Source organism: Haliotis rubra, unplaced genomic scaffold, assembly GCF_003918875.1.
Source record: "Haliotis rubra isolate DU_JTF1 unplaced genomic scaffold, ASM391887v1 Scf249, whole genome shotgun sequence".
Lineage (NCBI taxonomy): Eukaryota > Metazoa > Mollusca > Gastropoda > Lepetellida > Haliotidae > Haliotis > Haliotis rubra.
This window is the reverse complement of record NW_025766547.1, coordinates 1185812-1391680: the sequence shown is the minus strand read 5'-3', so window position 1 is coordinate 1391680 and position 205869 is coordinate 1185812. Positions and strand designations below refer to the sequence as shown.

Sequence of the window (205869 nt, the reverse complement as noted above, 5' to 3'; positions counted from 1 at the left end):
ACAGTATCACAAGCTTTCGGTCCGGCTTGGCCCAAGCTCTCAAACGCACCTTAAACCTCACAGATGTATCTTGAAATGTGTTTAAATCCATAGATTGGTATTATATCTACCTAAATACCTCTTTATTGAGGCTCAAAGCTTTGTACATGTATTTGAATCTAACACGTTGCTTTAAGTGAAGCCCAGTGTTCAATCTGGCTCTGTGCGGGCTAATGAAAATTAATACACCTGTTAATTACACCTGTATCCAGCTTGCTTAATTGCCTCTTGTCTAATTGTAATCAGCTAGGTGTTGTGATTCAATTAACATACTCCATTGTTGCCCTTAATTACCGTTCAGGGGCCTTCAGTGTTATTGATTACTCCACCGTTTCTTCATTACGTTTATCACAGATGTATATATAATATATATAATAGATATATATAAAATTATTTATGCTTCCACTCGTGTTATATGATGCGTATGGGATGTTCTCCGTACATGTTTCAGAGTATAAACATTAATGAATACTAGTACCGATACAGATGGCAGGCTTTACACATATAATTAACTTAATAAATATCAGAAGATATTACACCCAATTATATGACATGAAATGCTTGAAAGAGGTGGGTTTTAGTGGTTCAGAATACAGGATGTTCTCCGTACAGTTTCCACAGTATAAACATCAATTCATACTAGTACAGATATAGATAGCCGGCTGAAGCTATTCATGACATGATTTGAACATATCAGTAATTTAATAAATATCAGAGGGTATCAGCTAAAATGACTTGCCGTATGAGATGTTATGGTTATATAATTTGAACATACGAAAGTATGAAAACACATCCACGGCAATGACACTGTGTTGCCCAGCTCAGGCTCGGGAGAACATTGTTTTCACTGTGAGAGCTTTGCCAAAGGTTACTCGGAGATGCCGTTTCCGGATGTTGTAAACTTCAAGCGTTTCTGATAATCCTGTTTTCCTGATAATCCGGTTTTGACGAGGCTCACTTACAGCGAGTTCGGGATGAAATGGACAACGGTCCCTGGGCGAGTGATCGGACGTTTGATACCAGTGACCTAGATAAACCTATAACATTGGCGGAGGTTGAGTACGCGGTTGCCCGTGCTACTCGTGGTAAGGCTGTCGGTCCAGACTGTATACCTGCTGAAGCTCTAAAAAGTAAAACATGTATTGATCTTTTATTTAGACTGTTTACATTTTGTTTTGAAAACAATAAGTGCCCGGATATTTGGCGTACTAGTTTTATAAATCCTATCAAGAAGCCCGAGGGTGACCCACGTGATCCATTGGGTTATCGCGGTATTTCACTGCTTTCAGTCCCATGTAAAATATACTCAGATATCCTTAATACTAGACTTACAAAGTGGTTAGAATTACATGATATATTGGTTGAGGAACAAAATGGCTTCCGATCAAGCGTAGTACTCAAGAACATATTTACAGTCTATATTCAGTAATCAATAACAGAAAGCTAACTGGGAAACCTACTTTTGTGTGCTTCATGGATGCAATGAAAGCGTTTGATAAGGTAGATAGAAATTGTCTATGGTTTAAACTGTTAAAACTTGGAATCAAAGGGAAATTCCTTTATGCTGTTCAATCTATGTACAATAACTCTAACGCCCGTGTACGTATAAACAACTGTTTCACTGATTTATTTAATGTAAATTCCGGTGTTAGGCAGGGTTGTGTAATGTCACCGACTTTGTTTTCTATTTACATTAATGACCTAGCAGAAGAAATCAACGCTCTCAATTGTGGTGTAAACATTGACGGAGTTATGTTGAGTACACTACTGTACGCTGATGATATTGCTTTGATAGCAGGAGACGAGTTGTCCCTACAGCGGATGTTAGATTGCGTTGATAATTGGTGTAAACGTTGGCGTTTAACTATTAATAAGAAGAAAACTAATGTCGTTCATTACCGACCCTGTTGTTTCAATAGATCACAAGTTTTGTATTCAAAATTGGTGATGTTACTATTGACTATACCAGTGCGTATAAATATCTGGGCGTTTGGTTGCAGGAAAACATTGATATGAACTTTACAGCTAAAGAAATCGCTAAATCTGCTAGTCGAGCACTTGGTGTTATCATGTGTAAATTCAGATCTTGTGGTGGTTTGGCTTATAATGTCTTTAATACTTTATACAATAACCTTGTCCAGCCGATCTTATCCTATGGGTCAGCCATATGGGGCACAAAACAATTCAATTGAATAAATGCAGTACAAAACAAGGCCTGTAGATTCTTCCTGGGCGTTGGCAGTAAGACTCCAAATCTAGCGGTCCGGGGAGAGATGGGTTGGACAACTCCATTTTCTAAACAAAAAATTGAAATTGTGCGGTTCTGGAGTAAGCTGTGTTCTACTGAGCAGCCGAGAATACCTAGTGCTGTATGCAGATGGTCTAATACTTTTCAAAATCCTTGGAATAAAATTGTTGTAAATATTCTTAACAAATTGGATCTCCCCGTGGTTGACCTATATAATATGTCTAAAATGGAATTTTATTACGCCTCACTGTGGATACGATCATTAGATTGTCAGGACTGGAATAAAGAACTTTGGAACGACCGAGGAAACCTAACGGGAATAAACTCCGTACTTACAGAAAGTTTAAGAAACTATTAACAGCTGAACCATATGTCACTGAACTTCTGCCTAGATCTCATCGCAGTACACTTAGCAAGTTACGATGTGGCACCTACCCTTGAAATAGAGGTCGGTAGATTTACACGCCCTAAAACACCTTTAGACGATAGAATTTGTAAATGCTGTGATGGCAATACGATTGAGGACGAAGTTCACTTTTTGGTCAGCTGCCCACTATATTCGGATTTACGATATGATTTGTGGGAAAATGTACTAAATATTAACCCTTTTTCTCTCTTGCCACCTTCCGACCAGGCCAAATATATGCTAGGTAATGTTAAATTAATAAAACCCTTAGCTGCATTAGTTACTAAAATGTTTAATAGACGTAAACGCACTTTGTAGTCATGTAATTAAATATACCACACTCCACTGTTGCTTAGAGAATTGTGAGATTCTATTCTGTTTTAGGTAGAATGTAGTGGCTTGTGTCTCACAGGCCAGATGTTATATTAAGAGTCTTATGTTTAAAATATGTTAAACACAAAATTATAACACTCTTTCTTAATGGTAACCATTTGTAAACGCAGTTTGTAGTCATGTAATTAAATATATATACCACAACTCCAATGTTGCTTACAAAGCTGTGATATTTTATTTACTACTATACTGTTTTTAGATATAATATAGTGCCTTGTGTCTCATAGGCCATATGGCCGGATGATGTTATATTTTATTGAATGTTTTAAAGTTTATGTATGTTTTATATATAACATGTGACACAAAATAAAAATATTTTCTTCTTCTTCTTCTTCTGATAATCCTGTTTTCCTGAACACGCATACAGACAATAGAAGTATTAGAGAGAAAAGTGGGAGAAGTATTTTCATTAAATCACAGTGTCTCGCCTAACTGGCCGAGCTGGGCAGTAGCAGCCTATTTTCAAATCATCCTGATCTTTATGTTGCAATTGTGATAACATTACAAGGTGATATTTAGGTAGATATAATACCAATCTATGGATTTTAACACATTTCAAGATACATCTGTAAGGTTTAAGGTGCGTTTGAGCGCCCGGGCCAAGCCGGACCGAAAGCTTGTGCTATTGTGTCTTTGTTGAGAATGTATAGAAAATAGGGCTCACTTTGAGCCAGGTGTTTGCTTCAAATACTCCGCTTTGAGACTCTGTGAAGTGAAAATGTAGGTAGATATAATACTAATCTATAGATTTAAACACATTTCAAGATACATGTGTGAGGGCTTTAAGTGTTTTTGACACCACGGGCCAAGTCGGGCAGAACAGAGACTAAACACTTTTGATTGAGACTATATTGTGAATGGAGATAGAAAAGGGCTTCACTTTAACGGAGCAGTTATCTTTACATGTGGCATTTTGTAACATCACACATTGATATTTAGGTAGATATAACACTAATCTATGGAATTCAACACAAATCAGAATACATGTGTGGGGTTTAAGTTGTTTTTGAGAGCCCGGGCCAAGGCGTACCGAACCCTTGTGATACTGTTTGTTGAGAATATGTAGAAAAGAGAGCTTCACTTCCAGCAACGTTTTTATTTCAAATACTACGCTTTGAGACTCTGTGAAGTGATATGTAGGAAGATATAATACTAATCTATGGATATAAACACATTTCAAGATACATGTGTGAGGTTTAAGGTGTTTTTGACACCACGGGCCAAGTCGGACTGAACAGAGACTAAACACTTTTGATTGAGGCTTTGTTGAGAATGGAGAGAGAAAGAGGGCTAACTTTAACGAACCAGTTATCTTTATGTAGCATTTGATAACGTTACAAAGTGATATTTAGGTAGATATGATACCAATCTATGGATTTAAACACATTTCAAGATACATCTGTGAGGGTATAAGGTGCGTTTGAGCGCCCTGGCCAAGCCGGACCAAAGCTTGTGATACTGTGTCTCTTTGTTGAGAATGTATAGAAAATAGGGCTTCACTTTGAGCAAGGTGCTTGCTTTAAATACTACGCTTCTAGACTCTGTGAAGTGATATGTAGGTAGATATGATACTAATCTATGGATATAAACACAAAATCAGGATACATGTGAGGTTTAAGTTGTTTTGACAGCACGGGCCAAGTCTGGCAGAACAGAGACCAAATACTTTTGATTGAGGCTATGTTGAAAAATGTGAGACAAGGGGCTTCACTTTAACGGAGCAGTTTTCTTTACATGTTGCATTTTATAACATTACAAAGCGATATTTAGGTAGATATCATACCAGTCTATGGAATTAAACACATTTCAAGATACGTGTGTTACGTTTAAGCTGCTTTGGACGGCTCGAGTCAAGCCTGGCGGAAAATTGTTGCCGAGATAATGTTGAGAGTGTGGGGAAGAGATAGTATCATTTAAATGTGGGCATGCTTTAAAATACGATGAATAGTGAATTTATGGGGTGGCGTAATGATTGGATATAGATGTAAAATCATTTTCGGGCCGACGGAAATGTATCGGAATTGGCTGAAGTATTTATACGTATTAAATCCCGTTTCGTTTAACGATTCCACTTTTATACGTAACCTCGGTCAGCCAGTTCACAGGCTTCTCGTCTTCCTGGGTTTTAGCCGATTTACTCGTAATAAAGTTATTATGGTACGCGTTTGTGGCTTCCGATTGATCATTATTATCATGAGTGGATGTGGCATTGATTAATTGTAGGCATGGTTTTTGTTAATGGGTTTATTAGCCAATAATAGATTTGGCCCGCCTTGGCCCGGCCCGGCCCGACTTTTAGGCCATCCCCTGCAAAGCTGTATATTTAGTTAGTGTTGAGGCCTTGCCCAACTTTCATTTTCAAAATCATGTCTAAGCCCGGGGCTTTTTTCATGGTGATAATTTCAAAAACCCAAATCACTTTATTAGGCATTGGGCTAAAAATGGAATTTTAACAATTAAGGACCTTTGTAATGAAGATATTGTAAGTCTTTTGAAGATCTGAAACTCAAGTTTGATATTGGAGGAACATATATGGTTTTTGTAATGTTGATAGTGAAACTTTATGTCATGTACAGTGAGACCTCGGAAACCCGGAACCCAGATATCCGGAAACCTCACCTTCCGGTCAATTTTTAGAAAAAAACAATCTCTTACGTTATAAAAGTGACTGTCTATAACGGATATTCGGTTTCCGTCGCCGGACGGTACATTTCAAAACAAACCGGCTAAATCAACACAAAATTGACTCACCTATCCGCACGAAGCTTTGATCCACCGCTAACCGTGTGAAGGGAAGCGCGAGAGTTCCACGTGTTTTCACACGACACATGGTCTGCTAATCCGGATCAAGGTATTGGTGGTGATTAGAAGGCCTAGCTGACACTGAGTTAACCATTGAGTTCTAACTGTTAAGTTGTTTATTCAGTCAAAGCAATAAAAGTGCAGTGATTCGATATTCAAGTAAGTAAGGAACTATCCCCAACAGCTGGAAAACAGCCAGAGTGGTACCAATCCTCAAACCAGGGAAACCCAAGAACGAGCCTGATTCATACCGACCCATCTCACTTACCTCCCACCTCTGTAAAACCCTTGAAACAATTATAAACAACAGGCTCAAACACCTTATTCTAACCAACAACTTACTTAAGGAGGACCAGAGCGGCTTTACTCCAAATCGACAAACTTTAGACCACATTTTACATTTAGAACAAGATGTTAAAGTAGCACAAGCTCAGAAACAATACACTATGGCCATTTTCATTGACTTCAGCAAGGCATTCGACATGGTTTGGCATAACGGCCTTCTACAAAACTTCAAAAACATGCCCTACACGGTCGAATACTAAATTTCATTCCACTTTTTTAAACGATAGACAAATAACAATCAAATCTCACAACACCATCTCGGACCCATATCCTCTAGAAAATGGAACCCACAGGGGAGCATATTATCCCCAACTTTATTCAACTTTATGATTAACGACATTTTCCTCAGATAAATGGCCTGAAATCACTACAGCCAAATTCGCAGACGATATTTCATTTTGGACTTCCTCAACCTCAGTTAAACAGGCATCACTCAAAAATTCAAAAATGCTAAATTCCATTCAAAATTGGGCCCAAAATGGGGTTCCACATCAATGTTAAAAACCGTGGGCATATTATTCAAACGACAGCATATGCAAAATTATACCCCCAAACTACACTTAAACAACCAAGAAATCGAATTCAAAAAAGCCAGAAATTTCTAGGAGTAACTTTCGACCACCACATGACATGGACACCCCATATTAATAACTTGGTCAATTCATGTCAAAAGATCTCAACTTAATGCGAGCCATCAGCGGCACAAATTGGGGTGCCGACAAACATACCCTCATTAATATATACAAAACTCTCATATTATCGAGATTGGACTACGCCGCACCGGTTCTCCACTACCTCCCCTCCATAATCTTCAAAAACTTAATTCCATCCAATTCAAAGCCCTTAAACTAGCCCTCGGCGCGGAGTGGTACCTCTCTTAACACACTACTTCTTCTCACAGGCACCTCTTCAATCACACAAAGAATAAACCAAACCACACTCACTTACTGGGCTGGGGCCCAACACAACCCACATTTAAATTAATCACAAACAAATATAATAACATTAAAAATCTACACTTAAAAAATTCAAATCAAACCCACTCAAAGCATCATGCCTTACCCACCTATACAGTCTGCTACATGCACAACAGCTAAACACCTTACAACACACACCTCCCATTACAAGCTACATTCACGACAAACCCCTCCCATCACAGACATGTCCCTTGACACAATCCTCAAACAACTACCTAAAACACCCGTCAATCCACCATAACTAATATCACAAACAACTACTTAAATACAACCTACCCCAATCACACACACATATATATACCGATGCATCAGTCAGCTCTAACAAACCCACAGGCCTAGGCATTCACGTTCAACAAACCCCTCCCATCACAACAAATTTTCACTATACCAACTATACCACAATAAACACTGCCGAACTCACTGCCATTCTCACTGCATTACACCTAATACCCTCCCTTCCCCTAAACAAACTTCCTTATACTATCCGATTCACTCAATTCTATCAAACAACTTCACAACATGCATTCTAAATCGCGCCCAGACCTAATTCACAATATAATTATTCAAACAGACTCACTCACACGCTCAAACAAAAACATCACATTCACATGGATACCCAGTCACTCAAACATCACAGGAAATGTCACCGCCGACACAGCAGCCAAACTCGCCACATCCCACACATCACCAAACCTCAACTTCCACACATCCAAATCAGAAATTAAAAAACTCATTAAAACAAACATCTCAAATACCAACTTTCAACACAACATCAACACAAACAAATCAACCTGGGTCACATCCATTATCAAATCCCCAATAAGAAAAATTCCCACATATTCTAACATCAAAATCATCGACAGGGCAATTACCAGATTAATTACAGGCATCACTAACTTAAACTACACACTGTACAAACAAAACAGACACCCGGACGGATTATGCACTCACTGCAACACCCATGAAGACATAAACCACATATTCACACACTGCCAGCTGCAACAAACAAACATTAAGCAATTACACAACAACATTCCACCAAATACCACAACAACATTCATCTCCTTCTCAACCCCCACAACCCGCCCAATATATTCCAAGCCATAGCCACCTTCCTTGAAAACTCCAACTTACTTCAAAATTTAGAACCTCCCAAACAAACCCTCTCATTACCACTCACTTCTAGCCTATATATTCAGATCAGGCGTCAAAATTCAATTACCCATATTATCACCAGCACATGCCTACACATTTAGACCCGGAGTAAATTTCATTCATCAATAGTGCCCTAAATCCGCTGCGAGGTCCGCGCCCATCCCTAGCCAATCACAGTCCACTAAAATGTAAACAAACCAGCCCAACCTCTCTTACGTAAGGTCAATGCCATTCACCCAAGCCAGCTCACCTCCAACCTTCACTTATAGCCACGGCCCTTACCCACAGCCTTCTTCGCTCCTCACCCCATTCCCCACCCCTACCAACTTAATCCATTTTCTTTCTTTATTAAATCCCTTATATTAATTATGCAGCTCACCTGCATTCATATTCATGCCCCACTATGCTATACTCCTTATCATCTCCCTCCCCCTCCACTACCCTACCAAACACCATAGGTCCAACATTTTCACTACTACTATTCAGCTATTACTCTACCTCTTATCCCTATAAATTCAATTGTACTGTTTTTTCTTTCTCTCCCCCTTTCCATTCCTAATACCGGCTTTTTATTTATTTATTTTTCCCATGTTTTTAACGTTTTTCATTTCAAAATCACTCCTAGGTTAATGCCCCATTATTTATATTTTTTTGGGTACGGTGGTTTACTCCTTATTCAAACCTATTTATTATTATCTTACCCACCACCTACCCCGTCGGCGACATTGGCTACAGCTAAAAGCCGACGTTAAACTCCAAATCATCATCATCATTCAAGTAAGTTGGTCTTTCAATTGACCACCAAATGGCTAGTCAACCTACTAAACGCAAGCGCTACGCAGTGACAGCCAAGGAAAAGAAAGAGATATGTCTTTACAAAGAACAAAATCCCAAAGAAAGCTTTGATAACATAAGCAAATATTACGAAGGCCTACTCGGCTACTATGAGAACAATGGCGACCGTGAAAACCTGGACAAAATGTTGTCCGTCGTGTTGCAAAGGAGGGGCACCCAGTGTAAGCAGTCCTCAATGAAAGACGTTTTCAAAACTGAATAATTGTAAAGGTATGATTGTCATGTATATTGGGAATGTGTTGTAACCCAAACCTTTTGGAAAGAACTTGAAAACTGGATAATCCAAAACAAACAGAAATTTGAAATAAGAAAGACTTTAGTTTAGTTTGGTTTTTGGTAATGAGCCATTGCTAAATCATATAATCTTTTATGCTAAAATTCATATATATATACTTGCACTTTAAAGAATAGAATTCCAAAGTTAATAATGTCTTAATTTTTTTTAAAGACACCTACACGGTTGAAATATTCATATCCAGAAGGAACAATAATTTTGATAATTTTCAGAGAAATGGTTTCCTTTACCCTCAGTTTTCAATCTCTGACTTAATCTGTAATCAAACTTGAATAACTTTATTGCATTATAATTTCTTCATGCCACCAGTTGATGAACTTTGATCATGAATATGTACACTTTTGCTTTACTTTATATGCTTGTATTCAATTATCGGAACAAATGAAAAATCACAAAGAGTTTAAGGTAGCTGGTCACGTGATCATTATCGTATTATAGTTTCAGACCATCACACCGATTACAAATGAGATATTCTTCAAGATCATTAAGGTTAACAGCTGTGTTTGTTCAAACATGCCATAGAAAGTCAAGTGAGTGTATGAGTGTTTTATTTCCAACACGTGGGCGGACGGTTTATGGACACGAAGTCGACCTTTTGAAATTTCGCTATGGACACGAAGTCGACCTGCGGCTAACTTTGATGTCGAAGGTGTTGTTAGAGTCACGCTAATCCGCCAGTGGGTGTTGTTTTAAGATTGCCGATAACTTGGGCGCGCAAAGGCGTGAACATAGTTCACCCACGTAGATGACACAAAATGTCATCAATGTCATAAATGTTATCATATGAGAGTGATTTTTACAATGATGAACGCATTTCATTCAATTTGGATATATATAAGGAAAGAACTTGAGGTAGTTTACATTCAGTTTCGAAATGGCAAATGCACAGTTGAATCAGCGATATCTTCCTACATCTCGTGGCGGCAGATACCTGTGTGTTGGTGGCTTTATGTACCGTGAGAATAAAGGTTGAGGAGCTGTGGCTGGACACATTAGCAACCATGCCCGACAACCCACGATGCCGAGACATCAGTGACTACATCACCAGCTACTGGATCGAGGGTGACCTCCATAGACCACAGTGGAACCACCATGATCCTGATGACCCCCGCACCAACAACCATTTAGAAGGGTGGCACTCTCGTCTCAAAGAGATTGGCGTGGAAGGCGCACGCCAATATCTTTGAAATGATCAAGTTTCTTGCAAAGGAGCAGAGTCACACTGAAGTCCGCCTGTTGCAGTTCGGCGGTGGACAAAAACGTCCCTTGAAGAAAAAGAAGTACAGGGATTTGGAACGTCACCTGGACGTCCTAAGACATGATCTTAGGAATGGCGTCATCAACACCAGAGATTTTGCAGATGCTGCATCTCACCTGCTTCATGTGGGATGATTTCGAATCAGAAATAAAATGAACGAAAAATAATACTTTTCTCCTGTTGTCTGTGCTTTCAACCGCATAATCCGGATTATCACCTTGTGTAAACACTGGATTATCTCTGTCTTTAATCCCCTGTTGATGGTATAATGTCAAATGGACAGGACGTCGACCTTATTTCTTACCTGAACCGTGACATTTCACCCAAAGGTCGACGTCCTGTGCAGACACCGGGCGGACATACATACATACCATTGCAACCGCTTCACAATATATTATATGCACAAAAATTCTACATACACACTGAATTTTAGTAGAGTGGGTCGTTTATGTTTCCGTAGTTCCACCAGAAGACATTTTGGATAATAAATATCACACTTTTGATATAATCATACACAATTAAGTGTTTTGCCATATATTCTTACAAACGTAGCTGCAAATACTTGCAATACTGCTGACTCACCTTTAAGCAATATTTACGTATTCACTCACTAAGTCTCGTGTCACTCCAGATGTTTTGTATGCATGCGCTGGCTATGTACAGCAACGTATACCATGTATACAGCTCAGTATTTCTAAGTAACCCACCTTCGTCACACTTTGGTGTGAAAGGGAGTCAGTTGAGTTTACACAGGACCCTTTGTGTGCCCTGTTGATACTATTTACACTCATATGGTCCTGCTTGCGGGTGCAATATGGCCATTATGTCACTGCATTCACCATACATTACGGATTTCCATATTGCAGAAATACCTACACTGAGCACTTATCATCTTAACTTGACAACGACTGGTAAACATCTTCAATGTCTTCAATGAATAACCTGTAAACACCATTCGACAGCTTAACTACTGCACCTGTGACAAACAAATGTACTATGTGAACAAAGTTCACATTCGTCATCAATGGAGGCACCTTTAGGACAATTGTGCATGTAGCTATGAGGAGAAGAATTACCGCAACCTTGAATATGACTTAGTTCTTAGTTCTTGTCCAGAAAATGTATACCAGTTCAGGTATAAAAAGAGGGGTATGGTCTTACAACAGCACGTAGCTCTCTTGATTCCAGCAGCGAGATTCTGACTTGGTTTCTTTTAAACCCGGCAAAGCCACAACATGCCATTACACAGAGGTGTCATAGCTCAGCACAGTTATCATTGAGGTACACAGACCAAAATAATGTTCAACGACCCTACGAAACTACGTCAGTGTTAAGTAAAGCTTTATATTTAGTTAGTGTTGAGAGCTTGCGCAACTTTTCAAAATCATGTGTGAGCCCGGGTTTTTTTTCATAATGGTAGCTACGCCCCTGTTTACCTTCGTCCTTTATTTTGCGCAAGGTACTGACAGATATACCAGCAGCATCGCTGGCTTTTTTGAGTGCACTGTGTGTGCTGTCGGAAATAGTACACATTTACTGAATGACATTGTAGGCAACCTCACGTATTTGTGAAGGAATGACTTGACCCCGTTTACCCAATTTAGAGTGCGACATGATAAGTTTCAAATACCTGCAGAGTTTGATACTAGTATACACATGCTTGTGCAGAAACACGACATTTCCGAATCATTGCGCAGAAAGTGATTACTGCAAGGATCACAAAAATCACGTGCCCTAAGTTTTCACACCTGTTCCCCCTTCGAGTAGGTAGTGGATCAGTTCACGACTCGCTCCCAGCTCTCCTTTAACAAACGCGTCTTTCGCGCACCTCATTCTAATGTTGGTTGGACAGTGGGAATATTTGTTTGTATCTGTTACATGAACAAAGTAGTTGGTGTAGAAGTGATAGAGTTTGAACATTTTTCAAACTCTGTGAACTGTACAATACTTGTCGTCTTCAAGCAATTGAAATATGTTTTAGTTGTTTGACAAACAACACCATTCATTCACAACTATGAATGATGTCTTAGCTTTTTTAAGAAAGAGAACAAAGATAAGATACAATTTAGACAGCAGACTTAAAGAGTTTTTTTTAGTGATTTTGAATTCTGATATAAATTACATTGAATTGTTTGTGAAAGAATCGGTGTGGAAACACAACTTCCCAAAGGAAACTTCAGTTTCAAATGTATTTTTAAGGTTATTGCTGAACATGTTTGACTGTACCTTCTTCAACATGAAATACTGAAATTTTATGAGATCAACAGCTCTTTATGTGTGTGTGTGATGATAGTAACACAGGTTTTAATGAATTTATTACTATTTGTAGTCACGATATGGCTGAAATACTGCGACTGTAAACTTTAACTCACTCACTCACTCATGATATATCGTCTCGCCTCATTAAACTGGTATCAGGATGTATCGTCTCTCCACTTAGACTACGAAGCACAGCTCTTCACATCAGTGATACATTGTAATCATCTTTTTCGAAAGTATAGATAATGAAATTTGTGCAGCTATGTGAACACACCTGTCTGTGTTTTATTGCAATAAGCTGTCTCTCCTTGTATGTCATATATAAGAAGTGTACCTAAGGTAAATTATTTAAACTATAATGTAATTTCCATTACAAAAAAGTATAAACGGTATTACCTACTCATCAGAAAGGCTTATCAGTACCTCACCGCCACCACCCCACCCTAGGCCTACACCCTCTCACACACATGCACACACACACTGCCTAACATGCATATCGCTCCGGCCCATTGACCCAATATTGTAACCTTTTAAACAGACATCATGTGTATGTCAAGAAAGGCAGGCACGTTAATAGTGGTGCTCAGTCATGGGTATCACTTCGCCATGTGTTTCTGATGATCTGCGTGCATTATGACGTGGTCCGACGCGCTAACGAACCCGATGTGACAGTTACATTACAGAACCATTGAAATACATGTTAAAGTAGTGTTAATCTTGTAACACTATATTTACCAATTACCAACCATTTACGCGTGTACTAAATATATGACAAACCTAACCCTGGTCATACGAGATTTCAAAGGTATTGAAATGCATGTCCTACAATCACAGCATTTACATACGTTACACATGCTAGAAAACACATGAAAATAATGGCCAGATTTACACACCCGTGAAATACAAGTAAATACAGACTTTAGTGTTCATTTATTTTAACACCCCTTTAAACGTGTGTAAATCTGACATCCAGATGATAAGCCAGATTTCAAACGTTGTTCATATGGCCGCCGGATGAAACGTATATTCCCTAATGTTAGTAAATTTAGGTAATACAGTCATTTTGGGTGGTGCTAGATCCTCTCTCTGAGTATGTTTCGTGGTCCTTTAGCATACTACTTGGCTAATGAAAAAAAACGGCCAACGCCTTGCACAAAGCGTATACACTCTAGTATGACCTAAATACTATTCAAAGCGTTACGTTCACACACTCTCAAAAATTGTCCTTACCTAGCATCCATACAATGACGAGAAGCACCGGCTTCACATCCATGTCCGGGAACTCAACCACGCAAGGCTATCTGTGAAGCTCTGTACACCACTGAACGAACATGAAACTATTCCAGCTATCAGTTTTGATCAGCAGATTACTTGCCAGGTTCCAGCACAGATAGTTGCGGCCGCTGTTGGATTCGTTCTGCGGCAGGACGTTGACACGGTGGTATTTAGACAGCGTTTCGCAATTATTCATTTACGGTCCAGTGATAAACATTACTTTCTATTGCATATCGTCACGTGGTTGTAAATAGCAAAAGTCAAAACGTTAGGGGAGTTGACTGTACAATATCTGACTAATGACTGTGATGTTATCAACATGTTAATAAGTGCATAATGTATCACATGGCTTTACAAAGTAATCCATCAACTGACTGTGTGACGGTGATAAGCGTAGCCTGAAACAGTGGACGATAATAGGGATGAATAGTCCTTCCACGCTTACCTCCGTTTCATACTACTGTACATCTGTAATAATTCATAGGAGTAATAAGCTATTTCAACAGAACTCGGTAAATGTGGACAATTGTCGCTGGGTAAAATTTGAATTTGATAACATCTTTCTCTCGGTCCTTCAGAAATCTGATGCTCCGATCTCGCTACAAATGGAACGTCATTTAGCCGCTGGTTGAGCGTTGCAGCTGCGTGAATGTCAGTGAGTGGAGTCGCCTAGTGTGTAGACCATGGCGGCAGCAGCAGGGGTGTTTTATTCATCTTGTGTAACAAAAATAGACCTTCGAATCTAGACTCACAAATGAACATATTTTACAGATAAAACAGTTTACAGATATAATGAAAAGAAGCCCGGAGACTTTCTTCATTTTCAGACTTGCCACACATTCTAGACTTGCATGAGCTTTCTTTGATGTATTTGTTTCATGATCTGTAAGACTAGGGTGGGGGGTGTGGAGGGGAACCAACAGGTGCTTGCTAGAGAAAAACAATAAGGCGTTGCTATGAATCTCTTCATGCCCAAATCTCTTTCGAATCCGTTCTGGTGACCCAAGTTCTTTGTTCACTCGGATCCTTCTTTCACAAAGCGATATAAGCTCGTTGACTGTAAGTAACTTTCACTGAATACAACACAGTTACGACGCACATCGTAATAGTTTTCAGAAATAGTTTTCAATGGCACCATTGCATGGGTACTGGGATTCGCTCGACCCATTGCCGTATGCCGTAACTCTTCCCAGAGCTCGATGTAAGCACGGATATATCACATGACGATAAAAAATCCTCAAAATATTGTCAATAATAATAATGAAAAGTCTTATAATGCGCTAATCTCCACGCAACAAAGCATGCTCACCCTGATTATTATAACCCAAGCTGCCTGTTTGCGGCTCTAGGTTATAGTCACATGACTTTATCAAATCGGGTACCCATTTTCTGCTGGGTGAACGGAGGCAATTTTGAACAAACTCACTTGCCTAAGGTGAGACCACATATATCACCTGTGCTTCGTTATGGACAGGACTGAAGTCCTAGAAACTCTCTGGAGTCAAACTGCCAAACACGGTCACCCATCCGGAGACTGTCCGAGCTCGACGTTGCTTAACTGCAACTGATTCGTGACCTGAGCTCTGGGCTGTGCAACTGATTCGTGACCTGAGCTCTGGGCTGTGCAACTGATTCGTGACCTGAGCTCTGTGCTGTGCAACTGATTCGTGACCTGCGCTCTGTGCACAGGACCACCCGCCACCACAAAATAGGCACATCAGTTGAGAATAGATACAAACAAGATGGCTAATAAGGGAAAGGCAGTGGTGACTGTTAGCAAATGCACGACAAAAACAGTAATATGCGGCTAAAGCGCGAAGAGGCTAAACAGGAAATAGAGAATATAGCTTACAGCTGGTTGAAAGACTAATATCTCACCTTGCCTTTGAATTACTTGAAATATATTGACCATGACAATACCAGACGTCTAGGTGGCGGTAGTTAAAAGGTCCAGCAGGGAATATATTCACTGAACATGCACTGATGTCTGTTATCTCTACGAGTGCGTGAGTGAGGTGAGTTAGGTGAGTGAGGTGAGTGAGGTGAGTGAGTGAGTGAGTGAGCAAGTGAGCCAGTGAGAGAGTGAGCGAGTGAGTGAGTTAGTTAGTTTAATTTTACGCCGCAATATTCCAGCTATATGGCGGCGGTCTGTAAATAATCGTGTCTGGACCAGACAATCCAGTGATGTCTGTTATCTGTAGCCAAGCTCCTTGCAGCGAAACGGCATATGGTAATATATGGTAATTAATCTGACGCTTCCAATATAGGTTCTAGAGTGTTAATAATCATTGATATCTTCTATAAATCGTTTGACTTACGATTACATAAGATGATTCGGGACCACGTCATGTGATGTTTAGATTCATAAATAAATCTGTACCGACAAATATCGATTGAACGTATTAACCAGAGTACAAAAGGGCCACCGAAATTTGTTCCATTGTCTGTTTTAGATCAAAAAAAGGAAAAGAAAATAAATATTAAGTTTTTTATTGCTACTTAGAAGTTGGGAGAATTTGATGACATTAAACTTTTTATGTTTCATGTTGGTCAGGATATTTTCATTTAGAATATATACAACGGTGATAAACACCACTACCCCTTGTCCGATGTACACATTAGGAGACACGTGTGAGTTTAATCACGTCCAATACATTAATGTTTCAGTTTCACCTTGGTGTTGTGGGCAATGTTTCACTTTCATCGCGAATTTTTGAGAGAATGTTTCAGTATCACCAAGGTGTTTGAGACAATCTTTCAGTTTCACCTAGGTGTTCGAGACGATGTTTCGGTTTCACCATGGTGTTTGAGATAATGTTTCGGTTTCACCATGGTGTTTGAGACAATGTTTCAGTTTCACCAATGTGTTTGAGACAATGTTTCAGTTTCACCTAGGTTTTGGAGTCCATATTTCAGTTTCACCGTGGACACAAGGCTGCTTGTTTACCTATGCGTCTATACATAATTATAACACAACTTACAGGCCATCAACATTTTGCTCTTTCAGGAAATGTAGTAAAGGGGTATATTTTGAAACTATTCCCAGAGCTTTATTACATATTTCAAACACATAGGTATGCCATGGATTTTCAACACCTCTTTAAAGTCTTTTCCGGTAAGACGGTTTCTTTATGTCTAAATAACAATGACAAACACCACACTGTATGAATATAGTTGATCTGTATTTCACTGAACACGAGGCATATGTTGCATTAAAAAAGCACTCGGTTCGGGTAACATGAATGACAAGGGCCACATTACAAATAATTCTGTATTCCATAGTTTGTTGAGTCACCAGTCACTGTGCAGTCAGTCGAATCAAGAGCACATCTGGCAGTGGTTGTGTAACCTTAAGGGCAAGGGCCACAGTTTGTTTTTCCTGGTGAGCTTTGATACGGTCCTCATGGACATGGAGTACATGGTTGAAGACTGTCAGATGAAGACGTTCCGGGCGGACACGGAGATGTATTAGCAGTGGCATGGAATCAATTTTGACTTAAACCAGACAGATTTTGAACAAAAGGGATATTGGCCACACAGTGTCAAAGGTGTGAAACACTGCATCCACATACAATGAACCTAAGTCTCGTTTACTGGTAAGAGCTTCTACATGAAGACAAACAATATGATATGTATGATGGAACATCCAAGGTAGATTGTAAAATTCACTGTATGATGTAAAACTCTTTCTATGGTGCTCTGCGGAGACCCAATAAGTATGTATGATTTAAATATCTTTCAAAGAGCACACTTACACATTATATTTTGGGATTTACCTCCTCAAGGTCTTTACAATGATATAAAAGATGCCTTTGTTGCTTGTTGCCCTCTCTGTCTCTAGTGGTCAAACCCGGCCTCATTTGCAACAGCTGTAAATCAATTTGGTAAACATGGCAGAATATAGAAGTATACTTTGAATGTTGAATAAGCGCAAGTACATTTCGCTATTGGATGTAATATAGTTGACTTAAGACACATGTATAGTTGATTCAAAATCAAAATCAAGGTATGGATTCTTTAGCCACAGTAGGAAGTTAATAAATCCTACAATTAACTCGGCATCCATTATCTGTAGATGATTGGACCTTTACATATCTATGTATCTATGCAAATACTGATTGTCTTTTGTATCCTGTAAGTCCTATCTGCGCAATGTGTTCTCGTACTCCATATTGACACGGTGAAGGGGCAGGGATGTGCTTTGTTTCCTCACTTACCCATAGTCTCGTAATGAACTGTGTAGTTTCCTGTTGTATAAGCTCTTCCGGGTTGCAGGTTCGATGTCAAGGTCACGTTCAGGAAGTCACGGTTCGGAGAGTCTATGGCCATGACCTCTGGCCACGTCATGTTGATGCTTGTTTGGTTTTGTCCAGGATGAGACTGGCTAGAGGGACAGTTAATGAAGAACGGAGGCGATGTTTCTGGAACTACAAGCCATAATCTTCTTGACTCCATTCAGCGATCTTCCAGTCCCGACAGTTCTGATATAGTCCATCCTTTGTCAGGTAAGTCAGGGGTGGCAGCAAGGCAGGAGTGGACACTGGAAAAAAATCCACACTTACAAGCTTGGAAATGTCTTGGAATGATGATGTTTCCAAGACATTTCCAATTTTTGAAAGATGATGTTTCCAAATATTTCCAATTTTGGAAATATCCGCAAGGGGAGATGACTGGGTGATGATGGAAAATGATTGTTCTGCATGGGCTAATTGCTATAGTGGCATGGGGGCGGCATGAATGTTTCATGGGGGCGTTAAGGCGACTGGCGGTAGTCTTTGATGTTTGATGTTGTTTTAGTAATGATTGTTTAAGGGCTTAACGAAAGGATTATCGACTTGACTAATCGAACTTGCAGTGGTTAACACATTTTAAATGTTCAATGTTTTGGGTGAAAAGTGAATTTTGTCACGTTTAGTTTAAGTATGTGTCATCGTAAGCTTATATCTAGTGAGTGAGAGTTAATTTCGTACAAGGGCCACCGACCCGTATTACAATTATAAAGATGACAATACAATCCAGCGCCACATATAATATTAAGCTGTATGCTAACATGTAAAATGTCTCATTTAATCTTATACTCTTTATTTATAAACTTCGCTCTTTTTGTCAATGCAAGAAATATAAACTTAGCAAGATTGTTAACAGTTGTAGAATTGCAAGACAATAATAATTTGATAAATTAAGTTTCACATCGATTATTTATGTAGTATTGTGGGGAGCTGGCTGTTTCTCAGATCACAGTAAAATGAACATTCAATAAAGAATTGGTACTCTGATTCAATGGTAAGTGCAATACACAGAGGGCAGAATCGCTCATGTTGTTTTATATTTACTTTTCGCCCATATTCCAACATTAAATATTCCAACGTTGCCGTCAATCGTTGCGTTGCCCTCCTAGGGGGTCGTGTGATGGTGTCACCATGCACTAATTTCCACCGGACCCGTTGTTCGTGCTAAATGGGTTATGTTTGTGAGTGCGAAGCGAGCGTTGTGGAAGCTTGGAACGATATCTTAAATGTGTTCAGATCGCTTCGCGGAAGTTAAAGAATCAAAACTACTTACTAGTTGTAGTACAATATATATATGATTGATGACCAAAAAAGATTTTCCATGACACAACTTGAAGCATAACGATTTCTTTCTCGGAAGCGAGGTTGTGGTGGAAGTGCCAATAGTATTGCAAGTAGTGTAATATTGGCACCCACCTCAATTCCACGAGAGAAGTTGTTATGTTATAAGATATGTCACGCAAAATCATATTGGACATCAATCAAATACATATTTTACTACCAGTAGAAAGTAGTTTTGATTTTGTAACTCGATGGAAACAAACCTAAATAGCATTTATTCTCAGACTGGTGGATGTTCGCGACAGGGTGCTGCCATTTTTTAATAATCGTAACATCAAGGGCTAAAGTCTGTATAAGAATTAATGAGATTATGGTTTGTTTTCATCAAGTTAGCAAATCAAAACTACTTTCTACTCGTAGTTAAATATGTGTTTGAATCATGGCCAACAGGATTTGGTATGACACAACTTGTAACATAACGATTTCTTCCTTGGAAGCGAGGTGGGGGTCGAAGTGACAATACTGCGCAATAAATTTCTTGCTACATTCACGTGGTTAACGTCCACTCACCAGTATGTAGATACTAGTCAACGTGCGTCTTTATATTTGGTCTTATAATCCTAATTAGTTTATTATCATACTTGTATGCATTTTGAAACTAAATAAAAATCAGGCGATCTGCCTATACTTATAACTTGAATATCTAGACATTTTATAGTTTGCCAATGCAAATCATAATTCGCACACACGCCCTAGTGTATGTTGTCTGTCTCATTACTTCATGACGAAAACAATGATTCTGTTGAATGCTACGACAAATGAATAAAACAAAATGCAATTATAAAAATTAAAACAGATTAGAGTTATAAGAACAATGTCAGGCTATTACTTTGTTCGAGGAATGTATCCATCAATATCCACAAAACGAGTGATATGCCATTCACCTGCAGCTGTTCCAAATGATGTGTCTTTTAACAGTCTAATACATGTTTACGAATAGTGCTTTATCGTTTCAGGTATTTCACATTGGTATATAGTCTCATTGGTCACCCAAGATGGCATACCTGGGAACTAACTGCATAATGTCCGCCATTATTTACAAAAAAGTAATTTAGTTAGCCAAGAATGAGCAAACAATCAATGTCTTGGCGGTCAATCCTTTGAAAGAAGGAAGTTGTTTTACGCAGACACCGACACGACAGAGTGTATTCAGTATAGATTAGTAAATCTACATACATAAACAGTACCTTTAGACAAATCCGCTGTGTAAGATAAAAGTAATTAATCAATCAGCGTGTTATCGGTTAATCCTTTGATCCTTGTTTATAATGTTGAGTATTTACTCCAGACACAAGAAATGCAAAATGGGAACCTTTGTCGGGTTATCCAAGTGGTGTTACCACTATTTATACCTGTTTTAAATTCATTAACTGACCATCAAGTGAATGATGATTAATAACATGTGTAGGTTTATACCACCTAACACGGGTTACAACAAGGAAGTATTAATTGCTGTATTGCATGGGCCGACACTATTTTGGGAATACTGACAGAACTTCATTGTATGTACCTATTTACCTAAGTAATTTTTCAGAGTCTTCTAGCAATGGCAAAGTGAGGTTGTTTAGTTTACGGATTCAAATAGATCAAATGTCATTTTTTAGTATTATACGTCATATTTTTACATGACGTGAATAAATATCGAGGTAAAAACCCCACAGAAATGGGATCAATTATGATCAGTCATTATACCATCTAGGCATTGGAAAACCTGCAAAAGCCAACACTGCTTTGATACTTTAATACAATCAGACAAGAACTACCGGGGAAAATAACGGCATCTGATGGGCATCCACCCTTCCCAATGTCTCACTGTTTAGGTTGAAGAAATTAACCGTAACCGAGATGAGCGAGGCTGATCATAGTTTCCACTAGCGGCTGGCTCGAACAAATAAGGCCCAGCGACACCAGGCAATTACGACAGAATCGTCAATGAAAACAAGTTGTAACTCGGAAGGGGAGCAGGACAAAAGCCACGCAGTTATTTTACCATTACAGAGGACAATTACCGCCCATATTGATTTTAATGTTGATTTTGTTGTAAAATTATGTAGACTTTTGATGAATAATTTGATTTCTTAAACAAATATATTCACTTTGATAAAAAAGTTGATTTTCATGTAAAATTTTGATTTCATAGTAATGTTGACTTTTTAAAAATGTTATTGTGTTGGTGGTTTTTATTTTTATTTGGGTGGCATTTGTCCTAAGTGGCATTTGTCCGGGTGGCTTTTGTCCGGGTGGCATTTGTCCTAGGCCCACTCGGAGGCTAGGCAAAGCAGGTGACAAACTTAAATGACAGCAGATAGTGAGAGCATATAGCTTTCATTATTCACAACAACTGTCACGATTTCTGTCCCTGCTGAGCTGTAGGCTCGTTCGATATCTCGCGATGTCATTAGGAGATCATCAAAGGAGTCGATTGCTTGAAGGTCACATGCAACCAAAAAATCAAACATAATTAAAACACAGTTATCACTTATTTATTACATATAATATACATTCTGATTATGAAAAAGACATATAAAAAAAATTAAAAGCGTACAATCGCAAATCAAAAGTGCAATATTTTGTACTTGGGTTTACTTCCCAAGAAACGAAGCAGCCGGGATACCGAACCCAGTCAGAGCGGGTGGGTGTGCACTCAAGTGTAACGGCTGGTACATTTGCAGATGCCACCACGGCTCATTGTGTGTGTATATATAGAGATGTTGGGTTTTGTAAATATATGCTCATTTTTTTGTGTGTAACATTTTGCAATCAACAGACATCATAGCATGGCATGTGTTCAAGTATCACACCTGCCTGTCTGTGTAATTACATAATGCGACAGAGACCGAACTCGGGCCATGAATCAATGCATTTTGTTTATGGTGTATAGCCTGATTGGTGTTAAGTTCAAATTGCATGTGGTCAGTGATAGCAGTTGTGTATTGAATATTGTCATTAGCAGACAGGCAGGCAGACACACAGGTGTCAATAAAACAAGACATTGAGTTTTGTCTGTGACAACGACATATCTATATAACAGTTAGAAATTCTGTCAACGCTAAACAATGACATTGCTATTATGTATCGAACTGAGAAAGTGACTCGGTAAGAAGAACGTGTGGTGAAATAGACAAATGAAATTATATAAACAGTTAATTTACTGTCATAACATATAAAAATCCCGCTTCCAAGCTGCGCGAACCTATTTCACTGCGCTCGTGTTATGAACGCAGCCGAGCTGTTGAAACCAGTTTTCCCCGGAAAAGTCGGGGGAAAATTCTTGAAACGTTTGAACTCCGATTTCGCGCGGTTTCTTTATAAGATGAATTTGCATTTTTGATGATTTGTTTCGGTAAGTCCATACCGAAAGGTATCAGAATCTGCAAAGTTGTGTTTCACGTTGCATGTGACCATTAACGTCTTTTGGTATGACGCGGTCGGGGATCGAACCCGCGTCCTTCCGCTCTCCGGGCGGACGCTCTAACCACTATACCACCGAGGGGGTGTGATGTTTAGGAACCTCATCAGATCATTCGCAAAAACAAATATGATCTTACTTCACTTCTTATGCTCATTCGACATCTGTCTCCTTGAACCCGTGAAGGTCCGGTTTAGAATTGGTCTTCTCTCGATCTCTCTGGGGATCGAACCCGCGTCCTTCCGCTCTCCGGGCGGACGCTCTAACCACTATACCACCGAGGGGGTGTGATGTTTAGGAACCTCATCAGATCATTCGCAAAAACAAATATGATCTTACTTCACTTCTTATGCTCATTCGACATCTGTCTCCTTGAACCCATGAAGGTCCGGTTTAGAATTGGTCTTCTCTCGATCTCTCTGGGGATCGAACCCGCGTCCTTCCGCTCTCCGGGCGGACGCTCTAACCATTATACCACCGAGGGGGTGTGATGTTTAGGAACCTCATCAGATCATTCGCAAAAACAAATATGATCTTACTTCACTTCTTATGCTCATTCGACATCTGTCTCCTTGAACCCGTGAAGGTCCGGTTTAGAATTGGTCTTCTCTCGGTCTCTCTGTGCAGCCATCGTTATATCTCCCGTGATTCACGTTCTGCACGTGCAGTGGCTGGCTGGTCACGTACCACGTATGTCAGTTTCTTTGAACAAACCGCTATACGCGAGACCTGTTCGCACTGTCATTGCTCATATACCAGAACGGACATTGTTAAAATGTAAGTAGAATTTTTTGTTGTTGATAATGTGTTCATAAGATCACAGACACGTGGATTTAAAAACGTTAGCAAACGCAATATTGTCCATAATTGTAGTTTTAAAAATATCCGTAGTTTATGAAGCTTCTTAGACAACGCATAAAAAGTAGAAAGCTTGAATATATCTACAAAGTATAGTCAACCATGCTGGCAATGCATGATCGTAATGTGAACTTCTGCTCGATTTAACATAAACTGGTCTCCTATAACAAACGTCATTACAAAGCGACCAGCGAAGCGAAACTCTGAAGCTATACAATATGTCCTGAATGCCATTCAGAATGTTGGACTTGACAAGTTGCCAAAAGCTAGTCTGTCGAGCCATCAATGGTTTCTTTTTACCCTTTAAGGATTCGGATTGGTGTCAGGGTTGTTATGAGATAGTCATAGATGTAGGATAGACGCATCTAGCGTCTGATGTATTACTTCGTTTATCTAGGCGCATAGACCGTGACAAGCTGTGATATTTCATATCGCCGGCAAGTAAGCATCAGTTACCCCTATCTGTCATTGGCAATATTAAGTTGCAACCATCTGTGAATCAAGACTCAGAAATTGTGTAATGTGAGCAAGTGGTAGAGCTAAAAGCTTATAGATACTTCCGTTGGTAATGAAATAAACGATATATGTTACATTGGTACTGATAACCTTATTGACAAGGTTTGATGGTGGTTTGGGCATCTAGTCACTGCTGGGAGAGCTGTTGGCTTGTTTTTGCGATATGTTTGTCATAACGCGACAGGGGGTTTAAAATAGGCTTCACATAAGGTATCACTGATGCCAGTTTAATCCAGGAGCGGGGAATGGAGGGCACAGGGGTCAATTGTTGCTGTGCAGAGGGGTGAATGTTGCTGAGCAGAGGGGTGAATGTTGCTGTGCACAGGGGTGAATGTGGCTGTGCAGAGGGGTGAATGTGGCTGTGCAGAGGGGTGAATGTTGCTGTGCAGGGGCCAACGTTGCAGATCGTTGGGTGAATGCTGCAAAACGCATCGATAAGGGCTGCAGAACCTAGCGGTGAAGACCTGCAGAACGCTTTGATAAGGGCTGCAGAACCTAGCGGTGAATTCACGACCTGCAGAACGCATTGATAAGGACAGCAGAACGCAGGTTCGAAGGATGCAGAATGCAAGTGAAGGATGTAGAACGTTGAGCAACAGTTGCAAAACGGAGAAAAATAGTTTGCAGAATACTAAGGGGTGCAAGTTTTCGAACGAATGGGTGATGGATGTACAATGCATCCTGTAGGGTGGCCAAAGTAAGAGGGTACATGTCGAGGTGTATCGTGGATGAAGGGTGCACGGCATGAAGGGTGCATGTCGAGGTGAATCGTGGAGGTACGGCATGAAGGGTGCATGTCGAGGTGTATCATGGAGGTACGGCATGAAGGGTGCATGTCGAGATGTATCGTGGAGGTACGGCATGAAGAGTCCTTGTCGAGGTGTATCGTGGAGGTACGGCATGATGGGTGCATAGCGAGGTGTATCGTGGAGGTACGGCATAAAGGGTGCATGTCGAGGTGTATCGTGGAGGTACGGTATGAAGAGTGCATAGCGAGGTGTATCGAGGAGGTACGAGGAATCGAGGTGTATCGTGGAGGTACGGCATGAAGGGTGCATGTCGAGGTGTATCGTGGAGGTACGGCATGAAGAGTGCATCTAGAGGTGTACAGTGGAGGTACGGCATGAAGGGTGCATAGCGAGGTGTATCGTGGAGGTACACCATGAAGGGTGCATGTAGAGGTGTATCGTGGAGGTACGGCATGAAGACCGCATGTCGAGGTGTATCGTGGAGGTACGGCATGAAGGGTGCATAGCAAGGTGTATCGTGGAGGTACGAGGTATCGAGGTGTATCGTGGAGGTACGGCATGAAGGGTGCATGTCGAGGTGTATTGTAGAGGTGCGGCACGAAGGGTGCATGTCGAGGTGTATCGTGGAGGTACACCATGAAGGGTGCATGTAGAGGTGTATCGTAGAGGTACGGCATGAAGGGTGCATGTTGAGGTGTATCGTGGAGGTACGGCATGAAGGGTGCATAGCAAGGTGTATCGTGGAGGTACGATGTATCGACGATGTATCGAGGTGTATCGTGGAGGTACGGCATGAAGGGTGCATGTCGAGGTGCATCGTCGAGGTGTATCGAGGAAGTACGGCATGAAGAGTCCTTGTCGAGGTGTATCGTGGAGGTACGGCATGATGGGTGCATAGCGAGGTGTATCGTGGAGGTACGGCATAAAGGGTGCATGTCGAGGTGTATCGTGGAGGTACGGTATGAAGAGTGCATAGCGAGGTGTATCGAGGAGGTACGAGGAATCGAGGTGTATCGTGGAGGTACGGCATGAAGGGTGCATGTCGAGGTGTATTGTGGAGGTACGGCATGAAGAGTGCATCTAGAGGTGTACCGTGGAGGTACGGCATGAAGGGTGCATAGCGAGGTGTATCGTGGAGGTACACCATGAAGGGTGCATGTAGAGGTGTATCGTGGAGGTACGGCATGAAGAGCGCATGTCGAGGTGTATCGTGGAGGTACGGCATGAAGGGTGCATAGCAAGGTGTATCGTGGAGGTACGAGGTATCGAGGTGTATCGTGGAGGTACGGCATGAAGGGTGCATGTCGAGGTGTATTGTAGAGGTGCGGCACGAAGGGTGCATGTCGAGGTGTATCGTGGAGGTACACCATGAAGGGTGCATGTAGAGGTGTATCGTAGAGGTACGGCATGAAGGGTGCATGTTGAGGTGTATCGTGGAGGTACGGCATGAAGGGTGCATAGCAAGGTGTATCGTGGAGGTACGATGTATCGAGGTGTATCGTGGAGGTACGGCATGAAGGGTGCATGTCGAGGTGTATCGTGGAGTTACGGCATGAAGAGTGCATGTCGAGGTGTATTCTAGAGGTACACCACGAAGGGTGCATGTTGAGGTGTATCGTGGAGGTACACCATGAAGGGTGCATAGCGAGGTGTATCGTTGAGGTACGGCATGAAAGGTGCATGTAGAGGTGTATTGTAGAGGTACGGCACGAAGGGTGCATGTCGAGGTGTATCGTGGAGGTACACCATGAAGGGTGCATGTAGAGGTGTATCGTGGAGGTACGGCATGAAGAGTGCATGTCGAGGTGTATCGTGGAGGTACGGCATGAAGGGTGCATAGCAAGGTGTATCGTGGAGGTCCGATGTATCTAGGTGTATCGTGGAGGTATGGCATGAAGAGTGCATGTCGAGGTGTATCGTGGAGGTACGGCATGAAGGGTGCATAGCAAGGTGTATCGTGGAGGTACACCATGAAGGGTGCTCAGCGAGGTGTATCGTGGAGGTATGGCATGAAGAGTGCATGTCGAGGTGTATCGTGAAGGTACGGCATGAAGAGTGCATCTAGAGGTGTATTGTAGAGGTACGGCATGAAGGGTGCATTTCGAGGTGTATCGTGGAGGTACACCATGAAGGGTGCGTGTAGAGGTGTATCGTAGAGGTACGGCATGAAGGGTGCATGTTGAGGTGTATCGTGGAGGTACGACATGAAGGGTGCATAGCAAGGTGTATCGTGGAGGTACGAGGTATCGAGGTGTATCGTGGAGGTACGACATGAAGGGTGCATGTCGAGGTGTATCGTGGAGGTACGTCATGAAGAGTGCATGTAGAGGTGTATTCTAGAGGTACGGCACGAGGTGTGCATGTCGAGGTGTATCGTGGAGGTACACCATGAAGGGAGCATAGCGAGGTGTATCGTTGAGGTACGGCATGAAGGGTGCATGTCGAGGTGTATTGTAAAGGTACGGCACGAAGGGTGCATGTCGAGGTGTATCGTGGAGGTACGGCATGAAGGATGCATAGCCAGGTGTATCGTGGAGGTACGGCATGAAGGGTGCTTGTATAGGTGTATCCTGGAGGTACGGCATGAAGGGTGCATGTCGAGGTGTATCGTGGAGGTACGGCATGAAGGGTGCATGTCGAGGTGTATCGTGGAGGTACGAGGTATCGAGGTGTATCGTGGAGGTTCGGCATGAAAGTAGCCTGTCGAGGTGTATCGTGGAGGTACGGCATGAAGAGTGAATGTAGAGGTGTATTGTAGAGGTACGGCACGAAGGGTCCATTTCGAGGTGTATCGTGGAGGTACACAATGAAGCGTGCATTGCGAGGTGTATCGTGGAGGTACGGCATGAAGGGTGCATGTACAGGTGTATCGTGGAGGTACGGCCTGAAGGGTACATGCAATGGTAACCTGATATCATTATATACTCATAATACATGAGGAAAGTCCAGCAAATATACATTTACTATAGACAAATGACAGAATACCTAGTCGTGACTATCGTCGGAAACAAATTCCGTTTTTTGGTAAAGGGAAAAATAGCTGTGTACATGGATTTCAGGAAATGTATATTTATTTTTATGTATGTATATTTCTGAATGGAGATTGAATTGTTTTACTTTGAATCAATGAAAACTGATGGGACGATTAAATGGGACCACATGCAATCAAAGTCTGTGGAACTAACGGTCAAGCTGCCACCTTCCCAGCTATTCAATTGTTCATGATTTTCTTCAAAGTCATTTCCTTTTATATTGAATGGGCCAGCAAGTAAACTGATTCAATATTTGGATAATGAGACTGAGGTGTTTCTGAAGGATAGTTTTGGATGTCATTCTACAAGGTTATTTATAACTGAAATTATCTTGGGCAGGACGTGTTCATCGGATTGTGAGTTTATAGTAGCAAAAAGACATTGTAAATAGTAATAGAAAGCTCAGTGAAATTGAAGACATGTTGAGTATATAGCGTTTTAGACACTTAAGTGATGATGTACGCATTTTTCATGAATGGCTGAGTGTCGACAGTGAGTAATGTTTCATGGGGGATTAGAATTAGACCAATATGACCTTTACGGATTTTAGCCGTGTTGGCCGGTTCCTATGGTAAGTCCAGTCGCTGTGAAAACGTATCGGAACACCCAACGTTAACGGAATATCAATGCATATGCAATTTGTCTTTCAGGCATGTGTTGAGCCGGACGTTATTTACCCAACGGCCTTGAACCCTGTCCATCGACGGACGCCAGGACGTAAACCATGTGAAACTTGTCCTGCTCCTGAAAAGCGCTTAACGTAAGATAGCAATCACTCGTGTATCTGAGCTATCGCATCGTGTCGGTTTATGTTTCCTTGAAGCGCTGCCAAGCTGCAGTGTTCGCACGTAACTAGGGACAGATAACTCTAAGTAGTTGCTGTGGGCAACAGTAGACATTTTACTAGCCAACAACAAGTCAATCATTTACCGTCATTGACAATCAGTACCAATGTTTACAACAATTAAATGTCTTTTAACACAACATTTAGGGTTATACTGATATTGCCTGACGTATTATTCACTACCAATATGTTAAAACAATTAACTATCACATAACACAACATGCAGAGATATACCGATATTGTCTGACGTAGTATTCACTACCAATATGTTAAAACAATTAACTATCACATAACACAACATGCAGAGATATACCGATATTGTCTGACGTAGTATTCACTACCAATATGTTAAAACAATTAACTATCACATAACACAACATGCAGAGATATACCGATATTGTCTGACGTAGTATTCACTACCAATATGTTAAAACAATTAACTATCACATAACACAACATGCAGAGATATACCGATATTGTCTGACGTATTATTCACTACCAATATGTTAAAACAATTAACTATCACATAACACAACATGCAGATTTATACCGATATTGTCTGACGTATTAATCACTACCAATATGTTAAAACAATTAACTATCACATAACACAACATACAGAGATATACCGATATTATCTGACGTTTTATTCACTACCAATATGTTTTCAAGAATTTACTGCCACACAACACAATATACAGGGCTATACTGATATTGTCTGACCTATCTTCATTAAAAATCCAATACAAATGAGATAATAAATAAATAAACAGAAATCCTGTTTGAACGATGTTAACCAGTTGTTCGTTTCCCGACGAACTGCACAACTACATCTTTTTCAAAATGTCGTAGCTTTCTAAAGCAATTAAAAGCAGAAGGCTCCTGCAAGCTGTGTCAACCATGTCAAATGTCCTTCAGCATGTCGTCATAGTTACGTTTCTTGAGGACAACTGGAAGTGGAAAATGTCGAGACTGAATTTGGCTACTGGCAGCATTGCCACAGGACGTCTTGAAACTGGAAAGTCCCAGTTTGCAGTTGAAGGTCATTTCAACCTGAGTCATGGAATCGGTGCCGCGGCTACCGCCTCAATTCTAACCCAAGATTGTTCAAGAAGTGCTAGACCAAGAGTTACCACCTATTCACAAGACGGCTGCATCCGGGTCTCTCCTTTTGTTATGTGGTTGTGTTATTCATTGTGCAACAATGTTCCATGTGTAACAATTCTACGTAGTAGTTAGAATCTATGTAGAGAAATCTTAGTGATTAAGAAGGGGCGAAGCCACTAAGATTTCTCTACATAGATTCTAACTGACTTAGAACTCCACCTACTTTTGATCGACAGTTATGAAGTGCGGTCACTAGGAAGGTCATATGCTACGTAATTTCTTTACCTCACAAATTCAAATGTGCGCTCTGAAGTGGAGAGCCATGGACGAGCAGTCCGATTTCGCGAATTCTGATTTGCTGTTTGACGAACTTTTCAACAATACTGACTTTGAATGTACACAAACTGCAAGTCTAGCCCAGTTGCTGTCTATTCCATCTCAAGATTTTGTATAACATGAGGAAAGTGACGGTCGTTTTGCCCCACCTGTATCATCCTATAATATCTAACAAGAACAAAAGGATGCGAAGAAAATGCGACAAAACAACCAGTGGGCACTAAATGTTTAGAAAGACTGGGTGTAGTACCGAAGTCAGCATGCTTCAACTCTCTTAGAATTTGGTGTAATTCCAGGGGATATTTCTGCGTTGAATAACCGCGACCTTGATTTCTGCATGCAACGTTTCATTCTTGAAATACGGAGAAAGGACAAATCGCCGTATCCCCCTAACACATTGACACAGATCGTATCGGCGTTACAAAGACACCTTCGGCAAGACTGTGGCAGTCACGTGGACCTCACGTCAATAAAACATGAAAACATTGTTTATGTGTATCTTTTGACCAATCGGCAGCTTGCTAAATGGCCGCTGAATGCCGAGTTCTTAATCATTCAGAGCCTATTGACACAGGGAAATGGGAACCTTTGATTGGTTTAAAAAGTAGGTTGAGTTCTAAGTGTGGATAGTCAGTGAGAGGCAGTGGCGTGCTTTATTTAGACTTGTGCTATATATAGACAAACTTGAGGAAGGTACTACACGGTACTCCAACTATATAAGCCTTTCACTATATTCTGACCAGGTAGAAGGAGAATCTTCTGGTGTTCTTTTCTTTGGGACATATGGGCAGCTAAGACTAGCACTTGTGCGGAGAAATTCTTACCCTAAATACTCAGCATGGGCCTAAGTTTGGAAACTCCATCATTGCTGCTATGAGGTGAATATTACACTCTGTCTGTATTGCTGTAATCACTGCTTTTGAATTTGCCAGTCATTCTGTACTGCCACTGTAATCCCTTTGTGGTGATTTGTAAGCTGAGTTTATTTTAGAATATAATTGCTAATTACATCCCATCATTTAGTGGTTCGTTGGTGTCACACAGAGTACAGGCTGATTCCCGGTTATGTACTGTGTTAGTCTCAACGTTGGTGTCACACCGAGTACAGGCTGATTCCCGGTTATGTACTGTGTTAGTCTCAACCTTGGTGTCACACAGAGTACAGACAGGCTTATTCCTTTTTAAGTACTGTGTTAGTCTCAACGTTGGAATAAACACGTAACAGTTCTCACGCCACCGAGACTGTCAAACATGTGATACATGTGGGAACTTGGAATGTGACCTGATGAACGAACGCTTTAATCTCCAGGCTCTGGAGAGTACAAGATCATAGTAGATACAATATCCATATGTGGAATAGAAGCAAGGCGTGCGGCCTTATGAGCGAACACTTAAACCACAAGGCTACCCGTTGGTTCTACAGAGAAAAAAAAATCTGATTATACCCTTATACAAATAGAAGCTAGGCCTACTGTCTGTCTAGCAAACACTTTAACCACTGGGCTACCACTGAGTCTATGAGAACATTACACAAGTCGTACAAAGTGTGACAATGAGAAATATGATCGTCAGAGCGCGTTCGAGAACGATGGTCAGCTGTTTCCATTCATATGTAGCCTCGGCAAGACTGTCTTGTGATGTGATCCTCCTCTTGTGTAGATCCGTGGCCTTCTCTACCGTGTGGAGCAGTCGGTTGAGAACACCCACCACGTTATTCCCTCCACCGGGCTGACCCTCCGTCATGGTGGGTCCTGGTTTGTCTGCATCCATGGCCTCGTCATCAGCACGAATTAGGACCTGTGTGTTAAAATCAAGCAATAAATTCCGGGAAAACACAAATAAATACTGGTCACGCTTTCAGTATCAGTGCAGGTTTCCACCAACCAAAATGAACTATTTCTGACATTATCACAGAAGGAACATTAAACATACCATGTTCTCGTCGGTGGACTCTGGCGGGTCTATTTTGATGAAGAGGATCCTCGCAAGAATATTAAAGCACACAGTTTTCACAAGCCTCGGGAGTCTGTGTCCTCTCGCCCCTCGGTGATGGATATTCAGAGTGAACACGGCCAGACCAATACTCAGAGACACGATGACGATGTTGATCGCGAAGTACCGACCTACAGGTGAAAAGCCGATATTAAAGACATTTGATGGGGAGAATGCCAGTGTGATTCCCAGAAACAAATTCCATTGCTGTACATGGATACATTATGACAAGCAATGACAAGCAATGCACTCACTCACTCACTCACTCACTCACAAATGCTATGTATGCATTTAATGGGGAGAATGCCAGTGTGATTCCTAGAAACAGACTCCATAGCTGTACCTGGATAAATGATTATTTTATGTTGTAAAGCCGCACCACCGACTAGTATGGCGTATAGTATAGAGTGTACATTTTGCATCAATGTAGCACAAATATACTATCAATATAGTATAATGTAGAATAATGTTATATATATATATATAGTTTCAATGTTGTTTTGATGCAGTAAAAATATAGTAATAATATGGTATATATATAGTTTCAATGTTGTTTTAATGTAGTATAAATGTAGTAATAATTTAGTATATATATAGTTTGAATGTTGTTTTGATGCAGTATAAATGTAGTAATAATATAGTATATATATATAGTTGAATGTTGTTTTAATGTAGTATAAATGTAGTAATGATATAGTATATATATAGTTTGAATGTTGTTTTGATGCAGTATAAATATAGTAATAATATAGTATATATATATATATAGTTGAATGTTGTTTTAATGTAGTATACATGTAGTAATAATATATTATAATAAAGTTTGAATGTTGTTTTAATGTCAGCTTAAAAGTAGTATAAATGTAGGGTACGTGTGGCGTACTGTAACACATGTTAGAAATGTCACTCACTCACTCACTCACTCACTCACAAATTCAATTTAATTTTTCTAGTATTCTTTTAAACCGGGGACACATAATTGTGGTCGTCTTTTGAAGAGCCATCACTGCACAGGGCAACAACAAGATGAGCGAGTTAAACCTACTTCATTCACTCACTGAAACTATTTAAAACAAGAAACAACACAACGTACCAATTAGAGGAATCGCAAGCGACGTCGGTGGTAGCAATGTTGAAAGAACAAGCAACAACGCTATCATTGACAGAAGAGAAGTGATTCCAATAGATATTTTCTCTCCAGATTCGTTCGGCACCAGGAGTCCCAGCAGAGCCACCAACGTGATGATGAGGCAGGGCACCATGAGGTACATCAGGAAGAACAGGGGCCGTCGTCTCAGGGTCATTGTGTACGTTAATGAAAGGTATGGCTCCGGGCAACATGTGTAATACAGGACCTGCCGGGACTTTGTATATGAGATCAGATCCCATTCTGCATTGGAAATGTATTCAGATAAGGATGCTTCCCCTCGTTCACCATTTGAGATATTCAGTTGATCGCCATTGTATGTCAACGACTCGAACATCATCCGGCATTCTTGTCGGTCCATGGGAAAGGATGCAACGTCGATTTGACACGACGTCTTCAAGATGACCTGGTAGGACACCAATACGTTTCCACTTGACCTCAGAATGGCGTTGTTTATTCCGCTTGGCGATATTTGATTACCTTCGGCTCTGCACCGGAAGTGAATATAAATTACCAAACACTTTCAGTCTATATATGTAAATAGTTTAAGTGGCTTCAAACAAGCCGTTAACATTGAGCACTGAGGAAAGTATGTGTTCAGACATATCTAATATATACTTCAGTCACTTTAGCTCGACTGATAGCATTACTCTCTCTCTCTCTCTCTCTCTCTCTCTCTCTCTCTCTCTCTCTCTCTCTCTCTCTCTCTCTCTCTCTCTCTCTCTCTCTCTCTCTCTCTCTCTCTCTCTCTCTCTCTCTCTCTCTCTCTCTCTCTCTCTCTCTCTCTCTCTCTCTCTCTCTCTCTCTCTCTCTCTCTGGCCGCCCCCTTGGTGTAGTGGTTAGAGCGTCCGCCCGGAGAGCGGAAGGTCGCGGGTTCGATCCCCGACCGCGTCATATCAAAAGACGTTAAAATATGGTACTTGTTGGTCCCTGCCTGTCGCTCGGCATTAATGGGTACAACAAGGACTGGTCGGCTCGGCGTCAGTATAATGTGTCTGAGTGGGGTATTCATGCTTCACTGCGGCATGGTATCTCAGTGGGCTAGCACTATAAAACCAGCTTCAGTCTGGGCTAGTACATGCAGCTGCACATACACATACACACGCATGCACGTCGTCATATGAGCGAAATATTCTCAAGCACGACGTTAAACCCAATTTCACCTCACCTCTCTCTCTCTCTCTCTTTCTCTCTCTTTCTGTTCATCTCCCTCGCTCTCTTCATCTCCCTCGCTCTCTGTCTCTCTCTCTCTCACACACACACTCAATAATGTTCACATGACCGACAAAATCATGTTACAGTTCAGTACAGAATGCATAGTTCTTAAATTCTTGCATTCTGCAACTTAATTAAGATCCATATTGATATTGCCCGAAGTCACCCGATCAACAGGTACACGTGTTTGTAGAGCTGTGTTACCCGTAGCTTATTGCGGCGGGAAGATGAACCAGTCCCGGTACCAGTCAATTATTATAATTTTTGCGAATGGATCCAATTTTAACGATTTGAAACTTCTGAATGGTCAACCACACACTACTTCCCAACCTCATAGTATCTTGACAGCGTTTGACAGTATCATAGCAACGGTCATGTGACTAATGTGTCCACTGATTCCTCGCCATCTTTGCATCCTACTACATAATCCAGTAATGACCACCTCTTGATACAAACAATATTCCAGCAATATCACGACGGGGGACACCAGAAATGGGCTTCACACATTGTACCTATGTGGGCAATCAAACGCGGGTCTTCGTCGTGACGAGCGAACGCTTTAACCACTAGGCTACCCCACCGCCCAAGCCACCTCTTGAAGAAACAAACAATAGTCCAGCTTTCAACAGGTGTCGATGGTGTCGTATGGAGGAGGCAAACTTAATTCTTCACGGTAGGTTAAGACTGGTATAACATATTTTGAAGGCTTAACATCATTTCAAACAAGAGTGTTGCCTTTATCAATATCTAGTATAGTTTGCTAATGAAGGCTATTACCTTAAATAACATCGTATTCAAGCCAAGAAGCTAACATTAGTATATGATATCATTATGTTAGTTTTATAAAAAATAATAATATTAATAATAATAATAATAAATTTGATTAGATGATAATACATAAAACCCGCCATGATTACCAGGGTGGTACGGATATAAAAATATTTGACAAACATCCCATTCACAGTAGGATAACTAACATTATTTTAAACTAGCTATATTTTATTACATTGCACAGTCTGAATCCGTTAAAACATTTTGTTTTCATGGATATAAATGTACGTCCAGGATGAACTATTTTAAAAATACTCTCATCATAATACATATTTTAATTGACATCAGGAGGTACTTACGAGTTTTTAAGTCTCATGTCAGGCGTCCATATGGCGTCAGCTGGGACACGGATCTCTGTTACGTTCTTATGTTTTTCTGGTTGCCATGCTAACGATGCATCCTTCCATCTCTAGGAAAGGATGACAAAAATATACCTCAGTTTATGTTTTGAGTATTATTGCTTTAAGTCTGGTTTGTACAGTAATCCTTACATCTGCAGAAGTGGAATTAGCTTTCATAGCAAAATACCAATAAAGGTCTTTAAGAAACATATTATCACAGATCTACTTGCTGTAACCAGGATCATCACTCCACATGTTCTCACCTCAATGCTTTTGGCCCGGATGTGGGGTAGGAGTGATGTGTGTGTACTTGCTTATGATATGGGGTTGTATATAACATTCACATGCACAAAGCAATATATTTGTGCAAATCAACCGCTGCCTTTAACTGTTGAGAAGATAAATGCTGAGCACACGTTTCACACAATACATTGCCCTGTGTGAGATGTGTTATTGGTCTGTGGCCAGCCTATTGTCGTTGGTTTCGGGTACATAGTGACAGATAGTTCACATGAACCACTACCTGCATTTCTTTGTCGGGCTTACTCCCACACGAAGCTGGTACGTTGTCATGTAACCGGAATACTGTTCAAAACGGCGTAAAACCCATCTCTCCCACTCACTCACGCATACGTACCAAAGATATCCAGCAGTTTGTAGTTAGCACTTGCTTTTTCTCGTCCTACAATAATTAAAAAGGGATTATGACGTCATCAGTTCGTAACACTCCATATTTAAAATCAACCAAAGTAAACAAATGACTTTATTTGTTTTATTTCTGAAAGCTGAATCATTTTAAAACTACAAATATGTTAAGTAGATCAGCAATGATGTCCTTTACTACCTTTTTTCAGTATATAACCTTAACATATCATTTATCATGTTCTTATATATTGTTTTTCCGGTAAAAATGAAGACGAATTTTTCTGCCTGCCAAAAGAAGTATTTAAATGTGCAAATGATTCCACACAACGATGTATAATCTACTTAATTGTTATAAATGTTGATATTATCAAATCTGTAGCAATTTTCATAAAACATTTGATGTCCATTCTTAAATCCATCCTTGATAGTCTCTAGGGTAAACGTTCCGACGAATCTCCACTTGTACCCTGGATGCATCTGTGGCACGGCCCGATAATTGTATTACCTCCTTTTCTGGCTCCGCCTTCTCACAGCAGCCAATCAGATAAGCCGTTACAACCGAGCTTGTCAGTGTTAACAACGATGGCGGACGCAGCCGCGAAGGTTTGCTCGCTGTGCGACTCAATTTTAAGGAAAAAATCATACAGACAAATTGACAGGTTTGAAACTTTCAAAACATATATGCAAGAGCTCTTTCTACCTCTTTCAGGGTACCTCTGTAAAAATTGTGTTGCCAAGTTTAATCAGTTAGATAAAGGAAGCAGAAGCGAGTTATCATGGAAGCCTTGTGATTGGTACGCTCAGGTTCCCAGCATAGACACTTGATTGGAGAACACACCAGCAATGGGAAGAATAAATACATTTATCAGGCCGAGCCGTAGATGCATCCAGGGAGTTAGTGGAGATTTATCGGAACGCATAGCCTGGAGATTATCCAGGATGTATTAAATCACGTGTAAAACCTCATGTCACGTGACCAAAAATTGTCATTAAACATCTTCAGTTGTACTTTGGGCCACTGGGTCTCACCTACTGAATAATACCTGTCTGTCTGTCTGTAAACACATCACATTTTATCTTGACAATTTCAATATTAAATGTAAACATATCACTCTTTCTCTTCCACTGTTCAATATAAAACGTAAGCATGCCGCTTGTTCTCTTGAACTATTCACTATGTAACGTAAATATATCACTATTTCTCTTGAGGTATTCAATATATAATGTAAACATGTCACTATTTTTAATATATAATGCATTTAATGCCTAATCCATTATCCATCGTAAATGTTCTAACTGTGGTCAGGTATACTTACGATACCAGATATCTCTGCAAGCATGAGGTCCATCCTCACATCCAGGGTGGTGTTAGGACCAAAGGGTTCAACACGTTTGTCGTAAGTTCGAAACAAATCAGCAACCAGGCGTTGTTTGGGATTGCAAGCTGCAGAGGCTGACAACAGAACAATCTCGGGGATAAACAGGCAAAACCACCCAACGGGACAATATAAAAACTAGACAAAAGACGTGAAACAACAGGACATGAGCAGGGATAGACAGGAGACGTGAAACAACAGCACAACATCAGGAGTAAGGAGATCGGAAACACAGGGATATACAAGCGACATGAAACAACAGCATAACAGCAGTAGAAATGCGATCGGAAACAAAGGGATATACAAGAGACATGCAACAACAGCATAACATCGGGTGTGAGGAGATCTGAAACAGGGATATACTAGAGACATGAAACAACATCATAACATCAGGAGTAAGGAGATCGTAAACACAAGGATATACAAGAGACATGAAACAACAGCCTAACATCAGGTGTAAGGAGATCGGAAACACAGGGTACACAAGAGACATGAAACAACAGCACAACATCAGGTGTAAGGAGATCGGAAACACAGGGATATACAAGAGACATGAAATAACAGCTCAACATCAGGAGTAAGGAGATCGGAAACACAGGGTACACAAGAGACATGAAACAACAGCACAACATCAGGTGTAAGGAGATCGGAAAAACAAAGATATACAAGAGACATGAAACAACAGTATAATGTCAGGTGTCAGGAGACCGGAAACAGAGGGATATACAAGAGACATGAAATAACAGCACAACATCAGGTGTAAGGAGATCAGAAACAGGGTTATACAAGAGACATGAAACAACAGCACAACATCAGGTGTAAGGAGATCGGAAACAGAGGAATATAAAGAGACATGAAATAACAGAATAACAGCAGTAGTAATGAGATCAGAAACAGAGGAATATACAAAAGACATGAAACAACAGCACAACATCAGGTGTAAGGAGATCGGAAACAGGGATATACAAGAGACATGAAACAACAGCATAACATCAGGTGTAAGGAGATCGGAAACACAGGGATATACAAGATGCATGAAATGACAGCATAACAGCAGGAATAAGAAGGTCGGAAACAGGAATAAGAAGAGACATGAAACAACAGCATAACATTAGGTTCAAAACAACTGAACAACAACACGTAAAAAATAGTAACCGCCTTATATCTTAAACATTCAGCTACTTCTGACACCAAATATTCGCTTAAACCGGTGTCTAGTCTTCATACAGACACTGAAAAGATTTTATCCTAGAAACCTCATGCAAGTGTATAATATATGGCAAGTCTAGATTTCCACTGTTTCAGAAGAAAGTCTCTGGGCCCCTTTATGGTATTGTATGATTGTAATTTAGGAACTGGTTTTCTTTCTGTAAAATATGTTCATTTTAGAGACTAGATGTTAGTCTAACCAGTGACCAATCAGCTGTTTCCCTTAACAGTGCCATGGTCCAAGTATGGATGTTCAGAAGCCTAGATCCTCTCTCTGAGTATGTTTCGTGGTCCTGTAGCATACTACTTGGCTAATGAAAAAAAACGGCCAACGCCTTGCACAAAGCGTATACACTCTAGTATGACCTAAATACTATTCAAAGCGTTACGTTCACACACTTTTAAAAAATGTCCTTACCTAGCATCCATGCAATGACGAGAAGCACCGGTTTCACATCCATCTCCGGGAACTCAATCACGCAAGGCTATCGGTGAAGCTGTGTACACCACTGAACGAACATGAAACTATTCCAGCTATCAGTTTTGATCAGCAGATTACTTGCCAGATTCCAGCACAGATAGTTGCGGCCGCTGTTGGATTCGTTCTGCGGCAGGACGGTGACACGGTGGTATTTAGACAGCGTTTCGCAATTATTCATTTACGGTCCAGTGATAAACATTACTTTCTATTGCATATCGTCACGTGGTTGTAAATAGCAAAAGTCAAAACGATAGGGAGTTGACTGTACAATATCTGACTAATGACTGTGATGTTATCAACATGTTAATAACTGCATAATGTATCACATGGCTTTACAAAGTAATCCATCAACTGACTGTGTGACGGTGATAAGCGTAGCCTGAAACAGTGGACGATAATAGGGATGAATAGTCACTCCACGCTTACCTCCCTTTCATACTACTGTACATCTGTAATAATTCATAGGAGTAATAAGCTATTTCAACAGAACTCGGTAAATCTGGACACATGTCGGTGGGTAAACTTTGAATTTGATGGCATCTTTCTCTCGGTCCCGATTTAGCTACGAATGGAATGTGATTTAACCGCTGGTTGAGCGTTGTAGTTGCGTCAGTTTGTCGGTGAGTGGAGTCGCCTAGTGTGTAGAAACGTTTGTGCTGTGTACCAAAAATAGACCTTCGAAACTAGACTCCGAAATGAACATATTTTACAGATAAAACAGATATACAGGTTTACAGATATAATGAAAAGAAGCCCGGAGACTTTCTTCATTTTCAGACCTGCCACACATTCTAGACTTGCATTTGCTTTCTTTGATGTATTTGCTTCATGATCTGTATGATAGACTAGGGTAGAGGGGATGTTGAGGGGGAACCAACAGATGCTTGCTGGAGAACGACAATAAGGCGTGGGTATGAAACTCTTCATGCCCAAATGTCTTTAGAATCCGTTCGGATGACCCAAGTTCATTATTCACCTGGATCCATCTTTTACAAAGCGATATTAGCTCGTTGACTGTAACTTTCACTGAATACAACACAGTTACGACGCACATCGTAAGAGTTTTCAGTAATAGTTTTCAATGGCACCATTGGGTACTGGGCCGTATGCCGTAACTCTTCCCAGAGGGAATTCTGTGAGCTCGATGTTAGCACGGATATATCACATGACGATAAAAAGCCTCAAACTATTGTCAATATAGGCACATCAGTTGAGAATAGATGCAAACGAGATGGCTACCAAGGGAAAAGGTATCGGTGACTGTTAGTAAATGTACGAGTGAGTGAGTGAGTGTGTGGGTGTTTAGTTTTACGCCGCAATATTCCAGCTATATGGCGGCGGTTTGTAAATAATCGAGTCTGGTCCAGACAATCCAGTGATGTGTGTTATCTCTAGCCAAGCTCCTTGCAGCGAAACGGCATATGGTAATATATGGTCATTACTGTGGCACTTCCAATATAGGTTCTAGAGTGTTAATGATCATTGATATCATTCATAAAGTGTTTGACGTACGATTACATATGATGATTCGGAACCATGTCATGTGATGTTTAGATTCATAAATCTGTACCGACAAATATTGATTGAACTCAGTAACTAAGAGGACAAAAGGGCCACCGAAATTTGGTCCATTGTCTCTGTTAAATAAAGAAAGAAAATAAATATTAAGTCTTTTGATTGCTACTTAGAAGTTGTGAGAATTTGGTGACATTAAACCTTTTATGTTTCATGTCGGTCAGGATATTTTCATTTAGGATATATAAAACGGTGATAAGCACCATTCTACCATGACTTCAGTAAACACTGGATTGTGATTGGTTAATTAAAGTCATTCAGAGGTATATAATACAGGTCTCTGATTTTCCGTGCGCAATCATACATGGTTTACCATGATGCACTATTTTTGTCTGCCCACCATCATGGCGGACACCAAACAACCTACTGATGCATCGATAAATTACGGCGATTTTGCTGTCGGAAATTACACATATGTCTTTAAAGATGGATTTAGCGATGACGGGCTCGACTCACTACTTACGTAAACCACAGCAATAGGTGTTTATACATACAAAAGTACTTCGACAGCATGGAAACAAACATTCAGTCGAACAAGATCAAAATATCGTCAGCTTTCCGAATAAAAATTCAGCAAAAACAAATATGTTTACGTTGATTCTATGTTATGTCAGAATAGATCCAGCAATAGACTGCTACTTAATTTCCGTGTTAAATTTATTATCAGCTTTCGTCAACGATATCGCCACTGATCTTGATCCGGTTACGGAGGATGCATTATCATCGAACGCCGAAGAAATTTTAATGCCTTCCGTCCACATAAATAAACAGTTGGATTATCAATTCAAAGAAAATGATATTTTGAAATTTGTACTGTTTCAAATTTAGCGGCAGTAAAACACAATTACAGAATCTGCAAACCGTTCTGTTTAGCCCAACATATTTATTCTCTAAATATAATATCGTTGAAAAAGTAATTTAGCTTAGTCATGATCCCTCTTCTCCATTACACTGCTTGATCTAAAGTAGTCTATTAAAGTATAATTAATTACCTTACCGTGTTTATGCCAGAGGTACACCCTCATGTCCTGATCCATCCTTTCGGAAATATCACCACAAATCTGGCTCTTTGTCAGCAGACTCGCGAACATGCCAGCGAATCCGATTCAATTTGAATTCACTACACTTTGAAGCCACTAGGTCACAAAACACTTTTCAAAATGTAGAAAATAATATCCGTAGAATCGAATTTGAGCACAAAGTACACACATGAGTGTGTAAGAGTCACCACAGCTGTCGCACGCAGACGTAGAGGTGCGTGAAGTTGACAGGGCGCAAAATTCAACAGTATCTAAATTCGGTACAACACGGACTTCTCGTTACAGCAAAAGCGCCTCTACTCTTAAATTTTGTACCAGTACCAGTAATTAGATATCAAAGACTATCTCAGTCATACAATCAGGTTAACCTTGCACACACTGTCAGAGGCTCTCCTGTCGCATCTTTCCAAATTTGCACGTAAATGTAAACAATGACTTCCGAGAAAAGGTCAAGGCCATGAGGTTGCTGCCATTATTCTGGTGGGGAAAGGGTCTACTGTGGAAATTTCAAATGTGAACCAAGCTTTTTAAACTTATTTGATATATGTTTTCCAACTTATCAGTTAATGAATGGTGATTGATGCATTGGAAAAACAAAACGTGATTTGTTAATACTGAATCTGGAGTTTGTTAGTCATTGACCGTTTGCCACCAATCACCCCGTTTCGGGCGATGCAACTTGAGATTGGAATGCAAGGCCGCTTCACGTATTGACTGGTAACCAAAGAAAGAGCTCCACCTGAAATTGTTCATAAAATTGTCATGGTGGAATGGAGATAAACCTACTCTGTTGGAAAATCAGAGGTATATAACGAAATTATAATAGCTCTAAATTGTTCATTTAAAACCTCACGCTACGCGTTCGGTTTTAAATGAAAAGTAGAGGTATTATAATTTCGTTATATACCTCTGATTTTCCCACACAGTAGGTTTATCTCCTAACTACCCCACTACCCCTGTACAGATTATGAGTTTATCCGATACATTAATGCTTCAGTTCCCCCAAGGTGTTTGAGACAATGTTTCAGTTTCACCTCAGTGTTGGAGAAAATGTTTCAGTTTCACCTAGATGTTGGAGTCCATATTTCAATTTCACCGTCGACACAAGACAGCTTGTTTACCTGTGTCTATATATAATTATAACAAAACTTACAGGCCATCAACTTACACAAACATTTGTGAACATGTAGGCACCCGTGAAGAGCCACCTCCTCGTGGTGGGTGCTGGGGAACTTTAGCCCTTGCTTCACTTAGACTGGTGGTACAATCGGCCCGATTCTATCAATCGGAAACATTTAACATTAAAATCATTGCTTATTCAGTTGTTTCTTATCATGACCTGTTCTAATATAAACTATCATGTTAGAACTCATTCTGCCTAGAGTCCTATGTCAGAAGGCGGTGGCTCATGGGCCAATCTGGCATAATTGATCTCCGGGTTCTACTATTGTAGCTACCTGTGTCTCTTTTGCTGGAGTACAGTATCCCTGTTACCCTAGTGTTTGTAGTCAGCTTCCACTTCAGCACTGTCCTTGTTGACACACCATGGTGGGCGGAAGGCGGGGATGTTGAACAATTTTACTTATTATGGCAACCTCAATGCTTGACATGGAAGTCAATCCATCTCCGCCAACTCAACGGAGAGGATCTTCCTCAGGATCACGATCTCCAGTTCAGCCTCCACGAGGTGTTCTTTCAATATTCTTCAGTGGAACTGTAGAGGCCTTTGCAGCTTTTAATTCAAGACTTCAAGCCATCAGCATTATGTTTGCAAGAAACCTATCTAAAATCTAAAATCCACGGATAAATTTGATATCAGACAATATGATTCCTACAACTGTTACTCACCTTCAGGTGATAAAGCTACTGGAGGATCTTCTATTTTAGTGAATCATGGAACTATCCACAGTCTGGTTCCTCTCAATACCCCTCTTCAGGCAGTTGCGGTCCGTGTTACTCTGCATATTGTTGTTACCTTGTGTTCATTGTATATTCCGCCATCATCGTCTCTGCAGCAATCTGATCTTCATGCTTTATGACCAACTCCCAAAACCATGTCTTCTTATCGGAGATTTAAATGGTCATAACCCGCTTTGGGGTAGTAATAACACCAACGCAAAAGGAATGTTTCTTGAGGATTTCTTCACAAATACTGATTTATGTATTTTCAATGATAATTCTAACACATATCTTCATCATGCAACTGGCTCATACTCCTCTGGGGTGGTGGGGTAGCCTAGTGATTAAAGCGTTCGCTCGTCACGCCGAAGGCCCGGGTTCTATTCCCCACATGGGTACAACTTGTGAAGCCCATTTCTGGTGTCCCAAATCGTGATATTGCTGGAATATTGCTAAAAACGGCGTAAAACCATACTCAGCCAGCCAGCTCATACTCCTCTCTGGATTTATCCGTTGCGGATTCCAGTTTATACAATGAATTTGAATGGTCAGTCCACGATGATCTTTGTTTAGATGTTTTCTGATTAATTCAATATGATTGCTGATGACTGCATTCCCAAGTCCTCTATGGTTCCACACATTCGTAAGCCATGGTTAACTTTTGACTGCAAACAAGCTAGAAAGGCTGGGAAAAAGGCAGAAAAATATTTCCGTCGGCACCCAAGAGTCCATAACTTGAACCAGTTTGAAAGTTCAAACGCCAGTGCTCGTTGTACATTTAAACAAAATAAACGGCACTCATGGCGAAATTATGTTTCTCAAATTAACTCACGAACACCTATTTCTAAGGTATGGTATATGGTGAAGAAGATAAAAGGTAAAGGTTCCGAATGTGGTGTGCACCATCTTAAGCAGGGTGACACTCTTTTAACAGGAAAATCTGATATCGCTAACAAATGAGGTGAAACGTTAGCTAAACATTCCTCCTCATCCAATTATTCACCAACTTTTCAGAAATTTAAAAACCAGCAAGAATAAAAGAAAATTAATTTTAATTCAGATAATGGGGAGGATTATAATGAAATCTTTTCCATTCATGAGCTCCATACTGCCCTTGGGCAAGCTCATGACACTGCTTCAGGACCTGATAATTAGGGGATAACTGTACTGTGTTTGACGAATTGGGGACGTATACTGGTGGTTATATAGCCGCAAATTTAGTTATATCGGCGACGCGCAAGCGGAGCCGATATAACGTTAAATTTGCGGCTATATAACCACCGGTATACGTCCCCAATTCGTCAAACACAGTACAGTTATCCCCATTCTAATTCAACTCGTTTTACGCTGTTTTTTCGTGAAAGAAATTCATTATTTAAACCGGCACCCATGAAGGGCCACCTCCTCGTGGTGGGTGCTGGGTCACGCTAAGGGCCCTTCAACCCCCGGTTGTGAACCCGGGGGGATATTAGGTCCACCAACCTGTTGGCCGTGGGTTGCGCCCCTGTGTCGGTGGAGGACGGGAGGCTGGTGGTTGAGGGCACTGGGGCCAGGAACAGTGTTCCTTTGCCCAACACACCACTTCGCCCCTTACTTCACCTAGACGGGTGGTTGAACTGGCCCGGTTCAACCAATCGGCTGGTCACGTCATGCCCTGCGCATGGAAACATTTATTTTAAATTGTGTATTTTTCAACACTATTGTGATTGATTAAAATAAATGTCATCAATAAAATGTTCTATTGAAATTTTGATTTGTACTTATAAATTATTGATCCATTTAATTGCCTAGAGTCCTATGCCAGAAGGCGGTGGCTCATGGGCCAATCTGGCAATAGAGACCTCTGAATTCTGTGTTTCTCCAGAAAGGTGTCAAGGGCGAACCAGTCTGTCATTTATTCTGTTAGATTCGACAGCTATTCAAGTGTTTATTTGCTGGAGTATAACATCCCTGTAACCCTGGTGGAGCATGCTGGTTTCCGCTGTACCACCGTCCTTGTTGACACTCCATGGTGGGTGGGGAGCAGGGATGTTGAACACTTTTCCTACATTATGGCTCTTTCTCTTCCATCTGGTTCATCTAAACATAAACGTCGATATGTAGAATCTACATCGTCGGATGAAGGATCTTCTGACACTGTTGAATCGTGGCCCAGGTTTATTGTTATCTCCTCTGAAGACGATACGCCGTTACAACTTAACCCTTTCGCAATCTCCAAGGGCATTCATGGTGTCTGTGGGGAAGTGAAGGACGTTACACAGCTTCGAAATGGCTCACTCTTAGTGGAATGTACCCGTAAACAACAATCGGTAAATCTGTTGAAACTACAACAATTTGTGAATAAACCCGTTGTTGTGTCAGTGCACAGAACGTTGAATTCCTGCAGAGGTATAGTCAGAGACAGGGCCCAGTGCCTTTCTGATATGAATGAGGATGACATCGTCAATGAACTAAAAAAACAGGGCGTAACCGCAGTAAAGCGTTTTTCGAAAAAGAATGATGATGGCACAATTGTCAAGTTGAATACATACTTGTTTACTTTCTCACTCTCCACACTACCAAAAAGTATAAAAGCTGGGTACTTTAACATCGGAGTTGAGGTGTATGTTCCAACTCCGCTCCGATGTTTCAAATGCCAAAAGTTTGGTCATAGGGCCAGGTACTGCCGTAACACCACTGTATGTTCCCGTTGTGGTGGTGCACATGAACTCTCTGAGTGCACTAATAGCATCAAGTGTGCTAACTGCAGCGGAGACCACTTGGCCTCATCAAAATCATGCCCCTTCTATGAACGTGAGTCTACCATTCAAAGGATAAAACATACCAACAATATTTCTTCTGCTGAAGCTAAAAAGCAGGTAACTGTTTCAATAAATTCAACAATTTCATATTCCACTGCAGTTTCTTCTCGTGTCAATACTTTCAGACCTCCCATGACATCAACGTCGTGTCAAACGTCAATATCCTGGGTTCATGAACAATTAACATTAGATGAGGCAAGTCAGACCTCTCAAATGGGCACCTCTAGTGTTTCGACATCGGCATCCCAGACGGAGACTGTCATATCGCTGCCTTCAGCAGATCCTGCGTCTGAACCAGAATGTGCCACAAATTCATCGCAGCACAATAAATCATCAAAAAATGAGAAAAAGGAAAAGAAAAAATCGAGAGGAAGGACCAGGGCCCTTCAACATTTGGAGATGCCTTCCTCTCAGTCGTCCCCTGTACAGGTTCAAAATAAATTTGAACCTTTGGAGATGGAGGTCAATCCCTCTTTCCCAGTCCCTGGGAGTAGACCTCACTCCAATCCACGTTCTCCAATTGGTCCTCCATGAGTGGCTCAAATAACATTGTTCAGTGGAATTGTAGAGGACTAAGAAATAATTTTAATGATTTACAACTACTAATACAAGATTTCACACCATCGGCATTTTGTTTACAGGAAACTTATCTTAAAACCACAGATCAATTTGATATACGGCAGTATAATTCATATAACTTCTTTTCTCCTCCGGGACTCCGAGCTACTGGAGGTTCTTCAATTTTGGTTCGACAGGGTATTATACACAGCCCTATTCCCCTAAATACAACACTTCAGGCTGTTGCAGTCAGGTTGACTTTACACATTGCCTTTACATTATGCTCCCTTTCTGTGCCGCCATCTTCCACTCTTCACCAAACTGATCTTCAGGCTCTTTATGACCAGCTCCCCAAACCGTGTATCATTATGGGTGACTTGAATGGTCATAATCCTCTTTGGGGTAGTTCTCATACAAACAGAAATGGGACAGTCCTAGAAGATTTTATTTCAAACAACGATCTGTGTATATTTAATGATAATTCGAAAACATACCTGCATCCTGGCACAGGCACATATTCTTCTCTTGATTTATCACTTTCTCACACCGATCTGTTAAATGAATTTGAATGGTCAGTCCATAACGATCCGTGTGGCAGCGACCATTTTCCAACCATTCTTAAAACAATAACTCCTGCTGATGTTACTCCATCATCAAGATGGAACTTCAACAAAGCAAACTGGCCTTTGTTTGAATTACTCTGTATTGATAAACTAAATCCTGCTCGTTTTATTGATACTCTTGATTCAGTGCAAGTATTCTCTGATGAACTACACAAAATAGCTGTTGAGTGTATTCCTAGGTCCTCTACAAATCCACATATACGTAAACCATGGTTTAATAATGACTGCAAACAAGCTAGAAAGGCACGGAAAAAAGCTGAACACTATTTCCGTCGCCACCCAATGGTGCATAATTTAGATAAATTTAAAATTTTAAACGCTAGAGCACGTCGAACCTTTAAGCTAAATAAGCGACAGTCGTGGCAAAATTACGTTTCGAAAATAAATTCACGGACGCCTATGTCCAAGGTATGGAACATGATCCAGAGAATTAAAGGTAAGGGTACCAAATCAAGCATTAATCATCTCAAAACTGGGGACCAATTGTTAACAGATAAATCTGACATCGCAAATAAACTGGGTGAAACACTTGCAAAACATTCTTCCTCGTCAAACTATGTTCCCGAATTTCAAAAATTCCAAAAATTGCAAGAAAAGAAACAAGTCAATTTTCATTCGGATAATGGGGAAGACTATAATGAAATCTTCTCTATCCACGAGCTTCATACTGCTCTTGAACAAGCTCACAATACTGCAACGGGAGCTGATAACATTCATTATCAACTCCTGCAACACTTACCGGAATCTTGTTTAGAAACACTATTAAATATTTTTGATGACATTTGGACATCTCGTAACTTTCCTTCATCTTGGTGTGATGCCATTGTTGTACCCATACCTAAACCTGGACGTGATCATACCGACCCCTCAAGTTTTAGGCCCATTTCCTTGACTAGTTGCGTTTGCAAAACCATGGAACGCATGGTCAATAACAGATTACCTTGGTACTTAGAATCGAATAATTTAATCACAAATATTCAATGCGGTTTTCGTAAAAATCGCAGTACCATTGATCATTTAGTTCGATTGGAGTCATTCGTTAAAAATGCCATTCTTAACAAGCAGCATGCAGTGTCAATATTTTTCGATTTAGAGAAAGCCTATGACACGACATGGAAGCACGGCATTTTACAAGATTTACATGATTTTGGTTTGAGAGGCCGTTTGCCTCAGTTTATATCCGAGTTTTTAACTGATAGGCAATTTCAAGTCCGCGTGGGTTCTACCCTGTCTGACCATTATAAGCAGGATCAGGGTGTCCCACAAGGTAGTATTTTGTCTGTCACATTGTTTAGTGTTAAGATAAATAGTTTATCAAAGGTCTTAAGTGATTCAATCGATGGGACACTATTTGTGGATGATTTTAATATTTCTTGTCGTGGTAAAAATATGCATACTATTGAACGGCAACTGCAGTTGTGTTTAAACAAAATAGATAAATGGTGTCTTGAGAATGGATTTAAATTTTCTAAATCCAAAACTAATTGTATCCATTTTTGTAGAAAATATAAACCGCATAAAGACCCTGAACTGTTTCTAAATGGCTCTCCCATCAAAGTTGTTAAAGAAGCAAAGTTCTTGGGTATAATTTTTGACTCGCATCTAACTTTTCTTCCACACATCAAGGCCCTTAAAACTAAATGCATGAAAGCACTTGACTTGTTGAAAGTCGTTTCCAATTCTAAGTGGGGAGGGGATCAAGCTACCCTACTACAATTATATCGATCATTGGTTCGTTCCAAACTTGATTATGGCTCCATCGTATATGGTGGAGCCTGCAAAAGCAACCTAAAACTTTTAGATTCTGTCCACCACCAAGGTCTAAGACTATGTCTTGGTTCCTTTAGAACTTCACCTGTTGACAGACTCTACGTCGAGGCTGATGAGCCATCTCTTACACAACGCCGTATAAAATTAACTTTACAGTATATTACAAAACTTTATTCCAATGAGTCAAACCCTGCATATAACTGTGTCTTTAATCCCCTATATGAAGATCTGTATAACAAAAAGCCTTCTCTTGTTCCGCCTCTTGGTATAAGAGTGAAACCTTTCCTTTCTGCAGCTGGCATTGAGCTAGAACATATAGCTCCTTCCCGTCTTCTTTCTTCTCCTCCTTGGCAGTTGGTTAAACCACAGGTTGACCTAACTCTGACAAAGTTTAAAAAATCAGAAACTAATGAATTACAATATAAACAAGAATATAATCAATTAAAAAGTACATATAATACATATAAATCCTTATTTACAGATGGGTCCAAGGACGGTGGCGCAGTGGCATGTGCCACTGTCATTGGATCCAGAACAATATCTTCTAGAATACCAGATAACAGCTCTATATTTACAGCAGAAGCAAAAGCCATCTTAACAGCTCTCGACTATATTCAAAGGCATCCTAAACATAAACAATATATAATCTTTTCTGACTCTCTATCCTGCCTTCAGGCGATTAAAAATCTATCTTGCAAACATCCACTTTTAATTGAAATAATTGAATTATATAATGATCTTGCTACTGGCCAATGCGACATCGTCTTTTGTTGGTTACCCAGCCACCTTGGCATTTCTGGGAACACAATGGCCGATCTTGCTGCCAAGGCAGCACTCAACAAATCTGTGACACCACTTCTTATTCCATACTCTGATTACAAAGCTGCTATTAGATCTTATATCCGTGATCTGATGCAAAAGAAGTGGGACACCCAAGTCGGTATAAATAAATTACATGAAATAAAACCAACTATCGGTTACACCTACTTGGGTTGTCAGTCCAGATTTGATGAGGTCATCATACGACGATGTCGTATTGGCCACACAAGATATACGCATGAGTACCTATTAAAAGGTGAGGATCCTCCGTTTTGTATCCCTTGTGATGAAAGAATCACGGTCAAGCATGTCTTGCTTGACTGTGTTGAGTATTCCATCACAAGGGATAAATATTTTCAATCACGAACTATGAAGGATCTTTTAAATAGTATCAGTTATCATTTAATTATTGAATTTTTAAAAGAATTAGATTTGTTAACAGATTTGTAAATAGCTAAATATTTTATGATTGGAAGTTCGAATTAGTAACACAGATTGTTAGTGGATGTATCCTCGAGGGGGGTTAAAGTACTGTAAAATTATTGTCCTCCCGAGAGGGTACGTAAGTCCCAAAACATTCAAAGTAAATTTCAACTTTCCGCTTTTTAATCGTAGAATATGTGTAATTTTAACGTATGGCTAGATTTATCTCAATTGCTAACAGCTGAAGGGATGATGTAAATCCAGCTATGGCCCATGCAGGAAGCAAATGTACTGTAAGTCCCCATGGTCTCTAGTATGGTGATCTAACTTCAGTTGTTAGCGATCTATAGCCCATTTTTATATTGTGTTGTCCCCTCTAGTTAAAATGTTTTAGATTCAATTACTAGTTTTACATGTATATCTGTGATAATCTAGTTATTTTACTGTCCTTCGTCGGCAGAATTTTATCATTTCACTTAAATTGTTGATAGATTTATAACTTGCTTTAGTCACGATATGGCTGAAATATTGCCGATGTGACTTAAAATCTTAACTCACTCACTCACTCATTATTTAAACCAGGTCAAAGTTCCTCTAGGTCAAAGGTTAATCATATCACTCCTTGAACTTACACCATCGCCAGAAAAAGTAGTTCCCTTTTCAAACTACACACGTTTATTATGTGCACACAGACTAAATCTGACAATGATGAATAGATCATAGTATTATAGATAAAATGGAAGGAATCATGATGAAACCGCCCTCTAGTTACAGAAACGAGCCGCCCGCTGATTCCTTAACTACGGGCCATTATCAGTTCTGTTGTCAAATGACGTCACAGCAGGTGGCGTCACGCTCCATAATGACGTCATAATCTTGTTTCATGATCTAACAGTGCTGGGTCAACAGCCCGTTGCGAGTAAGTTGTTTGAACTTAAAATTAAATTTATGATACTATTTTGTCGTTTTTAACACAAATTCCACTCATTTTAGCTGGATAGGGCAGTTAATTGACCTATGGTTTCTGCAAATGACAATGTCCTGCAAAGCAGCGTTATCCCAAAAGTGTAGGGATACATTTAAAGGTTTTGGTGAATCGGTTTTCAAATTGCGACCGTATATGCTGATTATACGGTCGGAAATTTATAGCATTGACCAATCAGAACTCGTGTTACATACTAAGTTGAATTAGAATGTTCATTATCAGCTCCTTAAACATCTACCTGAATCATGTTTAGAAATATTATTGAATATCTTTGACAGTATATGGACTTCTGGTAATTTCCCACCATCATGGCGCAATGCCATAATCATTCATATTCCTAAACCTGGCCGGGATCATACGGATCCATCTAATTACAGACCAATTTCCTTAACTAGCTTTGATTGCAAGGCAATGGAACGTATGGTTAATAATCGTCTAGTTTGGTACCTTGAAGACAACAACCTCATCACTGACATTGAATGTGGTTTCCGGAAAAATCGTAGTACCATTGATCATTTGGTACGATTAGAGTCTTTCATAAAAAAATTCTATGCTAAATAAACAACATACTGTATAGATTTTTTTCGATCTTGAAAAGTCATATGATACGACATGGAAGTATGCCATTTTGACAGATCTCGATGATTTTGGTTTGAGGGGTCGTTTACCTCTTTTTATATCGCAGTTTTAAGAAGACAGACAATTTCAAGTCCGAGAGGGGACTACCCTCTCTGATCATTACAGTCAGAATCAGGATGTCCCACAAGGCAGTATTTTGTCTGTCACGTTGTTTAGTGTTAAAATCAACAGTTTATCTAAGGCTTTAAACGATTGAATCGATGGATCTCTTTTTGTGGATGATTCTAATCTTTCTTGTCGTGGGAAAAATATGCATACTATTGAACGGCAACTGCAGTTGTGTTTAAATAAAATAAATAAATGGTGTCTTGAAAACGGTTTTAAATTTTCTAAATATAAAACTAATTGTATACATTTTTGTAGAAAATATAAACCGCATAAAGACCCTTAACTGTTTCTCCCATCAAAGTTTTAAAGGAGGCCAAGTTCTTGGGTTTGAATTTGTACTCACATTTAAGGTTTCTGCCACATCTTAAATCCCTTAAAACTAAATGCCTGAAGGCACTTGACTTGTTGAAAGTCGTTTCCAATTGTAAGTGGGGAGGGGATCAAGCTACCATCCTACAACTTATCGAATATTGGTCCGTTCAAGACTTGATTACGGCTCCATCGTATATGGTGGAGCCTACAAAAGCAACCTAAAACGTTTAGACTCGGTTCACCACCAATGTCTCAGACTTTGTCTATGCTCCTTTCGAATTTCACCTGTCGACAGCCTCTACGTCGAGGCTGATGATGAGTCATCTCTTAACCAACGCCGTATAAAATTAACTTTACAGTATGTAACAAAACTATATTCCAACGAGTCAAACCCTGCCTATAACTGTGTCAATAATCCCCTGTTTGAGGATCTGTATAACAAGACGTCTTCTCTCGTTCCATCTCTTGGTAGAAATGTGAAACCTTTCCTTTCTGCTGCTGGCATTGAGCTAGAAAATATAGCTCTTATAGCTGCTTTCTTCTCCTTGGCAATTGGTGAGGCCACAAGTTGACCTTACACTGACAACATTTAAAAAATCAGAAACTAATGAATTACAATATAAACAAGAACTTAATCAATTAAAAAGTAAATAAATACATAATTGGGTCCAAAACAATATCTTCCAGATTTCCTAATGACAGTTAAAGTTTCACAGCAGAAGCAAACGCAATACTAACAGCTCTTAAATATATAACTAGACATTCGAAATATAAACAATATATAATATTCTCTGACTCTCTTTCTTGCCTTCAGGCTATTAAAAATCTTTCTTGTAAACATCCACTTTTAATAGAAATTATAGAATTATATAATGATCTTGCAACTGGCCAATGCGACATCATCCTCTGTTGGCTACCCAGCCACCTTGGCATTTCTGGGAATACAATGGCCGATCTTGCTGCCAAGGCAGCACTCAACAAATCTGTGGCACCACTTCTTATACCATACTCTGATTACAAAGCTAGCATTAGAACCTACATCCGTGATCTAATGCAGAAGATGTGGGACACCCAAGTAGGTATAAATAAACTACATGAAATAAAACCCTATATTGGTTACATCTACTTGGGTTGTAAGTCCAGATTTGATGAGGTCATCATACGACGATGTCGTATTGGCCACACAAGATATACACATGAATATTTGTTTAAAGGTGAAGATCCTCCGTTTTGCACCCCTTGTGATGAAAGAATCATGGTCAAGCATGTCCTGCTTGACTGTATTGAATATTCCATCACAAGGGATAACTATTTCAAATCACGAACCATGAAGGATCTTTTTAACAATATCAGTTCTCATTTAGTTATTGCATTTTAAAAGAATTATATTTGTTGAATGATTTTTAAATGGATAAATATTTTAAAATTGGTAGTTTAATTGAGCAGCTGAGATTGTGAGTGGCTGTATCCTCACAGGGGGTTGAAGCATTGTAAAATTATTGTCCTTCTGTGGAGGTACGTAAGTCCCAAAACATTCAAAGTACATTTAAACATACCATTATTTCTAACCGTAGAATATGTGTTATTTTAATTTATGGCTAAATTGTGTAAACTTGCTGACAGCTGAAGGGATGGTCTTAATCCAGCTAGGGTCCATGCAGGAAGCAAATGTACTGTAAGTCCCCATGGTCCCTAGTATGGTGATCTACCTTCGGTTGTTGGCGAGCTATAGCCTGTTTGTATAGTGCATGGTCATACCTTGTTAAAATATTTTAGATTTAATTACTAGTTTTATATTTATATATGTGATAATCTAGTTGTTTTACTCTCCTTCGCTGAGAGAATTTTATAATTTACATTTAATTGTTAATATATTTTAACTTGAGTTCGTCACGATATGGCTGAAATGTTGCCGATGTGACTTAAAATCTTAACGCACTCACTCACTCAGAAAATGTAATAAGGGACATACACTAAACGCCAAAAGAAACGTTACCCTCCTACCTTTATGAATTACTTAAAAACTATCAAGATATGTTAGAAGGTATTACTTTACAAGAAAGTTTAAGAGCTTTATGCAAATCACGAAAAAGAAATTCTCAAATGCGTTCATATTTGGGTGAAATGCATCTTTTCAGAAGACTTAAATTGTCCTATTTTCGTCCAGGCCGAAATAAACCAATAATAGTGATTTAGATGTCCAAAAGAAAGGTTGAAATAAAATTCTGCTTTGGGGACAAAGATAAACCATTTCAAGTCACTATTTCCAACTATTAAAACAAGAAACAACTGTTGTAGTGAGTGTAAAATTGTAACATTATCATGCATATGATCATGCCACGATTAACAACCGAAGAGAGAGAAAGAGCCACTGGGATGGTGCAGATGGGGTCGACATACAATGCTGTTGCCAACGCCCTCGGATGCCACCGTATCACGGTTATAGGATTTATTCAGGGCTTCATACAGACGTGGGGATCACCGTAGACAGACTAAGAAGTGGACGTCCACGCACCACAACGCCAGCTGAAGATAGGTTCCTCCGTCATTAAGGAAGGAGGGTAACGTTTCTTTTGGCGTTTAGTGTATATTGAAACTGCTCCCAGAGCTTTAATACATATTTCGAACACATAGGTATGCCATGGATTTTCAACACCTCTTTAAAGTCTGTTTCGGTAAGACGACTTCTTTATGTCTAAATAACAATGACCAACACCACACTGTATGATATAGTTGATCTGTATTTCACTGAACACGAGGCATATGTTGCATTAAAAAAGCAGTCGGCTCGGGTAACGTGAATGACCAATTCCACATTGTATACAAATAATTCTGTATTCCATGTTGTGTTCAGACACCAGCCACTGTGCAGTCAGTTGAATCAAGAGCACCTGTGGAAGTGGGGTTTGTTTTTCCTGGTGAGCTTTGATACGACCCTCTTGGACATGGAGTACACCTTTGAAGACTGTCAGATGAAGACGTTCCGGGCGGACACGGAGATGTATTAGCAGTGACATGGAATGCATTTTGACATAAAACAGACAGATTCTGAACAAAAGGGATATTGGCCACACAATGTCAAGGATGTAAAACACTGCAACCAGATACAATGAACCTTCATCTCCCGGAAGTCTCGTTTACTGATGAGAGCTTCTACATGAAGACAAACAATATGTTACAACACATCTAGAATTTTTTTATTTAGAAATGTTTTGGACAGAATGCTTTCATAGGAAGCTTTAACTGGGCGCCAGATATACAATATGTCTATAAACTGCTGCTAATTTTGCACTGTATGATGGAACATACAGATTGTAAAATGTAGATGTAAAATTCACTGTATGATGTAATACTCTTTCTATGGTGCAAAAGTTGCTCAGTGGAGATCCAATTAGTGTGTATAATATAAACATCATTCGAATAGATCCATATTAAGACAGAATCTATTTTTTGCAGAATAAAAGCAATTCTGGTAGATATAAAAATGCTGCCAGAAATTATTCCTGATAAAATAATTCTTCCAGGAATATCTGCAGAAAACAAATTCTGCCAGAAATTTCCTTATGAACACATAAACACATGAACACACTTATATTTTTGGATTCACCTCCTCAAGGTCTTTCCATTCATATAAAAGATGTCTTTGTTGCTTGTTGCCCTCTCTCTCTCCAGTGGTCACGCCCGGCCTCATTTGCAACAGCTATAAATCAATTTGTTAAACATGGCAGAATATAGAAGTATACTTTGAGCGTTGAAAAAGCGCCAGTACAATTTGCTTTTGGATGTAATATAGTTGACTTAAGATACATGTATTGTAAATTCAAAATCAAAATCAAGGTATAGCTTCTTTAGCCACAGTAGGAAGTTAATAATTGCTAGAATTAACTCGGCATCTCGGCTCATCATCTGTAGATGATTGAACCTTTACATATCTATGTATCTATGCAAATACAGATTGTCTTTTGTATCCTGTAGGTCCTATCTGCGCAATGTGTTCTCGGAACTCCATAGTGACACGGTGCAGGAGCAGGGATGTGCCTTGTTTCCTGACTTATCCGTGGTCTCGTAATGAACTGTGTAGTTCCCTGCTGGATAAGCACTTCCGGGTTGCAAGTTCGATGTCAAGGTCACGTTCAGGAAGTCACCGTTTAGAGAGTCTATGGCCATGCCCTCTGGCCACGTCATGTTGATGCTTGTTTGGTTTGGTCCAGGATGTGAGACTGGCTAGAGGGACAGTTAATGAAGACCGGAGGCGAGGTGTCTGGAACGGCAAGCCATACTCTTCTTGACTCCATTCAGCGATCTTCCAGTCCGGACAGTTCTGATATAGTCCATCCTTTGTCAGGTAAGTCAGGGGTGGCAGCAAGACAGGGGTGGAAGGGAGCCACATGTTGGAATGGTAACCTGATATCATTATATACTCATACAACATGAGGAAAGTCTAGCAAATATACATTTAATATTGAACAATGACAGAATACCTAGTCGTGACTATCGTCGGAAACAAATTCCGTTTTTTTGTGAAGGGAAGAATAGCTGTGTACATGGATATCAGGAAATGTATATTTATTCTTATGTGTGTATATTTCTGAATGGAGATTGAATTGTTTTACTTTGAATCAATGAAAACTGATGGAACGATTAAATGGGACCACATGCAATCAAAGTCTGTGGAACTAACGGTCAAGCTGCTACCTTCACAACTATTCAATTGTTCATGATTTTCTTCAAAGTCATTTCCTTTTATATTGAATGGGCCAGCAAGTAAACTGATTCAATATTTGTGATAATGAGACTGAGGTGTTTCTGACGGATAATTTTGGATGTCATTCTACAAGGTTATTTATAACTGAAATTATCTTGGGCAGGACGTGTTCATCGGATTGTGAGTTTATAGCAAAAAAAAGACACTTTAAATAGTAATAGAAAGCTCAGTGAAATTGATGACATGTTGAGTATATAGCGTTGTTTGACACTTAAGTGATGATGTACGCATTTTTCATGAATGGCTGAGCGTTGCAGAGTGTCGACAGTGAGTAATATTTCATGGGGGATTAGAATTAGACCAATATGACCTTTACAGGTTTTAGCTGTGTTGGCCGGTTCCTATGGTAAGTCCAGTCGTTGTGAAAACGTATCGGAACACCCAACGTTTACAGAATATCAATGTATCTGCCTTTTGTCTTTCAGGCATGTGTTGAGCCGGACGTTATTTACCCAACGGCCTTGAACCCTGTCCATCGACGGACGCCAGGACGTAAACCATGTGGAACTTGTCCTGCTCCTGAAAAGCGCTTAACGTAAGATAGTAATCACTCATGTATCTGAACTATCTCATCGTGCTGGTATATGTTTCCTTGAAGCTCTGCCAAGCTGCAATGTTCCCCGTAACTAGGGACAGATAACTCTAAGCAGTTGCTGTGGGCAACAGTAGATATTTTACTAGCACATCAACACGTCAATCATTTACCGTCATTGACAATCAGTACCAATGTTAACAACAATTAAATGGCTTTTAACACAACATTCAGGGTTATACTGATATTGTCTGACGTATTATTCACTACCAATATGTTAAAACAATCGACTATCACATAACGCAACATGCAGAGATATACCGATATTGTCTGACGTATTATTCACTACCAATATGTTAAAACAATCGACTATCACATAACACAACATGCAGAGATATACTGATAGTGTCTGACGTATTATTCACTACCAATATGTTAAAACAATTAACTATCACATAACACAACATGCTGAGATATACCGATATTGTCTGACGTATTATTCACTACCAATATGTTAAAACAATTAACTCTCACATAACACAACATGCAGAGATATACCGATATTGTCTGACGTATTATTCACTACCAATATGTTAAAACAATTAACTATCACATAACACAACATGCAGAGATATACCGATATTGTCTGACGTATTATTCACTACCAATATGTTTACAAGAATGTACTGTCACTCAACACAATATACAGGGCTAAACTGATATTGTCTGACCTATCTTCATTAAAAATCCAATACAAATGAGATAATAAATAAATAAACAGAAATCCTGTTTGAACGATGTTAACCAGTTGTTCGTTTTCTGGCGCACTGCACAAATGCATCTGTTTCAAAATGTCGTAGCTTTCTAAAGCAATTAAAAGCAGAATGCTCCTGCAAGCTGTGTCAACCATGTCAAATGTCCTTCAGCATGTCGTCATAGTTACGTTTCTTGAGGACAACTGGAAGTGGAAAATGTCGAGACTGAATTTGGCTACTGGCAGCATTGTCACAGGACGTCTTGAAAGTGGATAGTCCCGTTTGCAGTTGAAGGTCATTTCAACCTAAATCATGGAATCTGTGCCGCGACTACCGCTTCAATTATAACCCAAGATTGTTCAAGAAGTGTTACCACCTATTCACAAGACGGCTGCCTCCGGGTCTCTCCTCTTGTTATGTGGTTGTGTTATTCATTGTGCAACAATGTTCCATGTGTAACAATTCTACGTAATAGTTAGAATCTATGTAGATAAATCTTAGTGATTAAGAAGGGGCGAAGCCACTAAGATTTCTCTACATAGATTCTACCTGACTTAGAACTCCACCTACTTTTGATTGACAGTTATGAAGTGACGTCACGTAATTTCTTTACCTCACAAATTCAAATGTGCGTTCTGAAGTGGGCAGCCATGGACGAGCAGTCCGATTTCGTGAATTCTGATTTGCTGTTTGACACTTTTCAACAATACTTACTTTGAATGTACACAAACTCCAAATCTAGCCCAGTTGCTGTCTATTCCATCTCAAGATTTTGTAAAACATGAGGGAAGTGACGGTCGTTTCGCCCCACCTGTATCATCCTATGATATCAAAAAAGAACAAAAGTAAGCGAAGAAAACGCGACAAAACAACCAGTGGGAACTAAATGTTTAGAAAGACTGGGAGTAGTACCGAAAATGAAAACATTGTTGTTGTGTATCTTTTGACCAATCGGCAGCTTGCTAAATGCCCGCTGAATGCCGAGTTCTTAATCATTAAGAGCCTATTGACACAGGGAAATGGAAACATTTGATTGGTTTAAAAAGTAGGTTGAGTTCTAAGTGTGGTTAGTCAGTGAGAGGCAGTGGTGTGCTTTATTTAGACGTGCTTGTGCTATATATAGACAAACTTCAGGAAGGTACTACACGGTACTCCAACTATATAAGCCTTTCACTATATTCTGACCAGGGAGATGGAGAATCTTCTGGTGTATTTTTCTTTGGGACATATGGGCAGCTAAGACCAGCACTTGTGCGGAAAAATTCTTACCTTAAATACTCAGCTTGGGCCTTAGTTTGGAAACTCCATCATTGCTGCTATGAGGTTAATATTACACTCTGTCCGTATTGCTGTAATCACTGCTTTTAAATTTGCCAGTCATTTTGTACTGCCACTGTAATCCCTTTGTGGTGATTTGTAAGCTTAGTTATCTTATTATACCCTTATACAAATAGTAGCTAGGCCTACTGTCTGACTAGCAAACACTTTAACCAATGGGCTACCATTGAGTCTATGAGAACATTACACAAGTCGTACAAAGTGTGACAATGAGAAATATGATCGTCAGAGCTCGTTCGAGAACGATGGTCAGCTGTTTCCATTCGTATGTAGCCTCGGCAAGACTGTCTTGTGTTGTGAGCCTCCTCTTGTGTAGGTCCACGGCCTTCTCTATCGTGTGGAGCAGTCGGTTGAGAACATCCACCACGTTATTCCCTCCACCGGGCTGACCCTCCGTCATGGTGGGTGCTGGTTTGTCTGCATTCATGGCTTCCTCATCCGCAGGGATTAGGACCTGTGTGTTAAAATCAAGCAATAAATTCCGGGAAACACAAATAAATACTGGTCACGCTTTCAGTGCAGGTTTCCATCAACCAAAATGAACTATTTCTGACATTATCACAGAAGGAACATTAAACATACCATGTTCTCGTCGGTAGACTCTGGTGGGTCTATTTTGATGAAAAGGATCCTCGCAAGACTATTAAAGCACACAGTTTTCACAAGCCGTGGGAGTCTGTGTCCTCTCGTCCCTCGGTGATGAATATTCATAGTGAACACGGCCAGACCAATACTCAGAGACACGATGACGATGTTGATCGCAAAGTACCGACCTACAGGTGAAAAGCCTATATTAAAGACATTTGATGGGGAGAATGCCAGTGTGATTCCCAGAAACAAATTCCATTGCTGTACATGAATACATTATGACTAGCAATGACAAGCAATGCACTCACTCACTCACTCACGCACTCACGCACGCACGCACGCACGCACGCACGCACGCACGCACGCACGCACGCACGCACGCACGCACGCACGCACGCACTCACTCACTCACTCACTCACTCACTCACTCACTCACTCACTCACTCACTCACTCACTCACTCACTCACTCACTCACTCACTCACTCACTCACTCACTCACTCACTCACTCACTCACTCACTCACGCACGCACGCACGCACGCACGCACGCACGCACTCACTCACTCACTCGCTCACAAATGCTATGTATGCATTTGATGGGGAGAATGCCAGTGTGATTCCCAGAAACAGATTTCATAGCTGTACCTTGATAAATGATTATTTTATGTTGTAAAGCCGCACCACCAAATGGTATGGCGTATAGTATAGAGTGTACATTTTGCATCAATATAGCACAAATATACTATCAATATAGTATAATGTAGAATAATGTAATATATATATATATATATATAGTTTCAATGTTGTTTTAATGTAGTATAAATGTAGAAATAACATAGTATATATATATATAGTTGAATGTTGTTTTAATGTAGTATAAATGTAGTAATAATATAGTATATATATAGTTTGAATGTTGTTTTGATGCAGCATAAATGTACTTTATAATACAGTTTGAATGTTGTTTTAATGTCAGCATAAAAATAGTATAAATGTAGGGTACGTATGGCTTACTGTAACATATGTTAGAAATGTCACTCACTCACTCACTCAAAAATCAATTTATTTTTTCTAGTATTCTTTTAAACCGGGGGCACATAATTGTGGTCGTCTGTTGAGGAGCCATCACTGCACAGGGCAACAACAAGATGAGTGAGTTAAACCTACTTCATTCACTCACTGAAACTATTTAAAACAAGAAACAATACAACGTACCAATTAGAGGAATCGCTCGCGACGTCGGTGGTAGCAATGTTGAAATAACAAGCAACAACGCTATCATTGACAGAAGAGAAGTGATTCCAATAGATATTTTCTCTCCAGATTCGTTCGGCACCAGGAGTCCCAGCAGAGCCACCAACGTGATGATGAGGCAGGGCATCATAAGATACATCAGGAAGAACAGGGGCCGCCGTCTCAGGGTCACTGTGTACAATAATGTAATGTAGGGCTCCGGGCAACATGTGTAATGCAGGACCTGCCGGGAATTTGTATATGAGATCAGCACCCATTCCGCATTGGAAATGTATTCAGATAAGGATGGTGCCCCTTGTTCACCATTTGAGATATTGAGTTGATCGCCAGTGTATGTCCACGACTCGAACATCATCCGGCATTCTTGTTGGTCCATGGGAAAGGATGCAACGTCGATTATACACGACGTCTTCAAGATGACCTGGTAGTGCACCACTACGTTTCCACTTGACCTCAGAATGGCGTTGTTTATTCCGCTTGGCGATATTTGATTACCTTCAGCTCTGCACCGGAAGTGAATATAAATTACCAAACACTTTCAGTCTATATATGTAAATAGTTTAAGAGGCTTCAAACAAGCCGTTAACTTTGAGCACTGAGGAATGTATGTGTTCAGACATATCTAATATATACTTGAGTCACTTTACCTCGACTGATAGCATTACCCTCCCTCTCTCTCTCTCTCTCTCTCTCTCTCTCTCTCTCTCTCTCTCTCTCTCTCTCTCTCTCTCTCTCTCTCTCTCTCTCTCTCTCTCTCTCTCTCTCTCTCTCTCTCTCTCTCTCTCTCTCTCTCTCTCTCTCTCTCTCTCTCACTCTCACGCTCACTCAAGTGTTGTCTTTATCGATATCTAGTATTGTTTTCTGTTTGAGGCTATTACCTTAAATAACATCTTATTCAAGCCAAGAAGCTAACATTAGTATAGGCTATCATAATGGTAATGTAATAACAATAGTTTAAAATAAATTGTTTAGAGAGGAATACCACTTTGTTCAAGTAATATTATGTACAGAGAATCAAGAACACGGCAAAAATGAACTATTTCTAAAATACTTTCATCATAATACAAGCAATGATTACCAGGGTGGTACGGATATAAATATATTTGACAAACATCCCATTCACAGTAGGATAACTAACATTATTTTAAACTAGCTATATTTTATTACACTGCACAGTCTGATTCCGTTAAAACATTTTGTTTTCATGGATATAAATGTACGTCCAGGATGAACTACTTTAAAAAATACTCTCATCATAATACATAGTTTAATTGACATCAGGAGGTACTTACGAGTTTTGAATTCTCATGTCAGGCATCCATATGGCGTCAGCTGGGACACGGATCTCTGTTACGTTCTTATGTTTTTCTGGTTGCCATGCTAACGATGCATCCTTCCATCTCTAGGAAAAGATGACAAAAATATATCTCTTTTTATGTTTTATTGAGTATTATTGCTTTAAGTCTGGTTTGTACAGTAATCCTTACATCTGCAGAAGTGGAATTAGCTTTTGTAGCAAAATACCAATAAAGGTCTTTAAGGAACACATTATCACAGATCTACTTGCTGTAACCAGGATCATCACTCCACATGTTCTCACCTCAATGCTTTTGGCCCGGATGTGGGGTAGGAGTGATGTGTGTGTACTTGCTTAAGATATGGGGTTGTATCTAACTTTCACATGCACAGAGCAATATACTTGTGCAAATCAACCGCTGCCTTAAACTGAAGCAGTGTGTTGAGAAGATAAAAGCTGAGCACACGTTTCACACAATACATTGCCCTGTGTGAGATGTGTTATTGGTCTGTGGCCAGCCTATTGTCGTTGGTTTCAGGTACATAGTGACAGATAGTTCACATGAACCACTACCTGCATTTCTTTATTGGGCTTAGTCCCACACGAAGCTAGTACGTTGTCATGTAACCGGAATACTGTTCAAAACGGCATAAAACCCATCTCTCTCACTCACTCACGCATACGTACCAAAGATATCCAGCAGTTTGTAGTTAGCACTTGCTTTTTCTCGTCCTACAATAATTGAAAAGGGATTATGACGTCATCAATTCATAACACTCCATATTTAAAAATCAACCAAAGTAAACAAAGGACTTTATTTGTTTTATTTCTGAGAGCTGAATCATTTTAAAACTACAAATATATTAAGTAGATCAGCAATGATGCCCTGTACTACCTTCTTTCAGTATATAACCTTCACATATCATTTATCATGTTCTTAGTGTTTTTCCGGTAAAAATGAAGACGAATTTCACATATTAGCTTGTGAAGCTTTCTCTGCCTGCCAAAAGAAGTATTTAAATGTGCAAATGATTCCACACAACGATGTATAATCTACTTAATTGTTATAATGTTGATATTATCAAATCTGTTGCAATTTTCATAAAGCATTTGATGTCCATTCTTAAATCCATCCTTGATAGTCTCCAGGGTAAACGTTCCGACGAATCTCTACTTGTACCCTGGATGCATCTGTGGCACGGCCCGATAATTGTATTACCTCCCTTTCTTGATCCGCCTTCTCACAGCAGCCAATCAGATAAGCCGTTACAACCGAGCTTGCCAGTGTTAACAAAGATGGCGGACGCAGCCGCGAAGGTTTGCTCGCTGTGCGACTCAATTTTAGCGAAAAAATCATACAGACAAATTGACAGGTTTGAAACTTTCAAAACATATATGCAAGATCTCCTTCTACCGCTTTCAGGGTACCTCTGTAAAAATTGTGTTGCCAAGTTTAATCAGTTAGATAAAGAGAGCGGAAGCGAGTTATTATGGAAGCCTTGTGATTGGTACTCTCAAGTTCCCAGGGTAGACACTTGATTGGAGAAAACACCAGCAAAGGGAAGAATAAATACATTTATCAGGCCGAGACGTAGATGCATCCAGGGTGCTAGTGGAGATTTATTGGAACGTATAGCCTGGAGATTATCCAGGATGTATAAAATCACGTGTAAAACCTCATGTCACGTGACCAATAAACATCTTCAGTTGTACTTTGGGCCACTGGGTCTCACCTACTGAATAATACCTGTCTGTCTGTCTGTAAACACATCGCTTTTTATCTTGACAATTTCAATATTAAATGAAAATATATCACTCTTTCTCTTAAACTGTTCAATATAAAACGTAAGCATGCCGCTTGTTCTCTTGAACTATTCAATATGTAACGTAAATATATCACTATTTCTCTTGAGGTATTCAATATATAATGTAAACATGTCACTATTTCTCTTCCACTTTTTAATATATAATGAATTAATGCCTAATCCATTATCCAACGTAAATGTTCTAACTGTGGTCAGGTACACTTACGATATCAGATATCTCGACAAGGGTGAGGTCCATCCTCACATCCAGGGTGGTGTTAGGACCAAAGGGTTCAACACGTTTGTCGTAATATCGAAACAAATCAGCAACCAGGCGTTGTTTAGGATTGCAAGCTGTAGAGGCTGACAACAGAACAATCTCGGGGATAAACAGGCAAAACCACCCAATGGGACAATATAAAAACTAAACAAAAGACGTGAAACAACAGGACACGAGCAGGGATAGACAGGAGACGTGAAACAACAGCACAACATCAGGAGTAAAGAGATCGGAAACGCAGGGATATACGAGACATGAAACAACAGCATAACATCATTTGTAAGGAGATCGGAAACGCAGGGATATACAAGAGACATGAAACAACAGCATAGCATCATTTGTAAGGAGATCGGAAACACAGGGATATACAAGAGACATGAAACAACAGCATAACATCAGGTGTAAGGAGATCGGAAACACTGTGATATGCAAGAGACATTAAACAACAGCATAACATCAGATGTAAGGAGATGGGAAACAGGGATATACAAGAGATATTAAACAACAGCATAACATCAGGTGTAAGGAGATCGGAAACAGTGATATACAGGAGATATGAAATAGCAGCATAACATCAGGAGTAAGGAGATCGGAAACACAAGAATATAAATAAGACATGAAACAACAGCATAACATCAGCTGTAAGGAAATCGGAAACAGTGATATACAGGAGATATGAAATAGCAGCATAACATCAGGAGTAAGGAGATCGGAAACACAAGAATATAAATAAGACATGAAACAACAGCATAACATCAGATGTAAGGAGATCGGAAACACAAAAATATAAAATAGACATGAAACAACAGCATAACATCAGCTGTAAGGAAATCGGAAACAGGGATATACAAGAGACATGAAACAACAGCACAACATCAGGAGTAAGAAGATCGGAAACAGGAATAACAAGAGACATGAAACAACAGCATAACATTAAGTTCAAATTAACTGAACAACAACACGTGAAAATAGTAACATCCTTATATCTTAAACATTCAGATTACTTTTGACACCAAATATTCGCTTAAACCAGTGACTAGTCTTTATACAGACCCTGAAACAAATTTATCCAAGAAACCACATGCAAGTGTATAATATGTGGCAAGTCTAGATTTCTACTGTTTCAGAAGAAAGTCTCTGGGCTCCTTTTCATGATATTGTATGATTGTAATATAGGAACTGGTTTTCTTTCTGTAAAATATGTTTATTTCAGAGACTAGATGTTAGTCTAACCAGTGACCAATCAGCTGTTTCCCTTAACAGTACCAGGGTCCAATTAGGGATGTTCAGAAGCCTAGATCCTCTCTCTGAGTATGTTTCGTGGTCCTGTAGCATACTACTTGGCTAATTAAAAAAATCGGTCAACGCCTTGCACAAAGCTAATAAACTCTGGTATGACCTAAATGCTATTCAAAGCGTTACGTTCAAACTCTCTGAAAAATTGTCCTTACCTAGCATCCATCCAATGACGAGAAGCACCGCCTTCACTTCCATCTCCGGGAACTCAACCACGCAAGGCTATCGGTGAAGCTGTGTACACCACTAAACGAACATGAAACTATTCCAGCTATCAGTTTTGATCAGCAGATTACTTGCCAGGTTCTAGCACAGGTAGTTGCGGCTGCTGTCGGATTCATTCTGCGGCAGGACGGTGACACGGTGGTATTTAAACAGCATTTCGCAATTATCCATTAACGGCCCAATGATAAACATTACTTTCTATTGCCTATCTTAATGTGGTTGTAAATAGCAAAGGCCGAAACGACAGGGTGTTGACGGTACATTATTTGACTAATGATTGTGCTATTATTGACTTTACAACTGTTCGTGTGTAATAGTTCATAGGAGTAATAATCAATTTCAACAGAGCTCGGTAAATGTGGACGCATGTCGCTGGGTAAACTTTGAATTTGCTGGCATCTTTCTCTCGGTCCTTCAGAGATCTGATGCCCCCATTTAGCTACGAATGGAATGTGATTTAGCCGCTGGTGAGGCTGTCGGTGAGTGGAGTCGCTACGTGTGTAGAAGCGTTTGTTCTGTGTAACAAAAATAGAAAAAAAACTCTCATTTATCTCTACAATTTATGGAGTTGATATGTGCAAGTGTGACATATCTCTTACACTAAGTTCGGCCTAAGTACAGTCTCAATGGTAGGGACACAAGAAACGTGGAAAAGGGACTTTACTGAGGAGAGATTAGTGCAGAAATGAGCAATGATGCAATGCAATGCCAAGTCCAAAACGAATTATTTGGAACAGACCATGGCTGTATGGACATTAGTGTGCGACGATATTGTATTATAAAGGACACTTTTTAAGTGACCAATTTGAAATTAGACGGAGCTTCATTATAAACGATAGCTTGCGTAAAAAATAATAACTTTCATGCTGAAACTATTAAGGATGTAGCTACCATGGAGTCTCACTGTCACTATAAAAAGAAACAGATAGGTGGGTTCATCTCAACAGCAAAACCTGGTCGGGTGTCGCAGACGATCGTTGGGGTCGGGCTTGGGGATAGAGATATCAGCTAAGATACGATAGGCCAATTATACTGGGGAAGTACACGGAATGTCATAACAATTTACAAATAATATCCAGTCCTGTCGATCTTCGCGATCGGGTGGTCATGCCACCTTATATTTTGAGACATTTAATACGATGCGTTTCTATGGTTATCAGGTATCAAACTCTTTTACATATCTCAACATAAACTTTATGAAAAAGATACACTTAAGCTGTTAATCAATAGATGAGGCATAGTCAACACACATGAAAAAGCACAAAATATCTTTGAGATGACCCCTTGGGCGGCTGTAGGCAGCACATGCATTTCATGCCAGGTAAGTCGACGGTCCGTCGTCATACCTGGCTGAGCGACCTAATTGCCATCTATAGTCTGATCTATTGTTTTCAGCAGCTATTCGTATTTTTTCCAAGTTTTGCCCGATTTTACGAGTAAAAATGCTTTTCTGGATATCCTATTACGCATCCCACTGAATGCCAAGTTAGGCCGAAGTGGGTTATTTCGACATATGCTATTTGCAGTTGTGTAAATTTTAGGGATACAGAGCAAGAGCCTTAAAACAGTTTTTTTTCTATTTCCGACAGTACTATTTTTTTTATAGAACATATTTTACAGATAAAACAGTTTACAGGTATAATGAAAAGGAGCCCGGAGAGACTTTCTTTATTTTCAGACTTGCCACATATTCTAGACTTGCATGGGCTTTCTTTGATGTATTTGCTTCATGATCTGTATGATAGACTAGGGTGGAGGGGATGTGGAGGGGGAACCAACAGATGCTTGCTGGAGAAAGACAATAAAGGGGAGGGGGGACAAACAGAAAGCATTGTTATGAAACTCTTCATGCCCAAATCTCCTTAGAATCCGTTCGGATGACCCAGGTTCATTGTTCACTCGGATCCTTCTTTCACAAAGCGATATTCGCTCGTTGACTGTAAGTCACTTTCACTGAATACAACACAGTTACGACGCACATCGTAAGAGTTTTCAGTAATAGTTTTCAATGGCACAATTGGGTACTGGGATTTGCTTGACCTCCTGCCATATGCCGTAACTCTTCCCAGAGGGAATTCTGTGAGCTCGATGTTAGCACGGATATATCACATGACGATAAAAAGCCTCAAACTATTGCCAATATAGGCACATCAGTTGAGAATAGATGCAAACAAGATGGCTACCAAGGGAAAAGGTATCGGTGACTGTTAGTAAATGTACGAGTGAGTGAGTGAGTGAGTGAGTGAGTGAGTGAGTGAGTGAGTGAGTGAGTGAGTGAGTGAGTGAGTGAGTGAGTGAGTGAGTGAGTGAGTGAGTGAGTGAGTGAGTGAGTGAGTGAGTGAGTGAGTGAGTGAGTGAGTGAGTGAGTGAGTGAGTGAGTGAGTGAGTGAGTGAGTGAGTGAATGAGTTTAGTTTTACGCGACAATATTCCAGCTATATGGCGGCGGTCTGGACGATAAATAATCGTGTCTGGTCCAGACAGTCCTGTGATTTCTGTTATCTCTAGCCAAGCTCCTTGCAGCGAAACGGCATATGGTCATATATGGTCATTAATGTGACGCTTCCAATATAGGTTCTAGAGTGTTAATAAGCATTGATATCATCCATAAAGTGTTTGACTTACAATTACATATGATGATTCGGAGCCATGTCGTGTGATGTTTACATTCATAAATCTGTACCAGACAAATATCGATTGAACTCAGTAACCAGAGTACAAAAGGGCCATCGAAATTTGGTCCATTGTCTGTGTAAAATAAAGAAAGAAAAATAAAATAAATATAAAGTTATTTGATTGCTACTTAGAAGTTGGGAGAATTTGGTGACATTAAACCTTTTATGTTTCATGTCGGTCAGGATATTTTCATTTGGGATATATACAACGGTCATAAGCACCACTACCCCTTGTCCGATGTACACGTGTGAGTTTAATCACAATTTCACCCTGGTGTTGTGGGCAATGTCTCAGTTTCACCTCGGTGTTGGAGAAAATGTTTCAGTTTCACCTAGGTGTTGGAGTCCAAATTTCAGTTTCACCGTGGACACAAGACAGCTTGTTTACCTGTGTCTATATATCATTATAACACAACTTACAGGCCATCAACTTACGCAAACAGTTTGCTCTTTTAGAAAATGTAGGCACCCATGAAGAGCCACGGTAGTCTGGTGGTTGAAGGCTGTAAGAGCCTGGAACCGTGTTCCTTTTGCCAAACACACCACTTTAGCCCTTACTTCACTTAGACGGGTGGTACAATCGGCACTATTCTATCAATCGGAAACATTTACCTTAAAATCATTGCTTATTCAGTTGTTTCTTATCATGACCTGTTCTTATATAAACTATCATGTTAGAACTCATTCTGCCTAGAGTCCTATGCCAGAAGGCCGTGGCTTATGGGCCAATCTAGCATTATTGACCCCTGGGTTCTCTTTGTCTTCAGGTAAATGTCTAGGGCAGAACCAGCCTTACTTTTACTCTGTTTGACTATGGTAGCTACCTGTGTCTCTTTTGCTGGAGTATAGCATGCCTGTAACCCTAGTTATTGTAGTCGGCTTCCACTTCAGCACTGTCCTTGTTGACACTCCATGGTAGGTGGGGAGCGGGGATGTTGAACAATTTTACTTATTATGGCAACCTTACTCAGCACTGGTTCTCGATCAAAAATAAAAGAAGACATTTAGATACAGATACCATTTCTTCTTCTGAGGATGAAAGTGTCTCTCAAAGTAATATCGACTCATGGCCACGGTTTCTGGTGGTTAATGTCATTGATGGAGCACCTCTCAAGATTAACCCTTTTGTTGTGTCCAAGGTTGTTGAAGAGATTTGTGGAGATGTCAAGAATGTAACGCGTCTCAGAAATGGATCCCTGCTTGTCGAATGTTCACGGCGTCAACAGTCAATTAATCTTCTCAAAGCAGATCAATTTGGAACTACTGAAATCGCTGTCTCTGTTCACAAATATCTAAATTCGTGCAGGGGTGTCATCCGTGATCGTGCCAGGTGTCTTTCTGACATGTCCGAGGATGAGATAACATCAGAACTCAAATCTCAAGGAGTCACGTCTGTGAAAAGATTCACCAGAAAAGATCAGGACAGAGTTGTACCAACGACCACATATCTTCTTACGTTTGCACTTCCCAAAGTACCATCATCAGTCAAGGCTGGTTATTACAACATCGGAGTGGATGTACATATACCAAATCCACTCCGATGTTATAATTGTCAGAAGGTTGGGCATGGGGTCAGGTCGTGTAATAAGTCCCCAACTCCCGTCGCAGTAAAGATCATGAAGGTACTACCAGTACAGATGATATTAGGTGTGCTAACTGCAACGGTGAGCACTTCTCTTCATCAAAATCCTGTCCATTCTACCAGAAACAATCACAAATACTCAAACTCAAGTATACCAATATTGTTTCCTTATCTGAAGCAATTAAATTACTGACTCCGCAAACTGTTACTACTCCATCCACAATCTCGTACTCTGCTGCCTTTTCATCTTCAACGCGCACTGTTGACACAGCATGTCAGACTGACATCTAGCTGGGTTACAGACAAATAATCAATGTCTTCAATTGCTAAACACGGCAACAAATTTTTAACGTCTGCGTCACAGACTGAGATTCATAGTAAACGTCAGACTGCACCCGAACCAGTCTATTAATCTGAAACTGAGACAGCAAAGTTATCACAAAAAACTGTAAAACTGACAAGCAAAGAAAGGAAACAATTAAAGAAGAAAGTGTCAAGGGCCCTCAAACATGTAGAGGTGCCTTCCCCATTAACATCCCCTGTAGTGGTTCATAACAACTTTGAACCTTTAGACATGGAAGTCAATCCATCTCCGCCAACTCAACGGAGAGGATCTTCCTCAGGATCACGATCTCCAGTTCAGCCTCCATGAGCTGCTCTTTCAATATTCTTCAGTGGAACTGTAGAGGCCTTTGCAACTTTTAATTCAAGACTTCAAGCCATCAGCATTATGTTTGCAAGAAACCTATCTAAAATCCACGGATAAATTTGATATCAGACAATATGATTCCTACAACTGTTACTCACCTCCAGGTGATAAAGCTATTGGAGGATCTTCTATTTTAGTGAATCGTGGAACTATCCACAGTCTTGTTCCTCTCAATACCCCTCTTCAGGCAGTTGCGGTCCGTGTTACGTACTCTGCATATTGTTGTTACCTTGTGTTCATTGTATATTCCGCCATCACCGTCTCTGCAGCAATCTGATCTTCATGCTTTATGACCAACTCCCCAAACCATGTCTTATCATGGGAGATTTAAATGGTCATAACCCGCTTTGGGGTAGTAATAACACCAACGCAAAAGGAAAGATTCTTCAGGATTTCTTCACAAATACTGATTTATGTATGTTCAATGATAATTCTAACACATATCTTCATCATGCAACTGGCTCATACTCCTCTCTGGATTTATCCGTTGCGGATTCCAGTTTATACAATGAATTTGAATGGTCAGTCCATGATGATCTTTGTGGAAGTGACCATTTTCCCACTATACTTTCAGCCATAAGCCCTAGTGATGCTGCACCATCGTCTAGGTGGAACTTTAACAAGGTAGATTGGTCTTTATTCGAGACCTATGCACAAAAAGATTAAAACCCAAATTCTTTCTAAATGTGTCTGATCATATTTAGATGTTTTCTGATGAATTAAATATGATTGCTGATGATTGTATTCCCAAGTCCTCTTTGGTTCCACACATTTGTAAGCCATGGTTTACTTTTGACTGCAAACAAGCTAGAAAGGCTAGGAAAAAGGCAGAAAAATATTTCCGTCGGCACCCAACAGTCAAAGTCAAAGATCTTTATTATGCATGAAGGCCACCGGCCCATATACATATAACATATGTACAATCAAAATATATTGGCAAAATAGTCCATAACTTGAACCAATTTAAAAGTTCAACAAAATAAACGACACTCATGGCGACATTATGTTTCTAAAATTTACTCACGAACACCTATTTCTAAGGTATGGAATATGGTGAAGAAGGTAAAGGTTCCGAATGTGGTGTGCACCATCTTAAGCAGGGTGACACTCTTTTAACAGAAAAATCTGATATTGCTAACAAATTAGGTGAAACGTTAGCCAAACATTCCTCCTCATCCAATTATTCACCAACTTTTCAGAAATTTAAAAACCAGCAAGAAACAAAGAAAATTAATTTTAATTCAGATAATGGGTAGGATTATAATGAAATCTTTTCCATTCATGAGCTCCATACTGCCCTTTGGCAAGCTCATGACAATGCTTCAAGACCTGATAATTTTCATTATCAACTCCTTAAACATCTACCTGAATCATGTTTAGAAATATTATTGAATATCTTTGACAGTATATGGACTGCTGGTAATTTCCCACCATCATGGCGCAATGCCATAATCATTCATATTCTTAAACCTGGCCGGGATCATACGGATCCATCTAATTACAGACCAATTTCCTTAACTAGCTTTGATTGCAAGACAATGGAACGTATGGTTAATCATCGTCTAGTTTGGAACCTTGAAACCAACAACCTCATCACTGACATTAAATGTGGTTTCCGGAAAAATCGTATACCGTCGATCATTTGGTAAGATTAGAGTAAAAAATTCTATGCTAAATAAACAACATTCTGTATAAATTATTTTCGATCTTGCAAAGGCATATGATACGACATGGAAGTATGCCATTTTGACAGATCTCCATGATTTTGGTTTGAGGGGTCGTTTACCTCTTTTTATATCAAAATTTTAAGAAGAAAGACAATTTCAAGTCCGAGTGGGGTCTACCCTGTCTGATCATTACAGTCAGGATCAGGGTCTCCCACAAGGCAGTATTTTGTCTGTCACATTGTTTAGTGTTAAGATCAACAGTTTATCAAAGGTTTTAAATGATTCAATCGATGGATCTCTTTTTGTGGATGATTTTAATATTTATTGTCGTGGAAAATATATGCATACTATTGAACGGCAACTGCAGTTGTGTTTAAATAAAATAAATAAATGGTGTCTTGAAAACGGTTTTAAATTTTCTAAATCCAAAACGAAATGTTTACATTTTTGTAGAAATATAAACCGCATAAAGACCCTGAACTGTTTCTAAATGGCACTCCCATCAAAGTTGTAAAGGAGGCCAAGTTCTTGGGTTTGAATTTTTACTCACATTTAACGTTTCTGCCACATATTAAATCCCTTAAAACTAAATGCCTGAAGGCACTTGACTTGTTGAAAGTCGTTTCCAATTGTAAGTGGGGAGGGGATCAAGCTACCCTCCTACAACTTATTGATCATTGGTCTGTTCAAAACTTGATTACGGCTCCCTCGTATATGGTGGAGCCTACAAAAGCAACCTAAAACTTTTAGATTCTGTTCACCACCAAGGTCTAAGACTTTGTCTTGGCTCCTTTCGAATTTCACCTGTCGACAGCCTCTACGTCGAGGCTGATGAGTCTTCTCTTAACCAACGCCGTATAAAATTAACTTTACAGTATATAACAAAACTATATTCCAACGAGTCAAACTCTGCCTATAACTGTGCCATTAATCCCCTGTATGATGATCTCTAGAACAAGACGTCTTCTTTCGTTCCATCTCTTGGTATAAATGTAAAACCTTTCATTTCTGCTGCTGGCATTGAGCTAGAAAATATAACTCTTTTCCGTCTGCTTTCTTCTCCTCCTTGGCAATTGGTAAAGCCTCAAGTTGACCTTACACTGACAACATTTAAAAAATCAGAAACTAATGAATTACAATATAAACAAGAATTTAATCAATTAAAAAGTAAATATATACATATAAATCCTTATTTACAGATGGGTCCAAGGATGGTGGCGAAGTGGCTTGTGCAGCTGTCATTGGGTCCAAAACAATATCTTCCAGATTTCCAAGTGACAGTTAAAGTTTCACAGCAGAAGCAAACGCAATACTGACAGCTCTTAAATATATAACTAGACACCCGAAATATAAACAATATATAATATTCTCTGACTCTCTTTCTTGCCTTCAGGCTATTAAAAATCTTTCTTGTGAACATCCACTTTTAATAGAAATTATAGAATTATATAATGATCTTGCAACTGGCCAATGCGACATCGTCCTCTGTTGGCTACCCAGCCACGTTGGCATTTCTGGGAATACAATAGCCGATCTTGCTGCCAAGGCAGCACTCAACAAATCTGTGACACCACTTCTTATCCCGTACTCTGATTACAAAGCTAGCATTAGAACCTACATCTGTGATCTGATGCAGAAGATGTGGGACACCCAAGTAGGTATAAAAAACTACATGAAATAAAACCCTATATTGGTTACACCTACTTGAGTTGTCAGTCCAGATTTGATGAGGTCATCATACGACGATGTCGTATTGGCCACACAAGATATACACATGAATATTTGCATAAAGGTGAAGATCTTCCTTTTTGCATCCCTTGTGATGAAAGATCACGGTCAAGCATGTCCTGCTTGACTGTATTGAATATTCCATCACAAGGGATAACTATTTCAAATCACGAACGATAAAGGATTTTCTTAACAATATCAGTTCTCATTTAGTTATTGCATTTTTAAAAGAATTATATTTGTTGAATGATTTGTAAAAGGATAAATATTTTAATATTGGTAGTTTAATTGAGCAGCTGAGATTGTGAGTGGCTGTATCCTCACAGGGGGTTGAAGCTTTGTAAAATTATTGTCTTTCTGTGGAGGTACGTAAGTCCCAAAACATTCAAAGGACATTTAAACATACCATTATTTCTAACCGTAGAATATGTGTCATTTTAATTGATGGCTAAATTGTGTAAACTTGCTGAAAGCTGAAGGGATGGTGTAAATCCAGCTAGGGTCCATGCAGGAAGCAAATGTATTGTAAGTCCCCATGGTCCCTAGTATGGTAATCTACCTTCAGTTGTTGGCGAGCTATAGCCTGTTGTTATATTGTATGGTCATATATAGTTAAAATATTTAAGATTTAATTACAAGTTTTATATTTATATATGTGATAATCTAGTTGTTTTACTCTCCTTCGCTGACAGAATTTTATAATTTACATTTAATTGTTAATATATTTTAACTTGAGTTAGTCACGATATGGCTGAAATATTGCCGATGTGACTTAAAATCTTAACTCACTCAATCACTCAGAAAATGTAGTAAGGGACATACACTAAACGCCAAAAGAAACGTTACCCTCCTACCTTTATGAATAACTTAAAAACTATCAAAGATATGTTAGAAGGTATTACTTTACAAGAAAGCTTAACAACACAGCTTTATGCAAATTACGAAAAAAAATTAATTCTCAAATGCTTTCAAATGCATCTTTTTCAGAAGAGTTAAATTGTCCTATTTTCGTCCATGCCGAAATAATCCAATAATAGTGATTTAGATGTCCAAAAGAAAGTTTGAAATAAAATTCTGCTTTGGGGACAAAGATAAACCATTTAAAGTCACCATTTTCCAACTATTAAAACAAGAAACAACTGCTGTAGTGAGTGTAAAATTGTAAAATTATCATACATATGATTTCAGTCTTTTAAAATATTTACTGCTGATTTGCATTAGTGAAAACAAGTAAAGCGTGTCTTTGATATTGTGAAAAAATGTTTAGGAACGTGTAAAATTATCTTTGTTAACATTTTGGCTTGCAAAGTAACATTTTTCCATTTTCTGTTTACACATAGCAATATCAATCGCCAAAACGCAGCAATATTCAAGCAGTATTTGCATCCATTTCACATGTAGAATGATTCTATAGGGTATGAAGAGAGCCTAAAATACATGATATGATACACAAGTACAAGAAATATGCCACGATTAACAGCCGAAGATAGAGAAAGAGCCACTGGGATGGTGCAGATGGGGTCGACATACAATGCTGTTCCCAACGCCCTCGGATGCCACCGTATCACGGTTATAGGATTTATTCGGGGTTTCAGACAGACTGGGATCACCGTAGACAGACCAAGAAGTGGACGTCCACGCATCACGACGCAAGCTGAAGATAGGTTCCTCCGTCATTAAGGAAGGAGGGTAACGTTTCTTTTGGCGTTTAGTGTATATTGAAACTGCTCCCAGAGCTTTATTACATATTTCGAACACATAGGTATGCCATGGATTTTCAACACCTCTTTAAAGTCTGTTTCGGTAAGACGGATTCTTTATGTCTAAATAACATTGACCAACACCACACTGTATGAATATAGTTAATCTGTATTTCACTGAACACGAGGCATATGTTGCATTAAAAAAGCAGTCGGCTCGGGTAACGTGAATGACCAACGCCACATTGTATACAAATAATTCTGTATTCCATGTTGTGTTCAGCCACCAGCCACTGTGCAGTCAGTTGAATCAAGAGCACCCCTGGAAGTGGGGTTTGTTTTTCCTGGTGAGCTTTGATACGACCCTCTTGGACATGGAGTACATCTTTGAAGACACGGACACGGACACGGAGATGTATTAGCAGTGTCAGGGAATGAATTTTGACATAAAACAGACAGATTCTGAACAAAAGGGATATTGGCCACACAGTGTCAAGGATGTAAAACACTGCAACCAGATACAATGAACCTTCATCGCCCGGAAGTCTCGTTTACTGATAAGATCTTCTACATGAAGACAAACAATATGTTACAACACATCTAGAATTTTTTTATTTAGAAATGTTTCGGATAGGATGCTTTCATAGGAAGCTTCAACTGGGCGCCAGATATACAATATGTCTATAAACTGCTGCTAATTTTGCACTGTATGATGGAACATCCAATGAAGATTGTAAAAGTCACTGTATGATGTAATACTCTTTCTATGGTGCAAAAGTTGCTCAGTGGAGACCCAATTAGTGTGTATGATTTAAACATCATTCAAAGAGATCCATATTAAGACAGAACCTATTTTCTGCTGGATTAAAGCAATTCTGGTAGATATAAAATGCTGTCAGAAATTATTCCTGATAAAATAATTCTTCCAGGAATATCTGCAGAAAACAAATACTGCCAGAAATTTCCTTATGAACACATGAACACACTTATATTTTTGGATTCACCTCCTCAAGGTCTTTCCAATGATATAAAAGATGCCTTTGTTGCTTGTTGCCCTCTCTCTCTCCAGTTGTCACGCCCGGCCTCATTTGCAACAGCTATAAATCAATTTGTTAAACATGGCAGAATATAGAAGTATACTTTGAGCGTTGAATAAGCGCCAGTACAATTCACATTTGGATGTAATATAGTTGACCTAAGATACATGTATAGTCAATTCAAAATCAAACTCAAGGTATAGCTTCTTTAGCCACAGTAGGAAGTTAATAATTGTTGCAAGTAACTCGGCATCTCGGCTCATTATCTGTAGATGATTGGACCTTTACATATCTAAGTATCTATGAAAATACAGATTGTCTTTTGTATCCTGTAGGTCCTATCTGCGCAATGTGTTCTCGGAACTCCATAGTGATACGGTGCAGGAGCAGGGATGTGCCTTGTTTCCTGACTTATCTGTGGTCTCGTAATGAACTGTGTAGTTCCCTGCTGGATAAGCTCTTCCGAGTTGCAGGTTCGATGTCAAGGTCACGTTCAGGAAGTCACGGTTTGGAGAGTCTATTGCCATGTCCTCTGGCCACGTCATGTTGGTGCTTGTTCGGTTTGGTCCAGGATGTGAGATTTTCTTCAAAGTCATTTCCTTTTATATTGAACGGGCCAGCAAGTAAACTGATTCAATATTTGTGATAATGAGACTGAGGTGTTTCTGAGGGATAATCTTGGATGTCATCCTACAAGGTTATTTATAACTGAAATTATCTTGGGCAGGACGTGTTCATCGGATTGTGAGTTTATAGCAGAAAAAAGACACTTTAAATAGTAATAGAAAGCTCAGTGAAATTGATGACATGTTGAGTATATAGCGTTGTTTGACACTTAAGTGATGATGTACGCATTTTTCATGAATGGCTGAGCGTTGCAGAGTGTCGACAGTGAGTAATGTTTCATGGGGGATTAGAATTAGACCAATATGACCTTTACAAATTTTAGCTGTGTTGGCCGGTTCCTACGGTAAGTCCAGTCGCTGTGAAAACGTATTGGAACACCCAACGTTTACAGAATATCAATGTATCTGCCATTTGTCTTTCAGGCATGTGTTGAGCCGGACGTTATTTATCCAACGGCCTTGAACCCTGTTCATCGACGGACGCCAGGACGTAAACCATGTGAAACTTGTCCTGCTCCTGAAAAGCGCTTAACGTAAGATAGTAATCACTCATGTATCTGAGCTATCTCATCGTGCTGGTATATGTTTCCTTGAAGCTCAGCCAAGCTGCAATGTTCGCACGTAACTAGGGACAGATAACTCTAAGCAGTTGCTGTTGGCAACAGTAGATATTTTACTAGCACATCAACACGTCAATCATTTACCGTCATTGACAATCAGTACCAATGTTTACAACAACTAAATATCTGTTAACACAACATTCAGGGTTAAACTGATATTGTCTGACGTATTATTCACTACCAATATGTTTACAAGAATTTACTGTCACACAACACAATATACAGGGCTACACTGATATTATCAGACGTATTATTCACTACCAATATGATAAAACAATTAACTATCACATAACACAACATGCAGAAATATACCGTTATTGTCTGACGTATTATTCACTACCCTTATGTTTACAAGAATGTACTGTCACACAACACAATATACAGGGCTATACTGATATTGTCTGACCTATCTTCATTAAAATTCCAATACAAAAGAGATAATAAATAAATAAACAGAAATCCTGTTTGAACGATGTTAACCAGTTGTTCATTTTCTGGCGCACTAAACAAATGCATCTGTTTCAAAATGTCGTAGCTTTCTAAAGCAATTAAAAGCAGAAGGCTCCTGCAAGCTGTGTCAACCATGACAAATGTCCTTCAGCATGTCGTCATAGTTACGTTTCTTGAGGACAACTGGAAGTGGAAAATGTCGAGACTGAATTTGACTACTGGCAGCATAGTCACAGGACGTCTTGAAACTGAAAATCCCAGTTTGCAGTTGAAAGTCATTTCAACCTAAATCATGGAATCGGTGCCGCGACTACCGCCTCAATTCTAACCCAAGATTGTTCAAGAAGTGCTAGACCAAGAGTTACCACCTATTCACAAGACGGCTGCATCCGGGTCTCTCCTCTTGTTATGTGGTTGTGTTATTCATTGTGCAACAATGTACCATGTGTAACAATTCTACGTAATAGTTAGAATCTATGTAGAGAAATCTTAGTGGTTAAGAAGGGGCGAAGCCACTAAGATTTCTCTACATAGATTCTAACTGACTTAGAACTGCACTAACTTTTGATTGACAGTTATGAAGTGACGTCACTAGCAAGGCCATATGCTACGTAATTTCTTTACCTCACAAATTCAAATGTGCGCTCTGAAGTGGAGAGCCATGGACGAGCAGTCCGATTTCGTGAATTCTGATTTGCTGTGGGACGAACTTTTCAACAATACTGACTTTGAATGTACACAAACTCCAAATCTAGCCCAGTTGCTGTCTATTCCATCTCAAGATTTTGTAAAACATGAGGAAAGTGACGGTCGTTTCGCCCCACCTGTATCATCCTATGATATCTAACAAGAACAAAAGGAAGCGAAGAAAACGCGACAAAACAACCAGTGGGCACTAAATGTTTGGAAAGACTGGGCGTAGTACCGAAATCAGCATGCTTCAACTCTCTTAGAATTTGGTGTAATTCCAGAGGATATTTCTGTGTTGAATAACCGCGACCTAGATTTCTGCATGCAACGTTTCATTCCTGAAATACGGAGAAAGGACAAATCGCCGTATCCCCCTAACACATTGACACAGATCGTATTGGTGTTACAAAGATACCTTCAGCAAGACTGTGGCAGTCACGTGGACCTCACGTCAATAAAAAATGAAAACATTGTTGTTGTGTATCTTTTGACCAATCGGCAGCTTGCTACATGCCCACATAGTTCTTAATAATTAAGAGCCTATTGACAGAGGGAAATGAAAACATTTGATTGGTTTAAAAGGTAGGTTCAGTTCTAAGTGTGGATAGTCAGTGAGTGGCAGTATATACGTGCTATATTTAGACTTGTGCTATATTTATACTTGTGCTATATTTAGAGAAACTTCAGAAATTTACTACACGGTACTCCAACTATATAAGCCTTTCCACTATATTCTGACCAGGGAGAAGGAGAATCTTCTGGTGTACTTTTCTTAGGGACATATGAGCAGCTAAGACCAGCACTTGTGCGGAGAAATGCTTACCCTAAATACTCAGCATGGGCCTAAGTTTGGAAACTCCATCATTGCTGCTATGATGTGAATATTACACTCTGTCTGTATTGCTGTAATCACTGCTTTTGAATTTGCCAGTCATTTTGTACTGCCACCGAATCCCTTTGTGGTGATTAGTAAGCATATATTACTAGTATTTTAGAATATAATTGCTAATTACATCCCATTATTTAGTTGTTTGTTGGTGTCACACAGAGTACAGGCTGATTCCCGGTTATGTACTGTGTTAGTCTCAACGTTGGTGTCACACAGAGTACAGGCTGATTCCCGGTTATGTACTGTGTTAGTCTACTGTGTTAGTCTCAACGTTGGTGTCACACAGAGTACAGACTGATTCCCAGTTATGTACTGTGTTAGTCTCAACGTTGGTGTCGCACAGAGTACAGGCTAATTCCCAGTTATGTACTGTGTTAGTCTCAACGTTGGTTTCACATCGAGTACAGACTGATTCCCGGTTATGTACTGTGTTAGTCTCAACGTTGGTTACACACCGAGTACAGGCTGATTCCCAGTTATGTACTGTGTTAGTCTCAACGTTGGTGTCGCACAGAGTACAATCTGATTCCCGGTTAGGTACTGTGTTAGTCTCAACGTTGGTTTCACACAGAGTACAGACTGATTCCCGGTTATGTACTGTGTTAGTCTCAGCGTTGGTGTCACACAGAGAACAGGCTGATTCCCGGTTATGTACTGTGTTAGTCTCAACGTTGGTGTCACACAGAGTACAGGCTGATTCCCGGGTATGTACTGTGTTTGTCTCAACGTTGGTGTCACACAGAGTACAGACTGATTCCCAGTTATGTACTGTGTTTGTCTCAACGGTGATGTCACACAGAGTACAGACAGGCTTATTCCTTGTCAAGTACTGTGTTAGTCTCAACGTTGAAATAAACACGTAACAGTTCTCACGCTACCGAGACTGTCACACATATGATAAATGCGGGAGCCTGGAATGTGACCCGGTGAACGAGCGCTTTAAACTCCAGGTTCTGGAAAGTACAAGATCATAGTAGATACAATATCCATATGTGGAATAGAAGCAAAGTCTGCCTTCTGATGAGCGAACACTTCAACTGCTAACCTATCCTCGGGTCCTACAGAGTAGAGGATCATAGTAGATGCAATACCCATATGTGTAATAGAAGCAAGGCGTGCAGCCTAATGAGCGAACACTTAAACCACAAGGCTATCCCTTGGTTCTACAGAGAAAAAGAAATCTTATTATACCCTTATACAAATAGTAGCTAGGCCTACTGTCTGACTAGCAAACACTTTAACCAATGGGCTACCATTGAGTCTATGAGAACATTACACAAGTCGTACAAAGTGTGACAATGAGAAATATGATCGTCAGAGCTCGTTCGAGAACGATGGTCAGCTGTTTCCATTCGTATATAGCCTTGGCAAGGCTGTCTTGTGTTGTGATCCTCCTCTTGTGTAGATCCATGGCCTTCTCTACTGTGTGGAGCAGTCGGTTGAGAACATCCACCACGTTATTCCCTCCACCGGGCTGACCCTCCGTCATGGTGGGTGCTGGTTTGTCTGCATTCATGGCTTCGTCATCAGCAGGAATTAGGATCTGTGTTTGAAAATCAAGCAATAAATTCCGGGAAACACAAATAAATACTGGTCACGCTTTCAGTATCAGTCCAGGTTTCCACCAACCAAAATAGACTATTTCTGACATTATCGCAGAAGGAACATTAAACATACCATGTTCTCGTCGGTAGACTCTGGTGGGTCTATTTTGATGAAGAGGATCCTCGCAAGAATATTAAAGCACACAGTTTTCACAAGCCGTGGGAGTCTCTGTCCTGTCGTCCCTCGGTGATGGATATTCAGAGTGAACACGGCAAGACCAATACTCAGAGACACGATGACGATGTTGATTGCAAAGTACCGACCTACAGGTGAAAAGCCGATATTAAAGACATTTGATGGGGAGAATGCCAGTGTGATTCCCAGAACCAAATTCCATTGCTCTACATGGATACATTATGACAAGCAATGACAAGCAATGCACTCACTCACTCACTCACTCGCTCACAAATGCTGTGTATGCATTTGATGGGGAGAATGCAAGTGTGATTCCTAGAAACAGATTCCATAGCTGTACTTGGATAAATGATTATTTTATGTTGTAAAGCCGCACCACCAAATGGTATAGCGTATAGTATAGAGTGTACAGTTTGCATCAATATAGCACAAATATACTATCAATATAGTATAATGTAAAATAATGTAATATATATATATAGTTTCAATGTTGTTTTAATGTGGTATAAATGTAGAAATAACATAGTTTATCATCCAAAACTGTGTTCCACAGGGGATATCGCTTGTGTGAGATCAAACGATATATCCTAGGAGATATCGTTTTGACAGTAGATTTTGTACAATGCCGTGACAATACTATGACGTCATGTACTTGATGACGTCACAATACTATGACATCGATGCACTGCAAGTCTAGTGGCAGTACCATGTTCAGAGATGTACATTTTTCATTGAAAATTAATGAAGAGTGATTTTGGATGATAAATAGAATCTCACCCTCGTGTCTTCTGATATCAAATATATCAACACTCGTGTTGATATAATTGATATCAGAAGACACTTGGGTGATATTCTCTCTCTCTCTGTATATATATAAAGTTGAATGTTGTTTTAATGTAGTATAAATGTAGTAATAACATAGTATATATAGTTTGAATGTTGTTTTGATGCAGCATAAAAGTAGTAATAATATAGTATATATACTGAGTCAAAAAAGAAACTTCACATTCTTTCTTCAGGGCACTATAAAAGAACAAGAGATGGTAAGATGGTAAAATTGTTATTATTTCATTGCTGAGATCTGTGTGATGTACTCGATACACTGACAGTGCCAGAATCAGTTCCATTAGGCTACACCACCGTTCCAAAACATGGGTATACAGAATGACAAGTCACAAGAATAAAAATGCGAAATTTCACAGTTCAATATCGTGTATGGCCACCCCGCGCATTCACCACTGCCAAACACCGTCTCCTCATCGACTGCCTGATGCTTACGAACACGTGGTTGGGGATTCTGCGCCATTGCTCTTGCAAGGCAGCGCACAGTTCCTGCAAACTCTGAGGTTGGTTCCTAAAGCCACGAAGCCTTCTCCCAAGTGCATCCGAAACGTGCTCTATTGGATTAAGGTCAGGGGACCTCGATGGCCAGTCCATGACGTTGATTCCAGCGTTTTGAAGGAAATTTCGTATCAACATCGCGGTATGCGGCCGAGCATTATCATGCTGGAACTGTAGACCTGGGCCATGAGCCGCCATGAAAGGAACGAGTTCGGGGTAAGCAGCAGCTGTGAGGTTTCCACGGATGACCAGAAGTTGGGAACGGTTGTTCCCACAGAAAGCACCCGACAACATGCAACTTCCGCCCCCCAATCTGTCGACTTCCTGTACACAACATTGGGCATACCGTTCACAACGTCGACTCCAACTCTATGCCTGCCGTCCGAGAATCTGAGGGTAAACCTGGATTCATCGCTAAAGACGACTCGATTCCAGTCTCTCTGGGTCCATCGGAGGTGACGTTGGGCCCACAGCAGACGTTGACGTTGATGAAACGGCGTCAATATTGGCCCACGATATGGACGTCGAGAATGGAGACTGGCTGTGAGGACAGTCGACCTCTAAATATCTCAGCCCTGGTTCGTGTAGCCGGCAGAAATCTGTCACGTAGGTGACGTAGGACGATTTGACTGTCTTCTGCTCGTGACGTCACACGTGGACGACCCGACTTTGGGCGATCAGAAGTGGTGCCAGTTTGTTGTAGACGACCCCGCAAGTCATACATAGTACGACGGCTGCATCCCATTGCTCTTGCGACGTCAATAACTGATCTTCCCGCTTGCAACATGCCAAAGGCACGTTCACGTTGCACATTTGACAATCGTGGCATTGTACCGTTAGAACTGTGGTTTAAAAGTGTTTTTTTCACTTCTTGAGGCCAATGCAAACACGTGCATATGAAGGAAACTTCGACGCGAAGATCACGTGATCGACTGCACGTGCAAAACCTGATTTGGCACTAACGTCATTTGCACGACGAATGGACGGGTTCGAGTCGATAGATAGGGATCCCATTTCGGATACATAGATGTATCATCAGAGAAAAATTATTCATTATTTTTCAAATTGCATTTTGTGAAGTTTCTTTTTTGAGTGAGTATATATATATTTGAATGTTGTTTTACTGTAGTATAAATGTAGTAATAATATAGTATATATATAGAGAGAGAGAGTTGAATTTTGTTTTAATGTAGTATAAATGTACTTTATAATATAGTTTGAATGTTGTTTTAATGTCAGCATAAAAATAATATAAATGTGGGGTACGTATGGCTTACTGTAACATATGTTAGAAATGTCCCTCACTCACTCACTCACAAAATCAATTTATATTTTCTAGTATTCTTTTAAACCGGAGGCACATAATTGTGGTCGTCTGTTGAGGAGCCATCACTGCACAGTGCAACAACAAGATGAGTGAGTTAAACCTACTTCATTCACTCACTGAAACTATTTAAAACAAGAAACAACACAACGTACCAATTAGAGGAATCGCAAGCGACGTCGGTGGTAGGAATGTTGAAATAACAAGCAACAACGCTATCATTGCCAGAAGAGAAGTGATTCCAATAGATATTTTCTCTCCAGATTCGTTCGGCACCAGGAGTCCCAGCAGAGCCACCAACGTGATGATGAGGCAGGGCACCATGAGGTACATCAGGAAGAACAGGGGCCGTCGTCTCAGGGTCATTGTGTACGTTAATGTAAGGTATGGCTCCGTGCAACATGAGTAATACAGGACCTGCCGGGCGTTTGTATATGAGATCAGCTCCCATTCCGCATTGGAAAGGTATTCAGATAAGGATGGTGCCCCTTGTTCACCACTTGAGATATTGAGTTGATCGCCATGGTATGTCCACGACTCGAACATCATCCGGCATTGTTGTTGATCCATGGGAAAGGATGCAACGTCGATTTGACACGACGTCTTCAAGATGACCTGATAGAACACCAATACGTTTCCACTTGACCTCAGAATGGCGTTGTTTATTCCGCTTGGCGATATTTGATTACTTTCGACTCTGCACCGGAAGTGAATATAAATTACCAAACACTTTCAGTCTATATATGTAAATAGTTTAAGAGTCTTCAAACAAGCCGTTAACATTGAGCACTGAGGAAAGTATGTGTTCAGACATATCTAATATATAATTCAGTCACTTTAGCTCGACTGATAGCATTACTCTCTCTCTCTCTCTCTCTCTCTCTCTCTCTCTCTCTCTCTCTCTCTCTCTCTCTCTCTCTCTCTCTCTCTCTCTCTCTCTCTCTCTCTCTCTCTCTCTCTCTCTCTCTCTCTCTCTCTCTCTCTCTCTCTCTCTCTCTCTCTCTCTCTCTCTCTCTCCTCTCTCTCTCTCTCTCTCTCTCTCTCTCTCTCTCTCTCTCTCTCTCTCTGCATCCTACTATCATTATCCAGTAATGGCCACATCTTGATACAAACAATATTCCAGCAATATCACGACGGGGGACACCAGAAATGGGCTTCACTCATTGTACCTATGTGGGCAATCAAACCCGGGTATTCGTCGTGACGAGCGAACACCTTGTCAGTGGATGCCCTTCCTTGGCACAAACATCATATCTTAAACGACATGATGGCATGGCTCGTTGCTTTTACTACCGTCTCCGACATGCCTGTGGCTTTGACTCCGAGATCCATCCATGGTACGACCCTGAACATGTCTAGGGCGTCATGGAAAATGATGCTTTCAAACTTCTGTGGAATAGGCCCATATACAGGCAGAGAAGAATTCCAGCCAACAAACCTGATCTTGTCCTTTTTGATAAAGCCAATGAATTTATTTATATCATTGAATTTTCAGTCCCTTTTGACACCAATGTGTGCATGATAAATATGCAGACCTCGCCTTTGAAATGTCTCGCTTGGATCCCTTCTGACACTCTCGGTAATGCAGAAGGCTGCAGTATTGTGGAGCTTTCATATTCTCCGGAAAGTTCTTGGTGGGTTCGACTAGGCAGCGTTTCCTGGGAGAAGTCCCATTCGCTGTCTGGGCTGCGTGTAGAGGGGGCAAGGGCCCTGAGCTGATGATGAGCCTTACCAGCCTGACTGTGCCAGGATCACCCGAACCCTCTCTGCTGCATACTATCTTTAATTTGTAAAACATAATAATAATAAATTTGATTAGATCAAAATGCATAATACCCGCCATGATTGCCAGGGTGGTATGGATATAAATATATTTGACAAACATTCCATCCACAGAAGGATAACTAACATACTTTTAAACTAGCTATATTTTATTACATTGCACTGTCTGAATCTTTTGAAACATTTTGTTTTCATTGATATAAATGTAAGTCCAGGATGAACTATTTTAAAAATACTCTCATCAAAATATATATTTTAATTGACATCAGGAGGTACTTACGAGTTTTTAATTCTCATGTCAGGCGTCCATATGGCGTCAGCTGGGACACGGATCTCTGTTACATTCTTGTGTTTTTCTGGTTGCCATGCTAACGATGCATCCTCCCATCTCTAGGAAAAGATGTCAAAAATATACCTCATTTTATGTTTTATTGAGTATTATTGCTTTAAGTGTAGTTGTACAGTTATCCGTAAATCTGCAGAAGTTGATTTAGCTTTTGTAGCAAAATACCAATAAAGGTCTTTAAGAAACACATTATCACAGATCTACTTGCTGTAACCAGGATCATCGACAATACATCAAATATTCTCACCTCGTTGCTTTTGGCCCGTATGTGGGGTAGGAGCGATGTGTGTGTACTTGCTTATGACATGGGGTTGTATATAACATTCACAAGCACAAAGCAATATACTTGTGCAAATCAACCGCTGCCTTTAACTGAAGCAGTGTGTTGAGAAGATAAAAGCTGAGCACACGTTTCACACAATACATTGCCCTGTGTGAGATGTGTTATTGGTCTGTGGCCAGCCTATTGTCGTTGGTTTCAGGTACATAGTGACAGATAGTTCACATGAACCACTACCTGCATTTCTTTATAGGGCTTAGTTCCACACGAAGCTAGTACGTTGTCATGTAACCGGAATACTGTTCAAAACGGCGTAAAACCCATCTCTCTCACTCACTCACGCATACGTACCAAATATATCCAGCAGTTTGTAGTAAGCACTTGCTTTTTCTCGTCCTACAATAAATGAAAAGGGATTATGACGTCATCAGTTCGTAACACTCCATATTTAAAAACAAGTAAACAAAGGACTTGATTTGTTTTATTTCTGAAAGCTGAATCATTTTAAAATATATTAAGTAGATCAGCAATGATGTCCTGTACTACCTTCTTTCAGTATATAACCTTAACATATCATTTATCATGTTCTTATTGTTTTTCCGGTAAAAATAAAGACGAATTTCACATATTAGCTTGTGAAGCTTTCTCTGCCTGCCAAAAGTAGTATCTAAATGTGCAAATGATTCCCCACAAACGATGTATAATCTGCTTAATTCTTATAATGTTGATATTATCAAATATGTTGCAATTTTCATAAAACATTTGATGTCCATTCTTAAATCCATCCTTGATAGTCTCCAGGGTAAATGTTCCGACGAATCTCCACTTGTACCCTGGATGGATCTGTGGCACGGCCCGATAATTGTATTACCTCCCTTTCTTGCTCCGCCTTCTCAAAGTAGCCTATCAGATAAGCCGGTACAGCTGAGCTTGCCAGTGTTAACAAAGATGGCGGACGGAGCCGCGAAGGTTTGCTCGCTGTGCGACTCGATTTTAGGGAAAAAATAAAACAGACAAATTGACAGGTTTGAAACTTTCAAAACATATATGCAAGATCTCCTTCTACCTCTTTCAGGGTACCTTTGTAAAAATTGTGTTGCCAAGTGTAATCAGTTAGATAAAGGAAGCGGAAGCGAGTTATTATAGAAGCCTAGTGATTGGTACGCTCAGGTTCCCAGCGTAGACATTTGATTGGATAAAACACCAGCAAAATGAAGAATAAATACATTTATCAGGCCGAGCCGTAGATGCATCCAGGGTGCTAGTGGAGATTTATCGGAACGTATAGCCTGGAGATTATCCAGGATGTATTAAATCACGTGTAAAACCTCATGTCACGTGACAAATAAACATCTTCAGTTGTACTTTGGGCCATTGGGTCTCACCTACCTGTCTGTCTGTAAGCACATCACTTTTTATCTTGACAATTTCAATATTAAATGTAAACATATAACTCTTTCCCTTTAACTGTTCAATATAAAACGTAAGCATGCCGCTTGTTCTCTTGAACTATTCAATATGTAACGTAAATATATCACTATTTCTCTTGAGGTATTCAATATATAAAGTAAACATGTCACTATTTCTCTTGAACTTTTTAATATATAATGCATTTAATGCCTAATCCATTATCCAACGTAAATGTTCTAACTGTGGTCAAGTACACTTACGATATCAGATATCTCGACAAGGGTGAGGTCCATCCTCACATCCAGGGTGGTGTTAGGACCAAAGGGTTCAACACGTTTGTCGTAATATCGAAACAAGTCAGCAACCAGGCGTTGTTTGGGATTGCAAGCTGCAGAGGCTGACAACAGAACAATCTCGGGGATAAACAGGCAAAACCACCCGACGGGACAATATAAAAACTAGACAAAAGACGTGAAACAACAGGACATGAGCAGGGATAGACAGGAGACGTGAAACAACATGACAACATCAGGAGTAAGGAGATCGGAAAGAGGAATAAGAAGAAACGTAAAACAACAGAATAACATCAGGTATAGGGAGATCGGAATCAGGGATATACAAGGGATATTAAACAACAGCATAACATCAGTAGTAAGGAGATCGTAAACACAGGAATATACAAGAGACATGTAATGAGATCATAAACACAGGGATATACAAGACAAATTAAACAACATCATAACATCAGGTGTAAGGAGATCGGAAACACAGAAATATACAAGAGACATGAAACAACAGCATAACATCAGGAGTAAGGAGAGCGGGAAAAAGAGGAATATATAAGAGACAATAAACAACATCATAACATCAGGTGTAAAGAGATCGGAAACAGGGATATACCAGAGACATGAAACAAAATGGCAGCAGGTGTAAGGAGATCGGAAACAGGGATATACAAGAAACATTAAACAGCAGGATAAGATCAGGTGTAAGGAGATCGGAAACACAGTGATGTATAAGAGACATGAAAAAACAGTATAACATCAGGTGTAAGGAGACCGTAAACACAGGAATATAAAAGAGGCATGAAACAACAGCATAACATCAGGTGTAAGGAGATCGTAAACACAGGAATATACAAGAGACATGAAACAACAGGATAACATCAGGTGTAGGGGATCGGAAACAGAGGGATATACAAGAGACATGAAACAACAGCACAACATCAGGTGTAAGGAGATCATAAACACAGGGATATACAAGAGACATTACACAACAAGATAAGATCAGGTGTAAGGAGATCGGAAACACATGGATATACAAGAGACATGAAACAGCATGGCAGCAGGTGTAAGGAGATCGGAAAGAAGGATATAGAAGAAACATTAAAGGTCACATGCAACGTAAAACACAACTTTGCAGATTCTGATACCTTTCGGTATGGACTTCCCGAAACAAATCGTCAAAAATGCAAATTCAACTTATAAAGTTGAAAAATAACGCGATGAAAAAACCGCGCGAAATAAGAGTTCAAACTTTTCACTAATTTTCCCCAGACTTTTCTGGGGAAAACGGGTTTCAACAGCTGGGCTTCGCTCATAGCACGTGCGCATGTAAATAGGTTCGCGCAGCTTTGAAGCGGGTTGTCGGGTGAATACTCGGTGAAGGCTTTGCTGTGAGCTATTTTTCTAATGTTTTGTTGATATCTCACAGGCGCGAGCTTTTTATAAGTTATGACAGTAAATTAACTGTTTATATAATTTCATTTGTCTATTTCACCACACGTTCTTCTTACCGAGTCACTTTCTCAGTTCGATACTTAAAAGCAATGTCATTATTTAGCGTTGACAGAATTTCTAACTGTGATATAGATATGTCGTTGTCACAGACAAAACTCAATGTCTTGTTTTATTGACACCTGTGTGTCTGCCTGCCTGTCTGCTAATGACAATATTCAATACACAGCTGCTATCACTGACCACATGCAATTTGAACTTAACACCAATCAGGCTATACACCATAAACAAAATGCAGTGATTTATGGCCCGAGTTCGGTCTCTGTCACATTATGTAATTACACAGACAGGCATGTGTGATACTTGAACACCTTACATGTTATGATGTCTGTTGATTGCAAAATGTTACACACAAAACATGAGCATGTATTTACAAAACCCAACATCTCTCTCTATATATATACACACACAATTAGCCGTGAAGGCATCTGCAAATGAACCAGCCGTTAAACTTGAGTGCACACCCACCCGCTCTGACTGGGTTCGGTATCCCGGCTGCTTCGTTTCTTGGGAAGTAAACCAAAGTACACAATTTTGCACTTTCGATTTGCGATTGTACGCTTATAATTTTCTTTATATATTTTTTCGTAACTAGCAATGTGTATTATATTTCATGAATAAGTGATAATTGTATTTTAATTATGTTTGCATTTTTGGTTGCATGTGACCTTTAAACAACAGGATAACATCAGGTGTCAGAGATCGGAAACAGAGGGACATACAAGAGACATGAAACAGCATGGCAGCAGGTGTAAGGAGATCGTAAACAGGGATATACAAGTGACGTGAAACAACAGCACAACATCAGGTGTAAGAAATCGGAAACAGGGATATACAAGAGACACAAAACAACATCGTAGCAGGTGTAAGGAGATCGGAAACAGGGATATACAAGAGACAAGAAACAACAGCACAACCTCAGGAGTAAGGAGATCAGAAACACAGGGATATACAAGAGACATGAAACAACAGTACAACATCATGAGTAAGCAGATCAGAAACAGGGATATACAAGAGACATGAAACAACAGCATAACATCAAATGTAATGAGATCGGAAACACTTGGATATACAAGTTGCTTGAAACAACAGCACAACATCAGGAGTAAGGAGATCGGAAACAGGGATATACAAGAGACATGAAACAACAGCATAACAGCAGGAGTAAGAAGATCGGAAACACAGGGATATACAAGAGACATGAAACAACAGCACAACATCAGGTGTAAGGAGATCGGAAACACAGGGATATACAAGAGACATGAAACAACAGCACAACATCAGGAGTAAGAAGATCGGAAACATAGGGATATACAAGAGACAGGAAACAACAGCAGAACATCAGGTTTAAGGAGATCGGAAACACAGGGATATACAAGAGACATGAAACAACAGCATAACATCAGGTGTAAGGAGATCGGAAACACAGGGATATACAAGAGACATGAAACAACAGCATAACAGCAGGAGTAAGAAGATCGGAAACATAGGGATATACAAGAGACATGAAATAACAGCATAACATCAGGAGTAAGAAGATCGGAAACACAGGGATATACAAGAGACATGAAATAACAGCATAACATCAGGAGTAAGAAGATCGGAAACACAGGGATATACAAGAGACATGAAATAACAGCATAACATCAGGAGTAAGATGATCGGAAACACAGGGATATACCACAGACAGGAAACAACAGCAGAACATCAGGTTTAAGGAGATCGGAAACACAGGGATATACAAGAGACATGAAACAACAGCATAACAGCAGGAGTAAGAAGATCGGAAACATAGGGATATACAAGAGACATGAAATAACAGCATAACATCAGGAGTAAGAAGATCGGAAACACAGGGATATACAAGAGGCATTAACTTACAGCATAACAGAAGGAGTAATGAGATCGGAAACACAGGGATATACAACAGACATGAAATAACAGCACAGCATCAGGTGTAAGGAGATCGAAAACACAGGGATATACAGGAGACATGAAACAACAGCACAACATCAGGTGTAATGAGATCGGAAACAATAATATACACGAGACATGAAACAACAGCAGAACATCAGGAGTAGGGAGATCGGAAACAGGGATATACAAGGGACATGTAATATCAGCAGAACATCAGGAGTAATGAGATCGGAAACACAAGGGTATACAAGAGACATGAAACAGCATGGCAGCAGGTGTAAGGAGATCGGAAACACTAGGATATACAAGAGACATGAAACAACAGCACAACATCAGGTGTAAGGAGATCGGAAACACAGGGATATACAAGAGACATGAAACAGCATGGCAGCAGGTGTAAGGAGATCGGAAACAAGGATATAGAAGAAACATTAAAAGTCACATGCAACGTAAAACACAACTTTGCAGATTCTGATACCTTTCGATATGGACATACCGAAACAAATCGTCAAAAATGCAAATTCAACTTATAAAGTTGAAAAATAACGCGATGAAAAACACCGCGCGAAATCGGAGTTCAAACGTTTCACTAATTTTCCCCAGACTTTTCTGGGGAGAACGGGTTTCAACAGCTGGGCTTCGCTCATAGCACGTGCGCAAGTAAATAGGTTCGCGCAGCTTTGAAGCGGGTTGTCGGGTGAATACTCGGTGAAGGCTTTGCTGTGAGCTATTTTTCTAATGTTTTGTTGATATCTCACAGGCGCGAGCTTTTTATATGTTATGACAGTAAATTAACTGTTTATATAATTTCATTTGTCTATTTCACCACACGTCCTTCTTACCGAGACACTTTCTCAGTTTGATTCTTAAAAGCAATGTCATTATTTAGCGTTGACAGAATTTCTAACTGTGATATAGATATGTCGTTGTCACAGACAAAACTCAATGTCTTGTTTTATTGACACCTGTGTGTCTGCCTGCCTGTCTGCTAATGACAATATTCAATACACAGCTGCTATCACTGACCACATGCAATTTGAACTTAACACCAATCAGGCTATACACCATAAACAAAATGCAGTGATTTATGGCCCGAGTTCGGTCTCTGTCACATTATGTAATTACACAGACAGGCATGTGTGATACTTGAACACCTTCATGTTATGATGTCTGTTGATTGCAAAATGTTACACACAAAAAATGAGCATGTATTTACAAAACCCAACATCTCTCTATATATATACACACAATTAGCCGTGAAGGCATCTGCAAATGAACCAGCCGTTACACTTGAGTGCACACCCACCCGCTCTGACTTGGTTCGGTATCCCGGCTGCTTCGTTTCTTGGGAAGTAAACCAAAGTACACAATTTTGCACTTTCGATTTGCGATTGTACGCTTATAATTTTCTTTATATATTTTTTTCGTAACCAGCAATGTATATCATATGTCATGAATAAGTGATAATTGTGTTTTAATTATGTTTGAATTTTTGGTTGCATGTGACCTTTAAACAACAAGATAACATCAGGTGTACGGAGATCGGAAACAGAGGGACATACAAGAGACATGAAACAGCATGGCAGCAGGTGTAAGGAGATCGTAAACACAGGGATACACAAGTGGCATGAAACAACAGCACAACATCAGGTGTAAGAAATCGGAAACGGGGATATACAAGAGACACAAAACAACATGGCAGCAGGTGTAAGGTGATCGGAAACAATAATATACACGAGACATGAAACAACAGCAGAACATCAGGAGTAGGGAGATCGGAAACAGGGATATACAAGAGACATGTAATATCAGCAGAACATCAGGAGTAATGAGATCGGAAACACAAGGGTATACAAGAGACATGAAACAGCATGGCAGCAGGTGTAAGGAGATCGGAAACACTAGGATATACAAGAGACATGAAACAACAGCACAACATCAGGTGTAAGGAGATCGGAAACACAGGGATATACAAGAGACATGAAACAGCATGGCAGCAGGTGTAAGGAGATCGGAAACAAGGATATAGAAGAAACATTAAAAGTCACATGCAACGTAAAACACAACTTTGCAGATTCTGATACCTTTCGATATGGACATACCGAAACAAATCGTCAAAAATGCAAATTCAACTTATAAAGTTGAAAAATAACGCGATGAAAAAACCGCGCGAAATCGGAGTTCAAACGTTTCACTAATTTTCCCCAGACTTTTCTGGGGAGAACGGGTTTTCAACAGCTGGGCTTCGCTCATAGCACGTGCGCAAGTAAATAGGTTCGCGCAGCTTTGAAGCGGGTTGTCGGGTGAATACTCGGTGAAGGCTTTGCTGTGAGCTATTTTTCTAATGTTTTGTTGATATCTCACAGGCGCGAGCTTTTATATGTTATGACAGTAAATTAACTGTTTATATAATTTCATTTGTCTATTTCACCACACGTCCTTCTTACCGAGACACTTTCTCAGTTTGATTCTTAAAAGCAATGTCATTATTTAGCGTTGACAGAATTTCTAACTGTGATATAGATATGTCGTTGTCACAGACAAAACTCAATGTCTTGTTTTATTGACACCTGTGTGTCTGCCTGCCTGTCTGCTAATGACAATATTCAATACACAGCTGCTATCACTGACCACATGCAATTTGAACTTAACACCAATCAGGCTATACACCATAAACAAAATGCAGTGATTTATGGCCCGAGTTCGGTCTCTGTCACATTATGTAATTACACAGACAGGCATGTGTGATACTTGAACACCTTCATGTTATGATGTCTGTTGATTGCAAAATGTTACACACAAAAAATGAGCATGTATTTACAAAACCCAACATCTCTCTATATATATACACACAATTAGCCGTGAAGGCATCTGCAAATGAACCAGCCGTTACACTTGAGTGCACACCCACCCGCTCTGACTTGGTTCGGTATCCCGGCTGCTTCGTTTCTTGGGAAGTAAACCAAAGTACACAATTTTGCACTTTCGATTTGCGATTGTACGCTTATAATTTTCTTTATATATTTTTTTCGTAACCAGCAATGTATATCATATGTCATGAATAAGTGATAATTGTGTTTTAATTATGTTTGAATTTTTGGTTGCATGTGACCTTTAAACAACAAGATAACATCAGGTGTACGGAGATCGGAAACAGAGGGACATACAAGAGACATGAAACAGCATGGCAGCAGGTGTAAGGAGATCGTAAACACAGGGATACACAAGTGGCATGAAACAACAGCACAACATCAGGTGTAAGAAATCGGAAACGGGGATATACAAGAGACACAAAACAACATGGCAGCAGGTGTAAGGTGATCGGAAACAATAATATACACGAGACATGAAACAACAGCAGAACATCAGGAGTAGGGAGATCGGAAACAGGGATATACAAGAGACATGTAATATCAGCAGAACATCAGGAGTAATGAGATCGGAAACACAAGGGTATACAAGAGACATGAAACAGCATGGCAGCAGGTGTAAGGAGATCGGAAACACTAGGATATACAAGAGACATGAAACAACAGCACAACATCAGGTGTAAGGAGATCGGAAACACAGGGATATACAAGAGACATGAAACAGCATGGCAGCAGGTGTAAGGAGATCGGAAACAAGGATATAGAAGAAACATTAAAAGTCACATGCAACGTAAAACACAACTTTGCAGATTCTGATACCTTTCGATATGGACATACCGAAACAAATCGTCAAAAATGCAAATTCAACTTATAAAGTTGAAAAATAACGCGATGAAAAAACCGCGCGAAATCGGAGTTCAAACGTTTCACTAATTTTCCCCAGACTTTTCTGGGGAGAACGGGTTTCAACAGCTGGGCTTCGCTCATAGCACGTGCGCAAGTAAATAGGTTCGCGCAGCTTTGAAGCGGGTTGTCGGGTGAATACTCGGTGAAGGCTTTGCTGTGAGCTATTTTTCTAATGTTTTGTTGATATCTCACAGGCGCGAGCTTTTTATATGTTATGACAGTAAATTAACTGTTTATATAATTTCATTTGTCTATTTCACCACACGTCCTTCTTACCGAGACACTTTCTCAGTTTGATTCTTAAAAGCAATGTCATTATTTAGCGTTGACAGAATTTCTAACTGTGATATAGATATGTCGTTGTCACAGACAAAACTCAATGTCTTGTTTTATTGACACCTGTGTGTCTGCCTGCCTGTCTGCTAATGACAATATTCAATACACAGCTGCTATCACTGACCACATGCAATTTGAACTTAACACCAATCAGGCTATACACCATAAACAAAATGCAGTGATTTATGGCCCGAGTTCGGTCTCTGTCACATTATGTAATTACACAGACAGGCATGTGTGATACTTGAACACCTTCATGTTATGATGTCTGTTGATTGCAAAATGTTACACACAAAAAATGAGCATGTATTTACAAAACCCAACATCTCTCTCTATATATATACACACAATTAGCCGTGAAGGCATCTGCAAATGAACCAGCCGTTACACTTGAGTGCACACCCACCCGCTCTGACTTGGTTCGGTATCCCGGCTGCTTCGTTTCTTGGGAAGTAAACCAAAGTACACAATTTTGCACTTTCGATTTGCGATTGTACGCTTATAATTTTCTTTATATATTTTTTCGTAACCAGCAATGTATATCATATGTCATGAATAAGTGATAATTGTGTTTTAATTATGTTTGAATTTTTGGTTGCATGTGACCTTTAAACAACAAGATAACATCAGGTGTACGGAGATCGGAAACAGAGGGACATACAAGAGACATGAAACAGCATGGCAGCAGGTGTAAGGAGATCGTAAACACAGGGATACACAAGTGGCATGAAACAACAGCACAACATCAGGTGTAAGAAATCGGAAACGGGGATATACAAGAGACACAAAACAACATGGCAGCAGGTGTAAGGTGATCGGAAACAATAATATACACGAGACATGAAACAACAGCAGAACATCAGGAGTAGGGAGATCGGAAACAGGGATATACAAGAGACATGTAATATCAGCAGAACATCAGGAGTAATGAGATCGGAAACACAAGGGTATACAAGAGACATGAAACAGCATGGCAGCAGGTGTAAGGAGATCGGAAACACTAGGATATACAAGAGACATGAAACAACAGCACAACATCAGGTGTAAGGAGATCGGAAACACAGGGATATACAAGAGACATGAAACAGCATGGCAGCAGGTGTAAGGAGATCGGAAACAAGGATATAGAAGAAACATTAAAAAGTCACATGCAACGTAAAACACAACTTTGCAGATTCTGATACCTTTCGATATGGACATACCGAAACAAATCGTCAAAAATGCAAATTCAACTTATAAAGTTGAAAAATAACGCGATGAAAAACACCGCGCGAAATCGGAGTTCAAACGTTTCACTAATTTTCCCCAGACTTTTCTGGGGAGAACGGGTTTCAACAGCTGGGCTTCGCTCATAGCACGTGCGCAAGTAAATAGGTTCGCGCAGCTTTGAAGCGGGTTGTCGGGTGAATACTCGGTGAAGGCTTTGCTGTGAGCTATTTTTCTAATGTTTTGTTGATATCTCACAGGCGCGAGCTTTTTATATGTTATGACAGTAAATTAACTGTTTATATAATTTCATTTGTCTATTTCACCACACGTCCTTCTTACCGAGACACTTTCTCAGTTTGATTCTTAAAAGCAATGTCATTATTTAGCGTTGACAGAATTTCTAACTGTGATATAGATATGTCGTTGTCACAGACAAAACTCAATGTCTTGTTTTATTGACACCTGTGTGTCTGCCTGCCTGTCTGCTAATGACAATATTCAATACACAGCTGCTATCACTGACCACATGCAATTTGAACTTAACACCAATCAGGCTATACACCATAAACAAAATGCATTGATTTATGGCCCGAGTTCGGTCTCTGTCACATTATGTAATTACACAGACAGGCATGTGTGATACTTGAACACCTTCATGTTATGATGTCTGTTGATTGCAAAATGTTACACACAAAAAATGAGCATGTATTTACAAAACCCAACATCTCTCTCTATATATACACACAATTAGCCGTGAAGGCATCTGCAAATGAACCAGCCGTTACACTTGAGTGCACACCCACCCGCTCTGACTTGGTTCGGTATCCCGGCTGCTTCGTTTCTTGGGAAGTAAACCAAAGTACACAATTTTGCACTTTCGATTTGCGATTGTACGCTTATAATTTTCTTTATATATTTTTTCGTAACCAGCAATGTATATCATATGTCATGAATAAGTGATAATTGTGTTTTAATTATGTTTGAATTTTTGGTTGCATGTGACCTTTAAACAACAAGATAACATCAGGTGTACGGAGATCGGAAACAGAGGGACATACAAGAGACATGAAACAGCATGGCAGCAGGTGTAAGGAGATCGTAAACACAGGGATACACAAGTGGCATGAAACAACAGCACAACATCAGGTGTAAGAAATCGGAAACGGGGATATACAAGAGACACAAAACAACATGGCAGCAGGTGTAAGGTGATCGGAAACAGTTATATACAACAGACATGAAATAACAGCACAACATCAGGTGTAAGGAAATCAGAAACAATAATATACACGAGACATGAAACAACAGCAGAACATCAGGAGTAATGAGATCGGAAACAGGGATATACAAGAGACATGTAATATCAGCAGAACATCAGGAGTAATGAGATCGGAAACACAGGGATATACAAGAGACATGAAACAACAGCATAACAGCAGGAGTAAGAAGATCGGAAACACAGGGATATACAAGAGACATGAAACAACAGCATAACATCAGGAGTAAGAAGATCGGAAACACAGGGATATACAAGAGACATGAAACAACAGCATAACAGCAGGAGTAAGAAGATCGGAAACACAGGGATATACAAGAGACATGAAACAACAGCATAACATCAGGTGTAAGAAGATCGGAAACACAGGGATATACAAGAGACATTAACTAACAGCATAACAGAAGGAGTAATGAGATCGGAAACAAAGGGATATACCAGAGACATGAAACAACAGCATAACATCAGGTGTAAGGTGATCGGAAACACAGGGATATACAAGAGACATGAAACAACAGCATAACAGCAGGAGTAAGAAGATCGGAAACACAGGGATATACAAGAGACATTAACTAACAGCATAACAGAAGGAGTAATGAGATCGGAAACAAAGGGATATACCAGAGACATGAAACAACAGCATAACATCAGGTGTAAGGTGATCGGAAACACAGGGATATACAAGAAACATGTAATATGAGGAGAACATCAGGAGTAATGAGATCGGAAACACAGGGATATACAAGAGAAATGAAACAACAGCACAACATCAGGTGTAAGGAGATCGGAAACACAGGGATATACAAGAGACATGTAATATCAGCAGAACATCAGGAGTAATGAGATCGGAAACACAGGGATATACCAGAGACATGAAACAACAGCACAACACCAGGAGTAATGAGATCGGAAACACAGGGATGTACAAGAGACATGAAACAACAGCAGAACATCAGGTTTAAGGAGATCGGAAACACAGGGATATACAAGAGACATGAAACAACAGCATAACAGCAGGAGTAAGGAGATCGGAAACACAGGGATATACAAGAGACATGAAATAACAAGATAACAGCAGGAGTAAGAAGATCGGAAACACAGGGATATACAAGAGACATGAAATAACAGCATAACATTAGGTTCAAAACAACTGAACAACAACACGTGAAAATAGTAACCGCCTTATATCTTAAACATTCAAATTACTTCTGACACCAAATATTCGCTTAAACCAGTGACTAGTCTTCATACAGACCCTGAAACAAATTTATCCAAGAAACCACATGCAAGTGTATAATTTGTGGCAAGTCTAGATTTCCCCTGTTTCAGAAGAAAGTCTCTGGGCTCCTTTCCATGATATTGTATGATTGTAATTTAGAAACCCTTCTTCTTTCTTTAAAATATGTTCATTTCAGAGACTAGATGTTAGTCTAACCAGTGATCAATCAGCTGTTTCCCTTAACAGTACCAGGGTCCAAGTATGGATGTTCATAAGCCTAGCTCCTCTCTCTGAGTGGCCCTGCAGCAAACTACTTGGCTAATGAAATAAATCGGTCAACGCCTTGCACAAAGCGTATACACTCTAGTATGACCTAAATACTATTCAAAGCGTTACGTTCTCACACTCTCAAAAAGTTGTCCTTACCTAGCATCCATCCAATGACGAGAAGCACCGGCTTCACATCCATCTCCGGGAACTCAACCACGCAAGGCTATCGGTGAAGCTGTGTACACCACTGAACGAACATGAAACTATTCCAGCTATCAGTTTTGATTAGCAGATTACTTGCCAGGTTCCAGCACAGATAGTTGCGGTCGCTGTCGGATTCATTCTGCAGCGGGACGGTGACACGGTGGTATTTAAACAGCGTTTCGCAATTATTCGTTAACGGACCAGTGATAAACATTAATTTCTATTGCATATCGTCACGTGGTTGTAAATAGCAAAAGTCAAAACGATAGGGTGTTGACTGTACATTATCTGACTAATGACTGTGATATTATCAACTGTAATAGTTCATAAGGGTAATAATCTGTTTTAACAGAACTCGGTCAATCTGGACACATGTCGCTGGGTAAACTTTGAATTGATGACATCTTTCTCTCGGTCCTTCAGAACTTTGATGCCCCGATCTCGCTACAAATGGAACGTCATTTAGCCGCTGGTTGAGCGTTGCAGCTGCGTGAATGTCAGTGAGTGGAGTCGCCTAGTGTGTAGACCATGGAGGCAGCAGCAGAGGTGTTCTATTAATCTTGTGTAACAAAAATAGACCTTCGAAACTAGACTCCCAAAGGAAAATATTTTACAGATAAAACACTTTACAGATATAATGAAAAGGAGCCCGGAGACTTTCTTCATTTTCAGACTTACCACATATTCTAGACGTGCATGGGTTTTCTTTGATATATACTCTCCCAAAAAAGAAACGCATCATGAAAATAGCAAGTTTATGTAGCAATGAATTAAAACGTGATTCATTTTACCAAAGGTTTTGCTCTGTTTATGAGTCCTATGGTGTTTATGTTGTGAAACATCACACCAAAATGCACCATCCGTAAAATACCCGTATTTAACAGCATGATTTTCAATTACGGCGTGTAGTGTCACATGATACATAATTCACATGCAATGCACGTGAAAGTTGGGGATCAGATAGTCTCAATGATAGGTATAAAAGGTTGATCGTTGTCTGTCGATTATGCACTGTATTTGGAATATTGTTGACGAACGCAAAATGTCACGTCTAAGTGAAGTCAACCGTCATATCGCCATTGGTTTGCTTGACACTGGCCAGTCTTAACGTGCAGTTGCCCGACGCAGGAATGTTCACTAAAGCACCATTTCACGGCTCTGGGAGAGATATCGCCGGCAGAATTCGGTAGCAGATGCCCATCGTAGTGGGCGACCTCGAGCGACCACTGCGGCGCAGGATCGCTACATCCGGGTACCTCACCTGCGCCATCGAACAGCTACGGCGACCAGTACCGCTCGACAAATACCCGGATTGAGGAGGCTTTCTGCACAGACCGACAGGAACAGGTTGAGAGAGGCTGGTTTACATGCCAGAAGACCTTATTTTGGCCCTGTGCTTCGACAACAATATCGTCGACATCGAGTTCAAACGTGCACCAACGTTCAGGCCTTAAACCTACCGAATTGGCGTAGAATCTGGTTCAGTGATGAATCACGATTTCTTTTGGAACAACGCGATGGAAGAATGCGGGTGTACAGACGTCGACGTGAACGTTTCGCCGACGCTTGCGTTCCCCAGGTGGACAGATTCTGCCGTAACAGTGTTATGATGTGGGGAGCGATCACCTGCCGTAGGAAAAGTGATTTGGTGATGATCGAGGGCAAGGTAACAGCTCAACGGTACTGTGACGAAATCCTACGCCCACACCTCCTTCTAATCATTGATCGCAAGAGGGAGTTGTTTCAACAGGACAATGTCAGGCCCCACACAGCACGTCACACTAGAGACTTCCTCCAGAACCACAACATCAATGTGCTCCCCTGGCCCTCAAGATCACCGGACTTAAACCCGATCGAACATCTGTGGGATGCCCTGGACAGACGGGTGCGACGTCGTAACCCTCAGCCCCAGACACTTCAGCAACTCGCACAGGCATTAGAAGGCAGAGTGGGCTGCGATTGGGCAACACCCGATTTTGAGACTTATTCGTTCGATGCCGAGGCGATGCCGTGCAGTTCTGGATGCCCACGGTGGTCACACGAGGTATTGACCCCAGCACCACTACAGGTCTCTAAATGACAGTCAAACTGACTTTCCTCGAGTTTGTGCCAAAGACGAATAAGTCTGCCAGTGTGCAATTTCGCTATATTTCATTGACCCATAAAGCCTACACGATGTTTCAAAATAAAGATAAATATACAGTTGAAATTCCTATATGCGTTTCTTTTTGGGGAGAGTATATTTGTTTCATGATCTGTATGACAGACTAGGGTGGGGGATGTGGAGGGTGCTTGCTAGAGAAAGACAATAAGGCGTGGTTATGAAACTCTTCATGCCCAAATCTCTTTAGAATCCGTTCGGATGACCCAAGTTCATTGTTCACCCGGATCCTTCTTTCACAAAGCGATATTAGCTCGTTGACTGTAACTTTCACTGAATACAACACAGTTATGACGCACATCGTAAGAGTTTCCATTAATAGTTTTCAATGGCACCATTGGGTACTAGGATTTGCTCGACCTCTTGCCGTATGCTGTAACTCTTCCCAGCTCGATGTTAGCACGGACATATCACATGACGATAAAAATCCTCAAAACATTGTCAATAATAAGAAGAAGTCTTATAATGCGCTAATCTCCACTCAACAAAGCGCTAGCACCTGTTTATTATTACCCCGGATAACCCAAGCTGCCTGTTTGCGGCGCTAGAAGGTTATAGTCACATGGCTTTATCCAACCGGGTACCCATTTTCTGCTGGGTGAACAGAGGCAATTTTGAACAAACTCACTTGCCTAAGATGAGACCACATATATCACCTGAGCTTCGTTATGTGCAGGACTGAAGTCCTAGAAACTCTCTGTAGTCAAGCTGCCAAACACAGTCACCCATCCGAGGACTGTCCGAGCTCGACCTTGCTTAACTGCAACTGATTCGTGACTTGAGCTCTGTGCTGTGCAACTGATTCGTGACCTGGGCTCTGGGCTGTGCAACTGATTCGTGACTTGAGCTCTGGGCTGTGCAACTGATTCGTGACCTGAGCTCTCTGCTGTGCAACTGTTTCGTGACCTGGGCTCTGTGCGCAGGACCACCCGCCACCACAAAATAGGCACATCAGTTGAGAATAGATACAAACAAGATGGTTAATAAGGGAAAGGCAGCGGTGACTGTTAGCAAATGCACGACTAAAACAGTAATATGCGGCTAAAGCGTGAAGAGGCTAAACAGGAAATAGAGAATATGGCTTATAGCTGGTTGAAAGACTAATATCTTAACTTGCCTTTGAATTACTTGAAATATATTGACCATGACAATACCAGACGTCTAGGTGGCGGTAGTTAAAAGGTCCAGCAGGGAATATATTCACTGAACATGCACTGATGTCTGTTATCTCTACGAGTGAGTGAGTGAGTGAGTGAGTTTAGTTTTACGCCGCAATATTCCAGCTATATCCCGGCTGTCTGTAAATAATCGTGTCTGGACCAGACAATACAATGATGTCTGTTATCTCTAGCCAAGCTCCTTACAGCGAAACGGCATATGGTAATATATGGTCATTAATGTGACGCTTCCAATATAGGTTCTAGATTGTAAATAATCATTGATATCATACATAAAGTGTTTGACTTACGATTACATATGATGATTCGGAACCATGTCATGTGATGTTTACATTCATCAATCTGTACCGACAAATATCGATTGAACTCAGTAATCAGAGTACAAAAGGGCCGCCGGAGTTTGGTCCACTGTCTGTTTTAGATCACAAAAAAAGGAAAAGAATATAAATATTAAGTTTTTTTATTGCTACTTAGAAGTTGGGAGAAATTGATGACATTAAACCTTTTATGTTTCATGTCGGTCAGGATATTTTCATTTAGAATATATACAACGGTGATAAGCATCGCTACCCCTTGTCCAATGTACACATTAGGAGTCACGTGTGAGTTTAATCACGTCCAATACATTAATGTTTCAGTTTCACCTTGGTGTTGTGGGCAATGTTTCAGTTTCACCATGGTGTTTGAGACAATGCTTCAGTTTCACCGCGAATTTTGTAGAGAATGGTTCAGTTTCACCAAAGTGTTTGAGACAATGTTTCAGTTTCACCAAGGTGTTTGAGACAAAGTTTCAGTTTCACCTAGGTTTTGGAGTCCATATTTCAGTTTCACCGTGGACACAAGACAGCTTGTTTACCTATGCGTCTATGGGTGAAATAATAACCGCCAAGCGAGTGGTTCGCTGTGATAACCACCTCGAGGGAACCGAGAGGTGATTATCGAAGCGAATCATTCGCAGTCTCCTACATAGACATCAGTGATATATCGAAAAAAGAGTTTTTGTTAATTTTCTTTCGGGAGTGTTAGAAATACACACAAGCTTAACAAATTGACAATGGTTTTCAAAGATCTTGCAATGTGTGCCAGGTAAGTGTGCGAGATACGTTGCTGCACCAGAATCTCGTGCAAGTCGAGCAATTAACAATCACGTGCAATGGAAAACCACGTGATTTAAGCTGACAGTGTTATACAAGCCATTACAGCAAATGAATTCCGACATGGAGGTGCTTTTGGCTTCTCAGGGAGCTGCTACGACTCTGTTCCAGGCCGGCGTGGATTTTGAAGCAAACTGGTCATGTGGTAATCATCGTACCCTACATAACATTGCCAATATCTGTACTTGTACTCAGTTGAAGCGTGGTGTTCTTCAATTTTGTTCTAGGAAGGTGAAACCCGTGAACGTCTGGGAAAGAGTTCAGCCCGTACCCCCCTCTTTTTACCTAGTATATTTGCTCCAGGAGGTATCCTTACCCGGTGTATTATTTCAACACTGAAATAAGTTCATTGATTTTTTTTTTTATACCTGTTCTAGTTTATTGAATGTATATTTAGGGTTAGGTATGCATGTTGGTTTGTAATTATGGTTTTTCATGGGGGTGGGAGATACAGGCGGCACTCTTTCCGCTCGCTGACTTGGTTGACACATGTCATCGGTTCCCAATTGCGCAGATTGATGCTCATGCTGTTGATCACTGGATTGTCGGGTCCAGACTCGAATATTTACAGACCGCCGCCATATAGCTGGAATATTGCTGAATTCGGCTTATAACTAAACTCACTAACTCACTTGGAAGGTGAGGTGGGTGGGTAGTGGGTGTCATCAATTTTCTTCACATGTACTTGGGGTCAGCAAGTTTCTACATGTGAAAATATTTTAAAAATGCTGAGAAATTATAGGAAGGGGGCGGGCATTGATTTCGTACATAATATGCAGGGGGTTACTTACTTTGTCCATAATTTTTAGGGTGGTTGGGTAGGGGGTGATTCACATTGTACTTGCTTCTCCATAAACCTCATCATCACCCCCACTAGCCATAAATTTTGAATGGTCCCTAGGGTACCCTTGAATTGGGCTTAAATTGGGTTGGGAAATTGAGTTGCCAGCACGACAGCATGAACTTGGGAAGTTATCTGATTGTTGAGAGTACCATTGGTTATTTTCCAACTGTTGCAAGTGTGCGGGCGTAAAGGAAAGTAAATGAAGACCACATGAAGATGGCAGCAGCATTCTCACAAGTAACAAGCCAAAAACGGAGGAAGTACGATGCAAAGCGGAACACAATGCTTCAACTCCAGAAGTATGTTTTCTTTCTCTCAGTGGAAACATAATTTTAGGGAATAAACGTTCTCAATACTAACTCTTCTAATGAAATTAAACATTATTGGTCAGGGGAAATTGCACTGTTTATAGGCCAGAGTTGCCCACCGCCCTCCCATTCCATTTAGAACAAGTTTTATGGATAACAACTTCTTTCTTCCGTGAGTGCGACGTTTCGATACAGATTCTTGTACCGTTGTCAAGTCTTGTACCGTTGTCACTCTTGCTTGACAACGGTACAAGAATCTGTATCGAAACGTCGCACTCACGAAATAAAGAAGTTGTTATCCATAAAACTTGTTCTATATTGTACGTCTCAACTTCTAAAATGCCACTCAAACAAGTTCTCCCATTCCATTGGTTATGAGTTTGTACTAAACCCAAGTCTATTGGTATTCGAGAAACTTGCTTGATACTGATGCATGTAATTTGTTGGTAGACGTCATTTTCACGATAACAGAATGTATCATAAAATTAATCATTGCCGTAAATCAAATTATTCATTACAAAAATACCATGAGCATCCTGTTTAAATAACTATTTCATTTTTCAGATTATTCAAGTGACCCTTATGGAGAATCGAAAGGTGGAAGGAGGTCCCGCCACTTCCAATTTATTAATTGCAGTGTGCAGATATTGTAAAAAATAAATAAAAATATTTTAATGGTTCTGTATTTTTGTATTCAATATGTTTCCAACAGAAACATTGAGGTAGAGGCATAGGGTTGTCAAACCCGATATGCTAAGGGAAAAGTTCTTCTCGAGGTGCGATACCGGGAAGAAGGTGAGGCTTGTTCCCGGTATCGCACCGAGAGTTGGTCGGATAACCGCCCTAGGGGGTTATATGATAACCAGCCTAGGGGGTTATATGATAACCAACCCCTTGCGAGGTGGTTCACAAAAAAGAATAACCCAAGATATTGACCCAATAATCAACCCACGTGGTATATACATAATTATAACACAACTTACATGCCATCAACATTTTGCTCTTTCAGGAAATGTAGGAAAGGGGTATATTTTGAAACTATTCCCAGAGGATTATTACATATTTTGAACACATAGGTATGCCATGGATTTTCAACACCTCTTTAAAGTCTGTTTCGGTAAGACGGATTCTTTGTCTAAATAACAATGACTAACACCACACTGTATGAAAAGAGTTGATCTGTATTTCACTGAACACGAGGCATATGTTGCATTAAAAAAGCAGTCGGCTCGGGTAACGTGAATGACAAGCGCCACGTTGTATACAAATAATTCTGCATTCCATGGGTTGTTGAGTCACCAGCCACTGTGCAGTCAGTCGAATCAAGAGTGTTCTAAGGGGGTTGAAATAGACGAAAAATTACGTCATCATCGAACACCTGCCTGACTTCATTTAACAGGGGGTGTCAATGACCTTGTACTGAGCTGACTTTGGGATAAACCACTTTCCCAGGGTTAGTTTTAGACTCAAGTGGGCAATATAAAGCCCCCGAGGAGTCCCCATGTCATTCAGACTTCAGTCGCCGGAGAGAGAACGCACGCATGCTCTTGACTCTATTGGTTCTGGTAGCCGTTTACCTCGAAGATAGAAAATGGAAGCCGCTCACCGTGATATCCTGAGGAAGAATCACTCAGGTCTAATGCAAGCTATACAGTGTGTAGAAGAGGTGGTGGACAAACTGGTACAGATTGAAGTCCTTACCATCTTCATGAAGGCAGAGATTATCGAAAAATCACTGACGTCCTTCGATCGGGTCAGAGAACTGCTGTCCATGTTACCTAGACGGGGACCCCAAGCTTACTCTCTCTACTGCAAAGCGTTGATGGAATGTTGGGAGACACAAGCCATGGCATTGTTGGGGCTAGAGACTGACAAGCAGATGACAGAACTACAGGATCCCCGTTGTCATTTACATCTGGGGGACAACGTCTTTGTGACGGCCAAGACATGGGATGGTGTACTGAACATTCATGTGAGGAAGTACGAAGTGTACCCGAGTGGCAAGTCCTACCCTACCAAGCGAGGCATCGTGCTTACCTTGAAACACTGGTTAGAAATACCAAGTGTATGTATACAGTTGATGGAAGCTATCGGGGAAGGAAGAAATCAAGCCTAAGTTCACATAGGGGCTAACGTGTATGCCACTTTAGATCCAAATGGTAGCCTGGATCTACGACAGTGGGAGAAAAATGAACAACTTGGAGTGGTACCTACGGCTAAGGGTCTCATGTTGTCCAAACAACAATGGCAGAAACTGAGAGACTGTTATGATGTCATGCCAGACTTTGTGCAAGAACTAAAGGGCATGGTTCCCTGTATGGCACAAGAAGATCACCAAAACCAGATGGGAACTTTAATGTGTTCCTTCTGCAACCCTAATGACTATGAATGTTCGAGAAACTAAATATTCTTCTATGGAATCAAATCACCGTTCAGCAACTTTCATCCAGCTGCGTCTACTTTAGATGGTGTTACATTTAATTGTGTTGTACAATATTACATGTACTCTAAATCAATCTATTCTGGAGATTTGGACAGTGCAACGTATATTCTCCAAGAGACTTCTCCCAGCAATCAAAAACGTCTGGGGCGATATGTGAAAAGCTTTACTCAGAAAGTGTGGGACACCGTCAGTCTTGATGTGATGACTAAGGTATTAATGGCTAAGTTTTCCCAGAACAATGATTTGAAACACGTACTGATTCAATCCTACCCTAAGCCTTTAGCTGAAGCTAGCCCATTTGATAAAAGATGGGGAATAGAAATTGATGTATCCCATCCTGATATTGACAAACCCTGGAAATGGCCGGGGCAAAACCTGTTGGGAAAAACGTTAATGTATGTTTGCGAAAAGTTGTTGCTATTGTAAATGTTGTTCTTGATGTAAATAAAATTCTTGTATTGTATTTTTTGTCTTGGGTTTGGTTTAAATAGCTTGATGCATGTGAGTCATGTTCAGTCGTGTTTGAGATGTCACCTTGGGAACAATACTTGAATAGGATCTATTACGATCCAGAACACCCTGGTAGTTATGCTGGACCCAAGAAGTTGTACGAGCAATGCAACCACCAACACCACCACAACAACCACCACCACCACCACGAGCACCACCACCACAACCACCACGAGCTCCACCACCACCACCACCACTGTCGACAGAAACCTCCCTCCCTCTGCCACAGCAGTGCCCACCGCCCTCCCCTACCCCTCCCTGCCACAGCATAGTCCCACACACGCAAATGTGGGTCACCAGATAGCGTCTCTGATAGCGTCTCTGCTAGCACTGTGAGAGGGCATACTTTAAAACATGGAGTGGAGTCTTGGAGTGGAGTCTCGGAAAGGAGTCTTAATGTAAATATTTAGGTGACCGAGTTTGTTTTGTTTTGATCATAAGGGTAGCTATACAAGCACATTCATTTCACATCTGTAGCTGGTTGGTGTTATCAGTTTTATCAGAAGACAGGAGGCATTTTGTATACACGTATCAATTAGCCCTGTCAACTCCAGAAATGTCATTCTGTAACAGTACCATGCTGCCATCAAGAAGAAAAATGTATATGAATAGATGGAAGGATGGGTGAACTGATGGATGGAGAAGCATGTAAGTTATTTACAACCTGTAAACAAAATATTAATAATAATTATGTATTAGCCCAAAAAACGACATATATAACATGTTCACATGTAAATTCAAATTTGTGTAGAGGAAGCGGTAATAAGGGAAAAGGTACATAAATTAGGACCATTATAAGACATACTGGTCATCAGGGAATATAATAGTTATTATTGCATGAATTATTTATTTCTTACTTAACAAAGAAATTGATTACATAAGATACATAGCACTATATTGTTCAAGAACTGGATTTATTGTCAGTGATGGCAAAAGTAACTGTTCATAAGTCATAATTGTTTTGCTTTTTGTTCAGAAATAGCCATCTCTCTACATCCTTGAACTTACAAACAAAAGCAAAATAAATGTTGCAGAATATTTTGCAAGCTGATTGTTAGTGAGTTTCATCAGCTCTCTATGGCTTGGAAAATCCACTTGGGCAGTCCACTGGAATGTGACAAATTAGAGGAAACACATCACTGATACGATCTGCCCTCAGAATGTCAGAGAGCTAAAGGAATGCTGCTGAGGATTGCCATGTAAACATTTTTACAATCTCGATTACGTTGCTGTCTACAAATGAAAGTATAATTGCGCAGAGTTCGAAGTTGTGACGATTTATTAATAAGTTTGGAGTAAACTGACAAGCATTAACAAACATTTCTACGAGAGCTGTAAAAAAGAAAGACTAATCTCTAAGATGAGTAAGATAGGATATTTACTATTGAAACCGGTGATTCCGGAGGTATAAACGACAACTTGGAAAAAACATTAATGGCATATTCTAGACAGTAATCAGTGTTTACAGAAGTGACAAGTGCACTTATACTCCATACTCCAGACTCCAGACTTCACTCCAAGGCTCCGTTCCATATTTTACAGTATGCCAAGTGAGAGGGAGAGTGTTTTGCACGACACAATCCCAGATATAACATATGTGATATTTACATGGAAGGTGCAATATTAGTCTCATGTGTTTTGGTGCTTGATTCATTCAATACAATCACAAATATATGGGGTTTGGGTATAACATGTCAATATCATCCCCTATTCCTTCTGCAACCCTAATGACTATGAATGTTCGAGAAACTAAATATTCTTCTATGGAATCAAATCACCGTTCAGCAACTTTCATCCAGCTGCGTCTACTTTAGATGGTGTTACATTTAATTGTGTTGTACAATATTACATGTACTCTAAATCAATCTATTCTGGAGATTTGGACAGTGCAACGTATATTCTCCAAGAGACTTCTCCCAGCAATCAAAAACGTCTGGGGCGACCCCCGACCCCCTAGCGTCTCTGCTAGCCCATTTGATAAAAGATGGGGAATAGAAATTGATGTATCCCATCCTGATATTGACAAACCCTGGAAATGGCCGGGGCAAAACCTGTTGGGAAAAACGTTAATGTATGTTCGCGAAAAGTTGTTGCTATTGTAAATGTTGTTCTTGATGTAAATAAAATTCTTGTATTGTATTTTTTGTCTTGGGTTTGGTTTAAATAGCTTGATGCATGTGAGTCATGTTCAGTCGTGTTTGAGATGTCACCTTGGGAACAATACTTGAATCGGATCTATTACGATCCAGAACACCCTGGTAGTTATGCTGGACCCAAGAAGTTGTACGAGCAATGCAACCACCAACACCACCACAACAACCACCACCACCACCACGAGCACCACCACCACAACCACCACGAGCTCCACCACCACCACCACTGTTGACAGAAACCTCCCTCCCTCTGCCACAGCAGTGCCCACCGCCCCTCCCCTACCCCTCCCGCCACAGCATAGTCCCACACACGCAAATGTGGGTCACCAGATAGCGTCTCTGATAGCGTCTCTGCTAGCACTGTGAGAGGGCATACTTTAAAACATGGAGTGGAGTCTTGGAGTGGAGTCTCGGAAAGGAGTCTTAATGTAAATATTTAGGTGACCGAGTTTGTTTTGTTTTGATCATAAGGGTAGCTATACAAGCACATTCATTTCACATCTGTAGCTGGTTGGTGTTATCAGTTTTATCAGAAGACAGGAGGCATTTTGTATACACGTATCAATTAGCCCTGTCAACTCCAGAAATGTCATTCTGTAACAGTACCATGCTGCCATCAAGAAGAAAAATGTATATGAATAGATGGAAGGATGGGTGAACTGATGGATGGAGAAGCATGTAAGTTATTTACAACCTGTAAACAAAATATTAATAATAATTATTTATTAGCCCAAAAAACGACCTATATAACATGTTCACATGTAAATTCAAATTTGTGTAGAGGAAGCGGTAATAAGGGAAAAGGTACATAAATTAGGACCATTATAAGACATACTGGTCATCAGGGAATATAATAGTTATTATTGCATGAATTATTTATTTCTTACTTAACAAAGAAATTGATTACATAAGATACATAGCACTATATTGTTCAAGAACTGGATTTATTGTCAGTGATGGCAAAAGTAACTGTTCATAAGTCATAATTGTTTTGCTTTTTGTTCAGAAATAGCCATCTCTCTACATCCTTGAACTTACAAACAAAAAGCAAAAATAAATGTTGCAGAATATTTTGCAAGCTGATTGTTAGTGAGTTTCATCAGCTCTCTATGGCTTGGAAAATCCACTTGGGCAGTCCACTGGAATGTGACAAATTAGAGGAAACACATCACTGATACGATCTGCCCTCAGAATGTCAGAGAGCTAAAGGAATGCTGCTGAGGATTGCCATGTAAACATTTTTACAATCTCGATTACGTTGCTGTCTACAAATGAAAGTATAATTGCGCAGAGTTCGAAGTTGTGACGATTTATTAATAAGTTTGGAGTAAACTGACAAGCATTAACAAACATTTCTACGAGAGCTGTAAAAAAGAAAGACTAATCTCTAAGATGAGTAAGATAGGATATTTACTATTGAAACCGGTGATTCCGGAGGTATAAACGACAACTTGGAAAAAACATTAATGGCATATTCTAGACAGTAATCAGTGTTTACAGAAGTGACAAGTGCACTTATACTCCATACTCCAGACTCCAGACTTCACTCCAAGGCTCCGTTCCATATTTTACAGTATGCCAAGTGAGAGGGAGAGTGTTTTGCACGACACAATCCCAGATATAACATATGTGATATTTACATGGAAGGTGCAATATTAGTCTCATGTGTTTTGGTGCTTGATTCATTCAATACAATCACAAATATATGGGGTTTGGGTATAACATGTCAATATCATCCCTGATTCCTAAATTTATCGCATTACAAGGCAGGATACAATGGCAATAAGGATTGGATATTCAAATATGGAATGTGAATACCGGTAAGTTTGAAATACATTTGAAATTCTATTGAGTTGGGTTGTTTTGGTGATGGTCAAGACAAACTCAAACCATTTTCATGTGGCAATGAACGCTGATTGCATTGTACAAATGTGTTATAAAACCCTTGAACTGAACCCGTATAATTTCTTTTACACATATGTGTGCACATGTTAGACTAGACTAATGTTTAGTCTCTTAATGTATCATCTTGATAGTAACACACAAACCTATTTAAATTGAAAAGGAGCCCAAGGCAGACCTGGGGGAAATCTAGACTTCATTTAGAGCCTTAGCACTACAGGGAGGGCTAGGCTGTAGGCAAAATAATATAGTTCAGGGACCGTGAGACAGGCTAATGTTAGACCCACGATTTTGAGTACAACTTGAGGAGGCATCATATTACACCTCGGCTGAGTGAGACGAGAGAGGTGTGTGGAGGCTGCGACTGTAATTCATCATGCCTCAACGGCGCGCGCTCTGAGATAACACATATTCTCCACAGGCCACAGAAAAGGTTATTGAGTATGGCAAATATAAACATTTTGTAAGACTGACTGACTGAGTTTAGTTTTACGCCGCTTTTAGCAATATTCCAGCAATATCACAGCGGGGGACACCAGAAATGGGCTTAACATATTGTGCCCATGTGGGGAATCGAACCCGGGCCTTTTTGCGTGACGAGCCAACACTTTAACCACTAGGCTACCCCACCGCCCCCATTTTGTAAGAGGACAAAATGATAACTTCAACTGACTGTCACAGGGGATTTTTTATAGGTAAGATTGAAACCGGATGAAACTAGTTTGTGGTCAGTGGTCAAGTGAGTTCCGTAGGTGCTATGCGCTGATTGGTGCAAATTAATCGCGTGATGTCATGGTGTGATGCTATAATGTGTTTCCCACGGGTCGCGCGGTCATTGTCCTCTCAGTCAGCGTGAGTCACACCGGAGTGAGTTTAATAGTTGCTGATTGGTCCAAACTAATGGTGTGATGTCATGGTGTGATGCTGTGATGTGACGCCGGATCCCACGGTCATTGACACCCCTGTGAAATGAGGTCAGCCAGGTGTTCGATGATGACGACACAAGAGCACCTCTGGCTAGGGCCACATTTTGTTTTTCCTGGTGAGCTTTGATACGGTCCTCATGGACATGGAGTACATGGTTGAAGACTGTCAGATGAAGACGTTCCGGGCGGACACGGAGATGTATTAGCAGTGGCATGGAATCAATTGTGACTTAAACCAGACAGATTCTGAACAAAAGGGATATTGGCCACACAATGTCAAGGGTGTGAAACACTGCATCCACATACAATGAACCTAAGTCTCGTTTACTGATAAGAGCTTCTACATGAAGACAAACAATATGTTACAACACATCTAGAAGTTTTTTATTTAGAAATGTTTTGGACAGGATGCTTTCATAGGAAGCGGTTACTTGGCGCCAGATATACAATATGTCTATAAACTGCTGCCAACTTTGCACTGTATGATGGAACATCCAATGTAGATTGTAAAATTCACTGTCTGATGTAAAACACTTTCTATGGTGCAAGATTTGCTCTGTGGAGACCCAAAAAGTGTGTATGATTTAAATATCTTTCAAAGAGATCCATATCAAGACAGAACCTAATTTTTGCTGCATTAAAGGAATTCTGGTAGATGCTGCCACAAATTTTTCATGAAAAAATAATTCTTCCAGAAATATCTGCAGAAAAGAAATTATGCCAGAAATTTCCTTATGAACACATGAACACACTTATACATTATATTTTTGGTTCACCTCCTCAAGGTCTTTCCAATGATATAAAAGATGCCTTTGTTGCTTGTTGCCCTCTCTGTCTCTAGTGGTCAAACCCGGTCTCATTTGCAACAGCTATAAATCAATTTGTTAAACATGGCAGAAAATAGAAGTATACTTTGAGCGTTGAATAAGCGCCAGTACATTTCGCTATTGGATGTAATATAGTTGACTTAAAATACATGTATAGTCAATTCAAAATCAAAATCAAGGTATAGCTTCTTTAGCCACGGTAGGAAGTTAATAATTCCTACAATTCACTCGGCATCTCATCACCTGTAGATGATTGGACCTTGACATATCTATGTATCTATGCAAATACAGATTGTCTTTTGTATCCAGTAGGTCCTATCTGAGCAATGTGTTCTCGGAACTCCATAGTGACACGGTGCATGAGCAGGGATGTGCCTTGTTTCCTGACTTATCTGTGGTCGCGTAATGAACTGTGTAGTTCCCTGCTGGATAAGCACTTCCGGGTTGCAGTATCGATGTCACGGTCACGTTCAGGAAGTCACGGTTTGGAGAGTCTATGACCATGACCTCTGGCCACGTCATGTTGATGCTTGTTTGGTTCGGTCCAGGATGTGAGACTGGCTAGAGGGACAGTTAATGAAGACCGGAGGCGATGTGTCTGGAACTACAAGCCATACTCTTCTTGACTCCATTCAGCGATCTTCCAGTCCCGATAGTTCTGATATAGTCCATCCTTTGTCAGGTAAGTCAGGGGTGGCAGCAAGACAGGAATGGTAGGGAGCCACATGTTGGACGGGAAACATGGTATCATTATATGTTCATACAACATGAGCACGGACCAGCATACAACATTCACTATTGAACAATGAAAGAATACCCAGTCGTGACTATCCTCGGATAGTACATGGATAGCAGGAAATGAATATTTATTCTTATGTATGTATATTTGTGAATGGTGATTGAATTGTTTTACTTTGAAACAATGTAAACTGATTGGACGATTAAAAATTGCACCACAAGCAATCAAAGTCTGTGGAACTAACGATCAATCTGCTGCCTTCACAGTGCAACTGTTAAATTGTTCATTTCCTTTTATATTGAATGGGCCAGCAAGTAAGCTGATTCAAGATTTGTGATAGTGAGACTGAGGTGTTTCTGAAGTATAATTTTGGATGTCATTCTACAAAGTTATTTATAACTGAAATTATCTTGGGCGTGTTCTTCAGATTGTGAGTTAATAGTAAAACAAATGATACAGTAAATATTAATAGAAAGCTCAGTGAAAGTGATGACATGTTTATTACATAGGGTTTGAAACTTTATATATGTACGCATGCATTTTTAATGAACGACTTAGAGTTGCAAAATGTCGACAGTGAGAAATTAGACCAACATGACGTTGACAGATTTTAACTGTGTTGGCCGGTTCTTATGGTAAGTTCAGTCGCTATGACAACATATCGGAACATCCAACGTTTACAGAATATCAATGTATCTGCCATGTATCTTTCAGGCATGTGTTGAGTCTGAAGTTTTTAATCCAACGGCCATGAACCCTGTTCCCCAATGGAGGACGGGACGTAAACCATGTGAACTTGTCCTGCTCCTGAAAAACGCTTAACATAAGATAGCAATCACTCATTTATCTGAGCTATCGCATCGTGCCGGTATGTGTTTCCTTGAAGCTCCGCCATGCTTCAATGCTCGCAAGTAGGTAGGAAGAGATAACTCTAAGCAGGCGCAGTTATCAACTATACTCAACATTTCACTAGCACGTCAACACGTCACACATTTACTGCTACTGACAATTAGTACCAATGATTACAACAATTAACTCTCACATATCACTACATGCAGGGATAAAAGTGATAAAAGGGTCCACTGTCTGACTAGCGAACATTTCAGCAACAAGACTACCTCCTGGTTCTATCCTTATAAGAAATAGTAGCTGGGTCTACTGTCTTACTAGCGAACATTTCAGCAACAAGACTTCCTCCTGGTTCTATCCTGACAAGAAATAGTAGCTGGGTCTACGGTCTGACTAGCAAACACTTCAACAACAAGACTTCCTCCTGGTTCTATCCTTATAAGAAATAGTAGCTAGGTCTACTGTCTGACTAGCGAACACTTCAACCACAAGACTTCTTATTGGTTCTATCCTTATCAGAAATAGTAGCTGGGTCTACTGTCTGACTAGCAAACACTTCAACTACAAGACTTCTTATTGGTTTTATCCTTATCAGAAATAGTAGCTGGGTCTACTGCCTGACTAGCAAACACTTCAACCACAAGACTACCTCCTGGTTCTATCCTTATAAGAAATAGTAGCTAGGTCTACTATCTGACTAGCGAACACTTCAACCACAAGACTACCTCCTGGTTCTATCCTTACAAGAAATAGTAGCTAGGTCCACTATCTGACTGGCAAACACTTTAACAACTGGGCTACCAGTGAGTCTATGAGAACATTACATATACGGTACAAACAGTGACAATGAGAAATATGATCGTCAGTGCGCGTTCGAGAACGATGGCCAGCTGTTTCCATTCATATGTAGCCTCGTCAAGGCTGTCTTGTGTTGTGAGCCTCCTCTTGTGTAGATCCATGGCCTTCTCTACCGTGTGGAGCAGTCGGTTGAGAACATCCACCACGGCATTCCCTCCACCGGGCTGTCCATCCGTCATGGTGGGCGCTGGTTTATCTGCATCCATAGCCTCGTCATGAGCAGAAATTAGGATCTGCATGTTAAAATCAAGCAATAAATTCCCAGAAACAAATAAATACTGGTCATGCTTAACAGTCCATATTTTCATCAATCGAAAGTGAACAATAGCTTAAATTATCAAAGAATAAACATCAAACATACCATGCTCTGGTCGGTAGACTCTGGCAGGTCTATTTTGATGAAGAGGATCCTCGCAAGAAAACTAAAGCACAAAGTTTTGACAAGCCGTGGGAGTTTGTGTCCTCTCGCCCCTCGGTGATGAATATTCAGAGTGAACACGGCCAGGCCAACACTCAGAGACACAATGAAGATATTGATCGCATAGTACCGACCTACGGGAGAAAACCCCAGATTAAATACATTTAATGAGGACGTAACATTATGCCAATATGAGTCTTACAAACACATGGTATAAGGTAAAAGATTATTTTAGGGTGTAAGCGCGTCTCGATTCTGTGACTAATATCATAATCATTGAAACAGTCACACTGGTAACGTGCAGTATAAATGTAGCATAAATAAAGTGTAAATGTAGCATAATGTAGCACAAATGGAGCATCAAAGTAGTATATGTGTAGTGTATATGTGGCGTAAGTGTGATGTAGTGTACGTAGAGGGCCAAAAGGCTATAGCTTCCACTCGTCACATGGGTACAATGTGCGAACCCATTTTTGTGTCCCCAACCGTGATATTGCTGGAATATTGCTTAAAAGCGGCGTAAATCCATACTCACTCACTCACTCACTAGTGTACGTTAGAAACATAGTAACACCGCATGAATAATTGCTGGTCTGAACGTTTGGGTCAAGAAGTCATGAAATTGGAAAATGTCCAAAACTTTTCTGTTGGTGAATCTGATTGGGTCTGTCTCCCATAGGTGTGATTCAGTTGACATGTGCATGATATATAGCGAAACAACATCATTAACAAATGATGGACATCGCTACACTTCGTGGAAAGTCATTTATACTTAGAGGCAAAACATGGAATGGAATTGTTTCGTTAGTAGCCTTGTGAGTGAATTTGTGAGCTTGAACGAGTTGGGCCAAATAAGCCAAAAGGAGTTGCCTGCAATGTTCAGCAATGCTGAGTGAGTGAGTGAAATAGTTTTGAAAAACAAAACGTACCAATTAGAGGAATCGCAAGCGACGTCGGTGGTAGCAGTGTCGAAACAACAAGCAACAGCGCTACCATTGCCAGAAGAGAAGTGATTCCAATAGATATTTTCTCTCCAGATTCGTTGGGCACCAGGAGTCCCAGCAGAGCCACCAAGGTGATGATGAGGCAGGGCATCATGAGATACATCAGGAAGAACAGGGGCCGTCGTCTCAGGGTCACTATATACTTTAGTGTATAGTAGGGTTCTGGGCAACATGGGTAACGGGAGGTCTGTCGGTACTTTGTAAATGAGATCAGCTCCCATTCCGCATTGATAACATAATCAGATAAGGATTCTTCACCTTGTTCACCATTTGAGATATTGAGTTGATCGCCATGGTATGTCCACGACTCGAACATCATCTGACACAGTTGTTTATCCATGGGAAAAGATGCGACGTTGATGGTACATGACGTCTTCAAGATGACCTTGTAGGCCACCAATACGTTTCCACTTGACCTCAGAATGGCGTTGGTTAGCCCACTTGACGTTAATTGATTGTTTACTTCCGCTCTGCACCGGAAGTGAATACAAATTACCAATCACTTTCAGTCTATAAATGTAAATACTTAAAGAGGCTTTAAACAATATTCAACATGCTAAATGGATAATAATTTCTCTTATTTCGTGAGTGCGACGTTTCGATACAGATTTTTGTACCTTGTACAAGAAGGATACACGAAGAGGAATGACACACGAAGAGGATTTATATATATATATATATAATATACATAATTTGTGTAGCAAAGAAAACAAACAATGTAATTGGCTAGCCAGTGAACTGATGAAGGAAAGGTGTGGAAGAGAGCTGTTACAAAAGAGAAGATGTTTATACAACAGATTCTGCTTATACAATAGATTGGACATGGTGGATGATGGTCACGGTTGAAAGTTGGCTTTCGTGGTTTTATGTGAATGGCTTCGGTGAGTTTGCGTTTAGTGTAGTTTGAAAGTTGGCAAAAATGGTGATCTCAGACGGTGTCCTCCCAAAAGTTAGACGTCCCAAAACAACAAGGGTAATGGTTGTTTGCACGGTGTCAGCCCGAGCTGTCGACAAATGAAAAATAGGATGTCCCTAACTGTCGACAAAACAAAAAACTCGGAATGTCGACATCGCGTGGTCAACATACCGTGACGGTGTTAATTAATGAAAGAGAATGTTTGCTTAGTGATTGCAAGTGGCCATGGCGGCTACAGCTATGCTCGTATCATGAGTAAATGAATTAAGTAGATTAAAGAGAATGTCGTTTTAACAATTTGCAGGAGAATTAAGGTTGCAAAAACAGATTATTATTTTACGTTATGCGAGTGGAAGGATTACCATTTTTGAGTTTAACATGCAACAACATGAGAAACGGAGAGCTTACAAATTATTTTGTGATATTGGGAGTAGAAGGATTATCGAAATGCTTGTGTAAACGTTTCGCATGTGGGTATATATAATAGATCATGAATATTTTGTTACCACTGTCAAAATGGCAAATGCTATGGTGCGGCCGACCTTCTTGCCGACAGACTTACCGACTTGAATTACACAGACCATGTGTCAGAGTTGCTTCATCTTGGCTGAACATTCAGATTACTTTAGTGCACATATAAACGACTTTTGGCAAGAAGAAATAACTGGACTCATCTTTTATATATTTATTACTTATACACCTGCAGAAATTACTTATTTATATAAAACACACACACACACACACACATATATTGTGTGAGCTTTATGAAATATATAAACAAATAAGCTATATTATGTGACATATGATACATGCATGTTGACGGAATAAATATATTGTCTACTATATATATCACGCTCTGTTTTAATTAGTTTGTTAATTCGAGAACACTGGGAGGGAGTGGGGAATCGAACCCTGGTCTTCGGCGTGACGAGCCAACGCTTTAACCACTAGGCTACCCCGCCCGCACTATAAAAGAACAAGAGATGGTAAGATGGTTATATTGTTATTATTTCATTGCTGAGATCTGTGTGATGTACTCGATGCACTGACAGTGCCATAATCAGTTCCATTAGGCTACACCGCAGTTCCAAAACATGGGTATACAGAATGTCAAATCACAAGAATAAAAATACGAAATGTCTCAGTTCAATATCGTGTATGGCCGCCCCGCGCATTCACCACTGCCAAACACCGTCTCCTCATCGACTGCCTGATGCTTGTGAACACGTGGTTGGGGATTCTGCGCCATTGCTCTTGCAAGGCAGCGCCAAGTTCCTGCAAATTCTGAGGTTGGTTCCTAAGACCACGAAGCCTTCTCCTAAGTGCATCCCAAACGTGCTCTATTGGATTAAGGTCAGGAGACCTCGATGGCCAGTCCATGACGTCGTTTACAGCGTTTTGAAGGAAATTTTGTGTCAACATCGCGGTATCCGGCCGAGCATTATCAGGCTGGAACTGTAGACATGGGCCATGAGCCGCCATGAAAGGAACGAATTCATGGGTGAGCACCTGGTCGCGGTAAGCAGCAGCTGTGAGGTTTCCATGGATGACCAGAAGTCGGGAACGGTTGTTCCCACAGAAAGCACCCAACACCATGCAACTTTAGCCCCCCAATCTGTCGACTTCCTGTACACAACATTGGGCATACCGTTCACGACGTCGTCTCCAGACTCTATGCCTGCCGTCCGCGAATCTGAGGGTAAATCTTGATTCATCGCTAAAGACGACTCGATTCCAGTCTCTCTGGGTCCATCGGAGGTGACGTTGGGCCCACAGCAGACGTTGACGTTGATGAAACGGCGTCAGTATTGGCCCACGTTATGGACGTCGAGAATGGAAATTGGCAGCCCGCAACCTATTTCGAATGGTCGGTGAGGACAGTCGACCTCTAAACATCTCAGCCCTGGTTCGTGTAGCCGGCAGAAATCTGTCACGTAGGTGACGTAGGACGATTTGATGATCTTCTGCTCGTGACGTCACACGTGGACGACCCGACCTTGGGCGATCAGAAGTGGTGCCAGATGGTTGTAGACGACCTCGTAAGTCATACACAGTACGACGGCTGCATACCATTGCTCTTGCGACGTCAATAACTGATCTTCCCGCTTGCAACATGCCAACGGCACATTCACGTTGCACATTTGACAATCGTGGCATTTCAAGTACCGTTAGAACTGTGGTTTAAAAGTGTTTTTTTCAATTCTTGAGGCCAATGCAAACACGTGCATTTGAAGAAAAATTTCGATGCGAAGATCACGTGATCGACTGCACGTGCAAAACCTGATTTGGCACTAACGTCATTTGTACGACGCATGGATGGGTTTGAGTGGGTTTTGCTAACGTTTTTCTAGAGTCGAAAGATAGGGATCCCATTTCGGATACATAAATGTATCATCAGAGAAAAATTATTCATTATTTTTCAAATTATATTTTGTGAAGTTTCTTTTTTGACTCAGTATACATTGGGTAACGTCCACATTCACCATAAACAATTACATTTGGTGTTTGAGGACCAACATTTAAAAACTTCTTACATGCAGTTAAATGTAAATTTATTAATACCCCATACTTCGGCACCATACAAAAGGCTTGGTTGAATTGGGGTATCAAATATATTGAAAAATACAGAATAGTCAACATTATCTATTTTTTTTAAAAGTAGTGTAGTACATTTAGAAATGCCCGTTTACCCCTAGGTGATAAATCTAATATACATTTATTAAATTTACAAGAAGATGAAAAAGGAATACCTAGGTATCCATGTGAATCAACTGTCAAGACACCTTCACCTTTATAAAACCATTTCTCATTTCTCGCTAAGGGTCCACCTCTTCCAGAAAAAAACAATTTCAGTTTTCTCTAGATTAAATGTCAGCATTAGTATTCTGATCAAAGTATTTCTGTACAAATGTGAAAACCATCTCGTTAGTGTATGGGACAGGTTCATTATATCAGTGGGTAAGACCAGGTTGTAAACGCAGTCACGCCTGATTGATTTGTCTGACAATTGGGATGTATGACTTTCGGGACGTCTAACTTTGGGAGTAAACCTCTCAGACCACTCCATTTGGTGATTGGGATTAGCTTTGATGTGGACTGAGATGGCTGATTTGCTGTCGGAATTTGTAAGTGCGATGTTCTTTGACTCGGGTATTGATGGGTCGCGATGTTTCACCTAAGTACCTCTGTCTACAATCACAGTTTATTTTATAGACCACACATTTCGGGTTGTAGTTTACGGTGGGTGGTTTTCTTCCAGTGGCATGGAGAGGGTTGATGAGGCTAGAGGACGCGGGGAAGGTAGTATCCATGCTTGCTTGTTTGCTTTGTCGGCTGATACGATGCGATGGTTTACTAATGTAGGGAATGGATATCTTGATTGGGGCTGTCTCTGGTTCAGGTTTTTTGGTAGGAGGTGACAGGGTAGTATTGATGGTTAGGTTGACTATTTCGGGCGGGTAGTGATTACGTTCTGCAAAGACTTTCTTCAGATGTTGAATTTCATTTTGTATATATACATGGAACTTAATTAAGTACATCCTAGCATATTTTAAGTTACTGACTTTCCTAGTGATAAATCTTGAATCGTAACGATGACTATTACTTGAACTCTTTTCCCTTTCAATATTTTTTACGGGTTTTGCGTCGTCAATCAGTCGTCAAAACACATCTCAACATGCAGTTGAAGCACACAGCCCCCGATTGTCTCAACAACTCTATCGACTCAGTGTGGCTAACTGTATAAACCGCCAAACCTTTTAATAGTTTTACCAGTATCTGTTACAATGGCATGAAGGAGGCTACCAGAAGCAAGAAGATGGCAAATTATTGAAACGCACGACACCGGGATGTCATTCAGGCTATTGGGCGACAGCTTGACATTCATCACGCCGTCATAAGTCGACTTGTTCAAAATCACCGTCAAACCATCAAGGTTAAGGACAAACCAAGGCCATGTCAACCCTGAAAAACGTCTCAGGTTGAGGATCGTGATTTAGCAAGCCTTGTGAGACGTCAGCCTTTCACTACAAATGGCGTCGTGAAGCATCTATGGCTCCTAACAGACGTTTCCTCAATAAGACTGTAAGAAACGGCATTAAGGCACATGGGATGAGGGCAAGAAGGGTGACCAAGCGTCCAGCCTTGACCAATCTTTACAAGAGAGAATCCGAAGACATGCATGAGGAGGAGGGTCAAACCTCTCATCCGTGCACAAGGTTGATATGCACGCTATTAACATTAGCTGTTTGTTGTCTGAAGATCACACAGAACATTTTCAGACTGAGAGACACTCACCTCTCCCATTTTGGAACTCTGCAACCCCATAGTTGTACAGGGATACATTTTATTGACAAACCCTCGTTGACGTTTTCAGGTTATTTTGTAAATTAAAATATTCCAATATTTCAAGATTTTGTTGTCAATGTTTAGTCCAAAATATCAACTTTCTGGAAACAATGACGTTTAAGCTTTCCAGTATACATACTAAAGGTAATGGTTGCTCAGTTTCATGGTTCAGTTTCTGGTGTCCCCCGCCGTGATGTTGCTGGAATATTGCTAAAAGCGGCGTAAAACCAAACTCAGTCAGTCAGTCAGTCATGGCAATATGAAAAGATCGGGGGCTCAATTAAGTTCCATGTGTATATGTTGAAAAGATGTTTTTAGCTCTTCTGATCAATGTAGAGATGACACCGGTCTTAATTTTGGGAGGATGGTTGGAAAGGAATCTAGAAACTGCACACTTTAAACCTACCCGCTGGTACGGTAAAGTTAATGGTACCTTATTCATCCTCCACCCTCATGAAGATCCAATACAGCTCCTCACCCATCTCAACTACCCTACCCACACCCCACATGCCCCCACACACCCCCACTCCCCGCATCAAATTCACCATTGATACAGAGTAGAACAACCAACCTGACGTCCTCGTATCCCGTACCACCTCCAACCAAATCCAGACCACTGTGTACAGAAAACCTACCCATACGGATCAGTGTATCTACTACAACACCAACCATCCTCCCAAAGTTAAGACCGGCGTCATCTCTACATTGACAACGGTGCCAGAATCTGTATCGAAACGTCGCACTCACGAATTAAAGAAGTTGTTAGCTATAACGTTTGTTCAATACAGTACGCACCAACATGTAAAATGACATTCAAAGAAGGCTTTAAAAAATTATTAACTTTGAGCACTGAGGAAAGTATGTATTTAGACATACCCAATATACACCTCAATAGTTACATGCACGCCCACAATTACACACATACACATCCACACACACACACACACACACACACACACACACACACACACACACACACACACACTCAACACACTCCCACTCCCACAAATGCCTACAATGGGTAGTACGAATTATAATTGACAAACATCCCATTCACAGTAGAATAACTAACATTATCTCAAATTATTTTGTTATTCCGCACAGTCTGATAGCGTTAAAACATGTTGTTTTCTTGGATTCAAATGCACGTCCAAGATGAACTATTTCTAAAATACTCTGACCATAACACATGCCATAATTGATATGAGGGGGTACTTACGAGTTTTTTACTGTCAGGTCAGGCGTCCATATGGCGTCAGCTGGGACCCGGATGTCTGTCACATTCTCGAATTTTTCTGGTTGCCATGCTAACGATGCATCCGTCCAGGACTAGGAAAGATGACAAAAGATACCTAAGTTTATGTTTTGCTGAGTTTTGTGGCCTTAAGTCTGGTTTGTTCCCATTTATTTGGATTACTCCTAATTACGAAGCTGGTACGTTGTCATGCACCTGCAATACTGTTCAAAATGGCGTGAAACCCAACTCACTCACTAACGCATACGTACCAAATATAACCAGCAGTTTGTAGTCAGCACTTGCTTTTGTTCGTCCTACAATAATGGAAAAGGGGTTATGACGTCATCAGTTCATAACACTCAAGATTAAAAAAACTACCAACGTAAAGAAAAGACTTATTTTTGATTTATGAAGGCCGAATAATTTCTTAGACCTCAAATAAATTCAGTAACCTCAGTAAGATGTCCCGTCCTGAATTAGATCCGAGGAAATAATAACTACCGTCATGTCATCCGGACACAGCCTTACTGAACAACGTTAACGCAATTATCAGCGTGACGCAATTTTGTTTCAGCTATTCAATATTTAACGTAATCATATCACTATTTCTCTTGAACTGTTCAGTATAGAACCCAAACATATCATCATTTCTCTTGAACTATTCTAAATACAAGGTAAGCAGATCACTTATAAGGTTAGTAGATGAACTAGTCCATTTTTAACGCAAACATGCCACTATTTCTCTTGAACTGATCAACTTCACTATTGTTTACCTTCTATATTACTATTCACTATTTAACGTAAAAAATATCACTACTTTGCTTGATATTTTCAATATATACATATAAACATATCATTATTTCTCTTGAAGTGTTCAGTGTATAATGTAAACACAACGCTATTTCCCTTGAACCTTTAATATACAACGTAAGTGTATAGCTGTGGCGTTTAAGTATGGAAGTGTGCAAATTTATTGAACAAGTAAATATTGCGTTTTTAACTATTGCAGAATACAAGTTTAGTGTGTCAGTGTTGCGTTTAACCCATTCCACTATACAACGTGAACGTTCCCAATGTGGTCAGGTACACTTACGATATCAGATATCTCGACAAGGGTGAGGTACATCATCACATCCAGGGTGGTGTTAGGACCAAAGGGTTCAACACGTTTGTCGTAAGTTCGAAACAAATCCGCAACCAGGCTTTCTTTGGGATTGCAAGCTGCAGAGGCTGACAACAGAAGAAATTGGGGATAAACAGGCGAAGCCATCCAACAGGGCAATATAAAACAGAGACAAAAGACACGAAGCAGTAGGACATCATCAGGGACAGACAGGAGACGTGAAACAACAGGACATCATCAGGGAGAGACAGGAGACGTGAAACAACAGGACATCATCAGGGTTAGACAGGAGACGTGAAACAGCAGGACATCATCAGGGAGAGACAGGAGACGTGAAACAACAGGCGATCATCAGGGGTAGACAGGAGACGTCAAACAACAGGACACCATCAGTGGTAGACAGGGGACGTGAAACAACATAACATCATCACGGTTAGACAGGCGACGTGAAACAACAGGACACCATCAGTGGTAGACAGGAGACGTGAAGCAACAGGACATCATCAGGGAGAGACAGGAGACGTTAAACAACATGACATCATCAGGGACAGACAGGAGACGTGAAACAACAGGACATCATCAGGTGTAGACAGGGGGCGTAAAATAACAGGATATCATCACAGATAGACAGGATACGTGAATCCACAGAAATAGAGCAGAGATGGACAATAGACGGAAAGTTCCAGGACAAAATACTGTCTCAGATTGACACGAGAAGGGAAATATCAAAACCTTAACACAGGGACACAGACGAGACGTGTAGCAACAGCATAACATCAGGTGTAAGGAGATCGGAAACACAGGGATACACAAGACACTTGAAACAACATCATAACATCAGGTGTAAGGAGATCGGAAACACAGGGATACACAAGACACTTGAAACAACATCATAACATCAGGTGTAAGGAGATCGGAAACACAGGAACATACAAGACACTTGAAACAACATCATAACATCCGGTGTAAGGAGACCGGAAGCACAGGAGTATACAAGAGACATGAAACAGCATGGCAGCAGGTGTAAGGAAATCGGAAACACAGGGATTTAGAAGGGACTTGAAGCAACATCATGACATCAGGTGTAAGGAGATCGGAAACAAAACAATATACATGAGAATGAAACAACAGCATAACATCAGGTGTAAGGCGATCGGAAACAAAACAATATACAAGAGAATGAAACAACAGATTAATATCAGGAGTAAGGAGATCGGAAACACAGGAATATACAAGAGAATAAAACAACATCATAATATCACGTGTAAGGAGATCGGAAACACAGGGATATACAAGAGTCATCATGAAACAACAGGGAAAAGGAACTGTGCTGAAAGTGAGAAACAACAGAGCAGTATCAGGCACACAGGGAGATAGAACATAACATTTTGAGATATGGACAGTGAAACAATAGAATAGTATCAGATATTAACAGCAGACGGAAGAGAACATAATTATACAGTTCAAGATATACAGGGGAAACACCAAGACCAGGAGGCGTGACATAACAAAAGTGTTTTATGAATAGACATGGAAACAACAAAACAACAATATGTGAAAGAAGTAGCCGCCTTATATCTCAAACAGTCAAACTACTTCGAACACCAAATGCTCGCTTTCACCAGTGACCAATCAGTGATTCCCTTTACACTGCCAGGATCCAATTAAGGTTTTTCAGAAGCCACGATTCCTGTAGCAAACATACCTGCATAAGTCTCTATGGTAAAAAATAAAAGTTTTAAATGACAATTTCCAAAAACATAATACGTAACAGACTGGGGTTGTACCGTCCGCTTATCTGCAATTACCTCTTCGAAGTATAGAATTACTATACATCCATGGGCTAAGCATTCAGTACAGCCTTGGAGCAAGGCTATGTATCATACTATATTTGGCGAACATTCAGAAATCGTTCAGTGTCTTTGACCAAGCTAATTAATCCTGGTATGACTTACTATTCAAAGCGATACCTCCACACACTCTGAAAGGTTGTCCTTACCTAGCATCCATCCAATGAAGAGAAGCACCGTCTTCACATCCATCTCCGGGAACTCAGCAACACAAGCCTATGGTCGAAGCTGTGTACAGCACTGAACGAACATGAAACTATTCCAGCTATCAGTTTTGATCAGCAGATTACTTGCCAGGTTCCAGCACAGATAGATGCGGCCGCTGTCGGATTCATTCTGCGGCAGGGCACTGACACGGTGGTATTTAGGCAGTATTGCTGAATTATTCATTATCGGCCCAATGATAAACATTAATTTCTATAGCCTATCGTAATGTGGTTGTAAATAGCAAAGACCGAAACGACAGGGCGTTGACAGTACATTATCTGACTAATGACTGTGATATTATCAACTTGTGAATAACTGCATAATGTATCACATGGCTTTATAAAGTAATTCACCAACTGACTGTGTGGCGGTGATAAGCGTAGCCTGAAAAAGTGGATGTTATTAGGGATGTAGTCTGTGACCCACATTGTTTTCCCTACTGCCTAACCCTCCCTGCAAAGCTAAAGCCTGGAATGAAGCAGGTCTAGATTTGTCTCCCAACTCACTTGGGTTGCTTTTGAATTTAAATACGTCTATTTGTTACTCTCAAACTTACATATATTCAGGGGCTAAGCGTTATTCTAAAAAGGATGAAACGAGCCACTCCACGAATAGCTCCTTTTCAGACTACTGAACATCTGCCTAGCCCTCCCTGCAAAGCTAAAGCCTGGAATGAAGCAGGTCTAGATTTATCTCCCAACTCACTTGGGTTCCTTTTGAATTTAAATGCGTCTATTTGTTACTCTCAAACTTACATATATTCAGGGGCTAAGCGTTATTCTAAAAAGGATGAAACGAGCCACTCCACGAATAGCTCCTTTTCAGACTACTGAACATCTGCCTAGCCCTCCCTGCAAAGCTAAAGCCTGGAATGAAGCAGGTCTAGATTTGTCTCCCAATTCAGTTGGGTTCCTTTGAATTTAAATAGATATATTTGTTACTCTCAAACTTACATATATTCAGGGGCTAAGCGTTATTCTAAAAAGGATGAAACGAGCCACTCCACGAATAGCTCCTTTTCGCAAAAGCTCCTTTTCAGACTACTGAACATCTGCCTAGCCCTCCTGCAAAGCTAGCCTGGAATGAAGCAGGTCTAGATTTGTCTCCCAATTCAGTTGGGTTCCTTTGAATTTAAATAGATATATTTGTTACTCTCAAACTTACATATATTCAGGGGCTAAGCGTTATTCTAAAAAGGATGAAACGAGCCACTCCACGAATAGCTCCTTTTCAGACTACTGAACATCTGCCTAGCCCTCCCTGCAAAGCTAAAGTCTGGAATGAAGCAGGTCTAGATTTATCTCCCAACTCACTTGGGTTCCTTTTGAATTTAAATACGTCTATTTGTTACTCTCAAACTTACATATATTCAGGGGCTAAGCGTTATTCTAAAAAGGATGAAACGAGCCACTCCACGAATAGCTCCTTTTCAGACTACTGAACATCTGCCTAGCCCTCCCTGCAAAGCTAAAGCCTGGAATGAAGCAGGTCTAGATTTATCTCCCAACTCACTTGGGTTCCTTTGAATTTAAATACGTCTATTTGTTACTATCAAACTTTATATATTCCGGGGCTAAGCGTTATTCTAAAAAAGGATGAAACGAGCCACTCCACGAATAGCTCCCTTTCAGACTTCTGCACATCTGTAGTTCATAGGAATGATAATAATCTATTACAACAGAACTCGGTAAATCTGGACACATGCCTTCTGTCACAAAGTGATATTAGCTCGTCGACTGTCTGTAAACTTGACTGAATAGAACAAAGTTACGACCCACAACGAGCTAAGAACGCTTTGTGAAACGGACCCGTCAGTAATAGCTTTCAATGGCACCACCGGGTACTGGAATTTGCTTGACCTTTTGCCGTATGCAACTTTGTCACGAGGACTCCTCCCAGAGGGATTTCGGGGAGTTCAATGTTAGCACATACATATTACATGACGAAAAAAGAGCCTAAACCTATTGTCAAAATAAGCACATCAGTTCAGAATAGATGGAAACAAGATGTCTATCAAGGGAATGTTATCATGGACTACTAGTAAATGTGCGCATAAACGTAATATGCAGCTGAAGAGTGATAAGAGGCTAAACAGGCAATAGAGAATATGGCCTAGAGCTGGTTGAACAACTATATTATGTTGGTTGCATTTGAATTACTTGAAATATATTGACAATCACTATACCAGCTGTGTAGGTGGCGGTAATTATAAGGTCCAGCAGGGAATACATTCACTGAACATGTACTGATGACTGCTATCTCTACAAGCCATGTAGACTAACTAGACTATATTGCAGGGAGGGCTAGGCATTACGGAAAATAATTTGGTTCAGGGACTGTGAGACACACTACATTGTTGAGAGTGCAAGCCAGTAGGGAAATCCAAGCTCCTTACAGCGAAACGGCAGATGGTAAACACGGTCATTTATGTGGTGTTTCTAATATAAGTTCTAGAGTGTTATAATATAATCATTGATATCATACAAACATGTTTTATTTACAATAGCATATGATGACTCGAAGTCATATCATATGGTGTTTAAGTCTAAACTGGCAAGGTTTTTTTATTGCTATTTAGAAATCGGGAGAATTTGATGTCAGGATATTTTCATTTTGGGTGCATTCAACGATGATTAGCACCACTTCCCCGTGCTCAATAAACACATAATGAGTTTAATCACGTCAAATACATCAATGTTTCAGTTTCACCACGGTGTTGGAGGCAATGTTTCAGTTTCACCACGGTGTTGGAAGCAATGATTCAGTTTCACCATGGTGTTGTGGGCAATGCTTCAGTTTCACCAAGCTGTTTGGGACAATGTTTTAGTTTCACCAAGGTGTTAGAGACAATGTTTCAGTTTCACCACTGTGGTAGAGATATTGTTTCAGTTTCACCATGGCATAAGAGACAATGTTTTAGTTTCACAACGGTGTTGGAGACAATGCTTCAGTTTCACCATGGTGTTGGAGGCAATGTTTCAGTTTCACCACGGTGTTGGAGGCAATGCTTCAGTTTCACCATGGTGTTGTGGGCAATGCTTCAGTTCCACCAAGCTGTTTGGGACAATGTTTTAGTTTCACCAAGGTGTTAGAGACAATGTTTCAGTTTCACCACTGTGGTAGAGGTATTGTTTCAGTTTCACCATGGCATAAGAGACAATGTTTTAGTTTCACAACGGTGTTGGAGACAATGCTTCAGTTTCACCATGGTGTTGGAGGCAATGTTTCAGTTTCACCACGGTGTTGGAGGCAATGCTTCAGTTTCACCATGGTGTTGTGGGCAATGCTTCAGTTCCACCAAGCTGTTTGGGATAATGTTTTAGTTTCACCAAGGTGTTAGAGACAATGTTTCAGTTTCACCACTGTGGTAGAGATATTGTTTCAGTTTCACCATGGTCTAAGAGACAATGTTTTAGTTTTTCACCACGGTGTTATAGACAATGTTTCAGTTTCACCATGGTGTTGGAGACAATGCTTCAGTTTCACCACGGTGTTGGAGACAATGTTTCAGTTTCACAATAGTGTTTGAGACAATGTATCAGTTTCACCACGGTGTTGGAAACAATGATTCAGTTTCACTAAGGTGTTAGATATATCGTTTCGGGTTCACCATGGTGTTGGAGGGAATGTTTCAGTTTCACCATGGTGTTAGAGACAATGTTTCAGGTTCACCATGGTGTTGGAGGCAATGTTTTAGTTTCACCACGGTGTTGGAGACAATGTTTCAGTTTCACCACTGTGTTAGAGACATTGTTTTATTTTCACCATGGTGTTAGAGACAATGTTTCAGTTTCACCACTGTGTTAGAGACATTGTTTTATTTTCATCATAGTGTTAGAGACAATGTTTCAGTTTCACCACGGTGTTAGAGACAATGTTTCAGTTTCACCATGGCGTTTGGAGACAATGTTTCAGTTTCACCACTGTGTTAGAAACATTGTTTTATTTTCATCATAGTGTTAAAGACAATGAGTCATTTTCACCAAGGTGTTGGAGACAATGTTTCGGTTTCACCATGGGAGACAATGTTTCGGTTTCACCACGGTGTTGGAGACAAAGTTTCAGTTTCACCATGGTGTTGTGGGCAATGTTTCAGCTTCACCACTGTGTTAGAGACAATCGTTTCATTTTCACCATTGTATTACAGACAATGTTTCAGTTTCTCCACAATGTTAGAGACAATGCCTCATTTCACCACGGTGTTGCTGACAATGTTTCATCTTCACCATAGTGTTAGATATATCGTTTCAGTTTCACCATGGTGTTGTGGTCAATGTTTCAGCTTCACCATTGTGTTAGAGACAATCGTTTCATTTTCACCATTGTGTTACAGACAATGTTTCAGTTTCTCCACAGTGTTAGAGACAATGCCTCATTTTCACCACGGTGTTGGAGACAATGTTTCATTTTCACCATGGTGTTAGATACATCGTTTCAGTTTCACCATGGTGTTGAAGGCAATGTTTCAGTTTCACCACTGTGTTAGAGACAATGTTTTAGTTTCACCACGGCGTTGCAGACAATGTTTCGGCATTCTTAGAGGGAATGTTTCAGTTCCAATATGGCATTTCAGCAATGCCATGCGATTTCACCACTGTGTTGGAGACAATGTTACATATTCACCATGCTGTTGGAGACATATCGTTTCAGTTTCACCATGATGTTGGAGACATTGATTAGATTCACCATAGTGTTGGAGACAATGTTTCAGTTTCACCATGGTAGGAGGGAATGAGACAATGTTTCGTTTCACCATGGTATTGGAGACAATGTTTCAGTTTCACCATGGTGTTAGAGACAATGTTTCAGTTTCATCACGGTGTTGGAGACAATGTTTCAGTTTCACTACGGTGGTGGAGACAAAGTTTCAGTTTCACCATAGTGTTGTGGGCAATGTTTCAGTTTCACCTCGGCGTTAGAGACATTGTTTCAGTTTCACCATGGTGTTAGAGACAATCTTTCAGTTTCACTATGGTGTTGGAGACAATGTTTCAGTTTCACCAGGTGTTAAAGACAATATTTTAGTTTCACCATGGTCTTAGAGGGAATGTTTCAGTTTCAATATGGTATTAGAGGCAATGCCTCATTTTCACCACTGTATTGGAGACAATGTTTCGGTTTCACCAAGGTGTTCGAAACAATGTTTCAGTTTCACCACGGTATTGGAGACAATGTATCAGTTTCACCCTGGTGTTAGAGACAATGTTTCAGTTTCATCACGGTGTTGGAGACAATGTTTCAGTTTCACCATGGTGTTGTGGGCAATGTTTCAGTTTCATCACGGTGTTGGAGACATTGTTTCAGTTTCACCATGGTGTTAGAGACAATATATGTACACCCAAAAAGCAGAAAACTCTAAACTCCGCATTGTATACTAATGATTCGGTATTCCATTTTGTTATGATAAATAATTTGCCGTGACTAAAGGTCCCCTTTGAACCCGCAAAATATAACACAGACAAATCTAAAATATTCAATAATATATTGAACAACAATGAGCCAGTTACAATGAATGACAATACAGATATCTGGTACAATCTAAAATATTGGGTCAAAAATATAAAATATTAACTCACCAGAGTCTTGACATTCACAGTGAGAACAGGTTTACTGATTGAAGGATGCTCACAATGACAGCAGTTGAATAGACAAGCACGGACGGTCTAGAAATGTCTATCAGCTTAATGATGGCACACAGATGTGTATAAATCCTGTCATGTGTTAGTCCCCCACAACTCAACAAGTGGCCTTGAACTGCTCTATGGAGACCCAATTAGTGTGTGACTTAAACAATCAGCTTATGAAAACATCATACAAAGAGATCAATGTTAAGACAGAACCTATTTTTTTAGCTGAATTAAAACGTACACTTGTGCATTATATTGTTGGATTCATCTCCTCGAGCTCTTTCCATTGATATAAAAGATGTCTTATTTGTTTGTTTTTTTCTAAGTTTCAAGTTTGACTCGCTGCCCATTCCTAAGTTGTCCCGCTCGGCCTTATTTGCAACAGTTTGTTAAAGGTGAGGTGAGGTGAAAGTGGGTTTAACGTCGTGCTTGAGAATATTTCGCTCATATGACGACGTGCATGCGTGTGTATGTGTATGTGCGGCTGCTTGTACTAGCCCAGATTTAAGCTGGTTTTATAGTGCTAGCCCACTGAGATACCACGCCGCAGTGAAGCATTAATATCCCCCTCAGACAAGTTATACTGACTCCGAGCCGACCAGTCCTTGTTGTACCCATTAATGCCGGGCGGACGCTCTAACCACTACACCACGGAGGCGGCCAGCAGTTTGTTAAAACTGGCAGTATATAGAAGTGTTCTTTGCGCGTTGAATAAGCGCCAGCTCCTGACCTATCCATGTTCTTCCGCATAAATTGTAGCTCTGTAGTGTGAATAATAAATTGCCTGCTTTTGAATTTGGTGCTACCAAAGTTTCTCTTTTTAAATAATAGTGCAATGATTATATGTGTTTTCAAAATAAAACTCATTTACACTTTGTACTTAAAATGTGTATGAATTCAGATTTGATCTCGTCACTATATGGCTGGAATAACGCGCGATGTGAGGTAAAACCAAACTCAACTCAGCTCAACTAGCCATGTTCTCGTAATGAATTGTGTAGTTCCCTGCTGGATAAGCACTTCCGGATTGCAGGTTCGAGGTCAAGGTCACATTCAGGAAGTCACGGTTTGGAGAGTATATGTCCTTGACCTCCGGCCACTTCATGTTGATGCTTGTTTGGTTTGGCTCCATGATGTGAGGCTGGCTAGAGAGGCAGTTGATGAAGACCGGACGCGAGGTGTCTGGAACGGAAAACCGGTGAAGTTAAAACAAGCTCTTCTACGCTCCGTTCAGCAATATTCCAGTCCCGACAGTCTCGATATGGTCCACCCTTTAAGGTAAGGCAGGGGTGACAGCAAGACAGAAGTGGTAGGGAGCCTCAGTTTGATGTTAAGGGTAACGGGATATCATTATATCCTGACACACCATGAAGAAGGTCCAGCAATTATACATATACTCAATATAGAACAATAGAAGAAAACCAAGTCAGACTATTGTCTGACGTATTATTCACTACCAAAATGGATTACAACAATTAATTGTTACAGAACACAACATGCAGGGATATACTGATATTTTCTGACGTATTATTCACTAGCAATATGTTGTACGACAATTAATTGTTACAGAACACAAAATGCAATGATATTCTGATATAGTCTGACCTATTCCTGTTCAGTCTTCATTAAAACGAAAAGCATAGGAGAAAACCTTAAAGCGAATGCTGATTTTGTTTATTCAAAAAATATTCAATACATATGCAGAAATCATGTGTTTGAATTATGTTAATCACTTGTTCTTTAACAGGCGTATAGTTTACAAATTTAACCTTTAAACTATCTCTAAGTTCTACAAAGCAGAAGCCGATAGAGATGTAGTTAACCACAAGGCTACCTCCTGGTAAAGAAGAAGATCTTATAATACCCTTATTAAAATAGTAAATAGGTCAACTTTCTGACTGACAAACACTTTAACAACTGGGCTACCAGCGAGTCTATGAGAACATTACAAATGCGGTACAAACAGTGGGAAATATGATGGTCAGACAGCGATGGCCAGCTGTTTCCATTCATATGTAGCCTCGTCAAGGCTGTCTTGTGATGTGAGCCTTCTCTTGTGTAGATCCATGGCCTTCTCTACTGTGTGGAGCAGTCGGTTGGGAACATCCACCACGGTATTCCCTCCACCGGGCTGACCCTCCGTCATGGTAGGCGCTGGTTTGTCTGCATCCATAGCCTCGTCATCAGCAGGAATTAGGATCTGTGTTTGAACATCAAGCAATAAATTCCCAGAAACAAATAAATACTGGTCATGCTTAACAGTCCATATTTTCATCAATCGAAAGTGAACAATAGCTTAAATTATCAAAGAATAAACATCAAACATACCATGTTCTGGTTAGTAGACTCTGGCAGGTCTATTTTGATGAAGAGGATCCTCGCAAGAAAACTAAAGGTTTGACAAGCCGTGGGAGTCTGTGTCCTCTCGCCCCTCGGTAATGGATATTCAGAGTGAACACGGCCAGACCAACACTCAGAGAGACAATGAAGATATTGCTCGCATAGTACCGACCTACGGGAGAAAATCCCAGAATAGATATATTTGATGGGGACATAACATTATGCGAGTATGAGTGCTAGAAACAGATGGTACAGCCTTGCCTTGATAAATGATGGCTTTATAGAGTGTACCGGTCTCGATTTTGTGACTGATATCATAATCAGTGAAACAGTTACACTGGTATAGTGAGTGAGTGAGTTTAGATTTACGCTGCACTCAGCAATATTCCAGCTATATGGCAGCGGTCTGTAAATAATCGAGTCTGGACCAGACAATCCAGTGATCAACAGCATGAGCATCGATCTGCACAATTGGGAACCGATGACATGTGTCAACTTAGTCAGCGAGCCTGACCACCCGATCCCGTTGGTCGCCTCTTACGACAAGCATGGGTTACTGAAGATCAATTCTAACCCGGATCTTCACGGGTCACACTGGTATAAATGTAGCATAACTAAAGTATAAATATAGTGTAAATGTAACATAATGTAGCACAAATGTAGTATAAATATAGTATATATGTAGTGTATACAGAACGTCAGTGTAATGTAGTGTACGTTGGGGGCCAAAAGGTTATAGCTTCCAATCTTCACGCCGATTCCCCACATGGGTACAATGTGCGAGGCCCATTTCTTGTGTCCCCCACAGTGATATTGCAGGAATATGGCTAAAAACGGCATAAAAGCATACTCACTCACTAGTGTGCGTTAGAAATGTAGGAAAACCGCATGAATAATTGCTGGTCTCAACATTTGGGTCAGGAAGTCATGAAAGTGGAAAATGTCAAAATGCTTTTCTGTTAATGAATCTGACTGGGTCTGTCTCCCATAGGTATGATTTAGTTGACATGTGCATGATATATAGCGAAACAACATCATTAACAAATGATGGACAACGCAACACTTCGTTAAGAGTCATTTATACTCAGAGGCAAAACTTGTTGTGAAATAGAATTGTTTCATTAGTATTCTTTATAGTAATAAATTTGTAGGCTTGAACCAGAGGGCCAGTGGTTGTTCGAATATTACAAATTTGAAAGGAGCATGACTTATTTTAAGAAAAGTGGCCAGCAATGTTCATTTTATTGGCAAGACAATCAATACAATTCCTCTCACTGCCGTCTTAATATACGAAGTACAGCAGTCAGAAAAGAACCAACGCATCGTTCTCGAACACATGGCTCTCCTTGAGAAGGAAACGTGACACATCGGTCAAGAGACCCCTTCTCCCAATCGCAAATGTTGTCAGAATTGACCGTCGGGTTGGTCGTCTTGTACGGATGGCGTAGACGCCAAGACGTAGATGCCAAGATGTAGACGCAGCGGCCACTGCTTGGACCACAGACTGACTGACTGACTGACCGATTGACTCACTGACTGACAGACTCACTGAGTGAGTTGAACCTACTTTAAAATATTTTTAAATAACAAAACGTACCAATTAGAGGAATCGCAAGCGACGTTGGTGGTAGCAATGTCGAAATAACCAGCAACAACGCTATCATTGCCAGAAGAGAAGTGATTCCAATAGATATTTTCTCTCCAGATTCGTTGGGCACCAGGAGTTCCAGCAGAGCCACCAACGTGATGATGAGGCAGGGCATCATGAGATACATCAGGAAGAACAGGGCCCGCCGTCTCAGGGTCACTGTGTACATTAATGTAATGTAGGGCTCCATGCAACATGAGTAATGCGTGAGTAATGCGGGGCTTTTTTAAATGAGATCAGCTCCCATTCCGCATTGGAAATGTATTCAGATAAGGATGCTTCCCCTCGTTCACCATTTGAAATATTGAGTTGATTGCCATGGTATGTCCACAGCTCGAACGTCATCCGACATTGTTGTTTATCCATGGAAAGGATGCGACACTGATGATACACGACATCTTCAAGATGACCTCGTACGGCACGACAACGTTTCCACTTAACTCCAGGTTAGCGTTGTTTAGTTGACTTGACGATATTTGATTGTTTACTTCCGCTCTGCACCGGAAGTGAATAAAATTACCAAATACTATATATGTAAATAGCTTACGAGTCTTTAGCATCACCAATTCAACCCCATCCCCAACCACACAAATCTGAACAGTCTGATTCCGTTTAATCATTTTGTTTTCATGGCTTCAAATGCACGCCCAGGATGAACTATTTCTAAAGTACTCTCACCATAATACATGCTATAATTGATATCAGGAGGTTTTTTTTATTCTCAGGTCAGGCCTCCATATGGTGTCAGCTGGGACCCGGATGTCTGTCACGCTGTCGTATTTTTCTGGTTGCCATGTTAACGATGCATCCGTCCATTTCTAGGAAAAGATGACAATATATACCTTAGTTAATGTTTTACCGAGTATTATTGCTTTAAATATGGGTTGTACAATAATACTAAAATCTGCAGAAAATTAATTAGCTTCGGTAGCAAAACACCAATAAAGGTCATAAATCGTCTCAATGTTGGAGAGCAGCATAGTGACATCCCCAAATAAAACTTGCAATGCTTATTTACCAAAAAAGATTTACACGTCATTTGAATTTTGAATGGAATGCATTGTGGAATTGAATTCTTAGCTTCCTAATTATATCATCTTTAATTAGTTTATATACCTTAAAACGAAAAGTTTGCGAATTAAAAATACATTCGCCAAATTTATCGGCGCACAGCCGCAAACAACGGCCATTCCTGACTTCAGGAACATCACATCGAGTGGTACCCAGTCTAATATTTTCTTCATAATAATTTTTTTTTATAATTTGATCAATATTTTTGTACTTTGGTGAAAAGAAAACGCCGACGTTCCCCATTTTCTAAAACTTAGCAGCTTTCGACTAAATTAATAATAAACAAAACAATTTCAATGTTACATCACCGGTTCAGTGAATAAGAACGATCATGGCAACGGCGGTAAACAAACAACTCCACATGATTCGTGGTACCGAAACAATTATGCCATCCTTTCGATAGATGCAACTATTTTCGCTGGAATTACTTACATGGTCCGAGTTACGTATCTGTTAATGTCTTGGTAAAACCATTATCATACTTGAAACAGCTTCAGACACTGACAGCCGTAGGTGACACGTAAGAGCGTGGTCTGTCTCGCGGTCTTTTTCGGTGACGAGACACGAAGGATGTTTGAAAATACATAATCTGAACTTATATACATTCTAACAAAACGATTTAATACCTCATTGATGCAGATCATGAAGAATAATCCCAATATCTGTAATCGTACCCACCCTTAATGAAACCGGAAGCACGTATCACATCGCACACATGGCGGTAAAGGAGCACGAGTTGGAAAACTACCATTGTTACATTTTCTAAATTGATTCAAATTCCCGTAAAATCGAAAATATATAGTCTAATTAACTCTGTAATGACTTTCAATTGGTTACTATTAGCTTTTATCAACTGTGGTTGTTTGCTTGTGTGTTGTATGTTTTTTCCTCAGTATTGCCGTAGGTGTGCATGATCTATATTTTTACAAATCCGAAGTCACGTTGGATCCCGGGATCGATGATATCCGAATAATGTTCTGACACGGGGAGATATTATGAAATGTCAGTATGTCATAACAACAACCCAATATTGTTATGTTTCTATCGGAACAAGAAAGACAACTCTGATGACTGAAGGTGTCGATGCATGAATACCTTTTTTCCTTTCACAGACACGGATGAAACCGTATCTAGTGTTAGAAACTAGGTTTATGGTACATGTAACTTGATTTTTTAATAATTGGAATGGCGGGATAAAAATAGTCTTCGTCTGTGTGAATTTATTGTACTCTGTTTGCCTCAAAAAGCAGAGCTTTCAAAGTTTTAATTCTACCTCCTAATTTTTCACATTATTTGACGTGTGTCCATTTCTGGCCAAGTGACCCCATGCATGGCTCGATTTAGCATGCATAATTTGCACTGGTACAACCTAAAACTGCAAAATGTAACCTCATATTTATACCTACTGGCACACTGTGCATGTTCATATTTTGTTGTTACAAAAACGCAGATCCAAAATGTTGTTGTAACGATGTTGTAAATCATCAATACCAAAACCACAAGTAATAGATAATTATATATCGAGCAGGAGGTGCAACCTGTTTTGGTCTGGGGCATCAAGGTAATCACGGAAGGTGGCACCAGGGGCAAGTAGGTTTCTTTTCCCTATATCAGGCCCTTCAATAAAATATATTTTGCTGTCATGTTGGAGGCTAATTCATTGAGATTACAATTTGGATTTTATATTGCCATATATATGTGGAAACGACAACGCCAAACACTTACAGACCAAGACTGCTCAGGTTTTGGTATTTTTTAATTCAAAGAAGATTGTTCATGACATTTCTTGTTTTTATGGTGGCAGAGGCAATTTACATACTATGGGCACAAGGAGCATATCACTATCAGACATGTCAGCATATAGCAACAATCTTTGAAAGTTCAGTAGACTCATTTCATATAACGTCATTGCTCCGAAACCCAGGAAATCATACTAAGGTGAGATGATTTCCATTTACTCATTAACAGAATAAAATGGCATATGAGGCCTGTTGAGATTCATCAGAGACCATATAATTTATTACAAATATATGGTCTCTGTTATCATCAAGTGATTAATTTTCTGATAAATGTATATTTACCTCAACAGCATAACTTACCCAAGTTATATGTGATTGAAAATAATCCACAAAACAAAGAGTTTAGTGTTGAAAACAAAAAATAGTTCATTACATTTGTATTTGAGGTATATTTTAGCAAGATATTGTATGGAAACAAAATACACAAAATAATATGAACGTCGATCCATATATTTTTTTGTATAGTTTTATTGAATAATTATGTAAAATTTCCACACACTGGAAGACGACCGAATTCGTGGTATAGTGATTGAGGTTGTGGTTACAAAAGTAAATGAAACATAATTAGGACTCGTTAATATTCATCATATAATATATTCTGCAAATTCCGTGACATGACATGTTGAAATAACGCAATAGTGTCGTTTGAATAAAGTATGTGATTACATCGAAAATACGATTTGATTACGACGAACATTTCCGATATATGTTTTTAAAGAATGTTCTCTCATTTGTCGTCGCTCTGATATTTGCCGATACAAATATACGAATTTAAAGTCAGTTAAATTTGAGACATCGGAAATAAGAATACTGAAATCGGTTTGCGTTAATTTATCGATTTATGAAACGCATTACACTGTCAACCAGCTGATTCAGGTAAATTGAGGAAAATTTACATTAGTAATGTTTGCTTTGGCCTTACCGTTTGTAAATATCATGTTTTTTTTGTTGTAACATTGTTCACATTACTATCTAGCCAAATACTCTTTTCAGTTGTTTCCTTTTTAATGACGCACCGACTGTTTGAAATCACACATCCTCTTTAAAAAAGCTAAAATGGTGAACGTAATTCAGCATGCTAAAGGTTAAGGAATGCATTATCACAGATCTACTTGTTGTAACTATGACCATCGGCAATACATCACATGTACTCACCTCAATGCATCTGACCCTTCTGTGGGGTAGAAGTGACGGGGGGTGTTTGCTGATGAGATGGGGTTGTATCTAACAACATGCACGGAGCATTATAGTTGTGCAAATCAACCGCCGCCTTTAATTGAAGCAGTATGTTGAGAAACTGAATGAGAAGCACACGTTTCACATAATATATGGCAATCTGTAAGATGTGTTATTGGTCTGACCGGGCACTTGCTGTCTTCCCTGTCGATGGAACAAAGCCTATTGTCGTTGGTTTTAGGTACATATTGACAGATAGTTCACATGAACCACTACCTGCATGTCTTTAATGGGCTTACTCCCACACGAAGCTGGTATGTTGTCATGTAACTGGAATACTGTTCAAAACGGCGTAAAACCCAACTCACTCACTCACTCACTCACGCATACGTACCAAATATATCCAGCAGTCTGCAGTGAGTACTTGTTTTTTCTCGTCCTACAATAATAGAAAAGGGATCATGACGCCATCATTTCCTAACACTCCAGACTTACACATCAACCAACATATAGAAAGGACAATATTTTTGATCGATGAAAGCCGAACCATTTTTATGTCAACAAATATATTCAGTAACTTAGTAACGATGTCCCGTACTAATAGCCAAGGGAATGTCATGTCCTCCAAACACAAACTGTGCTGAACAACGTTAACGCAATTATCAATTACGTTTTAACTATTAAATTTATGCTGTAAACATAACGCTATTTGACTTGAACTGTTCAATATCTAACATAAACATCTCACTTTTTCTCTTGAACTGATCAAATAGTTAACGTATACATGTTGCTATTTCTCTTGAACTTTTCTATTACTTTTAAAGTAAACATGTCACTATTTCTCTTGATGCATTCAATATATAATTATGATATCAACATATCACTATTTTCCTTTAACTGTTCAATATTTAATGTAAACACAACGCTATTTCTCGTTAACTATTGTAAAAAAACAACGTAAGTGTATCGCAGTAGTGTTTTAACTATGGAAGTGTGCACATTTATTAAACCAGTAAACATTACGTTTTAACGATTGCAGAATGCAAGTTTAGTGTGTCAGTCTTGCGTTTAACTTCTTCCATTATATAACGTGAACGAACAAACTCTGTCTAGATACACTTACGACTTCAGATATCTGTACAAGGGTGAGGAACTGTTCAACTTCATTTACCTTCTATATTACTATTCACTATTTAACGTAAAAATATCACTACTTTCCTTGATATATTCAACATATACATATAAACATATCATTATTTCTCTTGAAGTATTCAGTGTATAATGTAAACACAACGCTATTTCCCTTGAACTTTTTAATATACAACGAAAGTGTATCGCTGTGGCGTTTATATATGGAAGTGTGCAAATTCATTGAACCAGTAAATATTGCGTTTTAACTATTGCAGAATACAAGTTTAGTGTGTCAGTCTTGCGTATAACCCATTCCATTATACAACGTGACGTTCCAAATGTGGTCAGGTACACTTACGACGTCAGATATCTCGACAAGGGTGAGGTACATTATCACATCCAGGGTGGTGTCGGGACCAAAGGGTTCAACACGTTTGTCGTAAGTTTGAAACAAATCAGCAACCAGGCGTTGTTTGGGATTGCAAACTGCAGAGGCTGACTACAGAACAATATCGGGGATCATATCAGAGTTTCTTGGACTTCAATCCTGCCCGCAACGACGTTCATGTGATACTTCTGGTCTCACTTTAGGCAAGTGAGTTTGTTCAAAATTGCCTCTGTTCATCCAGTAGAAAACTGGTAAAGGTGAGATAAGTCAAGTGACTATTAACCCTTTAGCCATTCACAGGCAGCTATGGTTATCCGGGATAATAATAATCAGATTCTGATTACAGCGTCCAATGAGCAACTTGTGTCAGATGGATACCAGGCGCTATATTAATTAATTATTAGTCTTTATAAAGAGGCGAAATGACGTCATTCCGCAATAGGACAATAACAAGAAAAGTCGTGTAACAGAAGAAAAATCGAAGGAATAAACAGGGGATGTGAAACAACAGGACATCATCAGGGATAGACAGGAGACGTCAAACAACAGGACACCATCAGGGATAGACAGGAGACGTCACACAACAGGACATGACTAAGGGTAGACAGGAGGCATGAAACAACAGGACACTATCAGGGATAGACAGGAGACGTGAAGCAACAGGACATCATCAGGGATAGACAGGGGACGTCAAACAACAGGACATCATCAGGGGTAGACAAAAGACGTGAAACAAAAAGACACCATCAGGAATAGACGTGAGACGTGAAACAACAGGACGTCATCTGGGACAGACATGAGACGTCAATCAACAGGACATCACCAGCGGTAGACAGGAGGCATGAAACAACAGGACACCATCAGGGGTAGACAGGAGACATGAAACAACAGGACATCATCACAGGTAGACAAAAGACGTTAAACAACAGGACGCCATCAGTGGTAGACGGGGGACGTGAAACAACAGGACTTCATCAGGGGTAAACAGGAGACGTCAATCAACAGGACGTCATCAGGGGTAGACAGGAGACGTGAAACAACAGGACATCACCAGGGGTAGACAGGAGGCATGAAACAACAGGACGCCATCAGGGGTAGACAAGAGACATGAAACAACAGGACGCCATCAGTGGTAGACAGGAGACGTGAAACAACAGGATGTCATCAGGGGTAGACAGGAGACGTCAAACAACAGGACACCATCAGGGATAGACAGGAGACGTCACACAACAGGACATGACTAAGGGTAGACAGGAGGCATGAAACAACAGGACACCATCAGGGATAGACAGGAGACGTGAAACAACAGGACATCATCAGGGATAGACAGGAGACGTGAAACAACAGGACATCATCAAGGGTAGACAGGGGACGTCACACAACAGGACACCGTCAGGGATAGACAGGAGACGTGAAACAACAGGACATAATCAAGGATAGACAGGAGACGTGAAACAACAGGACATCATCAGGGGTAGACAGGGGACGTCACACAACAGGACATCATCAGGGGTAGACAGGAGACGTGAAACAAAAAGACACCATCAGGAATAGACAAGAGACGTGAAACAACAGGACGTCATCAGGGACAGACAGGAGACGTCAAACAACAGGACATCATCAGGGATAGACGGGAGACGTAAAACAACAGGACACCATCAGGGATAGACAGGAGACGTCACACAACAGGACATGACTAAGGGTAGACAGGAGGCATGGAACAACAGGACACTATCAGGGATAGACAGGAGACGTGAAACACAGGACATCATCAGGGATAGACAGGAGACGTGAAACAACAGGACATCATCAGGGGTAGACACGAGACGTGAAACAAAAAGACACCATCAGGAATAGACATGAGACGTGAAACAACAGGACGTCATCAGGGACAGACAGGAGACGTCAAACAACAGGACACCATCACAGGTAGACAGGGGGCGTGAAACAACAGGACATCATCAGGGACAAAAGACGTTATAGGACATGGGTAGACGGAGACGTGAAACAACAGGACGTCACTCACACAATAGGACATCACAGGAGACGTGGAAACAACAGGACATCATCAGTGTCAGACATGAGACGTGAAACAACAGGACATCATCAGGGGTAGACAGGAGACGTGAAACAACAGGACGTCACTACTGACAGACAGGAGACGTGAAACAACAGGACATCATCAGTGTCAGACATGAGACGTCAAACAACAGGACACCATCACAGGTAGACAGGGGGCGTGAAACAACAGGACATCATCAGGGTATACATGGGACGTGAAACAACAGGACGTCACTACTGACAGACAGGAGACGTGAAACAAAAAGGACATCATCAGTGGTAGACAGGAGACATGAAACAACAGGACATCACCAGGGGTAGACAGGAGGCATGAAACAACAGGACACCACCAGGGATAGACAGGGGACGTGAAACAATAGGACATCATCAGGGATAGACAGGAGACGTGAAACAACAGGACATGATCAGGGATAGACAGGAGACGTGACACAACAGGGCGTCACTACTGACAGACATGAGACGTGAAACAACGTGACATCATCAATGGTAGACAGGATACATGAATCCTGCCACCGTCAGGGGTAGACAGGGGACGTCAAACAACAGGACATCATCAGGGTATACAGGAGTCATGAAACAACAGGACATCATCAGGGAAAGCCAGGAGACGTCACACAACAGGACATCATCAGGGGTAGACAGGAGGCATGAAACAACAGGACACCACCAGGGATAGACAGGAGACGTGAAACAACAGGACACCACCAGGGATAGACAGGAGACGTGAAACAACAGGACATCATCAGGGGTAGACAGGAGGCATGAAACAACAGGACACCATCAGGGATAGACAGGAGACGTGAAACAATAGGACATCATCAGGGACAGACAGGAGACGTGAAACAACAGGACATCATCAGGGACAGACAGGAGACGTGACACAACAGGACATCATCAGGGATAGACAGGAGACGCGACACAGAGGAATATCGGGCATACAGGGAGATGGGAAACAAAATAACATTGTGAGATATGAACGGTGAAGCAAGAGAATTGTATCAGAGATTAACAGGAGATGGCAGAAAATGTATTACAATTCAAGATATAGACAAGAGCAGGAGACGTGACATAACAGACTGTTTTTTTATGAATAGATATGGCAAAAAAAAGAAATTATACAACAGAAGTTGTCAACTTATATCTTAATTGTTCAAATTACTTCTGACACGACATGTTCGCTGAAACCAGTGATCTGTCAGTTGTTTCCCTTAACAATGGCAGGATCCAGTTATGTTTTTTTCAGAAGCCTAGATTGTTCTGATTATCCTTCGTGGTCCTGTAGCTTACTACTTGGCGAATTCAAGTAATCTGTCAACGTCTTGGATCAAGCTAATGAACCCTGATATGATTTAAATAACATTCAAATCGATACCTTTATGGAAGTGTGTTGTCCTGTGCACAGAGCTCAGGTCACAAACAGTTGAAGTCAAGCAACGCTGGAAGCGGAGAGTCTTGGATGGGTGACCGTGTTTGGCAGCTTGACGCCTGAGACTTCAAGCCTGACCCACAGCGAAGCACATGCGATACACGGTCTCATCTTAATTAAGTGAGTTTCTCAAAACTGCCTCTGTTCACCCTACAGAAAATGGGTACCCTGTTTGATAATTTCGACGAATAACCTTGCGCCTCACTGAGAGGTTTGGTTATCTGGGGTAGTCAGATTGTTAGCGCTATGAGCATCTGCCTAGTGAATGGAGTTAAGCGCATTATAAGTACCCTTTTATTATTATACATTCCAACACTGAAGATTGCCCTCACCTAGCATCCATCCAATGAAGAGAAGTGCCGGCTTCACATCCATCTCCGGGAACTCAACAACACAAGCCTATCGGTGAAGCTGTGCACACCACTGAACGAACCTGAAACTATTCCAGCTATGAGTTTTGATCAGCAGAATAATTGCCAGGTTCCAGCACAGGTAGTTGCGGCCGCTGTCGGATTCATTCTGCGGCTTGACGGTGACACGGTGGTATTTAGATAGCATTGCGTAATTATTCATTAACGGCCAAATGATAAACATTAAGTTTCTTTAGCCTATCGTAATGTGGTTGTAAATAGCAAAGGCCGAAACGACAGGGTGTTGACGGTACATTATCTGGCTAATGACTGTGATATTATCAACTTGTGAATAACTGCATAATGTATCACATGGCTTTACAAAGTACTCCCTCAGCTGACTGTGTGACGGTGATAAGCGTAGCCTGAAACAGGGGATGGCAATTGGGATGAATAGTCACTCCACGCTTACCTCCCTTTCACACTACTGTACATCTGTAATAGTTCATAGGAGTAATAATCTATTTCAACAGAACTCTATAAATCTGGATGAATTTGCTGACATCCTGCTTTCAGTCTTGAACAGGTCTGATGTTTCGTTTCAGACATGATTAAACTCACCCAAGAAAGTCTCGTTGAGCGTTGAAGCTATGGGCGTGAGTCTGTCAGTGAGTGGAATCGCTTCGCGTGTAAAACCATGGTGGCAACGCGCAGGCGTTGGAGTAATCCTGTGTAACAAAAATAGACTTTCCCCCAGAGATATCTGCCACTGATCTTCAGCAGGGGAGGGGTGTGGAGGGGGACCAACAGATACTTGTTGGAAAGATACGACAGCACGTGAATCAGAATCTCTTTAGAATCCGTGCGGATGACCCAAGTTTATTGTACATCCGGACCTTCTTTCACAAAGCGATCTTAGCTCGTCGACTGTCAGTAACTTTGACTGAATACAACAAAGTTACGACCCACCTCACGCTAAGATAGCTTTGTGAAATGGACCCGTCAGTAATAGATTTGAACAGCACCATTGGGTATTAGATTTGCCTGACTGCGTGAAACGGGCCCGTCTGTAATAGATTTGTTTATAGCACCATTTGGTACTGGAATCTTTTTGCTTGCTTTTTTGCCGTATGCGACTTTATCATGAGAACCTTTCCCAGAGGAAATTCTGGGAGGTCGATGATGAGGTCTTACATGACGAGAAAAAGCCTAAAACTGCTATCAATATATCTCATCAACTGAGAATAGATACAAACAAGATGGCTACCAAGGGAAAGGACATCGGTGACTATAAGCAAATGCAAAGAAACGTAATATGCGTCTAAAGAGTGATAAGAGGCAAAACAGGAAATAGAGAATATAGCTTAGAGCTGGTTGAAAGACTGTCTTAACTTGCCTTTGAATTACTTGAAATATATTGACAATGACAGTACCAGCCGTGTAGGTGGCGGTAAAAAGTCCATAATAGAAATAAAAAGGAAAACTAAGATAAATATTAAGTTTCTGATTGCTATTTAGAAAGTCGTGAGAATTTGATGACATTAAACTTTTTACGTTTCAGGCCGGTCAGGATATTTCCAATCACGTCCAATAAATACATCAAAGTTTCAGTTTCACCATGGTGTTGGAGACAATGTTTCAGTTTCACCTCGGTGTTAGAGACAATGTTTCAACTTCACCACAGTGTTGGAGACAATGTTTCAGTTTCACTAAGGTGTTGGAGACATTGTTTTATTTTCACCATGGTGTGAAAGACAATGTTTCAGTTTCACCACGGTGTTGGAGACAATGTTTCAGCTTCACCATGGTTTTGGATACAATATTTCAGCTTCACCATGGTGTTAGAGGCAATGTTTCCGTTTCACCATGGTGTTGGAGACAATGTTTCAGTTTCACCTCGGTGTTAGAGACAATGTTTCAACTTCACCAAGGTGTTGGAGATAATGCTTCAGTTTCACCTCGGTGTTGACGACAATGTTTCACTTTCACCATGGTGTTGGAGACAATGTTTCAGTCTCACCATGGTGTTGAAGACAATGTTTCAGTTTCACCATGGTGTTAGAGACAATGCTTCAGTTTCACCACTGTGTGAGAGACAATGTTTCTGTTTCACCATGGTGTTGGAGACAATGTTTCAGTTTCACCTCGGTGTTGAAGAAAATGTTTCAGTTTACCACGGCGTTGGATACAATCTTTCGGCTTCACCGTGGTGTGAGAGACTATGTTTCAGTTTCACCATGGTGTTGGAGACAATGTTTCAGTTTCACCTCGGTGTTAGAGACAATGTTTCAACTTCACCACAGTGTTGGAGACAATGTTTCAGTTTCACTAAGGTGTTGGAGACATTGTTTTATTTTCACCATGGTGTGAAAGACAATGTTTCAGTTTCACCACGGTGTTGGAGACAATGTTTCAGCTTCACCATGGTTTTGGATACAATATTTCAGCTTCACCATGGTGTTAGAGGCAATGTTTCCGTTTCACCATGGTGTTGGAGACAATGTTTCAGTTTCACCTCGGTGTTAGAGACAATGTTTCAACTTCACCACAGTGTTGGAGACAATGTTTCAGTTTCACTAAGGTGTTGGAGACATTGTTTTATTTTCACCATGGTGTGAAAGACAATGTTTCAGTTTCACCACGGTGTTGGAGACAATGTTTCAGCTTCACCATGGTTTTGGATACAATATTTCAGCTTCACCATGGTGTGAGAGACAATGTTTCAGTTTCACCATGGTGTTGGAGACAAGGTTTCAGTTTCACCATGGTGTTAGAGACAATGTTTCAGTTTCACCAAGGTGTTGGAGATAATGCTTCAGTTTCACCTCGGTGTTGACGACAATGTTTCACTTTCACCATGGTGTTGGAGACATTGTTTCAGTCTCACCATGGTGTTGAAGACAATGTTTCAGTTTCACCATGGTGTTAGAGACAATGCTTCAGTTTCACCACTGTGTGAGAGACAATGTTTCTGTTTCACCATGGTGTTGGAGACAATGTTTCAGTTTCACCTCGGTGTTGAAGAAAATGTTTCAGTTTACCACGGCGTTGGATACAATCTTTCGGCTTCACCGTGGTGTGAGAGACTATGTTTCAGTTTTACCATGGTGTCAGAGACAATGTTTCAGCATCACCATGGTGTTTGAGACAATGTTTCAGTTTCACCATTGTGATGGAGACAATGTTTCAGCTTCACCATGGTGTTGGGGACAATTTTTCAGTTTCATCACCTCCACTCAAACCATTTGAAAACACTACAATCTGAATGACACAAAGCACTGTGGGCACAAGGCAGCCTTTTCAGCTGTGTGTATATATAATTATAACACAACATACATGACATCAACTTACACAATCATTTTGTTCTTTCAGCAAATGAAATAAAGGGATATATTTTGAAACTATTCCCAGAGTTTTATTACATATTTCTAACACATAGCTATGCCATGGATTTTCAACACCTCTTTAAAGTCTTTTCCGGTAAGACGGCTTCTTTATGTCTAAATAACAATGACAAACACCACACTGTGTGAATATAGTTGATCTGTATTTCACTGAACACGAGGATATATGTACATCAGATAGCAGAAATGACGCCGCAATGTACATCAATGATCCTGTATTCCATATTGTGCTCAGACACCAGCAGTCAGTAGACCCTGAAGCGCCTGTGGCATTGGTTGTGTAACCTTTAGGTCAAAGGTCACAGTCTATTGTTTCCTGGTGATCTTTGATACGACCCTCTTGGACATGGAGTACACGGTTGAATGCCGTCAGATGAAGAAGTTCCTGGCTGACAAGGAGCTGTAGTAACAGTGGCATGGATGAATTTTGACTTAAAACAGATTTTGAACAAAAGGGATAGTGACCACGCAATGTCAAGGTGGTAAAACAGAGCTACCAGATACAGTGAACCTTCATCGCCCGGAAGACGCGTTTACTGACAGTGACGTCTACATGAAGACAAAATAATATTTACTGTTCAAAAAAAGAAATCTGTTGCGATAATGTTGTATTTTCAAACATGAATAACTCGTCCACAAATAGAATTTAGTACATGAATTCTTACATCAGTTTAAAAGAAAGAAATGTCTATACATCCAAGTGGATAACGGAGACGTTTAGCGCCATGGTGACGACGTAGCACGGGCCCGACGTCGGGTCTCCTGGCTCTCAATCCAATCTCTCTCAACCTGTCACCTACAGTTAATAATAATAATAATAATAATAATAATAATAATAATAAGTCATCTTCTATAGTGCACAGTCTCCAAACACCAAGTGTTTGCTCGCGGCGCTTAATCAGAATTAGATTCTTATTACCCCGGATAACTCATGCTGCCTGTTAGGCGCTAGAAGGTTATAGTCACATGACTTTATCCAACCGGGTACCCATTTTCTGCTGGGTGAACTGAGGCAATTTTTGAACAAACTCACTTGCCTAAGGTGAGATCACATGTATCACATGTGCTTCGTTATGGGGCAGGACTGAAGCCCTAGGAACTCTCAGGAGTCAAGCTGCCAAACACGGTCACCCATCCAAGGACTCTCCGAGCTCGACGTTGCTTAACTTCACTGATTCGTGACCTGAGCTCTGTGCACAGGACCACACGCCATCACTGCATGAGACTGCGTATCCTCCTAAGTCCAGGCACCGTGGCTGCTGTGCTCTCACCCATGGCAGTACGATCACGCAAATGTAGTACCCGAATGTATCGATCTTGGGGCTGCAGTGGTAACTCGAGGACTACCTGAACGGGGACGGTCATTTGTTATACCTGTTTGCTTGTAACGAGCTGATAGCGTGATATCATGCTCAGATTAACATTCAGACGCCCGGTAACAGAAGATTGGTAATCTCCAGCGTGAATTCTTTCAATGGCAATGTTCCGTGTTGCAGCGTCAAGACGTGGCATAGTGATTTGACCTTGAAACTCCTTCAAAACGAATGACGATTTCCGAAAGTAATCTGGATTTTTATAGCCAGACAGTGCATGCTATTTGCTGCACAATTTCAACTGCTTTGTGGCGATGCCTTTTTAATCTCATCAAAATCATTTTTCAAGTAAAGTCTTCTTTCTTTTTTAAAGTACATTACAACACATCTACAAGTATTTTATCCAGAAATGCTTTGGACAGGACGATTTCATAGGAAGCGGTAACATGGTGTTAGATATACAAAATGTATATAAACTGTTGCCAGTTTTGCCTAAATGTGATGGAACACCAAATGTAGGCTTGTAACATTCACTGTATGGTGTACCACCCTCTCCATGGTGCACGAATTGCACAGTTACTGTGTGGTTTAAACAATCAGTTTATGAAAACATCATTCAAAGAGATCCAAGTTAAGGGGCGGTGGGGTCTACTGGTTTGCTGAATTCCCCAAACAATTGTTAAGCCCATTTCTGGTGTCCCCGCCGTGAAAATATTACTAAAAGCGGCGTAAAACCAAACTCACTCACTCAGAAATTTAAGACTGAATCTAATTTTTGCTGAATTAAAAAATTGTGGAAGATATGACTGCATGAAAAAGAATTCTTCCATAAATTTCTGCAGGAAATAATAAGTCTGCCAGAATGTTCTGCACAAAACAATTTCTGCCGAAATGCATTTTCAGGGCCAATTTGTGAGCTTATGAACACATGAACACACTTGTACATTATATTTTTGGATTTATCTCCTCGAGTACTTTCAAATGATATAAATGATGTCCTTGTTGCTTGTTTCCTTCTCTGTGTCAAGTGAGGACTCGCTGCCCATTCCTAAGTTGTCCTGCCCGGCCTTATTTCCAACAAATTTAAATCAATTTGTTAAACCTGGCAGAATATAGAAGCATTATTTGAACCTTGAATAAGCTTTTAAGTTCGTTTTGCTTTTGGATGTAATATAGTTAACTTACAATATAATCCTCCAATTTACTTTGGATCTCATTATATGTCAAAGTTGGGACCTTTAACTATCTATGAATCCGTTCCAATACAGATTGTCGTTTATATCCTATTGGTCCTATTTGCGCAATGTGTTATCGTACTCCATAATGACACGCCGAAGTAGCAGGGATGCGTCTTCTTTCCTGACTTATCCGTTGTCTCGTAGTGTACCGTGTAGTTCCCTGCTGGATAAGCTCTTCCGGCTTGCCGGTTCGATGTCAAGGTCACGTTCAGGAAGTCACCGTTTGGAGAATCTGCGGCCATGACCTCTGGCCACGTGATGTTGATGCTTGTTTGGTTTCAGGATATGAGTCTGGCTAGAGCGGCAGTTGATGAAGACCGGAGGCGATGTGTCTGGAACGGAAAACCGGTGAAGTTAATGCATGTTCTTCTTGGCTTCATTCAGCGATCTTCCAGTCCCTTCAGTCTCGATATGGTCCATCTTTTGTCAGGTAAGTCAGGGGTGACAGCAAGGCAGGAGTGGTAGGGAGCCACATGTTGGTGTTAACAGTAACGGGATATCATTATATCATGACACAACATGAGGAATGTCAAGCAATTATACATTCACTATTGAATAATAAAAGAATACCCAGTCGTGACTACACTTAGAAACAAGTCTGTAGAACTAACGGTCAAGCTGCTACCTTCACAACTGTTCATTTAGGGGTTCTTGAGAGGCATATAGAAGTTGGTATTCAAGTACAAGACAAAATATTATGGATGTCAACTTCTTCTTTATTGTATACACAACGTTTCTGTGCTATTACTTGCCCCTTCGCCCTTTCTGAACACATTGTGAACAATCAATCACACTCCATTGACTGGCAAGCAACAACCATCATAGCATCGAACATCCATGATTGGTGAAGACGCAAGATTTCGGAGTCTATCAGCATCGAAAGATTAGCGCCACAAATGAATAGGGATCAAGCAGTTTACCTACCCAATGCCTGGGAAATCAATTAGGTTGTGGCTTCACCAATCACCTCTTAATCAACTGTAACAGCCTCAACCCTGCCTTTTGTATCTTATCCCAGGTTATGTATATCATTACACTATCAGCCAACCTTTTGTATCTTATCCCAGCTTATGTATATCATTACACTATCAGCCACCCTTTTATATCTTATCCCAGCTTTTGTATATCATTACACTATCACTTTTTGTACACCAATTGAACTCATTGGCTTCCTATCACTTACCCACTTAATCCACTGTAACAACACCATATCTGCTTTTGTATATTTTATTCTCTTTCATCTTATAATCCCCTATTTATTGTATATACATGCTTAAAATCACTCTGGTTTCATGTACATTACTAGTATATACATCCTGTATATCTGTTAGTTAGCATTCACCTGACGAAGGGGCAAGAAATAGCCCAGAAACGTTGTGAATATACAATAAAGAAGAAGTTGACATCCATAATATTTTGTCTTATAACTGTTCATTTGTTCATCATTTTCTGAAAAGTCATTTCCTTTTATATTGAATGGGCCAGCAGGTAAGCTGATTCAAGATTTGTGATAATGAGTCTAAGGTGTTTCTGAAGGATTATTATAGATGTCTTTCTACAAGGTTTTTTATAACTGAAATTATCTTATGCAGGACGCGTTCTTCAGATTGTGAGTTTATAGTAGAAAGAAGAGACAGAGGACATAACAATAGAAAGCTCAGTGAAAGTGTTGACAAGTTTTTAATAAACAGAGTTAATTTCTGTTTGACACTTAAATGATGATGTACGCATGTTTCATGAACCGTCGAGCGTTGCAAAGTGTGGACATTGGGTATTATCTTACCTCACACATAAATGTCGCTTTCTGATTGGCTGAGCGCTCTTCTATTATTTTCAATGTATCCCGCTTTCAAGCGAGTAACATTTCAAAGTACTTCACTGTCAATGTCAACTCATTTGGTACTTCGTAGTAGTAATTCTTTATCTCGAATAACATTGAATCACGTATGATGTACGGAAATTACCGATGTTTTGCGAATGCAAATCGATCGAAGGGAGATAACTCTAAATCTGTTTTTCTTGTCAGCAAAATCTAGCAATGGCTACAAAAACATGTGTACCCGTGCTTCAAACAATTCAAAATTAACATTAAGGTGTTCAGTAAAATAAATACGTTGTTCACTGGTCCCTCGGGGCCATGGGTTGATGTACCCTCGGGCCCAGGGAACATAAACAAACATCAAGGGTACACTTGTAAAGTGGTACAGAAGCTTCGCATGCTTCACATGGTTTACTACCTCCGTGGGGGACAGGGTTCAAGGTCGTTTGATTAATAATGCTCAACACACTGTTCCGATACGTTTTCGGGCTCAGGGATCATAAGCAAACATCGAGGGTACATCAGCCCATGTCCCCCTCGAGACCAGTGAACAATGTTTCATGGGGTGAATAGAATTAGACCAATATGACTTTACAGATTTTGGCCGTTCCTATGGTAAGTCCAGTGGCTGTGAAAACGTATTGGAACATCCAACGTTTACTGCAGAACATCAATGTTTCTGTCATTTGTCTTTCAGGCATGTGTTGAGCATTATTAATCAAACGGCCTTGAACCCTGTCCCCCACAGACGCCGGGAGGTAACCATGTGAAGCTTGTCCTTGTGCACAAACAGCTTCTGACAAGCACTTCAAATAAGACAGTATTCACTCATTTATCTGAGCTATCGCATTGTGCCGATATATCTTTACTTGAAGCTCCGCCAAGCTGCAATGTTCGCACGTAACTAGGGACAGATAACTCTACTGGCAAACAAGGGTAAGTTGGATCGGCGCAGAGAACGCGTTTACGAGAAGTAGGCGGTGCACGGCAATGAGCAAACCCATTTGGTTTGTGAGAAGGTAGAGCAGATGTAGGCTAGTGCACGTGTATTGCATGACGATGAAATTGATTCCTGCCACTGTCGAACTCAGCGTTTTCTGAGACAGGCCACGTGCTTCACCCATCGCACTACACTTGATCGCGGACAACCTGGGTCCCTTTGCTCACAATGGCAAGCGTCAGTGGGCGGCACTCATACATGCTAATATGGGTCAATTGTCAGGTCGGCGCTCAACTTATCCTTGTTTGCCAGTAAGCAGTCTCAGTGGGCAATTTTACTAGCACGCTAACATGTCAATCATTTACTGCCATTGAAAATCAGTAGAATTATGTTTACAACAATTAACTCCCACAGAACACAAAATGCAGAGATATACCGATATTGTCTGACGTATTATTCACTACCAATATGTTAAAACAATTAACACTCACAGAACACTACATGCAGAGATATACCGATATTGTCTGACGTATTGTTCACTACCAATATGTTTACAACAATTAACTGTCACACAACACAATATACAGGGCTATACTGATATTGTCTGACATATTATTCACAAACTAATACAACAATTAACAATTGTTTACAACAATTAACTGTCAGATAACACAATATGCATAAATATACTGATATTGTCATACGTATTGTTCACTACAATTAACTGTCACATAATACAACAAGCAGGGATATACTGATATTGTCTGAACTATTCTTGTTCACTCTTCATTAAAACGAAAAGCATAGGAGAAAATGCGAATGCTGATTTTGTTCATTCATGAAATATTCAAAACATATTCAGAAATCCTGATCCTTGAGCGATGTTAATCACTCATTCGTTAACTGGTGTAGTTCACAAACTCAACCGTTTCAAAATTTGGTAGCTTTATAAACGAGCGAACACTTTAACTATTAAACTATCTCAAGGTTCTGGAAAGCAGAAGATTATAGGAAGATCGTTAACCACAAGGCTACCTCCTGGTTCTATAGAGAAGAAGATCTTACTATGCCCTTATAAAAATAGTAGCTAGGTCTAATGTCTGACTAGCAGACACTTTAACCGCAAGGCTACCTGTTGTTTCTGTAAAGAAAAAGATATCATTATACCCTTATGAAAATAGTAGCTAGGTCCACTGTCTGACTGACAAACACTTTAGCCACTGGTCTACCAGTGAGTCTGTGTGAACATTACACAAGCCGTACAAAGAGTGACGATGAGAAATATGATAGTCAGAGCGCGTTCGAGAACGATGGCCAGCTGTTTCCACTCATATGTAGCCTCGTCAAGGCTGTCTTGTGTTGTGATCCTCCTCTTGTGTAGATCCATGGCCTTCTCTACTGTGTTGAGCAGTCGGTTGAGAACATCCACCACGTTATTCCCTCCACCGGGCTGACCCTCTGTCATGGTGGATGCTGGTTTGTCTGCATCCATAGCCTCGTCATGAGCAGAAATTAGGATCTGTGTGTGAAACTTATGAATTATATACCGAGAAAAAATACATAGAGATTAATACACGAGCGAGTGTGGCATATTGTTTTTACGAAACGAGTGTCAGAAAAAATCATTTTTCCCGAGCGAGAGTGAGTGTGTTAATTTCTTTATTATCAATTTGTATCGAACTTTTCATTTCTGAACAACAAAGTCCACGTAAAACGAAATCAGCTGCTGTCGCTTGACATAAAGGTGAAGGTCGCGTTTGAATACAGTGATACGGCACTGTGGACGTAAACTCCCTGTGTACTGCTCCTAAGTAAAGAGCGCCATATTTTGAATAGCTTTTCTTGCACAAAGACCAAAAATACAAACAGATTTTGACTTGAAATTCAATCTTTATCAACTTAAGTAACTGTAAGAATTGTAGAACTGGAAACATTGTTAATGGGAAAGTTATTCATCGTCAGAAGAGTCACTGAGAGGACAGCGGGCAACATGGCGACGTTTTGTGACGGGCTTGGTCTCACTCACTGCCATAGAGGAATTGCCAATATTGATATGGAATGTCCCTCTGTATATTGGACCTCCTAAGATAGTGTGAACAACAGCACTAGACAAGGCTTTGTTTGTGTTTGTGTACGACATGCTTTGGGATGTAGATTTGGTTTAGACAACTTCAGACGACGGAACGAGTGAAGACGCGCGAAGCGAGCATGAAAGCATGGCAGGCTGATTTCCGGTCAGATTGCCCACTTCCTGTGTTGTGCATCAGAACGGCGTAAATCATTGTTCAAACTCTGTACATTTTTATGTCCAGACACTTGCATGATATGCGTGGGAGCTACATTATTGTCCTGCAACTTTTGAATCAAATGTTTGCGGGCACTGTGATTAGTTAGCCGTTTGTCGCCATTTCTTGGATCGGACCCTTCCGTGTCTTCGTTTGCCTCTCGCACATCTCAAGATATTCCCTTCCATCAGTGTCGGTCTTAAGTGAAATGTCACCTCAGCATAAATTGCGGTGGGGTGTACAAGACCGCATCCTGAAGTAGATTTGTGTTTTGCCACCACAGCATGTTTATTATGGATTCAGGATTGTCTCCACCCAATTGCCAAGAATTCCACAATTTGTTTACTTCTTCATCTGTCAGGGCCTCAGATTTATTTCGTAAGTTACCCTTTCCATCTCTCTTTAATTGTCTTTGTTTTGACATGAGTACAGTTTTCATTTGTCCAAAAACGGGATCAGTCACTAGGGATCTGCCATAATTGGCTTGCTTCAAATGTCTATCAAAACCCGCAAGCATGCCACATAATATATCTGGTCAATACTCCTCACCGTTAACTTCTCTGGCACTCATGAAGAACTTTGTTCAAATTTCGTTGAGCTCAATGGGAGGAATGTCATGAATTTGTCTGTGTTCATTGCGCATGGAAGACTTGTAAGAATTCAAGATAGTAATGTCATATTTCGTCTTTTTGGCAGTGTTTTCGTTTTCGCTTTGCTTAAGAAAATCCTGTATTTCAATGTCAGAAACATCCCGAAATCTTTGGACTTTAGGCTGATCAAAGAAATCGTCATTAAGGAGATTATTGAGTACTTGCGTGGGTAGATGCATGTCACTGTTTGTTTCACAATGCGCTGATGTTACAGTCTCAGGTAACTTCCTAATTCTGTATCTTGGAACTTCTTTAACACCATTGGCGGTTTGCACAACGAACACGTTACAGGAATTTAGAGGTTGTGTAACACTGATAACACGACCCTTTAGCTGCCCATCTATCTGAACGAGATTGTTGACTGGGATGGTAGAAGCCATCTTGTTGTCGTCTGCGATTGTGTTAATCAAAATCTAAATTAATGTTTACTCATGAAGTTTGTATTTTTCTTGAAATCACATATTAATAAACATGTTGTGTGAAAATTTGTTCTTTTGTAACGTTTTGTGGTTTACAGCATTTAATTGGTTCCTTCTCGTAGTAGCGGGTCTGAACATTCGTTGTAAATTTGTAGTAAAACGTTATGAATGAAAAAAGTAGTTCCACTTTCCAATGGGGTCATGAAGGTCATGGTCGGATAACTGACTAATGAAATTCGTTTTAGGGTTTATTACACGTGTGCAACATATGCTTTTTATGTACTCGGTTATGTTTCACTGTATGGATAATACAAATTGATAACTCTCTCAGTAACAGCCCATATTTTCGTCAACCGTAAGCGAACAATAGCTTACATTACCAAAGAATGAACATCAAACATACCATGTTCTGGTCGGTAGACTCTGGCAGGTCTATTTTGATGAAGAGGATCCGAGCAAGAAATCTAAAGAAGAAAGTTTTCACACTTCGTGGCAGTTTGTGTCCTCTCGCCCCTCGTTGATGGATATTCAGAGTGAACACGGCCAGAACAATACTCAGAGACACGATGACGATATTGATCGCATAGTACCAACCTGCGGGAGAAAACCCAGATTAAACATTTTTGATGGGGGGCATAATATTATGCCAGTAGGAGTCATAGAAACAGATGGCATTGTGTTGACTTGGTAAATCATTGTGTTTTAGGGTGTAAACCCGTCTCGATTTTGTGACACGCATATTAATCAGTGAAACAGTTTCTCACATTAGTTACGAATTTGACAGGGACTCTCTCCCATTGGTATGATTCGGTTGAGATGTGCATGAGATACAACAAAACAGCATTATTAACAAATTACATACAACGATACACTCCGTGAAAATTCATCTATACTCAGAGGCAAAACTTGTTGTGAAATAAATTGTTCCATTAGAGATCTTCTGAATGAATTTTGGGGTTTGACCAAGATGGGCAGTTGTTGTTCAAATTTCACGAAATTTGAAAGACGTGTGACATATTTGAAAAACAAAGTGGCCAGCAATGTTCACATTTAAAGACCAGGCAATCAATACGTTTCCTCTCAAAGCAGTCTTAAGAAGTGCACAAGTCAGAAAACACCTGCCGTCATCGTTCTGGAACACATGCCACGCCTTGAAGAAGAAACGTGATTGATCGGTAAAGAGGCCCCTTCTCCCAATCACAAGTGTTGTCAGAATTGAACGTTGGGTTGGACGTCTTACACGGATGGCATAGACGCCAAGACGCCGTCGAACTGTTCTCACCGATGCACCTCTACTACCAGGTTTGGTACAGACTGTAAGGGTTGCTGGCTAGAACCTGTGTTGTAGGTGCGTGGTTCGAATCCATCGGCCCTGACGTGTGGTCGTTACTGGTGGGCGGCCACTACTGGGATGGATTAAACCTTGACTGTTTTTCTGAAAACGTCACCATAAGTGCCACATAACGTTTCTATTGATGTTGAATGAATGAGCAACGTCATGCTACGAGGTACCAGAAAGAAGCACAGCTGTCAAGCTGACAGGTCTACAGGTAGAGAGCTGTCCATTTTCACCAAGGCGTGGCAAACGTGTTCCAAAACGATGACGATGTTGAGGTAGGATCACTCACTCACCCACCCACCTTCTCACCCACCCACCGTCTCACCCACTCACTCATGCACACAATTTCAATGTGTCCTTTATAATATTCTTTTAAACCGGGAGCATGTAAGCGTGGTCGTCTTTGGTGGAGCAATCACTGCACAGGGCAACAACAAGCTGGGCGAGTTAACCCTACTTCATTCACTCACTGAAACTATTTTAAAAACAAAACAAAACACAACTTACCAATTAGAGGAATCGCAAGAGACGTCGGTGGTAGCAATGTCGAAATAACCAGCAACAACGCTATCATTGACAGAAGAGAAGTGATTCCAATAGATACTTTCTCCCCAGATTCAGTGGGCACCAGGAGTCCCAGCAGAGCCACCAACGTGATGATGAGGCAGGGCATCATGAGATACATCAGGAAGAACAGGGGCCGTCGTCTCATGGTAACTGTGTACGTTAATGTAATGTAGGGCTCCAAGCAGCATGAGTAATGCGTGACCTGCCGGTTCTTTGTAAATGATATCAGTTCCCATTCCGCATTGGAAATGTATTCAGATAAGGATGCTTCCCCTCGTTCACCATTTGAGATATTGAGTTGATTGCCATGATATGTCCACGACTCGAACGTCATCCGACATTGTTGTTGATCCATGGGAAAGGATGCGACGTTGATATAACACGACGTCTTCAGGATGACCTGGTACGGCACGCCAACGTTTCCACTTGACTCCAGAATGGCGTTGTTTAGTCTGCTTGACGATATGTCGTTAACTTCCACTCTTCACCGGAAATTAATACAAATTACCAAATACTTTCAGTCTATAGATGTAAATAGTTTAAGAGCCCCTCCCCCTCCCCCCCCCTTCTCTCTCTCTCTCTCTCTCACACACACACACACACACTAAACTATGCACCTCAAACTATGTCTCTAGATTGATCTAGCATCACCCATTCAACCTCACACACATCTACACAAATACACACACAGATACACACACACACACCCACACCCGACCAGCAGCTTTAGACAGTTAACGACTGCGTTGTATATAGCCTGGAGGAGACAAAATTACTTCTTTACGGTAGGTCGAAACATATGAAGAAAGGACAAGTTAAGACATTTTGCTTTCAGGGATACAAATGTACGTCAAGGATGAACTATTTCTATCAAATACTCTCATCATAATGCCTGAAGAAGTGTTATTGGTCTGACTGGGCACCTGATGTCTTCCCTGTCGATGGAACAAGGCCCGTGGCCCGCCTAAGGGTCATCGGTTTCAGGTACATATTGGAAGAAGTAGTATAGGGAATGGTGGTACGAGACCAGGCCCTTCCCAAGGGCTCAATATAAAAATTGAGCCCTTGGTACGTCCCCGATCCCGTACCACCATTCCCTATACTACTGCTGTGGTGTATGCAAAATGTCACGAAAATCGGTCGGATAGTTTAGTAGATACTAACTTTTGAGCGAGCATGGGTTTTTGGTCGCAGTAACATATCATAGCACACAAACCATGAGAAATATTCAGCAGTGGGTGATCTGTAAGGGAGTGTGTCACGGGGTACGATCATCAACTCTTCTCTGACGAATACTCTCAGTGTCCCGCCTTTCAAGAAGTACAAGTTTGGTTCGCCGTCTTTGATGTCGACCAGGTCTACGTTGTACGTTTTCATGGACCATATCGGATCGGTGGCGCGTTTTCTGCTGTCTCCCTCGTATTCACGCGGCTGGTATAATTATCTAACGCTGACACAGTCCGGTAACGTTTTCTCTGTTTTATCGCGACACGCTGCTGGTGACGATTCGACGGATTTCATTTTGATAGCTTCGACGGGTCTTTTGCCCACGAGTCTGGTGACTTCATTGTTGATGGCATCCACCACTCGCGGCAAGCGCACGCGCCATTCCGTGTTTCTGTCTTCGGGATCCATCAAATCCTGCGAGTACTGATGCGGGAACAAGCGTTCGGCTAGTGTGGGAATGAATCTCTCGACGATGGCTTGGCTGTGGTGAGCTCCCACTATACTAAGTCTCACCCATACTTTGTGTTTGGCTAGCAGCTGCGCCACGGCTCCCATGAACTCGCGTCCGGGATCGACTTGCAATACGGTAGGCCAGGTCAAGTGACTGCGTTTGTAGATGCGTTCCAAGGCTTTGGCGACTTCGTTCGAGATCTGCAAAATGTAATGACCGAACTCGGTGGTGGTGGTTTGTGCAGAAGTGCCCCAGCGCGCTAAAGAGGCGTCGGACATAATCGAGAAAATATTGGTCACGTACTGGAACGAACCCTTACCCGGTTTTGAATTTCCTGTAAGGGAACTTCGGGGTCTAGACGAAGCCTTAAAAAACGTGCGAGGAGAACTCGTGAACAACATGGGTAAAATGAACGAAATTGATGAGCACATCGCTCATGAGAAAACCAAACTCGAACAAGTGGAAGACGAGACCAGCAGATGTTGCATCGAGAAAAGGTTGAGCAACCTGGAAGACGAGAGATGGACCCAATTGGAAGCCACTTCCTCCAACCGGGAAGCCCTCCGATCGCAAATCACCCGCGTGCGCGAAACCATCAACCGAGTCTTGAACGAGGACACCACGTTGGCCGACAGGATCCGAATTCTGTTCTGGGAACAAGGGATCACCATCGCCAGCGTTCTCACGGCTTTGGGCTTCATCGTAGCAGCCCTGGTCGTATCGCTGACGGGTGGCGGCGGAGGCACACCACCAGCACCCAGGGAGGTGGCGATGTCAGAAACTGGATAAAAAAACAATTGAAATCGCTCGGCGAATCCCTCGCGAAACTGGCCGGCAAAGCCGCCAAAGCGCTGCCTGGTATCTTGAGCAGCATCGTGTCCTGGTTGCTGGGCTTCTTGTCGAAAACCGTCACGTGGCTCGGTCAAAACCTGTGGGCGTTAGTCGTCGCCGTGGCGGGTCTGGTGTACATCGCGGCTAAGGAATTTTTAACCAAATGAGACACAGTCTGACCGCGATCTCGCCGACCACCAGAGCAGTTTCGCGGTCGACGTGTCGCTGATTGTTTGCCTGCACGTGCGGAGGCAGCTGCTGCTGCTGCTGCTGTCGTGGTGGTGGTTCTACTTCCGGTGCCGGTGCCACGATTCCCGTTTCGTAGTGCGGCACGACTCGACTCGCATTACTGACTTCCGGGTTCAAGCCCAGCTTTTGATCAGCGGTCGCGATGACGATTTCATTATTGTAACCCACCACTTGGTTCATCCTCAGTAGCATGTCGCTCAGAGCCATGTACAGTTCAGCGCCGAACACATAGTCGACTTTCGACCGGGTGTATTCCAGCGCGTTTTGGCACTCGTACGATGGCACTCGGCAGATCGACCGGTCTGGCGATGGCATCCTCGATGTTGACCACGAACTGTTTCTGCATATCGTAAGCCGTTCCTTCACGACCCAAGATGCCGGAACGTGTTTGCGACTGCGCACCCAGCACGGCCCACATGTAGGTTCGAATCAAATCGTTCAATCTGATGACACCGGCACGAGTAAATCCTTTCGAAGTGTCCAGCATGAATATTTTCCAATTGTCCATGGGTCCCTGCTCAAACCTCCAAGCGTGGTAATCCTTGCTGTTGTCGAAAGTCATGTAGTCATCGTTCCACTCGTTCGTCGTGACGTAATGATACGACTTATAACCCCAATCTTTCGCCAGCAGTTTGCTAGCTTTCACGAGAGACATGTTGTGAACGATGGGAATGCCCAAACCGTGGTTCAGACCCGGCAAACGCCAATCGACCGTCTTTGGATCTAGTTCGAATTCACCGCAAACGCGTTCGTACGCACGTCGATCGTATGGATTGTTTACCGCATTCCATCCAGCATCCTGCGGAATCGGGGCGCTGATTTCTTTCAGGATACGCTGATCCAGTAGTACTCGTGAAAATAGAACATGGACCGACTTAACACATTGCGACGAGTGTCGTTAAAGGCCGCGCTACACCCGGTGGTGGCGCACCACATGGCGAAATTGAATTGATTCTGCCAAAACTGCATCTGGTTGTGAAACCAAGCGTGTTCCGTTTTCACGTTTGTGACCGAAAATCCGTCATTTTCAAACACATCGATGAATCGAGTTGGAAACCATCTTTTGCATCCACCATGATCTTCGGTTGCGTGAGATCGGTAGCACTTATATCATCGCTTTTAGGATAAAATATTCCCGGTGTAGCCATATTGAACTGGGCTTGAAGTGCACATCCGAGAAATTATCCGAAAACCAATTGAAAATTATTTCCTAACATACGGATACAGTCATGAGTGCAAACGTGACTCCGCAAGCCACCATCGCGTTCTCCGATCTAGGGGACACGCGAGGATTCGACCAACCCGTTACGGAAAACGCCTTGTACGTGTTGCACTTACAAAACAATGTGTACAAACGACGAGAAGTCATCTTCGAATCTCAGTTGAACTGGATTATTAACATCGTCCTCACCTACCCCTATCTTATCACAGATGAGAATCGTAATGTCCTCGAACTAAAAAACAAAGGGGTTCTACTGGACAGGTTTATTCGATTCGAGGAAAATGCATTTTACGATACACCACTGCCATATCAAAAGGGTTACATGCTGGTCGCCCGTCTGGGATTAGGAAAACAATGGATGTATCTGAAAAACTTTCTCACAGCACCAGGCTCGTGAGTACCTACGATACAAGGTTCTACCCTTATTATCGAAGTTTTTCTCAGAGATGCCTCCGCACAAAAAGTGCAACTTGTGGATGCGTTATACATACGCTGGTATAACCATGAATATTAATGCTGTCGTATTTACGTACAACTAGGAACAACAGTCCCCACCACAAACCTCGATAGAGTCAAGGTTATTCAGGATGGACACACCATTACATTTTTTTTAGCCGAACATTTCCATTTTATTAGCATAAAGTATATTCACCAACGATTGACTGAGGACCAATTAAACACTATTTTCGGTCGACAACAACGTAAAGTGTTGAAACACGACGAAATTAGAGTTGTAGCCAAAGCGAAGCTCAACACGATAGAAGGTCACATTTCCAGCGCGCTCACCGACAGTAAAATATCCGAGGAAGAGTTTAGGTTGGTGCTCACGGACCTGATACCAAATACCACAGAATGAAACAAGAGATTTGAACCAAGTCTCGTAAAATCTCCGAATTCAGCAAAGACGAGAAAAAAAAGTTAGTGGAACAAGGGAGGCAACAGGCCCGAGAAAACTTCCTCACGAAAACCAAACAAACATCCTTGATGATGTTAATGATGTGAAAATTATTACCATAATACTTGCTGATCACTCACCTAACGATAAGACACTCAAAAAACAATATCTCCTAAACTATCCGACCGATTTTCGTGACATTTTGCATGCACCACAGCAGTAGTATAGGGAATGGTGGTACGGCATCAGGGCCGTACCAAGGGCTCAATTTTTAAATTGAGCACTTGGGAAGGGCCTGGTCCCGTACCACCATTCCCTATACTACTGAAGACAGTTGACACGAACCACTACCAGTATTTCGTTATTGGGCTTATTCCCACACGAAGCTGGTACGTTGTCATGTACTGTTCAAAATGGCGTAAAACCCAACTCACTCACTCATGCATACGTACCAAATATATCCAGCAATTTGTAGTCAGCACTTGTTTTTTCTCGTCCTACAATAATAGAAAAGTTGTTATGACGTCATCAGTTCGTAACTCTCCAGATATAAAAATAAACCAACATAAAGAAAAGACTTTATTTTTGATTGATGAAGCCGAATCATTTTAAGACAACAAACAAATTCAGTTACTCAGTAACAATGTCCCGTGCTAACAAGTCAAGGAAGTGGTCACTAAAATGTCTTGTCATTCCGACACAACTGTGCTAAACAATGGTTTAACTATTTAATTTATAACGTAAACATATCTCTATTTCTCTTGAACTGCTCAATATGTAACGTTAACATATCTCTATTTCTCTTGAACTGCTCAATATTTATATGACTATTTCTCTTGAAATGTTCAATGTCTAACGTAAACATAACACTTATCTATTGAACTGTTCAATATTTAACGTAAAAAATATCAAGTTTTCTCCAGAACTATTGTAATATACAACGTATCGCTGTGGCGTTTTAACTATGGACGTGTGCAAATTTACTGAACATTTAAATATTGCGTTTTAACTATTGCAGAATACAAGTTTAGTGTGTGTGTTTCACCTATTCGATTACACAACATGCACGAACTATCTGTGGCCAGATACACTTACGACGTCAGATATCTCGACAAGGGTGAGGTACATTATCACATCCAGGGTGGTGTTAGGACCAAAAGGTTCAACACGTTTGTCGTAAGTTTGAAACAAGTCCGCAACCAGGCGTTGTTTGGGATTGCAAGCTGCGGAGGCTGACAACAGAACAATATCGGGGATAATATCAGATTCTCGAGGACTTCAGTCCTGCACCACAACGAAGCACACTTGATGCATGTAATCTTACCTTGGACAAGTGAGTTTCTTCACAATTGCCTCGATCTGTTCAACGAGCAGGAAATGGGTACTGGGTGGGATGAGTCATGTGAACATTAACCTTCTAGCGCCTCACAGGCAGCTTGGGTTATCCGGGGCCATAATATTCAGAATCTGACAACAGTGTGTAGTGAGCAACTAGTCAGATGGATACTAGGCGCTATATAAATGAATTATTAGTATAATTATTGATGACGTCATTTCGCAAAAGGACAATAACAAGAATAGTCAAAACACGTGAACCAACAGGACATCATCAGGGGCAGACAGGAGACGTGAACCAACAGGACATCACCAGGAACAGACAGGAGACGTGAAACAACAGGATATCACCAGGGACAGACAGGAGACGGAACTCCCAGGAAATAGAGCAGAGATCCACAAAAGACGGGGATATCCAGGACAAAAGGGTATCTGAGATTCACAAGAGAAGAGAAATATCAAAACATTAACGGCAATACACATGAGTCATGAAACAACAGCATAACATCGGGTGTAAGGAGATCGGACACTATTAGTTACACGGTGTTTTGAAAGGGAGTACGGGGCTGCAAGACCCTTGTAAATTCCGTATTTCCTGAGGCGCAAAATATTTTCTGAGGCAAATACGGAATTTACAAGGGTCTTACAGTCCCATTAGAACCTTTCAAAACACCCTGTGACGAATTTATTACCCTTAAGATCTTTTTCTTTAGGTTTTCTTTAAACAACAACATTCAATCAGCAGAAGAATGAGACGCAAAACGTTTCGCCATGACTTTTCCTGAACGGTCATAAAGGGAGATCACTCGGGATGGCTTAGTTAATGATAAAAAATCGAATTTGAGGTTTTGTTAAACGACAAGTGAAATACAGAAACCTTTTATTTTTGGATATATTTATTCACACAAACAAATAAGAAATTATGATAACAATTTTATTGCTCTGTTTATACTCATTATTGTATACGCCAAGTCTAAAATTTCGAAGCGATCAGCCATTTGAAAGCCACATTCCATCTAAGGTCAAGGTCATTCGTACAACCCATGTAGTGTGTCACATGACATATTTCACGGGGTGCACGGTTCGTACACCCTTGCAAATCCGCCTACATGGTTTGGTATGCTTTGGCTATTAACTAATCAGAATTCGACAAATTTATCTTAAGGGTAATAATGTTTGCTATGCTTTGGCTCTTGACCAATGAGAATTCGACAAATTTATCTTAAGGGTAATAAACAGGAGTATACAAAAGACAAGAAAAAACAGCATAACATCAGGTGTAAGGAGATCGGACACCCAGGAATATACGAGAGACATCAAACAACAGGGGAAAGGAAATGTGCAGAAAGTGAGAAATAACAGGGCAATATCAGGCAAACAAGGAGATGGGGAAAAACATGACATTGTGAGATATGGACGGTGAAGTAACAGAATAGTAACAGAGATAAACAGGGGACCGAAGAATACATAATACAAGGTAAACTCGGGAAACTGCAAGACCAGGAGACGTGACATAACAGAACGTATTTTATGAATAGATATGGAAAACAACAACATGTGAAAGTAGGAGCCGCCTTATATCTTAAACATTTAAAATTACTTCTGACACCACATGGTCGCTGAAACCAGTGACCTGTCAGTTGTTTCCCTTAACAGTGGCAGGATCCAGTTATGGTTTTACAGAAGCCTAGATTGTTTCTGATTATCCTTCGCGGTCCTGTAGCATACTACTTGGCGAATTCAAGAAATCGGTCAACGCCTTGCACAAAGCTAATAAACCCTGGTATGACTTAAATACCATTCAAAGCGATACCGCTGTGGCGGCGTGTGGTCCTGTGCACAGAGCTCAGGTCACAACCAGCTGAAGTTAAGCAACGTTGGGCGCGGAGAGTCTTGGATGGGTGACCGTGTTTGGCAGCCTGACTCCTCAGACTTCAGTCCTGCCCCACAACGAAGCACCTGCGACACATGTGGTCTCACCTTAAGCAAGTGAGTTTGTTCAAAATTGCCACTGTTCACCCAGCAGACATTCGGTACCCGGTGGGATATATCATGCGAGTAATAGCATAGCGACTCACTAGCTGACAGGTTGGGTTATCCAGGGTAATAATAGGCGGATTTTTAGCGCTATGAACATCCAACGAGTGAATGTAGTTAAGCGAACTATAACCGCACTTATCGTTATTATTATTATTATTATTATTATTATTATTATTATTATTATTATTATACCTTCACACACTATGAAAGATTGTCCTTACCGAGCGTCCATCCAATGAAGAGAAGCACCGTCTTTACATCCATCTCCGGGAACTCAACACCACAAGCCTATGGGTGAAGATGTGAACGTATTTGAAACTATTCCAGCTATCAGTTTTGATCTGCAAAATACTTGCCAGGTTCCAGCACAGATAGATGCGGCTGCTGTCGGATTCTTTCTGCGGCTTGACGGTGACACGGTGGTATTTAGATAGCATTGCGTAATTATTCATTAACGGCCCAAAGATAAACATTACGTTCTATTGCCTATCGTAATGTGGTTGTAAATAGCAAAGGCCGAAACGACAGGGTGTTGACGGTACATTACCTGACTAATGACTGTGATAGTATCAACTTGTGAATAACTGCATAATGTATCACATGGCTTTACAAAGTAATCCATCAACTGACTGTGTGACGGTGATAAGCGTAGCCTGAAACAGTGGATGGCAATAGGGATGAATAGTCACTCCACGCTTACCTCCCTTTCATACTACTGTACATCTGTAATAGTTCATAGGAGTAATAATCTATTTTAACAGAACTCGATAAATCTGGATGAATTTGCTGACATCTTGCTTTCAGTCTTTAAAATATCTGATGTCTCGTTTCAAAAACACAATTAAACTCACCCAAGAAAGTCTGGTTCAGCGGTTGAAGCTATCGGCGTGAGTCTGTCAGTGAGTGGAGTCGCTTCGTGTGTAGACCATGGAGGCAACACAGAGGCGTTTCCTCAATCCTATGTACCAAAATAGACTTTCCCCAGAGATATATCGCACTGATCTTCAGCAGGGGAGGGGGATGTGAAGGGGAACCAACAGATGCTTGTTGTAGAGAGACGATACCACATGGTTTTGAAAGTCTTCTTGTCGGAATCTCTTTAGAATCCGTTCGGATGACCCAAGTTGATTGTTCATCCGGACCTTCTTTCACACAGCGATCTTATCTCGTCGACTGTCAGTAATTTTGACTGAATACGACAAAGTTACACAACGATTCGTGAAACGGGCCCGTCAGCAACATATTTGAATAGTATCATTGGATACTGGCATTAGAGTTTTAGCGAATTTGTCATTCAGGGAGTTCGATGTTAGCACGTACATGTCACATCACGAGAAAAAGACTAAAACTTTTGTCAATATAAGCACATCAGCTGAGAATAGACGCAAACAATATAGTATCGGTGACTATTAGCAAATGCACGAAAAGGTAACCATGAGGTCCAGCAGGGAATATATTCACTGAGCATGTACTGGTGTCTGTTATCTCTACAGGCCAAGTAACCTGATAACATATAATTATTATAGCAACAATTAAATCCATTTGATTTGAAAATAAGCCCAGTGTGAAGAGAGATTCACAACTCAGGAAATCTACACTGGCGTCGTTTAGGGCTTCAGCATTGCAGGGAGGGCTAGGCTGTAGGGGAAATAATGTGGTTCAGGGACTGTGAGGCAGACTACATTGCAGGGAGGGCTAGGCTGTAGGGAAAATACTGTGGTTCAAGGACTGTGAGATAGACTACATTGCAGGGACGGCTAGGCTGTAGGGAAAATAATGTTGTACGGGAACTGTAAGTCACACTACATTGCAGGGAAGGCTAGGCTGTAGGGAAAATAATTTGGTTCAGGGTATGTGAGACCGACTACATTGCAGGGAGGCCTAGGCAGCAGGGAAAATAATGTGGTTCAGGATATGTGAGACCGACTACATTGCAGGGAGTGCTAGACTGTAGGGAAAATAATGTGGTTCGGGAACTGTAAGTCAGACTACATTGCAGGGAGGGATAGGCTGTAGGGAAAAAATTGTGGTTCAGGGTATGTGAGACAGATTACATTGCAGGGAGGGCTAGGCTGTAGGGAAAATATGTGGTTCAGGGGCTGTGAGACAGATTACATCGCAGGGAGGGCTAGGCTGTAGGAAAAATAAAGTGGTTCAGGGACTGTGAGATAGACTACATTGCGGGGAGGGCTAGGCTGTGGGGAAGATTATTTGGTTCGGGAACTGTAACACAGACTACATTGCAGGGAGTGTTGGGCAGTAGGGAAAATAATGTTGTTCAGGAACTGTGAGAAAGACTACTTTACAGGGAGGGATAAGCTGTAGGGAATATAAAATAAAATTCAGGGAGACTACATTTCAGGGAGGGCTCAGTAGTGGTTAAAAAAATGTTGTTCAGGGACTGTGAGACAGACTACATTTCAGGGAGTGATAAACTGTAGGAATATTAATGTGGTTCAGGGACTTTGAGACAGACTACATTGCAGGGAGGGCTATGGATAGTAGGGGGAATAATGTGGTTTACGGACTGTAAGACAGACTACATTGCATGGAGTGTTGGGCAGTAAGGAAAATAATGTGGTTCAGGGAGTGTGAGACAGACTTCCTTGCAGGGAGGGCTAGGCTGTAGTGAAAATATTGTGGTTCAGGGACTGTGAGAGAGCCTTCTTTTCGGGGAGGGCGACATATGATGTATATGACAATGCTTATGTTTCACCATAAGGGTAATAAAGTCCCATATTTGTAAAACGTTCCCAGAGCTTTATTACATATTTATAACACATCGCTATGCCATTTCATTTTCAACACCTTTGTAAAGTCTGTTTCGGTAAGATGGCTTCTTTATGTCTAAATAACAATGACCAACACCACGCTATATGAATATAGTTGATCTGTATTTCACTGAACACGAGGCACATGTTGCATTAAAAAAGCAGTCGGCTCGGGCAACGTGAATGACCAACGCCACATTGTATACAAATAATTCTGTATTCCATTTTGTGTTCAGACACCAGCCACTGTGCAGTCAGTTGAATCAAGAGCACCTGTGGCGTTGGTCGTGGAACCTTTAGAGCAAAGGTCACAGTCTAATTGTTCCGGTGAGCTTTGATACGACCCTCTTGGACATGGAGTACACGGTTGAAGACCATCAGATGAAGACGTTCCGGGCTGACACGGAGCTGTAGATACAGTGACATGGAATCATATTTTTACTTAAAACAGATTTTGAACAAAAGGAATAGTGACCACGCAATGTCAAGGTCGTAAAACAGAGCTGCCAGATACAGTGAACCTTCATCGCCCGGACGCCTCGTTTACTGGAAGGGACTTCTACATGAAGACAAAAAAATATATAACACATCTAGAAGTATTTTTATCCAGAAATGTTTTGGACAGGGCGCTTTCAATGGAAGCGGTAACGTTGTGTCAGATATACAATCTGTCTAAACTCCTGCCAATTATGCCTGTGCATGATGGAACACCCACTGTAGGTTGTAGCATTCAATGTATGGTACAAAAGTCACTGTATGATGTAGCAATCACTATAATCATGTAACATTCACCACATCATGTAGCGTCATGTAGCATCGGAAGAAACGGTCTTTGCTTATAATTCATACACTATCTATATAGGAACAAACCAAAACAGCAGTAAGACATGTCCCGTAAAACAGAAATCATGCAATGCCTAAAAACTCATAGTTGCTGAGAAGAAATCTTTGATGAGAATTTTAGCAACAGTTAGAAGTACGTTTCCACACACCGCTTCCATCAAACCCGTGATCACTCCCGTCGGCGTCGCATTGTTGTATCACATTTCAAACAAACTTTGAATCTTTGATAGATTGTGTACCTTTGCCTGAGACGTTTTAAAGTTTTAAAACGGGAAATATTGTTGTATACCTTAGAAGGAAGCGTGGTCCCCACACGTACAGATACATACAACATAGATAAACGACTGGTGTGTATGTGTAAAATGTGGATAGACTTCTGAAAAGTTATCGATTTGCATAAAAAGAAACTATATGTCCCACCTCTGCAGTCCGTCTTGGAGACAGCACCATTGGTCGAAGTGGAGAAACCCCACGGACAATACATGCACTTGTTACTGTCTTCATGATCTTGGTAGGTTCCTTTAGGACAAGCCACGCATTTCGTCAAGAGCAAGAAGTCCATCAGGTAATACCCTCTGGGACATGTGCCTGGAAATATACCCATCACTCTAAATGACAGGGCAAGGAAAAGCTATGAACAATTTGTAGACCGCCACACTCAGCTTGTGTATAACCAAATCTTGCGACAAAGCAGTGATTGATGTAATAGACAACGGTCCTCTGCCGTTGGGGCACGATGACACACTTTCATCTCAACCTGGGGCGGTGGGGTAGCCTAGTGGTTAAAGCGTTGGCTCGTCACGCCGAAGACCCGGGTTCGATTCCCTACATGCGCACAATGTGTTAAGCCCATTTCTGGTGTCCCTCGCCGTGATATTGCTGGAATATTGCTAAAAGCGGCGTAAAACTAAACTCAGTCAATCAGTCAGTCATCTCAACCTTGTCTTACCACTCAATCCCTTTCGTCACCATGTACGACAAGGTTATTTGGGATCTCCAATAAGTACGTAATATGGAATGAATTGCAAATTGGCTCTGTCAGATAAAATCCTACATTTTACGTACATCCTAAAATAATTAGAGTACGTCATTGGAACAGTATTACTTTATATGTGTACCGATTCAACCGTAGTAAGATGCATAAGTACAGAACGTCAAACAATTGAATCTGAAAACTGATTGAAAGTGCAAGCTGAATCTGTGAACAAATCGACGCCGAGTGGTACTACAATTCATGTGGTGTAGCTTGTTTGTGAAGTTCATCTCACCAAGACCCGTGAAGGTCCAGGTTAGAACTGGTCTTCAGCAACCCATGCTTGTCGTAAGAGGCGACTAACGGGATCGGGTGACACATGTCATCGTATCACAATTACGTAGACCGATGCTCATGCTGTTGATCTCTGGATTATCTGGTCCAGACTTTACACACCGTCGAAATATAGCTGGACTACTGAGGACCGTCGCGTCAAACAACAAACAAACCAGGGAGTTGTATACTCCCCAGGGAGTTGAGATTGATAATACGATGTGCCGTTGAGATTGACATCCAGTAAACGAGGGAAAACATACCAGCGCCTTGAGCATGCACTAGTTGCCTGGATATGTGCGTTATATAAATATCCTATAATAAATAAAATAAATAAATAAAAAACCAAATCATCTCACCAAAACGATTAAAGGGAGTAAACCATATTAACCAGACAAGTTGCAATGAGAATAATGGCACAATTGAAAGACTAAAGCGTACAGTCTCCAAGTCTGTTGCCCCCAGGCATCTTCGTCCTCCTCCCCGCAGGACAAGCGTCACACTGTTTAGATCCTGACTGAGTCTGGTATGTTCCTATGGGGCACAAGGCGCAGGGTTCAAGGCCATCGGAAGAGAAGCTGCCAGGACCACAGGGACCTGTTGGAGAGCAACATTTGGCCTTTTACCTGTAGTGTTGTAGAGCAATATCTGGTTGTTGTATGTGTTGGAAGGTCTCCAGATTACCTGTAGTGTTATAGAACAATATCTGGTTGATGTATATGTTGGACGGTCTCCAGATTACCTGTAGTGTTATAGAGCAATATCTGGTTGATGTATAAGTTGGAAGGTCTCCAGATTACCTGTAGTGTTATAGAGCAATATCTGGTTGATGTATATGTTGGACGGTCTCCAGATTACCTGCAGTGTTGTAGAGTAATATATGGTTGATGTATGTGTTAGAAGGTTTCCAGATTACCTGTAGTATTGTAGAGCAACATCTGGTTGTTGTATATGTTGGAAGTTCTCCAGATTACCTGTAGTGTTGTAGAGCAATATATGGTTGATGTATGTGTTAGAAGGTTTCCAGATTACCTGTAGTATTGTAGAGCAATATCTGGTTGTTGTATATGTTGGAAGGCCTCCAGATTATCTGTAGTGTTGTAGAGCAACATCTGGTTGTTGTATATGTTGGAAGTTCTCCAGATTACCTGCAGTGTTGTAGAGCAATATATGATTGATGTATGTGTTAGAAGGTCTCCATATTACCTGTAGTGTTGTAGAGCAATATCTGGTTGATGTATATGTCGGAAGGTCTCCAGATTATCTGTAGTGTTATAGAGCAATATATGTCTGTTGTATATGTTGGAAGGTCTCCAGATTACCTGCAGTGTTGTAGAGCAATATCTGGTTGTTGTATGAGTTGAAAGGTCTCAAGATTGCGTGTAGTGTTGTAGAGCAATATATGGTTGTTGTATATGTTGGAAGGTCTCCAGATTACCTGTAGTGTTGTCGAGCAATATCTGGTTGTATAAGTTGGAAGGTCTCCAGATTACCTGTAGTGTTGTCGAGCAATATCTGGTTGTATAAGTTGGAAGGTCTCCAGATTACCTGTAGTGTTGTAGAACAATATCTGGTTGTTTTATGTGTTGGAAGGTCTCCAGATTACCTGAAGTGTTGTAGAACAATATGTGTCTGTTGTATGTGTTGGACGATCTCTAGTTTACCTGTAGTCTTATAGAGCAGTATATGGTTGTTGTATGTGTCGGAAGGTCTCCAGATTACGTGTGGTGTTGTAGAGCAATAACTGGTTGTTGTATGTGTCGGAAGGTCTCCAGTTTACCTGTAGTGTTATAGAGCAATATCTAGTTGTTGTATGTGTCGGGAGGTCTCCAGATTACCTGTAGTGTTGTAGAGCAATATATGGTTGTTGTATGTGTCGGAAGGTCTCCAGTTTACCTGTAGTGTTATAGAGCAATATCTGGTTGTTGTATGTGTCGGGAGGTCTCCAGATTATCTGTAGTGTTGTAGAGCAATATATGGTTGTTGTATATGTCCGAAGGTCTCGAGTTTACCTGTAGTGTTGTAGAGCAATAACTGGTTGTTGTATGTGTTGGAAGGTATCCAGATTATCTGTAGTGTTATAGAGCAATATCTGGTTGTTGTATGTGTCGGAAGGTCTCCAGTTTACCTGTAGTGTTGTAGAGCAATATCTGGTTGTTGTATGTGTCGGAAGGTCTCCAGATTATCTGTAGTGTTGTAGAACAATATCTGGTTGTTGTTATGTGTCGGAAGGTCTCCAGACTATCTGTAGTGTTGTAGAACAATATCTGGTTGTTGTATGTGTCGGAAGGTCTCCAGATTATCTGTAGTGTTGTAGAGCAATATCTGGTTGTTGTATGTGTTAGAAGGTCTCCAGATTACCTGTAGTGTTATAGAGCAATATCTGGTTGTTGTATGTGTCGGAAGGTCTCCAGATTACCTGTAGTGTTGTAGAGCAATATCTGGTTGTTGTATGTGTCGGAAGGTCTCCAGATTACCTGTAGTGTTGTAGAGCAATATATGGTTGCTGTATGTGTCGGAAGGTCTCCAGATTACCTGTAGTGTTGTAGAGCAATATCTGGTTGTTGTATGTGTCGGAGGGTCTCCAGATTATCTATAGTTTTGTAGAGCAATATGTGGTTGTTGTATGTGTCGGAAGGTCTCCAGATTATCTGTAGTGTTGTAGAACAATATCTGGTTGTTGTATGTGTCGGAAGGTCTCCAGATTATCTGTAGTGTTGTAGAGCAACATATGGTTGTTGTATGTGTCGGAAGGTCTCCAGATTATCTATAGTTTTGTAGAGCAACATATGGTTGTTGTATGTGTCGGAAGGTCTCCAGATTACCTGTAGTGTTGTAGAACAATATATGGTTGTTGTATGTGTTGGAAGGTCTCCAGATTATCTGTAGTGTTGTAGAGCAACATATGGTTGTTGTATGTGTCGGAAGGTCTCCAGATTATCTATAGTTTTGTAGAGCAACATATGGTTGTTGTATGTGTCGGAAGGTCTCCAGATTACCTGTAGTGTTGTAGAGCAACATATGGTTGTTGTATGTGTCGGAAGGTCTCCAGATTACCTGTAGTTTTGTAGAGCAATATCTGGTTGTTGTATGTGTCGGAAGGTCTCCAGATTATCTGTAGTGTTGTAGAACAATATCTGGTTGTTGTATGTGTCGGAAGGTCTCCAGATTATCTATAGTTTTGTAGAGCAACATATGGTTGTTGTATGTGTCGGAAGGTCTCCAGATTATCTATAGTTTTGTAGAGAAACATATGGTTGTTGTATGTGTCGGAAGGTCTCCAGATTACCTGTAGTGTTGTAGAACAATATATGGTTGTTGTATGTGTTGGAAGGTCTCCAGATTATCTGTAGTGTTGTAGGGCAACATATGGTTGTTGTATGTGTCGGAAGGTCTCCAGATTATCTATAGTTTTGTAGAGCAACATATGGTTGTTGTATGTGTCGGAAGGTCTCCAGATTATCTATAGTGTTGTAGAGCAACATATGGTTGTTGTATGTGTCGGAAGGTCTCCAGATTACCTGTAGTTTTGTAGAGCAATATCTGGTTGTGGTATGTGTTAGAAGGTCTCCAGGTTACCTGTAGTGTTGTAGAACAATATCTGGTTGTTGTATGTGTTGGAAGGTCTCCAGATTATCTGTAGTGTTGTAGAGCAACATATGGTTGTTGTATGTGTCGGAAGGTCTCCAGATTATCTATAGTTTTGTAGAGCAACATATGGTTGTTGTATGTGTCGGAAGGTCTCCAGATTATCTATAGTGTTGTAGAGCAACATATGGTTGTTGTATGTGTCGGAAGGTCTCCAGATTACCTGTAGTTTTATAGAGCAATATCTGGTTGTTGTATGTGTTAGAAGGTCTCCAGGTTACCTGTAGTATTGTAGAGCAATATCTGGTTGTGGTATGTATTGGATGTTCTCCAGTTTACCAGTAGTGCTCCAGAACCATTTTGTTTTCACCTGTACCAACTTATATGAACTGCCAAATCAATTGTCATGTACACACTGTACTCGGCACCATGTCCACCATGTGCTGCGACAGTTGCTGCCATTGTTCATCCTTTGTGAACCAAAACATGTTACATATCATCAGGCAGGACTGACAGAGGAACAGGTGGTTTCCTATTGCCTATCATACACAGCATGGTCTATAATCTCATAAAACTTATTCATCCAAAGCACACCCATTGAAAACACCAGAATAAAATCTATTACTATAACGAACGGCATCCTTATTGAATACGGACAAATACATACAGGAGAGTTTAACGATAAACATATCATTCATTACGTCCGGAAACCGCCTCCTAGGTGTAGTGGTTAGAGCGTCCGCCCGGAGAGCGGAAGGTCGCGGGTTCGATCCCCGACCGCGTCATACCAAAACACGTTAAAATATGGTACTTGTTGGTCCCTGCCTTGCGCTCGGCAGTAATGGGGACAACAAGGACTGGTCGGCTCGGAGTCAGTATAATGTGTCTGAGTGGGGTATTCATGCTTAACTGTGGCATGATATCTCAGTGGGCTAGCACTATAAAACCAGCTTCAGTCTGGGCTTGTACAAGCAGCCGCACATACACATACACACGCATGCACGTCGTCATATGAGCGAAATATTCTCAAGCACGACGTTAAACCAAATTTCACCTCACCTCATTACGTCCAGTGAGGCTTTCGGACTGTCAGTCTGCACGTGCTGTCACAACTCTGTTTGGAGGATAGTGCCATGGGAATGATTTTGCTTTAAGATAAATGGAATATCTACCACTGCAGCTGGATGAGGAGTTGGATCCGTCCGAGACTGTCGTGAAGCCATGCAGACACGGGACACATTGCAGACTTCCTTCTTGGTCCTGGTATGTTCCAGTAGGACACAGAACACATTTCATCTTTGACACATCACGATAGGACCCTTTTGGGCAACCTGTGGAAAACAATAATTCCTACAAACATCAAGATACTGAATACGTGCATTGTTCTTCGTCACAGAAATGCACATCAGTGACTGATGAAGAGGTTCCGATGTGCAGTATCGAGGCATTAATAATATGGATACAACAGATATTGGTTCCGCAAAAGGGAAATCAAATCAGGTTTTTGGCATGCCACGCCAACGCTTTCACGTCACAGTTAACCTGCATGCTTCTTTAACTAGGTTTTATAATGTTTATATGTAAATATTTCTGCAAGAACCCCACTATAGGCGTCCAAACCCTTCTAGTATTCATGAGAAATCTCCACTAAACTCAGATCGATTGTACGATTCCAAGTATAAAATGAGTAGTTGTTCGCCGAAAAGGTGAGATACATTGCAGAGGGACGTTAACCATTCAATGAATAAACATGCACGGGACATATGGTACACATCATACAACGTTTCATAAGATTTTCTGAGGCCATGAATTTTGTAACATCGTTGTAACCACTTTTGATGCCCGGTCAAACAACGTTCTGTGAAATCTTGATAGAATGAGCATACTCGACTGTACCTAAAATGTTGTGTAATGTAAACAATACAGTCGGGAGCTGGTTGAATGTTGCTCTACATCATTTTGTTTGACTATTGGAAAACCGATGCGGTTTACCCTGGTCACACAGTCGTGAGAACATTTATTCCCTCTGAATAATTTTTCGCTGCTCATTATAGTGCAGTCTTTCTGATCTAATTTATTCTAGTCTATGTGAGTAAATAGGTGGATGGGATCGGCAAGATGATGGTTATTGAATGATATAAGAAGCTTCAGTTAAACGTTTTGGCCACTTTATGTTGATTTCTCTTTGTCAATCCAAGCAGGAATTGCGATTCACATGCATCAAGACACAGTCGTAAGAAGGAGAGCACAGTTGGGGATGACTGTCTTTCCCTCCAAGAATTGACATATTGTTTTGTCGGTGTCTTTTGCTTTTACTTTTGATAAACCGCCAATACTATATGAAGATATCTATATAACTTGAGAAACGGCCAGGACGATTTGCAACGAAAAATCTGATGAATCAGGGAATGATATTTCTAGTATGTTACAAAGTGTACGAAGTTAAAGGATCAAATGGATTGACATAATTGAACTTGGTTCTTCTCTGAAACCCAAAAATTCCATGTAAATCGTTTGAGCCTTTGAGATTGCGCACGTTACTTGTTTTAAATACATTCTGGGAATATGTAGAAAGTCATCTATTCATTAGATTAAAGGAGTATGGTACTTTCTTTGAGACAGGTGCATTGGCTGGACCAAGTATTTTTTAAAACCAGTACAAGATAAGAACTTCAGGGTTTTAGAGTCAAACTGAGAGTAGATGACACCTTATGTATTCTGGCAGATATCGCCCTCAGTTAACATGCTTGCCTTGCATGTAGAATTATTGCATATTTCGTTTATGGACATGTTTTTGTATTAAGCAGTTAATGTAGTGACAGGTGCACCCGGTGCCAGGATACGCTGTTGCTTAACACTTGGTGTTATCACTATTTGGTGATTCATACACATATACACGTATAGTTGGAATTGTGCAATCGACTCTGTTTTCAGCAGAGGTGTCTTATGCTTGTGGAAAGAGTTTTGTCCTTTAATTTACATATAATGGATACGTTTTCTAAGGCCTTGGGAATAACTGCCGACTTGTCATGTTTGATGGCCTGACTGTAGACGACAGCTGGATGGTACAGCATAGTTTAATTCCGTGTTTGTTTTTCCTTCTCGTCACATTCTACATTTACTCGACCCAGCAATGTATCTCTGTTCAGGTTTTTAAGGAGTTTCGAAATTTGTGATCACTTAAATTCGAAATGTTGGCGAACATTTTGGGACACTAATATGGTATCTAAGAAAGCTACCTGAATTTTAGGGATTATTTCCACTTCCACAAGTTTCCAGACAAAACATCTTGCAAGGTGAGGAGAGGGATCCTACTAATTAAATATCACCAGGTGAAGGACTCTAACTCACTTTTTGCCTATGTCCTGTGTTAACCCTTTATTCGTTATCGTCAAATTGTTAATTTCGCCTCAACCTTGTTATTAGTCTTCTGTTGTATATGCATATATCACCTGTGCTCTCCCTGTGTCATTCATACTTGAAAACGATACAAGAACCTGTATCGAAACGACGTGCTCTAGAATTAAAGAAGTTGTCATATACATATATAATTGTTTTATCTACTTCCAGCTTCTAAAATGCCTCTTAAAGAATACTCTAAGACTGTTCATCAATATAAATACATGACAAGGTTTACCTGTACAGTTTGACGAGGAATCTGACCCCTCAGAAGCCGTCGTGAAGCTGGTTGGACACGGAACACATGCCACGCGTCCTTTCTGTTCCTGGTATGTTCCAATAGGACACAGAGCACATTTGTTCTTTGACACATCAAGGTAGGAACCTTGCGGACAAGCTGTGGAATAACACATACATTATTTGATTCCTAAATCTGTTTCCGAAGATATTCGGTACCAACTGGAATTTGTATAATACTATTCTATTACTGCATGTTATAATGTTGGTTTATTCAAAGCTACTGTAATATTCGGTGACAACCAAGGTAAATGTGATGCTACAATGCAATTTTACCTATTGAATATGTTCTACTGAAAGAGATTACTATCTACACTATCAGTTATCAATACATCCTGATCAGCAGTTTGTCCCAGTTTGTTATTGAACTGAACATTGCCAGAACATTTCTTAAAATTGTGTATGTCTTTGCAAGCATTATATATCCCCACAACACTTTGTACAAGATAATCAGCGGCTTGGTAATCTTACGTAAAAGTAAATTCAGTTAATAGAGGTGTAGGAAATGGACAACCATGTCAGTATGTAAATGTTTGCTACAAAAAGTCTATCAATTTTCAAAGAAGCATATGTCTAAGAGCAATAGCTCTGCATTACGCAAGTTTTATCATTTGCGACAGAATGAAATCAATTTGCTAAAGCTGGCAGATTATAGACGTATTCTTTGAGCGCTGAATGAGCGCAAGGACATTTCCCTTTCGGATGTAATATCGTTAAATTAAAATATAGTCAATTCAAAATCAAACTTAAGGGTTTAGCTACTTTAGGAAGTTAATAATTCCTTCAACCAACTCGGCACCTCGGCTCATTATCTGTGGATGCTTGGACATTTAATATCTAAGAAATCTATGTAAATACAGATTGTCATTTATATATTATATGTCCTCATGCGCAATGTGTTATCGTACTCCATATTGACACGGTGAAGTAGCAGGGATGTGCCTTGTTTCCTGACTTATCCATGGTCTCGTAATGTACAGTGTAGTTCCCTGCGGGATAAGCTCTTCCGGGTTGCAGGTTCGATGTCAAGGTCACGTTCAGGAAGTCACCATTTGGAGAGTCTATGGCCTTGACCTCTGTCCACGTGATGTTGATGGTTGTTTGGTTTGGCCTTAGGATGTGAGACTGGCTAGAGGGGCAGTTAATGAAGTTCGGAGGCGATGTGTCTGGAACGGAAACCGGTGAAGTTAATACATACTCTTCTTGGCTCCAGTAAGCGTTATTCCAGTCCCGACAGTCCCGATACGGTCCGCCTTTGTCAGGGGTGGGAGCAAGACAACCCAGTCGTGAATCTCCACAGAAACAAGTTCCGTTTTCGGTAAACAGCTATGTACATGGATATCAGGAAATGGATATTTATTCCTATGTATATATATATTATGTTACAGTAAATGTGACATTTCTGAATGGAAATTGAATTGTTTTCTACTGAAAAAATGAGAAATGATTGAACGATTACAAATTTGACAACAAGCAATCAAAAGCAAGCTTAAACAGGTTACGCTGACCTATACAGGTTACCCTGACCTATACGGGTTACACTGACCTGTACAAGCTACACTGATCTATACAAGTTACACTGACCCACAAGGGTTACATTGACCTACATGGGTTACGCTGACCTACAACGGATTACCTACACAGGTTACCTGTACACGGGTTACACTGACCTACACAGGTTACATTGACCTACAAGGGTTGCATTGACCTACACGGGTGACGTTGACCTACACAGCTTACACTGACCAACAAGGGTTACACTGACATACACGGGTTACACTGGCCTATACAAGTTACACTGACCTACACAGATTACATTGACCTACACGGGTTACACTGACCTACACGGGTTACATTGACCTACACGGGTTACACTGACCTACACGGATTACATTGACCCAGACAGCTTACACTGACCTACAAGGGTTACACTGACCTTCACGGGTTACATTGACCTACACAGGGTTACACTGACCTACACGGGTTACACTGACCTACACAGCTTACACTGACCCAGAAGGTATACACTGACCTACACGGGTTACACTGACCTATACGGGTTACACTGACCTACACGGGTTACATTGACCTACACGGGTTACACTGACCTACACGGGTTACATTGACCTACACAGCTTACACTGACCTACAAGGGTTACAGTTTATACTGACCAACACATGTGACCGATTCCGACCACGTCTCATCCGATTGACACAGCCGTTCTCTGACACCAAAGCTTGGCCCGAACCCGGACTCACAAGACAAGTTACAGGAAGTGCCCGTCCTGACTGAGGGTGCGCTACAGTTGAGGTATCCGTTGTCCACATGTTGGGGGGCGTGGCACTTCTTCTCTGTGGAATAAATTAAAACTACACCCACACACGACACTGAAGAAGATATAATAGCATACAAGTACTTCAATATCCTTCCATTCTCCTCCTGAACTGAACCCCTTTTGAAATTTATCACCTTAAAACCAAATGATGTCTAAAACAACAGGAAGCGTATAGATGTTAAAATCCACCCACCTATGCACGACGACGGCGTTGTCCACGTTTCATCATCCAAGCACGTCACCGCCGTCACCCCAGTCCCCGGTTTGTATCCACTGTCACACAGGAGACCACAGACGGTGCCAATAACTTTGGTGGCATCAGTGCAGTTGTAGCGACCATGAGACACAGAGGGAGGAGGGGGACACACGTGTTCTATACCAAAACAGAAAATCATTTCATTACGAAATCATAATTTGACACTTGATATGATTCAGTTTTACCACATGATTACGAGGGACAAGTTTCGTATCACTTTGTCCAGTACAGTCGTACCAGGAGCCGAGATGGAATACTACTAATATTACTACAACTGTCTCTATTACCACCGCCACTCGCTCGCTCACTCACTCACTCACTTACTCACTCACTCACTCACTCACCCACCTTCACTCACTCACTCGACCATCCACACAAAAGCCACCCACCCAAGCACTCACTCACGCACTCACTCACTCACTCACTCACCCACACAAAACCCACCCAACCACCCACCCATCCACTCACTCACTCACTCACTCACCCACCTTCACTCACTCACTCACTCACTCAATCTACATACCAACACAAGCTGCAGCAGACCAGGTATCGTTGTCCAAACACTTGATCTCAGAAGCAGAATTCAATCTGTAGCCAGGGTTACAGGTAACTTCACACACATCGTCCAGCTTATAATTAGAAGGTGTGCTGCTCCTGCACTTGAAGGACGCCATTGTTCACGGTAGGTGGTGCTGGACATTTGACTTCTGGAAGATGACATTGCTCATTCTCAAAAGTATTGTAACTTTAGAACCTTATGCAAGCGAACAATCTTTGTGAATGAATTTGTCACTTCTAAATTCACAATTGTTTCTAAAACAAACGGAAAACATCTCCTAAATAGATGCGATGTGAACCAGTGCCTAGACCTACCTACACAGTGAGCGTCGTAGCTCCATCTACCTCCCCGATCACAGTAGAGTTGGTTTGAGTATGCAGGTTTGAATCCGTGGTTGCAGGTCAGGTTGCAGGAGGCACCAATGGGAATGTATGAAGGACAGTCAAATCTTCCATTGGGTGTAGTGGGCGCAGATGTACAATTTGCAACTATATCAACACAAATACAGACACACTTTATGGATAAGCAACTTTTTTATATTCTGGTGATGCGACGTATAGCTGCAATGCAGGTCACCAATACCAGCATCTGTATCGAAACGTCGCATCACCTGAATAAAGAAGTTGTTCATCCATAAAGTCTGTCATTATTTGATTCTCAACAAGTTATAACAACACAAGAAAAATATTTCTACACACACAGATCAGGCTTTGTGTCCTCATGGCAGTGTCTGATAGTGTCATGGCAGTGTCTGACAGTAGCAGTGTCTGACAGTGGCAGTGTCATAGCCGTGTCTGATAGTGTCATGGCAGTGTCTGATAGTGTCGTGGCAGTGTCTGACAGTGTCTGACAATGGCAGTGTCATGGCAGTGTCTGATAGTGCCATGGCAGTGTCTGACAGTGTCTGACAATGGCAGTGTCATGGCAGTGTCTGATAGTGTCATGACAGTGTCTGATAGTGGCAGTGTCATGGCAGTGTCTGAGATTGTCGTGGCAGTGTCTGACAGTGGCAGTGTCATGGCAGTGTCTGACAACTAAAGAATGCATGAATAATTCACCCGCCGTATTTGTGAATGCATAAGGAAAAACATCCATCGAACTGTAAACGTTCATGTGACCACAATTGAAACAATTGAACCAAGAGCAAATACATATCTACCTTCATAAAGTAACATACTGGTACTTTAAGAACGTAATTGATTGCCAAGCAGAGTTTATCAAGGGTAGTTATCACGTGTCCTCTGATAAAGTGTCATTAGTCATTGACTGCAAACGTTAGCAACACGTATTCATCTTCATCCGGGGTATTGACTATACGTGTGCTTGAAGCTAAGGTCACATTGTCAAGCATCATTTCCACATTATTTCAACCTATCTTCTTCAGTCGTCCTGTGGACTAGATGTGTCTCATGAATGTCACTGTATGATTTTGAATTTAGATTTTGAATTTAATCTGGTTTACTTTTAGAAAAATCTCCTTCGATTCAATTAATTTCATAAGCGGTATGGGTTCTCTGTTATAGCTCTCCAAGAGAGATAATACTGTTTGGTTCGATCCGATATGCTTCGGACCTTGACTTCGACACTCGAGCATATATTCCATGTCCTAGACATTTCATTGTCTAACTGTTTAAATGTATTTTTCATGTTAGAAGTGTAGAACTCGAATGTAACATTGACTGCTGTTAATTAAATTTAACTTTTGTATTGTTTTGCAGTGAATCTACTAGAATCTACCTGAATCTACTAAAATCTAAGACTATGAACTCGACTGTAATCTACAAGGATTAATAGAAGTATATGAAGAATTTGAGTTGTCGTTTATAAAGTGAAGTCTGAAACCAAGGAACCATCAGTCACAGTGCCAATATTAGTTCAACAAAAGATGAATCCATCGCCTACACAGTCTGCCATGGTCTCTATCTATTGGTGTCCAACACAAACTTCGAAACCGTTATATGAAAGACGTCGGTTCTGTTTACTGACGCACACACGCACCCAGACAGCGGTAAGACTACAGAATAGCGGATACCTTCCGCCATCTTTGAAAGCGCGCGAGTTTACTTATGGTTTGGGTAAGGTTAATTAGGGTTAGGGTTAGGATTAGGATTAGGGTAAGGTTTAGGCTTAGGGTTAGGATTAGGGATGGGGTTAGGGTTAGGGCAAGGGCAAGGGGAAAGGTAAGGGTAAGGGTAAGAGTTAGGGTTAGGGTTAGGGTGAGGGTGAGGGTGAGGGTGAGGGTGAGGGTGAGGGTGAGGGTAAGGCTTAGGGTTAGGGTTAGGATTAGGGTAAAGATTAGGTTTAGGTTTAGGTATAGGGATAGGGATAGGGATAGGGTTAGGGCAAGGTAAAGGTAAAGGTAAAGGTAAGGGTAAGGGTAAGAGTTAGGGTTAGGGTTAGGGTTATGGTAAGGTTTAGGTTTAGGGTAACGTGACACTAAACAACATGGCTGGTAGGTATCCGGTATTCTGTAGGTGTACCCAGACAGCAACTCAAGGACACTATGTATGTTATATGAACCTTCGCAACCAAATCTGCCTGACCATGACGATTCGGTGACGCCGTATCTGCCTTCCTGGCATTTAATGAGGTATTGTAATGATTGGTATCCTGGGTCACAGTTCACCCAGCACATGGTCCCAGGTGTGTAGGTCGTTGCACTGCAACTCATCCAACCATTTGTCACGTGACTAGGCGTATGGCAGGGTCCAGCTGTGTGATAAACAATAATGTACAACTTCATTATTTCAGAAAGTCCAACCCCATCCGTTACATTTTTATGGATGAAAATCTATTATTTGTTTCTTTTGGACACAATTACTTATTATGATAAATATATCTATTTTTCTATCTTTTAAGAAGAATTATCCCAACGACTAAAGGTATGTGTCTGAAAAAATGATAATGAGCTCACCCAAATATACTGAAAAGATTAATACAATGTCTATCGATTCTGAACATCAGTCTACTGCGAGATCAGTGAACATGTCCTGTGAGAATACTCTTGAAGGTTATACGAACCCCGGATAAACTGGTACTATCACAAGCACAATGTATCGAATACCGTACTTCCCTGATTAACGCATTATGGGCTTAACGTCCTGCCACAGAATCAATTATGCACATTCCCAGCAAGATCGTCCATTGGAAGGGGTTTTCTGACTATCAGGGTCCAATTGTCATAGGTTGCACGGTATATGAATGTATGTAAACAGTATAGTATGGTGGAAGTAAACTGCGGAATTCCAGAACACTGACAAAGGGACTCTTCACTACATGCATACAGTTCAGCGCTTCGAAAAGTTCTTTCATGGCAATATGTGGTACCAATATACAGTGCACAGAACTAATGTGAGAGGGTGTCTTATTCTGAAATGTTAATGATATGCAATCCCAAGCCTTCTGGGATATACCAATACTTCCCGTCATATCAATATCAGATAGTGCTGATATGTTTCTTTGGAAACTTCTGGGCAGAACAGGGCCTAGATTTTCGAAGCTCGCTTAGCGCTAAGATAGTCGTAAGTGCCATACATTAACATTAACTTACGACTCTCTTAGCGCTAAGAGATCTTCGAAAATCAAGGCCCAGATGACTACAGACATACTCACTTCGACGTTTCTGTAAACCTGTGAAAAAGGAAAGTAACTCGTACTTTGTGACCTCATTATAGAGTGTCAGATAAGCCACTCAGTCAGTAATGTACTCAGTCAGTAATGTATCTGAAAACAGGATTTGGTCTCCTGACTTTTCTGAGTTTAATAAGAGCAAAACATTTTCACAAGGGGACTTAGTCAACTATTTGTCAAGTAACAAGATCGATTTCGCTGTGTTACGACAGAGATCAAGGATATCTCATCCCATCTGCATACAATGAACTGATAAAAAACAACAGAACAGAGCACTTCCACACATCGCTGCTAATTAACCTTATCAGCCATGTAGCTTTCGTTCTACTTTGTGGACAACTGGCTTCCTACTTTTGTCACTGCATTGTTACCACTATTATTTTCAAAGGGCAGATAATGCAAAGGCCAGGGCGCTTGAAAAGGGCAGGGCGTTGCGCCCTGCCAAATATGCCTCGGGGAAACACTAGACTATCCATTGTTGTTGGTAATTTCTTTGATGCACACCTACAAGTTGTTATTATTTAATACCTGTTAATATATACAAGTCTGTTCTGTGCTGAAGTGCTTCCCTCGTGCTTGATAACGGTATAAGAATCTATATGTGTCATCCATAAAGTATGTTACTTTCTTATTGCTGACCAATGTCTAAAATGCCAATAAATGAGATAATACTAGACAGAGTCCTACTTACTGACATGGCGTTGCGTTCCTTCGGTGTCCACAATTAATCCAAATGAAAGGAATAGACAGGCAAGTCTGAACAACATGTTCGATGACAGTCGTGTTGGCAGCTGAAACCAAACATCGCAACGACATAAAACACGTAGGTCATGTCATACTATCAGACAATACAGGTGACACACAGACACTACCTGCAATACAACACTGAACTGCAAACACACATTACTTCGCTGACCTGCAAACACACAATACTTCACTTACCTGAAAACACACAATACGGCACTGACCTGCAAACACACAATACTGCACTGACCTGCAAACACACAATACTTCGCTGACCTGCAAACACACAATACTTCGCTGACCTGCAAACACACAATACAACACTGAACTGCAAACACACAATACAACACTGAACTGCAAACACACAATACTTCACTGACCTGCAAACACGCAATACTTCACTGACCTGCAAACACACAATACTGCACTGACCTGCAAACACACAATACGGCACTGACCTGCAAACACACAATACCTCACTGACCTGCAAACACACAATACTTCACTGACACACAAACACACAATACGGCACTGATCACTACATTACCTACACACCCGGCAGCACTGTAAGGATTGTAAACCGTTCTTCTGTCTCGTCAGGCGATAACGTGTCACATGTTGGTTCTCATCATAATAGGTACAGCTTGTCTTCAATCGATATACTTCAACTGAATGTACGTGGTATTTCATCTGTGTTTGTTGACAACAACAATAGTGTATTCTGTCTGTATGCAGCTTTAAGGCAACGTGCAACAGCATTCCACTTTATGCTGCGTCAAGTCATTATTAAATTATGTAAATTTTACACTTGCAGATGAGAAAATATGAATTTATGAAGACGATGACACTGGCACTGGCAGACTGCTCAGGTTCTTCATCAACTTAGGGGCCCTGTCTCGTGTACATGCCGCCCAGACAGCGAATGGGAGTCGCTGCTGAGATGAACTCTCAAAGAACGTTTCGGAGGTGATGTCAGCAGGCTCGGGAAAGTCTGAGACTGTATTCAAACGTATTACGCAAAACTTAATTTTCGTTCACGCCCTCACCACATTGTGTGTCGTGCCGTGGATGAACCTGTCAGTCAAAACCACAAGCATGCCGAATACTGGAATATATGGGACGAGGTATCAAGTAATGTGACTGGCGTTGGCAGATAATGTGTTAAGCTGGACATGCACACCCTCTGGACACTGCCATTATATTTTTGGCACAGTCTATACAGTTGATGTGGCCTTAACATTGTCGCGAGCGTTCCGCTCTAAGCGTTCAGGATTTTCTCATGCCTACATTTTCGTCCTATCCTTAGTTTGTCGTTAATATGTACATTCTGCAGCTTAGTAAACTGTGATGGTATTGTACGACGTGACAGATTCAAGTTACAACATGATGTTACTGTACGATGTGAGTATCTTATGTGACAGTATGATGTTGTGTGATGTTAGAATGTGATGTTACTGTGTGATCTTACGATGAAAGTCAGCTTGAGTCTTTGGATATTAAATCTAGTTTCCAGATGCGGTGTTTAAGGATGAAGGCCAGGGTGCCGTTGTACAAAACAACCTTAGCGCTAAGACTATCGTAAATCTATATTACAGTATGAGCGTTACGGTCACCTTAGCACTAAGATCGCTTTGTACAACGGCACCCAGGATGACAACGATGCTCCGCAAGGTATAGCTTCGGTGTTGTACAGGGAGACAGTTTAGTGTACATGTGTGTCCTCCATGACTGCCCCTAACGCACACAGATGTGATGCTCATTAGGGGTCAGGGGTTCCTATTTGTCGGCGACACGGAGACAGTGCAGGTCGTGTCCGCCGGAGGTTACACAACACCAAATGTTTTCCCATAGACTTCTATAGTAACCTTATAATTTTTTTAAAAATAGACAAGCTATCAACAGCCATTCCATGTACACATGGGTACACTCTGGCCTTTAAACTACAATAAAACACAATATCAGGCCAACTTGTCCGGCTCGTTTTGCGAGGACAGGAAGCGGAACACATCAACCCCAGTTCCGCACCAAATGTCACCTACTGGAAAATATCTGTACACACAATAAGCATAAGTCATGGTGATGAAAATGACAGCACTGAATACTTAAAATTGTGGTCAGTTTTAATTGCTGGTTGGATATGCTTTTAAAAAACATAAACTACTTACACTATTTCATCCAATCACAGCTGTCACATGTCTCTATCTCTTCATTTGTTTACATACGCTTCTCGCTCAGTGAGCAAGCGATTCTCATTAAGTGTAGCATAACCCGGAGACGTATCAACAGCACGATGACAGAGTTGGCTCCCTTGTCCAGACGGGTTTTCCAACTCCCCCGAGGGGTCATCCTCAGCGTCGACTGGTTGAGGTGACGACTACCTTACTCATGTTACTACCACGACGATGATTTCAGTCAATAGTTGGTAATTCTCTGGTGACCATGATTATAAAGATTTGTGAGGGGATGGTTCTTAATCATACGAAAGCGAGCGATGACTAATTATTTAGAACTAAGAAAACCGCACACAGAGTAAATAGAAGAACACTGCATGGTTATAAAAGGCATTATTTTGACAATAATTAAACAGTTAACCTGTCTGAGGAAACAGGTGTTTTCTATTACTATTCATATTGCAGCAGAATGAGGAACAAGGGTAACACAATTCGGAAGGCATGGATATGCAGACATTCGAACAAGGTAGGCCGTTGCCCTAGGCAGCATTCAATCTATACCACTAACCAACAATGAAATAGCTTTTAGAATGTTTTGTACAGTCAGTATTTCAGACAGACAGACAGACAAGTTTATTCAGTAAAAGGCCACAGGCCCATCATACAGTCATTTGCATATGATATTAATAGTTTAGTAGACTATAGTGCACATGCTGTGTCAGAGGAACATTTCTAATGCGCTGAAGTACATGATACAGAAAAACACTAACATCTCTTATGATACAGTCATTATGTGTTTTCATAATGTTAATAAAATTGGCATTTGGATCAAAATCAGTCAAATATTTAATACAGTCAGTATTTCAAATATACATCTTGTTGCCGTGTCATGCCTACAGCGATGACGGTAAATAAGCAGATATCACTTTGTCGAAAACAACGGGTATGACATTGACAAACCTGGACACACCATAGAGAGATTCAAACCTACGATGTTAGGGTTCTGGCACGAGTAAGGGGAACAACTCTGCAGAGTAAAGTCTCACAATATCCATTGATAACAAAAGCCTGCTCGTTAGAGGCCTATCTTGAGCTGCATGGTCGAGCACGTGGCGATGTTGTAGGAGTAGATGCTACACTGGTGGTCGTTGTACGTCATCCTGTCACACTGGTACAACTCCATACACCGCGCAGCGCACTCTATCGGGGAGGCTGCGTGGACGACGGCAAGCAACAACGTGTTGGTGTAGTCAAGACTGGGGACAAGGTCGATGTAGGTTGATATACCTAATGGATTAGAACAGAACACACCAGCTGAATATTAGCCCTACCTATATATTTTTCTTCTAAAATAGCAGTGTTCACTCTGGGATAAAAACAACACTATTCTTAAATACACAACGTTATATATTTCTGAATAATACATATTTACCAGAACATTTAGCCATGCTTGGAGCCACAGAATGACGAAACGAAAGACGTTGAATGTCAACAAATCGAAACTTAGTGATGATGTTTAGCGATAACAGAATGGACATTTCCCGCAAAGAACACTTTTCCATTTTGTCAACTGTGACTAATACTTACTATCCCCCGAACGGGCTGGTTTTCTCTTGAAAGTATGAGTAATATCTCTGTGCGTGCGTGCGCGTGTGCGTGTGTGTGTGTTTCGACGCATGCATTTTTCTAGCCCATTGAAAGGCAAATCACGGATAAAATCACCAAGTACCTTTTCCTTGTATCTGCAGCGCTCAGACAGGTAACTTCCACATATCTGTATGTTGGGACAATGGTCACTATACTGAAGACATTAGCTTGAATTATAACACGTGGGACTAGTTCGTTAGTTAGTATTCGCAACATTTAGAGGTGGTGGTGGAATTGGGTTTAACGTCGTGCTTGAGAATATTTCGCTCATATGACGACGTGCATGCGTGTGTATGTGTATGTGCGGCTGCTTGTACTAGCCCAGACTTAAGCTGGTTTTAAAGTGCTAGCCCACTGTGATACCATGCCGCAGTGAAGCATGAATACCCCACTCAGACACATTATACTGACTCCGAGCCGACCAGTCCTTGTTGTACCCATTAATGCCGAGCGCCAGGCAGGGACCAACAAGTACCATATTTTAACGTCTTTTGGTATGACGCGGTCGGGGATCGAACCCGCGACCTTCCGCACTCCTTGAAGACGCTCTAACCACTACACCACGGAGGCGGTCCCGCAACATTTAGAGATTCTTATCGGCGAAGATAATAGGCATAATACCAGTTAGTCACTTCCTAATAGGTCGCAATCATCCGTCTATGTGTGAAATAGTAATTTACGTTATATTATAAACAGACACGATGTCGATGGAGGGGCTTTGATAATGTAGTTGGTTATGACCGGCCGTGTGATAATCAGGAGTAGGGGAGATTGAGGGGTGTGTGCGTGAATGGTGGGTTTTACGATACTTGCATTACCATCCAGACTTTATATCAGGGCACTAACATCTATGCCAATACATCATATCGTCGTTAGTTCTAATTGTGACGTCATACCATTCTTTTGAACTCAGAGACGTCATATAATTCGCTTAAACATTATAAGTTGTTCACTGGTCTCGAGGGGGACATGGGCTGATGTGTCCCTCGATGTTTATAACATTAAGAAACAACGAGGGTACATCAACCAAACACCTCAATGGTAATTTTTAACTGTTTGAAGCACGGGTATCGGATCATAGTATGGAGACGACAAGACGACAAGAAAAACAACTTTAGAGTTATCTCCCTTCCATCGAATTGCATTCGCAAAACATCGGTAATTTCCGTACATCATACGTGATTCAATGTTATTCGAGATAAAGAATTACTACTACGAAGTACCAAATGAGTACTTGTAAGCGGGTTGCATTGAAAATAATAGAAGAGCGCTCAGCCAATCAGAAAACGACATTTATGTGTGAGGCAAGATAATGATGGAATGTCTGTGTTCAAGACGCTTGCTAATACGTACATCTTTCGCAAACAGGAAAGTGGTCATCCGTACACTTCGTCGTTCTCCAGGTATAGACATCAGTAGGTAACAATGATAGCCGAACACAGACCTCACCGCCATACATTTGATCTGGTTCATAAGAAACTCCAGTCCAATCGGTGTACTCCGCGACTTCGCCGTTCGGCCATTTGAACTGGCCACTGCTGACGTCGAACTCAAGAGCTATCCACGCATCCGTATTGTTGCTGGAAACGACGTCGCTGCAGGGTAGAACATGTACAGTGAGTTTTTGTGGGCGCGTATCTGTCTCATAGTCTGAAGCAATATCCCCTATCTATATGAATGAACCCTCTATATGTAAATCTCAAAAGGTGTACAGTATCGAATTAACGACTTCCGTAACAATATACTTTAGAGTCAATCGTATGTTGCCTCAAGATCAGTTTTATAAAAGCGAGATGTTGGTATCATCCGCGTAAACGAAAAATGTATTTTAGACTGATACCTCCATTGACAGCTTGGATTGTATAATCCCAAGGAAGCTGAGAAAGAAACCCGAGCGCACATTGATCCTTTGACCGGCTTAATACTGCAGTGCTTGGAACATACTTTACAGCTTTGATTTGGAGTATTACGTGTGCACAAAACTAATGCATTGCTCACAACATCAACCACTTGTTTGTCTCACTTAGATTAGACCGCCTCCATGGTGTAGTGGTTAGAGCGTCCGCCCGGAGAGTGGAAGGTCGCGGGTTCGATCCCCGACCGCGTCATACCAAAAGACGTTAAAATATGGTACTTGTTGGTCCCTGCCTGGCGCTCGGCATTAATGGGTACAACAAGGACTGGTCGGCTCGGAGTCAGTATAATGTGTCTGAGTGGGGTATTCATGCTTCACTGCGGCATGGTATCTCAGTGGGCTAGCACTATAAAACCAGCTTAAGTCTGGGCTAATACAAGCTAGTACAAAAGTACCGATTCTTGTACTTTTGTTGGGTTGAGTCCCATCCGGGATTCGAACCCACACCCTCAGAGTCAGGCACCTAGCACGCTCAGCCACCACGACTTCTACAAGCGTGTTGTGACGTAAATGCGTTATTTCCTAAATGCGCGCGCAAACCGGAAACAACCACCTACTCAAGGAGAAAGTCTTCAATAAACGTCATGGTCTCTGCATCACGGATGGTGGCGAGGCGATACCCCGGATGCTGCGCACATAGCCTGCGCGGCAACCTGATTGGTCTGGACATCTGGGACTAAGTATTCGACTGAAAATGGCTGATGTGCTGAAACAGAAACAACATACTCCTTACATCTAAATCGATTTTCAGTTTTAGTTACGTCTCAATGTTATGTCATCCTCCAGAGTATATTTCGGGACGATTGCTAAATGCGGCGTAAAACCATATCCATTCACTTATTTTGACTCAAGCTGATTTCCAAGGACATGCAGATATAGACAATGGAAATACTATGTCAACACGAAGTAGTACGTTTAGGTGCACATCTTTTCCTTCAAAGTAAAACCCACTCATTCATCTTGAATTACGTGCAGTGTAACATATTTCGCCGCTTTACGTGAAACCAGCTGCAACATCTCTTCCTTGGGAGTGGAACCCACATCTTCCCCTCAACAATGTAACACGCACACACCAACACCAATTCCATTTCCTCTGCAGTTCTGAGTCTGGAAACCCTGATTCCTATCTGGGGGCGGTGGTCTAGTGGTTAAAGCGTTGGCTTGTCACGCCGAAGACCCGGGTTCGAATCCCCACATGGGTACAATGAGTGAAGCCCATTTCTGGTGTCCCCCGCCGTGATATTGCTGGAAAATTGCTAAAAGCGGCGTAAAACCAAACTCAGTCAGTCAGTCAGCCTATCTGGGACAGGGTCAAACAAGGCTCCACGACAAACCATGTCATGAGATGATGGGTTTAAAATATAAAAAAGACAGATGGCGCATTTATATCGGAACTAGATATCAACCTTTTTTGATATCACGATAAGTCGTTACTGTACAAAGCTAAGACTTTCCGGGGCTGTTTTCGATGGCGGTTATGTTTGGTTCGCAAACACCTTGTGTCATCACTGATTTCAAGTAATCCACTCAAATAACTTTTACCATTTTGCCAGGTGTGACAAATGGAATGTGTTTATTCTCTGGCGTTAATATTTTTATTAACATTTTTGCCGCACTCACTAATATTCCAACTTTAAGTTTCCGATTTGTCGGATAGAAGAGTGAATGAATATTCTGAATATGTGTCACTACAGCGGTAAACGACTGTCACACAACCGACATGATATCAGTGAACTAGTGTTTGACCTAATACGTCCACTCTCACAGACTACAAGAAGTATAGCAGGGAGCCCATTGCATTCCAAAGACACTCCACACGAAGACTGATCTGGCTCCTGACTAGTTTCCTTCAGTATTGTGGCCACGCTATAAAACATTATCTTCTGTTCTCTGTTTAACTATATAATATCGCCAGGTTATGCTAATATGGTTTAGTTCGTGAATACGTTAAACACTTCTCCCCCGCGATTTGAAATTAAAATCCCTCAAGAAGAATGCTTCCGGGCCCCAATAACTTATTCGGCTATCCCGGATTTACAGTCGGCTTTGCATGAATGCACATGCTGTAAACAGCAAAATATCACGCTTTTTAAGATATGCACGTGCAAGGTGCATATAGGTTATCACACGAGTGTACTTTGAGATTGTTAACATCCTGCATTAGGAATAACCATTGTATTGATCAATCCTTAGCGAGCTAAATACATAGTGTGTTTTTTTTTCTAATGCAGGATATTAACCATCCTAAAATACACGATTGTGATAACCTATTTATCATAAATTGTCATTCTTACTTTGTAATGACCACAAATCATTTATCAAAATCAAAATATGTGCGTAGTAATACGGTACGTCACAAGTTCGGTGACACAATTTTCTACTGATCAGTCAATTTTCTACTTGACTGCGTTGGGTCATCTATTTCCCAGTAAGTGGTTATGTTAAAGCATGTATTGTTGTCATCAAATCTTAGCTTACGTTTGAAAAATAACAACAAACTCGTGTTGAACTTCAGAAACCTTCAATTAACCTTTTGAACAACAAATACACTTTAATTTTCGCGTGACATCTGCTCGCTAACACTGACAGTCGGTCGGGGGAGTGGTGTTGGTATGTTCGTAAGCCTGTGAATTTCTATATCCGCTTCATAATCCACTCCATGTATCATTACCCGACTTGAATATTCTTGGATGAAAGCACTGACAGTATCGTAAAGACAGTCGTCACGATCCGATAGATGGGCGTCACGCCATGTTTGTTTACACTGTGAAAGTAGTCCCTACAATATGACCCCCCTTTCTAATTTGCATCGATATCCGTATATGACCCCAACGGATACCGAAAATATCCGTTGACTTTATGCTGCCGAGAATACTATCCATTGTATGATAAAGCCAAGTACCACACTGTCAGGGGCAAATGCAAACTTTTATGACATGCATATGCAGATAACCGCCAGATAACATACATTGTGTGGTGTGCACCTGCAGCGCACACCCAAATAGCACACTTTTTGCGCTATGCAGTTCAGTTTACACTCCGATGGAGTTACAAAATTTGAAGTCACTTAGTCAAAGTGTTAATTGTGACGGCGAAACAACTGTTACCTTCGATGTGTTGAACTATCAGTAGACAGGACGTCCATCGCGCAAGCCACATGGTCCCAGCAAAGCTCCTTGTCTCAGACCCACTCCGCTACAAATAGGATTAGACTTGGTATACATCCCCAACACTATACATTGTGGCAATCTATTGATGGCAATATTGAGCATGTCTTTCATCACCTCTAAAGCGATACCAGCATCCATGTCAATACAAGCCACTTGGGTCGTGAACTATCTTTTGCAATTTCTTTGCACTGGATTTACAAGGGGTGAAGAACCTATATCAACAAACATATAATGCGTATTGTAAATCCATTGTGGTTCATATTATAGATAATCGATAGCTGATAAAAACCTCTTCAGCAGACGCTGATATTCCCAGAAGTAACAATACTTTGGAAAATGACAACTTATAAATACGCATGCCCTAGTGTCATACGCTATGTGAGAGGTTATTCGACTTTCGTGAGAGTAAATATATCGTCAATCATTCAATAAATCATATTTATTTCCTTCGTCTGGACCCATTGGCAATGCTACAGGAGAAAGACGCATGAAACGATCCACGTGAGATCTGGCCTTTAGGAATCCGTGATGAACGCAAGAGTGTATCGGGTGATCAGGCTTGGTGGATGTATGTCATCGTATCCCACCTGTGTAGACCAATGCTCTGATTGTCAATCTCTAAAATGTTAACAGACCGCAATCATAAACATGGAATATTGTTAATTATTGCTGAGTGCAGCGTTAAAAAACAAAAATTAAATACAACCTTAGAGTTGTAAGAACGCATAACTGTTTAGTTGTAAGAACGCATACCTTGCTGTCAAACGTGAACTGCAAATATATTAGTCAATATCTACAAGTTTAGCTTCATGCTGTTCTTGTGAAGTGAGAAAACTTTATTTGAAAGAAAGGAAGCAAATATGCACATTTCTCTTAAATATTGTGGTTGGTGAAAGAGAGTAACAACGGATTATAATGAAAATGGATGCCAGCGAAAACGGCCCAAAAATTTCGAGAAAACAATCGCTGCTAGAGAAAACGGCCTCTCGGCCTAGTGTGAGTGAGTGAGTTTAGTTTTACGACGCTTTTAGCATTATTCCAACAATATCACGGCGGGGGACACCAGAAATGGGCTTCACCCATTGTACCTATACCCATGTGGGGAATCGAAGCCGGGTTTTTGGCGTGACGGGCGAACGCTTTAACCTCTAGGCTACCTGGAGAGAACGGCCAATATATATAACAGAAAACTACATCTATTTAATTTGCTTTTATTCACCTCTAAATCAATAATACAAGTACAATATCTGTACAAGTTGTATTCATGTATTATGTTCTACATCTCACATCTCAATAGAATGATTCTTTACGCAGAATGCTCGTCAAACCACTCTTCATTTGTTTGTCTCTGAACAATGTAATATATATTATAATACTATATTTGTTTTTACATAGTTTCTTGTTCTTAATAATAAATATGGTGATGCGTGTACTAAATAGACACCTAGAATAAATAAGAACCCTATCTATCAAATAACAGTATATCACTTCTTCCTTAAAGTGATATAAAAGGGCGCCAACAAATAGATTGTCCTTGTTTCATTTGTCAGACATCCCAATAGTCAGACAGGTTAAAACCACAAACCATCTGGTTGAGTGCACAACTAATCCCCTGCCTGCCAGGAATGGCCCATAAAATAAATAACAGAACAGAACAGAACGTGATTACACTCAGGCCGATATTATCGACATATGAGGTACAAATGACGATAAATAATAATATTATGGCGGAATAGTTAGCCGGAAGATTTTACAATTTCCATGATATATTTACAGAATTTACTGAGATTTTTCATAACAGATATCCTTTTACATGTAAAGGGTATCGAAACTAAAAAAACCAATCAATCAATGTTTAAAAGCTTATCCGCAATGAAGTATATCTCTATTATTTATGATACATATATGACATATAACTCCTTTGATCTTGGTGCAACTATGTTGGCCGTTTTTCTCTCGGCACAGAAGCCGTTTTCTCCAGCGCGGCGGCCGTTTTCTCGATTTTTTTGTGGTCCGTTTTCGCTTGGGTCCGTTTTCTCCGTATCCCGTTACAGCAGATGTCAGTTGGTGGGAGTGTAGCGTCATCGCCATGTCATGGTAATGTCATTGTTTGAGTAAGGGCGACAACGCAACCTCATTCCAGTATAATCTCAGAGTTTTATGGATGTTTTTTTTTTTATATTCTATGATAACCTCATGGTCTGTAATAGTCACGGACTTATGCCACAGTCATGGATAATCACAATATACAATAGTCTCACATAAACAATAGATCGACAGTCTCCTAGTCTGAAATATCTTCAGTGTTTGAAATGGCCTCATGGTCATGAACTGTGCAACAGTCATGGATTATCACTCAGTCCTGAATAGTCTCAGAGTCGTCAATAGCTTCACACTCTTGGTTTGAGTCATAATCGATGATATTCACATAGTCCTTGGTAATTTCATCGTCTAATCTGGTATGCTCGTCTCATACTATTGGATAGTCTCAAATAATTTTAGATTTGTGTCACAGTCAGTTAAGGGCGATCTCATAGTCACGCATAGACTTCATGGTCACATTATCTTGGATATTGTCATTCTGGTATAGACTCAGTCGTGAATAGTCTCATTTCTTTGGACTCTGTATTTTGGTCTCTGAGTTTCAAATTCTTGAACAATCTCACAGTCGTGGGCAATCTCATAGTCTTGGTTATGGTCATATTCTTGGAGATCCTCCTAGTTTTTAATAATCTCATAAATTTTGACTGTATCCGTGGTCTTGTGGACAGAGCGCCTGTCTTGACATCGGAAAGATTGTGGTTCGATACTTGGTGGCGCCATACCAAAATACGCTATGTGTGTTTGTTTGCTGTTTAAAGCACATACAGCAATATTCCACCAATATAGCAGAGGTCGGTAAAGTACGTCCGTGTTGTTGTGGCCGTGTCTAGCGCGCGGCATAAGGGAGTTATGATATAGATATAGATATTGTTGGCGTAGAGTCGGTATACTAAGTCGGTGTGGAGTATCCATGGTAACACCTCACTGTAGCATGGTGTCCCACTGGGACAGAACAATGAGACATGTCAAAATATAGACTCTCTCTCTCTCACACACACACACACACACACACACACACACACACGAACACACACACACACACACACACACCAACTCACTCGCTCACTGATATTGTGGGTAGTGTCTTAAATTTGTCTTGTCTTGGTTTGTCCCATAATCTTGTATAGTCTCCGGGTTGTGGATAATCTCAAAGACCCAATAACCTCACGGTATTGGATACCTATTCTCTCCATGCCTTGTCTTCTAAATAACCAACATTTGGAATGCCATTTACTACATACATACATACATACATACATACATACATACATACATACATACATACATACATACATACATACATACATACATACATACATACATACATACATACATACATACATACATACATACATACATACATACATACATACATACATACATACATACATTCACACAGACAGACATACAGACATACAGACTACTCCAGTGTCATAAGGACCACTAACAAGGTGTACGTGCTGGTCGATGTTCCTTGACCTCTATATACAAAGCGTACTGGATCATGGGAAGGAATATTGGAAGATCTGAGCTTCACGTGTCTGCTATTGTGAGCTCATCGTCAATTTGATGTGTTCGATTACCAATAGAACATAACGTTACAGTGGAGGATAAATATGATAGCCTGTGAAGTGTCTTTAACACGGTCGGTAGATGTACGGTGTTAGATCTGTCTTATATATAATACTGTGTTAATGTCGGTCGGATTTCAGTGAATGTCCGTCCTATCGCTGTGTATGTTCGTCGTTTGTCCGTTAATGTGGGTCGAATTTCAGTGAATGTCCATCCGATTGCTATGTATGTTCGTCGTATGTCCGTTAATGTCGGTCGAATTTCATTGAATGTCCGTCGTATCGCTGTGTATGTTCGTCGTATATCCGTTAATGTCGGTCGCATTTCAGTGAATGTCCATCCTATCGCTGTGTATGATCGTCGTATGTCCGTTAATGTCGGTCGCACTTCAGGGAATGTCCATCCTTTCGCTGTGCATGTTCGTCGTATGTCCGTTAATGTCGGTCGAATTTCAGTGAATGTCCGTCGTATCGTTGTGTATGATCGTCGTATGTCCGTTAATGTCGGTCGAATTTCAGTGAATGTCCATCCTATCGCTGTGTATGATCGTCGTTTGTCCGTTGATGTCGGTCGAATTTCAGTGAATGTCCGTCATATCGTTGTGTATGATCGTCGTCTGTCCGTTAATGTCGGTCGAATTTCACTGAATGTCCATCCTATCGCTGTGTATGTTCAGCGTATGTCCGTTAATGTCGGTCGCATTTCACTGAATGTCCATCCTATCGCTGTGCATGTTCGTCGTATGTCCGTCGAATTTCAGTGAATGTCCATCCTATCGTTGTGTATGATCGTCGTATGTCCGTTAATGTCGGTCGAATTTCACTGAATGTCCGTCGTATCGTTGTGTATGATCGTCGTATGTCCGTTAATGTCGGTCGAATTTCAGTGAATGTCCATCCTATCGCTGTGTATGATCGTCGTTTGTCCGTTAATGTCGGTCGAATTTCAGTGAATGTCCGTCGTATCGTTGTGTATGATCGTCGTATGTCCGTTAATGTCGGTCGAATTTCACTGAATGTCCATCCTATCGCTGTGTATGTTCGTCGTATGTCCGTTAATGTCGGTCGCATTTCAGTGAATGTCCATCCTATCGCTGTGCATGATCGTCGTATGTCCGTTAATGTCGGTCGAATTTCAGTGAATGTCCATCCTATCGTTGTGTATGATCGTCGTATGTCCGTTACTGTCGGTCGAATTTCAGCGAATGTCCATCCTATCGTTGTGTATGATCGTCGTATGTCCATTAATGTCGGTCGAATTTCACTGAATGTCCATCCTATCGCTGTGTATGATCGTCGTATGTCCGTTAATGTCAGTCGAATTTCAGTGAATGTCCATCCTATCGCTGTGTATGATCGTCGTTTGTCCGTTAATGTGGGTCGAATTTCACTGAATGTCCGTCCTATCGCTGTGTATGATCGTCGTATGTCCGTTAATGTCGGTCGAATTTCACTTAATGTCCATCGTATCGCTGTGTATGATCGTCGTATGTCCGTTAATGTCGGTCGCATTTCAGTGAATGTCCATCCTTTTGCTGTGCATGTTCGTCGTATGTCCGTTAATGTCGGTCGCATTTCAGCGAATGTCCATCCTATCGTTGTGTATGATCGTCGTATGTCCGCTAATGTCGGTCGCATATCAGTGAATGTCCGTCGTATTGTTGTGTATGATCGTCGTATGTCCGTTAATGTGGGTCGAATTTCAGTGATTGTCGATCCTATCGCTGTGTATGTTCGTCGTATCTGTGTGCATACCCATCGTAGCTCCGTGTATCTCGGTCCATGTCAGTCTACTTCTGTCGTATCTTTCTGTATATCCGCGTTGTGTATGCGTACGTCCGTCGTAGCTCCGTGTATGTCGGTCGCATCTTTGTCGTATCTCAGTGTATATCCGTATATGTGCGCCGTACCTATGTGTTTGTCCATCATATCTCGTAATAATGAGCAAGGCATGGCCATAAGTGAAAATGTTCCGGATCTTTCTGGATCGTATTTATACGCACCTCCCTGTAATTTTTGTACCTCATCTGTCTATATC

At 40.7% G+C, this 205869-nt stretch overlaps 3 protein-coding genes across 9 annotated transcripts; all 3 read right to left on the bottom strand.

Moving 5' to 3' along the window:
* Positions 1 to 29381: 29381 nt before the first annotated feature.
* On the bottom strand, positions 29382 to 172656 carry LOC124279272 (neuronal acetylcholine receptor subunit alpha-10-like). Of its 7 annotated transcripts, none has more exons than XR_006899334.1 (8): positions 39963 to 40136; positions 38276 to 38412; positions 36952 to 36996; positions 36273 to 36382; positions 33874 to 34415; positions 32721 to 32911; positions 31993 to 32585; positions 29382 to 31931 (listed from the first exon to the last, which is right to left on the bottom strand). XR_006899334.1 is itself a non-coding variant. In XM_046715096.1 (8 exons), exons 2-8 carry the CDS (start codon positions 130246 to 130248, stop codon positions 32304 to 32306), a joined length of 1350 nt encoding a protein of 449 aa, XP_046571052.1. In that variant the 5' UTR covers positions 130249 to 130392; positions 172377 to 172656; the 3' UTR covers positions 29382 to 32303. The 7 variants fall into 7 exon arrangements, 6 of the variants coding, with proteins under 6 accessions (XP_046571052.1, XP_046571055.1, XP_046571054.1 ...); XM_046715096.1 differs by lacking the exon at positions 39963 to 40136 and adding exons at positions 130206 to 130392; positions 172377 to 172656 and having other exon boundaries at positions 29382 to 32585; XM_046715099.1 differs by lacking the exons at positions 32721 to 32911; positions 33874 to 34415; positions 36273 to 36382; ... (1 more) ...; positions 38276 to 38412; positions 39963 to 40136 and adding exons at positions 61550 to 61740; positions 86644 to 87185; positions 88551 to 88660; ... (1 more) ...; positions 90567 to 90703; positions 102262 to 102433 and having other exon boundaries at positions 29382 to 32585.
* On the bottom strand, positions 158091 to 166348 carry LOC124279257 (CHRNA7-FAM7A fusion protein-like). The gene is made up of 4 exons (XM_046715075.1): positions 166038 to 166348; positions 163216 to 163757; positions 161773 to 161963; positions 158091 to 159534 (listed from the first exon to the last, which is right to left on the bottom strand). Exons 1-4 carry the CDS (start codon positions 166346 to 166348, stop codon positions 159241 to 159243), a joined length of 1338 nt encoding a protein of 445 aa, XP_046571031.1. The 3' UTR covers positions 158091 to 159240.
* A 1746-nt stretch (positions 172657 to 174402) lies between the features above and the next one.
* On the bottom strand, positions 174403 to 191819 carry LOC124279254 (sushi, von Willebrand factor type A, EGF and pentraxin domain-containing protein 1-like). The gene is made up of 14 exons (XM_046715072.1): positions 191802 to 191819; positions 191202 to 191301; positions 190493 to 190510; positions 189401 to 189592; positions 187195 to 187368; positions 186845 to 187028; positions 186259 to 186438; positions 185902 to 186081; positions 184638 to 184895; positions 183671 to 183829; positions 181206 to 181364; positions 176887 to 177042; positions 175560 to 175727; positions 174403 to 174704 (listed from the first exon to the last, which is right to left on the bottom strand). Exons 6-14 carry the CDS (start codon positions 186993 to 186995, stop codon positions 174529 to 174531), a joined length of 1587 nt encoding a protein of 528 aa, XP_046571028.1. The 5' UTR covers positions 186996 to 187028; positions 187195 to 187368; positions 189401 to 189592; positions 190493 to 190510; positions 191202 to 191301; positions 191802 to 191819; the 3' UTR covers positions 174403 to 174528.
* Between the last annotated feature and the right edge of the window lie 14050 nt (positions 191820 to 205869).

Bases quoted from the DNA above. Each gene is read 5' to 3' on its own strand.
- LOC124279272 (XM_046715096.1), bottom strand. From the start codon at position 130,248: ATGGATGTGAAGACGGTGCTTCTCTTCATTGGATGGATGCTAG. The intron at 38,413-130,205 runs GTAAGGACAACC...TTCTGTTGTCAG, and splicing joins CTTCATTGGATGGATGCTAG to CCTCTGCAGCTTGCAATCCC. The intron at 36,997-38,275 runs GTAAGTATACCT...TAATTATTGTAG, and splicing joins TTGCAGAGATATCTGGTATC to GACGAGAAAAAGCAAGTGCT.
- LOC124279257 (XM_046715075.1), bottom strand. From the start codon at position 166,348: ATGCCATCGCCAGACCGGTCGATCTGCCGAGTGCCATCGTACGAGTGC. The intron at 163,758-166,037 runs GCCTCCGCACGT...TTTCCGGTGAAG, and splicing joins CAGCAGCAGCAGCAGCAGCT to AGTGGAAGTTAACGACATAT. The intron at 161,964-163,215 runs GTAAGTTGTGTT...TTTCTCCCGCAG, and splicing joins TCTTGCGATTCCTCTAATTG to GTTGGTACTATGCGATCAAT.
- LOC124279254 (XM_046715072.1), bottom strand. From the start codon at position 186,995: ATGGCGTCCTTCAAGTGCAGGAGCAGCACACCTTCTAATTATAAGCTG. The intron at 184,896-185,901 runs GTCAGTATAAAC...TTTCCGTTCCAG, and splicing joins GGAATCGGTCACATGTGTTG to ACACATCGCCTCCGAACTTC. The intron at 174,705-175,559 runs GTGGGACATATA...CTGTATCTACAG, and splicing joins CTCCAAGACGGACTGCAGAG to CTCCGTGTCAGCCCGGAACG.